At 37.5% G+C, this 288,358-nt stretch overlaps 13 protein-coding genes, 2 long non-coding RNA genes, 1 other non-coding gene and 1 pseudogene across 19 annotated transcripts in view; 10 read left to right on the forward strand and 7 right to left on the reverse strand.

Annotated features, from left to right (window-relative positions):
- LOC139136682 (sulfotransferase 1C4-like) overlaps positions 1 to 9,618 on the forward strand; it is a 14,564-nt gene extending 4,946 nt beyond the window's left edge. Inside the window, exons 4-7 of one of the 2 annotated variants that reach the window (XM_070704469.1) lie at positions 1 to 133; positions 6,220 to 6,314; positions 7,035 to 7,194; positions 7,838 to 9,618. In XM_070704469.1, coding sequence (XP_070560570.1) covers positions 1 to 133; positions 6,220 to 6,314; positions 7,035 to 7,194; positions 7,838 to 7,947 — 498 coding nt within the window. In that variant the 3' untranslated portion in view covers positions 7,948 to 9,618. Of the gene's footprint in view, positions 134 to 6,219; positions 6,315 to 7,034; positions 7,211 to 7,837 lie in introns of both variants that reach the window. The other variant, XM_070704470.1, reaches the window with a different exon arrangement.
- Positions 9,619 to 13,881: 4,263 nt separating this feature from the next.
- LOC139136674 (sulfotransferase 1C4-like) lies at positions 13,882 to 21,127 on the forward strand (annotated as a pseudogene).
- Positions 21,128 to 23,989: 2,862 nt separating this feature from the next.
- Positions 23,990 to 30,610, forward strand: LOC139136683 (sulfotransferase 1C3-like). Its single transcript, XM_070704471.1, has 7 exons — positions 23,990 to 24,201; positions 24,816 to 24,939; positions 25,725 to 25,830; positions 26,223 to 26,352; positions 28,512 to 28,606; positions 28,790 to 28,917; positions 29,487 to 30,610. The coding sequence occupies exons 1-7, from the start codon at positions 24,015 to 24,017 to the stop codon at positions 29,524 to 29,526; spliced, it is 810 nt and encodes a 269-aa protein (XP_070560572.1). The 5' UTR covers positions 23,990 to 24,014; the 3' UTR covers positions 29,527 to 30,610.
- A 6,550-nt stretch (positions 30,611 to 37,160) lies between these two features.
- On the reverse strand, positions 37,161 to 37,577 carry LOC139137785 (uncharacterized). The gene has a single exon (XM_070706055.1). It carries the CDS (start codon positions 37,575 to 37,577, stop codon positions 37,161 to 37,163), a length of 417 nt encoding a protein of 138 aa, XP_070562156.1.
- A 4,753-nt stretch (positions 37,578 to 42,330) lies between these two features.
- On the reverse strand, positions 42,331 to 53,037 carry LOC139136686 (epidermal growth factor-like protein 7). Its single transcript, XM_070704475.1, has 10 exons — positions 52,816 to 53,037; positions 49,127 to 49,233; positions 48,010 to 48,141; positions 47,469 to 47,566; positions 46,936 to 47,028; positions 45,996 to 46,130; positions 45,601 to 45,769; positions 44,410 to 44,595; positions 43,829 to 43,899; positions 42,331 to 43,023 (listed from the first exon to the last, which is right to left on the reverse strand). The coding sequence occupies exons 2-10, from the start codon at positions 49,201 to 49,203 to the stop codon at positions 43,016 to 43,018; spliced, it is 969 nt and encodes a 322-aa protein (XP_070560576.1). The 5' UTR covers positions 49,204 to 49,233; positions 52,816 to 53,037; the 3' UTR covers positions 42,331 to 43,015.
- On the forward strand, positions 48,070 to 77,872 carry LOC139136684 (organic cation transporter protein-like). 3 transcript variants are annotated; one of them, XM_070704472.1, is made up of 12 exons: positions 48,070 to 48,197; positions 62,023 to 62,200; positions 65,869 to 66,343; positions 69,005 to 69,108; positions 71,745 to 71,899; positions 72,440 to 72,608; positions 73,020 to 73,176; positions 74,529 to 74,629; positions 75,230 to 75,447; positions 76,222 to 76,336; positions 77,216 to 77,425; positions 77,704 to 77,872. In XM_070704472.1, exons 3-12 carry the CDS (start codon positions 65,918 to 65,920, stop codon positions 77,726 to 77,728), a joined length of 1,680 nt encoding a protein of 559 aa, XP_070560573.1. In that variant the 5' UTR covers positions 48,070 to 48,197; positions 62,023 to 62,200; positions 65,869 to 65,917; the 3' UTR covers positions 77,729 to 77,872. The 3 variants fall into 3 exon arrangements, with proteins under 3 accessions (XP_070560573.1, XP_070560574.1, XP_070560575.1); XM_070704473.1 differs by lacking the exon at positions 48,070 to 48,197 and adding an exon at positions 58,462 to 58,583; XM_070704474.1 differs by lacking the exons at positions 48,070 to 48,197; positions 77,216 to 77,425; positions 77,704 to 77,872 and adding an exon at positions 76,759 to 76,894 and having other exon boundaries at positions 62,068 to 62,200.
- Positions 77,873 to 90,699: 12,827 nt separating this feature from the next.
- Positions 90,700 to 115,613, forward strand: LOC139136095 (organic cation transporter protein-like). The gene is made up of 10 exons (XM_070703876.1): positions 90,700 to 91,172; positions 92,039 to 92,142; positions 93,387 to 93,541; positions 94,280 to 94,448; positions 94,847 to 95,003; positions 95,659 to 95,759; positions 96,254 to 96,471; positions 97,244 to 97,358; positions 98,265 to 98,474; positions 114,778 to 115,613. The coding sequence occupies exons 1-10, from the start codon at positions 90,747 to 90,749 to the stop codon at positions 114,800 to 114,802; spliced, it is 1,680 nt and encodes a 559-aa protein (XP_070559977.1). The 5' UTR covers positions 90,700 to 90,746; the 3' UTR covers positions 114,803 to 115,613.
- A 4,308-nt stretch (positions 115,614 to 119,921) lies between these two features.
- LOC139136687 (organic cation transporter protein-like) lies at positions 119,922 to 136,450 on the forward strand. Its single transcript, XM_070704476.1, has 11 exons — positions 119,922 to 120,025; positions 123,112 to 123,593; positions 127,766 to 127,869; positions 129,212 to 129,366; positions 130,132 to 130,300; positions 130,695 to 130,851; positions 131,460 to 131,560; positions 132,018 to 132,235; positions 133,050 to 133,164; positions 134,053 to 134,262; positions 134,516 to 136,450. Exons 1-11 carry the CDS (start codon positions 119,995 to 119,997, stop codon positions 134,538 to 134,540), a joined length of 1,767 nt encoding a protein of 588 aa, XP_070560577.1. The 5' UTR covers positions 119,922 to 119,994; the 3' UTR covers positions 134,541 to 136,450.
- A 995-nt stretch (positions 136,451 to 137,445) lies between these two features.
- LOC139136096 (plancitoxin-1-like) lies at positions 137,446 to 143,003 on the reverse strand. The gene is made up of 7 exons (XM_070703877.1): positions 142,848 to 143,003; positions 141,783 to 141,966; positions 141,322 to 141,394; positions 140,760 to 140,939; positions 139,768 to 139,998; positions 139,093 to 139,358; positions 137,446 to 138,449 (listed from the first exon to the last, which is right to left on the reverse strand). The coding sequence occupies exons 1-7, from the start codon at positions 142,961 to 142,963 to the stop codon at positions 138,309 to 138,311; spliced, it is 1,191 nt and encodes a 396-aa protein (XP_070559978.1). The 5' UTR covers positions 142,964 to 143,003; the 3' UTR covers positions 137,446 to 138,308.
- A 6,702-nt stretch (positions 143,004 to 149,705) lies between these two features.
- On the reverse strand, positions 149,706 to 155,646 carry LOC139136097 (uncharacterized). Its single transcript, XM_070703878.1, has 9 exons — positions 155,492 to 155,646; positions 154,706 to 154,949; positions 153,665 to 154,252; positions 153,047 to 153,244; positions 152,688 to 152,878; positions 152,139 to 152,250; positions 151,710 to 152,038; positions 151,170 to 151,377; positions 149,706 to 150,823 (listed from the first exon to the last, which is right to left on the reverse strand). Exons 1-9 carry the CDS (start codon positions 155,594 to 155,596, stop codon positions 150,555 to 150,557), a joined length of 2,244 nt encoding a protein of 747 aa, XP_070559979.1. The 5' UTR covers positions 155,597 to 155,646; the 3' UTR covers positions 149,706 to 150,554.
- Positions 155,647 to 157,508: 1,862 nt separating this feature from the next.
- LOC139136099 (uncharacterized) lies at positions 157,509 to 158,665 on the reverse strand. The gene is made up of 3 exons (XR_011553101.1): positions 158,562 to 158,665; positions 157,890 to 158,067; positions 157,509 to 157,646 (listed from the first exon to the last, which is right to left on the reverse strand). It is a non-coding gene; the product is annotated as an uncharacterized lncRNA (long non-coding RNA).
- Positions 158,666 to 161,559: 2,894 nt separating this feature from the next.
- On the reverse strand, positions 161,560 to 162,440 carry LOC139136100 (uncharacterized). Its single transcript, XR_011553102.1, has 3 exons — positions 162,311 to 162,440; positions 161,923 to 162,109; positions 161,560 to 161,756 (listed from the first exon to the last, which is right to left on the reverse strand). It is a non-coding gene; the product is annotated as an uncharacterized lncRNA (long non-coding RNA).
- Positions 162,441 to 192,888: 30,448 nt separating this feature from the next.
- LOC139136101 (uncharacterized) lies at positions 192,889 to 228,172 on the forward strand. The gene is made up of 22 exons (XM_070703879.1): positions 192,889 to 193,100; positions 196,377 to 196,473; positions 196,981 to 197,020; positions 197,412 to 197,599; positions 197,713 to 197,819; positions 212,435 to 212,520; positions 212,967 to 213,022; positions 213,966 to 214,090; positions 214,419 to 214,503; positions 214,958 to 215,302; positions 215,459 to 215,605; positions 215,928 to 216,139; positions 216,716 to 216,840; positions 216,989 to 217,170; positions 217,408 to 217,553; positions 218,266 to 218,598; positions 219,007 to 219,149; positions 219,614 to 219,827; positions 220,339 to 220,505; positions 220,786 to 220,948; positions 221,178 to 221,312; positions 227,541 to 228,172. The coding sequence occupies exons 1-22, from the start codon at positions 192,915 to 192,917 to the stop codon at positions 227,796 to 227,798; spliced, it is 3,540 nt and encodes a 1,179-aa protein (XP_070559980.1). The 5' UTR covers positions 192,889 to 192,914; the 3' UTR covers positions 227,799 to 228,172.
- Positions 228,173 to 238,535: 10,363 nt separating this feature from the next.
- Positions 238,536 to 238,607, reverse strand: Trnae-uuc (transfer RNA glutamic acid (anticodon UUC)). Its single transcript has one exon. It is a non-coding gene; the product is annotated as a tRNA-Glu (tRNA).
- A 7,360-nt stretch (positions 238,608 to 245,967) lies between these two features.
- Positions 245,968 to 252,229, forward strand: LOC139137786 (uncharacterized). Its single transcript, XM_070706056.1, has 10 exons — positions 245,968 to 246,036; positions 246,620 to 246,866; positions 247,224 to 247,430; positions 247,769 to 247,862; positions 247,981 to 248,244; positions 248,652 to 248,788; positions 249,195 to 249,455; positions 250,474 to 250,738; positions 251,078 to 251,207; positions 251,879 to 252,229. Exons 1-10 carry the CDS (start codon positions 245,968 to 245,970, stop codon positions 252,227 to 252,229), a joined length of 2,025 nt encoding a protein of 674 aa, XP_070562157.1.
- A 1,425-nt stretch (positions 252,230 to 253,654) lies between these two features.
- LOC139137787 (uncharacterized) lies at positions 253,655 to 256,838 on the forward strand. Its single transcript, XM_070706057.1, has 7 exons — positions 253,655 to 253,750; positions 254,017 to 254,142; positions 254,360 to 254,543; positions 254,822 to 255,046; positions 255,880 to 256,031; positions 256,156 to 256,334; positions 256,574 to 256,838. Exons 1-7 carry the CDS (start codon positions 253,655 to 253,657, stop codon positions 256,836 to 256,838), a joined length of 1,227 nt encoding a protein of 408 aa, XP_070562158.1.
- A 539-nt stretch (positions 256,839 to 257,377) lies between these two features.
- On the forward strand, positions 257,378 to 264,951 carry LOC139136688 (uncharacterized). Its single transcript, XM_070704477.1, has 15 exons — positions 257,378 to 257,567; positions 257,934 to 258,109; positions 258,277 to 258,466; positions 258,612 to 258,779; positions 259,240 to 259,438; positions 259,670 to 259,749; positions 260,008 to 260,148; positions 260,295 to 260,448; positions 260,823 to 260,974; positions 261,131 to 261,222; positions 261,440 to 262,537; positions 262,957 to 263,123; positions 263,239 to 263,446; positions 263,719 to 263,811; positions 264,438 to 264,951. The coding sequence occupies exons 1-15, from the start codon at positions 257,564 to 257,566 to the stop codon at positions 264,531 to 264,533; spliced, it is 3,018 nt and encodes a 1,005-aa protein (XP_070560578.1). The 5' UTR covers positions 257,378 to 257,563; the 3' UTR covers positions 264,534 to 264,951.
- The last annotated feature ends 23,407 nt before the right edge of the window (positions 264,952 to 288,358 follow it).

Consider the following 288,358-nt stretch of genomic DNA (forward strand, 5'->3'; position numbering starts at 1 on the left):
GTAATATTTGTTGCCCGTAACCCGAAAGATACCGTTGTTTCGTATTACCATTTCTACCAAGCACTGCCATCTTTGTATGGGGATTACAAGGGAGATTTTTCAGGTTATCTGAAATTGTTTGTGAACGGTCAAGGTAAATATTGCTTCTATAATCTATTGACAAATCTAAAGCATATATATGTATGCATATGTATGTATGTATGTATGTATGTATGTATGTATGTATGTATGTATGTATGTATGTATGTATGTATGTATGTATGTATGTATGTATGTATGTATGTATGTATGTATGTATGTATGTATGTATGTATGTATGTATGTATGTATGTATGTATGTATGTATGTATGTATGTATGTATGTATGTATGTATGTATGTATGTATGTCATCTCATCTGGACAATCGCAACTCTTATGCACGTATGCTCTTCATCGACTTCAGTTCTGCATTTAATACAATTATTCCTTCCAAGCTTGTCAGTAAATTAGTCGACCTTGGAGTTAGTACTTCCATGTGCAGGTGGATTTTAAACTTTCTTAGCAATAGACCACAGGTTGTTAAAATTAATAACCACCTTTCCTCGTCGACAGTTCTAAATACGGGAGCTCCCCAGGGATGCGTTTTGAGCCCTTTGCTGTACTCTCTTTTTACCTATGATTGTACTCATTTGTATGCTAATAATTTTATTGTGAAGTTTGCTGATGACACAACAGCCATAGGTTTAATAACTGAAAATGACGAGTCTGCATACAGAAGTGAAATTGCAAATTTAACTGATTGGTGCAATGTGAACAATCTTGAACTCAATGTAAACAAAACCAAGGAAATAATTATCGATTTTAGGAGAATACATTTTACCCACACCCCAATTACCATAAATGGGAGTGCAGTTGAAATCGTTACTGTTTTCAAGTTTCTTGGTGTTCAACTTTCATATGGCTTGTCATGGCATGAAAATATAGAACACCTAGTAAAGAAAGCACAGCAGCGTCTCTATTTTCTCAGACGTTTAAAGAAATTTGGTATGAATCGCTCTATCCTGGTCAACTTTTATCGTTCTGTAATAGAAAGTATTTTAACATATGGCATCACTATCTGGTTCAACAATATCACTAAGAATGAATTGAATGCTCTTGAACGTGTTGTACGTGTATCACAAACAATCATTGGGGCAGAATTGCCATCTTTACAATCCATCTATCACTCAAGATCTACCCGCAAAGCTGAGGCAATAATCAACGACTCGAGTCATCCTGCTCACAATTTTTTCACATTGTTACCCTCTGGTAGGCGATATCGGAGTATCAAAACGAGAACGGTCCGCTTTAATAATAGTTTTTATCCATCTGCAATACGCATTTTAAATCAATCCTAGCTTTGTGCGCCATTGTTTTTAAGGTTTTGCTCAATAATTGTATTTTTATCAGCGTTTTTGACAGCATTTTTAGTATGTATAATTTTATTTGTATGTTCGGTTTGTCTTGTCTTTTGTGAGCGCATGTGAAAAGGCAATTTCCAATGCTTTGTATGCATATGGCAATAAAGTTATTATTATATTATTATGTATGTATGTATGTATGTATGTATGTATGTATGTATGTATGCTCATTTTATGTATGTATGTATGTATGTATGTACGTACGTATGTATGTATGTATGTATGTATGTATGTATGTATGTATGTATGTATGTATGTATGTATGTATGTATGTATGTATGTATGTATGCTCATTTTATTTTTCGTCTATCTATTTTGCTATTTAATCTGTTGTCTCGGTGCTCTTACAATTGAGTTTATTTAAATTATCTGCATATCTTCATGGATTTACTGATGGTTTATGTTTATACAGCTTTATACATACAAACACACATACATACGCATGCACACGTAGAACATATATAACATATATATATATCTATATCTATATCTATATATATATATATATATATATATATATATTTATCACATACATAGACCCAGTTATCCCTATAGTATGACGTCACACTATAGGTATATGACTACGATGAATCCATATTCCACATGTGGTGGATATGGGACCCGGACTACTTTCAACAAACGTAAACAAACAAAATCAGCTGTTCAGGACACGATGAACACCGCTTTGAATTTCTCGAGACGCAAAAATGGGAGGGTAATGAAGCTTAGGGAAATACGGGGTATTAAAATACACGTGTAAATTATAAAATACGGCTGATTCTAGAATTTTCATTAATTTATGAGCGGGCGGGAAAAATTGTAGTCTGCTGTCACTTTTTGACGATCGAGCGGACAACACAAAATGTCAGCAACGGAGCAGCGTCACGTAAATGTCAGTGGTGAAGAAATTGACCGATTCATCGCAAATCAACGCCGAAAAAACACAGTTAAAGCCACCAACACATCAGTCAAGCAGTTCATAAGCTTTTTGCAGGCCACCGAGTGCAGTCAAGTAGAATTTTATTTGTTGCCACCAGAAATTCTGGATCAACACCTTGCCAAGTTTTTCATCGGAGCCCGACAGAGTGATGGCAGTGAGTACGAACCCGATACTTTAACCAGCTACCAACGAGGCATCGATCGTTACCTTTCAGAGAAAGGCTACCGATATTCCATCTGTAGGGATACAGTTTTTAAGGTGTCTCAAGATGCACTCAGAGCGAAGCGTTGCGATCTTAAGTCGAAGGGCAAAGGAAATAAATCTCGAGCCGCCGAGCCACTGACAGACGATGACATTAAACTTATGCGAGAAAAGAAAATACTCGGTAACTACAATCCAGAATCGGTCTTATTCACAGTGTGGTAGAATAACACCAAGCTCCTTGGGTTTCGAGCTTGTGACGAAAACAGAAAATTGTGTTGGGGTGACATACTTCTGAAAACAACAACAGCGGGTCGCGAGTATCTTGAGTTTTCCGAACGTGACAACAAAACCAGGAGCGGTCAATATGGTAACGTTCGTCCGTACGCACCGAAAATGTTCGCTGTTGAAGACGAGAGTATCTGTCCCGTTGAAACCTACAAAATATATAAAGACCATCGCCCAGATGACATGTGCGAATTACATTCTCCGTTCTACCTGGCCATAAATTATAAGCCAACCACCCAGATATGGTACAAACGACAACCGATGGGCAAAAACAAAATGGAGAGTATCGTGAAAACCATCACAGAACGAGCCGGAATAAAGTGGCGCAAAACGAATCACAGTGCACGAAAGACAGCAATCCAGAAACTCAGTATGGTATTCCTCCGACCCAAATAATGCAACTTTCTGGTCACAGAATTGTCCAGTTCGTACGCCGTAAACTCTTTAAATCAACAGGAAGTAATGTCAGATATTTTGACGGGCGCCGAAAACCCCAGAAATCAACTGATGCCAATGCCGCAACGATCGTCTCCTACTGCTGTCGAGCCTCTGTCGATGTCCACCAACAACATGATAAGGAGCGTCGACGATGACCCAAGACAGAGTACCGTGACAGCTGCAGCAGCAGGGATGTTTTCTAGAGCAACCTTGACAATTTGCAAGTTTAACATCAACATCAACGTTGCCGGAGCATCTGGCAGCAGTCAACGAGTCGAGCCAAGGAAGCGAAGAGCGTTCGTCATTTCAGACAGCAGCGACGATACTTCTCCTGACTACAGACGCATCAGAAGAAACGCTGTGTTGTTCTCTCAAAGCGACGATAGCTCGCAGGATTTTCAGTGAACTTGAATGTTCAATTAATTGCATTTTGTATTTATTGTATTGCATGATAGTATGCATAAATTTCCCAAATTACCTTGTCATGGAAGTGCTTTTGAGGTTCCGGACATTCGTAGTACTGAGTTTTTAATTCGAGCCGCACACCGTTGTTAATTACATTTAAACGAGTTAGTTTTTATTCGTAAAATATAAATTATACAATTGATAATTTCCTCAAACAAAGTTTTCAAAAGTTCATACAAAGTTTGGAAAGCAGTGTTCTTTGAATGGTGTTCAAACAATGACGACATTTTTTGAAATATAATATGCTCGCGATTGATATCTGTTCTCGGTAACAACGTGACAGAGTAATGGTGCCGTCCCGCTTCACTCGCATGTCATTGTTATTGTTATTTTGATCGATGAATTTTCACTGACATTGATGTTATGGTATAAATCAAATAAATACCTTGTGTTAAACGATACCTGGTCTTTCGTTGTTCCGCTTGATTCGCACAGAATACCCCCAACGAGAGTTGTTATTATCCATAAGAGCAGCCTCAGTGTGCTCCAAGTACTTGTGAACTATGGCGTGGCCATGAACAGCTGAGCGCGGTCAAGTCAGCTGTGACCCAACCATGACCGCATAACATGAGCGCAGGAATTTATTTCAAATAGTCCCTATCTTTTTTCCTCGGCATTTAGTGTGGGATATCATATCTGAAAGGTTTATTCAAGGAAAACTGGGTCTATGTATGTGATAGGGATACGGCCGCTGCACGGGGAATCACTCGTCCGCAACGCAGACACACTCGTTCGGAATACGGGGCCGGGGGGGGATTATGTATAAATAATCTCCGAGTATTTCTCACTCATGTGACGTCATCGAAGACGAGGGTTTCCCCCAACATAGCAGCAGTATCCCTCCGAGACGGTAGGAGGGGAGGGATACAGCTATGTAGGGGGAAACACGTGTCTTCGATGGCGTCACACAAGTGAGGAATACTGGGAGATTAAGCTCATATTTCTATCACATGCATAGGCCCACTCATTTTTATTCCTGATAAAAACTACTTTTCCGCGCGATGAAATTTGGACCTTTATTGTGTCAGCGTAGCGGATTAAGTTGTTCGGTTTCAGCTGATTCGGGTAACGGACGCGCGCTCTCAGTGAGAATGCTGAAGTTTTCTGAACGGTCTTTCTCCGACGGATATTCTCGCAAAATTTGCCGTCACGACCGAGGATAGGTGAAAGGACGATGATTAGTATCGTCAGATGCAGCTTTTATGTGAAGGTGAAGTGATACTGCCAAAAATTGCTTCGAAATTTATAGTGGCCGTACCGTACACATCGGCGATTTGTTTTTCCATGGTCAGTTGTACTGTACTGCACGATCGAATCCTGTGATCATGAAGTCGTCAGTTTGTCCCTGTCGTTTCAAAAGTATGTCAAATCTTGGTTTTTAGAACAGCATGTGAATAAAACCCCAATTTAACTGTACATGACATTGTTGTTGTCAATTACTTATGCAACGTTAGTGCACCTGTGAAAATTAATAAATGACGTGGAGTACGATGCAGTGACAATTAACATAGCTGCGGCTTGATCAATCAGTTCTCAGCTCATACTGTTTGAAATTTTTGGGGTTGGCTCTATACTGTGAACTTTGACGTAATTATGAATGTAACAAAACAATAAACTTAACATTAAACAAAGTAGAAGAGCGAAATATTTGATGTTTTCCATTTCATGTTCATTCGGGCCAGCTGGTTATCGCTTGTGTCAGGTAAATATATATGAATGCACTTCGTCTCGTACCGCGGCTCGGATCGAGGTGTACACGCACGACGGACTCGATGACGCTTCGCCAGTAAACTCCCGTCTTAATTCCTCCTTGATAAAGCCCCCTACTGAAATTCAACGTCAATTAGGAAATCCTTAGCCGATGTTAAAAGTTTCATCAGTTGCTTGTGCTCGACAATATTACTTGTGGATTTTTGTGTATTCATTTCTTACTATTCAGTGATAAATGATATAAATTAGTCAATTTTGGCAGGTGACTCAGCGATTTACATGTACTTCTAGAAGCAGAGTTTTTAATTTTACGGCATTTAGAAACAGAGAAACTGTCACTATCATCGCATTCAATATGTAGCTTTAGCTTTTCGTCATATGTTTATGATAACCTAATTCCGCCAAAATTCTTCAGAGCCCAAGCTTATTCTATTTTAATTTAGAAGTCAGGCGATAATGCTGTCGACAAAAAACCTACCAGTACAGCAGTAGAAAAAAGTTCCGACCGTATTACCCTATTTCTAACGTAAGAAGTAGGGGAATACGGAAATCCTGTAAACCGTATTACTATTTTTTGATGTCACACTGGGGGAATAACAGGGTCTATGTATATCTATATATATATATATATATATATATATATATATATATATATATATATATATATATATATATATTGGCTCTTTCATAATGTCGTTTCATGTCCATACACGTCTATCTTCATTTTATGTTGTTAGTTGTCTACGGTGATTGGTTTGACCATACACTTGGTTGGTATAACTACGTGGAAGAAAACAATGGTCTGTTTTTGAAGTACGAAGATATGAAAAAAGTAAGTCATCGCTTTCACTGGTGATGCAAAATGACTGAGAGACGTGAATGGTATTCGCAAAAAAGGAAATGCTGCCATTTTCTATAAAATTGAATAATGTTGAAGGTAGAAATGAGAAGAAAAGAAATATGGCTCGGAAAAATTGATAACCCGATCTCTCTTTGTACGGCCTGTTGTGCGGTAGTGCAAAGCAACCTTTAATTCTATGCAGCTCACATCGCTTTGACAAACTGTAGCCCTTATGATGTAAAGAGATGATTGAGACTGGAGTACAGTATTTCCTTTCTGTGTAGAATTCTAGAATGTACCCTTTCATAGAGTGTTAAGATGTATAAAAAATTAAGTGAGTTGCTAAAAAAGTTATGCAGATAAAGTATATTTAGTTGTCTGAAGCATTCTTAAACGCCGCTGAGTCAGTATTTTTGCAGTGAAAGAAATATTCTCGAAGTTAACCTGAAATATGACAATGTGGTAATACTTTTGAATACATTTTAAAACGGCTCTTTTGTGAAAGTTTTACCACCGTGGCATTCATAACAACGACATTTTCTGCCATTTCTCCTTTAAAGTCCATGGATTTTGCAGACACTTCAAAATCCTTAAGTTGTCCCCTTCCTCACTTAAATACAGCACAGTCATAACATTGCTGAAACTGCTGAATTGTAAGGCGGCCAATATATTCTATTGTTTAATAGGAATTTCATATATTTTTCTCTATAGAATCCAAGTGAAACAACGGTGAAGATTGCAGAGTACTTAAACTGTGACCTTAGTGATGAGATCATTGATGAGATAACGGGAAGATGTTCATTTGCTAGAATGAAGATGAGCAAACTCATCAACTTTGAAGAAGTTGAAGGAAGGCCATTTCTAAGGAAAGGTAAACCCATCAAACGGTGCAACTTGTGCGAAAAGACTATACAAAGTACTTTTTAAAGACAGTCGCAAGTTTCAAAGAAGATTGATCACTTTCTTATGTAAAAATGTCTTCAGTTGTAATAACCAATAGTACGCTAGATTATGTGATCCAGAGTGAAATTGAGCTTGGGAATGCAATTTTTACATTACACTAGCTAAATTATTGCCTTATCATTGGGATACTGGGCTCTTTCCTCGTTGAAAATTGAAGTTAGATCTAACAAAATTGGCTGTGTTTATTATACAAAACTGAGTCGTAAGGTGATTACCTTTTGTAGACTCGTTTTGTTTTGTTGTTGCAGTTTCCCATACAATAAGCTAATAACCAATCATGTACTTCAGTTATTAAAACCTTTACTTCACATTATATTTACTGTTGTTAATGTATACATATTATGTATCAACTTAATTGAAATGTAATTTGGGTCTTCTTTCCTTTTATTGATTTATTATTTCTTATGATTGTTTTGATCGCTTTGTATGTTATCGCATGATATATGTAAATATATTCCTTCACTACATTTCTTTTGTTCGATTGATTGCTGATTCTTTTGCAAAAGTAAAACACACACAAACATTTATTTTATTTTTTCCTTTCATTTCAGGTGCCGTAGGCGATTGGAAAAATTATTTTACCGTGTCTGAAAATGAAGCATTCGACGAAGTGTACAACGAAAGAATGAAGGATTCTAGGTTGACATTCGACTGGGAGTAATTATCAGATTGAGCAAGAACATATCGGGATTACAATAATCCTCTTACTTAAATACTGAAATTATGTCATTGAGATTATAGTTTATAATTACTTGGTGTTAACATATGTCACTCAATCACAAAAAGATATCAGTGTCAGGGAAGAACTGTTCTAACTTATCTTAATTGTATATATTTAATACCATAAAAAGAGGAAGACAAAGCAATCTTAGTGAGTGATATCTAGAAACATCAAATTGTTCCTCGACAAAACATCAAATGATATCTAGAAACATCAAACCGTTGTCCGCAAATTCATTTGCCACGATGTCTCGTCATCCATTCATTTCCAGTCTAATCCTGACGTGTCAAGAAATTTGACATACTGAATAGCACGAAACATGATAATTCTTATCGTCAATACTCCAACTTGTGTGAGGCTTGTTCCAAGTAGACATCCCCTTCACGTGGATGACTAACTAAATTAAAGCAGATAGAGGGCTGTGAGAAAATCGACGTTGGAAGGACTTGTCCGACTAATGTTGTTCGCCTTGTTGAGAAAGCTAAACGAAGTCACTACGCGACGATGGCCAGTGATTGCACCATTTTGGTGATCAAAAGAAACTGTTTCAAGTTGTTAAACAGTGTCTTGGTCAGTTCCGTGCATCAGTTCCATTGCCGATGGATGATGAGCCTTCCGAATTAGCAAACTGCTTTGCTCGTTTCTTTCCGGAATGCGTGAAGTCACTAAGTTTGAATTGAGTACAGACCGCTCTCCGACCTGATGCCAGAGTGTCGATATGCCTCATTGAAACCTACTTCTGTTGACGTGGTTGAAAATACCATTCCTTCGTCAACCTGTTGCTTTGACCCTATTCCTACAAAGATCTTGAAGCAGTCTTATATCATAGACGTTTTTTTAACCTTATATTACTTGATTTTGTAATGATTTCCTATGTGACGGTGTCGTTCCGACTGACTTAAAACATACCGTTGTCAAGCCTCTTCTCAAGAAAACATCCTTAAATCATGACATTCTCAAAAATTTTCCTCCTGTGTCAAATTTATCATTTTCATCAAAGGTATTGTTATGTATTTTTGCTAGTAGGTTGACAAATTATATTGTAAGCCATTCACACTGCATAATCCATTACAATCTGCTTAACACGAATAGAACTAATTTGGGAGAATTGGATCTTCATATGTTTGAAATTTCTCAAAAGTTTTAGAAGCACTATAGCTGAATGATGCAATATTACAAATTACTTATACAACCAAGTGTATTACTTAAAAAGAAAAGCAGATGAGCTTACATTTGCAGATTAAACCGACATTCATTATCCAATTATCCCGAATTAGTTCCAATTCTTGCTTCTAAACCTGGGCATAGTACAGAGATTGTTTCATAAAGGTTACTAATGACATTTTTAGCACTGGACGCAGAACTTGATGTTTTCTTAGTTTTAATTGATCTTTCTGTTGCGTTTGATACCGTATATCACAATATTCTATTAAATCGTCTATGCGACCTCTTGGTATTTCTGGTTATGCCCTCAACTGGTTTCAGTTTTATCTTAGTTTTAAATCGCACTCAGTGTGTTGATATTAATTGTACCAAATCATTGTACTATACACCTGAAAATAGTCCATATAAATGTTGTGAAAGATTATTAAAGACACTCTTTGAAAAATTAATTGTTCTCTTGCATATTGTTTCAAAAGAAAGACAACCAATCAAACAAAAAGAAGCTTATTGCGAACCTAAACTTTATAAGATTTAAAGTACAGTTAGTCACATATACGTACAACTGTATTACTATTTTTCAAAAGCCGCTGTCTCAAACCGTAAATCTGCTTACGCATTAGAGCGTCAAAGTTACTGATACAATTTGTTACAAACATAGAACTCGCACTGCTCCGTTTTTCATACCCCAATAAGAGTCGCGCAGCTTTGTTGTATGCACCTTTCAATTTACGCATAACAGCCACAGAGTAATTACTCCAGAGTGGCCCTCCATATAGCTGGTAACAATAGGCTTTAAATAGAACGCATTTAACATGCAACGTACACACACAGAAATTTCTCATCAACATATTTGCTGAGATCTAAACATATCTCGTCTATATCGATGTCATCATCATCTCCAAAGCGATCAGATAAGATAAAACTAAGATATTTTATCATAGAAACAACATATGTTTTAATACCGTTAAGATACACAGAAGGAATTTTACAAATCCTACCATGATTGGGAAAAATACACATGCAGTTAATCTTTTTGATGTTGATGACCATAGCAAGTACATGCATCTTTAAATTTCTGTGTACCTTTTGTAGAAGGACTAATTAAGCAGATATCATCTGCATGATAACACCACCGATATTCAGCATGTATTCGAATTTGTTAAGAGTAGACTCAAACCGCCCATATAAATATTAAAAAGCTTAGGTGACAGAGTACATTCTTGCTTGACACCATTTATCATCAAAACTATTTGATGTGCGAGCATCCTAACGAAAAGCAATAAAATTTTCTTCTGGCAAGAAATGGTGTGCAACATGACGGACTTTTCAAGCTAAATCAAGACTACTATCGAGTACCCGGTGAATACACATTTAAAGGGGTATATTTCCCTGTGAGAAGGGAATTACTTAAAAAGCCATAGATCTTCCAGATAAAGCCAGACGATCGTTTTGTGGTATCATACCCCAAATCAGGCAAGTATCTGCTCGATTGAATTGAAATATTGAGGCATTTTTTAACTTTGACGAACAGTAATATATTACTATATTAGGTTAACACAGTAAATTTATAATAAGTTTTTCAGACAATTCTCTTTTTATCTGTCTGTCTTTCTGTCTGCCTGTCTCTGTCTCTGTCTGTCTCTTGCTCTCTCTCCATCACAACAAATAGATACAACACGTAGCTATCTAATCTTTACTCGGACGGGTATGGCGAAAATAGCTTTTCCAGGGTAAGTGACCACAAAGCTAGCACATATGTAAAAATCATCCTTGGGGAACTTTCCCTTTAAGTAATCTACCAGGATAAAGGCGTCAAGGCCATGAGGCCTTGGTAGCAGCTTTACCTGCTAGGCATGGTACTGCACACCAGACTGACCTGTCCTGTGCCCTGGTGTAGAATCAGAGTGAGACGTAAGGACGAGCTTTTACCTGAGTCAGCAGGCGACATTAAGCACTTACTCCTAAATACTTTATGGAGTAGTGGATGTTGACTAACATATCCTATTGATGTGCCTGTGTCGGTTTTCATTGACTTCTAAATACTTTAATAAACAAAGTTGTTATTCTAACATTACAGTTGGCTTCGGTGATTGTTTTGACTTTACCCTTTATTCATTTATTTTATTTTATGCCATACCTTTTTCATATCTTCATACTTCAAAAACAGCACGTCATTGTCATATGCATTTTTCAATCAACCAAGGGTTTAAAGAGCCCCGATGAAAATTACTGTAAAGTAATTCGGCCGCTCAATAAAAGTGTACAAATAAAAGTGTATAAATAAAATAAAGTAAATGAATAAAGGGTAAAGTCAAACCAATCACCGAAGCCAACTGTAATGTTAGAAAAACAACTTTGTTTATTAATTTAAAGTTTTTAGAAGTCAAAACCGACACAGGCCCATTAATAGGATATGTTAGTCAACATCCACTACTCCAAAAAGCATTTAGGAGTAAAGTGCTTAATGTCGCCTGCTGACTCAGGTAAAAGCTCGTCCTTACGTCTCACTCTGATTTTACACCAGGGCACAGGATAGGTCAGTCTGGTGTGCAGTACCATACCTAGCAGGTAACGCTGCCACCAAGGCCTCATGGCCTTGACGCCTTTATCCTGGTAGATTACTTAAAGGGAAAGTTCACCAAGGATGATTTTTAGCTACTATAGACTATAGTCTATAGAAGCTATTGGGATGGGTATCCGTCCGGCGTCCGTCGTCAGTCTGTATGTATGTATGTATGTATGTCCGTTTGTGAGGCGTCCGTCCACTCAAATATCTTGAGAACCGCAGCACTTACTGATTTGATATTTGTTGTGTAGATGAAAAATATGATTTGAGAAACTGTTTTTTTAATTTTTTGATATTGTTGAAAATAGGCAAATTAATGCCAAAAAAGGTGTTTTTGGTAAAAAATCTTCTTCTTCATAACCGCTGGTCAGACAGCTTTGTTATTTGGTATACAGGTCCCTAGGGGTAACCCAACTTAGATTTGTTCAAATTGTGATGAAATATGCAAATGTGTATTTTTAAGGAATTTTTTTGTCATTTTTGGTCAAAATTTGACTTACATTGTCTTTAATTCTTGTACTGTATAAACCCTATCAATTCACCCAGAAAAAAATAATTAATATGATTTTAAATAATTGAATTAATTAGGAAATCATCAAAGCCAAAATAATTTTAGTGTAGAATTATCAGAAAGTTCAATTTTTTTGACAGTTCATAGTGAAATGCTTACCATCTTGGAGGATTAAAACATGTAAAGGCAACTTTCCTGAATCCCAACTTTGACATATTCTGAACCGTCATTTATTGTGACCTGTATGCTATCTAAAAGAAATTGCTCAAAATAGTCAATAGAGATAGAGAAAGGAAAGTTCTAATTTCCATTTATGGTTGACTTGGTAAGGATGAAATAAAATAACTTTTTGAGGAAAAAAATAGAGTGGTCAATTAAAGAGTGGTCAAAGTGATAGGGTTTTTATGGTAAAGCCAGGCTGTAAGATCCTCATGTGCTATTTATAGCAATTATGCAATCTGTGTAAACAGTGCAATGAAAGTTACATGATTCCTTATAATGCTTTTGATGACCTTGAACTTCTTAAGTTTCAAACATTTGTCTCTTCAGTGTGCTTTCTCTGAGTATGTACAGTCTCAACTTATTCAACAGAACTCACTTACAATGTCAATCAAAGATATCCACCTTCTTCCATCAATACATGTGTCACAAAAGGTTATTCTCTACATAACACAGCAGAGCTCTGTCAACTGTTGAGTTGCTTGTTCTTTCAAAACGGCTGGTCAGACAGCTTTAATATTTGGTTTACAAGTCCCTTGGATGACCTTAGTGAGATAATTTCATACAGTCAGGAAATACTTAATTTTGTATCCATGTCTATAGTAGCTTCAGGGACTTTGGCCCTATGTTTACATATGTGCTAGCTTTGTGGTCACTTACCCTGGAAAAGCTATTTTCGCCATTTATAACTAGCGCGATTAATTACAAAAAAAACGATAACAATAGTACAGGAAGTTGCCCATGTTATTTGGATCATGGGAAAAAGCTCCAGGCTTGGAGCTTGCATCATGTGATATGGAAGGGACCATCATCCCATGGTATGGCACTGTCCACTCACACACGCTCAAGCCAGGGTGTGTGTATTTACATAACTTTTGTTTATACTGAGTATCGTTGCATAAACGATGAATCACTTATATTACACTGTCCACTGTCATATTTTGTATTGCTGTTTACTACTGAGTTGCTGTAAATGGACAATGCGGGACTATACCCGTCTGATTAAAGATTAGATAGCTACGTGTTGTATCTATTTGTTGTGATGGAGATAGGGCAAGAGAGAGACAGAGACAGAGAGGGACAGACAGACAGATAGACAGACAGATAAAAAGAGAATTGTCTGAAAAACTTATTATAAATTTACTGTGTTAACCTAATATAGTAATATATTACTGTTCGTCATAGTTCAAAGATGCTTCAATGGTTGCTACGCGACTGGCAGTACGATGCCATCTCGTCGTATTTTTCACATAATCTTGTGTAATTATCAACCACAAACAAAGCCTCCAAAATGTTTAACACCTTTGAAGCTCATTTTAATATGAAAAGCCAATAGTCTACCGAGACGACCATGGAACAAAAGGCATGCAGCGATTCCAGACAGTATATACTATTTGTCTGTGATTGTATAATGCTTGTATTCTAGATATCTAGAGGTGTAAGAAAGGAGACTAGCGACATTGTTGACGGCCTTTGAATATCTGTAGACATGTGTGCCCGTGGGGAGGTCTCGTTTGGCACTTGCGCTACTGCTTTATTCTCACAAATGTCTTTCTGTTCGTACACTTACAAATACCAATAGGATTTTGTTTAAATCTTTTTTAGGAAGTCAATGACAGTCTGTTAACTGAACATCAGATAGAGTAACCAAGTGATGGTCCATCAGGCTTGCGAGAAAGAAAGCGTTGAAACTTCTAATCACGTATGTACAGCCTGACAAGCCATTCAAACGGCCGACCTCATTTCCTTTCTTTGACATCCATTTCAAGGGCAAAGTTCAAACGTTTCTGTGATCAGTTGTAGTGTACGCTTTGGTGGCCCTATCTACCTGCAAATATATGACAAGAAGTGGTAGGCAACATGGCTGACTTTTTCAAGCTAAATTCAGACTATTATCGAGTACCAGGTGAATACACATTTAAAGGAGTGTATTTCGCCGGCTTCATCAGCAGGGAAGTACTTGAAAGACCAGAGATCTTCCAGATAAAGCCAGATGATTGTTTTGTTGTATCATATCCTAAATCAGGCAAGTATATCCACTCGATTGGTTTGAAATGAAGAAGCATATTAATATAATAATATGTTAGGTTGACAAAGTATTTAAGACAATTCTGTCTGTCTTCTGTCTCTGTCTCTGTTTTGTCTCTGTCTGTCTGTCTTTGACTGTCTGTCTGTCTGTCTGTCTGTCTGTCTGTCTGTCTGTCTGTCTCTGTCTTTGTCTGTCTGCCCTGGGCAAAATGCTTGATATACAACAAACAATACACATATATACTGATTCTGTACACGTGTCAAATACGTTAAGTATACACTACGTATACCAAACAAATGGAAAACACAGTGTACGCTTGGTGTGCAAAGATCTGCATTACGTATACTCATGATCTCCATAAGTATACGCTACGCATATCATCTTATTGGAATTTTCCATGTACAAATATATACAATACGTATGCAATCAATAATGTGTTCCATATACGTCAATATGCGTCAATATGCTGAACGTATATCAAGCATTTTGTCCAGTGCTGTCTGTCTGTCTGTCTGTCTGTCTGTTTGTCTGTGCGTCTGTCTGTCTCTGTCTCTCTGTCTCTCTGTCTCTGTCTCTCTCTCTGTCTCTCTCTGTCTCTCTCTCTCTCTCTCTCTCTCACAACAACAAATAGATATCAAATTTGACGCAGTAATTTCAGAGTTCTATGACACTGCCCAATGCTTCTGAGTACAATTAGACATTTATTAGATCAATATTTGTAGCAGGTATCATCAAATTTGGTGCCATAATATCAGAGTTATATCACCAATCATTAATATGCAAATGAGCAGATAATTGACACTCACTCACAGTGTCATCATAATGGTTTGAGATTGTTATTAGTGAAAAGTTTTATGAAATTTTGAGCAGTATTTCTTGATCTATATTGACACTTTCATTACTGTCTCCATAGGAAACCATTATATGATAAAATATATTTCCTGACTTCATTAATATGCTAGCCACAATAACCAAATCTAATCTGTATAGTCATCTGTAATCTAAATATGCCATACATGTTCAAAGGGGCGTCCGTTGGTATTCAAAATGTCCATGTGAGGGCGCTGTTTTTAAAAAGCGGCCACCCGCTTAAAATCAGTGATTGGTTAGATTTTCTCTTCCATGGTAAATGTGGCAAAATTGAAACAGGTGACAGTATACCTTTAACATGTGGTACCTTTCTACCAAATCTGACTTGAACCCGTTCAGGCATTTTTGAGTTATCGTGCAAACAGACAGACAGACAGACACACACACACGGACAGACAAACAGACAGATATCGCTACGACGTTAGCTCACGTGTGTGAACATGTGAGCTAAAAACACGTAGTTATCTAATTTTTGTTGGAAGTTGCTGCCATACATAGATGTTGCAGCTCGACCCCATGATACATACGCATTATTGAAATGATTTGTTGACGGTGCTCTGAACGACCAAAATAAAGATAGTTGGGGTTTCAGAATTTGGCGAGATATTCCGTGCACACTAAAGGTTGCACTCGAGATATTCCGATTGATAAGGCAAGAGTTAACCTACGTATCATATTACACGCCTCTCTGCATGTATGTCTTGATCGAAGGCCGGCCTTTTAATACGCAAGAATGGTGAATTGGATCTTTTCAGGAGCGCCGCTGACCAAAGGACCTCCTTTAGTTAACTTTTGCATAAATCTCAGCCCTAATGCACCTCGCTCTCCCTTACTAGATTCCTGCAAGGACATTTTGACCCGACGAATCATAATAATATGCCACACAAATGTGACATTTTGACTAATTTACCTTGCAGGAACGACATGGACATCGGAATTGGCGCAGCTGATTATGAACAAAGGTGATCCGTCTTTCACAGAGTCTGCTCATCACTTCGACAGAGTACCATTCATTGAGTATGATTTTCCGCCAATTCCACAGTACGTTGAATCACATCAATTTCTTGCCTACGCTAGACAGAACGTTTCAAAAGCCCTGGAAGAGATTCGTACCAGATTCCATACTGGTTCTTGTATTGTTTCGAAAGAAATTGGCCAGAGACTTTATTTCGGTAGTGAGCAAATAGTATGTTTTTCACTGTACCGTGAATTTTCTATAAAAAATAACATCTTACACTATCACTTATAACATACAAATTAAGGAATAACAATACGTGTATGTACGTGACGTACTCAAAAATGTTAGTCATGTAACCCTCAACGAAATTATGATCTAACAGTCTGTCCCAGTGACGCATAAACAAGCATTTCAGTAACATATACAGTGCTCGATGCGGAAAGCAGAGCGTTACAAATAGTAACACAAGATACTTCAAGTACAAAGTAATAATATCTGCTTATTAAGTTTCATGCATCCAGCAATCTCTTCTTCACTCTGAAGGTTGCAGGATGCATGAAACGTAAGTAACTGGACTGATATTATTACTTTACACTTCTACGACCACCTTTACAATCTCTTCTCATCCGGAAGGTGGAACGGACTGAAAATAATGGAAAAATTGGATTCTCCTCGTCTTCTGAAAAGTCATCTACCAGTTCATCTATTCCCGCCTCAAGCTTTCCGAATGGGATGCAAGGTTATTTTGTACATCTATCTATGCATGCAACATTTCTGCAGTTCTTGTATCAGTTTCGGTATATTTAAGCTCATTGTTAGCCTTGTGAAGATTAGCCAAACTTGAGGTTTTCTGTACGATTTCTAAATTTTGTTGATGAGCTTTGAAAGATGTACGTCAATTTTTGTTGTTTCTTAAGTTGCAGTCGTTATAATTATTGATCTATGAATTTGATATTTAGGACTGCTGCATTATACCTTCAGAGTTTGTCAAGGAGGTTGCAGTTTATTCGGATCCCACTGTAAATACTCACAGAACCTCGCCTGGATGAATGAAACAATACAATGCAATTCTCATTGAATGTTCTTCGTACGTTACCTTTCAGTTAATCCTCGTGGCCAGGAACCCCAAAGACACTGTCGTCTCATATTACCACTTTTACCAATCTATACAAGAGTTTGGTTACTACAAGGGACAGTTTTCAGATTTCTTGAAAATGTTCATGAACAATAAAGGTAATATTCTTTTAACTACTACTAAACAATACGCTAAATCTTAGTTTAAGTCTTATTAATTTTGTTTGTTTGAAGCCGAAGAACTGTTGCATAACATAAGAATATTGCTAAGGTTCTGCGAAAACGTATGGAATCAGATGTGTATAACAAAATAATATATGTAATTTTGTTTTCATACGCTTGGCCTTAATCTCCTTTTTTCTTTGACATCATCGTTTGAAAGCATCACCAAATAGCTGAGGCATCATCATCCAGTGGATAATGATCAAGTGGTAAGGATATGGGACTCACGATCAAAGGAGGGTGAGTTCGAGACCCGTGTATGGCCAGAATGTTGGACTTCATATAAGATGTTAGCGAGTTCGATACAGTAGAATTAAGTTTTGCCCTTTAACAATTTGAAGCACTTCACTCCTAAATGCTTTTTTAAGTAGTGGATGTTGACTAACATATCCTATTTTATGGTCTGCGTCCGTTTTTTATTGAGTACAAAAATATATAATAAATAACAAAGTTGTTTTTGTGACCATACAGTGATCCACGGTGATTGGTTTGACTTTACCCTTGGTTGGTTGAAATATGCAAATGACAATGACGTGCTGTTTTTGAAGTATGAAGATATGAAAAAGGTAAGGCAGGAAATAGCATTATATCTTTCATCTTCAGCACATTAATGTGATTCATCGACAATCGGTGGTAAAGCTTATTGAAAAGCTATACAGATTGGTTATCTGGATGTAAAAGAACAAATGAATATCGAGAGTCCCAAAATGTTCGCACTGATTACTGCTCATCTATTTTTAATCGTGACAGTATCCTAGGGATGCAACCGTGAAGATAGCGAACTACTTGAACTATGACCTCAGTGATGACGTCATCGATAGATTACTGACTACTGCTCATTTGATAAAATGAAAGCAAATAAAGCCGTCAACTATGAAGAGGCCCAAGGAAAGTCATTTATCCGAAAAGGTGAGTTCAATTTTTGTACAATTACAAGTACGTAAATATTTGTCGACGTAAAATTATGTTTTTATGCATTCTTTTTTAAAGCGTGTTTCTAAAAGATTGGAAACTTATTTCTATTACTCCTCGCTGTCGCCCTGTAACACGGTGATCTCTAGACCTAAACATAAATCCTTCTATCAGTTCGCTATCATTAAAGTGTCATTTTAGCGGGAGGGTAATTCGTATCCTTCGCCAAAATAAATGCATATTGTGATATTTTGTACACGCCATAGGCATAATAGATTGTCCGAGATGATGTGGTCAAACTCGAGTGCTCTATGTTCGTTTTAGAAAGAAGCCGTTCATTGGTTGTACCGATTTTCAATGCAAAGTTGCTTTGTTTCGTATTCGCTATAACGTCATCGTAGTCATTTGCACAGCTAAAAATTGCAAACCTTTGTGTAAATTTGCACCAAGCATGTGGACTTATTTCTGTCATGCTCCAATTAAAATAATTGATTATGATAATATAATCTTTTGAATAATGACAATAGTCATTTGATTTCACTCACTTCACGTCCTTCGGCGTTAATAGTACGAACACTTTGACTGTAATGTGATTGTATGTGTAAAGGTGCATCCATGCAAGTCCAATTCATTTACATGAAGGACAAGTCTAATGGGCATAAAAAGGGACAATTACACATTACGTCTGCAATAGTTATTGACGCACTTATGTAAACAGGCGCAGGACAAATGGTTCGCTGTACTAATGTGAATAATATTTAACCTTGGTCAACAAACTTCTCTTTTGTCAAATTATCACTGGTTCTGCTCACTGCGGTGTATTTAAATAGAGCTAAACAAAATCGCATTTGGCGAGACACGTTCATGTGCAATTCCATGTTTCGTAAAATATTTTACCCTTTCTTCCAGAACCCATTGTTATATAGACCTTTACTCAGCAAAGTCCCATGATAATAATTCAGTAGTTTCATTTTCCTCATTTTAACCGGAGTGAAAGAGCAAGCGGTGTAGAAAACACGACGGTAATTTAGCAACATATGCATTAAGCGTTGAAGTTACGTAACCTTCTTAACGCTACATTTTCCGTTGTATATTTCAGGACGAAAGGCGATTGGAGAAATCATTTTACTGTTGCTGAAAGTGAAGAATTTGATAAATATACAACGAAAAAATGAAAGATTCTGGTTTGTCGTTTGACTGGAATTAAAATGAATTGCCTTATTGTGTACCGAAAGAAGACAAATGCGAAAGTAATCTATTTTAAAATGCAGCATTTCATAGAGATTTATAGTTTATCTTTGTAAGGTGTAAATTGATATTTCTCATTTATAACACGACAACTATGACAAGGATGAACTGTCTATATTCATCGCCTCGAGACTTCGAATCCGATTGAAAACTAGCCGTATTTTCTAACCCTGGGTTGGTAACACTGCTGGTGGACAGAATTGTCCCCGAGGTTATCGTTCGCCCAGTTAAAGCGATGAAATTCGTTTCTTCGCTTCGATAAAGTGTGAATGTGCGATGTATGATAGTAAGCATGCGTGCGTGAGTGCTTCACGAACTCTACAACGTGTTGAGCGGTCTCAGTCAGAAAAATGTAACAACTTAGCCGGCTATTGAACCACTCTTTTTTGGGAGTGGAGATTTAGCCGAGCGGTTCTGTCTATGGCCTCTCAGCTAGGCGACTGATGCTGTATGTTGTGGGTTCGAATCCGATTGAAAACTAGCCGTATATCAACCATTCTCTTTCAAAATCGAGAACAAAAGAATTGGGGGTCACCGTGAAAGTTTGGTACTACAAAAACAAATTATCCAATATTTGCCGATATTTGAAATTGAAAAAGGCCGTGATATCTCCACATGTAAAAACACCCAGATTCGCACAAAATTAAGTCGGTGGGTTGTTTAACTCAATAAGCTTCGAAATGAGCGCCAACAAGTGGAAGGCCAAACGAATATTGTTAAAGTTTGAGAGTACCATTACATGTCTTCAAGGCACATTCTACCTTAAGTGCATATATGTTATGCCATACATGAGTAAGGCCAAGCTATCTTCAATAATTTGATAGTTGAGTGTTAGTCACAAAGATTAAGAAGGATAATCAAATATTTAGAAAGAACGTCTTTACTTTAGTAATAAAAAGGCAAGAGTTAAAAATATCTGTCAAGCGGACCCGACTGACCCAAGTATGGTTCACTTCAGAATTTGTTTCACAAAGTCTTCACACCATTACCGCCAATGTTTAACACTTCAGACGGCAATAGCCGTGTGTCATAGATGTCTTTGTAACTCTTGATTAGCATTAATGTTCAACATGATGTACTTGTCTGTGACGGTTATTGAAAATCGACATAACATGTTACTTCCTCATATAAAAACAGTAGGACTTTACAGCAATACGACGGCAATCGGATATATACTTCAGAAAGGCACTTGAAAATAACAGGAGGATCGTGAAAAGTTTAAGACAAATTGATGAATTATGCATATTCCTGCACAGTACAGCGAATTCAGCTTAGCGTGAATATGAATGTATTTGATAAAACCATGGTCGAACTCTTGGTTTACAAGCAAATCAAATGCATATTTATGACAGACTTTCACTGGTGTGTCTTTAATTATATATATATATATATATATATATATATATATATATATATATATATATATATATATATATATATATATATATATATATATATATATGTATGTATGTATATTAATCAGGCTTCCTTTCTGTTTTGCAATACTTAAAAATCACTAATCATGTTCCTCTCAATTCTGCGGTACATGCTTTGTGAAAGCTGCAGTGCTGCACGACATAAGATCAAGGGGATGTGATATATTTTGGACACACTATAAGTCAAGGAAGAAACCACCTCGGCTGTTGATCAGATTTTTTCTTCGCATTGTGTGACAATTTTACCGCGAGAAGACCAGCCTATGACTGGGTACTTATTGCATTATTATAGGCCCTGGCCCATATAAAAATAATTCACAATCGGACACTAAACAAAGTTATACGGTTTTATAGATATATTAGTCTATTAATGATGTTTTTCTTTTGGAAAATGCATGATCAATACGTTAACATAAATCAATTAACATATTAGAATGCATAATTAATTATGAAACTAATCAAAGTCATACGATTTATAGACATATTGGTTTACAAATGATTTTTTCTTTTGAAATGCGTAATAAATACATTTATATAGATTACATAACATATCAAATGTATAGACTTTAGAAGACTGTAAAACTTTACATATTCGCCTTCACTATGGAAGTAGGGAGGAAGATACTTTATCTTAGCTCTTTATAAAAAGGACAATTTATCGCTGAGACAAGTAAATTCCCTATCCTTTCCTCTGATTTATTCAAAAAGCCTTATCAAATTAGTTCCAATATAAGACATTTAACCAGATATACCAATAAGCTATCATACTTTGATTATAAAATGTGTGTGTTTGTATGTGAAGCAAAAGTGTTCGCTTTATTGCTCTGTATTCAGTCAAAGTATTGTTTATCGATTGGTTGTATAAATTTAAAATGTGACCCGTAATCATGAATTTCGGATGGCAAGCGTGTTTAGCTTAGCTAGCCATTAATTAGATATTTTCTATATTCGAGATAATATCGTTGATGTATTGGATCGTCGTGTAGGTTATGTTTGCTTCAGTGAACACAAAATGTGTTACTCTTTTATTTCTCTACCCTATTAGGATGCCACTTTACTTATCATATGGTTAGTCTGTATCACGACTTAATCATCAAAATTATTCCCTTGTTCTTTTATTCCCTTGAAAAACTGTGGGACGAACTGGCATAAAGAAACCATGGTTAATGTTATACTCTAACTTGCATGTTCATGTTGCAGTGGATGCAGTTTTATCATTCAGGCGAATTATATTTTAGTTATCCTACACAGTACTCATAAATGTGATATCTCTATTGCCATTACAAAATAAAACATCTGTAGATCGTTATCAGTATTCGATACATCACACTCACAAGCGACACCATCTTCTGAATGGTTACTGAGAATAAACAAAAGCGATGTCATTTGAAATTGTCCTTTCTACTGTCCCATTACATCCTCTGATTTTCCATTGTGGACTCATATGTGAAAAAAACCGTTGTCGACTAGTAAGACCCAAAGAAATAATATCTTGAAAAACCTTGGTTTCCATCTATAAATATTAAGTATAGTTTGAGTGAACCTTATGTTTTAAGAACTACGAACCTTATTGAAAATAAATCGTTATAAATTTTGATTGAACCAATCTTTTCAGAGATTAGGGAGTTGTCCGAGCGGTTTCATCTCCAGCTCCTCCGCTAGGTGACTGGTACTGTACGTTTTTAGTTCGAACACTGTTGAAACCACCTTTATTCTACCCTGGATGATAGCTCTGCTGGTGGACAGAATTGTCCCCGAGGCTGTCTTTTGCCCAGTTAAAGCGATGTATTCATTGCTTCAATTCGATGTTGTTGGTGTGCTATGTGTGATAGTGAGCATACGAGCGAGAGTGCTTCACGAACCCTACAGCGTGTGGACGGACCGCAGTCAGAAAAATTCTAACAACTTAGCTCGGTTATTGAACCAATCTTTTTGAGTTTGGGGATTTGGCCGAGCGGTTTTGTCCGTGGCTTGTCCGCTAGGTGACTGGGTACCGTACGTTGTGAGTTCGAACCCGGTTGAAACCACTGTATTTCATTACTTCACAAATTTATAGCCAGTTTCAACCATACTGATCGCCTTTTCTCCTTCGCCATAACAAAACGATACCGCCTGTCTCAGATTGGATTCCAATTTCATATAAGGCTTCCATGGACGGAAATACCGTGCAGGTATTTGGTACAGTACCGAACGTAACACTCCTTGCTATATTTATCCAAGCAATGCAAGCTTGACAACCTTTTCGCTTACACGTCACATTTTAAAGCGAAAAATAACGACCAGTTAGCGCCTGGTTAATTGAAAAGTCGTCACACATTGAAAGAGCAAGCGTTAACATTACCAATATATTACCTACAATCGCACAAATTGGTCAAAAATTACAGTTTTTCACACCGCATCATAACATTTGTAAGTTTAACCTACTTTAAATCAAGGAATGCTGCTACGGTTCGTACTACCTGTCGATGAATCTCACGGCCTGTTTAACAATGGTGTCGAGGCCAGTGTGACAGTGTAAAAGCCTGGCAGTGATGTTACGCATCTAATGAATATCTGATATAAATGCCCACGAGACCAGTCTGTGATCTGTGGCATACATTCTATTACGCGCATATATCGAAGTATAGGTAAAACACAACTAAGTCAATCAAGAGCACGGACGGTCGTTGTAATATTATGTGTGTTGAAACCTTTGTAGACATGCACAGTCATTCAAAGGCCTGACTTTCTACAATCCGTTCCCGTGTAACCTTCAACCCGGCCCATTGACCCCCTATTCATTAACACTGTGACAGTTCATGCGACACTCGGAATGCAAGATGGCCGACCTTTTTAGGTTAAATTCGGACTACTATCGGGTACCCGGTGAATACACTTTTAAAGGTGTATATTACGCTGGTTGCTTCAAACAGGAAGCGCTTGAAAGACCAGAGATCTTCAAAATCAAGCCGGATGATTGTTTTGTGGTGTCATATCCCAAATCAGGCAAGTCCATATCGTGCAATCAGTTTGAAATACTACATGCATTTACATGTAAAGCTTACTTTTTGTCCGATGATCTCTCATATCTTAAGTAGACACAGGTAAAAATAAATAAATGAATGAAGTATAGTGTACAGTAGCAGTTATCAGTGTGTTACCATTATCATATACCCTCATCTGACCTTTAGTCACAGTCTGTGTGACTGGAAGCGTAAAATTGAATGAAAGGTCAGAAGAACTGCTGGCCTTCGGTTAAGGGGAAATCCACCACATCCTGCAGATCTTGCCGATGGGGGCGCTGACTCTGTCTGTGCGATTGGCAGTGACACTGTAGGCTGTTAGCAAAACAGGACAAAGACCGGACAACTGACATTGTACGGGAAAAGCACGGAATAGTACTTCATTGTGTTGCTAATATTCATGTCAAACAACCTGTATATCAACAAATGTTTTGGTCTAATCCTCCTGGTAGAATTCATTGCCTCTCGTTATCTGAGAGTGTGCCGATACAAACATATCTTCTACATTGTTGAACTTTACTACAGCCAAGCACCGGGCCCAGTTTTCTACTCTCTTGCTAATCATTATCATATCATACAAGCTAATTCGTCTTGCAGGAACGACATGGACGTTGGAATTGGCGCAGCTGATTATGAACAAAGGTGATACCTCGTTCACGGAGTCTGCTCACCACTTCGATAGAGTACCCCTTATTGAGTATAGTTATCACCAAAATCCACAGTACGTAGTCATAAGATATTTTTCTCATTTCAAGTATTAAGTGCCCTGGCTTATGAGCCTCGCAAGAGAACTGTACAAATTTCCATATAGGTGTTTATTGTTGATATTTTGAAAACACTTTATTACCGTGGACAACGAACATTCTCCACTCTGTCATAAATAAAAAGCAATGATCTGAAAACTCTATCTTATAGCATGACATTGAAAAAAGGATAAAGGTCGAATTATTAGCGAGTTACTATAGTTTGGAAGTCATATTATTTGAGGAATTGTGGTTTGAAATTACTTCATGCTGTTGGTAAACTACAAAACTATCATATATAATAGATCATTCTGAGTAAGTATACATTACCTATAAATTACGAAAAAAGTGGGGAAACGGGGAAGAAGATCATCAAAGTTATACCAACGATCACAATTGGATATTGTTCTTAATACATTGCTCAGCGCAGCATGAGACCCTTGAGTGCTGGCGTAATTCATTTCATAACATAGACCCTAAACATAAGACAAATGTCACACATTTCAGTTAAGTTTCAAAAATGCACTACTCTCGAACGATTGACATCTGACCACGTGACAGTTGTAGTAGGAGAGGATGACGTCAAAGCGGATTTTCATCTTATGCATTGTGAAGCGGTAAAATATATCTGTCTCTGCAACAAACCTGCTGTCAGCTACAAATGGTCACGGTTGTGTCTGTGTTTACAGTAACGTATCCCATTGGCTCTTAATTTTACCTCTTTCACACATTCACGTGTTTGCCATTTTCTCACAACTGAAAGGCGGGACGGACTAAAAATAATGGAAAAACTGGAATCTCCTCGTCTCCTGAAATGTCATCAACCAGTTCATCTTTTCCCTCCTCAAGCTCTTCAGATGCGATGCAAGGTAACCGTATATACCAATCTATCCATGCAAAATATCTGCAATTCTTGCTGTAGCGTGGACATAAGGAACCACGATACCAATCGCACATTGTGAGGAATACAGTCTTGTAAATATGTCGTCCCACATTTGTCTTGTTCCATAGATTTATTGATTTCTCCCACAAAAGAAACGTAATCCGCTGTTCGTTATCTCTAGACTTGGGAGGGTGGTTGAACTATCATAGTTTTCAGTCACAATCACGACAACGTCGATACTTTTAGCGGTTGCCAGAGTTTATGGAATTTTATCAATTTCCAATACTTAAAAATGCATGCAGAAATTCTAATTAAAATATAAATCATTACAAAAACTACTACACCATTCTCACTCAAATGTCTCCGTTGCTGTTTCAGATAATTGTCGTTGCCAGGAACCCTAAAGACACTGTGGTTTCATTTTATCATTTTTACCAATCGGCACCTGAGTTTGGTCATTACAATGGAGAGTTTTCAGATTTTTTAAAATTGTTCATGAATAAGAAAGGTAACTTTTTATTTTTATCTTCTACCAAACAATACACAAAACCTTGAATTAAAGTCGGCCTCTATTTTAAATGAATTGTTGTTAAAACAACATAAGGCTGCGTTTACAAGAAGTGGCGAGGGGAGGGCTGGAGGAAATCAGGGGGATTCGAAAATTCTGGGAGTCGTCGAGGGGGACTTGAAAGTTTTGCTATGCCTACAGGAGGGCCTGAAAACATTTTAGTTACCAGCATTTGGATGTCATGCAAAGGTTCTAATGTTAGTAATAATTAAACAAAATCTAGAACCGTTTTGCTGCATTTTATGATGTTAATCTCGAAAAATCAAAAAATGTATAAATACCATTAAATCTTCATAAACACGACAGTTATTCTTGTAATGGGGTAAAAGCTGTAACTGTTGATGATTTTTTCAGTATTTCTATGCAATGCATCAAATACTGTTTCTTGGTGTTGTCACTTCCTGTAGCATGTTGAAAGACACAATATTCAGTTTCTCAACAAAGCCTGTATATCTAAATATTTGTGATAATTAGAGTCCAGACTGAAAGTCATTTGTCAATGATACAAATGCACAGTAAACGTACACAGGCTGTGTTGGCAAGCTGATTACTGGATATCTCAGCATGCTGTATGGAGTAGAACAAGAACGCAGTTGTATAAACTGAACAAATATATACAAAGTTAAAACAGTTACTGCCCTGCTACTGCCTACCGGCAGTGTCACTGACACTGCATACCGGCAGTGACAGTCATAGCTCTGACTTTGATGTAGTTGAAGAAGTGTTTGGGTCATAGGACACTCAATTGACAGTGAAAATACATGTACTTGTACACGAGATCAGGGCAGAGAGCAACACATAGAAGATTAGGAGACTTACCAGTTACCAGTGATTTTTGAATTCTGGCATATTGAAATAATCAAATATTAGAGAAAAAAGATGGGGTCACCATGCTTGATTTTCTACAAATCTACGATGAAAAGTCACAGTTTTTCTCAAAAATCACTTAAAATAAATGCATAAAACTATTGATTTCAAATTCATACAGTGAATGAAATTTTCACATCTCATCGTACAACATCACAACAGTAAAACTTTGAACAGTAAAGACTCTAATTTAAATGAAAAGAAAAATATGTGACTAAATGAAATCATTTATTTTTCACAAAATTTGCCACTATTATACTCAAAATTTAAGAGATTGAAAGGTTTATATTATGGAATATTTTAACCTACCAGTATTTCAATTTTGAGCAGCATCTAAGACATAGATTATTTATACTTTTGAAAAAATATTTTAGGTGGGTCACTGTGCTCCGTTTTTTCACAATTTGGCAAATGTAGCCTGGAATTCACGATTTGCATACTCTCTCATGATCGTCATTTTGTGTGCTCTTCAGCTGGTGCAATTGACCTGGCCAAAGATGGATTAACTCAAGTGAGCTTAGACTGATACATCCAAAAAGTCCACTAATGCGTTTAAAAATGAATCAATATAAGAACTTGTCTTAGCAATATGGCTCTACAAACTGCTAATAAGAGGTATGTCGAACATCTGCGAGCAGAACTGTCCAATACATGTTTACTTTCTCTTTGCATGCATTCTTAATGAATATACGGCTGTATGATAATTGGGCGGGGGCTTGAAAATTTTTGATCATACAGACAGGGGGACTTGAAATTTTTTGAGGGTAATGAGGAATCAGAAAAAAAAGATTTCAATCACAATTCCTCTAGGCCCTCCACCCGTTATTCGTGAACGCAGCCTGAGGAGAAAAATAAAAGAAAGTGAAAATGAGGGTATCAGATGGGTGTGGTGAAATGATGAACATCTGTCATTTTGTTTACACATCGCTCATCTTTGTTTACGGTAACTTCTTGTTACAACATCCAATACTCAACGCCACATGGCCTATTGCGTGAAGCGCTCTACAGACTTCCCTGTGGAACGATGGGGAGTTCGAGACCCTCGTCGACCAAAGTGTCAACTTGGAGCTTCTTATCAAGGGTCGGTGAGTTCGAGAATCAACCATGGTGTTTTTGCCCTTGAGCAAAGCATTTCACTCCTCATTGCTTCATCGTGTAGTGAGTGATGGCTATATTTTTCGGTAAATAGATCGAATAAAGGAATAACCAAATTTCATTTTGTTAATGTACAGTGGTGTGCGGTGACTGGTTTGACCATACGCTTGGATGGTGGAAATATGCAAATGATAATGACGTGTTGTTTTTGAAGTATGAAGATATGAAAAAGGTATGGCATGTCATCGTAATTTATACTTCATCCTTGATCTCATCATATTAATGTGATTCGTCAGAGGTTAAACCAGCAGTATAGCCGCAAAAGAGTGAAACTCGTCGTAAAAAGTCACATGAATGTCGTGATTTTGAGGAGAATCCTAATTTCGCTGGTTTGATTTATTTGTAATTATTACAGAATCCAAGGGCTGCAACCGTGAAGATTGCGAGTTACATGAACTATGACCTCTGGAGACCTCTGAACTTAGTCATTCGGACCATGCGCACATCGTTGTGTGCCTTTAACATCGAATTGATCCTTACGAGGTGGACTTTTGAAACCCTTGACGAAACGAAAACAAATGCATACGATATCTTATCATGGTCACCGCAGATCTTAAGTGACGTGATCAAACATCTTATGGTTTCAGATTCGTCTTTTCATAACAGCTAGCCGTTTATCGGTTGTGTCGAGCACTCATATTAATGGTGCTTTCTTTGACTGTGCGTCCAAATTGTTGTAGTCTGTTCAGCGGCCAAATTCTCAATTCACGACAAATTGACCACGTGCACGTGGATTCACTTTTGTCTTAACTGAATTCAATTAATAAATCTCAGTAATATTTTTTCTTTGAACATCAATTAATCATTCCATTCCAGTCATTGCAAACAAGCTTACAGTAATGTGCTCGAATATGTCAAGGATCATCCGTGCAACACAAATACAACACTGTAAAGAAAACGGCCCATATGCAGAAAAATGATGTGGTTTTTGACATAAATATGTAAGAATATGCCCGAAAAATAGTAGTCCATCCATGTTATTAATACTCCCTTTTCACCAAGTTCCACCTGGTCATTGCTGTGCACTTATTAAAATCTCTTTTATATTTCAGGAAGGATAGGCGATTGGAGGAATCATTTTACCGTTGCTGAAAATGAAGCATTTGATAAAATATACGACGAAAGAATGAAAGATTCTGGTTTATCATTTGAATGGTGATACAACACAAGTAACGTTTGCATAACGATGAACATAAAAATAAGCCAAACTTCAGATCCCAAACCGTCGAAATTTCGATTTCCTCTAGGTCTATAAGTATCAAAAGTCATCTAATAATATTTCCATCTTTTTGAAGACCCCCGTTTACTGGCAAAATTTTGAACTATTATAGGTAATTAGAAGTTAGTCGCAGAATGTTCGGATCGATGTGAGATCGTGCACATGTTGTAAAAACGGAACACAATTAGAAGTGACTATTCTGGGATGAGATGAAACATATTAGTTATATATAATTTGTGTAGGCAACGGAAAAATTAAATTTTACGAGTAACCATCACTTTTTGAAAAATGTAGAAGACGTGATACGATAGAAAGTCGTGAGAGAGGTGAGATCGTTTACATTTCGTCTATAGTATTATCACACACAAAAATTTACAGTTTTACATTAAAAAAGGAAAATATGAGTTTCTTTCCCGGGTAGTAGAGTGATATTAATAAACCTATAAAGCTTATAAAACCGAAGATACTTGGTTGAAGTAAGCTAAGGTAACGTAATGAATTCAAAATCATACACTCAATAACTATGGGGACAAATAAGAAACAAAATATCTGTCCCATTTAAAAACTGACTCTTTGGTTTGGGATGGCCGCTGGCCACTGTGAGGTATATGACTTCAGTTGTCTCACTATTTTTTGAAAAGCAAATAATACCATATCAACTATCCTGAACCAAAGAGTTCTTGATGAGAACAGGCTGGATCTGTTACCACAAATACTTTTGAGTTGTATCCTTGGACGAAAGTAAAGCACTATGCTCGCCAAAATGATCGTGCTAGCATGGTAGATCCTCGATCCGACATTGAAACATTGCAATCCGTCATACTACTCCGCAGGACAAAGTTGAGGGGGCCATTTGAGTCACGGTGAAATCACTTTTGTTTCACCATGGAATTTTCAATTTACTTTTAAAAATTATAATAATAAACACCACCTTACATTATCACACTAGCAAAAGCATAAAGGAGTAATTGTAAGCGTATGTACAGGAAACGCACACAGAAGACGCTTTCTTGCGTGAAAGGATGGTTTTACAGTCATACGGTACAGGATGTCTTTGTATATTCATATGCTGTCATGGACAGACGTTTTTGTACATGGTAAGAATAACCATCATCAGCCGATTTGGAGAAGTGGTAGGCGTATGTAGATGTTATTTTGAACGAAGTTAAAAGGTCAAGGGAAAGAGAAAGTCATCCCGGTAAAAGTCTTCACTCAAACCTACCAGTTATCAACTCCCCAACTCCCCCTCAGTAAATTCCTTGTTCTCCCTGGTGCTAATGTTCTTCACTTACCGTTATGCAAGACTTCCGATGTAATCCGTCTATATATGTCTTGACTCCGCACCTCCTTCCTGATCGTTTCCCGCTGAACAGAGTAATAGACTTTTCCCGCCTGTTGACGGTAAAGTCGGCCTTCACGCCTCTTTGCGCAATTATAATTCTAGGTAAACAAAGTGTGTGAGACGTTTAGTTTTTTGTGTCACATTAAGAAATATGGGACCAAATCGTCTCCCTGGGGATAAAATTTGATGACCTATTATCTACAATATGTATATCAACAGTTACAAAAAACACAACTCTGGTATTTCGTGTAATATGCCACCTCATGATTGCATTCACCCGAGTCACCTCTCCATCCCATTGATTATGAGTATATTTTACTTTTTGGTTAACAAATAGGACTAAAGTGTTGGCATTGTTCTTCATATGGACCAGTATGTGACCAAAATTTATTCCAATATTTAGATACAACAATGAATGACCTTTGACCTTTTTACCTCTGTGCAAGTACAGCAGACAAAGTTTTGGTATTTAATGGCACTTTGTGTATGTAGATGTTTGTATGGGGGCGGGGTCACTGTGTCCTTACTAAGTAAGTTAGCTAATTGATTACACTGATATCTAATTTTATGCCTTAGCAACACGCCTAAGAATTTGGTTTTGCTTGCGTTTTGACCAGTAAGATACGAAAATTTATTCCAAGACTTTTGGATAACCTCGCATAACCTTTGACCTACTCACACGTATTTCTGCTGTAGATCAACCATGGGCTTCATGGCACAATAAAGCAAATTTAGCAGTACGCCCTCACCGACCAAATTTGCGTTATACATTCGTTTTATTCCTTGAACCCTGACCTCCCGTTAAGAAGGAAGATTCCGGAACAACAACCTAGCGCAGACGCCTTTCCTAAAGGAACCCAAAATAAAGTTAGCATAATAACCTCTTCTTTAGTCAGTACGTAAACACGATCCATGCTTGTGTACATCCGCATAAGCATGCATTTGCCAACGAACGTCACGGCCGGGGTCGATCGACTACACCCGAGCCAGAAATGACGTATTAAATTTCAACCACAACTGAACGCACGTCGCCGCATGCGACGGGCACGCGACGGACCAGGAGACGATCTCTGGTTACTAGGGCCACGACGCGTTTGTACAATGTATGTATTAGGATGGGATCTAAAACCTTCTCACTCGCTTACGTGAGACAAGTCGTCCGAACGCGCGCGCGCGCAGTGCGCGTCCATAGTTACACCTAGAGACGAAACGTACACTTCAGATCGTCGTTGAGGGCGTCGCATATGCCATCTCTTGCTTTTTTGTGGAGGGACCGTGTTTTTATTGTTCCAGGACGTCCGTGGATCAACATGCTTGTACCCGATGTATGGCTGCATGAAGCAACTGATTGTACCCTTTGCTTAGTATTTGTGCTTATAAATCACACGAGTATCTCGGAAAAAGCGTTTGGAAGACCATCAAAATACTATTACCCATACAATGCGTCAATCGGACCGCACATCCCTGCAGCAAGAGACTTTACAAGTTCTTGACAAGTAACAATCTTTGAGTGACCTCTGTTTAACATCGGAACAACGAATTAATACAGTGTTAATAGTACAAAAACTCAATATTTTTAACAAATTTCACAAATTACACCAGCTGATCTATTTTTTGGTTTCGCTCGTTTAGTTTTGCAGAGTCTTCACGGTCAAATTTTGTAAAGATAATGGAAAACTAATAAACATAATTGCCACTGTCGATAAAAATATACCTTGTAACTATTTGTTACATATTTAGTTTTCTTTAAACCCTTTGAATGCCAAAGTCTATTTTTGTCACGTTTATAAAATATACCACGGTCAATGTTTTTTCTGTTTTTTGCCGAAATTTTGATAAAAAACTGTAGCCGATGAAATGTTATATCCATTTGGTCCAAAATTATGAAAAAACTTACAGAAAAGTTCACAAAAATTGGTAAAATATTGCTTTAAAATTTTGTTGGGAAAAATTACAGCAGTCAAAGGGTTAAATCGACTCAAACTATAAATCACTTAACCATGTAAGGACTAAACTTAGCGAAACTCAAAATAGATGAGCGGGCTTTAACCCATTCACCACCATGCTTTTCCCAAATCAATTGTTTTCTATGGTAAAGTTGGACCTGTACACAGGGAACTGGGGTGAAAGGGTTAAAGGCCACTACTCCCGATGAAAGACTGACAGCTCGTGATATTACAGTTGTCGCAAGGAGAGAAGTGTCCCTAATCCAAGAAGTAGAGTCATCATTCTGTGACTAGACGGCCGTTAAAATGATTTCGTCCCTGCAAACGTGATGTAAAATAAAAATAGCGATGGTATTGCTGCAGGGCTGCTGGAAAATTCCCTTGGAATATGCGAATATCTCTTATTTGTTTTGTTAACACGATTGGAAGTTATTTGGGATAATTGGATAGTGAAGTAATGTCGGTTTAATCTGCAAATGTAGCTCATCTGCATTTCTTTTTAAGTTAATAATAAACTTAAAAAGAAATGCAGATGAGCATTTACAAGTCATGTGTAATATTGCAATATTCAGCTACAGGGCACTGAACACTTTTGAGAAATTTGAAAAATATGAAGATCTAATTATCCCAAATTAGTTCCAATCATGTTTGTTTGATAAATTGATTCGTGCAGTTATTCCCTACCATAACGAGTTCGGGTTAATAGTACTAACTGTGCAAGAAAGACGAAGACAAAATATTTTAATCATTTATGTTGAATAGACTTCAAAAATTGCTTGAGATATGAGAGAGAGAGAGAGAGAGAGAGAGAGAGAGAGAGAGAGAGAGAGAGAGAGAGAGAGAGAGAGAGAGAGAGAGAGAGAGAGAGAGAGAGAGAGAGTGTGTGTGTGTGAGTGTGTGTGTGTGTGTGTGTGTGTAGAACGGTAACCTAATGACAATAAAACTCAAAAACGTACTAGTCGTATTTTTGTCATGGGTCTTCCACACGTTCAAAATACATCTCCCAACATACATGGTACACACTACAGAATTTTTTTACAGTCGAAAGCCGACGAAAACAATAAAGAATACAAAGACTGCCACAAAATTGATTATCTGTTTCTAACAGAATGGATCTGCGATTAGACTCAAAATACGCCGCCCAAGTTGATTTTGAAGAACAGACAGTTATATCAAAAGGATGTTCGCATACACATTTCAAACAAATCACACTGATTTTATCGACAAAATTACATTTTACATTAGATGTATGACAGTCGAGTCACTATGTATTTTAAAGCATATTATGCTTAAAAGACTGCAACCAGTAAGCATTATATTTCCAAATTTAAGATTTTGATTACCAGCCGTGTGCTAGCGCTCTTGTAAAGTAAAAAAAGTGATTTAAAATGACCATAACAAAGCCTTGGAGACCGACACTGAATTTTGTATGTTTTTGTCATACGCCTAAAAAATTAAATCGATTTCTCGAATGCTATACCAATAATTAAGTCTTTACAAGCGAAGGAAAGGTTAACGTTTTCCGTGAATCATTGCAAAAGAAAGGCCGCAGGAGTTTATGTCATTAAATTAAAATGAGTTTCGATATGTTCCTTCTATTACCATCACAGTAAACACTAAAAACTAGCATAAAAACTCATTAATTTAAGAACACCCAAATATTTGTTTTATTGTCAGGAAGTACTTTTATACAATGAAAATGTTAACTCTCGAAGTAACATTAAATTGGACGGATGCTGAAAGAAATCTTGTTGATAAAAGCGTAATGATATCAAGTTTTAAGATTATTATTAGCAAACAAAGTGTCCAGCTGTAAGACAGAGTCACCAAATTCTTCAGTTCAAAGTTTGGGAGATAAACACGGCATTGTCCCATAAATTCCACTTCAAGTAGATTTCTACACATCTAAGGCGTATCGTCATGCAAAATGAATTCTGAACCAATTGGCCGGGTACTCAGAAAAAATTGTTTGAATCGATTTTATACTAATTTCTAGTGGAGGTCGTCTCCCTGACAAGTTATATAATGAATATTTTACTTATTGACGAAATATTGAATGTTAGAATTTCAGTAAGATGCAATCGGGGTCTTTGTCTTTGCCTTCGAGATCTTGACAGTCGGATCGTTCGTCTTCGAAGAAAACACGAGCAAGCAAACAGCAGGTATTAGAAAGGTTACAGAGTACACAGTCTTGGACATCATTTGGATGCCTGAAAAAAAAAGTAAGATATGTGTTAGAGAAAAATGCAATAATATTTTTGCAATGCAAAATGCATTAATTATTTGAAGGAAAAAAAATCTGTAAATTCAACTCGCGCCCGTATCTCAATACGGTCTTGGTCTCTTTATGCATGGTATTAGTTTCTTTGTTTTAGTCTTGTGATTCCTTTGGCAATGTATCAAATACTAACATTTACAAACTTTGGAATGTTGGTTTTGATGTCTGTTTTCACACTCTAACTCAATTGTGAGTGTTTGTGTTCATATTTGCTCGTCCCCGCCTCTAGTGATATTTTAATGGATTTGTTGACAATTATCTTCAGTATTGTTGTACACGTGTCGAATGAAATATGTAGACACCAAGTGTTAAAGAACTATGTTATACACATTCTGAACCAAAAGAATATTTTTTTGGAATATTATAATTCAAACATGGTACCGTATCTGACGTTTTGCAATCCCATGCCCCATTGAGATCAAATTTAATATTTTCATTTGGAATATCTCTTTAGGACACGATATTAAATTATTGATCAACGCTAAGGTAGAATGCACTTCGGTGACAGACATTCGTGTCTCATACTTTTGCCATCATTTTCTGATCTACCTCTTGCAGAGCTCATTTGAAAGCTCTTTGGGGAAGAAAAAATGTTAACCCCTTAGTTTTCCGAAAATCGAGAATGTTGCATTTCCTCCATAAAGTTAACACAGGGATGGCGGCCATTTTCAATTTCAAATATCTCTAAAACTTTCCACGGTGATATCTGGCTTTTATTCTTGATTTAGTGAAAGAATGGTTGAAAGTTTCATCAAGGAAAGTTTGAGGAAAAGTTCAAATATTTTACTTTCGCGGCGTATACTATCTTTATGCGGAAATTCGCAACTTCAGAAAGTTCACTGACATTGCATTGTATTGTATTGTATTGTATTGTAAGACTTATTAAATTGTGAATTTTCTATTTATTCATTTAAATTATTATCAATATCTTATATGAAATCGAATACGCAAAAAAGCTATTTGATTACACTGACAGTGGTATATGTAGTTGCGATGATTTGGATTCTATACATTATACATTTACGACAAATCAAAGCACATGATTAGATGCTAAGGTCGGTATAAGTTGATTCTGAGTGGTAAATAATTCCCTCAAAAATTATATAAAACTCAAGTGCTTAGCCCTTAGCCATTTCAGTCTATTCATCGGCGTACCTTGTACACACGTACAGCCAAATATTATCTGGTTGCCAAGTCGTAAATTCTGTTAACATACATCAGATGAACAGAGATTCCAAAGTCTAAATTTAAGCAGGTAATCTTGCATGAAGCGCGACCGGTGGTTAGCAACGGCCTTGGTGGAGGGTTGAGCTCGAATGTATACTTTGACATGCCTGAGAGAAAACGTTTTTGGTGGCAGGGACTTCATTGGTTTTATGTTAAACAGTAAACACGGAGCCTCACTTGACGCTGTACGGCAAACATTTGAAACGTTAGATCATCATCGCTGAACAGATTAATATATCGGTCTTTATGTCCACGATTTATCGGCCTTGATAGCCCTTTATAATCATTCCTATGGTATCACCGGAGAGTTAAATGCGTTAGTTTCTTGCTTTATATGTGCCACGTGCCTCAGTATGACCTGATGACGTGTTTTTGTGATACCGTTTAAATTTTTCTTGTTTACCAATTCTGAATATATATTTCATCGTTATCTGCTGTCAGTATGACGTCATAGTTTCACACTCTTATTATACTGTATTACTCTATTGCTTGTCAATTTTTCTCTGTTCATTTTTCAATATTTTCACTATTTCCCCCAACATCTCCGTGGGCTTCTTCAGTCAGCTGACAATTTCACAGTTTCTTTTTTGAGTTGTTTTCATAGTAGTTCTACAATCGATATTCAATGTGAAATGTTGTTTTAACGCCAAAACAGCCATTTTAGCTAAAGCATTAACGCCTCTGCTACTTACCGTTGCGGAGAATGTTCCTAGCTTAGTCTCGCGGCATTTTCTCGTCCATTGGTGCAATCGTATCCACCTTTAACTGTTGTGCTGACTGTATAACTGAGCATAATGTACACCACGTGAATATGCAACAGTCGTTATAGGTTGTACCAGGGATTCTGTACTTTTCTCTTATCTTGCCTCTCAGCGTCGTGTTGAAGATGATGTTGCAGACCGGGACTAAAAAGAGGCAGCCGTAGGCCACGCACGATTCACCCATGGCGGCTGCGTTTTGGCCCGCAACGATGCAGGGACAAAAGTAGGCATAGAGGCAAAGGCCACAGTTGTTGAAGCAGCCGCAGATCCCGTGCTTCCATTCTCCCTCGTACTCGCTGGCTACTTTGACGATAACTGGGGGTGGTGGTGCCGGCTGAGGTGGTTGACTTTCCGTCTCATCTTGTACCATTCCTGGATTTTCCATAGCTGCTCTTTTCCTGCTCCGGTCCGTTCCTTCTAGTTGCTTGCGTCGTTATACGGCTAACGATGAGTGCTTGCGCTAGTCAATCATAACTAAAGGTGTTGTCCCTTGTTTTGCCCCGTTGTCATGGAAAGATAGTTAATATTTTTCAGGGCAACACGATGAATCTAAACGAATCGAGGATATCACATCTAACCCTTGACACATAGCTATATCACCTAACATTAGTGCATCCATGGTTGATGAGACAGAGTTAATCTCCTTGTGTGTGTGTTATTTGTACGTGTGACTGAATAAAACCCGGTTCAGAACTTGCTTGAAATCATCTAGTGTGTTTTGAGTTAATTCTACAATGGCTGTAACTTACAGGCTGTGTTCATTTTATCTAAACCATGTATACGCTCTCGCTACAGCTGACTTTGCGATAATTGGATTTAGTTTCTTAGTTTTCCCGGACGATCTAATATGCGTGCACCATGATTGAAGTTCTATTTACTTTGTGCAGTTTGTTTCCGAAGATATCAGTTCACGACCGAAAATTTTGTATGGACCCTTATTTCGTTCGGAACTGTCCAAAAACACCCAGTCCGTGTAAGTTGTGTTCATGGAAGTAAACTGAAGATGGCTTGACTTTCATTGGTGCGTGCTTTAACGTATACTGTACTTAGTTGGCAGCGTCAAAATATGGGAATATGAATATGAGAACATAGTTTAAACAAAAAACTGCCGAGAAGTAGATAAGTCAATTAATGGTAAATAATATCGGCAGGGAGACGGGAAAATAATCGCTTCCGATCTTATAACCTGATCGTAGAGTCGATAAATTTATACTGTCACGATGAATAAGTAATTCGTCAGACAATAAGCTCAATAAGGATGCTGTTTGAAGTGTTAAATATATTTATTTGACTCGAACTTATTACTTTTACTCATCTAATGAAGACAGTTTTGAAACAACTGTCACATGCGTGCGAGAAAGATAAATGAAAATTGCGAGTATTCGTGCTGCTGTTTTTTATCTATTTCCACAATGCAGATACATGACAGTTTGTGTCGTGCTTGACAACGAGATTGTCCAGATATGAAGAGATCGATCGACCGTTCTATTGGTACCAATCGTCACTGACATGACAAGGACTAACACACTGATCGAAACAATTATCGATTCATTAACGAGACCAATGCAAAGAGGTTTCAATCAATGATAACATTCCTTACCAGCACACGAGATAGTATGGTGGTTCCGGGATTGAAAACAATTGAGATCATGCATTTCTACCACACGGGATGTCAAAGTCCATAAGCCAAATAAATTCATCTAATCTTGATGATGAGTGTGTTGTGACGACAAACAAAACATATCCAAGACACGGTTGGATCCCCCAGTATGTACATTGTTTGGCAGATTTTAATTCATTACACATAATTGAGGTTGTCATATATTTGTTCAAGCTGTTCGATACCACTAGACGTTAATATCCACTACAACATATCACTCTTCAATTACTACTTCTTTATAAATACACTGTAAATTTATTGGAGCTGAATATGTGCAAACAACAGAGGTGTTTTTGAATCGATATGCATATGTATACATGCATATTTATCATAATATCATATCCGCTGCAACGATTGGATATTCAATAAAACCGATATTTATATCTTGTCGGTTACACTTATGTTAATTTCACAATGGCGTTCACTGACAAGAATCGATCACAAAGTCTTCTATCCCTTCTTGGTTATTCCTTCAAGAGTACTCAAGATGACTCTAGTGCCTCACATTGACACCGTATTTTGTGTGGTGATTAAACGTGGTCTTCCCAACGCACAGACAATGTGCGTTCAAATATTTAAATTTTATCGACATAATTTGGTCAGTGCACTCTCATACACGTAAAATTGATACCATTTACGCGAGTTTTTCCTCCGATTTTCTCGAACTGTACAAATCGCCGATGTTCAAACACGCAATGAAAAACTAGGACAAAGATTTGTAAATGCAATTACCTAGATGTTTGAGATTCGGCTGATCAAACTGGAAAATCAGATATTTCAAGAAGGACCTATTTGGTGTTTCAAACCTCACAAGCTCAGCTCAGAGAAGCAGAACTATATGTACAAAACTGAAAGTTGTAGCTTTTTAGACTGATTCAGAAGTTTTGCATCATGAAATCATTATTAAAATTTGATGGAATCATTTGCATTTTCCGTCGCTAAACTGACAAACAATTGAACTCCCGACTGTCAGTGCGTTTACCTTATGTTATTGGCAGCGAGATCAAGCACAGTCACAGGCGTGGTTAGTTTTAATTTGGTACAGCTCATGAATGGCTCGTCCGATCCGAGAAACTCTGATCGGAGAAGACAGAAAACCAAATAATTGTTTGTACCTTTTTGTATCGAATAAAATTTCAAATTCACAACACAGATTCCCATCACTTCGTATTTGCATTTTACGCAGAAACTTCTCATGTTCACAGTACCAGGGCAAACGTTTCTCGAGATTTTCCACTTTGCCTCAGACGATGATAAATACTACGAACTTACGACATACGCAATTTCTTCATAAAGGGGAGAGAAAGATAAGAACTCATTTCGTTAAAATTTGTGATTTATGTACATGATTCGTTAAAATTGTAACAATATACGCAAAATCTTAGATAACTGTCCCCGATCGCATACGGTAAATTACCTTTTGGTGGGCAACCACGTAACTCGTACATATTCCTCAGCTATCTATGTTGGCTTCTGCATACTTGTCATTCTTTCAAAGGCTTATAGTTGCCAACCAAGTACGGGTGGATTCGTTTGAATTGGCAACGTGACAAAAAGCTTTTTCTCCGATTATCCTTAGTTGAAATGAGCAAGTAAGTTATTGAAATCAAACTCTTCTCATTTCACCATCTGAGTGTCAGTCACTTGTTTGTAATCTTTTTAATTCCGGAATCAAGCGTGTCTGGCACATTCGTCGTAGAAGAATTTTCCGCCATTCATGCATTCATTTATTTGTTTTGTGTTGGTTTAGTTTATTGGTTAATTCCTGTTAAGGTAGAATGCTCCTCGTAGACTCTCAAACTTTACCAATGCTTTTCTCATCTACCATTTGTGATGATTCTTTTTAAAGCTCTTGGTACAAGAAAAATTTTTACCGTCGTATTTTTTTCGAAAATTGTAAATTTTATTTTTGTCCATAGAGTTAACACAGGGATGGCGGCCATTTTGAATTTCAAATATCGTTAAAGCCCCAATAGCTGCAAATGTTTGGCAAACCGATCTCAAAATATCCTTAGTTTTCCAAGAGTTTTCTTTGAATAAGACCCATTAGAGACTAAAAAAGTGTATAACGCTGCCATGACTGTCAAAAGTGGCTTGTAAATTCAGAGGTTTTAACGTCATTTTAGATTTCCCGCCATTTTCAAAAACTAATCATATGACAGAGAAAATAAAGATTAAAATAACAAAATGTTGGCCATCATGTGTTGTGTATACAAGTAAATGGAATCGTGCTTGTTTCTGGTATGATCACGATGTGTATGTGCAGGAAATACTCTTTTTTGTATTTTCGTGTGTGGTGGCGCCATTTTATGTGTGCGGCACCCGTTTATTATTAAGCCTGTTAAAACTCATAGGCATGGTCCAAATCAGCGAGCAGTGATACTCAATACACGTCCTTCAATTAACACATTTACACGAACCGACTTTGGTTTGAATATAAAATAATGAAAATAATGCATACAATTAGCAGCTATTGGGGCTTTGAATCTCGGGTGATTTGTTTCTCTGCTAACAAATTTTGCTCAGTGATCCCCGATTTTCATTTTTGATTTTGAAAGAGAATGGTTGAAGATTCCTAAAGGAAAGTTGAGGCAAAAGTTTAGTTCTTTCACTTTCATACAAGCTCAAATGGGACGCTCTTTACGCATCGGACGGGAAACAGCAAGAAACAATAGACTGTCAGAATTGATATGCGCAGTTGAAGTGGTCTATTTTGGTCTCTCGTCAACAAATAGTGGATTTTCATGACTGGCCTATGCATTAATGGGAGAAGGTCTAGACATGCACTTCTAGGTTACATTGCTTGAGTTTTTCCGTTTTACAAGACATTGATAAAAAGCATGCATTGCTTCTTAGTAATTGTCACAAGCTATTGTTTTGATTTCATGTGGAATGCGATTTTATCACATAAATTGTACTCTCACTTGGACAAAAACGATACAAGGGAATGTCGTAATTGATCGCCAGGTAACGGTTGTCACGCTGAAAGTGTGATATTATGTCAAAGAAACATGCATTGAAATGTTTTATGCAATTCTCTCTCTCTCTCTCTCTCTCTCTGTCTCTCTCTCTGTCTCTCTGTCTCTCTCTCTCTCTCTCTCTCTCTCTCTCTCTCTCTCTCTCTCTCTGGGGCGCCAGGCTATGAATTTTAAAGAATTATAAGCAATTATACAGCTTGTTTTATTTGCATTAGACCTTGACATCCGGCATCCCGACGACACGACAGATAGAAAACACTAGTACTTACAGCCTATTAATCACCACCGATATATAAATAAGATCACATTGTGAGATTTAGAATCTTTGAAGGTTTAAATTCTGAACAGAAACTCTACTCTGAAAATTCAATAGCAAAATTAGATATGATTTGTTATAAAAACTTATAATGTTTGCATGCAATATATTTACTTCTATAAGAGAATATTTATAGGTCCTATACAGATTTCAGAGCAAAATCAACGTATATATGTAAAATAGAGTTTATTATAAGTAGAAAGAAATACAAGCTTCAAATATTAGGCATATGCTTATCACAGTAGTAGTTTTTTAATGTAGTACATTACCGTCATTTGTTAGTCGACAATAGTAGCAAAAACAGATTTTAAAAAATTAAACGTTAGCGAATGCTTTCCCCATTGTATGTACATGATGAGATACGCCTGTTTAATGAAGCATCCTTTACGGGGATATATACTTTAATATTTAGAACGAAAGCGCTACTTCCAAAATTGATTTATTTTACATCCAATGTAGTCATTCATTGATTGTCATCATGGCGTCATTTCAAACAGAGACCCTGGAGTCTCGTTCCAGGGTCTATGTTTTAAACCATTACAGTTGACTTGTAAAGAAATGCATTATAAATGTAAATACGATAGAAATCCTTGCTGATAAAATCATAAATTGCGTCAGGTGCCCATCCTTAATTGAATAGTATATCGATGCCTATGGGCTGAGAAGAGAAATATGATATTATCTATCATAAATGTAGTGTCATGAGTACTAATCCACCAATGTTATGATGAAGTTTATCGATGGCATTCTCTTTTTTCTTCATGTCTTTCCTAGGTTCCGTAAAATAATGACAGAGATGTTGCATACGATCGCAGTGATGTTCGTCGTCTGCTGAATGGCGCCAATACTTGCAATCAACATACTGCAATGTAAAACATGTTGCATGACGTCAGAGGGGAAGTTAAATCGCTAAAAGTCTCACGACTATGACGTAGTATTTGTCTAAAACTCTTGAGCGATGACGGTCGCTATAAAATATTGCCGTCTGCATTTCTGATATTTTAGATTTTATGTATTCAGCGTTACCGGTGTGGGGGTTCATGTCATAGGGGTGTACATGATCTCGGTAATTTTCGATGTTCTGTATAATTGATATTTCACTCTCAGATTTTGCGAAAGGGCGAAGACTGAACACGTACATGTAGTCCTACAGTCCAACCGATTGTGGTTTAGACCAAAGGTCGATAATTTTGAAGCCGAAGAGTGGATACTCCACACCTTCAAACAGCGTTGTCGACTATCTGACCTTTGAACTAACACGTAGGCATGTGTTCTGCATCGAACAGCTGTCGCTCGCTGTAGACGAAACTATTTAAAACGCAGAGCAGCGAGTGACGGGTAACGTACATATTGAAGCAATGAGGCTACATGGTAAGATGAAGGTGATAAATACCAGTTAAAATTGGTTCAGCTATGCATATATTTAGAAAAAAAACCTTTTAAAAAAACCTTTTAATATCAATGTATATATAATGGTGATAACCGGGAGGGCACATTGTATACATTTTGTGTGTGTGTGTGTATATATATATATATATATATATAATATATATATATATATATATATATATATATATATATATATATATATATATATATATATATATATATATATATATATATATATATATATATTATATGCTTTTATATCAAAGTGATTGACTTACTGTCGAATTCGCAGACAAAGCCTTTGGTTTTGTCACAGTAGTCGTCATCCCAGTCCAAGTGATGCGGTTTCCTGTCAAAAAAGTATGAAAGGTGTGAAATGTAATTGCAACATTATACTGCAAACTTACCACATACATGTATGTGGTGAAATATTGAAGAAAATAACTCTGAAAGATTATTATATGACTAAAATGTACAGACTCGCTCAGGCGTCATGCAAAGGAAAAATGTTATTAGATTGTGTCATGTTTTATCCCACGGTTGTATATTTTCGATTGTTTTTACTTCTCGGGGAATTAATGTGTTCGATGCAAAAAGCAGAGCGGTGTGAACATTGGATCTCATCAAGTACAAATTACTTTGTGACCAATGCTTATAAATCTATGATATTACATAGACGTTCTGAGTTTATATTTGTCTCAAATCGAATATTATTAGTATAGCTAAATTCTGAATTACCATGGAAAAATAGTACGATGTTGAAATTGACATAGTGCAAACCTATATTCACTGCTCGGCCATATCTGTCTGATACGTTATAGATGCCGCATTGAACTTGATTTTGTACTTAAATACTAACCATAATTGAGTACAGTCTTGTCCACCGGCGTCTTTCTTAATATTATTGTTTGGATTATTTGGTGACCATTTCAGGTAGCCAGTATCTGACAACAGACTGCCGTCCATCCATTTAAATTCATCTTCATCTTCGTTGTCATGGAGACCGATCCAAAATCCCTTATCGACTTCGACGTCAAGGTTGTTGCTGTTGGAAAATAATTTGGTCAAATAGCGATGTGGAAAGGTGCAAACATGTACATCATGAAGTCGCCAACGGGCTGCTAACCGGGAAAATGCACAGCAACAGGTTAAGGTAGTATGCGCCTCCATAGTGAAAGCCTTAAACTTCTGTTCAAATTTTCCCCTAGAACTCTTTCAACCTTGTTTTTTAATCGGGGGTCACCGTGCAAAATGGATTCTGGTCAAACAAATTACCAAAGATTTAAGCAATAGGCCTAAAGCACACCCAGCGACGGTATACCACGAGATTTTGACCAGTTCACGACATATATGCACGAGCGATAGCGAGTACATATATGAAGTGAACTGGTCGAAATCGAGTGGTATACCGTCACTGGGTGTGACTTTGCCATTATATCATAACAGTATATTGAAATTCTGGCATGGGATGAATGAACGTCAAAAACGGATTTTTGCGCATATGCCGGCCGTGGTATTACGCCCATATACCACGCTTCTTTTCGCGTCTCGACCAATCAGATCGCTGTATTTGCGCCATCAATATACTGGTATGGTATCATTACCGATATTTTAAAATCAAAATGGCCGCCATTCCTGTGTTAACTCTATGAAGTACAATTTTTCTTATTTCAAAAAAAAGTAAAGTTTTTCTTACACCAAGGGCTTCAAAATGAACCGCCACAAGTGGTACACCAGAAAAGAATTGTGAAATGTTTGAGCGTCTAAATATATGTCCTCGCGGCACATTCTGCCTTAATCAGTAAAATACTATGTCACTGTGCTGACGGTAACCGTGAATATCCTAACAAACTGTCTCAGTCACAGCTGTTGTATCGATTATGTATAACAAAATCTTCATGGTTATATTAATTTTGATGATGTAATTGTGTGTCAGTAAACGTCAAAGCGATACCTACCAGCCCGAATCAATGTAGGGGTAAGTAACTAACCCCTTTCAACTGTGAGGTCAGTGTCAAAACGTCAAAGTGTCTATTAATGGTATACCAACCTGAGGATGTATTCCCGAATCTGTATATGAATATCAGAGGTTTTGGGCATGGCCAGTGTGCCACCTGCCGCCTCACATCTTGCTTTGGCTGTGTCCCAGTCAACTTCTTCACTAGTCTCCGCTGTGTGTATCTCGTATCGTTTGCAGCCAAAGCATTTGCTGTTAGGTTCTTTTCAAAAGAAATACAAGCAATTTGGGTCACTTTCCCCACGTACAGACAAAAGACGTTGTCGCCCTTAACCCTTAAGTTACCAATCTTTTATGACAATCTTTAATTCTAGTGAGATAGTAATACTTGACTTAATCTGCAGTAGTTCAATTAATACTCAAGCGACGATTCCTAAGTGTCACTAACAGTGAAGTATACCTATACAAACGTGTGAGTGTGTTCTTACCTCCACACATGAATTCACACGTCCTCCCATCATTCCTCAGTTTATAGCCTTCATCACATTCGCAATGGTATGACCCTCCGGTATTCACACAGACTTGCTGACAGGCGCCGTTGTTTTCGTCACACTCGTCGATATCTATGGACGAATTTAGAAGACGGTTCGGTGAGATATGCCCTCCAAAAGCTGTACTTCATTTTCAGTTTAAGTTCGAATTATTACTTATCTCTGTACGATACTCAACGAGTCAATATTCTGTAACTTGTGGTGACCCTATTTCAGACCACAGGTGCTTTAATCAACCAGTGATCGTGAAGCCTCCTGTAAACGTACATAAATAGAAGGTGTGTAACTTCACCGGGGTCGGGCTCGACACTGTACTAATCAAACGGCGGTTTTCCGCCGAAATCCGTTTACAGGAGGCTTCGCGATCACTGGTTGATTTAAGCACCTATGTTTCAGACTGACCTTGTTTATGACGAATAGTACATTTCATTGTTGAGCAGTAAGCTTACACAATGGCGCACATGTCAAGCAAATGGTTATAAATCAGCGAAAGATACATAGCGCTGCGATTTCATTTGCCCGAGAAGATTAGGAACAGCTGGTATGTTTTATCGACATAAATACATTTAACGAAATAGGAATGAATCCCAACAGAAGTGTCATTTCGATAAGTGAATATTTAAAGGATAAACTGAAAATTCGTGCTTTCATCATGAATAATGTTCTCAGGCAAGCATTAGAATGAGCTGTATGAAATGTATGTGGTTTTAATATTTATATATGTATTGTTAGCTTTGACATCCAGTCAATAACTATCAAGTTTGTTATATTATGGATATGTTATCTCAGGTCACATGGGGGCCCTTCACAGTGTGTTATCACGATAGCGTTTGTTTCACGATACTCTGTCCAATATAATATTCCGTCTCGTACTTACCAGAACAATCGTTGCCTTCGTATCCTCGTGGGCAAGAACACATGTTCGGTGCGACACAAGACCTTCCAGAATCACACGCTGGGTTGCACACGGCTGAAAGACAGATAGGTTATAAATGAGAATGAGCGCCGTAAACGACAGAACTCAATGCTAGATACGTCATAACGGTGCTCTACTCATGAGCAAGCCATTCAAACCTTTGATTTATTACACTGTGACCTGTGACCTATCACATGACGTTGCTTGAATAAGCTCGGAGAACTTGTTTAAAATTCGATACTTGTTTTCTTATTCCTAACGAATAATGTATCAATTTTTGTTCAGACTATTTCATTCCATCAGCGTCAGTCACTATGCAAAGTCGGCTTTCTGCTAAAATCTTTCCGCAAGGTCCCTGTTCATTTACCTAATTGTCGCTCACACTTTATTTTGGCACATAACGAGTGAAATAAAAAAGTATAGGAAAGTTATATTTCAAAAAGTGCAGTATTGCATGTGAAAATGTATTCGTTTTATTTCTCCAAGCCACTTACGTATATCACAGTTAGCGCCTTGCCATCCACTACAGCAAACCTCTATTTCATCATAGACAGTTTTATCAATGTAGGTGGTGCGATTCGTAATTATTGTCCTGTCAATCAAGGAAGAAGGACATTGTTTAAGATTTGGCTATAGCGTATGCCAAACGCCGAAAACAGCGAGCATTTGCTCTGAGAATGTTGTATGGACTATGGTATGCATCTGTCTTGCAGTATTTAGGAGCTACCGGTATACTAATAGCATCAACCTGAAACGGATGTGACACACTTTTTCACGTGTTTTGACCATGGCGCAAAATATGGCAGTTTTACAAAAATTCTCAGCATGAATGTTTTTCTGTCCCTATCCTTTGTCAGTCATTTTAGCCATCCACGGTGTCTCGCTTTGTCTGCATCTCTATCCGTCTGCTTGTTTGTCTCTCACTCACCCCTCGATGTCTGACTGTCTGTCTGTCACTCTGTCTGTCTGTCTGTCTCCCCTTCTCCCTCTCTCTCACTCTCTCTCTGACACCTATAATTCCTGCCTTTTTCTTACCCGTAGAGAGTACAAGTTTCACATCCACATTCTCCGCACGGCGTGTAATCTACAGTTCGGGTTGTAACGGATTCAACTTGGGCTACCGGTTCAACCCTGGACACAATTTCCACGCAAATGTGATTTGATTCCCTTAAAAACAACAACACGAGTGATTTCATAGAGAGAAGTCACGGCAATATTCTAAGGTAAGGTGTAAATTTGATGAGATTTTAGAACGGAATGGTTCTTGAGCTTGTTTATGGTCGCCCAACATGGACTTTTACACTTTCACCACCATGGTTTGAGCCGAACTTATTAGTATCAGTTGTGGCTAGTTGACATGTTTTACGGGAATTGGGGTGAACAAGTTAAACATAATAATTATCAAACCGCGTACTCCAAAAGTGGAAACTTGCCTTGAAATTAAAAACCAGCTTGAAGCAGTCCAAACATTCAATAAATCTAGTTTCCTCGACTGTTTGACTGTACTTTTTTCTGTCGCACACTGAATATGTTTCTCGGTATACAGTCAGGTTTGAACAATACACGGACACTTAGAAGTACAAAGACTTCAAAAGCCATATTACTATCACACAAAAACACATGTATAATAATATACAGCTGACTCTAACAGCCCTGCTTTGAGTAATTCGTTTGCTTGGAGGAAAAATCAAGTTATCTCGAAAAATGGATTGTACTGTTTGTGCTGAAATTGAAATTTCAATCTAGGTACAGACAAATCAGGCTCTGTCTAATAATTACCAGTTATTTTCCGTAATATTCCGCTTGCTTCAAGAGCCAAACGTTCATAAATTTCAAATTTACATATCAAGTTAACATTAACAGTAATACAACTCTAAATAACATGCACATGAAAACTTAACGTGCAATGCTACGTATTTCGGTTATAAATCGCAAAATGTGTATAACTATAATGTCGGCCGTTTATCGATAAGATTATAATGGTGCACGTATTTGTGTTAGGCCACTGCACACATGGAGACAGTGGATGAACTAAATCTTATTCGCCCATAGGAAGATAAGGATGAATCAAACCGACTTTCATGGGATTTTCTCAAAGTCTCATTAAGTTGGAATGTTATTTACCAAAGCCTTAGAATGTCTGCTTACTTACCCATATCCGTACACACCATTAGTTATTGCCAATGTTAGCAGGACAGCCGAAACTTGTGATAGCGACAACGCCATCATGCAAATCTTGTTTTGAAACACAGAAACAACCTGAAACATAACGCAAGGATTATGGTCATACAAATTACAAAAGCTAGTCTGCAATTTGTCTGGAAGCCACTGAAGGCCTTCAGTGGATCAAAGTCAACCAATCGAATAAGGTTTAACATAGCGATTCATCCAAGTAGAGAGCAATACTCCCATACCACACAATGCCCCTTTTCAAGTGAGTTGAACTGCTGTGACTTCAATCGATGTTAGGGTGGAGACGTTTGACTAAATAAAAGCGTTTCTAATGTTTGACTCGCACAATAGGCCCCGTCCTTCTCACTTCAAGCTGGACTCTTCAAAGGAAGATTTGGGTGGAGATGTTTGTTCAATCTGCACGTAGGTCACTTTTACTTAAATGCACGACGTCACGAAAGTCGCCATTTGTTAGCAACCAGTTTGATTGATAAATGATACCCATCTATCTATCTATCTATCTATCTATCTATCTATCTATCTATCTATCTATCTATCTATCTATCTATCTATCTATCTATCTATCTATCTATCTATCTATCTATCTATCTATCTATCCATCCATCTATCAATCCATCCATCCATCCATCCATCCATCCATCCATCCATCCATACATCCATACATACATACATACATACATACATACATACATACATACATACATACATACATACATACATACACACACACACACACACACACACACACATACATACATACATACATACATACATACATACATACATACATACATACATACATACATACATACATACACATAATTATTCGATTTCCACATTACGTCACACAGGAATGCTCAGCCGTGTGAAGAGAATCTATGTAATTCTCGCAGCCTTGTCAATATTCGAGTATTTGCATAAATAGGGTCGAGGTTGGGATGACAAAGTACCAGCACAAGTGAAAACTTTGTACGTTCAATTAAATTCGCAGAAAGTGGGTCACCCTTGTGACGGTTTCCTATTAGAATGCGTTTGTTTCTCTTCATTATAGACTAAATAAAATACCTGCTGTTTGTTCACAAATCTTAATGAGACACATCAAATAGCGTCTTTGAAAGTCATGTTTGTCTTAATTGCAGTCGATTTTGATAGTTTTCAATCACTGTAAGTCTGCAGACATAAACAAACACGTTCGACAAACGTTTAAGTGGCAGAGGGGCTACCCATGAAAAGCACTGGTTTTGTGTGTTTACACTTCTGAGTGTTTAACCTACACATGTAAGGTTAGGAAAATAGAATCAGTTTGCCGCAGCAACCCTTGCGTCATTTAAACACTCCAGTATTGAAATCTCACTGAACCCTACAGGTAACGACAGATGAATAAATGCGGCATGGTTATCATAATCTATTGTCTTTGTGACGTTATCTCGAATATTTATTAGTATGACACGGTTTGCCCATTTCATCATGCGCCACCTATAAAGCCACATACGGAGTTGTTTTATTATGTCATTCGCACAATGGATGGGACAGTATAAATAGTATTGCGTTAGGAAATATCACGAGATTTTATGCATGCCATCAAAGAACCAGGTGAGATAGTTTGCTCGACATCAAAGAGTAACGATTCGAAGACAGAAAAAGTGTAGTAAACTATAGCTCTTATCTGTTTCAAAATTCAGTCTGTCTCCTATTCCACATCAAGCGCACATGAGAGAGAGAGAGAGAGAGAGAGAGAGAGAGAGAGAGAGAGAGAGAGAGAGAGAGAGAGAGAGAGAGAGAGAGAGAGAGAGAACGTTCGTTGTGAACGATAATGTTGTTTATAGTTTACACACATTTCTATGGACTGGAAAATAATTATGTTTGGTTGTAGAAATCGGCCATTCTATAAGTATTTGCACACTCTAACCCGAACAGATTCGGAATTACATTTCGCACGTCAGATTGTATCACCGTGACTGCAAAAATTTAAGAAGCTGTCCGCCTCATTTCTCGCTCTGATTTTCTTAAAAACTAATAAAACAACATGCCGATTTTCAGTGTCACGTTCACCTTGTTCATATTTCTAAAGCCTGTTAGTTCGAATAGAAAACTGTTGATAGCGAAGCCGACTGAATATTACTTTGTTTGCACCGCTGTTTTGTCTCAAGAGATTTGTCAATAGGTCCAACACCTTTGTTTCACCATCATAAAGAAATCCGACCATTGCACACGTCGTAAAGTGAACAACACTTGATCAATAGAAACTGTGGTACGGGCACGCCCAAACACACAAGTACTCTGTCGCGTCATACACAGTATTTCAAAGGCTTTATCACCATACTGCTTGACAAGACTGTGTCGTAAACATGTGAAAGTCAGAAATAATTTAGGGCGACTTGTTTCTGGTTGCGAAAAACGAACTCTTTTACAGCTAATATTTTGTTCTTTGAGTTTTCGATGTCGAGGGAAACTTTTATCGGCCCAGAACTAACCATTTTACTAATGCGTGCTGCTATATAATTTTATCGGTGATATCTTTATTGTCAACGTATGACGGCAATTATAACAGATACATAAGGTGAAATGCACTCCTCGACTCTGAAAAGGACTCAAAATATCGAATTTAAACAACTAAGTACTGATATTCTGAATTTCCATGACATTTGTCTCATCGATTTTATAGAATCACGGACAATTTCGTCATCGCTAACTGACGTGACCGTCACTTCTCCGAAGTTTAAGCGAAACCCCTTTTTATAGACACCGGCGTTAACCTACAATCACTAATCGTCGTTACATGGTAGATTGTGGTACAAGAAAAAAAAACCTATCAGAGAAAGAGAAAAAAAAGTAGATTGATGATCGCGATCACTAATCGTCGTAACCATCTACTGTCCATGACATGACTTATCAGTCAAGGTGATCCCGACACGGACACCTTAAGGAAGAATGTGTCTCGGAGACAGATATTGAGACTGCCAAACTTTTACAATTCTCTTTTGATCTTTTCTTGTCGGAGCTCATTTTAAAGCTCTTGGGGAAAGGAAATTTTTCATCGTCTTAGTTTATGAAAATCGAAATTTTTATCTTTTCTTAGAGTTAACACAGGGATGGCGGCCATTTTGAATTTCAATATCGGTAAAATTAGGTAATTTGTTTCCCTAGTACCAAAAATTGCGCTTTGGACCACGATATTGTGCTTGATTTTGTAAGAGTATGATTAAAAAATTTCATTGAGGAAAGTTTGAGCTAAAGATTAAGTCTTTCACTTTCGAGGCGCATACTACCTTAAATGCTTGCTGCAGTTACGACAAAAATCACTTTGTGACGCGATAGTGGTAAATTTTGAAATGTCTTACTCTCGACTCTGGACGTCGAGTATGATTAGAAAAATATGATACCTGACTGTCGTATTTTAGCAAGTCTGTGTACTGAATTGGAGTCACTGCCATCCATGTTTCTCAGGCTTTTGTGATGTGTGCTAGTCGTCAACACTAAAATGCCGAAGTGCCACTCTCTCGCTTATGGAAAGAAAAGTGAGCAAAACCGTGCCTTGAAGAACCAGAAAAAATCAGGTCAACATATTGCCATCTCTATGCAGATCTCTAAACCCACACCGTCTGTTGCCAAGCACAAAAATCACAAACTTCCAAAAACTTAACCAACCTTTAGATCTTCTCAGCTACAACACCAGAGGCAGGCGATGGCGGTGCGCTGTGTTTTCTTATCCACAGGCAGGTATGACTGTTATAAAGAGGGTAGCCTAGGTTGTCACGGCCTTGGTCGAAGAACCGCTTTCAGGGCACAACAATAACGTTGGCGACCTCTGTCTGTCTACCTTACAGTGAAGCATTGGTGACACTTAGGGCGGTCGTCTCTCAGTGAATGCGAATAACGCTAGGGAGTGTCCCTCTATTGGACTGATAGACTATAAGAGTGAATGAATTGAAAGGGGTTCATTGCAAGTCATGTTGACCTAGTATCTATTGAAGGATGTCATGAGATTTTCTGTCTTCAAACAAAATGAGCTATGCAGTCCTAAATCAGCCAACTTGTGTTTTTATGGTCCATGGCCATGCTGTGAGCTGGTCCGTATCTGTACTCACTCAGTGATATCACAATTGAACCAGATGCTGGTTGGTGCAAACACTGACGAACAACACCTTTCTCTGTACATGTATGTAGATTTGAGTTCGCTCACCGATGCTAATCAGTAAGGCCAAGCCAACCCATATTCACCGATCAAATGCAATACTAGTACCCACAGTCCCTCATTGCAAGTTGGGTGCGTGCTCCACTCGTGAAAGAAATATGGATCCCCAGGAATCCGGCAGAATTAGTAAGAAACTATAAAAAACATCATTTTAGAAAGGGGAGGCTTTAATGCACAAGGACACCAAGCATCCTCCTATTTGTTGAACGTAGACCTAATTGTATCTTGCGCGGGCGTACGTCCACTGCAACGTACGGCGGTATATTTTTCAGCTAAAGATCTTTCACAGTCTTTTTCACGTTCTAAGCTTAAGATGAATGTAATCCGGTGTCACATTACATTATTCATATATATTGCAGTCATAGCTGATATATCTCTTGCAGATAGATTGTTGTTCTACGCATGCGTAGTTAGGTGTTATGGTTTAGTTTGATTGAAAGAGGGAACGAAGTGGGACCACTCCATCCTCGGAGATAACGTTCGTTTAAACAACATAAATAATTGATCTTTATTCAATTAGGGTAAAGGACGACGAATTCGGACGCGCACACGCTTTAGAACGTTTCTGCGCAGATTTAACTCCAGCCTGCCGCAAATTGGTTACTTTTGTAGTGCATGTATTTAACATCACCTGTCGTTGTTGAAATTGCGCTTTTACCTAATTTTTTGACCCAGTCTCTTAGAAATACATGTGACCTATAATCTTGTCATATTTTGACCCCCTAGGAAGCTGGTTTTTATTCAATATGAGCGAAAAATTAACATTTCTCTCCCATTTACATGACGCATATTACCCATTCACCTGGAGATATTGTAAAAAGTAGCGTGGTGACACCCTTTTATTAAAAGTGTAAACTAAATGGTATTATGTCAGGATTTTATTCGCCAAGTTTGATCAAAATGACACCATTCAAAGCGACAGGAAGAAAGTTCGAAAATTATGCAGTGATATAATTTCGATGTCGTCATTTTGTAATCGATACTTATGTAAAAATTTTTTTTACAAACATCATGATAACTATGCATTCGATAGATATGGATCTTAAGTCTTGGTATTTATTAAAATTAACTCATTTGCTAAACTTTTTATAATTGCTTTCTTTAGTTTAAGTGAATTATATCATTTTTATTTATTTCTAACGACGCCATTTTAACGTCCGTTTCCATGGAAACGAGCGTGGTGACCCCCATTTTTTATTTTATTTTTGCACTTGCACAACTTCCAAGAATATTTGTGCAAAGTTTCAAGAAAATGACACCACAACTTAATTTTGACGTAATTCGTAGTACTTCACCTTAATAGCGAGCGCAGCGAGAGCGGCCGAAGGCCGCTAGCGAAGCGAGCATTAAGACTAATGCGTGTACAAGAAATTTAGAATGGAATCTCTATATTCCTACGAGTTTGAAAAGAGAGCACTATTCCATGGAGGCGGCCATTTTGAATACTTTTACACGGATTGCGTGAAATTAAAGATATCATCTACCACAAAAACTACTCGACAATGTGTATTGCCGACAAAAGAATCTCTCTGTTCCAAAGAAAGTGTGAAATTTGTTTCAAAATGACTATTTTCGATCACTTTTGAAGGCCCAGATCGGTCATCACTAGGCGCCGCCATTTTGAAACAAGCCTACTCTCGCGAGAACGAACGGTCAACTCACGCGAGAATTAAAAATAGTGTGCTGAGAGCTAGCTACCGACGCGAATATCAAGTACGTGTTTTACATTAGACTGCCTCTGTTCCCGCCCCTGTTTAATATAATAAACTGATCGGAATCATATAATTTACCAGTTTTAAATAATTTTCGTTGGTGAACTTGGCATTTCCGAGTTAAATTGCTATAAATGTTATTCTAAAAAACAATTGACAACAATTCAACCTCAACGAGTCAATGGCTAAGTTATGAATCATGCATCAAACACAGAAATTAGCATGCTATTGCCTGAAAACATCAATGACGATATACTACGCTGCGCTCGCTCTCAGGTCAGACCTGTTACATATTATTATATAGGGCTCAGCCCTTGGTGTCGCGCCAGGGGTTAAGATTGGCAATGTTACTTGTATTGATTCATGATAAAATATAATTAATTGTTACTTCATATACATTTATATGACAACTATGCCCACTTTCCCTCTGATGAAAGCAGTTCACGTACGTACACGACGTCAAACTCTGCAGCAGGGCAGGTATAGATTTTCTGTAGCGTGTAAAAATTTTGGACAAAAATTGGCAATTTTTACAATGATAACAGCCTATTGCGATAAACAAGGGACGTATTATGCAATAATTATCATTGCAATGGTAACCGCACTGCCCACCTTCCACTTGCAAGCTGAAAACTACATGTATAGCGTTCCGTCTAACTGGCAATTTTGAATCTAATTTTGACACAGGGGGCGCTCTTCTATAATTAAATCCCAGCATTCTTTGCGTATGCTCCCGTTCATATGCACGACAGTTTTCTCCCTTTATCTATATTAACGATATTTTGTATCAGCGACAATGTGCATAATAACGTTTACTGGCTAATAAAAGAGGTATATTTTATAAAAGGCATGTTATATAATAGTAATTTGTTTCGTTTTTGTTTATTTACGAGTACTCAAAAAAAAAACATGGCGGCGCCCGTGAAAGAAGGGTACACTTCCGGTTACTCGCATAGTATATTATGAATAAGCGCATGCGTAGTCAGTAAGCCGCTGGCGCGACTATTAATCTCGATAACTCCATAGATTTCAAAATCCTCTTCTCATGAAGTCCGAGGCACACATGTATCAATGACACTGAAAAGATGTAAATTACAACAAACAAATTCTTGAAGACGACAATAAAGACTAGAAAATAATCAAAAGCGAATAAAATCACAACAAATAACATTAAGACGATCCCTGTAAGTACTGCGTTTATAAATGATGAAAAAAAACTTTCTAAAAACTAGCAACACTTTCTATTTTCTCAAATACGAAAATGAACTCTTACAATCGTTGACCTTTTAAACACTCGGTATTTCTAGGTAGACAAGCCTGTAAGATCGATATCCCATTGCCCAAGATAGATCTTTTCAAATGCCTAAGTGTGTTTGTGCATGTATATAGAGCGAGCGCATCTTTGTTATCTTCTTCTTTTCGTATTGTCGAAGCGCGTGACTTTAACCACTATATATATATATATATATATATATATATATATATATATATATATATATATATATATATATATATATATATATAATATATATATATATATATATATATATATATATATATATATATGATAACCCAGTACCCAATAGAGCACTGAGGAGTAAAGTGCCTTGTCCAGGGGCGCAACACCGTGCTAGAGTCTTGAATTCACCATCCTTTTTCATCGGTCTCGCAGTGACTCACCATCTGTTGAGAAACGTTATACAAAAATACCTATTTCTTAATTCCTTGACAATGAAGACAGATTGTCATCTCTTCAGTTCCTTCCAATATCCGGTGTTTACACATAGTTTTTATTCTTTCTGGCTCATCTCTAACCAATCAAAGTCAAATACACTTCTTACTTTCCCGCCAAAACCGGCTATATCACAGCCTGAATTAGCCTCTTTACTTTAGTATATGTTTATGTACAGCTTAGTGTTTGTGTATGCGTATACCCAGAGCGCATCGCTCACCAATGGATCTGGTCGTCACTTATCAACCCACTGATACATTATGTTATTGTAGCAGTAGTTCATCGTAGCTGTAGTAATAAAGTTTGAAGAAATACAGCCGACGCCTCTGTCTCCATCACTTGAACTCAAAAGATCCTGCTTCGTAAACAATCCCACACACCATCCTCCGATAGTGAGTACGGTACCCTAACCACTACACTGAACATATCGAGCTATATATGGATCTACAATCTACAAATCAAAACTGGTGATGGTACTTTTATTATGATACACACAGATCAATGAAACTCGTATAACGTTGCAATTAGTGAAGTTGTCTTTATGAATGTTGCCGCCAATCAGGTGTGCGTCTGCTTTGTGTGCAAGTCGAATAATCATTGGGACCCTGTGCGCTGATTTATAATATCACGGTCAACAACCCCTAAATGTAATACTATGTACATTTGCGTAAAAACGAAACAGTTTTAGAGGAATTAGTTACCCCTTGACATATATCAGGATATCGATCACGGTTCCTCCAGAACATTGGAGACTGATGTTTCTTATGCTTTCAAAGTGTCAAAAGTGCAAAATACTTGACAATGTTTAATCACTGAGTCTTGTTAAGTTATTGAGTCGGGACACAAACTTGCCCTATGTTTCCTCACTTTGTGCATTGAGTCCTGACGGTTCGGTGTTAGCAGGTCAATGCAGAAATCCTGTACGGAAAGTTCACCAATGCACACGATACATGAAACCACCGCAGGAAAGAATAAATGGTCATGACCATTAATTCTTTCTCGCTATGGTTTCATTTAATTTGTCTAAAACCGGGGTGGAATATATGCATGGTCACCCATTCATTCAATATCTTTCAATATGTCAAACAATATAAGTAGTATCTCGTATCAAACAAAATTCTTGAAAAATGGCTGACTTTGTCCCTTTAAAGCAAGCCAGTCTGTCACTATATTTTAAAGATTCTGATTGCTTTACACATTAAGCATAAACAATTTTTGGTTAGTGGTGTGGCCACTAGTCTCAGACTGGTACTGGGACGTGGGCTTGCCATGAATCACGTTCAAAGAAAACCATTTATGTTCAACTGTTAAAATGTTTTAAAATACAGTGACTCCCCTAAACGTTTCTAAAAATAAGGTGGCTCCCCTTTTTCAATTCCGAAATTTAAGTGACCCCCCTGATTTTGCCGCCCCCCCCCCCCAGCCGGAAAACCTGAACGGCTCCTAAGATACTCTCTGTTGGCATATACCGGTATCGTTGAACAACAGTCTTTCCATACTGTTTCGCCGACTCGCTGAGCCGAGTTCTGGTCAGTGGAACTCTTGAGGGTGCTTGTATGGTCTGAGCAAGGCGTAGCCCAGTCTGGTTCTCTGACCCATTTCTAGTGCAGCTAACGAAAATAGGGGCCCTAGTTTCGATAGCAGCGCAGCCAGCGGTAGAAATGGGTCAGGGAACAAGACTAGGCGTAACCGTCGACAGGTTGAAAGAGTCTGGTCTCAGGTTCCGATTCGATCCGTGATCTTTGTATTATGTTGGCAGCCGATGACAGAAATTCAGGTAGGTTTGTTGCCGCGATCGAAGCATTTGACGTTTAATTTTTAAGATTTGGTAAGGTTATCTGAGGTAGAAATCATCATTTGTCTGGACTCGCTCAGGCCCCCTTGTTTGCACGAGAAAGACAGCTGTGATCCTCTAATACACGCTTGTACATCCGAGTGAGTCTCACTGCACTGCATGAGCTTGCTGTGAGTACATAAATTTGTAGAGGTGCAATGCCGTCTCGGGCCAGGGATCGATTGCCACAAAACCGCTGCCAGCAAACCGAGAGCTATAGGCTTTATACCTAGTTTTTCGACGCTGGTTCAGCTCGCAAATGATGAAATATATTAATAGTCTTTGAATAAATCAACCTGTACCCGCTTTACTTACTTCTGCTTCTGCATACTTGCTTCTGCTAAGGGACTGGTCAGTTTCTTCGGCCTGGGGGGGGGGTCGGTGGATTATTTTTTGCCGACGTCAAAAAAGTGGTTGACCCCCCCCCCTATTCCAACTATTCCAAAGTATCAGGGAATTGTCATGCTTGTCTTATGAACTGCAGATTTCATAATTATTAGTACACTTTGCGAAACAGACTTCAGTTTACAGACATCAAGATATTTCTGACATATATCTGTGATATATTAATTTACTGCACCCGCAGGGCGCGCCGAAAAATATTCAACATCCAGATATCTCATATATATATCTGATATATGAAAGTCATGCAGCTGAATGGCATGCTGAAAAAATATGTTTGGTATTTTAAAGAAATGCGCCCGAAGGGCGCACCGAAAAATTTTAAACATACAGATATTTCAGAAATATGTATGTCTGATACATTAAAGTTTTGCACTAGGACGGGGCTCTGAAAAATATGTCTCATTATTATTAAAGTTACGTGCCCGAAGGGCGCGCCGAAAAGTGCAACTGAATGATGAAATTTGTGGCTGGCACAATGCATTTTTTGCATGTATGAGCCCGTGTCGAAATCGGAAAACACAATGACCCCCCCCCCCCCCCCATTGGGCATTTCAAAAACATGGTGAACCTCCTATCACCGAAATCAAAAACAGGGTGACCTCTATGACTCCACTATCGTCCAAAGGCAGAAGAAACTGACCAATCCCGAAGTGCCTCGACAATAAGAGCATGTATTTTCAACTGTTTCCCCCGTAATCTGTTCACGGTTTCTGCGACGTTTTCCCTCTCGCGTATATCACATTGAATGTGTTGGAGAGCAAATTAAAGTTCAAATTCCATCAGAAACCGATAGATTTACTAGTCACAAGGCAAAAGATAACAAATGTAGGTAGTACGCAACGTTGACGTCAAGTTGAAATGACCTCTATAACAAGTCACCTTAGTTGATACCCCTTCGCGCATGCCTTATGCGTTATTTCCTGTTTATGTATGCAACAGGCATGAATATCTGAACCCCGCTGGGCGATTTTTTGCTGCAAGATGACCTTTTGACTCCTGATATTGTAGTACGTTGATGTCAGGGCCTTTCCTTGCTATGGAAACGCAGCTATCTGTTGGCGGGGTAGCGTGCGTCAGTTCAGGATATCAAAAGGTCAAGCCCACCACGGGTTGACCTTTTGATGACCCGCATAGACGCACGCTACCCCGCCAGGGATCGTTCTGGCTATCGACACGATGATCGTGTCGATAAGTGCGAAAAAGCACCTTATCGACACGATCATGATAACTTGCGATTAAGTGCAAATTTTACACTTGTATCACCAATTTGCTGTATCAAATGGTCTCCAATGTACGGCTTTCGTGTTGAAATAAAGTTTCCTCGTGTGACAAAAAATGTGTTTTCCATGTTTAGCCTTAGGCCCACGTGTTCAATTGACTATTGCTGACATCGCTTGCTAAAATCCAATCGCCATTTAATAATAAACAACAGATGAAATCGTGTTCGCGATCTCAATATTTCACGTTTTCGAGACTCAAACTGCCCCCCAAAAAGAAAAAACTGAATTGGAGAGCATAACAAACAAAATTGCAGCTTCAAACATACAACAAAATTTCTTTTGTTTATAAAGTTTGTTGTCTCCCCGGTGGTGGCAGTCTTGGAGCAGCCGGGTACGCACGCTCGTTAGAAATTTCGCGGAAAAGGGGTTGATTTTCGTCGGACATCACGGAGACATCTAGGTCCGTGAAATCGAGAAAAAGGGATACTCTTTCAGATCACCCTCCGAGAATCAGACCAAAGAAAAAGCGTACCCCACATGTATCTGTTGCAGCTACAGATGACGGACGATGTCTTATAACTCAAGAACCATCAACTAATACAAGATCAAAACGGATCAGAAAAGTGATCATGATTGACATGAGTGTGACTGATGAACATATGGTGAAGACAAAACATTGAAAGATCACTGTATTTCAAGTTTTCATTATGTTACTAAGCATACATTGAACAAGGCTGTCTGTTACTGTGCACATCAAACACAAAGTCAACCCATGCTAAGCTAGTGTATTATGTATTCCTTTTTCACCAATCCAGAGACTGCCACCGCCGGGATTGTCTCCTCTCTAAACGCAGCTTCTACTGTGGCGTAAGGGGATGGGGTTGTGCGAATCCCACTCTGGACGAACAATGTTTTTTTTTCTTTTTTCTCTATCATTCTGTCCGTTCTTTTGTAATTTTTCTCTTCTCTCCCCCTCTTTTTTCCCCAGTTTTTCTCTTTTTTCACTACATTCATTGCATTTTGACAATCTCTACCGATCTTTGATGGAGATTCAGAACTTTAACATTACAAAGTATCATGCTTTCCGCTGTAGAGAAGACAAGTGCGCCGTTACTCATTAAAGTAAATTTGCTTGCCCGATAAGGCATTAACATTACGTTTTTTTGCTGTGTTTGATGACCATTGTGTGGATAGGTAAGAAAAACCACGTTATCGACACATACGCGTACCTTCTTCCATTTGAGTGGACGCAAAACAAAGAATTTAATTGATTACTTTGGCCTAAACTTTATAAGCGAATGGAACTTTGATAGAAAATTTTTACCTTCAGAACTGTAAATAAGGCCAAAGTAATTAAATTATTTGTTTTGCGTCCCCAACCAATTAGATTTTTAAGGTTTTCTTGAAAAATACACACAGTGTATTTGAATAGGAAATTTTAGGACATACCCACTCAGCCTTTCTGAACTAAAAATTTTGTTACAATTTTTATTTGCTGCAATCAAATTACATTGTGTTAATTTTCTTGTGTGTGTTTTTCAGCCGCTCAGACGCGTACCTTTTTCCATTTTCAGTGGACGCAAAACAAAGAATTTAATTACTTTGGCCTAAGTAACAATGACACAACTGTGCATGCAAACTTACGCAAAGCTCATCGTCTTTCTCTATACGAGGAAACCGTCTGCATCTTGTGAATCTCGGTTCTTTATTGGAACTCTTTACAGAGCAGTATCTGTGAACAACATCTTTCCATACAGATTCGCCGACTCGCTGAGTCGAGCTATGGTCGATTCAACTCTTGAGGGCGCCCGTATGGCCTCGAGCAGGGTATACCTGCTGATGTAGCAGTCGAGAGGTTGAGGGAGGTCTTGTCTCAGATACGTTCATGGTACGTGGAAGGTTGTATGACGTTGGCAGCCGATTATAGAAATTCAGGTACGTTTCTACACCTTCTGTGTATTCCTATTGCCGTGGTCGGAGCGATGGACGTTTGATTTCTAAGGTTTTGGTATAGTCATCAGAGGTAGAAATAATGATTTCTCCTAGCTGTGGGTCCATACCTGTGGTGTTTTCAGACGAGATTCCTGCCGTTTACGGGCTGGTTTGATTTTTACGATTTTAACCCCGCCACCAGGGTTAAAAGTCAAGACCAGCCCGTAAAAGCCAGGAATCCCGTCTGAAAACACCACAGCTATGGACCCACAGCTAGATTTCTCCGGAATCTCTCAAGCCCCTACACAGCTCTTATCTTCTATACACGCCCTGTACAATCTTCCTTCTGATATAATCTCACACGTCACGTGCACTGCACTGCATTCGCTTGCTCAGCCATGCGTGCAAAACCCCGTACCTGCGTCTGCGTTTGATTTGCGACACGAGCGGCGAAGCCGCGAGCAACCGCACTTTGCCGTAGATAGCGGCGAGGTTAGTTTCTCGCGACTCAAATCAAACGCAGACGCATGTACGACACTATGCGAGACAAGAGCTTCTTGTACCTGTGAATACGCAGCTAAGCTGTCGAAGACAAAATGGCAATTTCTTTGTCTAAAGGGTGTAAACATGGAGCCAGAACCGTTTCTAGCTCCATGGTGTATCCGATTGTCATTTCATAATCGTCTAAGGAGTATAGACGGTGGCCTCGTTACAGAGGTCATTCACTTTGACGTCAACGTTGCTGTAATGTGACTATTTAGCTGAGAACAAATAAACAAGGTCGTTAAATGGTAAATATTGGCGCAGCAAAGTGAGATTGTTTCGATCACGCATGAATCATCATGTACAGTGCACTGGATGATAACGAGTTTGCATTTCAATTGTATGTAAATAACCAGATGTGAACTGAATATGCTCACGTGTTTTACAACAGGGTCATAAATAGTAGTACACTTCAGCCAGAGTAAAGTTAAATTCTTTGGAAATTTTGAAATTGGGAGGAAAAAGGAAGCACGGAAATTAGGTGATTTGCAAATATTTCCATAAATTAACACTTATCACGCAACTTTCGACTGCTTTCGTGTGTCGACGTGTGTCGCCCTTCATGAATAGAGGGTTTCGAAACTTATGGTGTTATCGAGATTAATAAATACATAAAGATCAATAATAATAATAATGTTGTTGAAACGAACGTCATCTCCGAGGATGGAGTGGTCATCACTTCGTTCCCACTTTCCATCAAACTAAATCGTAACACCACACTACGCATGCGTAGAACAACAACCTATCCGAAAGAAATATATCAGCCATGACTGCATTGTATAATTTGAATATTGTGACACCTGATTACAATCATCTTAAGCTTAGAATATGAAAAAGACTGAGAAAGATGAAAATTGGTCCCGTAATTTTAAAGTTATATACCAAATTACAAAGTTCATTAAATATGTAAATAAACCCTTAATTAACTTAACATTACTCAACGCTTTACAACACAGTAAGACATCTATCGGATCAGTATCTGAAGCAGATTTCATCATTGGTGCATTTATTTCAGAGTTATATGACTAATTACAAAACTTCATAAAATACGCAAGTATAATTAGATATATATCAGATCAATATTTGTTGCATGTATCATCAAATTGGTGCAGGAATTTCAGAGTTATGTCACTTATTACAAAAGTTCATTAAATATGCAAATGAGCAGGTAATTGACATGACATTCACAGTATAATCATAATGTTCTGAGATTGTCATCTATGAAATGTTTCATGAAATTTTGTGCTGTATTTCTTGATATGTGTCGACACTGTCATAACTGTCTCCATAGGGAAACAATTATATGAAAAAATGATATGTCATAACTTCATTACTATGCAAGCCACACTAACAAAAATCTAATCAGTTCTTGCATTTAGCATATGGTACCCGTCTACAAAATCTGACTTGAATCGCTTCAGGCAGTTTTAGTTATCGTATAAACAGATAGACAGACAGACACATCCGCACTCACACACACAGATAGAGAGACAGACATCGCTATTACATTAGCTCACGTATGTGAACACATGAGCTAAAAAACTGTACAGATTGTGCAGCCCTATAGGAGGAGTCTTAAACTTTTTGACTTTAGGAGAGAGATAGATGAGGAAAGCCAAAAATGGACAATGATTTTATTTCTTTCAAAGGTTCACTACTAACTTACTATGTATATCAAAACGTATCCATGGGTGTACCTCCATTACATATATCCAAGATGCAATAAGGTTGTCACCGAAACGGTAACACAAACAATGAAATTAACGAAAATGCGAAGTTAAGCAAAAACAATAGGGAAAAATACAAATCTAGAAAAAAACGTGCGGCTTCTTGCATAGGGAACAACCGCCCTCTTTCTTCCCCCTTTCTCTATGTATCTGTAAGACATACTGTACACCAGGAAATTTTGTGACTTTTGCAACTATCGAATGACCGCGAAATTCAGGTAAGCAGTAATGAAGCTTTTCCATAGCCACAGAGCATGTTGACAGTCTCCATTCACGGTGCTGGCACAGCAAAATCTTAGCTAGAACACGGAGTTTAGAACTTAAGAAAGATGTGGACTTATGATTGCTCTGTGTTTTTGTCACTTTACTGAACATTATAAGAAGGGCTTATTTTAGATACGCATTGGAGTAATTCGTCAAGAAAATGCGCAGACAGTTATTTGTGGCGGGAAACGTGAAAGAGTTGTAGCAGTGTGAGGATTCCATAATATCATCATATCGTCTGCGCTACTACAGCGGTAACAATAAGAGCTCCGTACCATCTTTTTGTTAAGATGTATGATTAAATATTGTCTTGCATCCTACATTTGGCACCAGGCGGACCAGAATATTCAGACTCGGAAAGGAAATCAATAAAAATAAATGTTTAAAATCCTGATACCCTCTGCAATTTTGCAAAACGGTAAAACACTAGAAATACGAAGTTTGTCTTATGGGTTCAGCTCTGACTTACTTTGACGAAAGTCGTTTTGTAAAATAAAACATCCTAGTTTGAGTTTTATGTCCTCTTTGGCAACTTGCCCATTGCCCTTAGTAAGCCCGAGACTGAATTTGTTACTGATATATTTCTACTTTAAATTCAGGCATGAGAAAAAGTATGCGATTGCCTCCATAAATGCTAAATACGAATCAAACTAAAAAACTGGAAAAGTGACCCTTCTACTCGAAAATGGCGGGATTTTCATAGAGGGCAGCAAGCGGCCGAGTGCAAAGATATTTAGACAGTGATGCTGTCAACTAGTAGTGTCTGTAGAGGTCGCAACACGTATACTGTTCGCAAGAATAAAGATTTCTGCATTTTATCTCTTAGCTATCCTGTCATTGCCAATTCTCTGATCTTTAGTACCTACTTGTTGAAAATGCAAGTGTACCGAATGTGCGTCATGAATGATTATCTTGATTTGGTTTAATGGTTATATTTATCATACCGGCAATTTGGTTACCAGATCATGGGACGAGGATACGGAGATTCCAGAGGTTTTGAATGCTTTAAGGACTTGAAATCAAAGACTCTGAAAAGCTAATTCTCCCCTTTTGAGGTTAGAGTAACCGTGCCATGCATACGTTTTGTGAAGCCCGGGGCTAACTCTCGTGTTTTATTTTCAAATATCGGTGCAACAGGTGTTTGACGTCACAAGGCCGAGAGAAGATTTTGCCAGCTGCCATCACCATGACGGCTTTCGACGATGTCTTGAAGAACGTGGTTGGTGATTTTGGCGTCTTCCAGAAACGGAGTTGTATTCTACTTGCCATGGTCAACATCATGATTGCCATGACTTCCATATCCACTGTCTTCATCCAGGCTGACACACACCACTGGTGCAAAGTGCCGGACTCCGATATGTTGCTGGAGACCTGTGAATCTTTGAATGTCAGCAGCAATTGTGTGAACACAGTCAGAGACGTGACAATACCCAGAAACATAGCGAACGATGGCTGTCAAACAAGCTGGAAATTTAGCAGCTGTTTTAGATATGAAAACGTGACTTTTGATAAAGTTTTTACAAACTTTGCAAATAATTCAGTGACAACGAGAACCTGTGATCATGGCTGGGAGTACGACACAACGCAGTACAAGTCGACAGTAATTCAGGAGGTAGGTATAGGTGTTCTTGCAACGAAATGTTTCATAAAGCACCTGTCCTATTTACAATTTTCTGCATGAATGTCGTGCCTTACCCGCATTTTTCACTGGTAGCATTAGTAGGGCATGCTCTAACGCACAAACCTCTTTGGCTACCGCTATTTTTAGAATTCTTTTGAATCATATTGAAAGGAAGTTATCAGCCGTAAGCACATCAACAACGAGCATTATTGTATGGCTTTTCATCCCTGGCTATTGTATAACGTAGCAAGCATGCCATTTACTACATTCCGTTTAAGCTCTGATGTTTACACGGTTGTAGGACAGTTATCACCCAGACAAATACCCTCTGGACAATCACCATCACACGTTTACCTCCCTGCTAATTACCGGCAACCATTTACCACCGAGACATTTACCACCCAAATACATTTACCCCCGGACATTTACCCCCTAATACTATTTATAACGACAATATGGCTTTGTCGAAAATGATGTCAAATGGGAAATGATGAAAAAAGAAGGTTCCCGAACAATCGCGAAGACTGCCTTTGCAACTTTTATAGTTCTGTCTCCTGCTGGGTGCCACATGATCTACCTTTTGCTAATCTTATGCCTGGCTAGTGTTACCATACATTCTTATTTTTATCCTTTCTAAATTTTACCCTTTGCCTATGAGGAAAGCGAGCCTGGACGCCTGATAAAAAGACCCTCTCTCTAACCACAACGCCACACGGAGTTGTCTGCGGCTGTCAGTTGAAATGTTAATCTTGAACTTCACACTGTATGTCTAACCATGCATTATATAATAAATGGATAGTGTAAATGAATAATAATATAATAATGATATTTATTTTTAAAAACGCACTATACATACGTCTCAATGCGCTTTACACATTTAAATCGATAAAAATATCAGCACAGCAAGACAAGAAACGTAAAGTGTAAAAACAATTAAATTAGGTAGAAATGTACATGGTTTAAAATAGTGAAAATTTCTGCAGAGTAAAAACAGTCAAAGTAAAAAGACGATTAATATTCTACGGAGTAAGCATCAGTAAACGTTAAAAATAAATCACGCATCAACGGTTACTGAAAAATGGTGACACTTCCAATACATCAGGAATAGTCTTTTAAAAGGGTGAGTCTTTAAATCGCGCTTATGAATGACATCAAAATAACAACTATATGACATTAACAAAATAAAATGATGTCTCTATACGAATCACTTTATCACCTTACCCGAAACCTAACATTGACCTTAACACAAGGCAACTAATAATATTTGTCTAACTCTTTTCCAATTTTGTCTTTATTAGTCGAAACCGGGTTGCATCGGAATTTACACACATCTTAAGTTTCATGTTTTACAGGTAGAATGTGTGCTAGATGTTTCATAAAATATGGAAATAACGGGCGACGTGCTGACCATTAACGTTTATTTGTGGGCAAGGGCGAGAGGAAAGCCAAAAATTAAGCCGTTAATTTGGCTTTCCTCGAGCCCGCGCCCACAAATAAACGTTAATGGTCAGAGCGGAGTCTGTTATTTCCATTACATTATCAGCGAACCCGAGAAAACCGCGAAAACCGTCAAAATTTGCGAAAATTTCCGGAGCGAACGACAACTGGGCCCCAGAAACTGAGCAATACGCGACGCACTGTCAGGCGCGCTGTAAAAATTGACAAATTCGGAGATGTTTTCAGAAAGAAGTATCTCAACTTGACCTACAAGTGCTTCATTTTATTTTGTGATTGATTATGATTTACGTTTGAGCTGTAAAGTTACGATACTTTGAGTTGTTAATCTTATTATTCATATTCACGGGCATGTAAACGAACCATTACAGTGTATTTGTGGTCAGTCACGTGGTTCAGCTCGACCGATCAAAATGCGACGGGCAGGGCATGGTAATATAATATTTAGTAATTCCTTCATCACCAACATACAAAAGTACACTTCATAAGGCTGTTTGAATCGTAGATAGTGCCTATGCTATGTCAAAACAAAGTTAATACTGTTTGGAAATAAAGATAATGAAACAGACATTCTCTAAATTAATTTTTAAGAGAGGGGGTAATTGTCGGGGTGGTAATTGTCTTGTATGGTAAGTGTCTGAGTGGTAAGTGTCCGGTGGTAAATAGCCGGGGGTAAATGGTAGGTGGCAAATGTCCGGGGACTAAATGTCCGGGAGTATCTGTCCTGTTATCGTTTACACACAGGGCCTAAGGTCGTATCACTATCTGTCAACGCGTTTGTCTATGTATGTCCATATACATTTGACATTGTTGCGACCGTGACAGGAAGATAGTGAAGTTTGAATCGGCGATTTTCCCCTTAAACAATTTTGTTTAAAAATACCCAAAAGGTTAACCTCTACATTAGAATGAATTGGTGTTTATGACGTAGTGCGAAAAACAGTAAAGCTTCTAGTATATCACATAGATGCGGCACAACAAAGTCTATAAAATTACACGCTCCAGTTAATACCATTTTAGGAAAAAGGAGAGGGTTAGAGATGTTAAGTACCACGTTTACAAGAAATTCAAAAAGTGCTGCCGGCGAACCACTCACAACTGATTTAAAATCAAAGTCACTCTAACTCACTGCTCTTCGCTCTATCCTTAACTACAGCAGCCTTTGAACAAAAGCTGTCTCTTTTCCATTTCTTTAAGTTTGACCTGGTGTGCGATAGATCCTACCTCAATGCTGTGGCGATATCAATTCAAATAGCTGGCATCGTGGTTGGTAATATCGTCTACGGACCGATATCAGACAGGTAAATGGGCGAGGTGAAAGTAAATATAAACAAAACGAAGACATGTAAGATAACCTGGTGACTACCAAGCATCATATCAGCACATAATTGTTTAAATACTGTGTGTAACTGTGCAAGCCGCAGAACGAAAAATATTTTACAGATTGCAGGCTCTTCAGGAAGATGCCCCTGTATGAATCCAACCATGTATATCGCAATGTCGTAAGGGTTTGCCAAATAATAAAAAAGTTCTAATAGAGTTATGCAGAGGCAAACCAGTAGATAAAGTCATACCACCAGTTTTGAGATTTATTTCTGTTTGTGTATGAAGAAATAAACAGCGATGAGTTGTGACGTTGTGATCGAAAACGCCCAAGAGAAGAATAAGACAGACGTATTCGTGGATAATTCCATCTATTGGGTCGACAACGCCGGTTGTTTTTTTCGTATTTTCTACATACTCTGTAAAGACCGTGGCATTCCTTATCCCCTTTGATGCAGACATACAATAATATCAGCAAAACAATAAGTTAAACGGAGCTATACCATTGCAATATTTATGTGGGCCGTGCCTTTCTAGGATAAAAATTTACATGTTCAACAGTTAACTTGCACCAGAGCGCCCGCGTACTACTTGTATTTACATTGCCGTGCAACTACAGAAAACATTGCGCCGTAATCTTATGATAATAAACACAGGTAACAGGAATCGTTTTTGTTGGTAAGCTACTATAGACTATAGTCTATAGAAGCTATTGGGATGGGTATCCGTCCGGCGTCCGTCGTCAGTCTGTATGTATGTATGTATGTATGTATGTATGTATGTATGTATGTATGTATGTATGTATGTATGTCCGTTTGTGAGGCGTCCGTCCACTCAAATATCTTGAGAACCGCAGTACTTACTGATTTGATATTTGTTGTGTAGATGAAAAATACGATTTTGAGAAACTATTTTTTTTAATTTTTTTATATTGTTGAAATAGGCAAATTAATGCCAAAAAAGGTGTTTTGGTAAAAAATCTTCTTCTTCATAACCGCTGGTCAGACAGCTTTGTTATTTGGTATACAGGTCCCTAGGGTAACCCAACTTAGACTTGTTCAAATTGTGATGAAATATGCAAATCTGTATTTTTAAGGAATTTTTTTGTCATTTTTGGTCAAAATTTGACTTACATTGTATGTAATTCTTGTACTGTATAAACCCTATCAATTCACCCAGAAAAAAATAATTAATATGATTTTAAATAATTGAATTAATTAGGAAATCATCAAAGCCAAAATAATTTTAGTGTAGAATTATCAGAAAGTTCAACTTTTTTTGACAGTTCATGGTGAAATGCTTACCATCTTGGAGGATTAAAACATGTAAAGGCAACTTTCCTGAATCCCAACTTTGACATATTCTGAACCGTCATTTATTGTGCCCTGTATGTTATCTACAAGAAATTGCTCAAAATAGTCAATAGAGATAGAGATAGAGATAGAGAAAGTTCTAATTTCCATTATGGTTGACTTGGTAAGGATAAATAAAATTACTTTTTGAGGAAAAAAATAGAGTGGTCAATTAAAAGAGTGGTCAAAGTGATAGGGTTTTTATGGTAAAGCTGGGCTGTATAAAGATTCCTCATGTGCTATTTATAGCAATTATGCAATCTGTGTAAACAGTGCAATGAAAGTGTAACATGATTCCTTATAATGCTTTTGATGACCTTGAACTTCTTAAGTTTCAAACCTTTGTCTCTTCAGTGTGCTTTCTCTGAGTATGTACAGTCTCAACTTATTAAACAGAACTCATAATGTTAATCAAAGATATCCACCTTCTTCATCAATACATGTGTCACAAAAGGTTATTCTCTACATAACTCAACAGAGCTCTGTCAACTGTTGAGTTGCTTGTTCTTTCAAAACCACTGGTCAGACAGCTTTAATATTTAGTTTACTTGTCCGTAGGATGACCTTAGTGAGATAATTTCATACAGTAAGGAAATACTTAATTTTGTATCCATGTCTATAGTAGCTTCAGGGACTTTGGCCCTATGTTTGTTGGTAAGCAACTGTTATTTCGTAAACAGTGGTCGTCTGCAAGCTTGAGAAATAGCTTTTCGGCATGAAAGATTTCACAGATGATAGCTACGGCAAAATTACAAAAAAATGTGAATTGAATGAAATCTTAGGTTGTTTTATGTTATCTTCCCCACCTTGATTGCAGCTAGCGAAAGACTTGCGCAAGACTGTACCGCATTTGCACCAGCCTTTGATAGGTAAACAAGTAAACAGAACACTACTCAATCAGAACAGGGGATGAGACGAGCGAAGAAAATAGGAAATCAATGACGTAATCGAACGTCTAACCTGACTATAAAATATTATTTTCGTTCCGCCAAACTTCATACGTCGAAACGCGGCGTTCCAATCCTAGGTTTTGGGGCTAACATATGTGATAATAACAGAACCCCATGGTGAGACCGCAAGCGCGCCACCCGTACTCGGGGTATTTGCATTCAAGCTTGCAGTGTTTCCTGCTCTTCTCACTCATTGGACTAACTGCACAGTCTCACCATGGTGTTCTGTCATAGTACTATTCTTAAATACTTGTCTTGCGTACATTCATATAATATAACTTTAACTGGAAAGTTGATTCTTCACAATTTCAGAATTGGTCGTATGAAAACATTCACGATAAGCCTTGTCCAACTTTTAGTATGTGCTATCATCGAGGCCACCGTACCGTTCTTTGCAGTTTTCGTAATATTTCGATTTGCTGCAGCTATGGCAAATCATGGGATGTATATGACAACATTTATTCTAAGTGAGTGTCCTTAGTTTAATTTCCTATGTGATATATATATATATATATATATATATATATTGTGTCTTTAAATGATACTGGATTTCTTCCTCTGATAAAATATATGCATGTATGGTGTTGTTAGAGACCGTTGTAAACATATCTTAGCTAGGTAACTTTACCAAATGATTCGATGAACTTGACTATTGTAATTCCACATGCTCAAAATCATGTGTTATTTCCTAAAGTGCAAGGGGGGAAATGTTAACACTTATGGAACATGAATTGGCCAATCCCCGGCATAGAGGTTGAGTAATTTTCTTCCAAACAAACAATTGCAATTAATGGTAAGTCATAGTACCAACCAGCAATCCATGATTTAAAGCACACAGAATCTCTAAGTGGCTCGCAATTAGATTCTCGCTTTAAATTCAGCTGCTATCTGTGGTTTAAGGAAACAGTACTTCCAAGGGCGACACTATTTGAATCTGCATGTGAATTTGATGCCATCCTCAACTGATGCTGTCTATTCAGAAACTGTAAACTCTTTTTTCCTGACAGTGACTGAAATGGTTGGTCCTTCAAAACGAGGCTTCGTAAGTGCTATGTTTTTCGTGTCATTTGCCTTTGGTTACATGGCGTTGGTAGTGGTTGCGTACATATTCAGGCATTGGAGACACCTCATACTGGCCATATCTCTACCATCAACAGCATTCTTCTTATATTCATGGTAAGTAAGTTATGCATCTTGAACGTAATATAAATGCTATGACCAGCCATGACGTGAAAAAGATCTTGCTTGAGTCAGTAGAAAAATTTATCGTGTATGGTACTGGAATTTGAACAAGTGTTTTGATGGAATAACATATTATATTACTTCTTTAATCATACTATTTTTTGAAAAAACTGTAGCTCAATTTCTCTTCCAGAACTGTGGCGAGAGAACAATAAAAATCTATTATTATATAACAGTGACAACAAGGGTGCTTGAATGTACTGTCATAGCAAAGAATGTTAAATACTTAATTTGCTTAATTTCTATGTTTAAGATAAATCGAAACCGCTCTCCTACCTGGATTTAAGAAAAACTTCTTTATCGTTATGCCTTTAGAGTTTTAAGATTCACTACTATCTTTTTTAGGTTTATATCCGAGTCAGCGAGATGGCTCCTCGCTGTTGGCAAAACACGCCAAGCGGAGACAGTCATGCGCAGAATGGCCCGTGTGAATGGCATGCCTGTATCTGACGATATGTTCACTGAATTGAATGGTAAAGCAAATGATGACGCCATTGAAATGGTTAGTAAATGCACCTTTAATACAAACTATTACAAATACAGACGTGCCTTGCCTGACAGAATTATAGTTAACAACAAATTGAACTCTGCATTAAGTCATTGCCCGCAATGTCATCTTTTGGACGAAACTACTATATCACCATGAAATTGAAAACAAGAATGTATACTCAAACTCTCGGGAAAGAAGCTTTAAACCACCCCCTTTCGAAATTTAGATTAAATTTACAGGTCACTGTGCAAAATTTGATACTAGATAAACAAATTTCAATAGAACCAACATCACTTTGCTAATTCTCTTGGGGAAAACACAATTTGGACTTTCACTATAATAAGCCGGTGAAAACTTTGTTTAGTATTGCCCGAACGTCAAAATCAGTAGTATAAAAGAGTATTATAACAGTTTAACTATTGTAAAATTTTGAGAGTCTAAATATCTCTCCCCCAGGCGCATTCCACCCTAAAACATATATAACACGCCACATGCTCATTCCGTGTCACGACTCTTTCGCCAGAATACGTCACGTGACGAGTAAATAGATACGTCTAGTCCCTACCAGATCGACAAAAGTGACGTCAGAGGGTATTTTTTGAAAAGCTATTTCCCTAAGGAAATAGTTCTGACCAAATTTGGAAAAGTGCCCGGTCACGTGACTGTTGTGTCGTCTGCAGCTTTGCAACAATGGCGGGTGACTAGAACGTGATGTGCGTCCGGGATAGATGACGACACATTCCCTAAAACAGATTTTCCAACATTTTCCAACATTCCAACAGCGTAGGAACTTGAACAGCTCATCGACGGAAAAGATTAAAGTGCAACTAGGGATGTCGCTAGGTATGCTTCGAATATTTTTTGAAAGAAAGTGATACCACGTACAACTGAAACCGCTGTGGAAACATCGCTAAGTAAACTTGTCACAATGGATTGTTGCGGTGCAAAATATCAAAACACATTAAAAACTATACAACAATACAACATGAGCATGTGGTGTGTTATAAAACACCATAGCCTGGTCTTTATTCGGGCTATAGCGCTCGTCTATTACCCCTCGTGGCTGTGTGTTACCAGAAACACATCGCTATACCCCTCGGCCTACGGCCTCGGGGAATAGCGATGTGTTTCTGGTAACACACGGCCCCTCGGGGTAATAGACGGGCGCTATAGCCCTCATGACCAGGCAATAGGTGTTTATTACCAGTCGCTATGGGCACTTCGTCGAATAGCAAGATGTCACATATTCAGTTTACATACCACCCTCCCTGTAACCAAAAAAATCCCAAATACAATATCAATGACTTTCACCCTATGTAATGTTACGGAAGTAATGAGGATAAATTCTGTCATTTCTAACACAGATTACTGAAGAAAAGCTTGTTGAGACTAACCGGTTTGGAGTCTTCGATTTGTTTAGGTATCCGCACATTCGAAAGAAAACTATAATAGTTTCTTTCCAGTGGTACGTTTGTTACGTTTTCATACAATCTCGTGATTTTTCCCAACTTATAGGCAGTGTACCTGTTCTAACCAGCAAATAACGTGACTCATGCATTATTATTATTATTATTATTATTATTATTATTATTAGCTTTTACTTAAACTCTATAAACTGTTGAGCCTTTGGCTCTTCTCACACAGTGTCGGGTAAAACAAAATTTACACTTTTTTCATTAAAATTACAGGAACAAAACTTTACTTTATTTTGAATCGATATAAAGGGTCTTTTGTAATGTTCTGCTCAGTGAAACTTTTTTCAAATTTTATGACAAGTAGCTCATCTTGCTATGTGGGAGAGTAAAAAGGAGAAATATTCTCGGATTATGTGACTTACCTACAAACAGGATATGACGGTCACCATATGCATTCAGGTGTGGTTCACAGTAAGCCGAAAATTAGTGATAACACCCTATGTTCTAACTTTAAAATTTTGACAAAAAATAGCGCATTATGCTCTTTCACTTTATTTTTATTAAAGCTATTTAATGTTATTCTTTAATGAATAAGATTTATTTTGTAAGTTTTAAATTATATCCGCTCCGACTACGTTTCTGTTTTTCAGGTTCTGTGTTTCTCTAACATACTATGGTCTTGTACTGAGTGCGACATCACTTGCTGGAAACGATTATGTCAATGTTGCCATAGCTGGCGCTGTTGAGGTCCCTGCTTACGTTATCATATCGATGTTGATAGATACCAAGCTTGGACGCAGGTTTTCATATTTTGGAACAAGTCTGTTGACTGGAATGGTATTTATCTGTATTGTACTTGTACCAAAATGTAAGTCTCAATATGTTTATCTGTTTATCTTTCACGAAAGTGAAAGAGATGCCTCCTCACTTCATCCTCTGAATGCAATTTTATCTTGCGCTTTGTCGCCTCTTTCTTCTCCGTGACTTTTGCCTTAATCGACATTTGTGTCAAGTCGTGGATATGTCGGTTTTTTATTCATAAGATGTGCCAGGTCTATTCAAGACTTCAGCCACTTTTGTTCTTTCTAAGTTAAAGTGAAAATTTAAATCTCAGTGCTGGATACGAGATTGCAGAGCAGTATAAAGATAAAAACAAGAACACGATTTCACAGATTCACGAGAGTGCCACACAGGCAAATTCGTATTCGCTTTGTCTTTTTGTGAAGTCTGCTGGGAAGCAATTAGTCTGCTGTGTTCAAAAATGCATTAAAATGATATAAATAAGCCTTCAAAACCAAAGCCAAAGTATAAGTTGGCAATAATCTAAACAGGTTTCAGGTCTTAAATTTAAAGACAACCCATTTAGTCTGTCATGTTCGATATAGCAACTGGCAATCACAATATGACAAAGGAATGCAATCTAAAAACTAACCATACTTAATACCGACAGACAAACCCTGTTAAATAAGCGTTCCGAGTTTGTCTCAATATATGAATATGAAAATCATACATGTTGAACTTCCAACCCGCCCATCACAGATCTTCAAAATAATGTAAAGAATTCTATCGAAGTGAAAACAGATCAGACCAGTTGGTCATTAGTTTTCTAGTCAGCTTTATACTCATTTTGTTTATAACATAGGTGGTGACGTCCAATGGGTAAACACGGCACTCAATATGATCGGTAAATGCACAATCACGGCGCTTTACTCTGTGTCATACACCTATGCGGCTGAGTTGTACCCAACAGAAGTAAGGTTAGTTGCTCTTTAGTAGAACTTTTCTCTTAAATGAAGTATTCGTTCTTTTGTTCATATTCTAAATATCCCTACGAACTTGAATTTGAAAATCTGATTGGTGTACGAGGGAGGGGGTGTCCAAACACAGCCTTGATTTTATCTGGGAGGCGAGAAACGACATGTATACAGGAAAATAACCGTCGACTTGAGAACACTTCGAAATACTAATGAAGCAGTAACTTCATTTGCCGACGGGTTTACACAAAATTTTGGTGCAACCTGCGACATACAGCACGACTTGTAGGAACAAGTGCCCATATGGCGCGAAATGTAACAAAATTGAGTGTATATCCGCCTGCTATGGAAGTTATTGCTATTTTTTCAACATTTATGTTTATGGCGATAAAAAAGTTGTTTTCTAATTTTTTGCATCAAAACAGAAAATAGCAGATTCAAATATTGAGCCCTAGTTGTCAAACAGCCTGAAAAATTCAGCTGCCGGGACCGAGGATCCAACCTTGCTGATTGAATACATCTACATGCACAGTCGAGAAAAATAGAACTTGCGTGCCTATTTCGTGATAGAATCGGGAGCTGACGCTGATTAGGTCAACAATGTGCATAGTAACTCCGTAAAGGGACACTGCCAGGCGAAGGAGGATTTGCGGTGATGAAACACCACAACATGCTGTCATAGGGTCATTGACTTTTGATTGTGGGGAGTCCGTCAATGTTCAAATTGCAGCCAATAAAACAACATAGACAAATTTTCACACATATAGATTTAATAGCAACAATATCACTCTTGCTATGCTTCATTTTGATGAGTCATTAATAAACTAGCCTTACACTTCGCCACAGACAATTGATGAGAGACTTTTTTTTGAATTTTTACAGGACGATAGGCGTTAGTTTTGGATGTATGGTTGCCTTATGTGGCGCTGTTTTGTCACCAGAAGTACTACTTTCGCGCAAATTATGGGAACCACTACCTGAGGTAATATTCGCATCCATAATAACCATTGCCGGATTCCTTGTACTGTTGCTGCCAGAAACAAGGGGGAAGAAGTTGATGCAGACCATTGGTGAAGGCGAGGCTAGCGACAGGTTAGGAAGTTTTCTTGAAGTGGATTTATATATGTAGACGTATTTATAAAAAAAGACAAAAACAAAAACAAAAAAAAAAAAACAAAAAAAACTTGTCCCTTACTCTGCAGGACACAACATTTCTGGGTCAAAAATTCTAATTAGATATCGGCAAAAGCATTCCCAAACTATTACTGCTCGCATGATTTAAGTCAATTTTAAATCTTTTTACCAATAAACTGTCACTCTGCTACTCTTAAAGTGTGAATGTAACAACGATTCATTCAATCTCTCCGCAGGAAGGCATATGTCTATGTCCTCTGAGGCTTTATCTAGCGAATGGTATTCTTATGAGGCTGAGTTCTTACAGGCTCTGCACAAATCGGGATGTTAAAAAAACAAGGACTTTTATATCAGTTATAGATATATTTATGCTCTCATAAGTTTTTAAACAATTCCAGAATATAACCTCAACCACATCTACACAATGGACTTACCGTCACACCCAATGTATATTCGTAATTGCACAAATTCAATGCCTACCAAGCTGTATGACAAAAAGCGCCGATTTTCAAAGGAAAACAAAGGACTAAAATCACACAAACAGTCAATGTCAGCAACAACTAATGCGAGAAGCAGGAATATAGGACTGTCGCTCTGAAATGTTACTGCTTCGGAAGGAAAGCCTCAGAGAGATTAAGATTGCACCCGTAGAGAGAACGTATCAACGATCTGCACGGGCGTTCCGTCCACATTACGTTTTGCACAGCTTTGGTTTAAGGTTGAGGAATCGGAAAATTGAAACTATTGCTTGAAAACTAAAATTACATTGATAGTCAATTTCACAAGCAATTAATGCGAGGGGCAGAGATTTAGGACTTTCACATTGAACTTTGCTCAAGCTTTCCGTAGGGAAACCTCAGTGATGTTAAGATTGCACCCGTGCGCTCCGTCCGCATTACGCTTTGCACACTTTTTGAATTAGGAATATTTGAATTCTGTTATATAAGAATAATAAAACATTAAGAAAAAAGACGGGGTCAATGTGTTTGATTTTTTACAGAAAGACGATTAAAAATCACGGTCGGTTTTCAGTAAAATCACTGAAAATAGACGCAGTGAACGAATTATCAACATTCACATCATTGAAAAACTGAAAAATTAAAACCTCGAAGAGAAAGGATCCTAGATTTAAAAGAAAAAAATGTGAATGAATGAAATAATCCATTCTTTAATCAAAGTTGCCATTAATACACCCAAATTTAATAGATTGAAATTTATATAATTGAATATTACGGCTTCCTTGCAATGTCAATTTCTTCAAACGTTTATAAATTCTACGTCTTGCATTGCTGTCTTCAGAAACATAAATTTTTGGGTAGGTTACCATGCTCAATTTTTCATTATTTGACAAAATGTCGTTTTGGGCTTTCTTCAGCGGGTATTAATGACTCGGTCAACTTTGGCTTGGACTAATAGATCTATGAAGAACGCTAATGCATTTCCAAATTATAGAAATAGGTGAAACCTCAACTGACAAAAGTATTAATCCATTGAAGAAATAGGGGATTAATATACAAAATATATAAGCTGCTATGTAAGCTGCTGACGATCGACATCCCTGTATCAGGTCACGTGGTGGACCAAAAATGTAGTGCATGTTCAAAAGTCCGAGAGATCAACTTTCTGTCCCCGGTTTTCGCATTATAGTTTTGCCAAAGTGAACAATTAAATTGTTACTGACCAGTTGGAATCTCAAATTCATCATGTTTGGTCGTCTGCATGCCAATTAATTGTAAGAAATTGCCTCATGCCACACATATGAAAGAGCACAACAAGTACGTTAGGCAAATTTGGTCTTGAAAGATCTGTCTCGAAAAAATGTAATACATGTACAATATTTATGAAAGAAGAAGTTACAACGTAAGGCATTTACATCAACGTAAATGCTTCTCCTGCAGCGCCATCTGTGGCGCAGGTCACAGGTCATCTACTTTTCTTGTCCTCTTTTTCACTAGGACGTCCTCCAGGCTTTCTCCCCGCTCAGTTATAGTGTTACCCACCTCATCCCCACACCACCCAGATGGCCTGTAGTCACATTTCTAATTGAGATTTTCATCACAATTGCATGTTATGTTCTGTATTTTGGATCCCACAAGACAGACGAAAGATTGAAAGGAGTTATCAGAACTTCAGTTCCTTGTTGTAGAGTTAAAAGGTCACCCACTTTGTGGAACAATTAAAGTTCGATCATCGGCATTATTAGTGAAGCCAAGCCAACACAATTAAGTAACTTTCAAATATAATACCCAGTCCAGATCCTCATTGCAAGTTTGGTGAGTGCATCACTCGTGAAAATCAATACAATCAAAACAAAAACGTAATCTCTGACAAACACTTATCATGGAAAGACCACATCGAGTATGTAGAGAACTTTGTTCGTAAAGAAATCGGGAATTTAATTCAACTTAAGAAATTTTGCACCCAAAAATGTTCGTATATTACTTTATAAATCTTTTTTATTCAACCAATCATGATAATGTGTGGATAAGAAGTATGGGGAAGTACTTTTTTCCTATCCGTTGCATTCTGGCTTCAGAGATCCGTCATCTGTGAACTGTTCAAGGGACTTGGTGTTTTCGATATACACATAGAAAAGAAAGAATAACATAAGCAGGATAAGCAAGTCTACAAATGAACGCCACGGTATCACAATGGATAAATTACATTTCATCAACAAGGTAGCGTCTTAAACCTTTCCTGAACCGAAGTTTCGTAAACTTGGTATAGGAATTTTTGTTTTTCGATTTTCCCATCACCCTATTCTTATGTACAGTCGATCGAACGTAGCAGATATACAAGATTCAAACGTTAGCGAAATTTATGTGTTTCGAAAATCCTCACAGCTGCAGGTCAATTGACTATTAAACTGTAAGTGAAAAAAATATGGAATAATTTACTCGCGGATCTGAAAAGCGTAACATCAAAATATCGGTTCAGGAAAGGTTTAAGACGATACCTTGTTGATGAAATGTAATTTATCCATTGTGATACCGTGGCGTTTATTTGTAGACTTGCTTACCCTGCTTATGTTATTCTTTCTTTTCTATGTGTGTGTTTAAAAGTTAATATCAGCCCTCATTGTATTATATGCACAAGAATTTCTGACGTGGAGCCAAACATGACTAGCTAAACGCTATTTTAGACTTCATATTGCCAGTTCAATGTCGTACTTTGAACTTTGGATAGTGATAAGTTAATTGAGCCTTGACCAACAGTCAAGTCATTGTACTATGGAGAACGTTCTACTTCATCACGAAGTTACCCATACACCAATATGATATCCGCTAGGATCCAGCTGAATTAGTGAGAACCTATGAAAAAATCATTGAAGTCAATATAGAAAGATATTAGAACCGGAAGACTTTAAATGTAAGAACACCAATCATCTTCACATAGAGTTGAACGTGTTATTGTACCTTGCCAGGGCGTACATCCAATGCAACATACGACGGTATATTTTTCAGCTTAATATCTTCATATCTTTCTTTTCACGTGTTATATTAAATAAGATTACAAAATAAGATGAATGCAATTCGACGTCATAATATTCAACAATTATAGAATGAAGTTATTGCTGATATACCTCTCGCGGATTGGTTGTTGTTCTACGCATGCGTAGTGTGGTATTACGTTTTAGTTCGTTGGAAGGGGTTAACCAAGTGGTGACTACTCCTTCCTTGGAGATAACATTCGTTTCAACAACATTATTATCATTGATCTTTATTCACTTATTATATTACCATGCCCTGCCCGTTGCATTTTGATTGGTCGAGCTGAACCACATGACTGACCACAAATACACAGTAATGGTTTGTTTATATGCCCGTGAATATGAATAATAAGATTAACAACCCAAAGTATCGTAACTTTACAGCTGAACCGTAAATCATAATCAATCACAAAATAAAATGGAGCACTTGTAGGTCAGCTAGATTCGGTATCCAGTGATCAGTCGCTAACGAAGATAAACAGCAGCAAATGAGTAACATATTGAGTGGGGTTGATAACAAATTCAACCTGTGACCGAGCATATCGACTAAAGATACTGCAGTATCAGTGTCGGCCATGGCACAGGCAAATGTCTCTGCATGGCCATGGCCAGCAACGCGAGTGATAGATCGGCCCCTTAAAACAGCGTAGCGATCAGTACTTCGCAATACTTGCAATGGCATAGCCAGCAAGTTCATAACCAGTTACCCGGGCTATTCTCCAGGTACTCCAATCTCCGGCGGAGTCTCAACTTCATGATCAGAAGGACAAAGTCGGCCATTTTTCATGAATTTTGTTTGATGTGGGATGCTGTTTGTCTTGTTTGACATGTCGAAAGATACTGAATGGATGGGTGACCATGCATATATTCGACCTCGGTTTTCGACACGATAATGAATTAATGGTCATGAACTTTAATTCATTTCTGTCACATTCAACATAATGTTCATAGGAAACAACTCTGCAATTCGTCTTTCTTCGCCAGATGGCCGTCAGTCCGTGCACCACAATCTTCCAAGCGCCATAGATCAGCCGTACCCGGACTCTTATTAGTCTAAGACTCAATTTCGAGCAAAATTTTGAAGTCTCAGTCATTCGAATTTATATTGCAGTTGATATTGTTTTTCTAAATGTCAATTTAATGCTACGCTTGGAAAAGTCCCGCGGGAAATACCTTTAGAACGCCAAGCGCGACCTTCGCGGTCACGGGGTTCTGTTATATAACTCTACAGGTTTCAAAAACCTCTTCATGAATGCCAACACACATAATATGGATCAATGAAACTGAAATGATGTAAATTACAATGAACAAATTCTTTAAGATGGCAATAAAGACTAGAAAACACCAAAAGTGAATAAAATCACAACAAATATCGTTAAGACGATCCCACTAAGTACAGCGTTCATTACGAACTTTCTCTAAACTTTCAACACTTCCATTTTCTCAAATACGGTGACAAAGGTAAACTGAACACGATTGGAACTAATTTGGGATAATTGGATGGTAAAGTGTCGTCATTTTAATCTGCAAAAGTAAGCTCGTCTGCTTTTCCTTTTAAGTTACACACTTGTTTTTATGAGTAATTTGTTATTTTGCAACATTCAGCTACATTGCACCTAACACTTGAGAGAAATTTGCAAAATATGATGATCGAATTATCCCAAATTAGTTCCAATCGTGCTACTGTTACAACCGCTGGCTTTTGTTACCTGAAATGCCCTTTTAAACTCGGTATTTCTATGTACTAGAAAAGCCTATAAGATCCCATCGCGCAAAATAGATATTTTCAAATATCTGAGCGTGTCTGCATGTATCTAGTGTTGTTTCGTCTTGTTTCGTATTGTCGAAGTGCGTGACTTTAACCATAAACCATACATTAATTGAATATGATAAAATAATCCATTCAATCACAAACATCACTACGACTATTGAAGTTCCGAGATAAAATCTACAAATCACAAATGGTTATGGCACCATCATCATGATACAGATCAATGAAACTCGTAAAAAAAGTTGCAATTAGTGAAGCTGTATCTTCATGAATGTTACCGCCAATCAGGTGCGCGTCTGCTTTGTGCGCAAGTCCACAAATCATCGAGACCCAGTGTGCCTTGATTTATAATATCAGTGTCAACAGCCACTAGGTGTGTGGACCTTTGCGTGAAATATCGAGGAAGTCTTCAAGTAATGGTTCAGGTGCAGACAACGAACAATGCACTTTTAAAAAGGTCCTTACTATGATAAGATATATTGTGCATGACAAATAATGTGAACTGACTAATTTTAAGTCAAGAGGGTAATTAATTAGCTGTTCATAATTTGCCCTCCCACAGAAATTTTTTTGACTTACCCTCCCACACTCAAACTTCATATTTACCCACTCCCCACTTATTTTTTGCCTGTTTCCCCTCCCCACTGTGAATTTTTGAAGCTCCCCCGCCCTCTGGCGAAAAAAACTTGCCAATTTCCCCTGCCCTGGAAACAATTCCCCTCAAAAAGTTTTTCGCAAAGCCCTGTCCCCAGGAGAATCAACCGATATCCGCCCTGCCCTACAAAAAACTAAAATGTGCTCCCCTGCCACCTAAAAACATGTCTCCTGCCCTAGCAAAATTAAAATTCCCCTGCCCTCAAAATTTGCTCCTGGAATAGCTTTTTCGATGAATAGCTCCGTTGGCTGCACCTGATGGTTACTCCCTGACATGAATCAGGGTATCGATCATGGTACCTCTAGAACATCGGAGATGTTTTCTTATGCTTTCAAGCTTTCAAAAGTGCAAAATACTGAATTATTGAGTCGGGATACAGACTAGCACTGATTGCGAGTGTACGCATATTATGAGATTAAGTACTGGTCGTGTGAAGTGTCAGACGATGACAGAACTTAAAGGCCTGTGTTGACACCAGATTGTCTCATCTGAAAATTTTCCCACCAGATTACAATTTCAATGGAAAACAAAAGGCTATCACACCTCCATAATCCTCCTACAGACTAGAACAGAGGCGATCCCAGGGATCGCGAACAGTGCCTTTAAGGTATAAAGCTTGTTGTTTTAAGCCTTCCGTGCGTTCCTGGTGCGGTGGTCGCAGCGTTTGGCATTCGAATCAACGATTTAGCTGTCATTGGAGGTAGACTCTCAAAGTCTAGACTCTCAAAGCCCCTCGTTTGCTACACAGCACTCTTTTTGAAAGTAAACTTTATTTCCTTTAATAGAAAATATGTCTACCGTCAACATGAAGCATCAAAGCTACATGACTGTAAATAAATAAAGCAAACGAATAGTGCAATTTAACAATGGCACATGTGCACTTGCAAACTTACGCAAAACTCACTTTTCTGTCTCTACGCGAGGAAACGTCCGCATCTGCTGCCATTGTGAATCTCGTTTTTTATTTGAACCCTTTATAAGGCAGTTGATACTCTCTGTTGTCATATACCAGTATCTGTGAACAACATATGATATATCGTTCAATATACAGTTTCACCGTCTCGATGAGCAAAGCTATGGTCGATTCAACTCTTGAGGGCGTCCCAATGACCTTGAGCAGGAAGTAGCAGTCGAGGGAGAGGTTGAGAGGGAGTCTAGTTTCAGATTCAGTATAGGTTCATCGTACGTGGCCGGCTGCATGATGTTGGCAGCCGATGACACATATTCAGGTACGTTTCTTATTCTAAACCTTATGTGTGTTCCTATTGCCGTTGCGATCGACGTTTGATTTCCAAGGTTTGATAAAGTCATCAGAGATAGAACTCATAATTTGTTCGGAATCTCTAAAGGCCCCGGCCCCTCGTTCACAGGAGGAATACAGCTCTGATCTTCTACTACACGCCCTCACCGATCTTCCATCCGAGATAATCGCAGACTGCACTGCATAAGCTTGCTCAGCCTTGCGTGCCAAAGTTCTTACCTGCGTCTGCGTTTGATTTGCGGCACGAACGGCGAAGCCGCGAGCAACTGACTGCAGGTTGCGGTAGCTGGCGGTGCTGCTAGTTGCTCGTGACTCAAATCAAGCGGCAGACGTGCAGACGCAGGTACGAGGTCATACGAGACAAGAGGTACTTATACCTGTGAATACGCAACTGTGCTGTGCTGTGTCACAGACAAAACGAATTAATATTATTTGTCTTTTGAAATTAGGTAGTGTATCAATATCCAGCTGTATCTCATCGTCAAAATCATTGGTACTGTAACTGTAAGACTGTTAGTAATTATGTTTCTGTATCCCAACGTTCTCTCACCAGCTATTCCGGACCTCGCAGCGAGACGATGAGCGGTGAACAAAGCCAAGATGCAATAAGGTTGTCACCGAATCTGTAATACAAATAATCAAACCAGTGAAATTGCGAAGGTAAGCAAAAAAAGAACAGGCAAAAAAATACAAATCTAGAAAAATATCCCCCACAAAAAAACAAGCAAACTTGACTTCTTGCATAAAGAAAACTCCCCCTCTCTCCCTCCCCCTCTCTCTATGTATCATCTGTCGGACATACTGTAAAGTTAACCAGGAAATTTTCTGAATTTTGCAACCATCTGACCACAAAATTCTGGTCAGCAGTCATGAAGTTATTCCATAGCCGCAAAGCACGTTGCCAATCTTCATTTCGCCTGTCACACTGAGCAAAATCTCAGAGAGAACACGGTATTTTATAATTTTAGAAAGATGAGGGCTTATGATTACTCTGTCTTGCTGTCACTTTAGGGAACATAATAAAAAGGGCTTATTTTAGAAACGCATGTGAGTAATTCGTCAAGAAAATGCGTTGAGAGAAAAGTGAAAGAGTTGTGCGCTATTACAGCAATAACAATAAGAGCTTTATTGTACCATCTTTATCGTTGTGTATCCTACATTTGGCACCAGGCGGTCCAGAAGATTGAGACTCGCAAAGGAAATCAATAAAAACAAGGCAGTATTGCTGAAGGCAATGAGTACTTGGGCCGTGATAGAGTAATTTTGAGGACAATATATACTACTATTCAAATATGGTCTTGAATTTCCTCCTGTCAATTAGGCATTTGATTAACTGGTTATTAAACGAAGCAATGGCATGACAATGGCAAAATATGTCTAGCAACTTTTGTGGAGATTGAGGCAGGGGTTCTTTACTTATGGTGAAAATTGCTTAAACTCCTTAAATATTCAAATTACAGCAAATTTCTTTTGTTCTCGATGGTAGATGTCTAATATTTAGATGGGCATATTTAGATTTCTACCCTATAGTTATCCCTATATACCAAAAATCGGACATCCAGCTCTATTGGCTTGCTCAGAATTAGATATGCACATAATTAATGAGGTACAATATGTGGTGTCATAAGGTGTCCCATCATACCAAATATGAAGGGTGTAGCACTTGTGGTTACTGAGTTGTGGACAAATATATCTATTTGAGGTCAAAGGTCATTGAGGTCACGTGACATTTTGTCAAAATAATTGTATTGCTAAGTTATTCCTATATACCAAAAATCAGACCTCTAGCTCTATTGGCTCGCTCGCTTGAAAACAATCTCATAAACCTGGCCATATGGGCAACTGTGTATGGGCAGCTGGATGTTGACTTCCGGAGAAGGCGAGCTGTCACGTTCAAGCTCAGGATTATTTGTCGATCAAATTTCAGTAAATTTACCTTACCTAGATGAAATTTTGTCTATAGGCTGAAATTTCGCCGAATTTTGACGAAATTGCATCGATTTTTCAGGTTCATATCCGACATTTTTGAGTTTTGAGTGCAGACAGAAATAAGTTTTGAGGCAACATGGCTGCGACCCCATGTTGACCCCGGTATCTGCTAAAGTGCGGGTTGCGGGCTACGGGCTGCGGGTTTTAGAATTATGGCTAGATTTCTAATATAGTAATATGGCATTTAGTATATAAGAAATAAAACCTTTAGAATGTGTCTATTATAAATAATGATGATCAGGTCTATCGTACAGTATCCCTTTTCCTGCGAAGTCCATATTTCACCATCAGGTCAAGATGGTTAAAATTAATGAAAACTACTATATGGTGTATTTTAACGTAATACTGTATATTTGAAGGCTGTTGAAAACATCAATGCTGTAAACTTGATTTTTTGGACTAAAGATGCTATAACAGACCAAACCAAATGGGTGAAAATACGTTATGTTTCTGAAAAAAATCAAAATCTGCTAAACTAAAAGCGGCGATTCCGAGGACCAATTTATTTATTCCGAGCTGCCTGGCCATTACAAATAATTAGGGATCTGAATCACTTTTCTTTCTTGCCATGGATGTGAGTGAGAAATATACGTAATACCAGACTGACAAAAAAAATCGCGCCTCGGAAATGTCGCCACTTATCGCGGAATGAAAATTGATACATTTCTAGTATCAGGCCATAGGAAGTAAATTCTTTGTAATGCATCCATTCACAATTCGGTTCCAGGGCAACTCATACAGAAAATTAAACAATGCCTAGTTAAATGCAATGCATAAGGAAAGATTTGACTTAAAAAAGCGTAGAAGTGATGTGTATTGTAAATGCCGTGTATTTTTCATGAAATCTTTAAAAAGAAAAAGACGTACAACAAAGGACTTAGTTTACTTTGCCGTTTCGGTTCAAGCGAGGTCGCGACCTCAGAGAACGACATTCTGCTAACATTTTACGTGAGAATTCAGTGGGAAAAATACGCCGGTGCGTTGCCTTATTTTCAGGAATCGATCTAATAGGAATATTTTTGGATGAGTTTGTGTTCTGCAGCTCTCAATAATTTATCTCCTAATATCATGAACGTATGACTTGCACCTGCAGTATGATAGTCGCTCCATGCCGGTATGCCCCTTCAAGCATTTGATCCAGCACGGTCCCTCCACAAAACCCAGCTAGCCCTGCGTACGATGCTGTGTGTTCCGCTACAGCTTAAATAGCCCCGTGTGTTGAGCGGGCGAATTAGCTGTAGCGGAACACACAGCATCGTACGCAGGGCTAGTTGACCCCTAGCCCTGCGTACGATGCTGTGTGTTCCGCTACAGCTAATAGCCCCGCTCACCACTGAGCGGGGCTATTTAAGCTGTAGCGGAACACACAGCATCGTACGCAGGGCTATTGATCCAGCGTGACTTTGAAAAGTTTCCTAGGACTATAATCGTGTTCACCACAATAAAATTATTTGAAACGGCGTTGAAAACGATTTCGAAAATTGTGCTTTTATCGGCGGTTGAACTAATCTGAAGTGTGAGAAGGGCGAAAATGATATCAAAAAACACACATTTTTTCATGCCCGCAACCCGCAACCCGCAAAATAGCACATCCGGTTGACCCCTAGCCCTGCGTACTATGTGCTACAGCTAACACACAGCATCGTACGCAGGGCTAGCGAGAGAGTTGCCGACATCGACGGTTATTTACGAGAAGTGAATAAAAGACTGTCATTTTTGGAAGCGATCGAGTAGCTGAGGTAGGCTGGGATACGACTTGGGCCCAAGAACGCTGAATTTCGGCAGTAATTTGGCTTTTTACGTGAAGTCCCAAAATGGATTTGAAGTCACCGACCCTACGTACGGGTCTTTGCAGGGCTGTGGTGGGCGGGGCGCGATTAGCTGTAGCGGAACACACAGCATCGTACGCAGGGCTAGTTGACCCCAAGTGAAAATGTGTTCGCGATCAAATCTTCCTATATTTTTTTCAGAATTTTCGACAAAATCATTGCTTCTTAAATCTTTTGTAAAATATAAAATACTAAAATAAAAATGCGATGTGCCATGTCTCCAGATTTCTAAAACATCGTTCGTTGACCGTTCGACGGAATACTCATTTCGCAAACTTGTGACGCAGTTGAAATTCAATACTGACCGCCAAATAATCTAGACCCCGGTTCTAGACATCCTCCAAATTATCCAACCATTCGCGTTAGAGTTCAGCTCGCTTAGAGTAGGGTAACATTCTTCGGCCTTCGTTTAGATCGACCCTAATCTCTCCCATTTAGGAAACAAATACACAAGCTACCTCGACAAAACTTCGTGCACCATCCAGGACCAAACGCACTACAAATCTGTCTTGACGTCATCATCTCCTTACATGGTAATCGGCATACCGTATTTTTTAGCAAAGGAGACACAGAATACGTCGGAGTATTCAGTTTCAAAACGTATTACATTGTGTGATGTTGTCAAAAAAGGTAATGTTACTGCAGTGGTATAAATTACAAAACACAAAAGTTCAAATCAGTTTATTTTGGACTGGCTTTACCCAACATTTCATATTGTTTCTTATGCCAGATTTGACCACGTACTTACTGGCGACCCCTTTACATGCAAATTTTGTGTCAAATGGTGTGTTCTCCTGGAAAAACAAACGTACGATTTCTATATGAAGGAGGCGAAATTTGCCCTCAAAACTCGAAACCACCCCTTTATGGGGTGTACCTAGCTATTTTGAACGAGCTTCTCGAATCTGCAGCTCTATTTCGAAATGATGGTCTGGTTTTCTCAGCTCAAGGATAAGTGTTCTCCATCGCTGTGGGCATTACTATTCTCAACTGGGGGTACAGTTTCCAGTCGTAATGTTTTTCATTGTGTCCGGGATATAAAACCTTTCCTTTTCAAACTTTCAGTTTGATTAACACTAGTCCACATCTTGTCAGTGATTAAACATGTTTCAAGTTTAAATGTTAAATTCTGGTCTCGAGCCCTCCTGTTCGACCAAACTGAAATTACCCCTCCCACTTTGGCTCGTCCAGTGGGTGTAGCAAGGTCGTGCCATCGCTTAGGAAACGGAGGGTGCATTAATTGTTGCATTTCGATGCACATTTTGATTATATCAGAAGATTTTGTGGCAAAAAACTCAGATAGAGAAGCATTTATATTCACATCTCACTTATTCATGACTGGCTGAGAGCAGCACTTCCATTAAGTTAGCATCATTACGCCATTATTATGCCAAGAAAGATGAAGCCAAGACATTTTGCCCTCCCTGGTCTCAGCCAGAAATGGTTATACCTTACAGAGTTTTTTCCACGGAATGAAAACAAATGTACTTGGGCTGAGGCCCAAGTACAATAAATATTTAAAATCCTGATACCTTCTGCAATTTTGCAAAACTGTAAAACGCTACAAATATGAGGCTTGTCTCATGGATTTAGCTCTGACTTATTTTTACGAAAATTGTTTTGTAAAATGAAACACCCCAGTTTGAGTTTGTTCTCCGCTTTTTCAACTTGCCCATTTTCCTTTGTAATCCCGAGACTTTTACTGTTATATATCTACACTAAATGAAGGCATATAAGAAAAAGTATGCGATTGCCTCCACAGATGCTTATGCGAATCAAAATAAAAGAGGTGATCCTCCTACTTTAAAATGGCTGGATTTTCATAAACGGCAGCAAGTGATCTTTAGACAGTGATGCTGTCAAATAGTGTCTACAGAGGTCGCAACACGTAAGCCTATACTACTCGCAAGAATAAAGATTTCTGCAGTTAAGCTCTTAGGTTTCCAGTCATGGCCAATTCTCTGATCTTTAATCCCTACATGTTGAAAAGGCAAATGTAGCGAATATGCGTGCATAAATAATTAGTTGTAATATGATTGCTTTGGTTAAATGGTTATGTTTATCACACCAGCAGTCTGGTTACAAGTTCATGGGCCGAGGATACGAGGACACCGAAGGTTTTGAATGCTTAAAGGGCTTGAAATCAAAGACTTTGAAAAGCTAATTCTCCCCTGGCGTAAGTTTTGTGAAGTCCCGTGGCTAAATCTCGTGTTTTATTCAAAATATTGGTTTAACAGGTGCTTGACCACGAGGCCGAGACAAGTTTTTGTGAGCTGCAATCACCATGATGGCTTTCGACGATGTCTTGAAGAATGTGGTTGGTGATTTTGGGGTCTTCCAGAAACGGAGTTGCATTCTACTTGCCATGGTCAACATCATGATTGCCATGACTTCCATATCCACTGTCTTCATCCAGGCTGACACGCACCACTGGTGCAAAGTGCCGGACTCCGAGCTTTTGCTTGAGACCTGTAAATCTTTGAATATCAGCAGCAATTGTGTGAACACAGTCAGAGGCCTGACAATACCCAGAGACTTAGCGAACGATGGCTGTCAGACAAGTTGGAAATTTAGCAGCTGCTCAAGATATGAAAATATGACTTTTGATAAAGGTCTTACAATCTTTGCAAATAATTCAATGAAAACGGTAACCTGTGATCATGGCTGGGAGTACGACACATCGCAATACAAGTCAACAGTCATTCAGGAGGTAGGTATAACTGTTCTGGCAACGAAATGTTGCATAAAAGCACCTGTCCCATTTACAGTTTCCTGCATGAATGTCGTGCGTTACCCGCATTTCTCCGACATCACGTCGAAAATCCTGGAGTTTGTTTTGCGGGCAGGCATTTTCCACAGGTAGCATTAGTGGGGCAAGCTCTGGCGCACAAATCTTGTTGGCTCCCGCTAATTTTAGAATTCTTTTTAATCTTATTGAGAGGAAGTTATCAGCCGTAAGCACATCAACAACGAGCATTGTTGTATGGCTTTTCATCCCTGGCTATTGTATAACGTAGCAAGCATGCAATTTACTGTATAGACCGTTTTGGGGGGTCTATGGTTTAAGCTCTGATGTTTACACTCAGCGGCTAATGCCGCATCACTATCTGTCAACGCGTTTGTCTATGTATGTCTGCCTATCAGTGAGACAACGTTTGATCAGCATAATATTGTATGGAACACAAAGGCATTTTACATTGTTGCGACCGTGACAGGAAGGGACTTTCGGCAATTTTCCTCTTAAACAATTTTGTTTAAAAATATCCAGAAGCTTCACCTCCACATGAGCATATAATTGGTGTCCAGGACGTAGTACGAAAAACAGTAAAGCCTCTATTATATCAAAGAGATGCGGCACAGCACATTCTGTAAAATTACATGCTTCAGTTAATACTCTTTTAGGAAAACAGGAAGGGTTAGAGATTGTTAAGTTGCACGTTTACATGAAATGCAAAATTTGCTGCTGGCGAACGACCAACAACTGGTTTCAATCAAATCGTTCTGACTCACTGCTTTTCGCTGTATGCGCAACTACCAGCAGCCTTTGAACCAACCTCTCTCTACCTTTTCTTTTAGTTTGATCTGGTGTGCGACAGATCCTACCTCAATGATGTGGCGATATCAATTCAAATAGCAGGCATCGTGGTTGGTAATATCGTCTACGGACCGCTATCAGACAGGTAAATCAAGGTGAATGTGAATATAAACAAAACGAAGACATATAAGTTAACCTAGTGACTACCGAACACTATATAATTTTTTTAAATACTGTATGTAACTGGGCAAGCCGCTGTACTAAATAAGAGTTGTACAGATTATTGGCTCTTCAGTAAGATGTCATTGTATGAATCCCACCATGTCTATCGCAATGTCGTAAGGGTTAGCCAAATAATTATAAAACCGCTATAAACGTTATGCAGAGGCAAACCACTACATAGAGTCATAATTCTAGTTTTAAAATTTATTTTTTGTGTATGTGAAGAAATAAACACTGAGTTGTGACGTTGTGGTCAAAAACGCCAAAGAGAAGAATAAGTATGATGTATTCGTGAATAATTACATCTAGTGGGATTGACGTCGACGACGCGGGTTGTTATTTTCATGTTGTCTAGTTATTCTACCAAGATAGTGGGATTCCTTATCCCTTTGATGCAGACATACAATAATATCAGCTAAACAATAAAGAAACAATACATTGTAATGTTTATGTGGGCTTTGCCTTTCTAGGATAGAGCGCCCGCATACTACAACTACAGAAAATGTTACGCCATAATGTTAATAAACACAGGTACCAGCCAGGCGTCATTATTGTTGTAAGCAATTGTTCTTTCGTCGACAGTGGTCGTCGGCAAGCGCGAGAAATGATTTTTACGCATGGAAGATTTCACAGATGATAGCTACGACAAAGTTTAATAAATAATGTGAATTTAATGAAAACTAAGGTTGTTTTATGTTGATCTTCCCCAACTTGTATCGAGAGGAAAGAGTTGAGCAAGAACTGCTCCGCATTTACACGAGCCTTTGATAGATAAACAAGTAAACAGCACACTACTCAATCAGAATGGGGATGAGATAACATAGACAATGGGAAGTCAATGACATTACCCACGTTCAAGGTGATTGCAAAATAATGGAACATGATGAAACGCGGCGTTCCAAGCATGGTTTTTGGCATGTTTTCAGTTGTAACGAATGTGATAATGACAGAACCCCATGGCGAGACTGCAAGCGCGCCGCCGGTACTCGGGGTGTTTGCATTCGGGCTTGCGGTGTATCCTGCTGTCCCCGCACTCATTTGACTAACTGCACTGTCTCGCCACGGTGTTCTGTCATAGTACTGTCATAGTACTGTCCTTAAATACTTGTCTTGCGTGCATTCATATAAAATAACTTTAACTGGAAAGTTGATTCTTCACTATTTCAGAATTGGTCGTATGAAAACATTCACGATAAGCCTTGTTCAACTTTTAGTATGTGCTACCATCGAGGCCACCGTACCGTTCTTTGCAGTTTTCGTAATATTTCGGTTTGCTGCTGCGGTAGCAAATCATGGGATGTATATGACAACATTTATTCTAAGTGAGTATCCTCAAATTCCTATATGATATTTTGTCTTTAAATTATACTGGATTTCCTCCTTTGATAAAATCTATGCATGTATAGTGTTGTTAGAGACAGTTGTAAACATAGACGACTTCACCAAACGATTCGCTGAATTTAACTATCATAATTCCACATACTCAAATATATGTGTTATTTCCTAAACTGCAAGGAGAATGTACACACTTATGACACATGAATTGACCAGTCCACGGGAATAGTGGTTGAGTAATTTTCGTCGATGACATTTCGATAAAAGTCTTTTTCTTTTCTCCTTTGTGAAAACAAGTTCGTTTGATACGTGCGATATAGTTTGAATAGACCATTGATTCTAAAAATAAAAAAATGAGGGATGAATATTGACACTTCAAAGATCACAGGAATGAAATGTTTTGGGTTAATCATGCCATAGTTAACGGTAAAATGGGCGACATAGAAGGAATCCGACAAAAGGATTCCTTCAATATTGAATACAATTGAATAATTGGACCAAGCCAACAATTGCTATTAATGGTAGGTCACAGAAAGTACCAACCAGCAATCCATGGCCTATAGCACACAAAATCTCTCAGTGGTTTTAATTTAAACTCAGTTGCCATCTGTGGTTTGAGAAAACAATTCTTCGAAGGGCGATTTGATGCCGACCTCAACCGATGCTGTATATTAAACAAATTGATTGGTGTGTATCAGAAACTGTTAACTCTTTCTTCTTGACAGTGACTGAAATGGTTGGTCCTTCAAAACGAGGCTTCGTAAGTGCTATGTTTTTCGTGTCATTTGCATTGGGTTACATGGCGTTGGTAGTGGTTGCATACATTTTCAGGCATTGGAGACACCTCATACTGGCCATATCTCTACCATCAACAGTATTCTTCTTATATTTATGGTAAGTAAGTTATGCATCTTTAACGTAATATCTATGCCATGACAAGCCATGACGTTTAAAAGATCTTGCTTCAGTCAGTAAAAAAAATTATCGTGTATGGTACTGGAATTTGAACTAATGTTTTGATTGACTCACCTATTATATTACTTCTTTAATCATACTATTTGTCGATAGCTGTTGCTCAATTTCTCTTTAAGGACTATGGCGAGAGAACAATAAAAATGTATTATTATGTAACAGTGACAACAAAGGTACTTGAATGTACTCCCATAGCAAAGAATATTCAATACTTAATTTGCTTAATTTCTTCAAGATAAATCGAAACCTCTCTCCCAACTGGATTTAAGAAAACTTCTTTATGATTTTAGGGTTTTGAGATTCATTGCTATCTTTTTTAGGTTTATATCCGAGTCGGCGAGATGGCTCCTCGCTGTTGGCAAAACACGCCAAGCGGAGACAGTCATGCGCAGAATGGCCCATGTGAATGGCATGCCCGTATCTGACGATATGTTCACTGAATCAAATGGTAAAGCAAATAATAACGCAATTGAAAAGGTTAGTAAATGTACCTCTAGTACAAACTATTACAAAGACAAACGTGTCTTGCCTGACAGAATGGGTAGAACACATTAAAATCTGCATTAAGTGATGATCGCGCACAATGTCATCTTTTTGAGGAAACTACTTAAAATGCCTGTCACCTGAAAGTTGCAAAGCCTAAACGTATGCTCGAACTCTCCGGAAAGAAACTTTAAACCGTCCCCTCTCGAAATCGACATTAAATTTAGAGGTCACTGTACAAAATTTGATACTAGATAAACAAATCACACAATATCTACCGACAAGTAAATTTCAATAGGACCACCACCACTATATTAATTCCCTCGGGGAAAGCACAATTTTGGACTTTCTCTAAAATAAGACGGTGAAAATTTTTTGCTTAGTATTGCCCGCCCTTGAAAATGAGTAGTATAAAAAGGTATTATAACTGTGAACTTTTAAGAGTCTAAATATCTGTCCCCGAGGCGCATTCCACCCTAAAACATATTAGCGGTCGTTCTGGGCACTTCGTCGAATAGCAAGATGCATGTCACATATTCAATGTACATACCACCCTCCTTGTAAGAAAAATCAAGTATAATATCAATGAATTTCACCCTTTGTAATGTTATGGAAGTAATGAGGATGAATTGTGTCATTTCTCATGCAGATTACCGAAGAAAAGCTAGTTGAGTCTAACCGGTTTGGAGTCTTCAATTTGTTTAGGTATCCACACATTCGAAAGAAAACTGTAATAGAGTCTTTCCAGTGGTACGTTTGTTACGTTTTCATACAATCTCGTGATTTTATCCCAACTTATAGGTTGTGTACCTGTTCTAAACAGCAAATAACGTGTCTCTGGCATCATTTTGAATCGATATAATTGGTCTTTTGCAATGTTTTGCTCAGTGAAACTTTTTCATTTTTTAATGACAAGTACGGTACCTCATCTTGCTTTGTGGGAGAGTAAAAAGGAGAAATATTCTCGGATTATCCGACTTACCTACAAACAGGATATGACCATCGGCATTCAGGTGTGGTTCACAGTAGGCCGAACAATGGTGATAACACCTTAAGTTACAACTTTTAAATTTTGACATAAAGTAGCGCACTATGGTCTTTCACTTTATGTTTCATTAAAGCTATGTTATTAATTAATAAGTTTTATTTTGTAAGTTTTAAATTATGTCCTTGGATCTCAACAATGAACAAATGACCTTCATCATGAATATCTGTAATGCTCCAACCACGTTTCTGTTTGTCAGGTTCTGTGTTTCTCTAACGTACTATGGTCTTGTACTGAGTGCGACGTCACTGGCCGGAAACGATTATGTCAATGTTGCCATAGCTGGCGCTGTTGAGGTCCCTGCTTATGTTATCATATCGATGTTGATAGATACCAAGCTTGGACGCAAGTTTTCATATTTTGGAACAAGTCTGTTGACTGGAATGGTATTTATCTCAATTGTACTTGTACCAAAATGTAAGTTTCGATATGTTTACCTGAGTTATCTTTCACGAAAGTGTGTTGATAATGACTTTGTGGCCATATGCCTCATACTCTGAGTGCATTTTCATTTTGCCCTTTTTCACCTCTTTCTTCCCCGTGACTTGTGCCTTAATCGACATGTGTGTCAAGTTGTGGATATGTTGGTTTTTCATTCATAAGATGTGCAAGGTCTATTCACAGACTTCGGCCACTTTTGTTCTTACTGAGCTTGTAGTGAAAATTTAAATCTCAGTCCTTGATACGAGATTGCAGAGCAGTATAAAGATACAAAAAATAAACATGAAGTATTTTTGAATGTTTCTGGTCGTTTCATAGATTCACGACTATGCCACACAGGCAAATTCGTCTTTTTGCGATGGGAAGCAATAAGTTTGCTGTGTTCAAAAATGCTTTAAAATAATATAAACAAACCTTACAAAACAAAGCCTAAGTATAAGTTCGGAATAATCTGAATAGGTCTCTGGTCTTAAATTTAATGACAACTCATTCAGTCTGTCATGTTCAATATAGCAACTGGCAATTAAAATAATGCTAATAGATAAACCCTGTTAAATAAGCTTTCCGAGTTAGGCTCAATATATGAATATGGAAATGTTACATATCAAACTCGCAACCCACAGACTGCAAAAATCGAACGACCTATCTTCAAAAGAATGTAAATATATCGAACTGAAAACAGATCATACCAGTTGGCTATTCGTTTTCAAATCAGCTTTATACTCGCTCATTATTTTTCATAATGTAGGTGGTGACGTCCAATGGGTAAACACGGCACTCAACATGATCGGTAAATGTACAATTACGGAGCTTTACTCCGTGTCATACACCTATGCAGCTGAGTTGTACCCAACAGAAGTAAGGTTAGTTGCTCTTTAGTAGAACTTTTCTCTTAAATGAAGTATTCGTTCTTCTGCTCAAATTCTATACATCCTTGTTATTTTGAAAATCTTATTGGTTTACTTGGTAGGGGAGGGGTGTCGAATAAGAACAGCCTTGAGTTTTATCTGAGAGGGAAAAAAACGACGTGTATACAGGAAAATTACCGTCTATTTGCGAACATATCGAAATAGTAATGAACCTATAACTTCCGATGCAGACGAGTTTTTCACAAGATTACGATACAATTTGCAGCATACAGCGCGAGTTGCTAGGCACAAGTCCTTTACGGCACAATCGAAGTGTAACAAAATTGAGTGTATACCCGCCTGCGATGGAAGGTATTGGTATTTTTCAACATTTGTGTTTATTGCCATAAAAGTTGTCTCCTAATTTTGACATCAAAACAGAAGATAACAGATTCAAATATTGAGGTCTCGTTGTCGAACAACCTGAAAAATTCAGCTCTCGGGACCGAGCACTGTTTATGCGAGGATCCAACCTTGCTGATTAATACATCTACATGTACAGTCGGGAAAATAGAATTTGATTGCCTATTTGAGTGACAGATTTATCGGGAGCTCATGCTGATTAGGTCATCAATGTGCATATTAACTCCTTTAGGGGACACCAAGCGAAGAAGCACTTGTGGTGATGAAACACCACAACATGCTGTTATAGAGCCATTGACTGTATTATTGTGGGGAGTCCATGACTGTTCATACTGCAGCCAATAAGACAGCATAGACAAATTTCCACACATGTAATTTCAATAGCGACAATTTCACTCTCTTGCTGTGCTTCATTTTGATGAGACATTACATTGACAAAAGTTGCCTCACACAAAGCCTCAGACAATTTATGAGAGACATTTTGTTGAATTTTCACAGAACGATTGGCGTTAGTTTTGGATGTATGGTTGCCTTATGCGGCGCTGTTTTGTCACCGCAAGTACTGCTTGCACGTACATTATGGGAACCATTACCTGAGGTAATATTCGCTACAATAATAACAATTGGAGGATTCCTTGTACTGTTGCTGCCTGAAACAAGGGGTAAGAAGTTGATGCAGACCATTGGTGAAGGCGAGGTCAGCGACAGGTGAGCAAGTTTGTTTCAAACTGTAAATATATATATATATATATAATATATATATATATATATATATATATATATATATATATATATATATATATATATATAATATATATATTCGTTTGTAGGATATTACACACGTACCAATCTACTGGTTCAAATAGTTTATTATATCTGCACAACGTTTCGTCCTAAAAGTAGGACTTCCTCAGGTGCTACAGATCAAAAAGTTTCAACACGGAGTGAGTTACAGTGGTATTTTTCGTACAAAAGTTACATGTCAGAGAAAATACTAAGTGACTGTATGGTGAAAATACAGGAGTTGTTTCTTACCTATTTGAATGGCTCAGATGTTGAATGGCAAATTAGAATGTTTGAATGCGTATTTATAGTGTGGCTGGGAGGGCGCTAGTGTTGGAATTTGAATAAAGACGATGGGAGCAGCTAGCTGTGAATATTTAGGCCGTCAGGTGTTAATGTCTTTAATTTGGAAATCCACAAGGATTCCAGCTTTTTTCGAAGCGGGTCGTCAATTTAGATTTTCATAATGCCAACCATACGTCTTGGATTGTGTGTTGATCTGAATTGAAATGGAGCGCTACTGGAATGTTTGAGTTACGACGGATGGTGGACAGATGGTTATTGAATCTTAATCGAAACTCTGTTTTGTTCTCTCCTACGTACTGTTTTGTGCATTTATTACAGGTTATAAGATATATTATGTTTTTAGACTTGCATGTGATGTTTTGTGAAATAGTGTGAACTGTGTTATTTGAGTTGCTATGGCTGCAACATCTTTAAACATTCGACAAAAGCCACCAGTTTCCATATAATAAACTATTTGAACCATTGTACCAGATTGGTACGTGCGTAATATCCTACAAACGAATATATCATAACCACGACACCGACAACAACACTGGGGACAACCTGAAAACCACAGTCGAACATATATATATATATATATATATATATATATATATAATATATATATATATATATATATATATATATATATATATATATATATATATATATATATATATATATATATATATATATATATATATATAGTTGTTCAAATAAAAAAATATCTCTTACCTTAGCGGGACAAAACGTTTCTCTGGTCAAAGGTCTTAATTGAATATCGGCAAATCATGTGTTTCCAACTCAGTATTACTGTACACACACACACACACACACACCACAGCAAGTCTATGTGTCAAAGTGTGACACGCTTGTTCATATGGTACAAAGTGAAAATCCAAAAGTACAAAGTGAAACAATGGGTAAGGAATGGTTATTTCTAAATAAAAATTGCAGAATCTGACATAAAAGAGGTTGCTGAACAACGTGGGCTACTTCTTTTCCTTGAAAACGGCTTTTTTAAGGTTCCCACTTTGTACGTACAAAGTGATGTAGAGGCAGGTTTACGTATCAAAGTAAAACATCTTACACACATTCACGCATACAGTACATAGTGACATCATTTTACACACGCACAGGTTTATGTGTCAAAGTGAGGAAGGACCACCCACGATGCGAACTGAATACGCCACTGTGATTGCAATGTTACGTGTAATTGTGCATCAGTATTGCTAAATATAAATATTCACTGTACTTAGATTGATTTATTTCGACAAGACATTCTAAAATGTCTATAAAGACAGTTGCATTGGCAAAATTAGTATATCTAGGCAGTTTATGTGATGCAGTCAATGGATTTACAACGCCAATGATAACACCACTTTGTTAGTATATAATTTAGCAAGCATTTCAACCGATAATGTTAATAGTGTCATGCTATAATCAGATCATTGTTAGATCAGTATCTGCAATAGGTTTCTTCTAATTTAGCACTGCAAATTTGGACAAATGTCACTTATCATGAAAGTTTAAGTAATATGCAAATAAAGAGCCAGGGTAAGTGCCTAAATTTTATTGGTGCCATTCACACCATGAATTGAAATCGTTATGAAGGGAAAATAGCTTGATGAAAAAATATCTACAAAGATTTAAACCTTGAGATATGTTGTCTGAATTAACCTTACTCCAATACAGGATGTTAAGGATGTGGGCATCGTTCTTAGTCCCAACCTTTTTTAAATTTCTAGCCATGCATACTTCCACCATCAAATGAAACACAAGATTCTACTCATCAAAACGTTACATTCTATGAAATACAAAAGTGCCTTGAATACGCTTGTTTAGGATGGTCCTACTTATATTTGTAAATCACAAATGTCTGGTAATGTATAACTTTCAATGGAAATGATTATGGACCAGTTTAATGTCATATTGTCCATTGGAATTTGTCACAGAAATCACAAATAAATCTGTATTTACTTACTTCAAAATTTTAAAACTTACAGCTCTAACAATACCTCTCAGTATGATACCCTCTGAGTGTTTTAAACCTTACGACGTTGATGCAACGAAGTTATGCAGACATTGCCCCTTGATATCTAAATTCTACTTACTTATGCCCCTTTCAGAACTCCTTGTAGTAAGTGGATCAAAATGTTATTCTCTGATCGATTGATGCATGAATACTTAAAATGATTTTGTTTGTTACTTTCCTGATATCGACCTTTGTAGTAACATAAGTTATAGGCTGACATCTGTCATGTAGTTTAACATTCTGTATTGTATAGACTTTTAGTACATTTCTGTCGGTTTCAATTTTCGCAGAATTGTTTTTGAACCTGTCTATTCTATTGTATATTGATGATACAAAGTGACATCAAGTCACACACCATGATGTGTTAAACTGGCAAAGTGAGGGACAATACACATTCTGATTGACGATACAAAGTGACATAAAGTCACACACAAAGTTGTTTCTCCTGGCAGAGTGACGGACAATGCACATTCTGATTGATGATACAAAGTGACATCAAATCACACACCATGATGTGTTTACCTAGCAAAGTGAGGGACCATACACACTCTGATTGATGATACAAAGTGACATCAAATCACACACCATGATGTGTTTACCTGGCAAAGTGAGGGACGATACACACCCTGATTGATGATACAAAGTGAAATCAGGTCGTACACCATGATGTGTTTACCTAGCAAAGTGACGGACCATACACACTCTGATTGATGATACAAAGTGACATAAAGTCACACACCATGATGTGTTTAACTGGCAAAGTGAGGGACCATACACACTCTGATTGATGATACAAAGTGACATCAAATCACACACCATGATGTGTTTACCTAGCAAAGTGAGGGACCATACACACTCTGATTGATGATACAAAGTGACATCAAATCACACACCATGATGTGTTTACCTAGCAAAGTGAGGGACCATACACACTCTGACTGATGATACAAAGTGACTTCAAGTCACACAATATGATGTGTTACCCGGCAAAGTAAGGGACCATACATTCTCACGTCCCCAGTGTGAGAACACCAGTGTGAGATCAATTTGTTTCACACTCTGTACTGTTGCGCGAACGAACACCTCGTATGTGACACGTATGTTGATTGGTCAATTCTGCTCAGCGCTTAGTTCTCTGTACGAATTATTTGACAAATAGAACATCGCGTAATGTACAACTGGCACTATAGCAGACAGACGACTGAACTGCAGAGTGAACAGGTTGTTCTAGATTTGAGTACGGTCAGCGTCGGCAACAAATGCACGGAGGATGACCGCTTTTATGTTGTAACGGGAGAATTCAGGTCATTACAAACCTATCGGCTGTTTACGCTCGTCGTCTGAGTTTGACTGACTTGACAGCGATACAGTTAATGAAAGACTTCAATGAGCGAGCCATCTGCACACGAGGCTGTAGCAGACGACAGCGTCCATGCAATGTCATCAACAGATGGCCACCAGAGCTGTTTCACAATATTTTCCTCAGATGACCTGGAGAATTTTGTGGCTGACCAACAAAACAAAATTGCCATATCGGTAATATACATGTGAACGTGTTTGATATGCGCATCAATGAAAGGAACTTAATTTTCTGTGTGGAATGATACAAATGAAACAAGAGCAATCGAGTGCTGGTTTTTGATAGCATAAACCTACCAAAGATTCTGGAGGGACGTGAGAAAAATAATCCCACACCCCAATGGGTTGGGATGGAATGTATCACACTCGTTGGGGAATTCTGTCTCACACACGCCTTCGGCTCGTGTGAGACATTACATTTAAACCATTGGGGTTTGGGATTCTATTACACTCTGATTGATGATACAAAGTGATATCAGGTCATACACCATGATGTGTTTACCTGGCAAAGTGAGGGACCATACACACTCTGATTGATGATACAAAGTGACATCAGGTCACACACCATGATGTGTTTACCAAGCAAAGTGAGGGACCATACACATTCTGATTGACGATACAAAGTGACATCAAATCACACACCATGATGTGTTTACCTGGCAAAGTGAGGGACCATACACACTCTGATTGATGATACAAAGTGACATCAGGTCACACACCTTGATATGTTTACCTGGCAAAGTGAGGGACCATACACACTCTGACTGATGATACAAAGTGACATCAAGTCACACACAATGATGTGTTTACTTGGCAAAGTGAGGGACCATACACATTCTAATTGACGATACAAAGTGACATCAAGTCACAACCATGATGTGTTTACCTAGCAAAGTGAGGGACCATACACACTCTGACTGATGATACAAAGTGACATCAGGTCACACACCATGATGTGTTTACCTGGCAAAGTGAGGGACCATACACACTCTGACTGATGATACAAAGTGACATCAAGTCACACACAATGATGTGTTTACTTGGCAAAGTGAGGGACCATACACACTCTGACTGATGATACAAAGTGACATCAAGTCACACACAATGATGTGTTTACTTGGCAAAGTGAGGGACCATACACATTCTGATTGACGATACAAAGTGACATCAAGTCACAACCATGATGTGTTTACCTGTCAAAGTGAGGGACCATACACACTCTGATTGATGATACAAAGTGAAATCAGGTCATATACCAGGATGTGTTTACCTGGCAAAGTTAGGGAGCTTACTCACAATCCTGTTGTCATCACAAAGTGAAACCCAGTTAAATAATAACATGTATATCTGGCAAAATTAGAGCACACATTCAGATTGGTGCTTATAATTAACATCAGGTCATCACACAGCATATATCAAGCAAAGGGAGGGACAGGTACAAAATCAATTCCCAGGTGTTGAATACCAAGTCTCTTGAGGCAAAACATCTATCAACATGCATAGTAGTAATTGCACCAAGCCTCTCTAGTTAGACAAGCCTTATTCCCACACAAATACAATGTAAAATGATGTTTGCATGTGTTGTTTCATCTAGCTGATGTATGCTTGGATTCTACAAGCATTACCTTTAATGCACTACACTTCTGTCATCTTGAAAGTAGGGTTACACCATTTATGTATACTGTCAACTACCAAGTTCCCATATGGAAGCAAATCAGAGAGCTCTACAATCGCATGAGTTAAACAAAAGTTTGGCCTACATGACTGTAAATATCATTGAAATACTTCCTTGCACAGTATTCAGAGTATGTTGAGTTATTCAATTTTTGGGTGAATACTATTTTCATAATTATAGAACGTTGGCTTGTGTTGCCTAGTTACATAATAGTAAAATGAACCATGTTTGATCTTTGCTTTGTTTGTGTACTGAACAATGCAAAGAATTTTATCAAACTGTATTTAGTACAGACACAGGCGGCCCATACACTATTAATAAGCTTATCATTGAGTTTTTCTCAGTTTTCTCTATTAGTTCCTCTCCTTTTCTTCATGCTCTGACTGATCGTAGTAAATACTATAAATGACTATATAGCCTAACCTAGCCTCCTGACTCTTTATTTATTTAACACCCCATTACAAGAACGTTTATCTCATATACACACATTTTGTGATTAATTAGTCAACACAACTAATTATGCTAATCCGTGGATTTATCAGGGATTTTAATGGTTGGTCAACATCGCGAAATAGGAAAGGTTACTAAAACAGGAAGGTAGGAAGTTCTCCTGAAATGTGTCCAGACATTACCAGATTGCAGCCATTTGTGACCATTTATTCAAAATTGACTGCACCCAATGTATTTCGATGGCGAGGAGATCCAGCTACTCTAATTCCAAACATTTAAATGGTTGCAACCAGTGCAAACTCTGCCAGTGCCTTGCGTGCAGTTCATGACATGAGGACGTCCGTAAAACAGAGCAAAGTGAGGGACCATACACACTCTGATTGATGATACAAAGTGACATCAGGTCACACACCATGATGTGTTTACCTGGCAAAGTGAGGGACCATACACACTCTGACTGATGATACAAAGTGACATCAAGTCACACTCAATGATGTGTTTACTTGGCAAAGTGAGGGACCATACACACTCTGACTGATGATACAAAGTGACATCAAGTCACACTCAATGATGTGTTTACTTGGCAAAGTGAGGGACCATACACATTCTGATTGACGATACAAAGTGACATCAAGTCAAAACCATGATGTGTTTACCTGTCAAAGTGAGGGACCATACACACTCTGATTGATGATACAAAGTGAAATCAGGTCATATACCAGGATGTGTTTACCTGGCAAAGTTAGGGAGCTTACTCACAATCCTGTTGTCATCACAAAGTGAAACCCACTTAAATAATAACATGTATATCTGGCAAAATTAGAGCACACATTCAGATTGGTGCTTATAATTAACATCAGGTCATCACACAGCATATATCAAGCAAAGGGAGGGACAGGTACAAAATCAATTCCCAGGTGTTGAATACCAAGTCTCTTGAGGCAAAACATCTATCAACATGCATAGTAGTAATTGCACCAAGCCTCTCTAGTTAGACAAGCCTTATTCCCACACAAATACAATGTAAAATTGATGTTTGCATGTGTTGTTTCATCTAGCTGATGCATGCTTGGATTCTACAAGCATTACCTTTAATGCACTGCACTTCTGTCATCTTGAAAGTAGGGTTATACCATTTATGCATACTGTCAACTACCAAGTTCCCATATGGAAGCAAATCAGAGAGCTCTACAATCGCATGAGTTAAACAAAAGTTTGGCCTACATGACTGTAAATATCATTGAAATACTTCCTGACACTGTATTCAGAGACTGTTGTGTTATTCAATTTTGGGTGAATACTGTTTCATTATTATAGAACGTTGGCTTGTGTTGCCTAGTTACATAAAAGAAATCGACCCTGTAAAATGAAGCATGTTTGATCTTTGCTTTGTTTGTGTACTGAACAATGCAAAGAATTTTTTTAAACTAATTTAGTACATACACAGGCGGCTCACGCACTACTAATAAGCTTATTATTGAGTTTTTCTCAGTTTTCTCTATCAGTTCCTCTCCTTTTCTTCATGCTGTGACTGATCGAAGTCAATAAAATAAATGACAATATAGCCTAACCTAGCCTCTTGACTCTTTATTTATTTTACACCCCATTACAAGGACGTTAATCTCATATACACACATCTTGTAATTAATTAGTCAACACAACTAATTATGCTAATCCGTGGATTTATCAGGGATTTTAATGGTTGGTCAACATCGCGAAATAGGAAAGGTTACTAAAACAGGAAGGTAGGAAGTTCTCCTGAAATGTGTCCAGACATTACCAGATTGCAGCCATTTGTGACCATTTATTCAAAATTGACTGCACCCAATGTATTTCGATGGCCGAGGAGATCCAGCTAGTCTAATTCCAAACATTTAAATGGTTGCAACCAGTGCAATCTCTGCCAGTGCCTTGCGTGCAGTTCATGACATGAGGACGTCCGTAAAACAGAGCAAAGTGAGGGACCATACACATTCTGATTGATGATACAAAGTGACATCAGGTCACACACCATGATGTGTTAACCTGGCAAAGTGAGGGACCATACACACTCTGACTGATGATACAAAGTGACATCAGGTTACACACCATGATGTGTTAACCTGGCAAAGTGAGGGACCATACACATTCTGATTGATGATACAAAGTGACATCAGGTCACACACCATGATGTGTTTACCTGGCAAAGTGAGGGACCATACACATTCTGATTGATGATACAAAGTGACATCAGGTCACACACCATGATGTGTTTACCTAGCAAAGTGAGGGACCATACACACTCTGACTGATGATACAAAGTGACATCAAGTCACACAATATGATGTGTTTACCTAGCAAAGTGAGGGACCATACACACTCTGATTGATGATACAAAGTGACATCAGGTCACACACCATGATGTGTTTACCTAGCAAAGTGAGGGACCATACACACTGTGACTGATGATACAAAGTGACATCAAGTCACAACCATGATATGTCATGATGTGTTTACCTGGCAAAGTGAGGCGATCTTTTTCTGCTTGGTCAGTCGATACTTTCTTGGTGGCATTTGTTACATGGAGCAGGGCCATGTCTGCTTGGTTATGTTTGAATTTGGCACTTGGCAACGAAAAGCATCCGCGTTTTCAACGTTCCTTTCGATCCAACTTCCCGTTTACTTTTGAATAATGAGCAGTGTTTGTATCATGAATATGTAAGCGTCCACTAGATTTACGGATGTCCTCGGGACACATTTCCCAAGATCTTCATACCTTCTCCTTTTTCATTAAATCTCTATTTTTCCAATGTTGACAAACCCTTGATAAGTCCACGGATTAGCATAATTAGTTATGTTGACTAATTAATTCAATATGTGTATATGAGAGATAAGCGTCCTTGTAATGTGTTGTAGAATTAATAAAGAGTCAAGAGGCTTGGTTAGGTTATATAACCATTTATTTTAATTACAACAAACAGTCAGAGCATGAAGACACAGTCCCTATACCCATAGAGGGACTGTACGTAGAAAAAGAGAGGAACTGATAGAGAAAACAGCCAGAAAAACTCAATAATAAGCATATTAATAGTGTGTGGGTCGCCTGTGGTACTTATGATATCCCAGTGGCTTCTAAAAAGTCCCGATGTGCCTGATGGCATTTGTCTTGTGCGTTTGCAACGAAAACTCCCTTCTTGAGGAAAATAATCTGACAGTCATAAAGCTATGACAAATAAAGCCCACTTTTTGAACAGCATAATCTACTTTTGTTCCATTTGCTACATGGTCACCACATTAGTGAAAGCAACACACCTAACACATGAAATATGCTGACTTGCATCATTCTCTGCAAGGGTTATTTGGCTAACTTAAAAATTATGTAATAATTTTCAACGTGAAATGCTATCAGTTACTTTGCTACATGGTCATCACATTAGTGGAAGCAATACACCTAACCCATGAAATATGCTGACTTGCATTGGCTTTTACGGGAAAAAACTCATTCCTCTGTAAAGGTTATTTGGCTGACTTAAGTATTTTGTATTAATTTTCAACGTGAAATGCTATAAGTTTAATCCGTAAAATCACATTAATTGCTTTCGAGGGGCGAAAAAAGTTTCTTGTTTGGGGTGTCAGTAAGGGTAGGTTGGGTTAAGTGGAAACACATTTTTTCTAGGTCTCAGTACATGACAATACAAATATCAACATCATCGCTTTGTAGTATGTACAGGTTGACATTGTGAGATGTGTTTTGCAAGAATCACCAAGCACTAAGGTAGACATTTAGTAAATTATTTATTTGGCGTTCGAACGTGTGGGATTCTAAGGTGTTCGAGCAGAAAAAAACACAAATTTTGTTCTATAAATCCTTTAATTGGAAATATTCTGTCGCAAAAACTGGGCCATGGCTTTTACATTTCGAAATAATACTTCTTGTGTCAGTAATATCGCAATCACTGAACCGTGAGCAGTGAAACCAAAATGTCAATGCCATCACTTTGTACTATATACAAGTTTACATTGTAAGGATTGTGTTTTTGCAAGAACCCCTAGTTTGTAAAGCTAGAAAACTTAAATGTCTTTCACTTTGTACCGTGCGTGTAATCACTTTCATGCCTTCACTCTGATACATATGTTGAATATATCAATGAACGAAAAAGTCAAAGACAGCTCGTCCTGTATCATTGACTTTTGATTGTTGACATGTGTCGTCTATTTTTTGTCCTTGTTTATTACTTACCATGCATATTTATTTATTCTGCTATATGCCTGTATGTATTTTGTAAGATTCAATATTAGAATAAAAAGTTTCAAAATCTTCCTTTCTTAAATTGTCAACTTTAGCAATATGTCAAAGTGCCTTCACTTTACTTTAACCTACTGAACTACCTAAACTCATGTCAGCAGCAAAAACGCTTTGGTAAATAATACACAATCTTTATTGCTGAATAACTCTATACGATTGTAACTTAGGTAAATGAGGTAGAGGGTCAATGTTTTGATCATACCATCTGTTTGCTTGAATACTCTCATCGTCATAGGACACGGAAAACGCTGAAATGCGAAAGTTGTTGAGAGTTTAACATTTAAATTGAATTTTAACTATACCCTTGTTGCATATTTTATGCTACAAACCGCTGCACAAAACGTCAGCTCATGGCAATACAATGTCAATGCCATTACTTTGTACTATTGTAAGGATTGTGTTTTTGCAAGAACCACTAATTGGTAGAGGTAGACAACCTACATGTCTTTCACTTTGTATGTGCGTCTACTCACTTTCGTGCCTTCACTTTGATACATACATATGATATATCAGTGAACTAAAAAGTCAAAAACATCTCGTCCTGTATAATTGATTTCTGATTTCTCTTTCCAACACGTGTCATGTCTCATTATTTTTATTTACTTACGTACCATGAATATTTCTCTACTTTTAAATATGCATACAGATACCTTGTAAGATTTCCTGTTGAGTAAAAGCTCATAAAACTTCCGTTTTCGATTGTCAAAGTTGGCATATGTCCCAGTACCTTCACTCTACTCAATATACAGACTCACATAAACTCATGTCAGCGGCAAAAAACGCACGGATTAGTGGTTTTGTTTGTCGACTTTATTTAGTTGTCTCTTGTTTTGGGAGATACCAAACAATCTTTATCGTTGAAAAACTCTATACGATTGTAATTTAGGTAAATGAGATAAAGGGTCAATGTTCTTATAATTCCATCTGTACACTTGAATACTCTCATCGTCATTAGACACGGAAACACACTGAAAAATGCGAGGGTTGTTAAGAGTTTAACATGATAATCAATCAACTGTGTTGAGTTTTTTATGCTGAAAAATCGCTGCATCAAACTTCAGCACATGGCAATATAATGTCAATGCCATCACTTTGTACTATATGCAAGTTTACATTGTCAGGATTGTGTTTTCGCAAGTAATATTAACCTACATGTCTTTCACTATGTACTGTGCACGTAATCACTTTCTTGCCTTTACTTTGATACGTACGTTGGATATATCAGTGCACTAAAAAAGTCAAAAACAGCTCTTTCTGATTATTGATTTTTGATTTGTCTTTCTGATGCATGCCATCCTATTTTACTTGTTTGTTACTTACCATGCATACTTCTATACTTTCTAATATCTGGGCAGATACCCTGTAAGATCCACCATGTGACGTATAATTATAAGCTATTAAAACATCCGTTTTTGAGTTGTGAAAGTTGGCAATTCATCACGGTGCCTTCACTCAACTAAATAAACTGATTCACTACTGTCAGCGGCAGAAAACGCACTAAGTTGCAGTGGTTTTTTGTCTATTTGATTTAGTTTTCTGTTGTTTTGATGAAAAATTCACAATCTTTACCGCTGAACAACTCTATACGATTGTAACTTAGGTAAATGAGATAGAGGGTCCGCTGAACAACTCTATACGTTTGTAACTTAGGTAAATGAGATAGAGGGTCAATGTTTTGATTATTCCATCTGTACACTTAAAGACTCTCCGCGTCATAGGACACGGAAACACACTGGAAAATGCGATGGCTGTTAAGAGCTTAACATGATAATCTATCAATTTTATTCTAACTACACCGTTGTTGCTTATTTTATTCTGAAAAATGGCGCCATAAAAACTTCAGCACATGGCAATATATGTCAATGCCATCACTTTGTACTATATGCAAGTTTACATTGTAAGGATTGTGTATTCGCAAGAACCACTAATTTGTAAGGTAGACAAGCTACATATCTTTCACTTTGTACTGTGCATGGAATCACTTTTGTTTCTTCACTTTGATACGTACGTTGGATATATCAGTGACCTAAAAAAGTCAAAAACAGCTCGTCCTTATTATTGATTTGCTTTTCGATGCGCGTCATCTTATTGTTTCTTCTTTGTTACTTACAATGCATACTTCTTTACTTTCTAATATGCGGGCAGATACCTTGTAAGATCCACCATGTGACGTAAAAGCTTTGAAAACGTCCGTTTTTGAGTTGAGAAAGTTGGCAATCGTCACTTGCCTTCACTTAACTGAATAAACAGACTGAATAAATTCACGTCAGTGGCAGAAAACGCACTAAGTTGCTGTTTTGTTTGTCAGTTTGATTTTGTTTTGTGTTGGTAAATAATTCACAATCTTTATCGCTGAACAACTCTATACGATTGTAACTTTGGTAAATGAGATACAGGGTCAATGTTCTCAGTATTCAATCTGTAAGCTTGGATGCTCTCATCGTCATAGGACATGGAAAAACAATGAAAATGCGATAGTTGTTAAGATCTTAACATGATTATCTATCAATTGTATTTAACTATACCCTTTTTGCGTATCTAAGCTAAAAAACAGCGGCTTCACCAAACTTCAGCATATTTCAATACATTGTCAATGCCATTGCTTTGTACTATACACAAATTTACATTGTAAGGATTTTTTTGCAAGACCACTAATTTGTAAAGGTAGACAACCTACATGTCTTTCACTTTGTACTGTGCTTGTAATCATTTTCGTGTCTTCACACTGATACATCCATATGATATATATGTGAACTAAAAGTCAAAAACAGCTCGTCCTGTATTATTGATTCCTGATTTCTCTTTCCGACGCGTATCATCTCACCTTTGTCAATAGTTACATACCATGCATACTTCTTTACTTTCTAATATGCATGCAGGTACCTTTAAAATTCACCTTGTGGGATAAAAGCTAATAAAACTTCCGTTTTTGAGTTGTCAAAGTTGGCAATTTGTCACGGTACTTTCACTTTACTTCAATTTACTGACTTTGATGGGTACCATTACTATCTCGGGTAAAGCAGAAGTATTAGGCAGATTTGGCTATACGTTTTACGTGAACGTGAACTCGTAGAATCCACATTTTCGTTGGCGTACACATTCACATGAGAAACTCCGTTTGGCTACACGTTACGTCACCCGTTCATATGGCACGCGCAAGAAATGATTCGGCTTGGCTTGGGTCTCCGTAGTCTGTTTCCGCATCACAGGGCTAGCTCAATAGTTATCCGGTATGCCGCAAATCGAGGAAGAAATTGCACATTAAAAATAACGAAAATACATGAATATCTTTGAAGATGTCACTATATCGTTTATCCAACTAACAACGTGCATGAATGATCGATAGTTTATATAATGTTTTGGATACCTAAAGGTGAGAATAAATATAAACTTTTACGAATTACGTAAGGACTACAGCTGTCTCCACGTAAATAAGTGACGCCGGCTCCGCGTACATATCATCATTGCAGAAATTCGTGACGTGACGTGTTCACGTAAAACTTGTTTCCGAACTCTATATTGCTGTATAAATCTCAGATGGCATCGAAATTCCCTGAAATTCTGATAACGGTTTGCGATTCTTTCTGTATAGCAGTTAAGTCAATCGTACTAAAGTCTTCATCATGGATGAAAAAGAAAATTATCATTCCGTTATTATTAAAAGCACCTCAGATCAAATTGCCAAATAATGTTTTCCCTCTGGAAACAAAAATAGAAAGAAATTTACCTAAGTTCATTAACAATATTTACTGTATCCTGGTCGGAAATCAGTTTGAATATACTGTCTTCTATCAACTACTTGTCAGAGTTCGCTGTCTGGGCCAATGGCCAGTCGGAGCTTTACCAAGAGAATATTGGGCCTTGTCTGCCGAACAATTTGAGGAAAGTACCGAACGGTCGTGCCTCTCCTCCTTTTGGTCGTTTTACGAAAAACTGCTTAACAGTGTTGAGGTAGAATGCGCCCGAGGGACAGATATTAGGACTCAATCATTGATTTTTTTCCTAGTAGAAATAAAGCCGCAATTTGCAATGATACCTTACAAGTTTTCTTATCTTATTTAGCGGAAATCATCAAGAAAATCTAAAATTTACTGCACATAATTGATGAATACGTGCACATGTGGAAGTTTCGTTGAATGATTGCGAGAAAACTCAACTCTTTCACTCTAGAGAGGCACACTTCCTTGATTGCAAACATTAATCAGCAAAGTATGACTATCACAGGTTATACGTTCTTTTAACTGATTTTAAATTGAAAAACCAACACTAGTAAATCGTTATCTGATTAATACAATAAATCTATAACAGTGCATCTAAGTTTTGAGCGAACAGATTCATCTAACAGTTAGTTGTCGTCTAATTCGTACATTAAATTATGTTAATGTCGAATCAACTGATTAATTCAATTGAAAACAACATGTAATTCACGCCTTCAATCCACTGTACTAAGTGCACCGACACTTGGCTGCATTAAAATTCTGAATTATGGTGGCGTTCACGTTATCTATCTTAACACACAATGGTTCCTATTCGGAAGGACGGAAGGATCCCGTCGTACCTCCGATCACATCACAAGAACATACACACTCTGAATAATAGAATTTTCATTCTGTTTTCCAAATGGATGTGGGTTCTAAGTTCATGAAATCAGTCAGAGCGATGCGTCTTTCGACCAGTTGGCATGCTCCGGTGAAAAGAGCCCGTATATGACAAAATAAATAGCAATGCCATCGCTTTGTAGCATTTACAGGTTGACATTGCAATATATGCTTTGCAATAAATATGAATTGTGAAAGAAGAAAACATGCAATTAGCCCGCTTTGTACTGTTCGTGTAATCACTTCGTGTTTTAATACATATGTTGGGTAGATTCGACAACTGTGAGTACAGTGATATCGGGACTGAGCTGTAAGGTAAAAGGATATTGTCTGCATGGTACCTTTGTTTTGTAATTTTTCTTTCCAAAATGTTTGTCAACCCAATTTTGCATTCATAAAGCTAACTTTGCTTTCTTCCTCACTTAGCCCATAGACCCTCAAGTTTCTCGAGGGTCTATGCCTAGCCATAGGTTTGTAGGTTACATTGCTGAATGCACGTTTGTTTCCGACAAAAGGGTAACATGTTTAGACTAAATTTTCAATGTTAGGACACTTCAGTTCAACAATAAAATATTATCTTTAAAACAGGATGTTCTTCAAGAACCATGCGCCAAACCTAAGCGCTATAGCCTCCTTTAGTCAGAATCTCTGACTTTGCAGAGCAGGTGTGAGGACAATTTAAGAGCCATATTTTAATGGGCTTCTCAAAATATTACTGGTGCAGATACCCCACCATGTTCTAAAGAGTTACTCAACAAATATCCACATTTTGGGAGGTTTACGTTTAGAAAAGGTAGAAATTTTAAGAATATATTCCACTGTGGTGAAAATTGTGCCACGTATCATACCAGTACAGTGGACGTGCGCGTCGTATAGTTTATCCAATTTTAAAATACAATGTATCAGTTGTTGACTGGTTTCCATCCACCAAAGTGACGCCTTACACTGATGTTTCACGTAAATGCACTGAAAATGGCGCGCGCGTTTTACAGCGGCTTGACACAATGTTGCAAACTTATCAAATGGACTATTGGTGGCAAGATAACCCTATGTGCCGTGTGTGTAACACCTGTGTATATTTCTCATATTTAGCAGAAGGTGGCGATAGACAACATAGTACACACACGGGCCAAAGTACACACACGCACACGGTGGGTTTACCGGTCAAAGTGAAACATGACCTAAAACTTCACAGGATGGTAAAATAACCATCCAGGAATCGATTCCGATTAAAAAAAACAAAGTGAGTGGTAGTCACTTTACCGGCAGGTCGTCACTTTGTATTATTGCAACGAGTGTAAGTCGTCACTCTATACCGTACACATACCCACACACACACACACACACACACACACACACACACACACACACACACACACACACATATATATATATATATATATATATATATATATATATATATATATATATATATATATATATATATATATATATATATATATATCTTTTTACTACATTTACCTTCACTCTCATACTCTCAAAATGTGAATGTGACAATGATTTTTTCAATCTCTCTGCAGGAAGGCGTACATCTATGTCCTCTGAGTCTTTACATGTATCTGGCGAATGACTGTACGGCAGTAAGGCGAACGTATACTTGTATTCGTATGAAGCTGAATTCTTGCAGTCTTTTCACAAATCAGGATGGAAAAAGCCAAGTGTTTTAATAACATTCATAGATAAATTGATGTTCTCATAAGTTTAAACAATTTCAGAATATCAAATTATCTCAACCACATCTACACAGATGATGTGGAAATCAAGGAAACAACTTAAAGTATGGACTAAGCATCATACCCGACTTATTTTTCAAAAATTAGACATATTCAATGCGTAGCAAGCTGTATGACTATAGGAACGATTTTCAAAGGAGAACGAAGGACTAAAATCACACAGTCAATGTCAGTAACAAATAATGCGAGAAGCTGGGATGTAGGACTGTCGCTCTGAACTGTTGCTCAACATTTCGGAAGGGAAACCTCAGAGAGATTAAGATTGCGACCATAGAGAGAACGTATCATCGAGTTGCGTGGGCGTTCCGTCCTCATAACGGTTTGCAGAGCTTCGATTTGAGGATTTACGATCGAAAAATTAATACAGTTGTTTGAAGACTAAAATCACATAAACAGTCAATAATGCCCGTAACAATTAATGCGAGAAGCGGGGATATAGGACTGTCACATTGAACTTTGCTCAAACTTTCCGTTGGGAAACCTCAGTGAGGTTAAGATTGCACCCGTGCGTTCCATCCGCGTACGCTTTGCACAAATTCGGTTGAGGGTGAAAATTCAAGCTATTGTCACACTTTTTGAATTAGGAATATTTGAATTCTGTTATACAAGAATAATAAAACATTAAAGAAAAAAGATTGGGTCAATGTGTTTGATTTTTTACAGAAAGACTGTTAAAAGTAACGGTTTTCATTAAAATCACTGAAAATCGATATAACAAGCCATTCACTTCAAGTTGACGCATTGAACGAATTATCCACAATTTCATCATTGAAAAATTGAAAAATTAAAACCTCGAAGAGAAAGGATCCTAGATTTAAAAAAAAGTGTGAGTACATGAAATAACCCATTGTTTAACCAAAGTTGCCATTATTACACCCAAATTTAATAGATTGAAATTTATATAATTGAATATTATGGCTTCCTTGCAATGTCAATTTCTTCAACGTTTATAAATTCTACGTCTTGCATTGCTGTCCTCAAGAATCAAGTTTTTGGGTAGGTTACCATGCTCATTTTTTCATTATTTGACAAAATGTACACGTGATCTTTCACAGTCGTCGTTTTGGCTTTCTTCAGTGGGTATTAATGACTCGGCCCAACTTTTGCTTGGACTAATAGATGTATGAAGAACGCATATGCATTTCCAAATTATAGAAATAGGTGAAACCTCAACTGACAAAAGTGTTAATCCATTGAAGAAATACGGGATTAATATATAAAATATATAAGCTGCTACATAAGCTGCTGACGATCTACATCCCTGTATCAGGTCACGTGGTGGACCAAAAATGTAGGTTTTCGCACATCATAGTTTTGCCAACGTGAACAATTAAATTGTTACTGACCAGTTGGAATCTCAAATTCATCATGTTTGGTCGTCTGCATGCCATTTAATTATAAGAAATTGTCTCATGCCACACATATGAAAGGGCACTTCAACAAGTACGTCAGGCAAATTTTGTCTTGAAAGACCTTTCTCGAAAAAAATGTAATACATTTAAAATATTTATGGAAGAAAAAGTTAAACGTAAGGCATTTACATCAACGTAAATGCTACTCCTGCAGCGCTATCTGTGGCGCAGGTCACAGGTCATCTACTTTTCTTGTCCTCTTTTACACTAGGACCTCCTCCTGGCAACAGTACCATTTTGCTGCTTTCTCCCCGCTCAGTTATAGTGTTAGCCACCTCACATTCATGATTTAGATTTTCATCATAATTGCATGTTATGTTCTGTAATTTTGGATCTCACAAGACAGGCGAAGTTTGGCAAGTTTGGTGAGTGCATCACACGTGAAAATCAATACAATCAAAACAAAAACGTAATCTCTGACAAACACTTATCACGGAAAGACCAGATCGAGTATGTGGAGAACTTTGTTCGTAAAGAAATCAGGAATTTAATTCAAATTAAGAAGTTCTTATACTACTTTATAAATCTTTTTTATTCAACCAATCATGATAATGTGTGGATTAGAAGTATGGGGAAGTACTTTTTTCCTATCCGTTGCATTCTGGCTTCAGAGATCCGTCATCTGTGCACTGTTTAAGGGACTTGGTGTTTTTGATATATAAATTTCGTAAACTTGGCATAGGAATTTTTGTTTTTTGATTTGTAAAAACGAAACCTTCCTTATCACCCTTTTGATTATTTACAGTCGATCGAACGTAGCAGATATACAAGATTCAAACGTTACCGAAATTTATGTGTTTCGAAATTGCTCACAGCTGCAGGTCAATTGACTATCAAACTATAAGTGAAAAAATATGGAATAATTTACTTGCGGATCTGAAAAGCCTAACATCAAAATATCGGTTCAGGAAAGGATTAAGGCAATACCTTGTTGATGAAATATATTTTATCCCTTGTGATACCATGGCGTTTATTTGTAGAATTTGTTTCAACAACATCATTATCATTCATCTTTGTGTACTTATTAATCTCCATTTTTATATATGTACCAAAGATTACCAATCTGTTGGCAGCAAACTAAAGTTGGTATTTTCGCTGGCAGAGTTAATATAGTCCCTCTATTTTTTACATTTTCTAAAAACTGTGGTACTGTTTCAAGTATTTTAGCATTTGATTAAGCTAATTATCACTGTTTTTAAATATTTTACTAATTACTTACTTTCAGCGAAAAATATTTCACGTGTTTGCCAACTGCAAAGCAGTTTTAAACAGGTCAAGTGTCATTAAATAATGTTTGAATAGGAAACCATTGTCAAGAAATTATTTCACGCTAAATTACTAATGCAAATTAGTTATCCGATACTACTTTCTCTTAGTAAATATTGTCGCTTGCTCCTGAACAACAATAAATATTGAAGCGGATTGTATCTCTGTGGAAGAAAATAAGTATTATGATTGGCAGAACTGTGTTTTTTTGAACATTTGGTAACAAAATTCTGATATATTAAATATCGTGGCACGGACGGAACAAATTACGACTACAACGGAAGTAGTACAGGCGAAACCTTCGGTAAAGCCGTCGACATCTGCAAGATTTGCTGTAGTCCCGACTGAAGACGTCAACGCTCTCGTTGGGTTAGCAAAAATCAAAAATACCGTTATGAAAATGCGTCAAGGTGTTGCTGTTTTCAACGATTAGCGTCGGACATTAATAACGGAAACTCCTAGCCTATGAATCGTACTTGACCCACTACTTGCCAGATTTTACGTCAGCCAACGGAAACATAGCGACGAAGAGTATGAGCAAGATTCGGTATCCAGTGAACATAAATCAGTCGCTAACGAAGATAAACAACAGCAAATGAGTAACATATTGAGTATGGTTGATAACAAATTCAACCTGTGACCGAGCATATCGACTAAAGATACTGCAGTATCAGTGTCGGCCATGGCACAGACACAATTCTGTGGCCATGGCCAGCAACGCGATCGATAGATCGGCTCCTTAAAACAACGCAACGATCAGTACTTCGCAATCCTTTCAATGGCGTAGCCAGCAAGTTCATAACCAGTTATCCGGGCTATTCTCCAGGTACTCCAATCTCCGGCGGAGTCTTCAACTTCATGATCAGAAGGATAAAGTCGGCCATTTTTCATGAATTTTGTTTGATGTGGGATGCTTTTTGTATTGTTTGACATGTCGAAAGATACAGTGAATGGATGGGTGGGTGACCATGCATATATTAGACCCTGGTATTGTTCTACGCGATAGACGGAACCATCGCGAAAATGAATTAATGGCCATGACCATTAATTCATTTCTGTCACATTCAACACAGTGTTCATAGGAAACAACTCTTCAATTCGTCTTTCTTCGCCAGATGTCCGTCAGTCCGTGCACCACAATCTTCCACGCGCCATAGATCAGCCGTACATGGACTCTTATTAGTCTAGGACTCAATTTCGAGCAAATTTTGAAGTTTCAGTCATTCGAATTTATATTACAATTGATCTTGTTTCTCTAAATGTCAATTTAATGCTTCGCTTGGAAAAGTCTCTCGGCATATACCTTTGGAACGCCAGAGCGCGACCTTTGCGGTCACGGGGTTCTGTCATTTAACTCCATAGGTTTCAAAAACCTCTTTTCATGAATGCCAACACACATAATATATATTGATGACACTGAAATGATGTAAATTACAATAAAAAAATTCTTGAAGACGACAATAAAGACTAAAAAAAACCCAAAAGTGAATAAAATCATAAGAAATAACATTCAGACGATCCCACTAAGTACAGCGTTCAGCGTTCAGCGGTACCTCTAGAACATTGGAGATGTTTCTTATGCTCTCAAACTTTCAAAAGTGCAAAATACTTAAACACAAAAAATGGGACACAGACTGGCACTGATGGCGAGTGTACCCATATTATTTGATTTTAACATCGTTTGTGTGAAGTTGGCAGACGACGACAGAACTTCAGGTATAAAGTTTGTTGTTTTGGGCCTTCAGTGCGTTCCTAATGTGGTGGTAGGAGCGTTTGGCATTCGAATCAACGATTTAGCTGCCATCGGATGTAGAAATTACCATTTAGTCTAGACTCCCAAAGCCCCTTGTTCGGTACACAGCACTCTTTTTGAAAGTAAAACTTTATTCACAAATGAAAATTTTATAGAAAATATGTATATCGTCAACGTGAAGCATCATAGCTATATGACTGTAAATAAGTAAAGCGAAGGAATAGTGCAATTTAACAATGACACAAGTGCGTTTGCAAGCTTTATATCCAAAGCTCACTTTTTTGCCTCTTGCCTCTATGAGAGCAATCCGTCCGCTTCTGATGCCATTGTGAATCTCATTTTTTATTTGAACTCTTTATACAGCAGTTGATACTCTCTGTTGGTATATACCAGTATCTGTGAACAACATATCTCTTTCCATACAGTTTTACCGACTCCCTGAGCCGAGCTACGGTCGATTCAACTCTGAGGGCGCCCGTATGGCCTTGAGCAGTGCGCATAGCTGTAGCAGTCGAGAGGTTCAGAGGCCTTGTCTCAGATTTAGCATTGGTTCACGGTAAGTGGGCCAGCTGTATGACGTTGGCAGCCGATGACAGAAATTCAGGTACGTTTGTTATCTTAATCTGCTATTGCCGTGGTCGGAGCGATCGACGTTTGATTTCTAACGCTTGGTAAAGTCATCAGAGGTTGAAATCATAATTTGTCCGGAATCTCTCAACTCCCCTCGTTCACAGGAGGAACACAGCTCTGATCTTCTACTACACGCCCTCAACAATCTTCCATCCTAGATAATCTCAGACTGCACTGCATGAGCTTGCTCAGCGTCGCGTGCCGAACGTCGTACCTGCGTCTGCGTTTGATTTGCGGCTAAAGAGGCGAAGCCGCGGGCAACTGGAAGTTGCGATAGTTCGCGGTGCTGCAAATTGCTCGTGGCTCAAATCAAGCACAGAGGCAGGTACGAGGTCATTTGAGACGAGAGCTACTTGTGCGTGGATACGCAGCTTAGCTGTCACAGACAAAATTGATAAATGTCTTTGTCTGTAGGCGTATCCATCCCGCTAGAGTCAGGGGTCATTGCAACAGAACAGCTGCGAGCCAACGCATAGGTTATATCGGTACTTTACGGCTACACCGATCGCTATCGCTGATTTAGCTGGCAAAATGATGAAATATATATTATCTACTTGTCTTTGAATAAATCATAGACAGTAGAAGAAACAACTGTCTATGAGTAAATCAACCTGTACCCGCTTTATCAAAAAATCTCTACTTCTGCTGTCTCAACAATAAGAACATGCATTTCACTACTATTTTTGCTTGAGCCGTCGACGGTTTCTGCGACATTTTCCATCTCGCGTATAACCAATTGAATACTTTGGACAGCAAATTAAAGTTCAAATTGGAGCAAAAACCGAACAGCTAGTAAAAACCGGAAAGGGGTGAAACTATCAGTGTCCTTGGCAAGATGATGCATGGGAGTAAAGAACTGTACCGAACCGTATGCATGTATGCATCTTACATCTAATCATGGCCCCTCTATCCACAGTCTCCCCGTGTGTGGAAGAACTGTGCTTTATCTAAAGAGGGACACTGATCTGATTCATATGCCCAAAGAGAAATAAACCACGAATACTATTAGGTATACACGGAGGGGTCCCCGGGAAGGGGTATCAAGAGGAACAGAAAACACTATTACTTAATCGTTTAAAGAGTACAGTACAGACGGTGACCTTGTTACAGAGGTCACTTTGACGTCAACATTGCTATAATGTGACCATTGAGCTAATAAAATCACATAAACAAGTCCATAAAACGGTAATGATATTGGCGTAGCAAAGTGAGAGGGTTTCGATCACGCATGATCAACATGTACAGTGCAATGGATCATATGACGAGTTTGCATTTCAATTGTGTGTAAATAAAAACTGTTCAGATCGTGTAGGTGTCTTTACGAACACAAGCACAGGAGAAGGCACAACACTTGGCCGTGTGTGACAATTTGTAGGAAATGAACGGTGTTACCTATGAAGACATTTAGTCAATACTCTGTCTCTGTATCCCTACGTCCTCTTGCTAACTATTCCGGCCCCCAAGTTAAACGTAGAGCGGTAGTAACCGCTTTGAATTTTCATGTGAAGTAACGGATACGAACATATTTGAGTCTGGAAGAAATATTTTGCCCGCTGACGTCGTATAAAATTCAGGCAAAATGAAGTAATTTCCTTCTCATCGTGAGAGAAAATCAATTGATTATAAAGAATGTGGATTGATATGCAACCTCCTAGACTGGCCCTTTCTTGGACGTACAGTGTATAGTTAGTCGGTCCAATCCGTGACTCGGCAATGTACGCAACATTTATACGAGTGTATTGCATCTATTTCGCGACAATCTCACCACAATGACAGTCTGCTGAAGTTCATTCCTGTATTCCGGATACTGTGTCTTGATATCAAAATGCCTCATACTTGGTACATTTCGTGAAATTTCAAGAACGACGAAACAGTTAAGATATCCATCATTCAATGCCCAGTCATCACTGGGTTTACACTTAGATTTAGGAGAGAGATCAATAAAGTAAGCCAAAAATGGATAATAAAGATTTAATTTTATTCAAAGGTTTATTACTTACTTACTATGTACTTACTATGTAAATGTCACAATTCTTAAGCCAAACGCATCCATGAGTGAAAAGACTCAGACAACCACAATGGTTTTCTGCAGACATTCTCGATCTTATTCATGTAAGAGATTATCATCTTGTTAAAGCAACCTGCTCAAAATTCCCCAATGATTGGTTACTTTATAGATATCTGAGAAACAGAGCTGTTCATTCAATTTCCTATGCAAAGAGACAGTATTATCGTGACATTTTTAGGAACCATTCCAGAAACCCCTCAGTTATTTGGCGTTCAATCAACGAAATTCTCTCCCTTGGTGATTCCAGATCACAAAGCCCTCTCATTCAATATGAGAGGAATACACTTACTACTCATAAGAACATTGCCCAGGCATTTAATACTCACTTTACTGGTATTGTTCGTAAGTATCGCCATTCCCTTGGTCCAACACCTGATTTAAGCCTTATTGACGATCGGGTTATTTCTCAAACTGGTGGTAACATGTATTTTCACATTCCTGCGATTTCCGTTAAATTTGTTGAAGGGCTGCTTTCTTTATTGAATGAATTTAAATCAGCTGGTAGCGATAATATTCCTCCAAAGCTTCTGAAGTTTGGTGTCACTTGTGTTGCAGAATCTGTTACTGATATATTTAATAGTCTATCAACAGTGATGTATTTCCTGATTGTTTTAAATGTGCCAAGGTTATCCCAATACATTTGGGAGGAACTAAGCACGATGTTTACAACTATGGACCTATCTCCCTTTTACCAGTTCTTTCTAAAATCCTGGAAAAGCATGTATATATTAGTCTTTATAATTTCTAGCAGTCATACAAACATATTGCCGATTCACAGTCTGGTGTCAGACAACATCACTCTTGTCACACTACTTTACTCAAGTTTACTGATCAGCTGTTACACACTCAGGGTTTATACAGTGGTGTTATGTATTTAGATTTATGTAAAGCCTTCGATCTCGTTGACCATGAAATGTTGTTTACAAAACTTTCTATGTACAGGCTTTCCGAAAAGCCCGGGGCTAATTCTTATGTTTATTTTAAACTATTAGTGCGACAGGTGTTTAACCAACAGGCGGAGAGAAGTTTTTTGCCAGCTGCAATCACCATGACGGCTTTTGACGATGTCTTGAAGAACGTGGTTGGTGATTTTGGGGTCTTCCAGAAACGGAGTTGTATTCTACTTGCCTTGGTCAACATCATTATTGGCATGACTTCCATCTCCACTGTCTTCATCCAGGCTGACACATACCACTGGTGCAAAGTGCCTGACTCCGAGCTTTGGCTGGAGACATGTGAATCTTTGAATATCAGCAGCAATTGTGTGAACACAGTCAGAGATATGGCAATACCCAGAGACATAGCGAACGATGGCTGTCAGACAAGTTGGAAATTTAGCAGCTGTTTGAGATATGAAAACGTGACTTTTGATACAGTTTTTACAAACTTTGCAAATAATTCAATTAAAACGATAAGATGTGATCATGGGTGGGAGTATGACACAACGCAGTACAAGTCAACAGTCATTCAGGAGGTAGGTATTTGTGTTCTTGCAACGAAATGTTGAATAAAGCACCTGTCCTATTTTACAATTTTTTGCATGGATGTCGTGCATCACCCGCATTTCTCCGACATACGTCGAAAATCCTTGGGAGTACTACAATTAACCTATGAAACTTCAAGGGTTTAAATCTTCCATTTTCTAGACCCCAGCAGTGTCCTCGTAACATATTGTTCACATAGTCTGAAAATCAATTAAATGTTTAGGTATTTCAAATACTTGAGTTAGCAGCTTGTTTCATTTAAGCGTTCATTTAGACTTGCAAAACTTTTTGCCATGTGCATAGGAGAATTTTTTTGGAAATTGGATGATAAAATATTCCCTAGAAAGTGCAAGTTAGATAATTTCCCAATATTTAATGAACAAAGCAACTAAAATGTTCTTTTAAAAATGTGTTTGCGACCCGTTTCTTTGTGGGCAGGCATTTTCCAAAGGTAGTGTTGAGTAGGGGCAGTTCTGACGCACAAATTTTGTTGGATCCCGCTAATTTTAGAATTCCTTTTAATCTTATTGAAAGGAAATTATCAGTCGTGAGCACATCAACATCAACGAATTAAGTTCGAGCATTATTGTATGGCTCTGCATTATGCACTCTTTTGGCGTTGTATAAAGTAGCAAGCGTGCAATTTGCTACATTCCAATTTAGCTTTGATGTTAACATACAGAGGCTAATGTCGTATCAGTGTCTGTTCACAAATTTCTTTATGTACGTCTGCCTAACAGTGCGGCAACGGAGTCGCGACATACAAGATTTTATTGCACACGAACGCATTTGACTTTGTTGCGACCGTGACAGAAAGAGAGTGAATTCTGTCTTACATAATGTTGTTTAAAGCCTCTAGTATTTGTAACAGATATTGTAAATCACATTATGTAAAACTGCATGCTTCAGTTAATATCATTTTAGGAAAACAGGAGGGTTAGAGGTTGGTAATTGAGAGGTTTACAGGAAATTAAAAAAGTGCCGCTGCCGAACGACCAATAACTGGTTTCAATCAAAGTCCTTCTGATTCACTGTTCTTCGCTGTATTCAGAGCTTCATGTACAGCAGCCTTTGAATAAACCTGTCCCTTTACCATTTCTTTTAGTTTGATCTGGTGTGTGACAGATCCTACCTCAATGCTTTGGCGATATCTTTTCAAATGGCTGGCATCGTGGTTGGTAATATCGTATACGGACCGCTATCAGACAGGTAAATCGACTAGGTGAATTTGAATATAAACAAAACAAACAGATATAAGCTAAGCTACAGACAACCGAACACGTTATCAGCACATATTTATTGTGTCAATATGTAATTTGGCAACACAGGTACTATTATCATGTTTTACAGATTACAAAATACTGTAGTACTAGAGAGTTCGGTAAGATGAAAATTTTCTACATATTTCTTCATCTTTACAATGCGCCACTCATATCAGCTGACTAGCAGTCAAATATGGTTGTGTGGGCACTTCAGTAAGATGTTATTGTATGAATCCAACAATGTCTATCGCAATGTCGTAAGGGTTTGCTATGTAATAATAAAACAGTTCTGATACAGTTCTGTAGAGGTAAAACACCATATAAAGTCATACGTCCAGTTTCAAAATTTATTTATTTGTGTGTGTGTAAAGCAATGAAAAGTTGTGGCATTGTGATCAAAAACGCCCAATAGAAGAATAAGTACCATATATTCGTGCAAAATTTCATCTAGTTGGATTGACGACGACGTCGGTTGTCATTTTCGTATTTTCTAGTTATCTATAAAGATAGTGGAATTCCTCATCCCTTTTAATGCATAAGTACAATAATACCAGCAAAACAAACAGTTAAACGAAGCTATACTAATGTTTATATGGGCTTTGCCTTTCTAGGATATTATGACGTGTGCACAATTAACTTGCACTAGAGCGCCCACTACTTGTATATGCATTGCAGTGCAAATACAGAAAGCATTACGCCATAATCATATGAACACAGGTAAAAGGGATCATTTTTTTTGCAAGCAACTGTTATTTCGTAAACAGTGGTCATCTTCAAGCGCGAGAAGTAAATTTTCGGCATGGAATATTCAACTGATGATACCTTCTACAGAATTAGAGAGATGATGTGATTCATTGAAAACTTGAGGCAAAAGACTTGAGCAGGAAATGTTCTGTTTTTTACACTAGCCTTTGATACTCAAACAAGTAAACAGCACACTACTCATTCAGAACAGGGGATGACACGAACATAGATAATGGGAAGTCCAACCTGGTAAAAAAATAATGGAACTTTGATGTATATCGTTCGGCCAAACTTCAGACGACGAAAAGAAGCGTTCGAAGCACAGTTTTTAGCGTTTGTTCACTTCAAACGTACGTGAGAATGACAGAATACCATGGAGTGACTGCAAGTGTTTGTATTCGGGCTAGCGGTGTATCCTGTTGTACCCGCACTCACCGGACTCACTGCACTGTCTCATGTGAAGCCTTCGATCTCGTTGACCATGAAATGTTGTTTACAAAACTTTCTATGTACAGGCTTTCCGAAAAGCCCGGGGCTAATTCTTATGTTTATTTTAAACTATTAGTGCGACAGGTGTTTAACCAACAGGCGGAGAGAAGTTTTTTGCCAGCTGCAATCACCATGACGGCTTTTGACGATGTCTTGAAGAACGTGGTGGTGATTTTGGGGTCTTCCAGAAACGGAGTTGTATTCTACTTGCCTTGGTCAACATAATTATGGCATGACTTCCATCTCCACTGTCTTCATCCAGGCTGACACATACCACTGGTGCAAAGTGCCGGACTCCGAGCTTTGGCTGGAGACATGTGAATCTTTGAATATCAGCAGCAATTGTGTGAACACAGTCAGAGATATGGCAATACCCAGAGATATAGCGAACGATGGCTGTCAGACAAGTTGGAAATTTAGCAGCTGTTTGAGATATGAAAACGTGACTTTTGATACAGTTTTTACAAACTTTGCAAATAATTCAATTAAAACGATAAGATGTGATCATGGGTGGGAGTATGACACAACGCAGTACAAGTCAACAGTCATTCAGGAGGTAGGTATTTGTGTTCTTGCAACGAAATGTTGAATAAAGCACCTGTCCTATTTTACAATTTTTTTGCATGGATGTCGTGCATCACCCGCATTTCTCCGACATACGTCGAAAATCCTTGGGAGTACTACAATTAACCTATGAAACTTCAAGGGTTTAAATCTTCCAATTTCTTGACCCCAGCAGTGTCCACGTAACATATCGTTCATAAAGTCTGAAAATCAATTAAATGTTTAGGTATTTCAAATACTTGAGTTAGCAGCTTGTTTCATTTAAGCGTTCATTTAGACTTGCAAACATTTTTGCCATGTGCATAGAAGAATTTTTTGGAACTTGGATGATAAAATATTCCCTAGAAAGTGCAAGTTAGATAATTTCCCAATATTTAACTAAAATGTTCTTTTAAAAATGTGTTTGCGACCCGTTTCTTTGTGGGCAGGCATTTTCCAAAGGTAGTGTTGAGTAGGGGCAGTTCTGACGCACAAATTTTGTTGGATCCCGCTAATTTTAGAATTCCTTTTAATCTTATTGAAAGGAAATTATCAGTCGTGAGCACATCAACATCAACGAATTAAGTTCGAGCATGGCTTTGCATTATGCACTCTTTTGGCATTGTATAAAGTAGCAAGCGTGCACTTTGCTACATTCCAATTTAGCTTTGATGTTAACATACAGGGGCTAATGTCGTATCAGTGTCTGTCCACAAATTTGTTTATGTACGTCTGCCTACCAGTGCGGCAACGGTGTCGCGACATACAAGATTTTATTGCACACGAACGCATTTGACTTTGTTGCGACCGTGACAGAAAGAGAGTGAAGTCTGACTCGGCGATTTTCCTCTTAAATAATGTTGTTTAAAGCCTCTAGTATTTGTAACAGATATGGTAAATCACATTCTGTAAAACTGCATGCTTCAGTTAATACCATTTTAGGAAAACAGGAGGGTTAGAGGTTGGTAATTGAGAGGTTTACAGGAAATTCAAAAAGTGCCGCTGGCGAACGACCAATAACTGGTTTCAATCAAAGTCGTTCTGATTCACTAATCTTCGCTGTATATACACAGCTTCATGTACAGCAGCCTTTGAATAAACCTGTCCCTTTCCATTTCTTTTAGTTTGATCTGGTGTGCGACAGATCCTACCTCAATGCTTTGGCGATATCTTTTCAAATGGCTGGCATCGTGGTTGGTAATATCGTATACGGACCGCTATCAGACAGGTAAATCGACGAGATGAATTTGAATATAAACAAAACAAACAGATATAAGCTAAGCTACAGACAACCGAACACGTTATCAGCACATATTTATTGTGTCAATATGTAATTTGGCAAGACAGGTACTATTATCATGTTTTACAGATTACAAAATACTGTAGTACGAGAGAGTTTGGTAAGATGAAAATTTTCTACATATTTCTTCATCTTTACAATGCGCCACTCATATCAGCTGACTAGCAGTCAAATATGGTTGTGTGGGCACTTCAGTAAGATGTTATTGTATGAATCCAACAATGTCTATCCCAAATGTCCTAAGGGTTTGCTATGTAATAATAAAACAGTTCTGATACAGTTCTGTAGAGGTAAAACACCATATAAAGTCATACGTCCAGTTTCAAAATTTATTATTTGTGTGAGTGTAAAGCAATGAAAGTTGTGGCATTGTGATCAAAAACGCCCAATAGAAAAATAAGTACAATATATTCGTGCAAATTTCATCTAGTTGGATTGACGACGACGTCGGTTGTCATTTTCATATTTTCTGGTTATTCTATCAAGATAGTGGAATTCCTCATCCCTTTTAATGCATAAGTACAATAATACCAGCAAAACAAACAGTTAAACGAAGCTATACTAATGTTTATATGGGCTTTGCCTTTCTAGGATATTATGACGTGTGCACAATTAACTTGCGCTAGAGCGCCCGCTACTTGTATTTGCATTGCAGTGCAAATACAGAAAGCATTACGCCATAATCATATGAACACAGGTAAAAGGGATCATTTTTGTTTGTAAGCAGCTCTTATTTCGTAAACAGTGGTCATCTTCAAGCGAGCGAAGTAAATTTTCGGCATGGAATATTTAACTGATGATACCTTCGACAGAATTTAAGGGATGATGTGATTCATTGAAAACTTGAGGCGAAAGACTTGAGCAAGAACTGTTCTGCATTTACACTAGCCTTTGATACTTAAACAAGTAAACAGCACACTACTCATTCAGAACAGGGGATGGCACGAACATAGACAATGGGAAGTCCAAGCTGGTAAAAAAATAATGGAACTTTGATGTATATCATTCCGCCAAACTTCAGACGACGAAAAGAAGCGTTCGAAGCAGTTTTTAGCGTTTTTTCACTTCAAACGTACGTGATAATGACAGAATACCATGGAGTGACTGCAAGTGTTTGTATTCGGGCTAGCGGTGTATCCTGTTGTACCCGCACTCACCGGACTCACTGCACTGTCTCACAATGCTGTCACCGTACTGTCCTGAAATACTTGTACTGTGTACATTCAAATAAAATAACTTAAACTGGAAAATTGATTCTTCATTATTTCAGGATTGGTCGTATGAAAACATTCACGATAAGCCTTGTTCAATTTTTAGTATGTGCTACAATCAAGGCCACGGTACCATTCTTTGCAGTTTTCGTAATATGTCGGTTTGCTGCATCGGTGGCAAATCATGGGATGTATATGACAACATTTATTCTAAGTGAGTATCCTCAATACCCTATGTGATATTTTTTTCTTTAAACGATCCTACATTTCTTCGTTTGATAAAATGTATGCATAGTGTTGTTAGAGACAGTTGTAAACATATTTTAGCTAGACTTCACCAAACCATTTGATGAATTTCACTGTCATACTTTTACATACTCAAAAATATGTCTTGTTCCTTAAACTGCAAGGGGGAAAATGTACACACTTGTGGCACATAAATTGACCAGTCCTCGGGAATGAAGGTTGAGAAATTTTCGTCGATGACATTGCGATAAAAGTCTTTTTCTTTTCTCCTGTATAAAAACATGTTCGTTTCATACGCCCGCGCGATAAAGTTTGAATAGACCGTTAATTCTAAAAATAAAATGAGGGGTAAATAACAAGTTCGAAGATCAAAGGAATGAATTTTGTTGGATTAACCATGGCATAGTTACGGTAAAATGCGTGACATAGAAGGATTCCGACACTAGGTTTCCTTAATCATTGAATATTATTGTAACTAAACCAACAATTGAAATTAAGGTAAGTATTTTTAAAATGTCCGCCAGCAATGATGACTTATCAACACACAGAATCCCTCAGTGGCTCGCATTCAATATTCTCGGTTTAAACTCAGTTGCTATCTGTGGTTTCAGAAAACAATTCTTCCAAGGGCGACATTATTTAAATGCAAATTAGAATTTGATGCCATCCTCAACCGATGATGTCTATTAAATAAATCGATTGGTGCTTATCAGAAACTCTTTCTTCTTGACAGTGACTGAAATGGTTGGTCCTTCAAAACGAGGCTTCGTAAGTGCTATGTTTTTCGTGTCATTTGCATTGGGTTACATGGCGTTGGTAGTGGTTGCGTACATATTCAGGCATTGGAGACACCTCATACTGGCCATATCTCTACCATCAACAGCATTCTTTTTATATTCATGGTAAGTAAGTTATGCATCTTTTAACGTAATATCTATGCTATGACCAGCCGTGACGTAAAAAAGATCTTGCTTGTGCAGAGAAAATTGTCGTGTTTCGCACTGGAATTTGAACAAATATTTTGATTGAATTACATATTATATTACTTCTTTAAGCATACTATTTGTCAGTAGCTGTTGCTCAATTTCTCTTTCAGGACTGTGGCGAGAGAACAATAAAAATATTATTATGTAACAATGACAACAAGGGTACTACAATGCACTCTCATAGCAAAGAATATTAAATACTTAATTCGCTTAAGTTCTTCAAAATAAATCGAAACCGATCTCCCACCTGGATTTAAGAAAAACTTTTTTATGATTTTAGAGATTTAAGATTCACTGCTATCTTTTTTAGGTTTATATCCGAGTCGGCGAGATGGCTCCTCGCTGTTGGCAAAACACGCCAAGCGGAGGCAGTCATGCGCAGAATGGCCCGTGTGAATGGCATGCCCGTATCTGACGATATGTTTACTGAATTGAATGGCAAAGCAAATGATGACGCTATTGAAAAGGTTAGTAAATGTACCTTTAGTGCAAACTATTACAAAGACAAACGTGTCTTGCCTGACCAAATAGGTAGAACAAATTAAACACTGCATTAAGTCATCGCCCACAATGTCGTCTTTCTGACAAAACTACTATAATGCCCTGTCACAATGAAATTAAAAAAACCAAGAGGGTATGCTCGAACTCTCCGAAAGAAACTTTAAACAACCCCCTCGAAAATTGAGATTACATTTAAAGGTCACTGTGCAAAATTTGATACCAGATAAACAAATCACACAATATCTTCTGACAAGTAAATTTCAATAGGACCACCATCACTATATTAATTCTCTTTAAAAAACACAATTTCGGACTTTCACTAAAATAAGCCGCTGAAAACTTTGCTTTGTATTATAACTGTGAACTTTTGAGTCTAAATATCTGTCCCCGAGGCGCATTCCACCCTAAAACACCATAAGCGGTCGTTCTGGGCACTTCGTCGAATAGCAAGATGTGATATATTCAATGTACATACCGTCCTCCCTGTAACAAAAATCAAATATAATATCAATGAATTTCACCCTTTGTAATGTTATGGAAGTAATGAGGATGAATTGTGTCATTTCTAACGCAGATTACTGAAGAAAAGGTTGTTGAGTCTAACTGGTTTGGAGTCTTCGATTTGTTTAGGTATCCACACATTCGAAAGAAAACTATAATAGTTTCTTTCCAGTGGTACGTTTGTTACGTTTTCATACAATCTCATGATTTTTTCCCAACTTATAGGTTCTGTGCCTGTTCTAAACAGCAAATAACGTGTTTCCGGCATTATTTTGAATCGATATAAAGTGTCTTTTGCAATGTTCTGCTCAGTGAAACGTTTTTTTTCAGATTTTATGACAAGTAGCTCATCTTGCTATGTGGGAGAGTAAAAAGGAGAAATATTCTCGGATTATCCGACTTACCTCCAAACAGAATATGACCATATCATAGGCATTCAAGCGTGGTTCACAGTAAACTGAACAACAGTGATAGCACCTTATGTTCTAACTTTAAAATTTTGACAAAAAGTAGCGCATTATGCTCCTTCTCTTTATTTTTATTAAATCTATTTAATGTTATTCTTTAATGAATAAGGTTTATTTTGTACGTTTTAAAGTATATCTGCTCCGACTACTTTTCCGTTTGTCAGGTTCTGTGTTTCTCTAACATACTATGGTCTTGTACTGAGTGCGACATCACTTGCTGGAAACGATTATGTCAATGTTGCCATAGCTGGCGCTGTTGAGGTCCCTGCGTATGTTATCATATCGACGTTGATAGATACCAAGCTTGGACGCAGGTTTTCATATTTCGGAACAAGTCTGTTGACTGGAATGGTATTTATCTCAATTGTACTTGTACCAAAATGTAAGTCTCAATATGTTTATGTGCGTTATCTTTCACGAAAGTGTGTTGGTAATGACTTTGTGGCCATATGCCTCATACTCTGAGTGCATTTTCATCTTGCCCTTTGTCACCTCTTTCTTCTCCGGGACTCGTGCCTTAATCGACATGTGTGTCAAGTCGTGGATATGTCGGTTTTCAATTCTTAAGATGTGCTAGGTCTATTCAAGACTTCAGCCACTTTTGTTCTTTCTGAGCTTATAGTGAAAATTTAAATCTCAGTGCTGGATACGAGATTGCAGAGCAGTATAGATGGAAAAACAAGAAACATGAAGCATTTTGAATGTTTCGGGACGTTTCACAGATTCACGACTGTGCCACACAGGCAAATTCGTCTTTTTGCGATGGGAAGCAACAAGTCTGCTGTGTTCAAAAATGCTTTAAAATGCTATAATCAAACCTTCAAAAACAAAGCCAAAGTATAAGTTCGGAATAATCTAAACAGGTTTCAGGTCTTAAATTGAAAGACAACCCATTCAGTCTTTTATGATCAATATAGCATCTGGCAATTACAATATGACAAAGGAATGTATTCTTTGTCTGACAGAGAAACTAATCATAGTTAATGCTGATAGATAAACCCTGTTAAACAAGCGTGCCGAGTAGGGGTTAATATATGAATATGAAAATGTTACATATCAAACTCGCAAACCACAGACTACAAAAATCGAACGATCTATCTTCAAAAGAATGTAAATATATCGAACTGAAAACAGATCAGACCAGTTTGTTATTAGTTTTCTAGTCAGCTTCATCCTCATTATTGTTCATAACATAGGTGGTGACGTGCAATGGGTAAACACGGCACTCAATATGATCGGTAAATGTACAATTACGGCGCTTTACTCCTTGTCATACACCTATGCGGCTGAGTTGTACCCAACAGAAGTAAGGTTAGTTGCTCTTTAGTAGAACTTTTCTCTGCAATGAAGTATTCGTTCTTCTGCTCAAATTCTATACATCCTTGTTATTTTGAAAATGTAGTTGGTGTACTTGGTAGGGGAGGAGTGTCGAAGACGAACAGCCTTGAGTTTAATCTGAGAGGGAATAAACGACGTCTGTACAGGAAAATTACCATCTGTTTGAGAACACATCGAAATAGTAATGAACCTATAACTTTCGATGCAGACGGGTTTACACAAGATTACGCTACAATGTGCAACATACAGCGCGAGTTGCTAGGCACAAGTCATTTACGGCACAACCGAAGTGTAGCGAAATTGAGTGTATACCCGCCTGCTATGGAAGGTATTTCTTTTTTTCAACATTTGTGTTTATGGCGATAAAGTTTTTTTCTACTTTTGACATCAAAGCAGAAGATAGCAGATTCAAATATTGAACCCTCGTTGTCGAACAACCTGAAAATTTCAGCTCCCGGGATTGAGCACTGTTGATGTGACGATCCAACCTTGCTGATTTAATACATCTACATGTACACTCTGATAAAATAAAATTTGCGTGTCCTTTTGCGTGAAAGACTTATCGGGAGCTCACGTTGATTAGGTCAACAATGTGCATAGTAACTCCTTATGACTCTACCAAGCGAAGAAGCGCTTTTGGTGATTAAAAACCAAAACATGCTGTTATAATATCATACGGCGGGGAGTCCGTGACTGTTCATACTGCAGCCAATAAAACAGCATAGACAAATTTTCACACATATAATTTTCAATAACGACAATGTCATTCTCGCTATGCTTCATTTTGATGAGACATTGATAAATTTGCCTCACACATCGCCACAGACAATTGATGAGAGACATTTTGTTGAATATTTACAGGACGATAGGAGTTAGTTTTGGATGTATGGTTGCCTTATGCGGCGCTGTTTTGTCACCGCAAGTACTGCTTGCACGTACATTATGGGAACCACTACCTGAGGTAATATTCGCTACCATAATAACCATTGCTGGATTCCTTGTACTGTTGCTGCCAGAAACAAGGGGTAAGAAGTTGATGCAGAGCATTAGTGAAGGCGAGGTTAGCGACAGGTGAGGAAGTTTGTCTTAAAATGTATTCATATATATTTGTATATTTGTTTAAAACACGTTTATCTCTTACCTCAGCGGGACAAAAACGTTTCTCTGGTCTAAGGTCTTCATTGGATGACGGCAAATCATGTGTGTCCAAACTATTACTGTTTACATGATTTAAGATAAATTTTATTTCTTTTTACTCCATTGATCTTCACTCTGATACTCTCAAAATGTGAATGTGACAATGATTTTCTCAATCTCTCTGCAGGAAGACGTACATCTATGTCCTTTGAGGCTTTACATGTATCTAGCGAATGACTGTACGGCTGTACGCCGAACGTATACTTGTATTCGTATGAAGCTGAGTTCTCATAGTCTCTGTACAAATTAGGATGTAAAAAAACCCAAGTGTTTTTATATCAGTCATAGATATATTGATGCTCTCATAAGTTTTTAAACAATCCCACACTATAATCATCTCAACATTTACACAGAAGAAGTGGGAAGTGGAAATCAAAGAAAATCTGAAAGTGTTAGTCTAGCATCATACTAAACATATTTTTCGAAAGTAGACAAATTCCATGCATACCATGCTGAATTACACCTTGAAAATGCCACAATAATTGGATTTTTAATGTAATAGCATATGGTTTATCAAAACACTCTGCTATGAAATGGGCATTCCCTTTATCTTGGACACTAAACAGATGGCCTTGACCTTCCTAATGATTTTGACCTTGCAGCATATCAAATGTTGCTGTCATCCTTTTTCAATATGCAAGGAATACTTTGTACAGTAAGACTGGGTTATTAAACACACATCAGAAATATTTAATTTTATTATTCCAGTGAAATTGTTGATATCAGTAGCAGTGGAAAAGGTGCTGGAAAAACATTTGAATCAGAAAGTAGTAAGGGACCCTTCATTTTCTATGTGTGAAGAGGTTGATGGAAAATATGATCGGTACGCCACAGCACCCCATGCATAATCCAAGTCAATGGTGGGCAAATAAGCTAAAAATAATATTTGGTAAAATGAGTGAAAATGTTCCTTTTGCTATAAAAATTGGACAATGTGACCAATTTATGTCAATTTTTCCAAATATGTTAGTGTGGATAAACTGTAACAAGCGTATCTCAACAACTTCAAATGTATACAGTTTCCAAAGCGAGTTAAACAAATAAGGTTATAAACAAATAATTTTAATAATTTGCATGCCTGAATAGCCAAATTTGTTGAACAATTGGCTTCTGTAGTATAGGATTCTTCTATATTGACATGGAAATACGTGATGAAATGGTGTGTTCAGGTATTTGTCTTGTCATTGCGATATACATGTACAAACTGTTCGAAATCCATTACAGTGGAAGGCAAATCGGGTAACAAGATGTCAATTTTTCTTCAGAAATCGCCGAAAAGTGGTAAAAGCTTAACTTTGGGGCAAATCGTTGTCATTTGGTGCTGATATATGTTGAAGATTCATGCTTAAGGCGAAAAGTTTAAATTATCCTTTGCTTCCCATGAGAAGTGCACAATAAACCGTATACAAACAATATGAACAGCTCAATTTGGAGATCACCACAAATTCAGAACTGCTAAAACGCATGATTGTTCTATCTTGTTACAGTACTACATGATTCAAAGATGTGTACAGGTATTTAGCATGTCATTAGCAAGGACAAACTAAAGACAATTTTGAAGTATTTAAGGGCTATAGCCTTTTGTTAAAATAGGCTCAAAATAATTTTACTAGAAAAATCTGGTGAGTGTTTAAGCTATATTAATACTTAGTTAATACTCTATGAACCATATAGACTAGACAGATGTGATTGCATTTCTACAGTCTGTGAAAAACAAAGAAATGCAATGTAATGTACAATTGATGCAAAATTTACAGGACTTTCTCGCAGTGCTGATTTCTGATGTCAAGATGTCAGTGAATGTTTTATAGGGTCAGGTTGGTTACGCATTTTTATTGATAGGTTTTGAGGTCTGTGGTAAAACAGGGTATACCTATACTACTCTCTGTATTGTAAAATGTCACGAAAAGGAATGTTATGGCAGTGGCCAGCCAGCAAAGGACGACAAGACAACGAGATTTATGTGAGGAAAGTGTTTTTTACTGCTTTGGGTATCGATAATAGTAAAATGTAGTGGATTTTGCTGTCACCCACACTGGCAACTAAACAAATTAAATGCCATAAAGAAAAACATTGTTCTCGTGTGTGTGAGTCTCTCTCTCTCTCTCTCTCTCTCTCTCTCTCTCTCTCTCTCTCTCTCTCTCTATATATATATATATATATATATATATATATATATATATATAACAAATGTATGATATTCTTTATAAACCTGTAAGCTCACATGCATGTTTCAGATCTATTTAGTCGTCTTCTCTGCAACACAAAGCTAACCCCAACAATCATGGTTGGTATCATGCAAAATCTGCATTTGACAGAACCCCAGGACAGTTTGAAAATATCTGCTAACTCTTTGATTCAAGACATTTAGTATGAAAGGAAACTTTCATGTAAGTTTTTGATTCACGGACAAGGCTAATTGTCTAGCTTCGCATTGTTGTTTAAACGCATAGAGTTTTTGCCACAGAAGCCAATAATATAAAATACAGTCAAGGGAATGTGAAGAAGGGTGTTATAAAAAGGTCAAGAAATGATGAAGGTTGTCGTTTCGATGAAGTCTGTCACAGAAACTAGTGTTAATCGGTGCAAAAGTATCCGATAGGGTAAAGTTCCGTTGATCAATACTGGAATTCATGATATTTGTATGGGGAAGAGAAATGGGCTATTAGATATTGGAAGTAGTAGTGAAAAACTTTAAAACATTGGTGGCGCGAAAAGTGTAAAGTCAAAAATTCTGTCTTCCTGGTTTTGTAAACAAATACATTCACATGACTGTCAAACAGGAAGAGTATTGGAGTTGGGAGAAAAGTACGTATGGTCCGTTTACTTTGATAAAGTGTGTCCTATCTCAGAAAGCAAACCACACTTGCGTAAGTAAACCCTCAAGACCTCTGATAGTCTATGCCAAACCTTCGTCTTGAATGTTAGCAACAGTATCTTTATCAACATGAAACCTATATGGTGGTGGCTACATTAAAAAATTCGTTTCAAAATTATCAGATAGCCAGTTAGTCGCACAAGTAGTTTCAGAATACTTCGAATAATCAGAGTATAGAGTTGACGTTTAGAATCAAATTTATTTTTAAAATGAAGCCTTTGGTTTGTTCCTACAAATGATTAGTGAGACATCCAGGTAAATCATGGATGTACTGTTTAACTCTACTGTCAAGATGAACTTGTACAGCATTGTATTAAGATGACTGTCGAGAAAGAAACACTGTCATAATATCGAGAAATGTAAGCATTTTAATGGGTGAAAATTGATAGAGAAATGTAACAAACACAGCAGCAATATAAACATTTGTTTGCGTGACCTGAATATTACAATGAAAGTTGGAGAAACATTATACTCTAGAGTAACATATGAATATAATTGTTTTAAAGATAAAACATAGACACTATGCCACCAGTGATAGAGGTGTACATAAACTTCGGTGTCTCAAGCCTAGTAAAAAGAAAACTCAATGAGCTGTTTGCCTACTTAAGAATAAAGTCGCAATCGTTTCAATGAGCTTATAATATAACTTTCAAAATATAATGTGTAACAATTGTGATGCTAATGAAAAAAACCTTTGCTGAACTGGAATATACTGCGCCAACATCAGATTTGTACTGCTGAGCAAGTGATAATACCCTAAGGCTTAGTAGGGTTCTGCACATATTTTTTTGTTGTCTATGCCTGTTCAGTGTCATCTTAATACGGTTTCATATGTTAAATGTAGGTTGAACTAGATAAAGCCTACAATTTTTGTCAATACAATCACTAATATTTCTCTAACCCGAACATGGATCATTAAATACCTTCAAAAATGTGTACGGCAGAATTTTAAACATTCTCTGCAATAACATTCTTGTTGTTTCTGATATTTGTTTTTGCATTACCTCAGGCGTTCTACAGAATGATTTTGTTGCAATTTGAGCTATTTTTTTGTTGGTGGCGGACATTTGTGTTTTTCATCAATCTTCACTCTTTCAACATCATGTATGGAGTTGTTAAACTGCTTCCACACAGTTTCATCTTGCATGCACGCGAGACCACCTCCACGTCTTGTCTGACTTTCCTGTTAATTAAAAAATAAAACCTCAGGGAGATAATACTTGAGTTGCGCTGTCGGCGTTGGCGTTGTAACGATATAATGACAAGCACTTATATCAAATGGTCCATTGATGAAAGTTGATCATGCGAAATCGCCGTAGCACTGCCTTTCAATAGAATTTCGCGTTTACGTTTATGGTGTCAAACCTTTAGGTGCCATTGGATCAATCTTATCAGGATATATACTATTCAAACAATCCGGCACATCTACAAGATTGTCACACTCAAATGATGAAATCCTAATTGTGTACATGCATACGATTTCGTGCCCTTAGACAAATTCTATCCAATTCAGGAGGCACAAACTTCGGTAATACGTCCATTCCATAACGTTACCAATCAAGTAAACAAACAAACAAAGAGTGATAAATAAATAGAAAAAGTCATCACTCAAACAAAAGCAGTAACATCATTTACACACACACACACAGTCTCTCTCTCTCTCTCTCTCTCTCCTCTCTCTCTCTCTCTCTCTCTCCTCTCTCTCTCCTCTCTCTCTCTCTCTCTCTCTCCTTTGATATTGAAACAGAACAGTTTCACGCGTTTACACATACATTATTTCCACATTACACAATAACTGATATTATCAAGAAAGATCGAAGCCTTACAAATCTATTCAAGTCTCCTATACAAATCCATGGCTTGCCTTGATCTTGGGACACTGCCCACTTTGAGTGATCTTTCGTCGTAGTAAATTGGATATTGTATATGCCGATTGTGAATTTCAACTCTTTTATGTTTTCCACTTTGTACATTTCGTTTGTATATCGGTTTTTACCATGACAAGACATGAACTTTCCGCCAGCTCCATTCCTCCAACTTTCGACGAAAACACCTCTGAGTTTGAGTCGGTCTGCTAGATATGTGTAAATATCTATAACATAAAACAGGAAGTTTGAGTAATATTTGTTGTTGGCGTTGTTTGAGTGAGTACGACAGTGAATAGGAACCTTTTTATGCATTTGTATCTCATAATTCGCATGCTCTAGTGAGTCGTGTTTGCCACTTTCCCATTGCGTAGAATTATCTATTCTGTCGCAAATGAATTACCATTAAATATATATTTCAAACGTCGGAAAAGTTTGCAAACTCATTTGATTCAAGGGCTAAGTCAGTTTTGTTTATGTCACGTCGGCTTCAAAGAATGATAGTTTTACAGCAACTTCAATGGTATTTCGTTGATGAAAATGTTCATTGCATTAAAAAGTGAGGTAATGTGACAATAAGGCAAGAATGAATGTCCTATTTAAGTTTGTTGGCTAACCACGGGGTCCCTTGCTTACCAGTCCCGATGGTAACTGTGGAATCTACTACTCTGGGTTTCGCAAAGCTTATAAATTGACCGTCTTCTTCATGGTCTTCGTCTACCGGTTCTAGAGCGAATGCTTGCCGTTTACTCGGTCGCTCAATGTGCACAGATACTTCATCACGCTCTCTTTTCAGTGGCCGTGGTTCGATATTATGTGGATTTTGGATGTCGTATATCTGTGCTTCGTATCTGTATATTCGGTACACTTTCATATAGAAAAACATACAAAAAAACGGAAACACATTATGGTACTCGACAGACATTTCATGTAGAAACGTGCTATTTCATCAGGCATTTCAGGCATTCATTATTGGTCATGACATACATTTTGTTCATTCAAGAACAAGTGCGGGCTACATCACAACTATATCTGAAAACGAAGGTCAATTAGTGTGTTTGTCGTAACACGACCAACCCTAAAAAAAGGCCCTTTTCCCAGATATCATTGGCATTTTTTAAAAAAATCGGAGTAACTTCTCTGCTTACCATATTTTATAGGTCGCAACAAACGAAAATAAAGTAACTCAAAAGTAACTCTAAAGTAAAATAACGTAACTCCTCCGACCTAACTTTCGAAGGCATGTTACCGGAAACAAATATTTTTGGCCTAAAGGCCTCCCCAGACGAATCAACTGTGATTAATTGCTGGAGCATGCATAATAGTGGCTAGTAGAAGCACTTGGTACTCTTGAGACGTTCGCTAGGCATTTGTCAACAAGCATGAGTTATTCTATAGTAGCGACTTTTGATGGATTTTCGCGAATTTCAGAAGCCGGGGAAACCTGCAGCACTTAAAACCAAAATTTAATTTCGGCCAAGTCTCTTAGCATGAGGTACCCTGTGTAAGAGTACACTATTTTGATCGAAGACAAGTGATGTAAAATTTCCGCATTCCATCCTATCACTGAAGGGAACAATGCACAGCGATATTGTTTGGATGTTGTTTTTGGAAGTTTTCAAACTTACTTATTCTTCCCATGATGCCCTCGTTTCCATCTCCATATGTCTTACAAAACAATATTTGTCCATTATCATCAGCATTTGATGCCCAAGAGTATTGCGATCTTACGTTGGGCGACACTGGAAACTTTGGTACTGAGTGGATCATCAAGAAACCGAGAGCATTCCTATCAAATAGCAGTATGCCTGTAATTACATAAGTCAGACAAATCACATGTATGTTTGTACATTTGTGATCATTAGATCTTATTAGTTGTGTTAAAGATTATATTAATCTAACGTTTTAGACATCAATCTGCGGGAAGGACATTAAAGTAATCGTGATTTTTTTCATATTACCGGCAGAACACTCAATCATTAATGAATTATCGCAATAGTTGTTGTTAAACTTGGACAGGGTTCTCAATCTAATTAGTTGTGGCGAGAACCAACAGGCATGCAAAACGACAAGTCATGACGTTATGACGTTGCCTTTACTTGCGAACCCTCGCTAATCCCAGCAGAATTAACATGGCCATGGTAGCATATAACAGTGATGTTACTTGGTAATATGTAAACAAGGCAATACCTTTCGCGTGGGCCTTTTTTTTATTCTTTTTGCCGTCAGGTGTACTATCGCTGTAAAGCAAGTACGTCGCGTCCTGAAAGAGATATTGTGTTAGTGTCACACTGAGATAAAGGTAGCCAATGTGAAAGTTTTTAGAAAAAATTAAGATGATAAGTAAAGCTGACAGAAAGCTAGATTTTCAAACGCTCCTCAATCCATATTAAATCCTGAACCCTCTACCAGTGACAAACATTTCGATTCTACCATAATATGATGACATTCATTTCAAATCCATACTGTATTTTGTACGACTATAAAAATAACCCCAATTGAAGTTTTTCACTGCAAATCGGGGAAAATTATATTCCGGTCAACACATAATAATGTCCTTCACATTGACTTGCATGGGGACAATTTTTCTGGACTTTGCGTTATGCAGATTCAAAGAATATTATACAAAGATTAAATAAATGACGATTTACGTTTGGCAAATTATGATAAAGTTGATTCAGCGTAAAAAATACTGCGTGATCATTTTTATCGATGGATTTTTCAGGCTTGAAGTCCCAGACTTTTTCTCTCTCGTCCATATACAAGAAAGCTCTTCCATCTCTCACGGTCTTCTGCTCGTGATGTGTTATCTTTGGCAATTTGTACACGATGAACCTAGAACACAGACAAAGTGCGGGATTTAGGCATGGAAATGGATGATTAAGTTATCAACAATATTAAATCGTCACTTTGAAGAAAGGAGTCAATCGGTGGGAAGTAGTTCCCAATGATACACTTCCTGCAGAAACTATCTAACTTAAATTTTTAATAAATTGTCAGCGTGTTACGTGTTTTTGATTTCAAAATTTCACAAGTTAACTCCACATAGATTAAGATGTGAACGGACAAACTGACGAGTAGCTGAATAAATATATATATCTGTGAATGAGCTAATAATAAAATAGCAAGAAAGAAATAATTAAGTGTATTCCACTCAGATAAATCGATGGATCGATAAGTGAGCAGTGTGGTAGAGGATAAGAAGATAAATAAAATAAGTTGGTAAATAATTAATTAAAATGAGAATAAATAGAAAAACCAGAGAATACTGCAGTGATTTGAGAGGGTCAAGTTTCAGAATTTCGGACAGAGGGAGAGGGTAACTTTTCAGACACAAGGATAGGGGGAGGGTCACATTTTACAGTACAAATGTGCACGGAATTCCCCCAAGCCTTTAGCCTGGCAATGGCTACTCAAGGGAGTAGCCGTGGTCTAAACGTGACTTGATAACTTGCTCGTAGAAGGTCGTCAGATATGAAGCCACGGTTTCTTTTCACAGTTTGTTCCTTTGAACGAATGATTTGACATATTTACTCGATGTTATCGTTGAGGGCAGTTGGCACATTTTCGGTTGTCAAGAGTACTAAAGCTTTCGTGTTGATAAACAGAGAAGTCTACACATAAAAGCAGACCTTATACCAATGCATCATTACAACAGGCAATGACTAGCAAACATAAACTTTAGAGATATTTATATATCTTCTATAAGTACTCACCAATCAACATCCTGATTGTCATTATTTTTGCAGGAAAAACCATTGACAGACACGAGTGTACAGAATGCAATGGTTAAGAAAGCAACGAAGAAAATCGCAACACTGCCGTGCGCCATGGCAGCAGCGAACGTCTTGTCACGCTCCTACGCAAACAATGGCTAGACTTTGAATCGTGACGTGACTATATCACCCGGTGAAGTCATAAATCGCAGTGGACCGCGCGTTTATATTTAGGCATGAGTTCATTTTATCATCTTGTTACCCTGGGATCGAGGCCTGTAGACCATTGCGCTCCGTCAAAAAAAGTATTGATTCGTACTGAAAGCAACGTGTTGTTAAACCAAGTAGCCGTAACAAGTTGTCACATGAACGTTTCAGCGAGAGAGAGAGAGAGAGAGAGAGAGAGAGAGAGAGAGAGAGAGAGAGAGAGAGAGAGAGAGAGAGACAGACAGACAGACAGACAGACAGACAGACAGACAGACAGAGACAGAGACAGAGAGACAGAGAGACTGGGGAGGGAGAGGATGATAGAGAAAGTACCAAAAAAGATTTGCAGCGGAAAAGTAGATAGGTGTTGGTAAATGTTGTGTTCAGGGGAGGCAGCGCATTCCTTTGGTTCAAGCAAATCATAAAATATACGAAACAATTTCATTTGTTTAAAGCCCCTGTAGCTGTAACTCTTGAAATGTGTTGACCTGAAAAAGGATTTATATCTTCTCTGGTTTTCTTTAAATTCTACAAATTTAAAGGATATAGTATTCTAATCCTGAAAAGTGGGACAAGTAAATTTAAATTTTAACCGTCATTTTGATTTCCCGCCATTTTTAAAAACTGGTAATATTACAAAAAACATAGCCTATGATGTCACAGTGGAACACATTCATTATTATGCATTGGACTACTCTGTTGTTTTTATGAAGATTCCAATGCATATATGCACAGTGTAGTGTTTTTGCTTTATTTCCATGAGGGCGCCATTTTATGTTTGGGCAAACATGTATTTTTAATCTTGCTCAAAATTGCACATGCAGTCCCAGTTGACAGTTTATTGTACTTGTATAAACACCCCTCAGTGGGTTACATTGCCACGAAGATGTTTTAGTTTGGAAGTAAAATCACAAAAATAATGCTAAAAGATACAGCTATTGGGCCTTTAAGTAACCAATGAATCAGTTACCCACTATAATGCTATAGAACGATCAGAGTTAAGGAATGATCTAGCAGGTCAACGCCTTTGGTCTTATCAACGATTGATTGAACTTTATGAATTATTATGGCCAGTTACCTCGATGTAAGAAGAACAATGGTCGCTAAGTTTTTTATTTTTCTGTTGTTACTGCGTGATCGTTTCATGAGAGTCTCACGTGAAGTGGTTGATGAAGAACGCACGACATTGTTAATCATGCTTTTAGCAGTCTCATCGAGCTCTAAATGTTATTTGCATTATGTAATGATAATATTAACCATGACTGCCGGTCAAAACCAAACAGTTCGCCTGAAGTTTAAAGCCACAGTAACGTGTGTAAAAAACTTGAGAGCGTAAGTAATACAGGTACACCGGTTTGCTTTGATCGAGTGTGTTTGTCTTCAACTGCATACACCTACATTGATTTTCTCTGCATTCGTGGCAACAAGGGAAATATAATAGATCAAAGCTAGGGATTATCTCATGTTATTTGCTTGCGCACTTGTATTTGCTCTGATAATTGGCGTGGGTAGTTATACATACATTGATTGTAAATTACACAAAGACTGATGCTATTGTACATTATAATAAAATAAATTTTTCTAATTTGTAAATGTCAGTTATATGTCAAACTTAGACAGGCGGAAGGAAAATTGACAAGTACGTACTTCTTGCATTCCATATCTCAATGAGTGCTATTGTCTGAAATACTTTGTTTCTCGTGCACTGTGTAAAAATAGAAACACGACTTGAGCAAAAAACAATTTGCAATGTCACGTAAGTTGACGTCATATACGAAAATTATGCTACTATAAAATGACGAAATTATATACGGAATCTTAATAATCTGACATCACTGTAAGATCCCCTCTCTTTGTGGGCTGAAGTGAGTAATTGGAGGCCAGAGTGTTCAGACAGGAATAAAGTAAACTATACTCGAAAGATACGGCAATATGAACAAATCATAAGAAGACTCACTTAAAGATACTTGGACCAAAACTATGTTCACTAGATTTTCAATCATATCGCAACAGAGTCGGGAAGCCCTGAGTAATTTGCGGTTTACAGTTCTATTTGTTTCCATGACCATGCCTAAACAATACTATCAAAACTTCGGGTTTGTTTGTATTCAATCTGTCATAAAACACACGGATGGCCAGTTACCTCGACAGGATGAGTTAGCCACTGCCCACGATCGAACACAGAAACTAAGAATAAAGTGCCTAGCTCGAGGTCACATTAACGCCATGCTGGATTCCGTGACTCTCCATCCTGTAGCGAGTCTATGACTCTGGACTTAGTGCTTCTCAAACCAACCCCCCTCCCGACAGTTTGAGTCTGTACCATAGCCGTTGTCATATGCTTTCTGTACCGTCAGTGTAAAAAGACTTAAAACAACCCCGTGAGGACTGGTACACACGTTTTTCACATATTTGAAGTAGAACTATTTTCTGTTTACTGTGCAAAATTCGCTGGTAAAATGTTACTATTAAAATGTCCGTGTCTTCAGCAAATGACTTGTATGTCGAATATCATCTGCAAGCTTCTGTTGTAAATTCTGTCCGTAGAAAACTTTTTGTCCACTCGAGTGTTCTTCTGTTGCCAAGGCAACCCTGATTTGTTTGTGTCTGCTACTGTTATTGCCTAGATTTATCAAGTGCAGTTCGATAAACGCCATGAAATAGACTAAAATCTGTTTTAACTAATCGTTAGACAACAAATATCAAGTTTTGAAGGTTATTTTATGACGAAGCCTCATTATACTGCGTGAAGTGAGTCACTCTAGTAATATCGCCACTGTGTGAAGTTCAAACGTGATAAAATGACTGCCTACAACTATATTGCGCAGGGTATACAAGGGGGAGCCGCAAATGGCGCAGTTACGCCGTTTCTCTGTCTTGGATACGTTTGTTAGTTTTTTATCAGTATTCTGTCAGTATTTGGCATCAGCCAAACTTTTACTGAGTGAAAGAGTCTCCCTTTTATACTCATTACAGTATCCTAGTCTCTTGCTAAATACATATTCATAAGCAGCTGACTCAGTTCAGTATATTGGCAGTTGTAACTGTAAGTTTTTTGTCCAGCATACATATTATCTCACAACTATCGTCAGTTTAAGGACACCTGAATGTGAAATTTAACTGCTAACCGATAGTAAATATGTTCCACGTTTGAAATAGGACTTAACTGACATGCGTCACTAAAGTACTGACATGCAGCTTATACGCTATCAATTTCGAAATTGACAGCTTGTAAAATCAAATTTGCCCGTAGTCAAAACAATACCCGAACCTTTTGACATATAATAGCCCGTTCTGCATTAATTATCTTGGTGGTTAGATATATGGGTATCATTTTAAATGAAACAAAAGAAAGGTGTGACTGACGTCGGCGTTGTTAAATCCACGAATATATGACACAAAAATGCTTGCGAGGAATGTCATAGGGAAGTAATTATGTTATTACTACAGGAACGTACACGCTCTTTAAAGGCGTTCGACATAGATATAAACTCATACACAACAAACAAAATAATAAGTTGTTGGTATAGTCTTTATAACATTGTATCGTTAAATTTAAAAAACTACGAAAACTAAATGGTAAACAACATCAATCGTCCATTTCACTACATGTCATTCAACTTGATGTTTGTGTGTAAATTTTTGAGCTCCTTTTCAAATTACACGTTTTTAGCGACAAATATCACATGCCAAAATCTTTATTTTTTTAAAAACTTACTGTACACTGTCTGAACATCGCCTTGCCATGTCCCCATATAAATCTTTAAAGATACTGCCGACTGCTTATTTGAGACCTTTTTAACTCATATACATCTTTAGCACGGCACAGCCTTGGCTACTTTACGGTTCACAACTCCATCAGTATATGCTGTCCTATCTGATTTCAATGATTTTTCATGCACTCAACATATTGTCAACCACGCAGCTGTGTAAATGAAAGCAGTTGATTTCAATATTTTTGAATCAGACCATGGGAAACATGTTAAATCATGTACATATATCGTACGAATCTTGTTTGTCCGTCATCAGTGATTTTCTGGGTGCCCTTCAGTGCTTTCATACACAATTCAACTTCTGACTTTGAACAAGATTGCACAAACATTTTAATTTCTTAGAGTTCAGCAACGCATTGGAATGTGTTTTATTGCATTTTAGTTAATTTGACGGCTATGTGCACTAATTATTTGCAATGTCATGTTCGTGTATCCGTTTTATAGGAGACTTGCTGTTTGGTAAATGCTGACACCTCCTTTTATGACAGAATCGCCGTCCTATATCTTATTTATTATATTCGACACTCTTTTATAGTTTCTCGTTCAAATTTATCAACATAAAGTCATAGTTGACCGGCTGATCAGCGTCGGATGTTTGTGTGCTCCACACTTATATTTGCTCGCATAATTGATATGTTTGGCGATGCGTGTATTTAGCGTGAACGCCATAATATTGAATATAGGAGTAAAATGCAAGGTAAATACATTGCAATGCCGACTTCGAAATTTGTTCGTACACAAAGCGTGAGTATAGCCATTGGTTTAACAGCTCAATGTAAATGGATATAAGTGCTGATGACAGGGCTGTTCCCTTGGTTGCTGCTAAAGTGAAGAAGCACAGCATATAACAGATTGACATCATAATCTGTACATCCTATCTTCTTCTTTGACAATTAGACGCCAGTTTAACTGGCGAGTGATAACATAATTCCTATGTATTTCATAAGACAGCTACACATTTTATCAATCAACTTTCACAATATTCACGCCAATACTTGAATAGATATTCTCATAGTTTCAAGGGTTCGTGAAGTATACAAACTATTCACAAATGTATATGCCAAGCCAATTTTGACGGACTATTTCTGTGTATAAAGTTCACATGGGATAAGTATTGTCTGAATTTAGAGAAAGAACTGCGCCAGATATTGGCAGTAAATTTTGAACAGGTACGCTGTGTTGCTTTGTTGTGTATATCTCTGTTGTAGTTCTGTATTTGTTCATATTGATCTCCTAGACAAGAAAACGTACGGCAACACAAATATGCGTGATAAAAGAGAGGAATGATTATATATGATGTTTGCTCGTGTGGGTAGATGTAATTAGAGATCCATGCATTTATCACAGATACAACAAAGTCAGATGTTATTGCAAACTATAAAACTAAATAAATAGTTTTGTCAAATGACAGGTCATGCCACCATGGACAACTGAATATGCCACTTCGTTACCATAGGTTTCTGATAACACAATAGAATGAATAAACAGCTTTTCTACATCCTTGCATTGAATTTCCGTCAATGTACCGTCATTCTTCATTGAACATACTTCAACTTAACTCAAACAGTTCGTAATGTTTCGCAAACTCGAATGGTACGATACCATACTGAAAGACTTAAGTAAAGATGTGTCAGGCTTTAGTATAGATTTATAACAATCGCGCTATGTAACATTGAATTAGGTGTTTCACATGATGACGAACATAATTTGAAGTGTGCAGCTCTGTTACATACTCTCTTATCATAGTATCATAATGTATCAAACAGAATTGTTGGGGTGCCATCAAAAACACAATACTGCGATAACAATTGTTCTGGAGATAGCAAGTGTCTTAGCGTAAATGACTTTAACGTGAAATGCAATCTTCATTAGGCTGTTATCAAGTTTGTTTGTACAAAAACCTGTTTTGCCCATGTAGGTATTCTTCGGTTGCCAGGGCAACCTGTCTTGTTTGTGTCATTAATAAATTTAAGCGAAGATTTATCAAATTCGATTTCATCTGTTCTGAAATTGACCCAAAGGTCTGTGTTTTCCACTATTCTTGCACAAAGTCCCGGTTTTTAAGTTTAAAAGTGTGACAAAATGCCATGTGACGTTTGTCCAATGACTGAATAATAAACAGCTTCTGTTTGTGTATAAAGATCACATATAATAATTACTGTCGACAACTTATTTGCGTGGACATGCAGGACAGCGACCATCAAAGTCGGAGATGTCAGACTGTTAACTGTCTTGGGTTGGTCAGTGTTTTATTTGAGCTGATAACATTCTAAATTTGTCAACCAATAAAAGGTCTTGTTTTTCGTTCATTGAAGTATCAATTTTGTTTTAACTATACCAGGAGCTCAATTCAACAGGAAATTGGCCGACGTTGGTTGGCTGTCAAACGTAGTTTCTCATACCGTTGGTTTTTAAAATTGGCAAAAAACAATGAAAGCCGAATGCAAATGTATACGAAATAATTCGAACCTGCCATTTAGTGAAATTTGTGCTGCTCATTTCGACCGTAATTTATTTCAGCTGTCCGAGATAAAATTTGTTCAAGGCTTTGGGTTTCGTTAATCTAGTCGTAAAATCTTTGACAATAGTTGAAATCATAAATTTATATGAGTCACGGTTGCTAGTGCACGTGGTGTTGCCAGGAAATGGCATGGGAGGATTATTAACATATGTGCGTAGCAATATGTGCAGTAATTGAAATAAAATGTAAAAGACGGGACTGATGTCGCTATGTTCATGCGAGCACAACATAAAATGTTTGACAGCAATGCTATAGGGAAGCGATTGTGTTACAATGTTGCCAGCGTATACTTTGTTTAAAGGCGTACAACGAGACACATACACGCAACAGATAAACGTACATCACAAAATGTCTGTTGGTCTTTTCAAGCGTTTATTGCAAGACGATGAGAAAGTTCCAGAAAACTAAATAATACAAACATTCTAGCTTCTAAATTATACATTCAATATGTATGTCGTTCTCATATTTATCAATATGTATCAATTAGTCTTTTCAATAGACATGGAAGGCCTTCGAACGCAGACGTCCAATTAACTAGGTTTCAAAATTCAAAGTCCACTTTACTAGCTTTCAATCACATATACAAACTGTCGGCTTTTAAACTTTTATGTCTAAACTACCTACTTTGTAAAGCGCTGGTATATTAACTGAAAAAGGCAAAGTCTGTCCAGTAAAAATGATATACAAATATATTCTTTTTTATTTAGCTGTGAAGAACGTTACTGAAATCATCAACACATTGCATTTTAAAGAAAGACAATGACTTCTTAAGAAAATGTCCACATAATTATAACGTGACCTAACGTTTTTACACAATAAAGTAGTAATAATTGATTAAACTATTCTGTGAATCAAGAGTCATGAGAATGTAAAACAGTATGGAATACTACTAAGAACATTCTCTTCACACGATGGACGGACACAGACCGGTAAGTCGATCATCAGGACAAACCAAATACAACTGCATTGATCGCTAGCATATCATTTTAGTGACTACATTTGCAACTTTGATCGCCACACTTTTGTTGTTGAAATTATTTATTGCAGTATTTGTTGCAACGACGTGATTATCACAATCTTTTGGCACGTGTTGCAGTTTTTCTATCATGAGTGGTCCTTTTCCTATATTTGTATAATTCTCCACCATGGTTTTATGCCACTGACTCTGTTTGTAAGTAAGGATATCTCAAATATGCTAATTTGTCCTTATACTGAATAAGAAAACACGCCATTGATGGAATTGGTGAGCCCAGCCTCGTTCGCGGCTGTAATTATCACATAGAATTCAAGTGACGGATCAATGCCATTCAGCGTGTAAGACGTGTCCATAGTTTCCAACCATTGGATGATGGTACTTCCACTATACAACGTGGTCATGGTCAACTCATAAATAAGTGATGATGAACTCGAGAATGCACCATTCCAGCTGATTAGGACGGTGTCTTCACTCAGCCAAGTATGTTCTATGTTGATGCCTATGGACAAAGGGATGTTTAAATCAACATTTTACTCCAAACAACTACATTTCGAGCAAAAATAGATCTGGTTAGATTGCAGAGGCTTGTTCAACTTACGTTACGTTACGGTGCAAAATAAAAGAATGCTGCCTCGAAAATGATGTCATCAACGCACTAAACGTTACTGTTCTTGAAAGGGTCTTAAAAGATGCAAATAAGATCAATAGTGGGTATGCCGTCAAACGATTTTTGTGATTTTTCGGTGCAAAAGACGGGTAAGAACGCCGAAAGATAAGTTTCAAGACTGCTCAGGCTCATGCGAGCATTATGAAGCTGTCGATGATGTAATATATGATTAACATACCTGTCAAAACTGGCGCAGATGAATCTATATTTGCAACTGTCGCCAACGTGTCACTCGTAAAACCCCCATGGTTGATTGCTCGCACCAGTATTTGGTATGTCAAAGGTTGCGTTTTATTCAGGTCAAGACCCGTCAGGAGAGCTGCAGTCTCACCACCCAGACCAACAGAACGCCATTCACTGCTATTACCACCTTGTACAATTTTGCACTGTGCATGAAAAGAGGGACAACACAAACACCACTTCAGTTCAACATGCATGTCGAAATTATTTCATTGTTCCAAAATCACAGTACTACAAACTCAACGATATTGTATGTGCTCTTAGTTTTTGTAAAATTATTTCAATGTAAAAAAATCACTTCATTTAAACAATTTCTAAAAACATATCATCCCACAGTAAACCTCCATTAATATTTAAATGACTACTAAAACAGTCTAGGTCACTATAAAAGTTGATTAATATTTAACTGCTGGTCAGCCGTTTTCAAACTCGTATGACATTAAAAGACATATTTATTGGTGTTAAGCTTCTCGGTTACCTCGTAATGTGAAATACCAGTAATATCCATAAAACCATCCCATACAATAGCGATGCTATCAGTATTAGATTGGTGATTGTGTCGAGGTTCAAAGATTGTCGGTGAGGTGGTGACAACACGCAAAGTTGCATCGCTTGTTGTAGGAGCCTTCTTGATAATTACAACACCATTGGATGTCTCCTGGGTGACTAGACCTGCGCCGTTGTGGCATCTCACTGTGCTGTACACTGTCTGACCATGCTCCAACCGGTTCGTGAAATTACTTTGCGAGAAGGAAAAGGACTCTGATCTTGTGAAGGGTTGAAGTACTTGTGACCCCGGACTCAAACCTTAGGAAAAAGTGGTGTATAGTTTTACAATAAAAACATCACTTCTGGATACTCTCGAATACAAAACATAGCAATAATGTACAGAGTAGACGATACGTACCGACTGCCCATTCGCAGTACGCAACTCCACTTTCGTGGTCAGAAACATTCCACTGAACCGAAATTACAGACGAAGTTTGGTATTCAGCATCCTCATTGTTATCAGTACCATCCTGTGTAAAAATTGATGGACAAAATAGTAGCGGTTAAAGTTTGGCATTAGGGGAAATAAGTCTTGTTTGTTTCATCTTGGCAAGGCAAACTAATTAAAGGCTAAATTCGCGTAGCTATTGATGATATCCTCGCTAGTTTTGCTTTGTAAACAACTATACGCTTTTATTCGTCTCCGTAAGGTATGTTGGAATGTTGAACATTTGATTTGCCAACTCATTATGTCATTGGGTAATGCCATTTTGTAACAAAATAGTATTCTACAAACACAATGAAAATACTCAAAAATTAATCAAAAATCAAAGCTGATTAAATCTCAAGTAATATGTTATTTCAACACTATCTAAGTGCGTATTAGACAAAACCTGTAATTAATTTGGATGATGTACGAGCATCATAGCATTACATAAATATAACAGATTTAGGGTATTTAACCTACCAATACACAGCAAATAACTGGAGGGGTTAGATCTATCAACACTGGTTCTGAGTAAATCGCTGTCTGCAGATCAGCAGCATTCCTAGCCACCACCGTTACATACACCGGTAAGCCATGGGTAAGGAACACATCGTCCGCTATGGCATGTGTAGATCTTCCAACTGATTTGAAAGTTTGGATTTGTGTTCCTCCTGAAAATGAATTACTTTTGCTATAAGCCTTTGACACTTTTGGCAGCATGTACAAATATGATGATACAAATAGTTTGACTGATTTCTGTTTTGATACAGCCACTAGGAGGTGAATAGATGTAATTTTCTATTATCAGAATTGACATAGACACGAAAACTTTCTCTTACCCTTTACAGTTCCTATTGCCCAAAGATATTCGATAATAGGACTCTCAAAGTCCACCATTTCCCAGTTAGCTAAGACTGCAAAGCTCTCACCATCAGTTCTGACATCGACAGGTAATGCTGTGCTGTATTGAGCTATGACGTCATCGGTATCAGTGCCTTTGATAACCCGCATGACTTGAACGTTGTCAAGTGCGATTGCTGAAAAAAGAGTTCTATCATCAGAGACGACGCTTAGTAGACTCAGAAAAATAATAATTCTTAAAACTTGGCGAAAATTGTGATTAGGGTAAGTTTTTAAGTCGTTTACTTTTTGAAGGTCTGGGGACAACTATTGTCAGTCATTCAGAGGTCGGACGGTCCAACTTAGCAGTTCTATATGTTCTATATACAGTTCTGTCAAATGCATACAGCGCCAGACCTGTTCTTCCCGGACCGTCAGAATGGGAAACTCAGTGATGGGGTAAAAAATGTCGTGCTCATGAACTAGTGAGGTCATCTGTAATGTAGAGGTAGCTCGTATTACGTCTGCAAATATTTCAAAAATAGAGTTCTTGTGTATCAAACCGAATTCTGGATTCTGTGCTGAATGATGTTGCCGTCTGTGATAGTTATACTTACCATTTCTTTCTCCTAATGATCCAATCCTTACCGTCGAAGATGTTGACACGGCTGTAAAATAATATACATGCTCATACCATGCAAGAATGTCACTATCACCATGGTTACCTCCTCTTTGGAAGAGATGGAAGACGCGATGCATGCCGGGAATGTCAACGTAACCTTCCTGTGACAGCAATGGTATGGTCGACCTGGAGGTATGACTTACATAAAATGATAATTTATATGCATCACCATTCACAGTTTCAATATTTTGACTTACACTGCCATGCAGAATGAGATAGGCATTTCCACTTTGTCCAACAGTCTCCTCTGACGTTTGCACGTGACCAGTTCCTTCGACTTGCCAGCCTCTAGGTGAGCATGTGCCTGACATGACATCGGTGCAGTTTACAGTTGAATTCACCCCATTTGGTGCTTCTTCTATAATATCTTCAAAGTACGGGTTGTCAATGAAGTTTTGTTCTTCGATGTAAGTTGATCTAGCCGCTGGAGGAGATGTGTCTACGAATATTCCATCTGATATGGCAGGTGATGAAATAAGCCCAGCACCATCGACAGCTGTTACCTTAGAAAAATACCTTTCACCTTTGATTGTAGAGAGAAACAACAGGGTTGGTAAAGGAAACCACTGTTTTAGACTTAAGTTCATTATTTTAGTTACATATTTTGAGCATGAAATTGTATTGTGTGCTTTAGAAGCGTGCGTATGTTCCGCGTGTCAATCGTACCATCTATGTGTTCTCTGAACATGTAGGTATATGGTTATATGGGTATCTTTTACTAATATAATGAATATGGATGGCTGTCACTAGTGTCACATCGTAGTTTATTGAAAGTGTAATTATGTCTGAAAAGAGTACGATACGCAAGGGTAAGTCCTGTAAATATAAACGTAACACAAACATGATAGCAACAAACACATTCATTACAATAAAACCACCAAGTGGGACTCAAATAAATCAGTTCGAAAGCCAGGCAGTAACTGCTTAGCTTGCCGATATATAAGGTAGTCAAGAAGTGAATAAGTGTGCCATGTACCTGATGTTAGGGGTACGGTTAGTGATTCTACCATGGAGAGATGCAGCCCAACACTGTGGCACGGTAAAATATTTTCTGTCCCAGGAGTTCTACCAACACACCAGACATAGTGATGAATGGACGATTCAAGGTCTGAGAAGCCATGCCATGAAGCTGAAACAAGTGCACTTGAATTCTGATAATCAGCATCTTGAAGACCAAGCCCATCATACACGACGCCAACTTCTGGTGGGGAGTCATCGATCTGAAATGTGGATGACGAAAAGTTACTAAAATGCAGTCAAATAGACATAAATGTAATTACATGATCAGTTTTTTTTGTTTGGAAAATACAGTTTTCCGTGTACTTGTCAATGTCACAAGATATATTGTCCAATGTAATCGTTACCAACCGACTTTTAGGACGGACTAGAATTCTTTCCAACAATGACATAACATAAACACACTTTGCTCAATTAGTTATGTTCACTAGGCACATACTATGTAATTCAACATACAGTGGAGAGAACAACAGAGTATACAGATGTGTTATTGAACAAAATAATGAAACTATTATCAAGTGTGAAACCTACTTTTCCTTTAAACTACTTTGCTTTTTTTACAGGGTATTAATATTGCATATGTTATGGACCTTTAAGAATACTTTCGTAAACTTTTTGCGGTTTTACTATACGTTTTTGATGAGTTCGTAATGGATTAAGGTTCCCCCAGAATTATTGGTCTTTATTGGTAATCCATGAGGTATCAACTACGTTCAATTACAGGGGACGGGTTATTAGGCCTTACCATTACACCATCTGAGGATGCTATTGACGCCAACCCTACATGATTTACAGCCATCACGTTGGTAAAATAGGTCACTCCAATCTGAAGATTCATACTAGTCAACATAACAACAAAGTCGTCGGCGCCATAAGTGTTAAGGCCATATGGGCGAACATCTTCACCTGTCACAAAAAAAACATTTGAAAAGTCCGCGTCATCGATAAAATAAAGAATCAGTAACGTATCTCAACGATGCAAATCTTCATCACTCAATTTGTGAAGATTTTACTACGAACAGTAAATATAAAGTCATTCGTAAATGTTGTTTTTCTTTTAAATGCCAGGGTAAAATAATAACAGAAGAGATGCATATTATAGGATACATTTACGGAGGTGCTACAAGGAAAATTTTGCATTCATGAATCGGTCTTTGACTTGCACTTTGGACATGCTGGTCAGATGAAATAATGTGTCAAGCAGAAGTAAGTGAGCTTTGGGAAATAATCAAGAACATCAACGAGAAGAATCTTTGGATACAAAACAAGGAAGTCTACTTTGGAGATAAGTGATGGTGTAAAGTTCCCTAAAACGTATGTTCAGGTATTCCAGCGTTTTCATTGATAGTGATTGCTCTAGTCTGAAATCATAAATTTTATACCTCCAGGACGGGTGCTGACTGAAACCATGAAATGGTTCACCGATGAATCGCTATTCAAAAACACATTTCTCCATGACATCCCAAGTCTATCTGTATCGGTTGAGAAGTCCACATCCACCAAGTTACCAGTATCAATGATGTCTTTGACCTAGGGTGATAAAGTATTTTACTGGCATATCTTTAACGCACAAAAGTGCACTATCACAAAAGCCGTTTTGTGAATTCGTTAGTATACTTCCATGAACCAAAATAATTGTATTTTAATAAAGTGCTAATAAGTACTCTGTAAGGTAGGTGGGTACTGCGTAGCTCGGTTTACAGTTCTTATTAATTTATGTGAATCAGAAACCAATCAAACGCAAACCTTCAGCGACAGGGAAAAGTAAAACTATAGCAAACACGTAACCAAACTTTAACAAAAAGCAACCGAAACAAAATATACCACGAATTGGCTATATCGAAATCATAGCTATATCTAAATCGTAAACAGTTTACCTTTCTTGAAGAAGAAATTCTTGGTGGAGTGAAGTCAGGTTTCACACCGTTAGACGTAAATATGGCATAGGTTTGTTCATCATACCATGCCTTGACATAGAACACATAGTAGACTTTAGAATCCAGAGGACCTGTTTTCAAATAGATCTCAGTTAAAAGATTGTCCTTAATAGTAATTCATGTGTAAATACTAGCAATTGCGAACTCTCTATTCTATGATTACCACAACGTCAAATTGTGCGTAAACTTGAGCGTTTCGTTGGACAAAGTGGCCTTATTTGTTATTATACGCAAGAACCTCGTGAATGAAATGTAAGATCGTAACATATACCTTTAAAGATGAATTCTTAATTTCAAGTAGGAAAATGCGCATTCGAATCTGGCAATCAATAAAAAAGTAACCTTACCATCTTTCTTTGTGAAAAGTGCAAAGGTAGTGTTTCCTGCATCATGCCATAGCCTGTCAAAGGCAGGATTTAACAGTCCAGCACCGACGTCTTCTCCTTTACTTCCTACACTCCATTCATAACGTTGCACTGGTATTCCTTAAGGAAAAAGAAGATACCTTGAGCTCAAAAACAACTATGACCAACCTTAAGACAGTTTTCCTATAATGAGTAAATACAGAGTACGAGCTTGTGAGTAAAATTAGAAATGTTGTTGAAACACATTGCATATCTTGAAGTTTATTATGGAATCTTTCATTTGGTCAGGCAATCATGATAAAATTTTATTGATATGTCGAGTGTTAGGTGATAGTGATAGATACTGTTGGTATAGTTTTCATCATTTACACGTCACACTACAGAAATAATGTCTCACACTTATAAGAAAAAATTGCAAAATGCATTCTTGAATTAAGACAACCATTCGGATGATAATTACCACCACTAACAGCCCTCCATCTGGCAGCTAGAGTGCATCTAGATGGACTAAATTCCATGTCTTCATACAGATTATTTATTTCTGTGCTGCGGTAATCTATGACATCATATACGTCAACTTGCTGGTATTGGAAATTCCCTGGAATCAATGAAGGGAATTCACTTCGTGAGAAAGGTTGTACAAACATTTTATAAGTAATTGATTGCTGATTCCCTAGTTGTCTTCTATCGGTATTGTTGAGAATTAGAGCGCATTGCCGTCTTCTTGCTTTTCCTAGTACTGGCGAAATATGGTATCAGTCATTCTTTTGTCACACAGATGAAATATACTGCAATCAACTTGCAATCCTCTAGACGTTTAAATATCTCTGGTAATCAATACCTGTTTTGTTCTCACACAGCTCAGGGGTCCTTTGACAAACTTGGTTTTGCGGTGCGCATGTGCAGTCTCCCTGGCATGTCTGTGTGTCGCATCTTCTCAATAAGGACAACACACCACCGACTTCATTGGTCCGGATCACAACGAAAGTTTCATGGGCTTCATAGCTTCTCACTCCAACCTACAAGTTCGATAAAGTATGACCTCATATGATGCATGCACGAAGTTCCCAAACTAAGAAACATTAGTCTCAAATGCATTGCAGCAAAATTAAATGTACGTATAACATTATAACAACAGTGTATAAATTGCATGAGTATTCTTATGGATTCGAACTCACTACCTGTTTTGATAAAGACGTCAATGCCCAAAAGCAGATTCTCATCTTCATTTCTGAATTCTTTTTTTCCTTACAGAGACCAGTTAATCGTGGTCATGTTGGTTTTACTTGACTGTGTGGCAAATTTTCGATATAGTTTAATTATTCCCCATACGTTTCATGTGATTTCCATGCGCACCCATGATATGAATTTTGCAACATCAAAACTTTTTTATATGGTTTAATGGTTCACAGATACCAATAACAAAAAACGGACATTTAAAAAAAACTAATATGATAAAGTTGGACCTACAAAGTGGCTCAATATTGTCAACATTGAAATATAATAGACTTACACCGTTGACTCCCCAAAGAGTGCAGTAGATTTGTTCTTCTGGTATTAGATCTCTGATTACATCTACACTTGCTGTTTGAATCACGCCTTCATCAAAATGAGGTTCTCCATCTTGATAACCAATTTCAATGGCTTGGTCCTAACAAAACATACAATGTATTGAAGTCATTTTAATGGTACGTAATTCATGAAGAGTACAAATCGTCTACAAACATTCGGTGGTGGTAACATGAGTCGGACTCATGTATACAGTGCACCTGGCAAGTAAACATGGATAAGACTTATAGGCTATCTGACATCCCTAAAAGGGGTAATTTGGTATCCCACTGAGTAGAAGAAAAGTATCGTTTGAAGCAACTTTTGAGAAACCTCGAAAATCGTCATATTTCATAAAAAAGTGCTGTTTCCAGAAATATCAATATCCCCACAGTACCATCATCCCAAACATCCCAATATTTCATAGATAAAATCTGCTTCGACTATCTCACAGTACTAGAGGAAACATCTAATACCAAAACATTTAAATTCTGCACGTTACCATATATAATTTGTTTACCAGCCTCATTGCCACCATCCATTTCATAGAACACCCCAGCCCCAGTGGAAGCCTAAAGCCCACCACTTCCTGGATTTGCTCTGCATGAAATATAATAGACTTACAGTACGTTCCTAGCCCTCAGCTCCATTCCTACAAACCCATTGATAACTCTTGTAAACTTCATAAATACTTGCATACATCTTCATTAAGTACTTCCTTAAGTACTTTCATTCGACCGGGTAAGAATTTGCTTAAGGATTCAAATTAGGGAGCTTCTGGTAACAGTGCTATTCCGGAAATGGTGCTTACATATGAAGTTCCTGGAGAACGTAATGTGGGGGTTTCGATGTTTGTTAAAATAGTACCGGGGATTTCTGAAATTTCCAGAAACGATACTTTCCTGTGAAATGTAAGGATTTTCAGATTTCGGGATATTACTTGAAACGCTACTTCTCAACTACTACACTATAATTTAGACAACTTTGTCCATGCCCGCTGCACACAGCTGTGATTCAACAAATATAAATACTAACATATGCTCCATAATTAAATTGCCAACAAAATATCTCAAGGAGAACAGTGCATGGACGATTACCTGAGAAAGATCCCATAAACCGAAGCTACTACCAACAGCTATATAATAGTGGAGGATTCCTGAATGGATGTCGGAAAATCCGAGCCAGGCTAGGTTGACTCTAGCTGAAGTGCCACCTTGACTCTGATGGTATGTCATTGAATCCTGTCTGTGACGTGGCAACTCAGCAGCATGATCGGTATCTACGGCAAACGTACCAACAGTAGGTGGACTAGAATCAACCTGTTTCAAGAAACAGAAACAGATCACATTTCGCATCAATCAAGCCACTGCCCAAGAGTGTTATTAGGGTTAGGAATTTAGAGCAAAGCTCAAGCCTTCGTCCATTAGACAATTGATCGTGTATCAAAAGGTTTTTGTCTTCCATTCTTTATTCTCACTCAAAATTTATTTGGATGACTTACAGTCAGAGTACACCAAAACACGCGCAGTTTCATAATAAAAACTGAAACGTTAAGTTCTTGAAAATCAAAAATGTTTTGTATTACTATGACACACTATCAGTTAAGCACATCATTTAAGCATAAATGTTAATAATGTAAGTTAAATTGAAAGAATTTCCAAGTCTGAATGAAATACGATACATTCACCACAATACCTGAGAGAAGTTCATATGCTGATCTCGATGTACATTGCCAAATTTCAGATACTAAAGACTTCTAAAATTAGACAGCACTTCTCTTTGCGTAAGCCTCATGCAGTATCCGTAACCGTTAATGACAAACCTTTTAATGTTGCTCACCTTTGCATCACCTGTATCACTCGATATGCATAATTTAGCAGCATTGCACGCTATCACACTGACATAGTATGTGTCACCATCATGCAGAGATAGGTTAGTAAACGTATATCTTCGAAAACTGCCCGGTATCTTAGGGGAAATATCAAAGAACCTCAGTTAATGTTTTGCATTTTACTACGACAGTCGGTGATCCGAACTTATATTACAAAACTACTGTTTTTATAGTACAATAGTTTATATAATAGTCAAAATAGAAGGCGCTTAAACTTGACCAAAAAGTCGAATTTGTTTAAAAAGGTTTTTAAAAATTTACCCAAATCACCGCGAATATATTCAATTTTAAAAATTTAGGCCATGCAAAAAAGAAACACTGCTTCAAAAGTACACATGTATTTGAAAAAATAGCAAATGTATTAACCTTTACAGGAGGTGTAGGATCCTCCGATTGGTGATGTGTAAAGACTGACAGCAAGTGGCTCTCAATAGGACTTTCGTTGTCTTGAAACTCCCACGAAACACGTAACGTAGAATGCCAAACCTGAAACAAAAGAATGCAGACATGTGAGACGATGAAATATGGTTCATTATTTTATGAAGATACAAAGGCTGATCAGTAAAACAGGCATGGAAAACGTTAGGTTTCACAAGGTCATTAAAACCAACGAGGATGGGTGGATTACTCGAACTTTTGATGCACATTCCCTCTGATGCCACTAAAAGGAGGAGTGTCTAACCTTCGTGCCAGGGAAAATAGAGCCAAGATTGTCCTCTATTTCAGCGGGTTGTACTATAACAGGAGGAGATTCGTCCACGATGATACCATCGGACGACTTTTCAACGAAAAGACCTGCATAAAATGAGATGAATTTATTTTTGCTGTATTTGTTACAGGAGCAATGGGCTTTCGCTAAGATTCAGCTCCCACAAGACTGAATAAAGATAAGCTAGGATATATAAAACATGGTTTATCATCAAGACTATATACCTCGTGCTTCAACTAGTATAGAGTAAGCAAGGTCAGCTGAACATTATATTGCAACAAAACCTATGTCTCTAAGTTTATCGTCTTAATTTATATCAGTTTTCATTTCACAGAAAGAGTAACTGACCTCCTTTGTTGTATGCTCTCACTGTGACATACACACGACTATGTAAAGGAATAGGTTGGAGCAATTTTGAAGTGAAGATCTTCTCCGTCAGATGGAGCTTTGTATTTGCCAATATATCCTCGCCACCAACAGTCGTGCCTGCCCGAACTTCGTAGTGAGACAGTTGAGTGTGAGGATCATGAAAGTTGTACCAGTGTGCCGCCAAGGTTGTTCTGAACAAGGCATGTGAAAGAAATTGAAGTTTGCACGATAATCATAGTGTACGCCATAATACAACGTGAACTAGCAAGGCTATCTTTCGATAATTTCCTTTTGTTTGCCATATGCTTAAAGTATAGCATGATACAGTTGAGATTTCTTCCAGTTTGTTTGGCCTACCTAGACGATTGGAATTGAAGATCCCCATCGTAAATTCCGTCATAAACGTTCCCTGCTACTGGAGGTGAGTTATCCGGTACAATGCCATCTGATGTTACACTTGTACATAATCTTGCCGCATTGCAGGCTGTGACAGTGGTGTAATATCTCGTGCCCGGTTCCAACCACAGATAACTTACATTCATGGCTGAGAAAACAAAAATGCAAACGAAAAGGTAATGAAAAATGTATCACTTTTCTGATTAACTACTCTCAGAGGTTACAAATTGAGACCATTAAGACAAGTACTCCATTCAATGTTTCCTAATTTTGCACAATACATTGCTAACATCGCATGTTATGTGCCACAGTAAGATGTAATCAGACTGATTCATAAATGATGCCATACCTGTGAATAACCCAACACTTTCCTCCGCTAAGACGTCATCACAACCAGGACATGATCCAACAGACCATGAATACCCAGTCAGTCCGGAGTGGGGGTCTTGGAATCCATACCAATGAGCACAAAGCTTATCGAGGCGAAGCTTTTGAGTTGAAAAGGATAATATTGATCAAAAGTTAGTAACTTTGGACAAACTGAAGTATTACCGATGGTCTTGCGAACTTTAACAACCGTTTCATTTATTTTGGTGACCAACCATATCGTATGAATTATTGTTAAAGGACAATATCAGGTGATATTATTGCGTTTTACTCGTAATATTCATTGACATTCTAGCCGGGGTATGCTTCTCATTAGGTCATCTGAATTATAAGATATTAGAAGTCAAATTTGACCAAGAGTTATCCAATTGCAATTCTGTCTTACTATTACACCTCTCCTGGTAGATGCCATTGCATTACCTGATAGTCGTCGTCTTTACCATGATTACAACCGTCATATACGTAACCCCTCCCAGGTGGAGATGCATCTACTAACCAGGCCCAGGATATTGCATACGTGGAAAGACCAGCTCCATTGTACGCCTGTGAATGTACATAGAGTTATTTTAGCATGAATTAGCACGGAAATAGTTGAAAATTCGTACAACTTAGTGTAAAGTTAGGACAGTCGCCTTCACTGAGGTTGTTACTGAAAACGGGGCAAAAGCAAAGAAGGAATTGTGAAAACTTTCCCCATTGCCAATTCCTTACAGTACATTTGTATTTTTTTAAAATGACAACCCTGAGGAAGGATGTCGATGTGTTGCCAAAAATGTGTCCAATTAAGGAACATTCTTGGACAGTACCTTCAAGAGCAATTTTGCTTCAATACCTTTGTATAGTTTTATAATCCCAATCCTCCTTTTTGCAAATGTTTTCAGTTCCCGAACTCTCTGCGTGTGGATTAATCCATTTGCTGTTACACTTCTGCAAGATGTTTACTAGTATTTTTTCGGTTGACGTATCAAGTATCCTGACTACTTTGTATTTCTTTTAATTTACTTAGCATGCTACTGAGTAAATTTCAACGTTACTAACCTTAACCATGACATAATAAACATGCCCTTCGAGGAGGTTTAAGTCATTCTCTTCTCCCTGCAATGTGATTTGCTCTTGGGTGGTTGACGTACATGGAAACACATTTGCATACCCAGGTTTTGATCCGATGCACCACTCATAGTACATGATACCTGAAAGGTACGTTTGTCATCACCAATTTCCTTATTTTAATATTTTGACAAGTGTTCATAATCATTGTCAAATAATAATATAATACATCGAACGTTCTAAGAAGTACTCACCACTTTCTTCATCCGAAAACACATTTTTCCATTTCGCTTCTATGAAAGACGTAGACGTGATGAACGGCCCGCCAACATCGATACCCATTTCGGATTTTACTGGAGGCGATGTATCAACAGTGACTCCATCGGAAACCACGTCGGTAAACAATCCAACGAAGTCAATAGCTGTCAATTTATAATTGTCAAAATGTCATTCCTCATCGTTCAACGAATAGAAAACTGAGAATCACCACAGTCAGAAAATCAATAAATCAAGAAAAAAAACTATAAGAAATCGCGAAGATATAAATCAGTATGATGGAGTAAATTGCAGACAACTATTGCTGACTAACAGTATGTTTCGAAATAAATGAGGACACTTTATTTATTTAGTTGCACTGGTCGTATTGAAATTGTCCAAACGCTATTAAAATTCAATGAATAGTCACCCACGATTGTATTAACGTTGACAAAGTACCGACAACATACCTCTAACGGTCGCATAGTAGGTTTGACCTCCGCTTAGACTTAGATTATATACATTGACCCAGTTTGTTACACCGACAGATTGGAAATCTTGGACATCAACTCCACCAGGAGAAGTACCTGAGACAATTTTCAGCAAAATATTGTAAATTATACCAAAGCCCTTAAAAACATTTCACGCTAAAATAAAAAGCATCGTTACAACAATTTGTATTCATTTGCACTGTACAATTGTCACACAGTATTATGGCGTTATAAGAACAAAGATCTATTTTATGGTCTTGATGGTCTTGAACGTATCTACTTACCAATAGCAACCTCGTATCTTCTAATTCCTGATGAATGTGAAGTCTTCCCATGTTCCTCAACGTCGTAAAAGCCATTCCAACTTACGATAAAATCTGTAGCTGATGCCTTTAAACAAATATTAGTGAAACTCAATGAGTTTTTAATGAAAGAACGAGAAGTTAACACTTTTTTAAAAGTCATTACAATGCGCGCTACATTTGTTATTCAGATTCCCCTTCCTATTAAAGTACACGTGTGCAATACTTGAGAAATTCACACCAAAACCTATCTTTGTTTGGTTATAGAGAAGATAAAGGTCTGTTTTACCTGATAAAGTTGTTTGTGCCAACCGATCCATGTTTGTCCGGCTTCCGGCGGCGTGTGATCAGCAACGATTCCATTTGAACATTCAGACACTTCAGGGAGTAGAGTTGCTATATTTCCGTACACCTTTGTTGTCTCATTTGCATGTATACAGATATGGTATCGCCATCCGTGCTTTAAATCAAGATTCCCAACGTTTACAAAATTGACCTATTGAAGGAGAAAAAAATTGATACCGAAAATTACAACACACCATCCCTAAATATTAAGGGTAGTGAATTAGTATAGATATTAGTGGAATACGGTACTCACGTCTGAAAATCCACAAGCAAGAATTTCTGGAGAAGAGCATTCGTATGTATCAAAGTCAAGGCCGTTCGATTGGCGACGATATGGTTGGTAATTCTGCGTTTGGTCAGATATAACTTTCCAACAAAAGTGGCTGTGTTCCAATGTTGGCCAGACAGCTGACAACGTATGATGTGATCTCGTGTACTCTCTGTCAGATTCCTTCCAAATATCATTGTCGTCGACATAAACATCACTACGGAGGAAAAAAAGCGAGGTTTCCATCGATTTGTTGTTTTTACATTTTTTTCCTTTCAGATATACATCCAAATATATATAGAGCTAAGACATCAAGTCGCCTTGATTACAAAAGTCAAGTTCGACATATTTTACTACAAATTCGCAAGATTTACATCTAGCTGTCTTTTTTAATGTTTACCTGACATCATCAGTTGCATCATCGTAGTCACCTACAGCGTCGATCACTTTATTTGTGTGCACAGCACCGGAGTTCAATGACCTGCAGTCATTGATATCTTCATATATAGTCGTATGAAGTCCAGCTTTGTTGTATCCACGTAAGCCAAGGCGAACACATTGAGTAAAGTCGATAGGAAAAGGCGTTCGTACAACGTGACTGATCTGCAAAAGATTCAAAAGAGATGTTGAATATATAGTTATAACGTTTACGTAGCAGAGCTTTTCGGAACGTTGTGTCAAACATTATCTGTGTAAACTTTCAAAGGTAAAGCTAGATTGTAATTGAAACAACGTATTATTGATTGGCAACTTTGGAGTTCAATTGGTTAATTAACACAACGTTGTCGATTTAAGTCGTTGTTTTATGAACTTTAAATTGCGGTGAATTATATTCATCTTTCGCTCGAATATGTCAATGCCGTAGAAATGCAATATGGTGATTTAATTTCTATATCACAGGCTCCTGTTGGCAACTTGTTAATTGATGTCGTCATGGCTGATGCAATAAAATATATGTTTTGTATTCTTTATAACACATCACATAACGCACTAATCAATCTTATCACGTAATAAGAGCACGAAATGATCAAAACCTAAATAACTGAGCTGGGTTTTTGGTAGTCTTAAAATGCAACTACAACTCAAAATTGCTTCGACCATATTTTGCATGTTAATTCCGTACCTTCGTAACAGAGAACAATTCTTAAGGCACATCACTCAAACAATACCAATATGTATCTTTAAAACTAGAACTTGTTGATGAAATCTGCAATGTTTTGCGAGGCGATTAATCATAAAAAAGATAGGTCTCATACTGTAGGTACCACAGGCATATCTGTACCACTGCTAAAACTACCGTAATGCAATGAAATTACCTGACCAGAATGTAATGTTACGTTGATACGCTGCCATGGAATCAACACATCATTATGTACTTCATCCCGTTCGATGGAAGTTACAGCCACACTCCATTCGTAGTAATCCATAGGTTGTCCTGAATCATCCTGTAGTTCCCCTTGCTTAAAGGTATTCCATGTAATACTTATTGTGTCTGTTAGACTGTGCGACGGACAATATATATGAATTGAAAGTTTGAAGATCTCACGCATACTCTTGTATGGCAACTAAAGCAGTGTTACTGGCTAAGCTACTTGTCGTCAACTAAAAATTCTGATAACGTGACAATTTGTATTGGCAAAAAGGCATACAAACAACTAAACTCATAAAGAAAGGACGAAAACGTTTGGATTACTAAAGTTCACATTTTCGTACATTAGCTTGAAGACAAAGAACCAAATACAGAAAATGATGACACTATAGTAAAGCAGAGAAAAACAGAATCGTATTAAAACAGTGTCTTCAAGAAAGAAAGATGTTTAATAAATGCACTTACTTGGAGAATGTGATTTGTTGAATGCCTCTAGGCAGAGGTGGATAAGGTGTTACCCAGAATCCATTGCTCGCAACAGCTTTAAAGCAGCCTCCCGAAAAACAAAATTTTACGAGGGCACGATACTTTTGTCCGGGGAGTAATAATATATCTGCTTGGTGAAAGAACTTGGCGTTTTGAAGCCTGATATAAGGTGTTACCGAATCCCATAAAATAGAGGAACTAGAAGAAGCATTGAAAATAAAAATTAGCATGACATACCGAAATGCACGTGACTTGGTTAAGTTGTTACCACTTGGGCTGGCACCATTGGATGTGCAGCCTTTAATTATGCATTGTGTGGAAAACTTCATTTCTTGCCTTTTAAGAATGTATGTTTAGCATGTTTGGTCAACAATAGTGAAATTAGCAGTCCTTCACAAAAAATAATGTCACAAAAACAATGCTATAGAATGATGGAATTCAATGAAATTGTAACAGCGCTTCTGGCTTACATTAAAAAACTTTTACATTGACAAGAGTATCACCAAGCTTCGGGGTTACTACCTCCATTAAATGTTTCATGAAGATGAACCTGAGTCTCAGTTTAGTCGTTCTATTAGTTTACACGTTATTGAGTTCAGTAGTACACGCATGTATTATGCTTGACAAGATGGTATAACGCAAAGTATGAAATTGTGACAATTATATAAAAGAAGCCGTCTGCAAACTCTTTTATATGTGAATGTTCACCGAAGGTCGGCTATGTGTATGTGCAATTTGTAATTAGTCGATGACCCTAAAGTTTGAACAAGGAAACCATTAATTTTAAGTCATAGTATACCTGTTAATAATCTGTTTTCTCTGTAGTGACCACTCAACAAAGGATACATAGTGAGCCAGTTGGTCTGGTATCATCCAGTGCGTATAGACAGTGCTTGTAGAAGGTTGAAAATCAACGTCATCAACGCAAAGATGGTCTCGTCTATCATAATCGTGATGTAAACCATTTCCAGTCATAGCATCTATGAAATTATTTTGGTTAATATAAAAATGACACGTTTTAAAGTCCAAGTAACCACCTATACACCTTTTCCATATATCAACTACAGCTCATTATTGTCTGCTGCTGAAACTCATAAGAAAACATATCGCCCACCTTGGCAAGACAGCCTACATGTATCTGATAAGCATTGTTATTGTTTAAAAAGTGAACTTTCGTTTGTCATCAGAATTTATTTGTCAACAATAATGCAGGTCTCACATGTACAGGCTACGGTATGCTTTGGAAGTAGACCAACAAAGGTGATGTGAAAATATAGTTAATGCATTTTAAATTTAATCTGTTCTGGGTTCAACTATCAATTAATGGTTGTTAAACGAGAGTTCTGTTAAAATGAAACCATATCGCTACTACCTTTGTTTTGTTTACACCCTGGTCCATCATAAACATGAGAATCCGTCAAAACGTCACCGTTTGACAGTATGGTTACACCATCAGATGATGACGTCACTGAACCGACCTCCGTTGAAGCCCTAACAAGCACATAGTACGTCTGAAGTTCCAGAAGAGAACAAATACATTGAAAGTCAAACGAGTGTGACAGTAACATGCCACAAAACATATCTGCCGTCGTTAAAAGTTCACTCTCATTTATTTTAAAACGTATTGTGAGAACGTGAATATTTAAAATTTCCATTCTTACTGTTCAGGCTGAGAAGTTTACCTACGCGATTAGTCATAAAGGCACAGCTTCGATATATTTTTTCTATCGAATATATCGCACATGCATCAAAAATTCCAGAATTAGTTCAAAGTAAATAGATAATAGATCTCACCTGGTATTTGACTAAAGATAAGCCTGTGAAGGAGTAGGACGATATATCGGAACCTACGATGTGGAATGAAATGATGTCATCCAAATCTGATCGTGTGCCCAGTGCCAATTCGTAGTTTATTATTTGATGAGGATGTGAGAATCCACTCCATCGACAATGTAAGCTACTGTCATCCACCTGGAAGTCTATATCTTCTTGTATCTGTGAAGAAATTAAATAGAGATTTTGATCAACGTTTGAAAAGTGTCTGTAAAGATCGCGACAGATCTTTTCAAAGGTCATCTTGAAAGATTTATGAAAGACATGCTACAATAAAGAAGATGTTCCTATTCAAAATTCCTTTCGTGTTTATTCATATCATATATATTATATCCAAAAAGTATAAACTTTACCCCAAATGGATTAGCTTCAACCTTAGAGACTGTTTCATACACGTTTCCTTTAATTGGTAGACGCACAACATGATGGTACGGACTTGATGTACCAACAACACTCAGTCCAGCTATGTTTGTTGCTTTGATGGATACAAAGTAGACATGTTCACCATGGAGACCCCAACTTAAGTGGTCGGTTGGTATGGCAGCGCAGGACGGGGGTGTTGTCGCTTGACAAAGGTTATTTTGCAGGTCAGATATGGATACAAATGGCATTAAAGTTGAACCACCTTCAGTGTCACCTAAGAAAAATGCAATTACAGAAAAGGTACATTTTGAAAAAAAACAATCGATTAAAAAACATCGCTGGAAAAAAAGAAAGATCTTTGCAATATGGCAGCTGCTATTTCACTATTGAGACCAGAGCATAATATAGGTTTTGCACGAGACATATTCAAAAAGTTCCTTTTCTTTGTCTTAATCAAGATCTACGTAATACTTATGCATTCAGTTGTAGCAATCATTAGGACAAAATAATGTCGACTTGACGGATAAATATTGGGATTGATTTGAATTGCAGTAATCTTGACTCATTAGTTTGTACCTGTGGCCACTTCGTAGATCAAAGGTTGATCCATCTGATCATCATCGTAGAAACTGTCAGAGCTCCACCTTGCAACCAAGAAGTCTTTGTCTTGCTCATCCTCTGTCGTCACTGTGATGTTACCATGGAAAATCGGCGCTGACACCTCAACAAGGAATGGACCAATTGTCTTTTGAAAGGTAAAAATATATAACTTAAAAGAAGTGGCGACATGCAATCTGTTTCACACATAATAAAGTTTACATACAGACAGCAATGTTCAAACAACTTAACTAATGAACACATCGCTAGGTTGATATTACCTTAGTAAAACAAAACCATGCAAAAAAGAGATATCATAAAACCTAATAAAAAGTCTGAAAAATACACATAAATGTCGAACCTTAATAAGTAAATATTACATGTACAACACTTTCATGAGGCATTTTAACAAATGTTGGAAGCGTTCTTTGCTTGGCAACCTGAAGGTATCGAAATAAACGTTGTGATTATATTTAAATATATATGTAATACACCACCTGTATATTTGTTAGTCCTGCTCTATTTATCGCTTTAACGGAAATGTAAAATTCCAAGCCTTCTCTTAGGTTCGGATGATATGTAAGAAACTCTGAGTGTCCCATTGTCGATGTATATGGTAGGATATCAGGGTCAAGACCAGATAAAGTGCTTCCAATACCAACTTCGTAATCGAAAATTCCACTTTCTTCGTCGCCTCCATGCCATCTCATGGCAATCTGAAATGTGGTTAAAATGAACATCTGTGCTATATTATATGGCAAAAAAACAACAGATACCTTAGCAAAATAATTATGATAGTCGTACATTTCAATTAACCAGACTGTCCTACTGCGTCAGCTTTAATAATTTACGAATAACTCTTATTGAAATGGAGTAATTTGCAACAATCTCTCGGCTAACCCCCTATCATCACTTACAAGATTTTCTTTTCGTACAAAGACATGTCCTGTTCGTCCGCCATACGATGTGCATTCGCCGTCTTGCATTAAAACTTCAGTTGAGTTTGATATCCGTTGCATTGGATAAAGGCTAACACTGGACTCAAAAGAAGCGATGTTCCTACAGTCAAGAAAACAAATGAACGACATTTTGAGCGATAAGTTGACTGTTTACCGTGTTACAAGTTTAAAAATTCATAATATAGGCATGCCATCAATATGACATAAACTGTTGTTCCATGGAATGTGAAAAAACTGCAGAAAAATTTCAAAACAAAATTTTGAGAGAGTTACAGTTTACGCACGAATTCTTCGAGTTCAAAATTATATCGATCATTCAGACAAAAATCATCATGGAAGTAATCAAGTTAACATAAAGCTGACCTCAGTGAAGATAGTTTGATTTCAAATCTTACTTGCAAATATCAGACTGATTCAATAACAGTTTACGGTATCTGTGTTCATCGATAAACCATACTGTGCCAGTGACATCTTTCACCAATCCCGGCTTGACAAAGACGTCATCGATGATAATCTCCTCAACTATGGGTTCAGTATCGTCAATGGTGACACCATCTGAACAAACAGGATTTGAAGGATCCAGTGCTCTGTTGTATGCGATGACGGTACAGTGGTACTTCCCTGGGCCTGGAGCCATCCATTGAGCACTCGTCAAGATTGTGCTGATAAACTACATAATTAGTTTGCAGTTAGAGGTGGAAGAAGCTTAATACAAAAAGCTTCCGTGTGATGGTCTATAGATTCAATTGAAAATTTGCTTTCACTTCATTTTACCAACTAGTTTACGAAGTTTTCCTTCTGTGGAAACGGTATAATGCTTGTGATAGTTGTGTAACTGATGTACCCATTCTGTTTAACTTTTTTTAAAGACCATTGAACCTTTCAGAGTAAGTTACAAATGCACGATAAACGTGCAAATTACTTTAGAAACAGTACATCGATTTATTTTCTGTCAAAGTATATTATATACGCATTTTAAATATGTTATCAACTACTCTTTTTCTAGTCGCAGTGTAGAGTCTTAAAGTCACTTGTAGTGCGAAGATTCGTCTACTCAGGAAGTGGAGATCACTTTCAGTTGTACAGAAAGAACATTTAGGATAAATGACTTCTTTACACAATATATGCTTGAATGATACTTACGGGTTCCTGAATGGGAAAAGATACACCGGATGTACTATTCAGGCACTCACGTCCGAAGTAATACACATATTTCATAACACCACTCTCTTTATCAAAGAAACCATCCCATGAGGCAAAGATTTGAAGACCTTGTTGGTAATCTAGATCGGTTTCCCCGGGTCTGTTGTCAATGACATGGCCATCAAGTGGTGGGCTGGTGTCGACTGTAATCTGAAATAATTATTGTGGAAATAAATAAACAAATAAACAATACAATAAATGATTGATTGATAGTATTTGAGGTATCAATAAATACATTTTATCCCACTGTCAGTACTTACTAGAGATATTACAACGTTTTGCTCAATTAAGTGTAGTTAATGGATATTTGTTGATTTCAGACGTACCTTTAACGTCCGAGTAGTATTCAGCAAAGCATTGTTTGTGACGGTGATAGAGATGATGTAATCATGATCATGCTTTCCATCACCCGGTAATGGGGCTACATTGCTTAGTGTAATATTGTAGTCCATGGCAAAGCAATCACCATTTGGAATGCATTCACACTGAGATTGGCCACAATTGGCATGATCTCCCTGAAAATAGACATAGCTTCCCCAGTGAGATGTTTCGTGAAGCAAAAGTGTCTGTGCTCTATCTGTGACATGAAGGTAAACTTTCTCAAGTCGGCATTCACAGGAAACGTTGTGCAGAAATAGCAGTTTATCCACTTGGCAGTATTTGTATTTTATGAATATGTTATCACCGGGTATTGTTGTTAATTAATATACCAGGGAAAATGATGTATCAGAGCAATTTGCGGTGTTTACAAGGTCAGTTGACCAGTGGTTATTCTCATTCACTGTTAATGTATTTTACATAATAATACCCAATTCAAACCTTGTTTGTGTTACTGTTTCAGATTTTACCTGTCTCACAGCGACGTGTCCACTACCATGGACAACATTTTCAATTTCATCATACAACTTCCATTCAATTTGTTTCAGACCACTGTGCTCGTCAAAGGTCTCAAAGACGACGCTGTAAGGCAATCCACGCAATTTGTATGTTAAAGTAACATTTATTTCTAACAAGAAGTAACCCGACCTTAAAAGTCGACACCTAGAGTTAAATACAGGTGACATGATATTAAAGTAAAACCGAGCAATGATATTCCCTTCAAGGCGAAACAGATTTACATGAGTGACATCAGCCGAAGTAGTCTATGCCCACAAAATAAATACTCTGAAGCAAAACATAAATTTCTTGAATGGCCTGTGAACACGATAATTGCAATTAGTCGCCCCTCATCACACAGAAACTACGACAAACGCTGCGTTCACCTCTAACAGTCTCTCTCGACTTCCTTGGTTTCCCAATTGGCCACATCTGTTGTCAAAGAAACAGCATTGTAATGCCAAAGTTCAATTTTTGAAAGAAAAGATAATCATCTGTTGTTAGTAACTGTAAAAAACATTGCACCTACCACATCTTTGAGAGTTCCTTTGAATTATGAACTACGAGGTCGTTTACCCCATCCTTCGTCAAATATATATCGTTAATTACAGGCTCCGAAGAATCAATATGTACCATAACACTGTCCTGTATCTCATTGTCCATGACATCTACGGCCTTTACCCACATTTTTACAGTGTCACCGTCCTTAGTAGTGATAATTATGTCAAAGTCTTCACTCTACAGGAACATGATACGAAAGACCATGTGACAGGTTGTGTCTATCTAGTAATTTACTCATGCCATCACTTGCGACATGCTTTCTGGTGTAGGTTCAAGACTTTTACTTGACTTGAGTGGAGCGCATTTCAAACGTTAGAGTGAAAACAAGTTCTTAGGCCAAACATTTATAACAGAAAATCCAGTTGGAAATAATAGCCATAGATAAACTCATTATTGAAATATTCGCTCCTGATAGCGTAAGGTTTTTTTATGATTTCGTAAGGAAAAACATGTCAATTTGTTTGTTCTGCAGAGTCTACTAATTAGCACAGTTTGTAATATCTCATCTTTCCACAAAAAGATGTTAACGTTGAAGATGAATATTGGTTGATTAGCACTATTAAAGGTAAAGTTATAGTAGGAAAAGGTAAAGTTATAGTAGGAAATGCTTTAATATCTTTTTGGAGCTCGTAACTGTATTACGCTAAATAATGTTTAACATTTGTTCTATGCATAATTTCATTCTTACCATACCGAGCACAGATTCTCTCTTTTGCTGGGCATTGATAGTAAGTTAACATATTCACAACACCACCTTTCAATTATTTTATTGTGATAAGAATATCTTTGGAGTAAAACATTATTGAAATCATTTTTAAATATTTTGGTGAAGGGTTAAGGCATTATTTTGAGTGTGGATTAAGGCTTCACAGGGATACACACTTACCAAATCTCCTTTCGGCTGCCAGTTAGGAGATGCATTCTGTAACGTCTTGCCTCCTTGGCTGTCTTTCCCATGGGCGATGAAGAATTTTACTGTACCATTAGTATTACTTATACCTGCACGTGATCTATACAGCGGAGGCTGGCCTACAAGCTTGTCGTAATCATCAGGCACATCGAGATAGTACTCATTAATAGGATTAAGATAACCTCCCAGGCTGTGATTCTTATTTTGAAAGTGGCCATGCCATTTGACATTGATCTATAAACAAAAATGTTAAAACTTGAAAGCAAGACAAACCCAGTTTATCAATGCTTCATCGGAAATAGTTTATTCCCAAGATTGCATTCTACGACAATGGAACAAAATTTTCCAAATTTGAAACTGGAATCAATCATTAGTCTGGCATTGATTTATGTGTCCTCAACCAAGAGTCACACCATTGCACATTCATCATTTTACATTGTTATCTTCAGCGTAGAAGAAGTAACTTCAGACAGAGTTAACAAATGAAGACAAAAAAAATAGTAGAATCATGCTATGCTGCAGTACGATTCAATATTATCTTAGGGATGTTTGTCTGTGTTAACCATTAATGTATTCACCAAAGATCCATTGTATTTAAGTCCACAATCAAAATTGAAAACAATGAGTTCGGGCCAAGAAATGTTGGTGAAAGGATTAGAAGTGCTGATTTACACTATAGGAGGGCGCGACATAGTTTTCTGCTGGTGTGAACAAATGAAAGATATTTCAAGCTTACCACATTTTGACCATTTGTTTGCCATTCGTAGTTTGTATCCGCCGCTGCCGATGATACCCACAATGGATAATTGTCATGTATCTCCATTGTGGAGTCATGGTCAAACAACAGATAACGCATCGCATATATGTAGTTTTCAGCATAATCTTCGACAGTCAGCAGGACACAATAAACGCCTATGAAAAATGACAACCTGATTAACTATATTCTGTTGGCTCACTCGAAGTAATTGATCTGCAGGTCCCCTCCTTTAGCGCATCCTATTAGGCCCTACGAGCGAAGCCGACGAAAGAAGTCTTAAATGGGCCTATCGTTCTGGCTATGGTATCTAAACATTTGTCTGTTGTCAGTATTCAGCATGGCCAGTACCGAATGCACATCATATCACTGTGATAGGTAACACAGTTGATTTGTACGTGCGAATCAATTTTTACGGCACTTATTGTAATGGCTGCTTATATCGAATTAATATGGATATATTCATACACTTCTAGATGTCTGTTAAATTGCAAATTTTATAAAAGAAACGTTTCAATGTTATAGCAATACCGTAGAAAGCGGCACTCATGGATTCACTTTCTTTTAAATTAGTAAATACAATAGCTCATGACATACGTATGCTGTCGAGGTCATTTTACGTCATGAATACGTACAATTTGTCATTTTACTGTCGCTGATGTTGTATCATGTCTTTCGGAGAAGAACACATTAAACGCCTAAGCATTGGCGATCGCCGGGTTTACCTGAATTTGTAAATGTAAAAGAACAAGATGGGGCTGTCGCGTCGTTATCACATTTCCTTGTATTTTCATCTTGATGTGAACAATTGAGAGTGCCGCCTGCTGAAAAGGTGGTCAGGAGGTCAATTTCGAACAATTTAATACCAGACACATCATCAGTCCAACCAAACCACTTCACAGTTACGTCAGACTGCAAAATTTATGAAAAAAATCGTCATCACTACATTTTATTAAGACCTCCCATATTATCCATTTAGTGTTATTGGCTGAGCCTCTCTCATGTGATAAGGCACAAAAAGGGATAAAATATGGATTTTGTGATATAGCCTCCTCGCGAGCGCTGATATTACCCTGTCGGCTGTTCGAATATAATCAGCTATCATGCTCTTGAATACCGTGCGTGTCTGCGCGTATCACACCATCGAGTACATTCGCTTTGTATATTCTGCAGAGCAATGACTTTTTAAGAGGTTAAAGAACGTATATTCACTTGAATAAGAAGTCCTTAAGTAAATTATACGAGACAAGCTTAAAGCCGCAGTTTTCAATCCTATGTTCTCGCATTAGTGGAGTTCTCCTCCCATTCAAACACTTGGCCAGTGCGATGTTTGATTTCTATTAATTACACAAACTGATCTCAACCTTTTGGCACCTTTTGCTAATCCTGCAAACAGAGTTTATACAACCGTTTGATTGACGGTCGGTTCAAATCGTCAACGGTCATTGATTCCCCACCACCAACGCTCGAATTTCTTTAAAAATCGTCTTCAAGTCGAGTTAGAATTTGAATATAGCCACAGAGTTTGATCGGCAGCAGCTTGGCACTGACCACTTGGCAGTCTGTCTGCGTTTTTTCTGGAGCGTGTGCCCATTTGTTGCCTGTTTGTTGTCCACTTAAAAAATGAACGCCACCATGGCTTCGCGCCCTTAGGATGTTCCCGTTTAATACGTTGGATTAAATAATACCGTACGCAAAGTCATGTTCAATCAATTAGCCCTAGGCCCGGCCCCTACTTGTTCACGAACAAAAATTAACGCAAAGTATCTCATATTTACAAGTTATATCCACACAATAGAGAGCTATCATTACCCGTTTTGTGTACGCATCTCCTACATCTAAAACATCATCGTGGGAATAAGGCGGAGCAATGTCGTACGTGAAAACGTAAAACTCCAAGGAGTTTGTGCGTCCTTGAAAATATTCTGTTCTGTCGTACTGTGTTGTTTTGTCTTCGTTAAGTTCAACCAATCCACCGTTGCCAGCGGACACGCCTGCCAAAATTCTGATGAGATATAGATATAGCTATATTATTCCGTTGCGCTAAAATGTATTTTATGAAACACGCAAAACAAACCCAAAGGTATACCTTTCAAATGGAAAATGCTACTTTCTTGATTTATACTCAGCGAAATTACTGTTATGCATTTGTGAATGATAAATGTACTTATTGATATTCTCAATACATAATGATCCGTCTTCCAAACCGGCACTTGCATCAGTGAAAACGTTCATGTTAACTGCACTGTAAATCGATGAAACTATTAAGGGATACTGACAGTGTTGACATGAATTTCTAAACTAGGTTAGACTTCTGTACGTGGTAATTTTTGATAACGTGGCGAGTGTGGCTCCGGTAAAGAAGTCCGCAGACATTTACAATGTTGTTCGAAGTTCAATCGATGTCCGATGGCTGGCTGTACGGGACAAACAGGGGTAAAGTAATCGCAAATCAACTAAACTTCTGGAAGATTGGCATCAAAATCTTGGGAGACGAGCAATCAGGTGATCTGAGCCGATGTATCACGTTGACTGATAATCTTTCAGTCCCCTAAATTAGATTTCCAGCGATGCTAAGACAGTTTTAGTCCTCCTGCGAAAAGATGGCCGTCCGTTCTTCGCGAAGATTTAGAGGCAAGAGTGAGAGTAATAAACGTGTGAAGCGCAGTAGAGGTGCGCACAACACCAACGCTGGATCAACCATTGCAATACGGGGGAGTTCTACCATATAATCCCCTCCCACTTGGCCAACGACGTCCCAGCATTAAAATCCTACAATCCAAAAAAAAATGTAGAACGACCGCTACAAACTGAAAGACCAAAAACATGTCACCATGTTGGCCTCCTTATCATACCGTTAAGATCAACTGTTTGTCAGTCTCTGTCAGTCAGACTGTAAAACACAAAAACTTGTCAATGAGTCTGTCTGTCTGTATAAACCTATTTCTATACTAACTTAACCTTTTCTTAAAACGTCTTATCATTTGGTACCAGAGTCACTGTACAAAGTGTCATTTGCGGTTGTGCACTTCCCAGTAAATCAATAGTGGTTATGTCTTTTGACATCTGATGGTAACCCAATATTTATCTATCTAAAACTCTAGAAAACTGTAAACAACAATCTCACTGCGAAAAACTGAAACCTCTGAATAATCCTCAAGCTTGAAAAGCTCTGAAAAAACAAGGAAATTATCAAAACTTTGTTTAAAAAGAATCTCTGTAGAACACCGGCAGAATTTTCTCAATTGAACAATCTCTGTTTCTAAAAATTTATCAAATCTATAGGCTCACTTACTTTTAAAATCTCATCAACTAGTTAACTATCACTAAATATTTTACTGTCTGCCCGACGAGAGAATAGAAGGAAAAATAGAACTGAAGCGACAGAAAAACAAGATGATTACTGGTATACTAAAACCATTACTAAACCTGATATTTCCTGTCCAATTGACCTGAACCTTGAACTGGTGTTTTTAAAGTTTCCAGGCGAAACACATTGTCTGACGATTCCTGTTATAGCATTTATAATTGTAGTTGTGAAACTTAAATATTTCAGTTGCTTTCTTAAACGCTTTCGATAACAACTTATCTCTGTCTCTTTCTTTGACTATTGAATTTGATGCTTATTTTCTGTATTGACTGTATTTGTATTATCCTCACTAGTATCCGATAAATGAAAAGTGCTTTCTCATACTGCAGCTCCTGTTCAATTATATACTTCTGAACAAGATTTAACTTTTGGGCTCTTAAGCATCTACTACACTTTCTCTTTTAATTCTGGCTTTACTTCCTGTTTGACTTCCTGCAAAATTTGCTTCTCTTTCTGAAATTGGGGATTAATCTGAACATTTTCTGATCTTTCAACAGATACAATGGCCTCTGGATTTCCAATCCGTTGTCTTTGTTCAACAGGTGCTTGATCAAGCCAAAAATTTAGTTTTTCTCCTTTGTGATACTTTAACTTATCAATATGAGTGACTTTACACTTGTTTCTAAGGGAGCATTGGATACGAAACACAACACCTGAGATCTTATCAATTATCAAATAAGGACCCTCATATGCCAATTGTAATTTTTGAGCAATCTTTGCAACATCTTTCATCTTAAACCAAGACAAATATATAAACATTAAACCCATGCTATGCAGCAAATCGGTCAAAATGTTGTTTCTGTCTATGCATAGTAGATTTTAATTGCTCTCTAGCTTGCAGGGACAACTTGTAGTTTCGCTTTCAGTTCTGTGACATAATTGTAACTATGAGACACATCATTTTCTGCTGTTATATCTGTGTTAACTGACTCATCCAACGGTAAGTTGTCATGTCTTATGTTTGAGTCTTCCCTGTAGATGGTTGTACGCACGAACGATATGCAAACTATATGCAAATATGCAATACTAGACTGATATTTTCATCCAAATCTGATCGGTGCTTTATTGGGTTCATGTAAGCTTTCATGTGAGGGAGCGTTCAGTTACTATGGCCGGGGATGGGCCGGCAAAATCCAAAGAGGGGGGGGGGGTCACCTCAAATTTGAAAACTGCAAAGGGAGGGTCATGTATTTTTCGTACACCTCAGAGGGGGGTCACTTAATTTTCATAAGTATCCGTCCCGTCAAAAAGCAGTTTCAGTGTTCAGAAATATTCTGGGAGATGATTTCATTCTCTGAAGTTATTCACTTGTAAATCTGAACAAAAGAATAATTATCTGTCACATGAACATCTTGACTTGACAACTCTGAGGGTTGCCTCATTGTAAATCAAGCTCACTGCACTGAGGGCAATGAATAATTCCTATTACTTACATATTAGAGATATAGCAAGTTTTGTCAGGGAAATTATTTAACAGTTACCTGTACTGAGACTACTAGTACCATGAAAAGTTAAACAATACTTTTAGGTGAAATTCCAATATCATAACTGTTGTCCACATCTGAACTGTTAAATACCCTATTTGAATTAAGTAACTTTGTATCAATTATCAAACACCTATAAAAGCACAAATTAATTTAGATTAGCATTGTAAAAAAATTATTCTTAGTTTTCTCATAGACTCCAGTGTATAGTGAATCAGCATTTCTGTGAAATTCCAAAATCTAATTTCTTGCACACATATCAACCTTTAACCGTCCTAGGCTAGCTAAGTACTTTAAAATGGATTATCAAATGTCTATAAATACACAGATTTTGATAGTTTTGTATTGGAAAAAAATTATTCATATTTTCCTCTTAGACTCCCATGTACAGTGAATCTACATTTTGGTATAATTCCAAAATCCAACTTCTGGCAAACACATTCATTTGTTACCACCCTAATCTAATCAAGTACATTGATATAAATAATCGAGAGTACATAAATACATGGGTTTACCTATTTTTGTATCGGAAATAAATTATTCCTACTTTCCTCATAGACTCTCATGTATAGTGGATGAACATTTTCAGTGAAATTCAATAATCAGATTTTTTGTACACATAATATGCACCTTTAACCATCATACATGTATTCTAATCAAGTACAATTATGTTAATTATTGAACATCTGTATATTTACAAGTATACCAAGTTTTTCATTGGAAAAAAAAAATATTCACAATTTTATCATTGACTCCCATGTATAGTGGATGAACATTTTTTGGTGAAATTCTAAGGTCAAACTTTTTGTCCACATGCCAGTTGTAACAACCCTATTTCATTTAAGTACATTTATGTAAATTATCAAATATCTATAAATGCAGAGATATAGTTTTGCATTGAAAAAGTATTATATAGATTCCGCGTACATGTATGAGAAAATATATGTATACCATGTATAGTGAATCAACATTATCAACAGCTGATTTTTAATTAAATCCAAATATCAAAATATGTACACAAACGCTTGCGCAAAAATATTGCGATCCACCAGGTATTTCTGTCCGACCCCTTTGAGGGGTAATTTCAAAATTATAACAAGCCAGAATGGGAAATCTGAGCATTAACACCTTTTGAGTTTGTAAGGAAGGTCATTTTTAAAAAAATCTAAGCTCTTTTTTGGGGGATTCTATCGCTCAATACCCCTGAGGTGTTTGTGTGTGCAGCTAATTTACAAGGGGGGGGGGTCATGAAATTTTTGTCATCTTGAAAGGGGGGGTCATCAATTTTTTGGTACAATTGGCAAGGGGGGTCACTTTTTTGACTGATGCGCAGGAGGAATTTGCCGATCCATCCCCGGCCATAATAACTGAACGCTCCCTAAAGGAATATTGACAACTTGTATCTCTCAACAGGACCATTTGACTGTGGGTGTCTGGGGGTAGTCACGATCCGTGGGCTAGTATAAGTTTTATGCACACCCAGTAAATCACAGACTTCCCTGAAAATATTTGAGAGAAAATGTCTACCCCGATCACAGTGATATTAAAGAGGCGACCCGAGTCTAGAGAAAAAATGTCAATATAACACCTCTGCTATAGTTCTCACATCCATCCACTTGGTGTAATAATCATCTAGTACCGCCAATACTTTGCAGTTACCCTTGGCTGACCCTGAAAAGACCCCAGCACATCCATAGCAATGCATTGCCTTTGGGCACCTACCAAGTATGCCTGCGTGGGAGCTCTTTTACTGAGTTTTGAGAGTTTATTTCTGGCACAAACGTCACATGTCCGTCATTAAGCTCTGATGTCCCCTGACATCCATACCAATAGTATTTCAAACGAACCTTACTCAAAGTTCATCCCATTCTCATGTTACATCCGACCTTAGAGTCATGGAGCCAATACAAACTTCATATATTATGTACTCGAAGCCATTGATATCAAGACCAATATGACTTTAAGGCGGGGACTTAAAAGCTTCTGGCGAACATCACCCGAGTGTTGTCTTTCCTTACCATCTTCTTTAAATTGCAATATAAGTGATATATTGTATTTTTAAGCTGCTGCTCTCAAAGTTCTACCCATGACCAAAGGGTTCTATGGTCCACATGGCATCTTGTTTCTGATCACCCGTAACATCATCATGTTACTTACTTTTGGTAATACCTGTGCGCACAAATCTGTCTCAGTGGGAGCGTCCCCAACTGATGTCTGACCTTCGGACACTACCTGTCCCTTTTGACAAAAAACATGCGTTAATTCATTACACACAACTTCTGGGAATTCTATTGTGTCATGTCTATCACTAAGACATCTACCCGACTTACTGATGCGTTCAACTTTTGTACTATCTTCTACCTCATGCTCACGTCTTTACTCTTTACATTCAATGTTCACTGACCTACGTCTGTGTTCTGATGCTTGTTGCCAGGTTTATGCAATATGTCAAAGTCGAACTGACTCAAAGTCCCTAACCATCTGGCTATTTGACCTTTTTGGTTCTGACAATTGGTCAACCACACCAATGATACGTGATCTGTGCAAACTGAATTTTCTATATAGCAAATGTACTACAGCAAGGAGTTCTCTTCTTGTTACGCAGTAATGTCTTTCTTGTTTAGTCAATAAGTGTCCAGCACAACTAATGGGCCACTCAACACCACCTTGAACCTGGCTCAATATACAACAAATCTGTAAGAGAGAGACCCATCACAAACGAGTATGAAGTCAACCTTCTCGGATGAAAAAGCTAACATGGGGGCTGCAGTTAGTAACTCCTTTAATTTTTCAAAGCCCCCCTTGCACATATCGGCCCACCGAAATAAAGGCATTATTCTTAGTGAGATCACTTATGGGCTAAGCTATTTTGGGGAAACTTCTGATAAATCTACGATAACAAGATGCTAGTCTGTAGAAGCAACGAAATTCAGTCAATGACTTGGGAGCGAGCCAATTTAGAATAATTGATTTTTTTATTTGAATCTGTGCACTAGAAATTCAACCTCCTCAGCAAACAAATTACATTATATTTGCTTAAACATTATTTAAGCTTTAGGTTTGCTTCACTCAATCTATTAAAACAAGCCTGTTATATTTCGAGTTCTTCCTTAAGTGTGCTCCAAAACAAAATTACATTATGTAATGCAGCAATAATATGTCCCACTGTAAACCTCTAAAATCTTTTACCATTAAGCGCTCAAGAGTAGCAGGACTATTGCTGAGTCCCATTGGAAAAACTGCAAATTTTAACAATCTACCCAAGCTATAGACTACTGCTGACTTCTGACAACTATGCCCATCAAGTTTCACCTGATAATATACCATATTTAAGTCCAGTGTAGAGAACCAGACAGACCTCTGTATCGCCTCTATATTATCCTAGATAAGGGGAATTGGCTGTGCATCTTCAATAGCAACTGCATTAAGTTCATGGTGGTCGATCATCCATCGCCACGTGCCATCTTTCTTTCCAACCAACCAACAAACAAGGGGCTGCTCATGGAGAATTTGATTCCTGATAAGCGCTTATCGACTAGTGATTCCAAAATGGAATACGGTATGGCTTTTGTTTCTTAGGCTCTGCACGACCACTATCTATGGTGCTGGTAACAATATAAATATGGCCATATCCACAGGATCATTGCTAAAGACGTGTGAATTCATGACTAATAGCTAAACTACAATTTTTTTGGTACATCAATAAACAAATTTTTACATCTTCTGTCATATAAATCCTCCAGGAGAAGTGGCATCACAATTAGTCTGTCATTGACAACCTGTACTTTCTCAAAACAACCAGTATGGAACATTGCTTTAAGAGCAACTGAAGAGAAATTATCTTTGCTGAATTGAAAATGCTTTAAATGTCATATTCACCATTCGCTCATATTTAAGCAAATCGATTGTCATACATCTTTAGATTTCTGCGGTGTCCGAGCCTAAATATATCACTCTCACAGGCAGCAAATGCTGTCCTTGTCTGAAAATAGTGCAAGCAACATCAATGCCTAAGGAAGGGTTCCTTGACGACCATGTTGGCTCAATAGTGGCAACCATCTCGGACAATGCTTCTTTAGACCTCCTATATTTAGATTTCCACTCCAAATATTGTGGGCACTGTTTCTTGTGGTGTCCTGGCTGATTACATGTCCAGCACAACTGCTGAGATTTCAAACCCCATCACCTGATTTCTGCTTCGACTTATGAGATCTTCCCTTTGAAATATACCTTTCCATCTTATTAAGACGATCAGTAATTTCAGTCGAAACATGGCCTAGGCCTCCACCCTGGAACTTAACTTGATAGATTTTCATTACTTGTGGGCATATTTTGTCCTTATAAGACGATTTTCGGACTCCCACATTTGAAAATTTTCTTCTAACTGTGCTGCTTGTACCACAAACTCTAGAGTAGCTCCTAGACGCTAATCTGCTTCATTAATTTTCGATCTCGTTTTAATATCAGAGTCTGCTTCAAAGAATGTGTCTATGTCAACCTCTCCAACAAGTCTCTTTGTGCACTTGGATACGCTTTCAAAGTTGTGTCTCTAACCTGTTGAGCAAGCTGCCCTACATTACTAAACCTTTGGCATGAAATCTCAGTTAACTTCTCATTATCTAAAAGTTTACTTTTACCGTAGCCAAAACGTTGTAGCCCGGCCTCGTAAACGACCTCGTAAACGCTTCAACATAGCAAAGTTATTTTAATCTGTCCATCCGTTCAACTCTGTTTAAATTTCAAAATGTGTTAGGCAATCTTTGAAATCGTTTGTCCCATCAAAAAATCTCTGGTTTAAAGGTTTCCTTGCTGTAGGAATGTTTCAGGGACAAGCTCTACCCTCTCATGCAAGTGCATTGTGTCAATCTGTAACTTTGAGGGCCCACTGCATCAACAATGTATTGAGTCACATATTATGGGGGACTGGAATGGTGATTAATTTTCCTTCCTTAATCACTTACCTGTCACCATCACGAACATTGATGTATTTGGTTTGAGAGCAGTTTTGGGAGCCGTTTTTTGGTTTGTCGTTACTCCATGATGAGCCACAACTGTAGGAGTTATTATCAGCTGTCCCGTCTGATGCAGATACGATCGATATAGGCGTAGCAGCATGAATAAAAAAATATGTTATGCAAATGGGTTATAAACCGAATACGATAATTATACTAAAAGGCGGGTAGAAGCAAGGATGTAAAATACGTCCATGGTAGAAGAGAGAATACCTGATTGTTACATCTTCCAATGTATAAGAAATAAATGGGTGCTATCCCACCAGGGGTATCACAAAACCAAGATGGCAGAGAGTGAACTAAGTAATACATTAAAGAGAAAGAAGAAATTCCAACACAGAGAACTGAACCGAAATTGGGAAATAAACCATTGTTTCCTTTGCCGATATACCCACTGCGTGAGCAAAGCGTTTTCCCTGATTTCCCAAGGCCCTTTTTATAAAGTACCGTACATATGTAGTGTGTTTTTGTATGAGTAATTTTATATCATCAAATATTGCCAGTACATGTAAATATCATGCACAATAAGATCCACACAAATGCTGCATCAGTATCATAATCATTTGTAAACGATCATTAGCAAATTATGTAGTAAATGCAAATATTTGCAAATTGGCCATTTGCCAAAATGAACAATTTGAAGCAGCAACAAGTGTTTTTATCATGGGAGAGGCTTTGCGGGGCTTAAACGAACTGCAGTTGTTCAACAATTTTAGCAGACGCGATGAAACAACGTGCTGATAGAATGTGTGTAAATAATGGTCTTCGTTAACACAAGAATGAAGAGTGTAGAAAGCGTCTAATGACACTATTTTTCGAACTGGTGGGCTATTTCGCGTCAAGAGGTTTTCTTAGTGACTCAATGTAAAGCATGATAGGATGTTGTGGATGGGAAATATTTCACTTATTGAGTAGGCTACACATTTGTCATCAATCGATGCTTACCTATATGTTCAATAACGATTTCTGAATGGGCATGAATAAGCCCCACATCAATGGACCTCACATACGACGGTTTGCTCGGCATATATCCAGTTTTGAATTCTACTGTCCATTCTAATCTAAGACTCCTCATGGACCTGTCGTTGATGAAAATTTCAGTCGATGAGTCGTCTGTACACGACTTCTCAGCTCCGTTACCCGGTGTGATTTCCAGGAACACTTTACATGCATTGATGGTCGGGGGATCTTTAACTTCAAGTTAAAACAAAACAAAAATACAGTATATGCTGGAATTCGACACATTGTTCGTAGACTCCTCATTTTGACCACAGTCGCGACAGAGGTTAATTTTTCTTGCATTTACCTCTAGCCTAGATAATTTGTGACACTTAAAACATTGGTCTAAGATTTGATGATTTTAATGATAATGGTTTATCCCCATTACAAAAGTTTGTGGAGGAAAAAAAAACACTTACAAAAACAGTCACATGAAAGAAGTATTACAACATGTCTGGGGAAACGAGAGTGAAAATTAGTTGTCAAACAACTAATCGGGTCCACTCCCGATGTATGTTTTATGTTCAGAACTTTGCAGAAAGTTCATCACTAAGCACAGAAATGTCATTTCATAAACTCACGGTATTTGTTATTTTTATAATGATAAGTATTTTGAGTAGAACTGTCTTTACTTACTCATAAGGCAATTGTATCCTTCAAAACCACTAGAGCAAGTACAGGAACTCGTCCCTCCTGGACATTCCCCTGGATAACAGAATTTACTTCCGGGAATCGAAGAACAAGAAGCTTAGAGCAAATAGGGAGAATAGAAAGCAATATCTCTATGTAATGAACTTACAAAAATTGTTTGTTGACAACCATCTACGTAAATTAACGCTATTTATAACTAACTTAATTCCATGTATATTTTGTGAATTATTTTTGTGTTTCGTTTTTACTTTTGTAGACTTTAAAAAGTAATTTTATGATTTAAAATTGTTAAGGTAAGCATCCATTCAAGTTATCGATACCTGTATAGAAGCTGTCCATAGCACAGACTCCTTGTTTCGTTTCAAAGAGTAATTTTACATTGCAATATATCTAACAGACACATTTTTCTTTGTCTTTTATTATGTATTGTGAAATAATAAAATATATAATTACTGAAATCACTTTGCAATTTCTCACTGTCATAGCAAAATATAACTCTATCTCTTTTAGTTTGGCCACGGTTGATTTCGCCATTGCATACAAAGACTACTTTGATACAAAACTGCCATATTATGTGAATTCAGAAAGAGAGAGACCAATGTTTCTCACCTGTAAGGTCTTTACGTACGCTACGGTATTCCAAGCTGTAAGCAAGAGTAATTTGTAATTGTATGTACATGAAAATGGAAGACTTTCAAATTGCTACGGGGAAATTAATTGTTAGCGATCGTATCGCATTTAGCAACGAGATGATGTGTTTCAAAGCAACCAGTGGACGACATTTGTTATAAATTAGTGACACTAGGATTGTCATTCCGACCATGATTTTCACCATATTTGTATGTACATGAAAATGGAAGACTTTCAAATTGCTACGGGGAAATTAATTGTTAGCGATCGTATCGCATTTAGCAACGTTTTTCTCAGTATTTATGATTGTCTTAATTAATTCGTTTAATATAAAGATAAAATAGAATAATGGATAGAAATTAATATCGAGACTATTTTCAAGTATTTCTTGCTGCAGTAATTTTTTTATTTAAGTCATTAGTTAAACTTTTTTAAATGGTTTAGAATTTGCAGAATTTTCTCATTTTTCCTGCGATCTACTGACGATTAAAATCGATGAAATAAAACATATCCTGCCGTTTTGGAAGCTTGTCGACTCAAAAAGTCTTTTCCGTCACAAGTTTATCACTCATCTGTACTCTATTAAAAGAGGTTTCTTGAAATATAAGCTAACGTACTGATATCTGGAACATTCTTTCCACCATGCAAATCCACATCCATATGTCGATCTGACACGAACACTTATCATTGTATATACAGTGCTTCTGCTATACCGATTCAGTATCTTCATTTCCTGAAAATATTTTTCTCTGAAAAACAAGGAGAAAATACAATGAAAGAAAACAAAGCAAACAACATAATTGGAACTAATTTTGGAGATTGGATATTTAATTGTAAATAAATTTATCATAAGTGTTAGGTACCCTATAGCTGAAATTTGCAACATATAAAAACAAGTGAATTGCCAAAAAGGAAGATGAGCTGAATAACCAACATAATTGACGTATCTATTTCTCCCGAAGCATGTAAAACCTATAACACCCCATACAAAACACATATTTATAAAGCAAATGTTATATCATGTGTTTATGTAAAGGCGAATTCAAGGCTAGAGAACTGAAGTTAGTATAAAAAGCAAGAAATCAATATTTCAAAAGTATTATTATTTTGTCTATCTAAAGTAGCTAAGGTTTCCTACATACATTATATATATATATATAAATATAGATAGATAGATAGATAGATAGATAGATAGATATATATATATAAACTTGTTGTTGTCCTTACTGATTGCCATCAGTCAATGCTGCCGTTGACAAAATGAACATGAAAAACAGCAATACTTGAATGTTTTGAACCATCACTTTTCATTGACGATGTTGCGTTATCGATCGCTGTATGAGAATCCACCCTGTAAAAATAGAGAAAATCTTACTGAATAAAAACCGGTGCGTGCGAAACGCAATGCCTCAGAAGATGAGGATTAAGACCTTAATTCTTATTCATTTGCGTTGAACCATCGTTTTTGTACATTGGAGTATGGGTCCTTTGAATTTAAGCTGCGTGTGAAATGTAATAATTTGCACCTCAAACATTGTTTTCAAATAAGACCCAAGTCAGTTCCTCAATGATACAAAATGGTCCTTCCATCAAATCAAGACCCTTTGCAACAACATTGTGATGCTCGAATCCCACCGTTTAGATAAAAGTTTACTGTACCTCCATTCTGATAAGAGACAATGTAATGCTCAAACTTCCGTCAGCAAACTTCGTATCATCAAACCAGTCATGAATAAAAATCGAGGTTACTGTTTTAATATGTTTACAATCGGAAGAAATAACTAAATATTAATTTTGAACTTCAAAATGGCCGCTATCCTTGAGAGAAATAAAATTCTCGATTTTACAAAACTGAACCAGTGAAAACTATACTTACTCCACAAGCTTCAAAATGAACCCCTTCACTAGTGGTAGACCAAAAGAATGTTGAAAATATTCTAGAGTACGAATAGGTTTTCCGAAGGGGCGTTCTAAGTCAATTGTATTGGAGGCTAAATAATTTTTACCTATGTATGACTTACAGTAACTAGACTAGTATGCAATCAAAAGTTTGACAATCTCTCAATCAAATCAGCAATAAAAGATGTAAGTTGGCATCCTGAAATGGCCCTCCCCGAGCTGCTCTTTAAAAGTGTAGGAGAAACTTAGACCGAAAACAACCACAAATAACAATGTCTGGAAAAGACAAATATGTTGTAGTAATATAGTTGCAGCCATGCGAAATGCATTTTAGGAAATTCAGATGCACATTGTTGCACACATATGCACTTCCAATCTCTCTAATTCAAGCACATTCATGCAATAGTCAAACATATCTGAAACCATATTTATCGCTAGTTTTGAATAGAAAACAATCAGTTGCTGAAAAGGTTTACCAAATAGATTGCAAACTATAGTGAATCGAAATTTGTGGTGCACTACCGAAATTACAATCCACACATTTGCACTTCTAACCATCTTATTCTAGTTAAGCACATTGATGTACATTGTCAAACATCGACCAATGCACAGATATGACAAACTTTGTATCTGAAATTCGAAAATTTGATTCCTTTAACAAATGTGCATTGCTAACCACCCTATTCAAGTTCAATACGTTTGCATAAACTTGAGGCATTTAAAAATGCACAGACAAAGCTAGTCATCGAAAGGCGAAATTCCCCGCAATATGCCCCATAGAATCCTAAGTATGTATATTAATCGAACTTTATGATGAAATACTAAAATTTACTTTATCGTACACACAAATACAGGTAATCCTACTCTTGTCTAATAAATGAAATTTGAATAGTACGTTAGATATCTTACAGCTGTGACAAGTTTCATTTAGGTATTACTATGACTCCAAGAAAAGTGAAAGGAAATTCCATGCACGGAAATATGTATTTTTTAATGTTTATGTTGTTAAGCGAGTAGCCAACAGCGAGTAGCCAACAGACGAATTTAAGTTGATGTCACTAGAAATTTTGCCAGATATCAATATACTATTCTGAGGCATTTTAATTCAATTAAGATTTGATGGGAAAATGACAGCTTTGCAGTTGCCCTCCCTAAACAATTTCCAAATTTTGTCCTCTAAAAGACAAATTCCCGCAAGAAGGCCCAAGAAAAATTAACTGGAATGGTCATCTCGTCATCACAAGTCTTTTCCACAGTGTCTTTTTCATGCTACAGAAACTGCATATCGCCTTCTCCAATCCTTGTGATTTAACCGGAAAATTACCTCCCTCCGAAAATGACCGAATCTTAATCAATGGCACCTTTTACCGCTATATGTTTGATAATTTTTTAATGAACTTTACTTGTAAGTGGAGTTTAAAAGATTAAGACGAGATATTATGGAAATCAAATTCGCGGTCGATATCGAGCTGCGGATATGTTCACCACTACTGAGAAGATTTTACTCCACTCCGATCCCTTTGTCATGATTTATTTTTGGACAACGCCCATCAGGTTAAAATATTCCATGTCTGCGGGCCCGAATTGTTCCAAATATAGGCTTGAATGAGCGGAGTCATAGATTCAGAGGACGTCCGCGTTGTTTTACAACTGTCATAAATACTACCGCATGCGTTGGAGGGACAAACTATGTACAAAGTGGCCAATAATCATCAAATTTAATATTCACGTTGTTTGACCTTTTACAGTGATATTACCAATGCATTTGAGGGACGAACTATGTACACAGTGACCGACAATGAAAACTTCCTGTCTGGAAAAAAATGTGCGTCTTTTCCGTTGGATATCTTTTCCAAAGTTGCACGGTGTAGTAGTGGTCAAAATGTGCAAAACGTTGTTAGCTACGTCTATATTTCACATACATTAAGGCAAGGGAATAAGCCGAGAGACGGTCTGTCCCTTTAGAGTCATATGTACGCTTAATGAACTGTCCAATGTTTTTCATGCCTCTTTAAATTTCCCACATGAAAATTTGTAGTCTACCATTGTAGTATCGATTGAAAATGAAGAGGAATGTCACCGTCAGCTTTAAAATGTAATGCTTTGATAATTCAGAATAACCGAAAAGGTATATTTACAGGGCTCGAAATTAGCGGTAGTCCCGCGTCCACAGACTACCAACTTTTCCCTGGGGCTACCAAAACCCATGAAATGGTAGCCCACATGGACTACCAAAGCCTTGGACAATGGATGACATGATGTTGATCGCGGTGAGATGACCGACGTTCATACTGTCAACCAAGCTAGACACAGAAAGGCTAGACCATGACTTTGTTATGCAAGTTAAAAGGCGACAGTGCAGTCGCATTTGTTGCGACAAACTTTCAATAAAATATCATTATCTGAACTGCTGTACTTGGATGACAGGCTCGGGAAATGATGGCCAATGAAAATTCATTTTCATAGTTATTTACTATCACAATCACAATCACAATGTATCAATCGCAATTAAACACAAAATTATTCAAACTGCAAAGAAAAAGCTGTAGGGCCATCCAGAAATTACGCTTTCCGAAGTGTACGAGATCATCCCATGAAAGTGTACTTTGGTGGAGAAATATAGCCAAAATTGCCACGAAAGTATTGAGGACATGACTGTACCAAGTTGTCATCCTGAAATTCATGGCCAATCTATTTAGCCATGTTATGTTTGCATGTGCTGAGTGAAAAGTTGATGTCATGGCGAACATCACAATTTGCATATAAGCTCTGTGTATGTGTGAATAGGTCGGGTCCTCAAACTTTGAGGCGTCACCGTTGTCCACTACACATGCTATACCGTTCTCCTGAGGCTATGACATGCAGATATTGATGTCAATGACTAGAAAATTCACTTCCTGGATAGAATCATGCTAAATAAATCTTTAATTGTCTAGATATGAATAAAAAATATCCTTTACAAAAAAAAACTCTTCCTTCATGCATGGACTACCAGACCTTGTCACTGGGCTACCAACTTCAGAAAATGGTAGCCCAGTGGGACTACCAGGGGAATAAGTTAATTTCGAACCCTGATTTACAAATGAGAGAGAAAGGGTCATTACTAACACTTGAAGCCAATCACTCTTTGGTTCGATGGGTTCAACAATGCGTCTATGATCAAGGAAAAGATCAAGACAAAAAAACTAGTCGAAGCGAATACTCTAAAAGCGTGCTTACTAGACGGGTTGCTGTAAGAAGGCAAAAGAAAATAAACTGATACGAGAACCGTGTCTCATCAAGAGTATCGAAGAGAATGAGATTGGCTTTTCAGAGATTTGCCGTGATAAGCTCGAACTGAAAAATGGCGATCAGGACGTAAATACATATTGTAAATTTCATAATATTGAACATTGGAGAAAATGATATGAGAGGATCATCCTAGAGCCCAAATTTGCAAAACAAGGGAACATAACTTACCTCTGTAAAACACGTAAGGCAAGCTTCCAAAAATATCAAGTGACGAAGCTGTGTCGGGCGTTTTATTTCATATATCCGTCTTATGACCATTTACTCGCTTTGACATACCAACGCATCCAATGTTTTTAAACAATGAATAGCGTTTTTATCGATGACAGGTTCCTCCTACTCTAATAATAGTACCATCTATCTCGAACCAGAATCAAAAACTTAGTCGTAAAGACCAACCTTAGCATCGTAATAAGGATAATAATTGGATGACCCCAATTGACTGCTTGACACCATGTTTACACTAAACTGATGATGACGCCCCCTTAGGAGTCGCTTTGGTACAATATCATCTAGTATTTATGACACAGACCACGCTCTTTGTTTGCATCATATAAAAGAAGATATCAGTCTACACACACTGAGATGTGGTTCATGGTTACCACGAATCAACCATGACACGTTTTCTGAGGGAAAACATCATGGCTGACAGAACTATGATCCAACTTGTCTGTATCATACTAGTTGTGGCCAACACAAACTGTGATCTCATCCAGTTCAAACCCGGTGTTGTTTACTCCTACGACTACAAGTCCTCCACGACATTACATGGCGTTGGTCACATAGACACGACTGCGGAGGTAAGAAAATACTTCTATCTATACTGTAACATACGCAAAGCGTTCAATTTATTCCCTCCGATTTATTTTCGTACAAGTTTGCTTTCAAAACAAATGTTGGCACGCTCTTAAGTTGAAATAAAGGATTTTTTTCTAGGGGGCTACCTAATTGAAGTTATAGACTTTTATTTTACAAGACAGACGTAGCCACTAGTAATGCAGCTATTAGCGTGCTCGTTATCCGTAGTTACCTAAAAATTTATTGGTGCAATCTTTAAACTTCAATCATTCTGAATGACATCCACACAGTCAGTAGAGCAGTAATCGCATACACCGTTCGTAATGTATGTGCTAGGCAGGTGAGCGAGGTTTTAACCTTTACTTGGAACTATGTTTTATATTAAACCAAACTGTCCAACAATAGTAGGTACTCATAATTCACAGGTTATGTTCAATTAGACCAAACGAACATCGTTTCCAAGGGAAAAATTGGACCGGCAAACCATTTTTATGTTTATATTTTGAACTTTTATTGCTGCTTCGATCAAAGTCAAATTAAAAATATAAAAAGTCTGCGAGTCAGGCAATGAGTAAGAAATGTCTTGGGGATCAAAGACATAGTATGGAATATTTTTAAAGGTTATACTAGACGCATTTTACTAGAATCGTTCAAATTTAATCGCTGAGTTGGTCAAGTGCAAGGTGTTGATAGTACATAGGTATGGTATTCAATTAAAACACATTGTTTAAATACCCAAACGTAAAATCACTCTTTGGGCCTTGAAGTTAGCTTACGTCACTGTCTTGCATTGCGTATCGCCCCCTTGTCCAGATAAAACGCAAGTAAAAGTTACGGGAGGGCGTGTACCCCTAGCCCAACTCATTCGACTTTTTTCGGCTTTTCGAAGTTGAGCCGACGACTTATCTTAATACGGGCAAACAGTCTTTCACACCTCCGCAATCTCATGTCCGTTAGGGTGTGAGGCAAGGGCTTCTTTGCTCAGAACGTACACCCAGCGCGCAATGCACGAGAGAACATTGTAAACTTATTAGTTTTAAGTTTGCTATAGTGACATGTTCTTTTCAGGAGATCACCAACGGTCTCAAGTCGCGTAAGGCCGATCGCCTCGCCGATCGAGTAAATTAAGATGACTGAAATTAAAATGACTTGTCAGGCTATCTGATTAGGTGTACTTTGCTTTCGTGCCAAATATGGGAAATAAACATTACAAGAAGGATGACAGTTGATATCACATTCTCATTCATCGGGAAACATTTGTGCGGCAGGAAGCTTCCCGTCTCTACACAATAGTGAACGGTATAGACGGCGATTCAAAATGGCGACCCGATAACGCGGCGACAAGCTTTCTTTGTTTTTCTTCATCAAAACATGTACAAAATAGGCCTAACACATCACTTTTTGTAGGATTCGTTTGCTCTGAAAATCAACGTAAACATGGGTCGACTGCACCAGTTGTCTCGTGCTCCAAGGAAATGATAGTTCTGTCAAAGTTCGACGTCTGGCAACGCAGCTACTCTCAGAGTGATAGTTTTCGGAAAGGGTTAGGTAGTGAATTTCGCCCAAAGCCTTTTCATAAATGACGAGCACTACGAATTCTTATTTCCATACCTTTTTACAGTTTTTTATATTAATTTCCAAACTGTTAACACGACGGAAGTGGTACTGCAAAATGTTTGACCCCATGTCGAGTGCGTAGTAATCGAACTGCTATCTCAGTAATCGGACGTCGTATTTGGAAAGTGATTAGGGGCTAAATGTTGATAATTTGAAACTTCAAAACCCCGATTTTTATTTTCGATGTGTTTATAAAACAGAATGTAAATATTTCGTGATAATCATTTACGTTTAATAGACGACATAACCATATTTCGACGTGTTTGGCGCTTACCTACCGGACATATGGGCTGTCTCTGTGTGTTGCTTTCGGCACCTTTTATCGTGTATCCTATGGTCTGGCTAACTTCGCCAAAATTGTATAGCCCAAAAAAAAGCTTCTACTGAACAAACTGTCCCAAAACGGGACATCAGTATCACTTCACTTAATATGAGGCCAGGCAACTTGTAAAACGCTACCATTCAGGAGCGAAGTGAGTCCGACGAACAGCATGTGATGGGATGTCCGAAAACTGAGGTTGTCCAAAAAAACTGTCACACTGAGTGTACTGTACTGCAGCTAAAACATGCAATGCATTGAATCGAAACACTCAAGCGCGGGATTGCTCCACTTTTTATAAAATAAATTCAACTGTGAAAAGTTCAAACTGAGACTGATACTGTCTTATTTCATACAAAGAAATGAAACGTAGCCTCATCATACTTTCAAATCTGTACCGAGCATTCTATTACTTTTTTGCCTAGGCACTTTCAAGCTAATTCCCCACGAAACCACTTTCTGAATTCTGGTCAACACTGTCCTCGCTGGAAGCAACTTGATAAGTCAATGCAGCTGGACTGCCGATGTGGCTTCCTTGCCAGTGTTTACTTGGCGTCTGTGAGCACTGTTTATATAGCTGACTTTGTTTGTGGTCTAATTTATGCCAGAACCGCTAGATACACTTTCGTGACAATAGCGTGGTACAAATGATGTCAATTATACCTGTTGGTCATTCTGCAAATACCGCTGCCTGTCTCGGGTGCGAAGAGGCCCCTGATCACCAGGCATGAAAAAGGAGTCGAATTTCGCCCTTCGCGCACATCTTTCCGAACTGACACAATATGCAAGCCATAGACGGGTTCCCTAGCTGAGTTTTTGAAGGGAAAAAATAAAAACTTTTGAAATTTTGAATTTTGTCATAGGCCCTTTAAGAGATTATATGTTGCGAAATTACGATTTCATAGGGAAGGTCACCCATGAGGAATTTGCGAAATACAACGGAAGTCCAGGCCGTTGTTGTGTAAGGCAGTGTTGAATTCAGCATCAAAATTATTGATCGATCTATAGCGCAAGTGTGAAAAATATCAATTATCAAGTCCGTAATTTATTCTCAATTAATATATGACAAGGACCTTATAACGATTCAAACTTTTGTGAGATTGAACATGTTCCTATATGATCACCTAAATTTTTTATACTGATATCGCTTATATCAAATGATGAGGACGTGACAGATTTACCAATTGCAAGCTGATTCTCTTTTCCCACTTGATTTTTTTTTCGGTGTAATAGGCGATGTAGATAATGTGGACAAATAATATTTAGTCAGCTATACTTTGCATATTTGCAATGTTTGATGATCTGAATGTTTGAGATGATTACATGTTTACCTATATTTCAGATACTAATTGAACTTGTCAACGCCGAAGAGATTGGTCAGCACTGTTTGATGACAGTAGAAGATGTTTCTTATAAGTTGTCTAATGAAGGGACCGAAGGTTTCTTACTTTACGTTATATATCTGTGTAGTGGCACAGTCTATTTTCAAGAACCTAAAAATTGCAAGCAACAAAGCGTGCCTACTTTTACTTATGTTTATTTGTATTGGTAATGGATATATTCTGGTATATAGTCTTATTTCACAATACTGCGAATCGCAAACAAGAAAGCGTACCTACTTGTACTGACGGGTTTTTTGGGTTGACTATAGATACATTAAGTATTGATTCACAAATTGCAGTTTTCACTTGGGTGCTAAGGCTGTGAGCCTCAGTGAACTTTCTAAACACTCACATTATTCTCAAGTCTTTATATTCTGTATTATGATCTTAAACTATAAAAAAGTTACTGTACCGCATCACTATTAAGGTACAAGTATACCGAAAGGTTGTTTTGCACGATATAAGATCACTGTTATGTGCAATGATATGGACGAGACCTTAAATTTTAATCAAACATTTTTAAATTAAGGCCGTTAAAGTCAAGTTTACGACTTCAATTTACAGGTGCTTTGGGGACATACTCAAAAGGTGATTTCTCACACTGGTAAGTCGATCACTGAGCCAGTAACGCTCTTGCTTGACGTAATTAGAAGTGCATTGAGATAGGGATGATTTGTTTTCACGTTTTGAAAATAGAGATACGGAATAGTTTGTGTGCCTGCAAATATTACAGACAACATTTCCCTTTTAAAATTTATCTTCTGGTACTTGTAATATGATTTTAACGATTACCTTCCGTCGATCTCTGGTGCGTAAATCTTCAAATCTAAGCCTTCCCATAGTGAAAAACCTTTCAATTCATCATTGCTATGGGATAGCAATCTACTAATTTGCAATTACAATATATGTTAGTGCGATAATCGTTATCTCGTTATCATTATTGACATTATCTCAGAAAATCTTAATGAACGCATCTTCTATTTTAATTTCGTCAGGTTTTCATTTCTGATGACCAAGCATGGCGAAATTCTCTCGGTGTTTTACGGTGAAGAAGATAAACCTGAGGTTATTGTTCTGAAGAAACTACTCATTGGAGCACTGTCTGTCAAATTACACTCTACGGAAACTACCCTAGCAAAAGGTGTACCCTGGTCATACAGAGTAAACGAAACAGGACATGAAGGTTTGTCAAAATTCGTCTTTCGTTGTCTCGTTTGAAGTACTTCGAAAATAGATCGGACGTCGCGATGGTAACATAACAAATTTTATCTAATTATGTTTTTATTTGCCCTTTAGGATACCATGAAGCAACTTACAGTGTTCGCAGTGAGGGAGCCGGATTTTTGTTTGAAAAGAAGAGATATGGACATGTGGTGGAGAATGCAAATGCATCGCATGTAAAAGTAGGTAGCCACTGTATTAATCGATTCAGGATTATGTCGATTGAGTATTTGCAGATAAAACTGACAATTGAGACAGTTAAATCTCTTGCACTCGATTCGGGCGTGTAATTTTGTTATGCCTAATTACATTATTTTAAGCATGGCGAAGACTATACAAATGGTATATATCGTATATATCCAAACAGTATATATCGGCCATTTTAGGATACATATCGCGTGATTTTGCGATAAACTCTCAATGTTTCGGCAATGTTACGGTAATTCTTAGTTGTAATAATGCGACATGTTTCCCTGCGGTAAACATCAGTAGCGCTCGGTGATGAAGCCGTACGGATCAAAATCGAAAACATTTTGACTTAATCTATAATATTACGCTTTCTAAAATCAGGGTATATAACCAGAAAGAGGTCTTTGGGATACAAAATTGAGTGGCGGCTCAAAGTCTTCGAAGGTAACACCGCGTATTTCTTATGTCTAGATGTTACACACTGTCAGGCCCTTCCCTTCCTCGCCTTTATCCGTAAATGTATAAGTTAGCGGTTCTTTCCATACAATTGAAATGCAGACTCGTCATATCATCCTCTGCGCATGTGGATATCATGCATGGTCAGACCTTTTCACACTGCTACACTAGACCCTCTTATGCTGCTACGTCACTATTAATATGACCTCTGTAACAAGAGAGTGGAGGGCAACAGAAGCAAAGGCTATGTCTGTTTAAAGTATGATTCGCCTCGGGGACAGATATTCGGACTCTCAAATATTTAATATTTATTTCTGATTTACTACTTGTGGAGGCTCATTTTCAAGCCCTTTGAGTAAGGCAAATTTTCACAATCCTTGATTTTTCGGAAAATTGGAAATGTTATATTTCCCTATAGATTTAACACAGCGGTGGCGGCCATTTTGAATTTCACATAGATTTAACACTAGAATAGCGGCCATTTTGAATTTCAAATATAGTTTGATATTTTGTTTATAGTTTCTGTAGTACCAAACTTGGCACATTGACCCCTCACTTTAATGTTGATTTGATGAGAGGATACTGACAGTTTCATTGAGGAAAGCTTGAGCAAAAGTTTAGGTGTTTTACCTTCAAGGCGCGTACCACCCTAGCCCAATAGAGAAGCCTTAATTACTTTTCTTGTCATGTACAACTTAGTAGAACAAGAACTAGGCCTTGTACATGTGCATGGAAACACTCCAAATTTAACACCAGTCAGTTAATCCGATATAACCTGAAACTGCTCCCGTGTTTCAGTGTATATTAAAGTTGTCTGTATATTGACATTTTTTCTGACATTCTTGGCAAAAGTTTGTAACTGCGTTAAGATTTGTTATGATCAGTATCACGAGCAATAATCATTGTGTGTAGCTATAATTGAAATTGTTGTTAATGAAAAAAAATAGTAGTAAGCTGAACGATAGCTCTAAGCTCCCGTAACTGTTGTCATACACTTTATCATCACTTTATGCAGCACGTTTAATTGCCTTTGATCAATTCCTTCTAGGTTCTTTTTATGCAAAACCATTGAAGCTCATTACTCAAAATACCAATTAACTGAGGTGAAAACTAACTTCAATCTTTCTTTTACTACTATTATATAAATTGTATTATCAATATACATAGCACTTTCATCAACTTTGGTCAAGTCCTTCCAGTTAAATATCACCAACAGGAAAAGTTTATTAAATACTCCAATTGCTAAGTAGCTAAATGTTAAATGTTTTTCACTTCTAATATATCATTTTAAAGTATTATATATATATATATATATATATATATATATATATATATATATATATATATATATATAACGCTTTTATCAAGGACAATTAGATGATTTGAAAAAGCAAAATACTTTTCAATACCACCATATTATAAGAGCTATATAAATTTACAGATAATAAGTTTCATCTTATTTCGTTGAGTCTGTTCCACTTTAACTTGTCAAATTCGAAGAGATTTTAAACTATACAATACGAAACTATCTGATGTAACTATATTGCAGCATTTTCACCACGAATATATCATAGTGCATTGCAAGTTCAACTTTGGTAGAGTCAATCCAGTTATATATCCCTAATAAAGAAAGGTCTGACTCAGTAACTAAGCAAATGAGCAGTGGCATTGTCATAAACTTCTACATGACCTAGTAACCTACCATATGGTCCCCTTATTTACCATCTGTGACTACGCTTAACAAATATTATAATGCTAGTATTAATTATGCGATCAACCTCAACAAAGGCCCACCTTACCGTTTCCAAACAGAATCTATCGACTACATTTGACTCTGACCAGATCAGGCATTGTTAGATATCACACACACGGCCAGATATACCGACATTGATTTGACAGTAGCTCACATGTGTGTACGCGTGAGCTAAATTGCCAAAATTAATTTGTTGTTGGTAATTTTATGAAAATGTGATCGAAAATCGTTTCAGCGGCAACCTGTAGCCATCCAACGATGCCGTTGTCCTTGTTTTCGTATCATCCATAATGAATTATTCTGTCTTCCCTGATGCAAGTTGCTTCGTGTATTTATGACTCAATTTTTGATAATATGTATTTAAAATCAAACAGACCAGAATAATGGTAATGTCAAAAATAGCTATAATTTTGGAGCATATAAATTAAAAGCTTCAAGGAGATACAAACAAATTTCCAAGCTTGCCATGGCTGAAATAAAGTTTAGCAAGAAAGCATTAATTTCCTACTCGAATTCAATCATGCCGTTGCTACAGCAATGATAGAGTACATCACATCAACCAACTATCGGCACACTTCTAAAATGCATCTTTCTTGGTGGGAAAATAATTTTATAGACAGAAATTGTTACATTGACATCATTTTTGAGCAGTTAGTACACGATTTCTCATTACAATGCCTAGAAAAGAAATAACGTTTGCTTGTGAAATATAAATAGAAAAAACTTGCCGCTTTAGAATATGTAGTAAGGCTCATGTAATCTTAACTGCGAAGGTACCTTACGTTGACAGATCAACGAGATATAAAAATACTTAACTTAGCAATCTCTGCAATAAACTTATGAACCGACAACACAATGTAAACATCGAAAACAAACGAAACAGAGAAAAACCCAAATAAAACGAAACCTAGCCACTCCTCTCCCCCGACGAACCCACTGTAGCACATGCTTTCCATTCGGAAAAATTGATGACGATAACCTACCCTATTATGCTGACAGTTGTATAGTAGAGGAAGACTGCTCAGTTTCGAGTCTACTCTAACAGATTACATGTACTCAGACAATACGGCTGTAATGTGTATTTTATCAACTATCCTTTTGCGTTTCACTGTACAAATTGTTTGCTACATGTTTAACACATCACACCGTCAGCCATTTTGTCCACTGCAATCTCTCTCTGTTCGGCCCTCACATTCACACATGTTTTTCGGTAAGATGTCAAAATAAAATTGCTTAACGCTCGTTACCTTCTTGCCAAATATTTGATCAAAAGTATATTTAATGGACCGGAATATCATAAATCGCTTATGAGACCACGTACATGTTCAAGAAAAATCCACATAACCTATGGTGTCACAGACCTCTTTTAAAATAAGCATACTGAATTTCTTACTTGTAATATCGCTTTCAATAAAAAAGAACGACAACACGCTATTTGGTGAAAGAACACTAGGTCGATCTATGACTCTTATGACCATTCATAACGCTCACTTTCTACGGGACAAATTGAAGGATGTCAATGACAGACCGAATTAATATCATAACAAGCGTTTTCCTTTGGCCAAGGAACGAAGGATGCTGAACCTGTGACTCGTTCAAAGATAGCTCATCACCTTCCAATTACAAAAATTAAACCCGTCGAAATAATTAAACCATATTCATCTCATATGGCCTTTTAACTTAGTTGCAAATATGTTAAATTGCTTCGCAAAAATGTACATGCATATACATTCATGCAATGCAGTTATCTGAAATATTTATTAAGCATAACGAAGCTGTATCATGAGAAAAGTCATAGAGAGTCAGTTGTCAGGCTCAGGCTAAGGTCGACCAAACGCAGCACTTCATGTCTTGTAAAACTAACTATGTTCACCGTTCTCTGACCCCATTAAACTAAATTGGGTAATAAATGTAATTTGCTCCAATGTGGTTAACCTGCGTATCTTAGAAACAGAATAACATGGCGCTTAGAGATAATCCCTATATTCATAAATTGCTCTATTCTGTTATTATCACACATAACTTAAGTAAAGCACACATCTCTTCACTGGACGGGTGCTATGTTCTCTTCACTGGACGGGGTGCTATGTTTGCGACGCAGTTTCGACGGCTTTAGGTATTTCGAGTGTTTTTACAAGTATGGCAAGATAAATCAGTAAAAGCAAAGCACTTACTGTTTGATTTAGTCCTGCAATATTGTTCCTGCAAGATTTGGTAGCACAAAATTGTTCTTGAACGAAGTGTAAGGCACGCGACGCAGTCTACTGTATGAAAGATTGACACTGAGTGGCAGACTGTGCTGGTAGACTTAAGTTCTGTTATTGTGTCCAATTGTGTCATATTTAAGCCTAGAATTTAAAGTGCAAAAGATGTTTGTGTGTTCCGTTGCCTTGAAAATCAGCAGTGTTTTCCCTATACTCAACAACATCTTCCATCAGAAATCTACTACTTTTTTCGATTTCATCCTATAAAGCATGATACCAAAACTCTGATTTCCATAACAAACCCATGAGTTCTTCTCACGCTACATTCCCCATTTCCTTTCCGCTCCCACGTGACGTTTTCATGACATGCATATTGTTTTTCCCAAACACTTAACCTTAGTTTTAACGCAATTTAATGACATTTCATTGTACATGTTGGATTTTCGTGACGTTGAACGTTTCAATCTCATATTCAAGACTTCAAGTCAGTAACAAAAATACCGAAGACAAACCGGCAACTAAACTTGATAAGTTCTAAAAGTTTCCAGCGGGTAATAGCATCTTCCATAATGTTCGCAAGTCAAATAACCGCTTAACTGCCAGCAACGAGTTAGTGAAACATCTCATTAGATGACTGCACCTGTTTTCCTGTACTTGTGAAAGCATATATTTGTCAGTGTTCTGAAGGTAGAGTACGGATACCAAATTTAAAGGTCTTTAAGTTTCGAGACTCCCTTTATCTAAACGTTATCTTATTAGATTAGTATCCCTGACGGGATCCGTTTGAATAATGCTTCTGCTGCTACAAACAGCCTGTAGATGTGTATTCTGAAGAACTTTATTGAAAAAATATATGCTTACTTTACTATAAAATAACAAAGGTACAGTGGCATTGTTGTCATTTTGCGTAGGCGACTAAAAAACTAACGACAAAGTCATTTATTGTTCTTTGTCTCCTTAAGCAAATCAAACAAAGCCATTAATCAGATTGTGTTTTTCTCATTCTAAATACAGCTGTGTTTTGTATTGTTTTCTTTATCGTTATGGGAACCAGAAAATTACCATCTTTATTTCTGCAACTTATTATGTGAGTCAAACAAATTGCATTTAAAGCAAAGCAAACACGATTTGCTTGGATATTGCAAATTATTTCAAAGTAACAGTCTTGTTAATTACAGTTAACTAGCATTGGGCGAGTTTATCTAGCATTACAGCTGATCAGTTAAGCGAACAATTATGATTTAAGTAAGCAATAACTGAAAGTCTAGTTGAACGGATTAGCTGTGTTGTGTTTTATTTGTTCATTCCATGTTATTATGTGTTTTATTTGTTCATTCCATGTTATTAAATATAGAGTTGAATTTTAGCTGAGAACTGCCGCCTTTCATATGTTGTTAAGGGAAACTAACTTGATCAAGTTTTTGCAGTCTCCCTATCTGGGGAGACCCCAATCTTAAATTTTTAACAATTGATGAATATAAAGCGACACCCAAGATTCTGGTTTATATAGTACATACAACTTTTATGTCTCTGACAATGAGTAGTGGGGCTTGAGTGAAATCCATTATTTGTCTGCCTTAAGGTAACTCTCATTTCATAACCCAGAACAGCTGTTTTCATGTGTAGGAATATAATTTTTTACTATAACCCAAACGGGATTCGAACCCACACACTCACGGCAACATCGCCTAGCTGCTAGGCCCCACACAAAACCAGTCGGCCACTGCTTCCAGTAAGACCATATTTAATAATTTTTCATGATTGTTTCAAATGTGGTAACGGGTGAATGTATTTCGTGATATTAGGGTAAATTTAAGCCAATAAAATTTCCAAAACAACTTATTATTTAAATTTTTGTTATCATACAACGGATAGACACAATGTTGGACTCAAGAAATCAAAGTGGTGTTAAATAAAATGCAGCATTCTTGGTAGGGAAAATAATTTTGTAAACAATATGTGTTCATTGACGGCAGTTTGGAGCAGTAATGATTGATACCATGAAACGATTTGTCGTTGTTAGACTGTCTAGGTAAGAAATAACGTAAGCTTGTTGTCGAATATAGATTGGGAAAAACCTACGTATTTGGAATATGTGGAAAGGGATCTTGTAATCTTATCTGCGTAGGTACCTTACGTTGACAGATCAACTAGACAAAAATACACTTGACTAAATCAACTCTGGAATTCACATATGAACCATCCACACAATGTGAACAAAAACACCAAAACAACTGAATCCAAACAACACTAAACCTAGCAACCCCTCTCCCCGTCGAACCCATTGCAACACAGTTATGTTTTCCATTGTATGGTAATTCAGAAAGATTGATGCGATAACCAACCCAATAATGCTGACAGTTTAATTGTTTCATTGTATAGTAGAGAAAGACTGCTCAGTTTCGTGTCTACTTTACAGAACAGAATATGGCTGTAATATCAGTTTCATCAAATTTCATTTCATTTCACTTTGAACTCCTCTGCCTATAATATATCACCCCTTCAGCCATTTTGTCCACTGCAATCTCGCTCTGCCTCTGTCACATTCACACATAAGTTACTGCTGTAAGATGTCCAAGTAAAAATGCTTGTTACACAAATTACTTTCTTTATATCATCGGACAACAAAACCAAAATGTCATAAATCACCTATGATGTCTTTCACATCTGCAAGAAAATTCCACAACATCAATGCGGTCAAATAACTCTTTTAAAATAAGCTTTCTGAATTTCTTACTTGTCACATTGTTTTCATTGAAAAGGTAACGACAGCACGCTATTGGTGAGAGAACACTAAGGGCAGCTAGGGCATTTGATAACCCTTCTAACGCTCACTTCTAACGAGACAAATTGGAAGATGTCAATGAAAGACCAAATTAAAACCATAATGCGAGTTCTTTTCCGGCTAAATAAGTCATCTCTTTCCAAAAACAAAAATAAAGCCCGTCTTAATGGTTTAATTTTCAGAATGCCATCTCGTATGGCCGGTAACTCAGTTGCAATAAAGCTAAATTATTTTACTAAAGTGTATATGCATTCAGTGCAATCATCTTAAATATTCAAGCATGCCGAGGCTGTTTCAAAACTGTAGAAAGCCTCCAGCACGGTTGCTCAGAGAAAAGTCAGACAAAACCAGCAGCCAGGTTTAGACACAGGCCAGGTAAACACTTTACACCAATTTGTGGTCTTGTAAACCAGTATTTACCGTTCTCTGACCCCATTAAAGTAAATTGGGGTAATAAACATAGTTTGTTGCAATGTGGTTAATCTGCTTATCTTAGAAACAGAACAACTCGACGCTTAGAGTTAATCCTTACATTCATAAATTGCTCTATTTCGTTATTATCATAATATTTTCTAACTAATTAAATAAACCAACTGGACTCGGTGCTATGTTTACTATGCGATTTCGACGGCTTTAGGTATTTCGAGTGTTTTGACAAGTATGGCAAGATAAATCAGTAAATACAAAGCACTATGACTGTTTGATTTAGTCCTGCAATATTGTTCCTGCAAGGTTTGGTAACACCAAATTGTTCTTGAACGAAGTGTAAGGCACGCGACGCAATCAAGTGTATGAAAGGGTGCATCTAGTATCAGATTGTACTGGTAGCGTTAAGTTCTGAAAATGCGTCCTTTATTGTTGTATTTAAGCGTAGAATTAAGCGTGCCAAAGATTTCTGTGTGTCTCGTTGCCTCGAAAATGGGCACACATTTTTCCCCTTTAATCAACCACGTCTTCCATCAAAAAATATGGTTCGTCTTGCGATTTCATCATACAAAGCATAATGCCCAAATACATTTTCCATAACAAGCCCTGTGGTTCACCAGTTCTTCTCGCGATATACTCTCATCTACAAAGTCCTCTTTTCACTTTACAAACAAAATATTCCCCTTGCCTTTCCACTCCCACGTGATATTTACATGCCCATCTGCATACTATTGTTTCCTAACAATTAACCTTAGTTTTTTACACAATGACATTTTACCTTGTATATGTTGAATTTCCTTGACGATGAACGTTTCACTACCATAATATGGCAATTATGCAATTATGTAATAGATAACCACAACACCAAGGAGTTTCTGTTTTAGTACAGTCGAGGCCGGAGGGATCGTAAACCGAAAACTCAAAGGGAGCGGCCTTTATCTAACTTAAACCACACGTTCTAAATTAGTGCATACCCAACTGGGTGTGTTAGCCCAACCCAGTTGCAATGTACCTAAATAAACTGTTGCAGTTGCCGACGAGTCTTTGTTTCCTTTGGTTTAAGTCATAGATAAAAATAGATAGTGATCAATAATGATTTGCATATTGCGAAGTGTCACCTGGTCACAAGGTCACGCTTTTGCGTGCCTAATATTCATCTTTGATTTTCAAAACCATGCTGGCAGAAATCGCTTCTTGGGTTAGTGGTTAATGGTTAGCGTGTAGGGCTTTCGAGTGAGAGCCTGTAAGTTCGAATTCTGGTTTATGCATGCATTGTTTAGGGCCTTGTAGGTTGAAACACAGAAGTCGTAGGCAGGAAGTGAACAAGGACTGAGCGGATGTGAACTGACACCGCCTTTTAAAAAAGACGACGAAACTTTTTATACCACTCAAACCTGAAACATTGTTATCTAAACTGCAAAAACAGTTGAGTCAGAACCGCCTGGTAGGTTCTGACAGAAACACGGCAAATTGAGGAGTTCGTAGAAATAAACACTGCTGAGAACAATACTGTAACGTAGGGAGCGTGGTTTAAACTGTAGTAACGACAGGACAGAAGACAAGCCGGCAACCCAACTGGAAAAGTTTCAAACATTTCCTGTGGGTAATAGCACCTTACTTACTGTGTATGCAAGTCTAAGAATCGCTTGATTGCAAACAACTTATTGAACATCTTATCGAATGACTGCATCTGATGTTCACTTTCATTGTGAAAGATAATAAGTCACTTTATTGAAGACAGAATATGGATAACAGAAAAATATTTGGTTTTCGGGACTCTATTATTTAAATGTCATTGTCACTATATTTGTATCCCTGACATGATCCGTTTAAATAATGTTTCTGCTGCGAACAAACAGCTTGTAGACGTATATTCTGAAGAAACTGAAAAATTGAAAAAGAAATACATTCTGAATTTACTGTAAAATAAAAAAGTACATGCCATTGTTTTCGTTTTCCGTAGGGACTGTGTCATTTATTGTTCTTTGTCTCGTTAAGCAAATCAAGCAAAGCCATTAATCAGATTGTGTTTTACTCATTCTAAATACAGCTGTGTTTTGTTTTATTTTGTGTTGTTTATCGTTATGGTAACTGCAAATTACTGTGTACTTTATCTGTACAACTTACTATGTGAGATAAACAAATTGCATGTAAAGCAAACACGATTAGCTTGGATATTGTAACTTATTTCAAAGTCACGGACTCTATAATTACAGTGAACCAGCATTGGGGTAGCCTGTCTAGCCTCACAACTGGTCAGTTAATTGAAAAGTTTTAGTTAAGTAAGCAATAACTGAAAGTCTAGTGGAAAGGATTAGGTGTGCTTTATTTATTTATTTATTGTTTTGTTGAGTTGTGAAGTAGAAGGTCTAAAATAGTATTAAATTTTAGCTGAGAATTTTTGTAAAGAGAAATCCACTTGATCAACTTTGTGCAATCAACTGACACTTAAATCTCCCTGCTTGACAGAAACCGATCTTAGTTTCAAGCAATTGGTGAATATAAAGCGATGCCGAATTTTATGGTCTATTCTGTACGTACAACGTGTATGTCTCAGACAATGAATTATGGGGCTTGAGTGAAATCCTTTGTATACCCGCCTTTTAACCATACCCTGATTTCATAACCCACAACAGATGTTTTAATGTGTAAGAAGTAAGACCATATTGAATCTGTTTCAAGAACAGTTGCATGCATTTCGTGATATAAGGATTAACGTAAGTCGATAAAAAGTTCAAAACAACTTATCATTTTAATTTTGGTAATCATAAAACGGGTACACATATGGTTTGATTCTAGAAATTAAAATGATGCCAAACATAAATAAGAGACCACGCTATAATGGTTTGCAATGTACCGCTTGAGGTTTGAAATAAGGTGCTGTCAAATAAGGTATTTCCACCACGGGAAATTTGCGAATTTTGATCTCATATGGCACCGTTGACTTTAAGGCATACAGGTTTGAAAGATTGTGTGTTCTTCCATCGAAGTGTAGCTATGAAGACGTTCGTTCAATTTAAGTTTCATTGTTATCAAGATTGATGTCTGTGAAGAAAAATCCGACTGTAGCAATTATTGACTCTTGAGCGATGATCAGAGAAATTAGGTGATTGTCTTTTTTTTATTAAAGCCTTGGAAGAAAACGTGTCTTACAAGGAATATGTACCTTTAATCAGCATGTACAACCACAGAAAAGTTCCCCCGGATAATACTAACGGTATACATAATAACACTGTGACTGTTTTTCAACTGTACGTACAGCAATAGTGATTTACCACACTCAAACGATTGGTAAAGTGTAAACCATATTGCGCGAAATCGGGTAGCTCACTCGGGAACAGGGGAGTGTAATGTTTTTGCACATATGCGTGGTAATGCAATGCAATTCACAATACACTTGCATGAAATGATGTGACAAATAGATACTCTGCATCTTCAGCAATTGTCGTAAGCATATTTCCATTTCAAAACGAAGAAGGGCGCCCACACGACGGTTGCTTAAAAACAAATCAGACTGAACCAAACACGATGCACCGATTGCTGGGTTAGCAAACTATGTTCACTATTCTCGGACCCTACATTACGCCTAATTAAACATAAACGATTAGAAACAGAACAACTCGACACTCACAGTAAACCCTACATTCATTTAATCATGATCACCCCCGTAATTTATAAAAACAAAATAGTTTTACACTTGATTCAGTGTTTGTTTGCGTCGAAATTTCAAACAAAACAGGCATGTCAAGTGCCGGCTATTTACAAGTTTGTCTAAATAAATCTAGACAGTAAATACCGAGCAGTTTCTTTGACTTAGTCCTGTTATACTGATTGTGTAACGTCCTGTAGCACACACTTGATCTCAAACAAAGAGTAAGTCACGCGGAGAAATTTAATATACTAAAGATAAAAACAAGGTGGTTGATTTTGCTGTGAGTACAAAGTATTCCATTCGTCTCATATTATGCCATAAAATAAGCTTTGAAATTAACAATGTAAAATATTGCTGTGTCCCGTCTCCGTGAAAATTAACACAATTGTGTTCCCCATTAATAGACACCATCATCAATACAATAACTCATACAGTTATCAATATATTGCCCTAAGAAATATGGCCAATCCTATCAGTTGCCAGTTTCCTCTCACTCCTACTCATCATAAAGCCCTTTTCCACTTTACCTACCAAAAAAATTCCACAGACCCTTTCCCCGTCAAGTGGTTGCGACATACCTCATTTCACCACAACGTCCTAATACATTGACCTCACCTTATACGTTGAGATCTGACTTGTACGTGTTGAATTTATCAAAAGCTGATCGTCTCACGACCATTGTAAAGAAATTTATGAAAACATGATTAGATAACCATAGACGACAAACCAACGACCCCATTTTAGAAGTTCAAACATTTCCAGCTGATAATGGAGTCTTACTTAGTATTGTCGTCAGTCTAAGAACCGCACGTTTGCCAGTTCATTTACCCGAATATCTTACTGGTTGTCTGCATCTGACTCTTCGCTGCGTTGTAAAAAAGAATAACTTAATGTGTTAAAAACGAAAAAAAATTGTGGAAAACTCAAACTGGTTTTCGAGGCTACCGTTGCAAACGTCATTATTATTACTGTATTAGCATCTCTGACAACTTGTAGACGTGGTCATGGAAAAAATAGAAAAACAAAGATATATCAAACATAAAATGAGACCATGAAATAACAACAATACATTGGCATTGTTATCATGTTGCGTGGGTGATTTAAAAAAACCTAGCGACTGTGTCATTTATTGATCTTGCTCTCTTCAGCAAATCAAAACACAGTCATCAATCAGATTGTGACGATTTATTCCAAATCGGTTCCTTGTTTTGTTAATTGCTATGGTAACTCCTGCAAACAATCTCGTCCTTCCATCCACTCCCTGATTTGTTGACGCGCATAAACATTTTGATCAGTTTGATGTAAAGTATTTGTAGGTAAATTACGGCATCTGATAATAGTTGCATGGATTCATGCTAGTAGGGTTAATGTAAGAATTTAGAAACTTCAAAACAACTTATAACCACAAGGTACTTTGAAAATATCACAACGATGGAGAGACTGTGCAAACACGTTTAGTTGTGAATTTGCCATGTATAATACCGCTTGAGGGTTATCCAGAAGAACTTTATCTCTGAAGATGAGGTGTTATGAAGCTATCCTTTGACAGGAGGGAAATTCATTGTAATTTTCTCAAAGAAGGCCACATGGTAAAACCCATAAAAGTTTGCGAACGTGGCGAATAGGATATTGTTGCGTTGGAGGAGGTTTAAATGGTTTTTTTAGCCGGCAGTCGTTTTTTGCACATGATAAAATCATCAAAGATAACATCATAATTGTCCGAACTGTCATGGCTATATTGAGAGAAGACAGAATTTTGCGATGAGTTATTGTTTAGCCTCTGTGACAGGATTAAGTGATGAAAAGTTCTTGTTGGGATGGAAAAGGGGATCGGGAAAGGAATACTGGCAGGCCAGAAGGGATACTTTATAGATTGTTGAAAGATGGTAGGGGCCAACAGGTTTTGAACTTTCGTTTAAAAAGTTGCTTTTTTGTCTAAAACATAATGTACATTTTCATGTAACATGGCTTTGGTAAATTGTCTTGCATCGCTTGGCAAGCTATATACATGCTGCTCATTTTAGAAATTGTATAAGTTGCCCTGTAAAGTTTGGATAAATGGGGGAAATCTGAGAGTTTAACGTGATTAGGAGTAAATCCATTGCATGTGGACAACACGCTTTGAGTACATGTGCAAGGAAAACATGTGATGGAGAAAATCTTTATCACGAACTGTTTATCCTTACTAGGCCACCTTTGTCGCTATACCAACAATCAACTAAGGCTCGTTAGCTACGAGTCGATTGCACGGGCTTGCGCACCAAACTTTGAAATTTTAACATCTTTCCTTTAAGATTGTTTCCAATGTCACCAGCAACATCAAACATGCTACCCTAATCTGGTTCCCTGTTCGATTCTTACCGCTGGCTGCGCAGTACTCACGTAAAGTGCAGACTATGCTATTTATGCAGTTGTCATTATGTCAAGAATTTAGAGATACTGCCATATACTGCCATAGATCGAATGGCGCATACCAAGTGGGCCCTCTTCAAGTTCATGAACACAGCGTTTTACCATTGAAAGATTGCCGATATATTTTGTCTAGCCTGTTTTCGAGGCAAAAAATGTACAATGCAATGTCAGGTATTTATCATGTAAAGATTTTCTAAGGGGCAAAACAGCTGGAACAAGAAAATCTTGTACGTAATCAAGGTGCTAAAAGGTGTATAATATTTGCATGATGGCACACTTTATTATTTTATACCAATCTGATTTTGCCTATCGGGCAGTACAAATTTACCCGGTCCCTTCTGCCGTGATCGCACAGCCAAGTACCAAAACTGAGGGAAACCAGAGCTGACTAACTACGCCCCGGGCTACATAGCCCTGGGTTCCGTCGGCACGGAGTTCGAGGCCGCGTTTGAGTGTACTTTGACGTTTCTGCCTCTCACACCGCCGCCATGGTGCCACCCTTAGAAAAAACGGCGAGCGCGCAGCACTTTGCTGCGCTCAGTTTTCGAATGCGGAAAAGCACGTGCACTTGAAATGATGTACTAGTGCTTGAAAATACGAAATATTGTTGGTACTTCCTCAGTAAATACCTACTTTTACTCTAACACGTATACATCTCTCTTGCGACTGTCGACTAAAGGTAAAACGGACAGCAAATTTGAATTTTCTTTTCGCTTAGATGTCGACACTGCAACTTGTCTTGCCATTTTCCTGAAGTTTGCTTGTCCATTGTTGTGTAGGGATTACTCATTTCGAAACGGTTCAACACTCTATGTCAAAATAGACGTATTCATGTCAAGGTGTAATGTATTACAAAAGAATCATTGTGGACTCAAACTCTGCATAAGTTACATGTAATAAAAAATTCTATTTTCTTCCAGAGTATACTGTATGACCATTCCCTGGAGATTCCCCGTGCAATAGACGTGCAGGAATACTTCATTCCGCCAAACAATAGAGGGAAACGGTAAGTGACGTCATTCATCTTCCCTCATCGACAAGTGATGACAGTTGTAGAGATGTAATGGATTTCATGTGCTGTAAAGCGCACAATATGCGGCGCTAGAGGGCGCCAACATGACACTTTAAAACCCTTCATCTGACCATGTTCTCATATGTACCTGTGCAAAGTTGATACCTGAACAAGTATCAAGTACCCTTTTCTTTACACAATAATGTTCGCAAATTAAAATGCAAACCGACGCCTGACGGTATTATATTTCGTGACAGCAACGCAAAAAACCAAACATTTAACAGTGAAATATTATTATATTTCGAGTATTAAAGTTTTTACTGTAAACACTTTAAACAGGTTTGTTATTGTTCGTATGCATCATCGATACAAAGACATTCTCAAGACACCAATTCTTGACATATTATTTTAGCTAACGATCTTTTGTAAATATTCCATAGAAAACAATCTGATGCTAAAGTGACACAGCATGAAGATTCGCTTTTGGAAGAAACAGGTGAGAAAAATAAAAACGTGGAAAGAATAACAATTTGTTGAAATTTATTCAATTAATATAAAGAGGAACTAAGTCATCTTTATTTGACGTCTATTCATAAATATTGCGTGTCAAATATAATTTATGGTCTTCGCGCACATCAAAATGTCGGTCAGCATTCACAATAGTGAAATATATAACGTAAGCGGTTGCAAATCGTATGTCCTATGTTCGTGAATTTTGTAATGACTTTGACCTGGTATGCTATACAGGTACTGACTACAAACAGCGTAGCCCTGACGTTATGCACGATAATAATAAACCCCGACGACCAACATGAGTAATTTGCCCCATAAATTGTGGACATATACACGTTTCTAGGCATATACACGTTTCTAGGCAACTCACAAGGGCACAGTGATTGAGTTTTATTGGATCTGAATGGGATACTACACATCAATCATAACTCAAATCATAACTCCATCGATAACTCAACTTTGACTACCTATTATCTGATGTATGATTATATTTCTATACATTTATTGAAACTTCGACCGTTTTTTCCACTTAATAAAGTGAACACTACTAAAGATATACACTTTGAGAAACAGTAGATTTTACTTGTATTGTGAGATATAATACTTACAAGGTTTCTGTCTTCTTCATACATGATTAGTAAAATAAGCACAGATGGGGCCCTCATGTCTTCACTATTTTCCGTGCCATGTAAGTCTAAAAGGGGCGTTAAATCCTAGCCGCTGTACAAATCTGATATATGGTTTTTGCATTGACGTTGACGTTGACGTTGTCGAAGAGTTTATTTGCGTCGTTTGATCATCCGGGACATATATAGGCACCTTTCGTCATGGGCAACACACCTTACAACACATATAAAAAATGGCAATGGGAATGAATTGCAGTTGCTTACATATACTTTGTTAATTATCTCTAATTTTTTCATCAGATATTCCTTTGATGAAAGGCAGTTCGTGGAGTACGTTGAAATACACTGGCCAGGAGATCTCAGACAGGCTGAACACAATTCAAATGCCAGATAATGTTATTAAGGGCGACTTGAGGATTGATGAGGTATTGAGTCATATTATCAAAATGTAGAGATTCTTAAAATATTGGAAAAAATGAATTCCATGAAGTTTTACTATGTGGATCTGATTTGGAGTTGATTTACACCCTAACATCACCATAATTCTTTAAAGTTTAAGCACAACGGAGTAGTATAAAACTGGCTAGACCTCTAAAATTGACCAAATGAGAAGGATATTTGATAACACCAAATGCGCTGATGAAGCGGACAGAGATCATCTAGTGGGCAGATGCAGAAAATTAACAAACATGTCGCCTGATGCAAAATACCTAGTAAAGCTTTTTTTGTTTTTCCGTTCTCCTTTTCTGGCAGATACCTGTGCCTAAGATACCATTATCTGAGAATGAAAGATTCATCGCCGGAAATATCACCTGTATGAAGAAGAACCCGTCGCCAAGTAAGGTTTACGCTTTCCTGAGTCAATAGAACTTGCCTTGAAAAGATCAGTTACGAGATAAAAAGAAAAAGAACTCTAATTCAGTTAACGTTTGAACTTTACACATGTTCAGTCAGCGAAACAATAATGTCGCCCTCAACGACGAATGTGCTACGGATAAACCGTTAGTGATGCAGGAGTATTTTGAGGTTGTGTTGACAAGATATGGTTTTGTGATGAAGTGTTTATTCTATCAGTTTAGCAAAAAGTAAAGAATCTTTTGCAATTACTTTTTTCAGATGTAAAATGCATACTTTTCAATGTTTGGACCTCGTTAACAATGCAAGGAAAATCGTTTTCATCAGCTATAGGATAACCTTTTGGTTTTATCTGTGTTGAATATTGCCATGCTTGTTTCCTCAACTCGGCATTCAAAACCATCAATAAACGTCTTCTACGTCACGCCATTTTGCAGAATCTCCCGAAAGAACAGGATGTTTTCAGAACATCATCCAGATGATTGGACGACTATCGAAGGAAGACATGGAACACTTTGCAGTAGCATACATCAAACCAAACAAGACTAATCTCAACAATAGTGAGGTGCAAGACAGAGAAATCGCCATCGATGCACTGGGTGCTGTAGCAACTGAAATCACGCAGGAACTTCTGACCAACATGATACTGTTATCCAACAGACCTAATGCCACTCTGATTATGCAGGCACTGATTCACTTTGTCGAGCTTGATAGATCTCCAGCAGACGTCGCTGTAGAGGCAATAACCCGTTTAGCTTTCTATCCAGAGTTGACATTCACTGGTGAGGCCATCTTTCCAATTTTGTGTATCGGTCTTCAAACAGCCTATTCAAATGGTATTTTAAAACACGCATAAAACTGTACAGACAGCAAGAGTTTTAAAAACAAACGTATTTCCATACATATAGCTGACAAAGAGTGTCTCTTTCTTTTCATAGACCGCAAATTGATGGACCTTGTTCACAACAGAGCAATTCTTATTCTTGGATCTGTTGCCAAGACACTAAAGGCATCAGAGTTTACCGAAAACCGACAGAAGGCTGACGAGATCGTAAAAGCTGTAGAAGATTCTCTAGGCGTCCATGGTAAGGATTTCAGTCCAGTCTATGAAATTAAAAACCCTGATACTCAGGGCATTTGCGGCATTAAGTATGCAAGAATGCAAGAATTAGTGGTTCAGGATGGTCCTACTTATTATCACAAACAAATCACGAACCTGGCAATGTATTACCTTGAATGAAAATGATTATTGGACGAGTTTAATGTCATATTACCTATCGTTGTTGTCATGTCTGTATTTATACGTTCTCTCACGACAAAATTGTTTCTAGAGATTTTAGTTTTCCAAATAATCTATAATCATTTCTCATATTATGAAATTAAAATTGATGAAATTCTTTAACATAGATCATTGGCATCATCGTCAAGTACGTTCAACACTTAGCCAGCAAGACTATAATGACTACATCGAAGAGAAGGCCGCCCTAATTCATTCACTAGGGAACGCCATCTCTCCTTCTTCCTACGAGCATTTGCTGTCGTACGTGAACAACTCTGATAGCCATCCGATGCTTCGTAGAAGTGGTGTACACGCAATCGGCAAATACTCTCATCAGCAGGTAATAAACGTATAGATATCAAATAGTGTAGTGTAGTGTAGTGTAGTGAGTGTAGTGTAGTGTAGTGTAGTGTAGTGTAGTGTAGTGTAGTGTAGTGTAGTGTAGTGTAGTGGTGTTGTGTAGTGTGGCGTAGAGTAGCGCAGCACAGCAAAGCGCAGTGTAGTGTAGTGTAGTGTAGTGTAGTGTAGTGTAGTGTAGTGTAGTGTAGTGTAGTGTAGTGTAGTGTAGTGTAGTGTAGTGTAGCGTAGTGTAGTGTAGTGTAGTGTAGTGTAGTGCAGTGTTGTGTAGTGTAGCGTAGAGTAGCGCAGCACAGCAAAGCGCAGTGTAGTAGTGTAGTGTAGTGTAGTGCAGTGCAGTGTGGTGTAATATAGCATAGCGCAGTGTAGTGTAGTGTATTGTAGTGTATTGTATTGTAGTGGAGTGGAGTGGAGTGGAGTGGAGTGGAGTGGAGTGTACTGTTGAGTTGTAAAGTGTAGTTCATCATACTGTTACATTACTATGCTACATATTGTTCATCACAACATATTTTCAGAGGACTGGCTCGTAAAATAACTACATAATTTATCACTTTAACAGGCAGCGAGGACATTGTTAGACTCGGCGATGCTTGATGTCGATGAAACTGTCAGATACGTCGCAGCAACAGAATATCTACGTCATAGCCACGCAAAAGACATGCATCACATTATCGATGAATACGGGTACGTTTTGTTTTGTTATCTTGGAAAGACTCATCTAGTTTTATACAGCTTCTTATCTATAAATGCCCGTATTAGTTCAAACATCAACGACAGCATACGTTTCAACTTCATTGAATCAACTTGATAAACTGTTGTTAAATAATTTCAGAAATATCAATGTCACACTGTACTCAGAAGAGCGCCACCTCAGTCGACAACGCCGAGGATTGTTCGATGGGTTTCAGGTCGAGCTGAAGACGCCCTCATTTGAGTGGACCAAGGAGATAGGAACCAGCGATATCGGAGGGTCGATGGGATTGATACTGAAAAACTCTTTCAATCTCGATATCAGTAAGTGTAATATGCAAATCATGTAATCTATGTGAACATATAATTTTCATTCTTGGAAAGGAAGATATTTTCTTCAATATGAACGGCCAGCATATTAGATATATACTTTGTCATGTGCTGTGATGTGATTGTATGAAAAGTAAAACAAAACGAGCTAAGGAGTATGTTAAAGATTCGCTTGTCTTTATTTAATTATGACCCTCCATCAACCAAGTGCTATCTTGTTTTCCTGGATAGAACCATTGGAAGGGTCTATGAAGATAGATATCTTCGATCATGCCTATGCGAAAGGTCACGTGGGATACATCGACTTTGAATTTACCATGCTGGAAGCTAAAGTGTGTTTCAAAGGTGAAAGTAGCTATTCACTCAATATATTACAGGTGAGTAGCATTTGTAAAACTTTTCAAGTATCTCATGAGGGATTGCGACTCTGAAAAATCAATTTCATCTTATTTGTGATAAAAGGAAATTTGTTCGCATGGGAAAATCTACCAGCTGTTCTTCATTGAAGGTTAAGAGACCCATCGAAACAGAGTTTCAAACGTTTACTGTAACATTTTCAAAGAAACGTTAAATTATAAGAATCAGGGCTCATTACATAAAGTTTTGGATGAGAGAAAGACAGCATATAAATTTACGATATTTGAATTCCAAACTGGCTACTTTACTTTGTTTTTCTCATTTGAAAACTGTATTTCCGATTTTCTTGAAAACAAACCAGCCAGGTAAGAGTTCAATAATTAAGTTGGCTTCAAGATGAGATCTCACAAGCAGGATAATAGAAGATATTTTTTAATTAGAATTTTGAAAGTCAACAGCTGTTCGAAAATGATGTTCAGCGACGTGTTCCTCATATGCAAGTTGTCGCAGAGGCACATGTGAAATGTTTCGTGTACAGTGTTCACATGGTGAACTATGGCTGTGCTTTATTTATTGGAACATAGTACTGCACTATTGATTGAATTATGAAATGGTTCAAGTTCAGCTGCAATAAATAGTGTTGTCTAATTCTGCTTCAAAATGCCAAATTCTAAATTTGGGCGTCAGACCACTTACCCACTTCAGAAATATTATTTCGATATCATTTGACAGGAATTTGACTTTGACAAAATCAAGACCATGGTTACTCAATTCGACAAAGTCGTCGCAAATGTTATTGGAGCTATTCGAGATGCAATATCGAAGTTCGTAGAACTGCTATCGCCAGATTCGATATCTTTTAGCAAGATTTTCGACAACTTCATCAACGCAGTCAAAGATTTACCGAACTTCGTCAAAAGTCTGACATCGATCGTACATGACATCATGAGACGAATCGGAAAGTACATCGGACTGCCCGACTTCTTTTATCACCTACAAAATGTCATCTTTCGAATTTCTGGACTTTTCAATGCAGTGAGAAGAGATGTAATGGAGCTCTACAATGTAAGTTCATTGACGTCATCGTTTTGCTGCCCTATGACCTTCACTCACAAAGTGCATAAGTTTACACTTCATGTATGACAGTCATTTCATCAAGCGTCGATCACAGCAAAGACAAAGGCTTAAACAACGCCCAGTTAAAGTGTCTTATGCTACTTTGAAGCTATGGTTTGGGGCAACACATGTTACGTATACTTTCCTCCTAAACCAAGCAAGCGATAATCAACATCACAAATCGGACACGTTGAATCACATCGTCAACTGTTCAGGTTTGGTCTGTCTGAACCCTATTGCCTGATAAAAATTCCAACTTGGCAAATCACGTAATCGACAGAACGTACGAATGCATTGTCAAATAAGAGAGGGCAGTATAGATCTAATCAAACTTAGATGATTGATTGTTTCCTGTAGTCTATCAACGACGCCATCACAGTGACATTGCCTTGGGCTGCTGAACAAGTCCTTGAGGCTATAGACTACGCATCAAGCGCGGTAGAGATACTGTTTGAATCGCCAGTGTCCGCTATCAAAGATATTTCAAGATTCATATTCCAGTAAGTGTGCTTTTGTCGTGTGCTTATATCTGTCATTATCACATCAGACTGGTTAACTGCATACTGTTTTTTCGATAACTGCTATTAAAGTCTTGTCACCCTTCTGTTCTAATATTTTTCAGTGTGTTTACTACAGTTTCCCTCTTTGTCTATTCCTATGGAAATACCCAGAATTTACCTTGTCAACAAGCTCTCAAGTTTGTCAGATGTATTTATATTTGGTAAATTCGTCAAATGAATCCCTGTATCGACTAGCATGAAGTTGTTGGCGACAGTATAGACACTCCAAATAATGGGTATGTCAGCAGTATACATGCTATGTGGTGTAGTGATACACTGTAAAAGCACACAAAATATAGTCAAACTTCAGTTATCGAGCTACAATTGCGTGATCAAAACAGCTCGAAAATATGCGTGACCAGAGAGCAGTTCTTAACATCGTTTTGCTTGACGTTGTTTACCAGGATCAAAAACGCCGTGTCTGGTATTCTGCATGCCAAAAGACGAATTGAAGTAGCATGCTTTTTTGACGAGGGAAGTCCCCCTTATTGGTTTAACTTGAAAGATGAACTGACAGACATTTGGGAGGAGATAAAGTCCTTGAAAAATTCCTTTAAGAATATGGGCAACTGGTCCGTTGACGGCGATAAGATAAAGGAATTTACTGGAATTCCACAGGCAAGAACCATAAATTCCTCTTTTCTCTATAATAGCAATCTGTACAGTTTACTCTTTTTAGTACAGCTGAAACACTTTTAAAGCAGTGTGAAGGTACATAGCGTTTACCTGAAGGTGAAGGGAAATAACACTGATAGACACCAGGTTAATAATAAAATATTCTATCAATGTTATTCGTAAATCCTAGCATCGAGTGCATACTGTACTGTACTGTAACTGTACTGTACTGTACTGTTCTGTAATGTAATGTAATGTAATGTAATGTAATGTAATGTAATGTAATGTAGTGTAATGTAATGTAATTTAATGTACTGTACTGTACTGTAATGTAATGTAATGTACTGTACTGTACTGTAATGTAATGTAATGTAATGTAATGTAATGTAATGTATTGTAATGTAATGTAATGTAATGTAATGTAATGTAATGTAATGTAATGTAATAATGTAATGTGATGTGATGTAATGTAATGAACTGTAGTGTAATGATGGTTGTTACTATTTTTAATTAGTCTGCCGTTAAAGCCTACATAGTTGCCGACATTTTGGGATTGTTTGACTTGCTGAGTGGTCCGATCGAGCGTCTTAAAGAAATAGCAGAGCCATTCTTGCGAACATACCAAACTGTTGCCAAGGCGATAGAAAATATAAAAGATGGATATGAGAGGGTGAAATCAGGGTAAGTTTAAGCTGTTCATTGATGTCTCTAGGATTCAAACAGGAAAAAGATTTACTCTCTCTCACTTGCAGATTAGTATGCACACATTTCATACACATTATGCTTCTTCTTTATGCACAGTATGCACAACATGTATATGAAAGGGTCATAAAGAAGGCCAAGGAGACAAAAGACCCAAATAGACGCGGTTTCGTCTCTAGGCATTTGTGAGAATACTTAAGCTTACCTACCTGTCGCTAGATTTACCCACTGTGTCCTGTTGTCGACTTCCGCCATACAGATATGAGACGGCGAAAACGTTTCTGAACAAGATATTTGGCTCTAGGGGTGCAAAGAAATTTCCCCGCAAAATAGCGATAACAAACTGCGGAAAAGGCTTTTATCCTAGTAGGCAAGGGAACCTGCCACGTGGTATTGACTTGGAAATTAAAACGGGGTCAACTGTAAGTATATGAGGTTTTATTGATGACAGTATTTTGTTATTGATTTATCGATTAGCAAATGATAGTAATAGTCATTGATCTTATCAATAATTATTGTAATAGTTATTCTGGCAAGCATACAAGTACAATTTTTTCAAGGAGGCCCATCTGATATGTAAAGACCAACAGCATTATAGATCAGAACGTCAGCTCCAAGTACATGTGTGAATTGTTTTTTCCTGATCGACAGCTTGTGTCGCCGTTTACCGGAAATGTCACCCGAAGTGGAAAATATCAGATAACGATAGATGTTCAAGATGAACTGAAGGACACAGAAGTCATCATCAATCATGTGAATCTTGACAACAAGAACCAAAATCGGATGGTAAAAAGAATTTTTGTAGAAATTTTCTGTCAATATATTATCGGTTTGTTGGTGTAGAAGGTATTTAGTCCAGTCAATCTACGCCCAAAAAAGGGGTCAACCTAGGACTAATTGCAACAGAAATTTTTCTTCACCATGCATTTTGGAAAGGTCCTAGAAATAACATACTAAAAGTATAATAAAATCTAAGGGGTGCAACAGTGCCTAATTTGCATAAATGTAAAGGGGGCTCATGGGTATAAAATTGTCGCTGATAGATGGTTTCTACTTAAAATATGTGGCTAAACATGATTTTGATACAGGTTTTTGGCTTATTTGCCTCCTTTTTGGTCTAGGCAATGTTGTTGAAAATATTTTGTCGTCATAGAAATATTCCACATTTGCATAAATCCAATATGGCCGCCACAACACTTCACTTTTCTTAGTTTTTCTCGAATTAATAACTATTTTTAAGCTACTACTGACAGCAATAGAATAATTTTTTCACATTGTATTTAAGACAAGTCCTAGAATAAGATACTAAAAGCCGAGTACAATCTAGAATTGTAAACAGTGCCTAATTTGCATAGATGTAAAAAGATTATGGGTACAAACTTAGTGCTGATTGAATGTTTCTTCTAAAAATAATTGGCTAAACATGATATGTTATGCAGGTTTTTGGCTTATTTGCCTTGTTTTTGGTTTAGGTAATGTTGATGGAAATATCTAGTCGTCATAGAAATATTCCTAATTTGCATAAATCCAATATGGCCGCCACAACCTTCACTTTTCTTTGTATTTTTCCCAATAATAACTATTTTTAAGCTAGAGTCTGACAGCAATAGAATTATTTATACACTGTGTATTTCAGAGAAGTCCTACAATGACATACTAAAAGCCTCGTACAATCTAGAAATGTAAACAATGCCTAATTTGCATATATGTAAAAAAATTATGGTTAGTTACTAGGTGCTGATAGAATGTTGCTACTAAAAATATTCGGCTAAACATGATATATGCGGATTTTGGGCTTATTTGCCTTGTGTTTGATTCAGGCAAGGTTGATTAAAATATTTTGTCGTCATAGAAATATTCTTCATTTGCATAAATCCAATATGGCCGCCACAACACTTCGCTTTTCTTTGTATGTCCCTAATTAGTAACTATATAAGCTACTTCTGACAGCAATAGAATTTAATTTTTCTTTGTGTATTTTAGAGAGGTCCTAGAATGACATACTAAAAGTCCAATACAATCTAAGAGGTATAACATTACCCAATATGTATAGATATAAACGGATAATGGGAGCAATACATTCACTGATAAAAGAAATATGCATATTGAATTGAGAAAAATGCGACATCTTGTTCAAGTAATGTATGCATTTATCTTAATTTTTGTCCAGGCAATATTTTTGAATACATTTTATAGCCCGAGAAATATTCTAATTTGCCTAAATCAAGTATAGCTGCCACTGTACTTCACTTAAAAATTATATTTAATCTACACAACAAGTAGTTTTTGTTTCCACTCTGTATTAAATGTGGAGAATGGCAAACAAAATGACTATTAAGAGGGGAGACAGTGCATAATTTGAATAAATATAAAACTCAGAAAAGGGAACAAAATAGTTGCTGTTAATATATTTCTTAAAAATATATTCAGCAAATTGATATTTCATTCAAGCAATTTGATTATTTAATGTACTTTTTGTGTTTGTAGGCAATGCATAAAACTCATTTTACATAACTGCAATGCGCCCCTACTACCACTTTACTTTTCCCTGTTTTGACCTATAGTATAAATGACTATATATAATGTTAAAAAACAACGGAGATCATTAGAACTAAATTTTAGTAGGGTCATGAAAGTTACATATCGCAAGTTTAAAGGCCTGTGTTGGCACCAGATTTTCTCATCAGAAAATTTACCCACCAGATTACGATTTCAATGGAAAACAAAAGGCTATCACACCTCAATCATTCTCTTACAGACTAGAACAAAGGCGATCCCAGGGATCGCGAAATGTGCATTTAATGAAGTTGTGCATAAGACAGCTAATTTACCCAAATGCTAAATGGGTCATAGATGGTATACAAACCTGGTGCTGATAATCTATTTAGGAAAATGATTTAAGAGATAAGCTGACATTTTAATGACTATGTAACATCATTTTTGTTTTTAGTTCAGGGAATGTTTTCAAATATATCTTACAGCGATAAAAAAATTATTATTTGCATTTGTCCAATAAGTCAACCATGTCACTTCCTTTTTCTAATTGGAATATGAATTATTTCTTCACCTTAAATACTTAAAGGTCCAAGAAAGGTATATTCAAAGTCTTGTACAAAGGGCTAATTTTAAAGGATTTTATAGGAAATGCCTACACTGTATTAAATGTAATAATTGAAACTTGAAAAGTTTACAATATCGTAAAGAGAGATTGGAAGTTTTTTGCCAAATATATTTTACCTAATTTTGAGCGATTCCCCATGTGCATAAATCCTATATGATGACCATTAAAATAATTTTCTTTAATTTTTCAAATTGATGTCAACTTATTTTAATTAATTATGTTATCAGTAAAATGAGAAGTTACATTAAGAGACACTACTTGTTTAAGTTATTTAATACTTTAAATTCTTCCAATCGAAAGATGTCCATTTTATAACTTGAATGAACATTTTGCTCAGTACAAAGAAATTGACGTGGTTATTTATTTTCTGTGTATTTTAACTCATTGTAATGATTATATACAAATAGGGCCTACAGAATGAAAAGCCCAGTACAAATAAACAATGATTTATTCGTATAGTTTATTTCAATTATCTAGAGAATTTGCATAATGTTAATAACATTTGCAACTTACTGGAAGATTTGGATTTTTTTAATGCATACCAAAATGCTTGGCCAAATAACCAACACTTTGTACTAAGCGAGGCTGAAGAAAATTTGTGTTTCAGCTCTATTTTCTTTTATTTTCACCCTTACCCCGTATTACTAATATAGATTAAGTGTTGGTAAAATGTAATTAAAGACCAGGTTGTGTGGTCACTGGTAAATCAGATATACTTTTGACTGTGTGCAACTTGCCTGTTCATGCCACATACAGAAATTTATGATAATAATGATAAATAAATTATAATGATCATGATGATGTAGAGGTACAATTGTTATACTATATTGCCAATTATCATGAAATATGGATAAGGAAACTGTTCCTTTATCAGCTGAAAGACATTACAATAATCAAAGAACACTGCATTTCTCAAACTTTTGAAATTTCTTGAAGACAACAATTGAAAATTAATATAAAGTCATATAATGGACTGAAGAGAGAGATTTCCTGTTTAACACTTTCACTGCGTAATAAATTTTTATACGTGCATTCCTGTGCGTAGTTTTCTATGGATATATGGCCTTATAAATATTGATTTACATGCATGAGCTGTATCTTTGTAATCATACGAGTATTGGGGACATTTTTTTCAGTGAGTATTGCAATATGACAGAGCATCATGAAAATGAACAAAAGGTCACGTGACTCATCTGGAAGGTCACGTGATAATGGCGGCCATATTGGATTTTACAAAAAAAATCAAAAATGTTGCATTTTTGTTATTTCAATATATAAATGTATTTTTTTTCAGCGTAACACTTAAAAATTACTACTTACATTATATTAACTCAAAGTAAGCAGGGCGAACACACACTCTAAAACATATTCCACATAAATGAGGTAAATATGCATATTTATTACAAGTTCATCTTCGAACAACAGGTATCATCTGACATTCAAAAGAGATATATTATATATTTGCTTATATACTTGTAGCTAGTCTAATTTGTAATTGTCACTGATAGATTGATGTCGTACAACATCCACAGGATACCCCATCAACATTTGTGACGTCGGTCACCGACCCTTTGTAGCACTTTTCTCTCAGCATGCTCAGCTGGCCTACCTTTGTCTTGCTTGCAATCTCTGTCTTTGCTCAACTGGTTCGGGAACATATTCAAGTTCGGTATTAGAGTTTTAATTTGAAATTTGACTTCTGCTATCTCCGTCGAGTTCAGTTTCACGATCAGTGACAATTCAACTATCTCTGTCTAAAAAAAATGCTCAAGGGCTTAGTCAGTGTTAACTGTGCCCACGTCGCCATTTTTAAATACCCTCTGACAGAAAAATAACAACTGATCACACGATCCTGACAAATTACGGCGGAGATATGACCGAGTATGGCGGAATTTGTTTACAAATTTGGCGCGCATGCTCATTTAGGTTTGACCTCTACCTCATACACTACACTAGGCTTGAGGAAATAGTCAACAAACATGATGTAGATCAGACAAAGCCAACATATATCGAACGCATATAAACGCGTACGTTCTTGGCGCGCTTACGCGCCTCCCGCAGTCTGGCCGTTGGCGCAGAATGCGCCCTCCCGCGGTGAAAGTGTTAATCTTAACGTACACAGCCATAGCATTTAAGGAAAAACTGAAAAAATCTGTTGACTGAATCATGATAATCTAAATCACTGGTAAATGCAAATCTAGATACTTTTCATAATGTTACATGGTCTAGCTGCTCTTTCAAATTTCATGACCGTGAAACAAGAAAACAAAAATGTGAAGGGATTTGCATCACAGAAGCTGCCGTTAACGAGTTTATCAATTAGGATATCAAATTTGGACATCAAATTATCATAAATTGGTTATCCTGTATTTTGAACCTTATGGAAGTCTCACCTCAGATTGGCCAGACTCTCAATTCCTTAAGTGATCGATCTTATTGGTGATAATACAAAAGCCTAATAATCTGCAAATGGGAAGTCCATTACATAACAGCCCCATGAGTGATACTTGCACATCTAAGATCTGATATGATACGCAGTACAATTATATCATCCTATGCTTCACATCTTTCATTGAGTTGCCCTTCCCCATACTTATGGGTTCTACCATGACTGCAGCAGCATGAATAACCCCAGAAGAAAGCAAAATCTAGACTTTCTGTTGTCAACGAAAGGATTCTGGCTGTAAACAAATGAACCACCTAGAGGAAAATGTAAACAGAGAGGAAGAGGAAGAAATTTTGATATGATAATGACCATCATAATAATTGTCATCACCACTACCATCATGGTGATTCAAATGATGTTCGTATTTATACTAATGATAGTTTAATAATGAGAATGATGATTCACAGGCACAACTGTTAAGTGTGGGGAACCATTTATTAGTAACTGAATATTTCCATCGTCATTGAAGATAGTGACCAAAAGCATAAAATATTCCTTCAAAAATTTTACTGCAATCGAACATGTTGTAGGATAAAATGACTGAAAATGACAATTGATGTCAAATTATTGAACATGTCCAATGATTTTTTATGAATAACCTTATCGTCGTAAAAGAAAGAAGAATATCCAAAGAAAGAATTCTGATTCCCTTTATTTAAATAGTAATGCTCTGAAACTCTTCTCTTTATTCATTGCATTTCTGAATATTCAGAAAATGTCAATGGAAGCTATTGTAGTCTTATTGTATTCAGAAGATCGTTTGTGTCGATTATGCAAATTAGGCCTTTTGTATTAAAGTAATTAGCATGCAAATTAGGTCAACCTCATTTGTTTTAGGTAATTCTTGCAAAATCTTAACAATTTCATTGAGAAAATTGTTTAAATATGAGCTTAAACATTCATTTTGTCTGAAATAGTGGAAAAACTGCGAATATATGCAAATTACTTAATTTGCATAATCTTTATTGTTCAAGACATTTAGAAAATAACTTGTTGAACCTTACTAAATTGTGTTGCAATGAAAAAAGTCAATTGAATTCAGTTTACATGCCCAGTATGTGAGTATAGCAGTCATTTTAAAGGCGATAAATAGCTAATTTGAATATATGCAAATTTAACCAATTTGCACCCCTTATATTTTCCTATACTTTTAATATGTCATTAGTGAGACCTTTCCAAAGGTCATGGTGAAGAAATAATTTCTGTTGCAATTAGTCCTAGGTTAAACCCTAAATTGACTGGACTAATTGTATAATGGCTGGGAGATGTATGGCGATTAAGTGTATTTTTTTTGTAATTTTCGACGCCAAAATGGTTCTTGGTATTATAAACTTGGTCTGTCCTTTTGGAGTTATCCTTGAAGAAAGTTCTTCACTAATGCAATAATATTGTACTGAGGAGTTTGATAGTGAAGTAATCCGTCGCTGGTAATTACTGTTGCCTGCAGGTTTACAAGGGAACACGTCTGGGTAGGGTGGTAGCAGCAAGCTCTGATTGCACACCGAATGCGATACATCTATCCATGAGGAGAAAAGGAACAACATATTACTTTGATCCAACGAAGTACATTGAAAAGAGAAAGATACTAACACCACCTTGGAAACAATATTGCGATGAATATTTATTGATATTCAAGGTAAATACAGAGACATCCAGAGCAACGATTCCAATTTCGTGCTTGATACCACGCCAAAATATGTACTAGTTATTTACGTATCTTACATGCATGTTAACTTTATGCAATTTCCTTCTTTTAAGTAACTTTTAAACATTTCATCAGTCTGTAGTCTTATACTATAGCGTTCAATGTTGTTTTATGATAATGATAAGACTTCTTAGCATGCCATGTTGCTTTTTGTAATGTTGACTTGATTTCTAGAGTATTGTTTCCAAGTAAAGAGATTTTTTCACAGGGTGCTACAATCGCAGGACCAGCGTCTATTACAAAGGGTGCCAAACAATTAAAAGAGAGTTATAAAAGAACTAAAAAGCCAAAGACAAAAAGTTTAAGCATTTCTGGCAGATCAAGGAGAGAAGCTGATGCCAATATCGGTGGAAATCTGATTGAAAAGGGAAAAGGTAAGGAACCTGATATTGCTTTAAAAATCATCAATAGTTGCGCTATAACCTTTACCTTAACATATTTCACACGATCAACATAACCAAACTATCGATGTTCGCCAGTACCTCCGAGCATGCGTACATAAATTCGCATCACAAACAGAAGCATTGGTGTTCACGAATAATGCGCATGTAATTACCATGTTTCTTTGGTTGACTTATATTAATCTGTCTTTGAAAGCCAAGAGATATATGTTTTACGATTATTGTCTATACTCTACTTTCACTGCGCATGTCCTACTTCTGCAGGATTGTTGTCTAAACTTGGCTTACCAGAAATCGACGATAGAGGGCTACTCTTTGATCTGAATATCAAGGACATCTCGCTTAAAGTGGCGTTCGAATACCTTGAGGCTGCAGAACAAGATAGCACAACAATGTACCTGAATTCAACAATACAAGAACTAAAGGTAGTTAAAGCTCCATAAGTTGTATCTTTTGGCTATTTTTTTCAGAACTTTGGTTTTGTGGTTTCCCTACACTTTCTGCATTTAATCCCTAAAGTGTAATTTAATGCCATGTATTTAGCATATCAACACAAGCTATATGAGTATAATCTACTTTGTTATTGTTAAAAATTGTATTAAGTCCGGACTAGAATTCATTTGTACACAATAAACAATGACCACTTTACACATACAAGCTGTGTTGACAAAGAGAATTCTCGAAATTTCAGCATGACAAACGGACTAGGGTCAGACACGGTAGTTGATATACAGAAGCAGAATACTGACAAACTTGTCACGAGTTACATCTTATATCCCTTTAAACGTGTAATGATATATTTGCTATGAGAATGAAATGAAGGCATACTCCGTTACATGCTGTGTATGTACTTCTGTGTGAATAAGTCATGTTTGTGTTTCTCTATTGGCTCCCACTGTTGTTCTGATTATATATATTAAGCCTACTAAAGTTTATTATAATGCATGAGCGTCACTGGTCGTCTTTGTCAAAGTGCTAAAGTCTGCATCCAATTTCTATTAACCTCACCAAATACAGCGCATCTGTTTTGAAGTTTCGTCATTTAACTGAAATATTTCCTACCATTAGGAACTGTTAGAGTGGAGGGATTTCCGTCGACCGGAAACGTTAACTGATGACGAAATACGCATTACGTCATCAGCACGGGGAAAGAAATCCAGGTCTGAAGCTAGACCAGCATTGATCAAACAATTCAGGCAACCAGAAGAACGTAAGCCACCTTTTACACCTTTTTGCCAATAAAATCATGTGTTTGCTGTCAACGATCTCCTCTCCTTTTTACACTTTAATTACAACCACTACTTGAAACAATCACTTGAAAACACGCTTCTTGTATCAGCTGAGTCAACAAACGTTCCTTGTAGCCTAATTTCTTAACCTATACCGTGGAGTCAGACCTATCTGTCCACACAATATCAGATTAAATAGAAGTATGTGAAAGGAGCATTAAAATATTAGAAGGATGACAATTGCAAATTCAAAATTTCTGCTTTTTCCGTCCCACACTCAAGGTTGTCGTGAAGAGCTGTGGCCACAAATGCCAAAGGACACGTTCTGTAACTTTGACCTTGACTGTAAAGGTGTCCAGTGCGATCTCGAACTTGACTTCTTCTATTTCCCCGTTCACGTCCCGGTAACGGTGAGACTTGATTCATGTCAAATGAAGTTACTGATAGAACTCGGTACATACGAGACCTACGTGGATGTTATAGATCTATCCTTTGGTGAGTAAACATAGATGTCTAGATTAAATCTGATTGATGATGGTCGATAATGGTAAAATTGTTTGAGAATGCCCTGCATGCATGTCATATAGCGTTAACTCTGAAGAGGCATGTAATAAAAATACTTTTGCTTGAATACATGGGTTTATGTGCCCTCGCAGCAAGTAACAATTTGCCCTTCTGGCGTCGGGCATATTTTAGCCCGCTCTCGGGCACATAAATCCATGTATTCAGCAATAATATATAATGTTGCCCGTTAGCCGTCGACCTCAATTGTCCCTAATGTTCTGAAGGATATGCCCAACATTCGTTCATTTAAGGGATTTTCATTCGCAAGTATTGCCCGCCTATCTTCGTCTTTAAATATGGCACAGTTTCCCTAGAAAAATGTCACTGCAAAAACATGGAAGTAATATAAACTTTAACGGATAAGCAAACAGCCTGTACGCTTCATTCATGGCCGGTTTCCTTATTTTAACTGGTCCTTTAGAATTCAAACAACACATTGAGCTGTCTATCATTAAGAATTTACCAGAAACTACATGTATGGTCATAAGTAAATCATACGAAAATATTTATTACTTTGCAGACGGTCCGATCGAGGATAACGACGTTTTCCAAGAAGGAATAGATGTTGACGTGTTTGGAATCGAGTTATTTCAGTCAGTTCATATTAAGTACAACTTGAGTGCAAGGGTCTCTGAGAACGACTTTGGTTTTGAGATTCCTACAGAGGTTAGTACCCTTGTTATTCAAGATCATGTCTAAAATCAGTCGGTTGTTAGAGCAGATAGAATAAACCTCAAATTATTAATGTCGTATTTAAGGGTGTGATCAGTTAAAACGGACGGGGATAAGGTTGAAGCATCAATTCTTTACAATAGAGATTTCTGCGACTACAAGTGTGTACACATAGTTCTGATGCAATTTAATCTGGCTCCTTGCCGTCTTGAAATGAGCATTTATAAGTTTACCGTATCATTTTCATTTGTTGTCTACCAAAACGACGTTTCAGCTTGATCTTCAGCTGGGCATCTGCTCCAAAAAGACAGGCAGTTGTATGCCTTATGTGACTGTGTTTGAAGGCCTTCTCTTGGAAACTGAGCTCTGTGATAGTGATGATGAAGATGAAGAGAAAGAGAAAGAGACAGGTACAGTTATTTTCATTTCTTCTTGTTCCTTGTCAAAATGTAAAGCTAAGAAAAGAAGAGCAATTCATTGGCAATTATAACGATTCGTGATAAAAAGTATACATGAGCCCGCATTTGCTTATGTTTTGCTCAGTAAAGCTCTTTTTTTCGCAGTCTTGTCACCGAAATCTGATGATTCAAAACCATTCGGATCGAGGGGGCTAACGTTTGATTTACCATGTAATGGACGGCTAATATCTTTATTCTGTAATTTTCAGCTAGGGCTGATGGATTGCATGAAAAATTAACATATTTATGTCGGCAAGAGTTCCATCACAAAATGTGAACTTTTGCTGTCTTTATGTAAACCACTAACCGACATTATTAAGTTCATGATCTCACCACTTTTCTTTCCAGACAAAGAAATAGAGGAAATGTCACTACAAGAATTTGAAGAACAACTCAGCATTGTAAACATCGATCAAGCGAGGATTACATCATTAATCAATGACATTTTATTCGTTGTCAGAGCTAAGGTATTCTACAATTGACAGATGATTCTCCGAGTTCGTACATCACTCTATCCAAGTATCATAAGCAGCCGGATCTGTTCAGTGTTTTAACAAAGCATTGATGATAATGGTGATGATGATGATGATGATGATGATGATGATGATTTTTACGATTGTTTGCTTTATCGGACCTGTTATAATGAAGCAGCGTTATATCACTTCAACTTTGTTTACAAGTGTTGTTTGCAAGGATCAAATTTGCTCGTGTTATTTTGAGGATATAAAAATATGCAACCTTTCTCCGGTAAATATTTGTTAACTATGCATGATGGAAAATTAAATACTCTATCTAGACCCAACAAAGTAATATGTGTTTGAGGGCAGGTGACATTTGTCCCCTGGCGTCGGGCAAATGTTATTCTGCCCCGAGGGTAGACATTTGTTATATGTTTCGTTTTCGTGCTGCAATGTTTTTATTGCATTTCTCTCCGACACAATTCTTATACAGGTTTTCTTGTTTGACTTACCAATGACAAATATATGTTTGATTACCATGGTAGACGAAAATTATTGAAAAAAAAATTGCGTCACTGAACCACTCATAAATGTATTTGAATCACTGTAGCGCGATTCACAAATAGTTTCGGGTCAGTTTCAGTTAACTGATGACTATGCTGCCGCCTACGTCATTCATGATTACCACTCAAGTTATCGTTGAATGTTATCATAGGGCGCGTGACGTTCCTCGGTATTTGAGGCATGTAATAAAAACCTTGTCCGACACTATGAAAGTTTTTTGATTCTGAATTATAATTCTACTTCTAGACAATAGAAGAAATAACAACAAAACTTCTCGACGACTTCGAAAACGAGTTTAGTAATTTCGACATAAAGCTTTCCGGAGGTATGGAAGTTCTCTCACAAAATGTGAAATTCTTTGAAAAAAGCAAATGGTTCACAATAGGGCCTGTGCCGTGCCAGTTGGGTAAGTGTCGTGTCTTCAGTTTATCGTTACATAGTGTTATTCATCGAGGGTCTTCAACAGTCCCCAATTCACATCCTAGCTGCGGTGGCGTCGTAGGATGATATACACTACTTCAAAATTTGCAAAAAAGTGATGCATTTTTCTTATTTTCCATAGAACAAAGAAGATGGAGAGATACCAATACTTCACTCGTAAAAGTACCCAACGTCTTATCACCTCTTTAAGTTTGCTCATTAAATTGATATTCAACAAATGCTAAAATGCCTCAAATACGATTGCGTTTGCCCTTAAAATTGATATTCAACAAATGCTGATTTACCACAGACACATTTTTTATGCGAGCATTCTTGCACAATACCATGAACAGGAGTTTTACAGGTTGTGCTTCTTTTGCTTTAGGATTCGGTGCCAGTGGTTCTTATGGTGTCCGAGTCACCGCAGAAGCCGCAATCTTATCTATGAGAGCAAATGTAAGCATTGCATGCCTTTATCATCCTTAACAGAGCCCTATAACGGATACCTGTATCTTTCCCACAATAACAAAAATATCTTGTCTGATAAGGAGTGATGCTTCATATATTGGGTACTCTTGGTGTTTCTCAAATGCTACGACTGAATAGGAAGGTTTCTACATTCATTGAATATCTGCATATAATAGTCAATTTACATGTGATATCAAAGTGGAGAAAAGGCAATTTTATTTTACATATATTTGCTTTACATCACTTCGAAAACCAGCTATGATGTCGGTCTTATTGTTTGACAGACATCGCACATATTCTCATTTCTCTGCAGATTACTGTTCGACCCGAGGCTGGCGCTGCAGCGTATGGTTCGTTTGCTATTGGGATACCATTCTTCTATGCCGAGATAGAGTTGAAAGGTTACATCCTCAGTACAGCATTCCCAACTCAAGCACAAATCAAATTTAACGGCTTTCCTCTTGACCTTGAGTAAGAATCCATCATACATGTTGGTCCTGTCTTTCACATAATGCTTTATTCAGTGACACATAATATGATGTACTAAACTTTCGTCAAAGCTCCGGTATTTTGTATATCATGAGTATGTCTCAACACAGAGGTGGCACGGACATTAAAGTCTTTGGAAAAATCTGCGCAAAATTTACCGAAAGTCTCACAAAATACTCAATTCACATAGAATCTCTATCGTAAGTCTTCGGCGGTTCTGTATTTTGCATCCTTTACTATTATTTCGCACCAGATTTGGTGTTGGGCAATCTTTGCTTGATCTCTTGCCAAAATTGTTGTTCAAACAGGACAAGGATGGACCTTGTAATGATACCCCTTAAGTTAGTACTATCTGGCAGATGTGTGGCCGAAATCAAGCTTCCCATTATTGGCAGAATAAAAAGGTCATAATTGACATCAAGATATGGAGCTACACGACAAGACAGATTGAAAGGAATATATTCAACAAAGGTGACTTGGAGCCAGATAACACTCCGCCGGAATTTACTCCAATAACTGTTCCCAAGGTAAGGGTAATCCCCATATATCTGTTACATTGAAGTAAATATTTTTCGTTGGTACGAGACCATGTTATCATTGGTCGACGATGACTGAGCGGAGAAAAGCGTCAATATGATTTTCTGAATTCTTATCTTGTAAAAGACGCATTATCGTCCGTGATACTCGTACCACAATTAAAGTCAGCAGTGCATTCCTTACTTTGTGAATGTGAAGTTCATGTATTACCAAATATATGACTTCCACACTGTTTTGAATCTGTCTCTCACATTCTTTTGAACACACTCCATCACTGATCCTCCCCTCTATATCAATAATTCATACACTTCTAAGACCCTGCAAAATTCTCTGAGTAGATTATTCTATGATGGAGGGAATACTCCAAATAAAGAAATGTTTTCCTGAAAATTGTGGGATACCATCAGCCATTGGATCACCCCTTGCTCCCGAATGTTGCATATCCTTTCAAAATAAAATAAACAATACTACTTTGACGTTTAGAATAACTTTGTATCGGTCATCAATTTTTCTATTGTTTCCTGCATTGTCGCCTTGTAAGACAACATCAAGTTTCCAATCTCACAGCCAAACCTAAATCGTCCAAAACGAGGCGTTGGAGCAGTATCCGATTGCGTGGTAGAGCAAGTACCATTCCGCGATGAGGTAGAGCCAGCCTTTGCGTTGTCTGTGTCCGCTGCTGATGACAAAAGTGAAGTCAATTTGACGTACTGTGTCGGAACCTTCAAGAGTGGATGTGATGTACTGGAAGATCAAGAAATGGGTGGACAGTCTGTCGTAATTGCACAGGTATGAAAGAAAGTCCACATACCACAAACACATAAATCTATACGGCAATATGCAAAATTGATATAACGTGTCGGCAAATGCCACAATTTTTCAGAATTCTCACAATTATACAACCGGATACTTTTGATAAATGATGTACGGTAAACGAAATATTGATCATGTTACTATGTTATACAGTGAACTACAATACAAATGCTATTCATCACATTGTAATGTCGATTATATGAATTGAAAAATAAAAAAAAAAACTATCAAAAAAAGGTACAAATGATTTGGCTTGAATAGCGCAGAAAAGTGAAAAGTGATTTTAATTGTTGTTCCTATATTTTTCCATAACCGGAATCAATCCCGAGCTTTAAGGGCAAAAGTAAAGTATGTCATCTACTTTACCACTATGGATCACAGCAATTTATTGTGATCTGAAGCCAAATAACAACATTTGCTTCTTTTGCTTTTTCTCCAGAATGTGCGAATGGATGGATGGATGAACGAATGAATGAACGAACGAACGAATGAATGAATGAATGAATGAATGATGAATGCATAAATGAATAAATGAATGAATGAATGAATGAATGAATGAATGAATGAATGAATGAATGGACGGGTTGATGTTTGGATGGATGGACAAATGGATGGTTTATCGGTCAGCTAGTTAGTAAATACGTATGTGAGTCAGTTAGTGGGTGAGTGAATGAATGAGTGACTGACCGACCGACCGACTGACTGACTGACTGCACGAATTGACGTACAAGGAACAAGCGACAGTCTCAAGATACATATTCCTGGAAATAGGTGATAGCATTTAAGATTACATCGAGCACAGCGATCTCTTTCTTACAAGAACATCAATTTTCATTATCAAATTGCTACCATTCAATTAAATATTCTCTACTAGATACTTCCTGATGGAATACCTCTTCACTTTACCGTGAAAGCAATGAACTCTGCAAAGGGTTCAGCGATGGCAACCTGCTTTCTTCAAACCTACGACACAACTCTTCCTGAAGCACGGATAGTTCCGGAGTTTTACTCCACAAGTCGTCCAGACATCCTCAAATTGTCAGCTGTTGCCTATGATGATAGTCCTATAGTGGAGCAAAAGGTAAAATTTGTTAATGCTATTGACAGTACAGATCACCTATTGAAATTAACGAAAACAAAAACCCAAGCCCATTTGTCAGTATGAAAGTTTTTCTTAAACAATTGACGGTTTTATATTTTTAACATAAATTGATTAATTTAAAGACAGCGGCCTTTAGAAATATGCATGTATCTTTTGCACATGTAGACATATTGCTCGAGATTCACATACTTTGAATAGAATTTAGATTTTGTTTAAGTATGCTTTGGTATCTCAATTACTTATTGGTATTCAGTGTAAGTATACTTCGCTCGGGTCCAACTGTAATCACGGGCATGCGTTAGGGAGAATAATAAACAACATTGAAATTAATATTTTGTCCTTATAGCTTGGTATTGGCTTTGGTAGTGGTATCTATGGAGATCAACTAATACCCTGGACAGATGTGACGCCATATATGGTTCACAGCCAATCGCATACAGCCGATACCTCTCCTCTGGATAGCTTCACATCACGGCGACTTGGTCGACTCGCACTCTCACACCCTATGAAACAGCGACTTACAAGACCCCATCTGGATGCGCTCAGCAATGTTTACCACAGTCCGAATGCATTAGCTTCAATTATGACTACGGTAGTAGCGGAAAATGTGAGCTGTTAAATCGCATAGAGAGCAACTATGCAAAGTTACACGATGTAAGCAGTCTGTCGAATTTATCCATTTAGCAGTATGAATGTGAATATAGGTACTAGAGTTGTGGAACATAGACACTATTAATATCACCCGATGTATCTCCTTGAATAAAATATAGAGTTCCAGCCTTAATAACCTTGTGCGACTTTTTAAATACACAATGACACCTTCATTATGAAAAAAATCTCTAAAAGTGGAATTCCATTCTCTTTCAGTCCGGCGAGTTCTATTATTTTGAGAAGATTGGATTAGGAGGTACAACGCATTTCACTTATGATAGCCTTCAACTTCGTCATTCTGACGTATATTATGTTAATATGCACGTTACCAACATTCTTGGTGAGTAGACTTCCATAGAAAACAACACGATTGGAACTTATTGGGATAATTGGATGGTGAAGTAAGGTCGTTTTAATCTGCAAATGTAAGCTCATCTGCTTTTCTTTTTAAGGTAGTATGCACCTCGAAGGTGAAAGACTTAAACTTTGCTCTCACTTTCCTCAAGGAATCTTTAAATCATTTACTTTCAAAATCAAGAATAAAAATAGGGGGTCACCATGCAAATTTCGGTACCAGAGAAACAAATTACCCAAGATTTACCGATATTCGAAATTCAAAATGGCCGCCATCCCTGTGTTAACTCTATGGAGAAAAATTAAAATTTTCGATTTTCGAAAAACTAAGCCGGTGAAAAGTTTTCTTTCACCAAGAGCTTTAAAATGAACCCCCACATGTAGTATATCAGAAGAGAATTGTAAAGTTTGAGAGTCCGAATGTCTTTCCCCGAGGTGCGTTCTACCTTAAGTTATACTCTTGATGAGTAATTCGTAATATTGCAACATTCAGCTATATGGCACCAAACACTTTTGAGAATTTGAACAAGATAAAGATCCAATGATCCAAAATTAGTTCCAATCGTGTTAAGCATACTGTACAAGGCATGTGTATTTTTGTTGAAGTTTTGCACTTGACGTATATTCCATCTAAACACACAAGGTATATTTTTCCAGATCCAGCATAATCTTGTAGTTCAAGAAATAGTTATATTGCCGATAAGCGCAGTTTTGCAAATAATCCCATGACTCATTCTTATTCTGAAAAGAAGCTGGTCTTCAATCGTAGTAAGTTTGTTTTTTCTATTTGTTGTTCGTCACTTGCCTCTGAGAAAGTAGGACATTTGCATTTGCCTAGAGATTTAACGTCATAGCGATACTTCCGAGAAGTGCAGTTTCCAAATAATCCCATGACTCGTATCATTCCGAGAAGAAAAATGATCTTCAATTGTAGTAATTTTGTATTCTCGACTTGGCGTTCGTCACTTTTCTCTGAGGAAGTAGGGGATTTGCATTTGCCCAGAGATTTCACAACATAATACAAATACATAATTTGCAACTTTCGGATCTGACTGCAGGATATGAAAATGTGATCACGTCGTTACCTATCGTCGTTGATTTTGAACCACCAAGCCCTGGGCACATACAAAATGCTCTGTATGAAGAACTCTCCCACCAAAAGTGCGCCACCTTTCTACCTGAACAATGGAAGTACAGATGTGTCAGTGAAACAAGTTTTCCAAATCACAGGTACAGCAATGTTGTATTGTACATACAATGTTGCATTTCATGGGTTCTGTTTGCTGCAAGTAGGATAATGCTTGAACAAAACAACCGTCAAATAAAAATAAGTTCGAGAACCTCCTCAAAAAACAAGCCCTATGTATTCTGTTGATCGAAATATAGCAAAAGACCATCTTCGGTCATTTTTTCATTACTCAACTGGTTTTGATTAAACATAAGGCGCTCATTACACACATTGTATGATTTGATTTGATACGATAAATGCAGTGAAAAATAGACAAAACATTTCGTGCAAGAGCAACACAGAAAGCACACCAATGGTCTAAAAGATAGTTCCCTAGCCGGGAATCGAACCCGGGCCTTGTGGGTGAAAGCCACATATCCTAGCCACTAGACCACTAGGGATTACTGCATGCGTACAATATTTGAATGCAGACTTGTTCCACTGTAAAAAAAGTCTCTGTGTTTGTAACTTTTATCAACAAACTCTATACATATTAGGCAGTATAAATCTTTGAGTTTTCATCAATAATTTCCTAAAGTCAACATAACATAATTCACTAGAACATCACTTATTTGTTTTCAAGTTTAAAGAGAGCAAGGTATTTATTAGACGATAACAATATACAAGGTATATTTAAGTCAAAGGTAAGCTTATCAAAACGACGATTTTGATATAATGTAAGAATCTACAGGCATTTTTCACGTCTATTCTCCAGAGCGTATTGAGTGGATGGAATAAAACCCATAGTCGACTAATTCATATCATGTTGTCATTTTCAGACTAATCATCGATGGTCCGGATTCTGCCACTGTATTCAACGGACATGAACCATTGGTTGATCTGTTGTACACACGTGCTAACACCTACATATCAGGTAATATGTTGCCATGGTGACATGTGCTAACACAACAATATCTAATAAAAACATAATGAGTGACTTACTATGATGAAGTTTCTTCATATTGGCATTTCTGTGATTGTGTATGTAAATAATAAACTTCATTTTAATTTGTTACTTTTATCATAACTATGAAAATCTTTCCCGTGGTCATTAGTTTTCATAACCTCTGATTAGTGTTTATTGTTCGTGAACAGCTAATTGGGATGGTTTCCATGACAAGGAGACTGGTATTTTTGGTTATACCTTGGCTGTCGGGACGTCGCCATGCCTAGAGGATATTGTGACTCATTACGATCCCCATTCCCACATTGCTAATGAGATGGAATGGACGAACAGAGGAACCACTTCAAACTTTGGATATCCTGTGTTGCCAGGTAGTGAAGTTTCCATACGCGCGACTTTGCATTTCCACGCTGCTCTTACGCTTTTCTTTCTTTTCAGAAAAATCAAGCTACAGATGTCATGAATTTTCTATAAAGATTAAAAAGTTCCATTTCAGAGATTATAATTTCACCTGCACACATTTTCAATATAGCCACAATGAAAATTATGCTGATACAAAACTTTTCCGTCGACCACAACTAGAAGTGACCCAGAAAGTCATTATCGATGGAATAAATAGCTAGAGGCTGTGCTGTCAATATTGCAAAAACGCAATTTAATTTTAATTATTAAAATGTAGTATTATTAAATTCTAGACTATAGATCAACACATCAATTACATGCTGATCTTTTCACAGATGGTCGATATTACATGACTGTGAGGGCGATCAATAAGGTTGAATTTGGCGGTCCCATGGCGACCACAGTTTGCCATTCAACTCCGTACACCATAGATACAACGCCACCACTGGTCAATGAAGTCGTGTTTATCATTTACGATGAAGACACTTGTGTAGTTTCTGCACATTACAATGTCAGGTAATCATAATATAAATTGATGTAGAACTTCTTTTCTTCTTAATGTTAACCGTTTATCATGTGTCTGCTTTTCCTTTACCATAAAAAGCAAATGTTACCTTTCCTTATGTGATCAGCTAAAAGTAAGACCAAAATAACATTGAAAATATTTTAAAATTTCATTCAAAATAATTCACTCAGTTTTGGAAGGCTACTGACGCCCTCCATTTACACTGTGGTTTCTGCTATTTAACTAAAATATAATATTTACAATTCAAAATCCCCAGTCACTCATCTCTATTTAGTCCTACCTGTAACCTCTACTTTTCATCTAGGATTACCACGGATAGAAAATGCCATGAAACCAACTTACACAAACAGGAATCTCAACCTTACATAATATAATGGTCAAGATATTGTCACAGACCCGAACTTTGATCTAAACATTTTACGTTGTTCGGGTTTTACTAAGAACCGTGTCCTTTACTGCAAAAAGCCACGTTACTAAGAACCGTGTCCTTTACTGCAAAAAGCCACGATACTAACACTAACTTAACTTTTCAGTGATGATTTATCCTATGTTCGGGAGATTGAAATGGGACTTGGAAAGAGCAAGCGAGATATATACATCATGGATTGGAAACAGGATAGTAATATTACGCACGTTGCTAAGCAACATTGCGTTCCAGATGGACTCCCTACGTGGATAAAAATAAAAGCCATTAACAACGGTAAGATTCAAACTGTAGTCACCTCACAAAGCAGTTATAGCGCACAGGCTTACCTCTCTGGCTCCCCGGTATGTCATCTATGTGATCAACGGTGCGTTTTGTAAGAGTTTACTGTTGTACACAGAGGGAGAGTACTATTCACGTCTTGAGTGAAAACTTTGATGGGTGAAATCGTTTGATTTTACCAAAAGTCAAACGGTTTTTCGGGATTGTTTTCTTATTGAAGTTTTATTTTCTTATCAGTTGATCTGAGCACCGTCGGACATCCACCATCGCCTTTTATCGTGGATACCAGTCCACCGACTGCGGGAAAAGTATTCGATGGATTAGTGCACGACCATGATATCGACTATCAGAACAGATTTGATGAAATCTGTGTCAGTTGGCACGGATTTTACGATGAACACAGCGGACTAGGTTAGTATAATTTCGCCTTCCAGTCTAACAAGTAGGGAAGACACTCGTTCCCAAACGCAGAAAAAGTATTTGCTCATGCAATACACCCTGTGCAACTCCTGTTGGAAACATGTGATAGAGATTTGTGTTGCAAACGGCATTATGTTGTTACAGTGCTGTGAAACGGTGAATAGTACAAGGATAAGTCAGAATCATACCTTTTACTTCTCTTTTTAATCTATGGTCATAAGTACTGATATAGTGAGATATTACATGACTGTATCATGTACTGATAAAACACCGACATCCTAGTCATTGGGCCCATGACAATAGTCATTGAACACATTGTGTACGAGCAAGACAAAGCAGGGTCTGTTACAGGCATATCCTTTAATTCGCCAGTGAATTACTTTCTGTGAACTCTATCGTTGACTTTGATTCTTTCTTACTTTCTGTGTTTTGGTTTACAGAGAAGTACATCTGGCAAGTAGGAACATCACCGGGAGACAATGACACTATTACGTACGTTGAGGTGGAACCATTCAGACACAGTGTGTGCAATCATAGTGTCATTCTTACGCACAATACAACATACTACTCAAACATCATTGCACAAAACGCTGGCCACAAGAAATTGACTACCAGTGTGACAACGGATGGAGGTAACTTGTCATGATTCTTCCTAACAATGCTGGTAAACACAGCTCAGGGCCGATTTCGACCTCTTTTAGCATAGAAAACGCGGTCTTGGTCGCAACAGAACCATGTTGGAAAATTTCTTTTGTTTCCTCCAATGAACATTACGAACATAATAAACATGTGACACATATATCTCAGACAAAGGAACTTCAGTGGTCAATTTGTCAAATTTCAATGTAGAGTAGAGACAGAGCTACATATGGCCAGTGCTTTGTGAGTATCAGCCTATTCTCTTCTCTTTCTGAACGTCCAACATATTTTCTTGATGTCACGTCTCGTGCTGCCCATTCTTTTGCGATGTTACCAAATATAATGTTGCATTTCCTCAGTTCATTTGTTGGTTATTTATTTGTGTTTTGGAAACCAAAGTTGCCAATAAAGCCACGTGGTCAGACGTCTGTACTGTTTTGTTGAATTTCAGTTCTGTACGACGAGACTGCTCCAGTAGAAGGATGGATAAACGATGGATTGAATCCCACCCAAGACATGACGTACAGCCCTAAAGCGTCGAGTGTATCAGCAAATTGGGATGACTACTACGACCCCGAGTCTGATATCAGAAACTACATGGTTACAGTGTGGAGAAGACATGCTAAAGAAGGTAAAGTATTTCATATTTCGCTGCTGGAGATAATATTAACCTTTCATTCAGGGTAATTTCTGCCGATTGTTTTCTGTTATGTCCTTGACATTGCGCTACCTTGACAACATTTTTATACAACAAATTATTCGATAACGGGCAAATACAAACACGAACTCTTTCTAACATTGCTGCTTGCAGGAAATTCAACACCACCATTCCAGATCATCCATGACGCAGAGTTTATTCAAAGCAGAGAAGATTCAATAAATTGGCACCATTTCCATCTCCTGCACATGGATTACGTGTTTGTGGAGCTCCAAACGACCAACAGGGCCCTGACAAGCATCAGAACGGAATCGGATGGGTACCTGGTTGATCTGACAGTGCCAATATTTAAGTTTCTTGGTGATGGCCCGACGATTGGACACGACATACAGTACACGGTAAATAGGCACATGTCTGCTGATAAGTCCAGTCTGTTAATTAACTGACTTGCAACATCGTGAAGGCCAAGGATTCTGATTGAGGAATTGTATAGTATTAAAAATTGACAGTGTATGATAGCATAGTATATCGGCCTGCATTTTCTTTTTGTTACTTGGACCAGCTAAATTGTACATATACAGTCAATAATACTAATTATTTAACCTGCTTCGATGTCCTATTGTTCATATAATAGAGTTTAAAACTTGGATGGTGGTAGTAGCTATTGGAGGGGGTCATTTATCACTTTGTTCTATACTGTGTACAAAACATGAGTGACAAAAGACACAATAGTAGCGAAGGCAGGGAGGCAGGGTAGACTTGTTGTTGCTAAATTTTTGCTTAGGTGCACTGCGTTAGGTCGTCCGATCTCTGGCTGTAAGATATGGTGAAACTTATTTTTAACAATCATATTTTTGCTGTCAGTCAAGTGCCACGGAACTGTCTGCTAATTGGAACTTCAAAGATCCAGAATCTGACATTGAAGTCTACAAGATATCAGTTTATGAGACTTACGGAGGAACAACCTTGAAAATCTATCCAACTATCGGGTACGCATACATCGATTTTCTTCGTAATATTTCAAATAAGCCCATCTTAAATGTCGATGAATGAAATTAACTTGATATTTTCTTTTATTTTCAGTGACAACGAGGAAGTAGACCCATCATTGTCAATCTGGACATCATCTGAGGACCTATCTCTCACCAATGGTGCTCACTATAGTGTCCGGGTTTCTGCTGTCAATGGTGCTGGTCTTACCAATGTCCAAAACTCGGATGGAGTCTTCGTAGATACCACCTCACCAATAGTGAGTGTGAAAATATATCTCTGTTATCAGTAGATCCAAAATTTTGACAAACATTTCGTGTCGTCTGGGAAATCTCGGTATGTTTTGTGTTATCCCAAAGAGGAATCTCAGGAAAATGGTCCGTAAATGATTCTTGTAAAGGCACTGGCATAAGGGGGGTTTTACTTTGCCTTGTATAAGTTCTCAATTAGTTACAATTAGTTAGGGATATATGAAAGCAGCCGGCCAACTCCATCAAATCTACCAAAATCAGAATCAAAAAAAAACGTTACGTTTTTATTTTAAAAGTAATACACTAAAAAACCCTTAAACAAAGAACACACAATGACATAGAATAAAATGTACCGTATTTGATGAAATGAGTATAGGGCTTAGAATATGAAGTTGCAAATACAATGAGGCCGAACCGCTTTACAGGTAGCAAATCATCTGTCACTTATGTTTGTCAAATTCAATGTCAACGATAAAGCTGCCACCTGTGATCATTCGCTCTCAGGAAGAGGAAGAACTAAATGCCCTGTATTAATAAGTTTCAAGGCATAAAAACACAGGAAAGTTAGATAACTTTGTCGTCTTCTGTTGAATAATATCCCTGGCTTCTTCTTCTCTATTTTAAAGATGCGACAGGTTTCCATCGGTGTTTTAAGTGAAGACGAAGAAGAGGAAATAATCGATGGTTTCGTTCTTCAAACTGATACCGAGGGGATCAAGGCATATTGGAGAGCAACTGACTTTGAAAGTGGCGTTATAGACTATCTTGTAGCAATAGGAACTGGTTCAGGTAAACCTACGTCAGTTTCTTATGAATTAAAATCGGTTGCAATTAATAATACATTTTTTATTTCTACGTATGCACCATGAAACCGTTTAAAGCATGGAGCCTAACCTAAAATTGTATCATCTTAGGTAATACAGACGTGTTGGATTTCACTAGTATGGGCCCAACACAAGGAGCTTACATAGAGGGCTTACAATTACAGAGGTACAGCATTGAGGATTCTGGACCTGTCTACTTCCTGACAGTTAAAGCCATAAACGGTGCTGGGAGTGAATCAAGCACAATGACATCAAGGTTGCTGTGATTTAAACTCAAGCTCCTTCAATTTTAATTTCTTCCTTTCTCTTTCCCATTGATCAATCTATTTCATAATTATTTTGTCTTCAAGTTATCAAAGTAAATAAATGCAACAGTGATAACATTTCGAATACAACTTTTCAAAATTAGCACTATGTCACTTCATGTTCTGGTGAAAGGGTAAATAAAATTCACTTGCTTATTCTGATGCGAAACTATTAATTCAGTTCCCTCAAAGTGGTTAATGATGACAAGACAGGACTTGTTTATGATGGACCCGAAGATCGAGTAACTGGTGGCCCAATGGATGGATATGTAGACACAGACTACCAAACGGAGACGGGAACTGTTACGGCACAGTTCTAGTGGATTTGAGAGTGAAATGCATGGAATAGCTCATTATGAATGGGCTGTGGGAACACGACCAAGACTAGATGACATCCAACCCTACATTAGTAACGGGATTCTCGTTGACCGATACGAGAGTGGTCCTGGTGATGGTAAGTGTGACAGTGTGACTTCAGAACTTGACAACTTATCACCACTTTCATGAAACAATAATTAACATTTAAGGCGAGTTTTATTTCCCCGCGTATCATGAAGCTCTAATCATGCCCACGCTTCATTCTCTCGACAGGTCTCATCGGTTCTGGAATAGCACAATCACTCCTTCCACTTGACCCTAGAGTGACGTACTTCACGACAGTTCGTGCATTAACCGGAGCTGGAAATGCCCTTGACTCAACGTCGGACGGATTTACAGTCGATACATCACCTCCTTTCATCAAAGTAGATAATTACGACATTCTACAAGAGAACCAAACTGTAGGATATCAAGTCGGGAATAATTTTGGCAATTACCAGGTGTGTAATGTGCATGTAGAACTAGCAAGATAATACCGATAGAAACCCCGCTCTTATGCACAAGAGTTACTTATATATTCTTATGGTATTATCTATTATCAAAGAAGTTGCTGTTTTCTACAAATAATATTAATTTTTTTGAGGGCGTACATTTAGTTTTCATTGCAAGAGTCAAGTTACTTGACATCAGCTGTTATGATGTATTAAGTATGATGCCGTTACTATTTATGAATTCTGGTATGAGTTGTATTATTGTTTTTTTTTCTATTACACAGAAATATTCTGATTCAATCGTTGATTCCTGGCATGTGACAGAAGATGAAAGCGAGGTATATTTCACAGGGTTCTGTTACGGAAGTTATCCTGGAGCATCAGACATATATTCATGTACTGACAGCGATGGGCGTCAAAACACTCCCAACGCCATGGTGAAACCGAATACGGAAAATCTGCAATGTGGTGACGGTTTCTTCAGTCAATAAGGTAAGCAAAGAAACAGAGAAATATGCAATATTTTTCGGCGCAGTAGAAACAGATAGATGTCATTCATAATTTTGGACATACAACATTGCTTTGTGATAAATATAGCATGAAATTAACCTTCCAAAACAATAGAGGGACTCTAATCAAATGTCTGAAAAGTAATGTTTGTAGCGATCATATGAAACGTTATATAATTAAAGAACACGTAGAGTGATATTGTGCATGTGAAGAGTGAGCGTCCGCGTCAGTTTTGGTAATTAAAATATTAATATTTGGTTCTCGTACTGACTGAAGCATACATAAGCAGTATTTGTTATTATCTGTCCGTTTCCAATTATAAGATAGGAATTTTATTGTCTGTTTACCAAGTTCTGCACCTTGACATCATCTATCTAGCTTCTTCGAGCATGTCATCAGGGGTTGTTTCCATTGATACAGTTAGCGGATTACATCTTGCTAATTTTCATTACGTTCTACACTATTTCAGGTTGGACTATGGTCAAGGGCAAGTTCAGTGGGTGTGACTGTGGACACTACACCTCCAATTCAAGGCGATGTCATTTGTCCTTCGCACATCAGAACAACCGATGACCTTAAGTGCTCATGGTCAGGTTTCTACGACGCAGAAAGTGGAATAGCGTATTATTTGTTCGCTGTGGGCCTTGCAGAAGAAGACGATTCCGTATATCCATTCACAGTTGTTGTTCCGCCTGAACATGACTACACAGCAAACGGTAATTACACATCTTAGCAGAAGACACCGATTCTTTTGGCATTAATCTAGTTTTCGGTCGACCTTTTCTGGTAGCAGAGAATTATAAAGCCTTAAAGGCCAACAAGGCTACTTTTGTTCTAGCCCTTGAAAAGTTTTGTTTACGCTGAATATGAAGAATATAAATTTACAGAAAACGAAGCTTCCCAAACTGAGATGATTTCTCGCTTTCCTCTTTCTTTCTTTTGATGCTTTCGTTACTGTAAAACGGTACAGTACTTTTCTGTTACGTCACCGTACTAAAATAAACGAAACCTCAATTCACCTGCCTGCCAGAAGTTTCTAGTACTTATTTCTTGTTTTTTGTATCGTCTTCCAGGACCGTTTGAACATCAAACGTACTATGTGACTATAACTGCAATTAATAATGTTGGCGACTCAACCAATTTGTTTTCTCAACCCATCTACGTCGATGAAACACCGCCAGTTGGCGGTAGAGTGGTAGAGCTAACGGGTGTCGATGAGCAGTCTTTCCAATTTGGTGATGGTGATGTCGAGGAACGGTTACATTGTATGACATTTGAAGGTGCGTGTTAAATATAGAGAGCTCCAAACTGGATTTATATGAATATAAAATATTTCTTTATGTCGCCAAATCTAGCTGTTAACCCCCTTGGGGTTGGGTACCAGCGAACAATGTCAAATACCAAATGTACCTCAGGCTCCTAGCTTTGTTGTTGTTTTGCGACATTTATGAGAGCAGTTAAAATCTTGAGATCAGGACTTAACGAGTACTCTCCAAGCACCGTTACTTTAATGTATCGAATACCGCCTGAATCTATTTTTGTGCAAACATGTAGGTATAAATGTTGGAATATATGTTAATAATATAAGATTTATGTTCATTTCTTATGTCCTGTTCAGATTGTATATCAGAGGCAGCCATTTGCCAAAAGTCTCTTGATAGAATACTTGTTGCCTGGGAGCCATTCCAAGACACAGAAAGTCCTATAATAAGGTACGTTAACAAATGGTGGTCATATTTCTGACACGGCGTCACAATTATAAGCATGTTCACAATTTTGAAATGCGTTAGATTTTTTATATTAATGTGACAACTTTGTTGACTCGAGCAGGTACCAACTAGCAGTAGGAACATCTCCAGGGGGCGCACAACTGAAAACGTTCTATGACGTGGACACGAACAACGGACTGTTTGCTCTGATCACTGGTATCAATCTCTATGACGTCAGACAGGCTTTTGTTTCCTTAAGAGGTTTCAACGCCGCTGGTCTCCATACAACTGTTGTGTCAAATGGTATTTTCATCAGTCGAGTAAGCGCTGGACTGCCTCCTCTGAACGGAAGCTATGTTTGGGATGGAAACGGAGAAGAAGACTTGTAAGTTTTATTCACCAATATCCTCCTACCCATTTTACAGTTATTACCGTGTTAAATTACTTGACACAAACATTCTGATAAAGTGATGCGCCTTTATACTCACCTGTCTGTTTGTAGCATTCTTTCATAAGGCAATTGAAGATAGGCCTTATGGATAAGTGGTAGCTGCAATAATTGTAGCCTTGGTTGGCTGCTGGGCTTGGGCTTTTGTCGTGCGACTCGCGCCAAGGTGCGATCCGCACGACAGAAACCCAAGCCCCACAGCCAACCAAGGCTACAGTTATTGCAGCTAGGATATGTAGGTGTGATGTATGGTGTGCAGAAATAAAATCTTGCCCTTATTGATTACGTTGATATTCATGGCACTGTATTCATTTAATACTTGCTTTACTTTTCAAATGTTTCAGAGACTATCAAGATACTAACGAGGTCTTGCATGGTCAATGGAGTTTTGATGGTGACCCCTGTCCAAAATTGAAGTATGAATGGTCAATCGACCATATAAACGGAACCGTGGTTCAACCAGTCGTAGAAACATCAGACGGTAGAGTATTCACGAATTTATAAATGTTATATTGTTGTATCTGGCCCTCATTTCAAAATTCGACTTAGAGGGAGAGATGTTTGAGCAGAAGTTTGTAATTTGCCTGTTATTACTTCCATGATTCCCGATATGGTAGAAATACTTTTCTAACACATATATTTTAACACATACTCCTGATCCATGCTGAATGTAAAAGCAAGAACAACAGCACACAGCATGATGTAACCAATTTCAAGGAATATTGCACCGACTTTCCAGAAAAGGCTTGGAAACTCAGAGAAGAAATGCTACAAAAAGAAAGATGGGCAACTTGTAGGGATACTTGAATGTTGACATTAAAATACATGTTCAAATCAGACATTACTTGTACCAATCTTTTGTCCTTCACTTTTTTCCAAATCTTCAGAGTTTGGAATGAATGATGGCTTTAACATGAAGAATGGTGAAACTTACTACCTGGTTGTCAGGGCAACTAATCTCCTTGGTTACGCTAGTTCACTTCGTTCCAATGGAATTACGATACAGCTGGAGCCACTTGCACCAAGAGATGTCAGAGATGGCGCTGTTTACGGATTCGACCTTAACTATCAATCGTCCATCACTACATTATCAGCAAATTGGGACGCATTTGGCCTTCATTCGATTGAAGCCATCGGGCAAAGTGGAGGTAAGTCCCATTTTGTGGAGCAGATTTGACCCCAACCATCAATCATCAAATATGCTTTCATGTACGTCATTTCCTGTCGATCAATTTGATCAGTTCAAGGCAAGTGGTACCAAATTCAATCCAATCCCATTGTCTGTCATGCAAATGGATGTCAATTCGACTTCTTAGAGTCACTGTTCACTGTTAGAAGGCCGCAACGTCTAATGTAAGCGCTACGAAACACGGTTCAACAATCATTCACATTACATCTGCTAATATTGTATTTAGTCATCAGTCGAAATGTATCTGAAACTCTTACATTAAAGAGGTGGTACATTCATGCTAACTCTTTATTCTATCATATCGATGATGATAGTGTCATCAACCGAACCTGTACTTATCAAGACTGCATATGCAGTCACACAAAAACTGCTATAGGGCCATTTACATGTGTGGCCCTAAAGCAACGAGATTAAGAGAGAATGGGGAATGATTAAAAGGCTCATTTTAATGCTGAACTATTCAATCTCGATGAGATTTTATCAACACCGAGTAGCAAGGAGGGAAAATAAAAACTTTTATCCCCAATAAATTCTCCCGACTGCTTCTTAAGCTTACAGACTGGCGTCATGATATTTGTTACATTTTTTTCTTTTACTTGGCAAACATCGAAAACCGTTACAATTTTTTTCCGCTGAGCTTCCTGAGCCAACGCTAAAAGTCAATGCGTTTCATATGTCAGGTTCACTTTGATTATGGACGGATTATAATCTACTTAATGTGTCGTGCCATCAAGTCTACGATATCCGAACGTGGACGAAGCACTTGGCATTTTTGTTGTACCATTGTTTATCACGCATACTTAACATTCAACATGATTGACAAATTTGCAACATCACTTATATATAAATCATCAAAAGACAACTACGTTACCGTAAACTTCTTTAAGCGTCAGAATCTCAGATGGTTTGCGTGTGTCAGTAAAGAAACTAATGGTATTGAACTAATGGTGATGCAAAATGCGAAATCCTTTTTTCAGGGCAAGTAATCGACCATTACGAAATAGCAGCAGGAACTGACAAACGTTACCCAAACACAAGAGATGATATTCATCGATTTGTAGACGTTGGACTCAATACGTCACACACGTTTACTGACTTACAACTAATTCCCGAGACATGGACGTACTACGTCACTGTCAGAGCATATGCTGTGTCTACTGCAATGGTAGAAGTTACATCAAATGGGATACGAGTTGGATTTGGTGGAGAACTGCTGTCACAAGGGCAAATAAATATTCAACGGTATGTATTGTTTAACCTCCAGATCCACTCTATCCGTGACTAGCATATGTATGCATAGTTACAGATGTGTCATTCTTACCAGTAGCGGATTATCACTACATAGGTTGCATTGACAGTGATCTTCCTGTCACGTGATTCTGATGTCGAGCCGTTTCGAAACCAAACATAGTTGCAGTATGGGGAAAAAAGTGTATTCTTATGTGGGTGTGAAGACCATTGATTCAGAAATAAACTATGATCTTGAATTATTGATATATCTGATACTATACAGCATTACAATGGATGTGTAAGTTTTTACAGTTTACATTGTTTGCATTCTCGTTTTTCTTGATATTTAAGCTATATACCATCGACGATAAGCTTGACTGTGTCGTGGAGCAACTTCAGATTTGTGCTGCCTGTTTTGTTTTATAACTTTGGAATTGGAAGCAATACAAGCATTTTGCACAGCCTGTCATGCAAGGATCTCGTAAGTACAAAAGATCAATTTCCTGCTGCTCCTCTTCGCCAAGAAATTGTGAAATTTCTTCTGAGAATTAACCATCAACTCCATGTATGTCAGTGCATAATATGACCAAGGCCAAATATGACCCCATGCTACTGTACATTCGGATTTTGCACTGTCTTAGATTAGCATTAGCTCCTTGCTTTAGGCTTGTTAGGTTTGTCTGCCAACTCACTACTAGAATTACTTAAGTCAGCATATAGAAAATACCACAGCACTGAAACAGCTCTCAAAAAGGTCAACAACGATATTTGTATGGCACTAGATGCTGGCCAGTGCGTTTTCATGTTTCTCCGCGATATCTCCTCTGCTTTTGACACAGGGTTATCAAAGCTTGGCATTACCAACGTCATATTGCAACGGTTTTCATCATATGTAAAGAACAGACAACAGTCTATATTCATACATATATGATTGCGTATTGTCGATAAATAACTCTTTTCAATCACCATAAATACATAGCTTATTAATAATCTAAGTTAATTTCTATTGTGCGATTTGTCTTTGTGTCGTTCCTTTTCTTTTTTATATTTTTTGCGTATTTTGCACGATATGTGACTGCGAACAGGGTTTTCATCAATCAGGTATGGAAATTTAGACATTACAAGTAATGCAGTCAATTATTCATTTCTCAGCAAACACCAGTTTTTAGTGAATATCACCCTGACAAAGACGTTGGACTTCAGCATCTCTTTCAAGAATGGACAGAGGTCGGCAAGGATACATTGGTGGAGCAAACAGGTCTAAACCTCGAAGATAAACAAACATACACTGCCGTCGTCATGGCTACTGACGAATCCGGTCATTGCTCTCTCGTTTCCAGCGACTTCACAGTGGACGTAACACCACCTAGTGCGGGAACTTTGAAAATTGGAGCTTTCGAAGGCGAGGTAATTCCTGTGCATGTTGATGAAGTTTACTGTTCATGCGCAGTGTACAGATTTGCAACTTTGATTTTTTGGGTTGAACTTTGGAAAGTTACTTAATAATTATATTTTATAACAAATGAGTAGACAAGCAAACAAGACGTGTCATAAACTACCCTTTTGTCAGTTCTCAGAAATGTCGGAATGGCTAAGATATCACGAATCAAAGATTATCATCTTGTATGTCTTTTGATTTTAATTACATGTGATTACAGGAAATTTTACACACCTCTCGATACGATATGTTGTTTTTATCCTGGTCTGATTTCAACGATGCTGAAAGTGGTATAGGATCATACTCCATCGCCCTCTACGACGGCGTAACATGTGGCAGTGAAGTCAATGAAATAGTTGTGCAGGATTTCACCGATATTACACCTAATGACACGGAGTATACTTTTGTTGATTTGGACTTAAAGGTAAATTATTCTCAAAGCCACAGATATATTCCAATTCTTCAAGCAAAATATTGAATTCAAAATATTTGCTTCATTAATACAAATGAATAGATTTCGAAAATGATTTTCGAATTTTCTAATATTTATAAATTATAGCCAATACACTTGCTTCTATTATATATTTCGTTAAATAGTTCTGTCTTACAAGAAACCATGCCTATTTGTTTCAGCCACAAAGGCCATATTTTGTACGTTTCCAAGCGACCAATAACGCCGGTCTAGCGACCTCGGTAGTGTCTCAGCCTATAATACTTGACGTCGACCAACCGTCTGCTGGCGTGGTGAAAGATGGGATTGATTTTCAGACAGACAAAGAATATCAGAGCTCTACTTCAACAATTGAGGGTGAGTATATGCATGTTTTAATATTTTAAGTACATAAAGTAATATCATGACAAAGGACATCCATGTGACATTCACACATTATGTCAAGCACTCTCTTCAAATACACATTCAACTGAATCATACCCATGATGATTTAAGGTAATATGCACCTCGAAAGTGAATGACTTAAACTTTTGCTCTAACTTTCCTCAAGGAATCTTTCAATCACTCTCTTTCAAATCAAGAATAAAAATAGGGGGTCACCGTGCAAATTTTGGTACTAGAGAAACAAATAACCCAAGATTTACTGATATTAGAAATTCAAAATGGCCGCCATCCCTGTGTTAACCCTATGGTGAAAAAAAAAATTTTTGAATTTCAAAAAACTAAGCCGGTGAAAAGTTTTCTTTCACCAAGAGCTTTAAAATAAACCCCCACATGTGGTATATCAGAAGAGAACTGTAAAAGTTTGAGAGTCCGAATGTCTGTCCCCGAGGTGGCGTTCTACCTTAATGGGGGAAGATGTGCAGGGATGCTATGTGACGTGGTGATGGAATGGTGCTGGCACGATACAGAATGTAAAATGAAGTACAAATGTCATATCACTGTGACTCCAAATTGAAAATAAGTGTGGTATCTTGCAGGTGTATTTCTTCATTTACCAAATCCAAGTGGAGATGCTTGTCCTAGTCGTCACATCTCCATGGCGACGGATAATGCCGATAACTGGAATATGATTAGGACATGTGGCGTGTGGGGTGTCGATGACAGAGACACTGTAGTGTTTCGTCAAGAGCAGGTAAAATACTGTATGCTCTAGGTCCAAAAAACGTAAGAAATAAGTAAGTTGCAAAACTTCGTGAAATACTAAAGACAAATATTTCACAAAAAGTGTTCATGTATTATCTGTCCGTGTATATATCTTCAGCTTTGCCTTCGTGTCTCCAGCAGCTAACTTTTTTCACACTCTTCTGCAGATTGTAATGAATTTACACGTCTTGGAATATTACATCAATTCACATTTCAGTCAAACATTCACTCCTTATCACGAAAATTAACTTTCAGTTGTCGTTCAACGAGAATGATGACAGTCTGTCTGTAACAATGATCCGAGATGTGAAAGATGAAAGAATGTACTCTGGTGCATTATACCATTCCAAACCTGACATACGAGAAGGTGGAAAATATCAGGTTAGAATCATTCTTTGAGTTACATTGCAAGGACGTAAAAAAACTTGAATACATACCTTCTGAACTTGCAATATCTGCTGGTGGTCATCATGTTACTCAGTCCCCAGGACATAAAGGATTTTGTGAGCAATTATGGGCGAGTGTCTTACTTCCATCTTTCATTTCTGTATTGACCGAATCGTCGTCACATGAACGTCCTCCACTGTAATTTCAACAGGTCGATGTCCTGGCGGCATCTGGAGATATGGAGGCCGTTACATCTGTGGTTTTCTGGGACGGACCCGACGGCGTGGTCGGTGATTTTCATGTTCCGTTTGATGACATCGATTGGGAGGATGATGTAAGGGAGTTCGATGCTTGTGGCTTGTGCTGCCTGGCCAATGACACGTACATCGATGACGGTAAAACACAGGGTTTAATCTGTCTCATTAACATCATTCAAATATTACATGAGAATTTGTTTACAAGAGTAAATAAAGAGTATGCTGTAACGAATTTTAAATAATGCCTCATTTGCTTTCAGAATATTTCCACGAGACAAGCGATGGTTTATATTGTATGTAAACTCTCTTCGTATTCACTCACCATGACGTTTTTGATATCTTGATAAAAGTATTGACTAAACACTGCCGTTAATCATGCATTACCCTGAAACTTCCATTTATCTTTTCAATAACAGAAAGCAGTTGTCCATGTAACTGCACTGAATATTTGGATAGCCTAACGACAAGTTTTACAACGACTAGTTCAACGACAATCTTGACAAGTAACCCAACATCTGAATCCATAACGACCCCTCAACCATGGCAAATAATTGAAGATGTGGATGAAGACGACACCTTCCAGGGTGACGATGGTTTGAAATCCGTGCCATACCAGTCACTTGGTTTTCAACTACACCCAGGTAAACATCGGCAACATTGTATTTCCTTGGTTATGATTGACATCGGCTTATTAGTTTAAGCTTGCTAGTTGGATTTCGTACAAATAGTTGTTCCGTCACCATATCATTATGCATGAAATTGGCCATGTCAATTACATTTGCATGGCCTGTTTTCCTTGTATTTTCGTTGTACAACTCAATCAATTTTGATTAAGCACTTTGTAATTGCATGCCATATTCACTTAAGGTAGAATGCGCCTCCGGGACAGATATTCGGAGTCTTATAAACGAGAGCAATTCTTTTCTGATATACCACTTGATGGGGTTATTTCAAATCTCTTGGTGTCAGAAAACTTTTGAAGCCTTTATAGTTTTTCGAAAATCGAAAATTTTATTTTTGTCGATAGAGTTAACATGGGGTTGGCGGCCAGTTTCAGACTCGGTAAATCTTTGGTTATTTGTTTCTCAGGTACCAAAATTTTCACGGTGACACCCTATTTTAATGCATGATTTTGGAAGAGGATAGTTGAAAGATTACTTGAAGAAAGTTTGAGCAAAAGCTTAAGTCTTACAATTTCGAGGCGCATGCTACCTTACTGAGGTACCCATCTACCACTGTAATCTTATTAGTAACAAATGTTCAATTTCCAGCAGCAAAAGATCAATATCTTATATAGTATGAGCAGAAATGCCAAGTACATCAGGTCATGTAGGATCAGAGACGCACGAGTAGAGTATCAGTATCGTTGGTTAGGGAAAGAACATGTGATTATAAATTATAATGGGAACATCTACCCTTTAGTCTTCATCAAGACCCCGCCTTAATCACATTACATGATGCACTTTTGTTTCAGCTGTGAGAGTAGGCGATGACACCAGACATTTTGTGGTGCTGTGGTTTAGGTACAAAAACGATTCTGAACCTGTGAAGTATGACTTCGCTGAGTTGGACTTTGACCCGTCAGAAACATGGCATACCTACAGACTTGATGTAATGAATGAAATGGTAAGTATTATCATATAATACGCATGCTCGGAAAACCTAACTGCGTTTAGTTGATCTTTCAGTGATATCTTTCTTTCATATCGTGTTTTACAAGAATGCCGTCTCGTGATTCTTGTTCTTTTAGGATGGCGTGTCAGTAGAGCTTTTCGCAGATGGAAAATCTTTGATGTTTTTGTCCGGAATTCCAATGCTTTCTGCCGATGCCAAGTTCATCCTATCTGCGTGGAACAGGAACGCTTATGTACCAAGGCTTGAAGATGTGTTTAATCCACCAACAACGTCTGCGAAATTCAGGGGTGTCAGGTATTACTTTACAACAGTGGTTCGTTACATATCGTTGGTCCCGTTTAAAGGAAATCAGCCGTATACGAAACAATGTAGCGACACTTCTCAATCCAGTTTTGACGGTAACTGTTGTTTTTCTCCTTGTTGTCACACAGCAGAAAGCATTTTACAAAAAATACATGTTAAAGAGGCTATTGGTTCATCTTATTTTGCAACTCTTCAGGATAAAAATTCACGCCCTTTTTGTTTATCTCTAGATTTCCACCATTGTCAAACGCATTGTGTAAATTTGGCGAACCATTCCGTAATGGTGACAGTGCAATTAAAGCGTTCTTTGCTGGCATTGGTTCTCAAAAGTTACTTGATGACGTAGTACCATTCAGAGAGGTGAGTGATCAAGGTGGCCTACAAGATCATACAATACCTCAGATCATAGCTGTAAACGTACCACAAAGATATACACTTGCACATGTGCACACAAACAAAATTAAACCTGTCATACAGACAGACAAGTACATGTAGATAGATAGATACATGCAATAAGTCACACTGTGGAATCTCTCTTCTATTGTTCAAAGCAGCTCATCTTGTTTTTTCCACTTCATATCAATTGTTTAAAATGATTGAGCATTGCCTGCAACCTAATAAACGATTTCAATACTAATTCAGGAATATTCTCGTTAGTTTATTAGATCTGTTGGATTTGGAGTGTCATCGGTCTAAATATACAAGTATCAAAAGCTGGTAGATAAATACGATATGTCTCTTCGACAAATGATCGCTGATGGCATCAGTGACTGTTGTCCTCAGTTCGTGACCACTACCTATTTGACTTACAGGGGCCACGTGTGGGCCAGGATGCAGATGCTATTTTCGAAACACCTGACATCACTTCTTGGTCTTTTTGCCAGAGATCCATATATCTTTCTTTCTTTCATGAATTTGACTATTGTGTGCACCGGTGCTTTACTGTCTGTATGTATTACGAATTTTGACCAAGTGTTATTGGATTATGGATGGGTCTGATTGTGTTTATTTTTATATGTATGTTACAGATAGCACGACCCTGTTTGCCGTGTACCAACCAATGCGTGTCCACTGTCTGTGATCCCGAGTGTTCCAATACTGACGTAAAGAGCTATCCAGTGGCTCTAAGAGGGCTGTCACTGAATACTACGAGAACTGTGATAGAGGGCGGTGTTCATAAATCTATACCTGCAGTGTACCACCTCACAATCAAAGCAGTAATGGGTACGTACTTGCAGGCAGAACACCCTCAAATTCCATCTGAGTTAATGAGCACGCAGCATTTCGCTACTGCTGATGTTAAATTTAATTTTTCACTTCTTCTCGTGACTTTAGACACTTTGTTCTGTTTTATATTACCTTCAATGTGACTCTCTAAACAGGCCTCAGAATGACTTGGCACCTATAAAAAGTATACAAACACTTTAGTTTTGTACAATAAGTAGGTTCGAAAGTATTTGCTCTTTTAAGCTTGCTCTCCGTGATACTGTAACTAACAGTGATGAAACAGAATGTTGGCTCTTTCCTTCAAATCACACACGATTTTGATATCCATACAACGTAATATATGCTCGTATATTTCCGATCTAGGGTCTGGACGCTACGTACTTGCTTCATCAAATGGGATATATGTGGACGACACACCACCAATATTTTACTATCTCTATCATGTCGACGTTTCGTGGTCACTTGATCAACCAATCACGTACCAAGGAAGCAATAGGACCATTGCTGTCTGGTGGAGTGCATATGACATAGGCAGTCAGGTGCGTTATGAAAAAATTGTCAATAGAAATCGATTCAACAATAGTACAGACATTTTTTATTCTTTGCAATTAAACAGAGGGGCTAATTTTCTATATTTCTGTTCCATCCTATACGATGCCTTTGTACAATGCAGTCTAACACTACGCTACTTTTGTGTGTCGCTTAGGTCCATGAATACCGCTGGGCTATTGGGAGTCAACGGAACACAACAGACATTCAGGATTTTGTTTCTGTCGGACTAGACACGTTTGCTGCAAATGACAATCTTCTTGGAATATTAGAAGATGGAAAGACATACCATGTGGTAGTGCAGGCAATAAATCGAGCTGGATTGGTAACTTCCAAAGTCACAACAGGTAATCTTTCTTTTACCTTCTCCCGGAGATATATAAAACCGAATGATACATAACACATTTTCATAAATATATCTTTTGGGAGTTTTTAGAGATGATGTAGGACTTTTCTGTTTCATTTGATTGCTCTATATGGTTGCTTTGACAGGAGTAACGTTGATGTTAACACCACCTGACCTGACAGCCAGCAATGCAACAAGTGTGTGTGACGATGGCGACACAAATACAGACGTAGATGATGTTAATCTGTGTGGAAGTCAATCAAGTACAGGAATGACATGGACAAGAGTTGAAGACGACTCTGTTGACAGTTACCGTAAGTCAACCCAATCCACACACAGTTTGAAAAAATCCAAAATACTATTACAATTGTAAAAATAACAAACTAATCCTAAATTTTGTAATTTCCCCTTCACTGTAATATCTCTTAATTGACAACATGTATAATTTGCATGTGAAGACAAGAATATAATTGTTTTCTGGATACAAACTTTTAAAGGGCCATCTTTTGGACCTTCTGGCTATTTAATCTATCAATAATCCGTACCCTGTCTCCAACGACTCCGTAATTATATTAGAGGCTAATGCAAAACGCCCCCTTTGTTCAACTACTTCCTTTCTTGACGGCTAAATTTATCGAGCGGAAGAAAGAGAAATCATTATATCGCTCAAGATCACTACTGCAACTTCCATTTTCTTCAAGGAAAATAAGTCCCGTTTCACTTGTGTTTCAAAAGATAAAGATGAGTCTTATATTGCCTCCATTTCTCCTCCAGTGTTCTCTATCGGAAGTTCTCCCGGCGCAGAAGACATCTTCTCCAAGATACAAGTCGGATACAACACATCCGGTGCAGTGGAAATAAAAGATGGTATTGTCTATATCGGAGATGAGCCTATTGTGAATGTTTCTGGAGTGAGGGAACCGTCTGAAGATGTTGAAATAACAGAGAACAGGTTTCATATGGAACCAGGAAGGTAAGGTTTTGTCTTTTCTCAACATTCATTCATTACGTGATATAGGTAGTTGCTGCACATCAAATAACCACTTTCTTCCTTGCAAGTACATGTGTGTGTTGTGAAGACGCCTGTAACCCTAGCAATCATTTACGACAACAGCATGCTAATATGAGAGAGTAAACGTTATTTGTGCTTCTAGTGTGGCAACTGCTCACCATTTGTCTGTAATTTTGTGTTTTCACTGTGTAGAACAATGTTCTCGAAGATTACAGTATGTAACAAGGCCCACAAATGTAACGACATGTCGACTTCTGTCATCACGATTGCTAGTAAGTATGGACAATATTCTGCACCCTTTTCAGCAAATTTGAAAACTGTAATGACAACCATTTTTGTACTTTTGTGACTCAATTTGAAAACCCAATCAGTGTAATAGTTATGATTTCCCGCTACAGATTCGTATGTAAGGAATTTTATTTCATTTGATAGATAAAATCAGGATGTTTTGGATCTCAATGTAAGTGTAAGTAAATTAATCTAAATGAAAGAGTGGCTGAATGACCTGTGGTACATTTTTTGTCTAATAGGAAATGGCGATTCTCTATCGTCCCATGTTAACGGTTCGGGTGTTGAGATATCATTGCCAACTGAGGAGAATGCTGTCTCTATTCAGACTGATCTGAAAGCTCACAAAACAATGCGAAAACGAGACGTTGATTCTGACGAAGGTAAGGTTTACTTACAAATAGCTATGAAATTTGTGTTATTCTCCTAAATGCTTTGCGTTTTAGAAGTCCTGTTCCATATTTTGAAGTATACATTTTATATGTGTCAAATACTATCGTAAACTCCTCCCCTGTGTTTTACGTCACAGATGATCAGCCAACAGAAGTGACTTTGATGGCTGGTGTTTTGTCTGATGACGATTTACAAGACCAGTATGCATCTGATGCCTCGCATGATTTCAAGCCGTTTATCGTGAATCCAGATCTGACCAAAGACGAGACAGACAGAGATCTGAGGAGCAGGTAAATATGATATTCCTTGGTTGATTGGATTTGAAGCTAGACAATTGGCAGCAATTCGACAAACATATACATTGGTCTTGTGACATCAACATGTAATCGATTGACTTAGTGCGTATCTGTAATATGAATTTTCGTCAAATTTTCAAAAAAATATGTTATTGATCAATACATCATCAATATTTGCACCCAACGTTTTTGTATAACCGTGTACAAAATATGAAAGTTAGACGAGAATCTTTGTAGCTTATACTGTTTTATCCCTTGACAATTTGTAGGAAGCAAATTTACATTACCAGAAAATCGCAACCATACTGTCAGTATTTTCAAAGATGCGTACCCATAATTAAATGAGCATTTCATTTCCATACCTACAGAATCAAAGACATTATTGGTCCATCATTTTACTTAACAACCATTGGACGTGAACCGATGAATGAGCCACTGAACATTACTCTTGGAGTCAATGTGTCACAAGTACACAGCAATGAACATGAACGCGAACTGAAACTAATATTCTGGCAAACGGGTATGTAATTTGGAGTAGGGAGTATGTGAATTTCATTTAAAGAAATGTTTTGGGTTTTTTGACAGAGTAGTGACTGACCTTGCATAGATCGAAAGAGAACCTTGATCACTATTTCGAATCTGGTGAATAAGTCGGTGGATTTTATTCTTTGAACAGAAATGGAACAGTGGCAAGATAGCTGCCACACCTGCGCAGAATACAGCGACACGTGTGCCATCGATATTGAAAAGGGAATTTTGAGTGTCCAGGTAGGTGAAAACTCTCTACTTTTAAAATGTGACATTTCCGAACGAAATTTCATATCGTCCAAGATGTATTGTATTCATCAGTACTTCGTCTGTGAAACATTTGTTATCAACTCGAGCATTTGCTGTATTCTATTTGGAGTATGTACTTCAGTAAAATAAACCCATTGTGATGGTACAGAATTCCATCAATTGCCAGTTTGCTGTATTTTGTCTTTAGGTGTGTTCGACAGAAAACCATCTGGAGGAAAGCTCAAAATTTCGTCGGTCTTATTCAACGAACACATACTTCAGTGGACCCACACTTTTCACCGTGGCTAGTATTGGACCATTCGTCAACACACCGCCTTTAATTGCATCTACCACGGCTGTATGGATGTGGGAGGACGCTGGAACACTTAGATTTCAGGTCACAGCATACGACGATGAAGATGATGACGTTAAGTTCACTTTGGAAGGAAATATTCCTGAAGAGAATTTTGGTGAAATTTCAGTTTCACCTGCAGGAGAACTGCATTATAAACCGTGTTTGGACTGTTTTGGCCTAAAATCAGTTCGGATCCTCGCTACAGAAGACAGAACAGACAATCGAGAGCCTCTCTCGACACCTAAAACTCTTACGATAGATGTGCATGGAGTCAATGACAACCCAGATATATTCTTAGTGACAGATCCCTTGGATGTCGCCAATGGAATGATTGAAGCTCAAGTCATCACCACAGAGGAAAAGAAAGGAGATGATGATGATAGGAGCTTTAGAGCCGTCGTTGGAGCATTTGACCCTGACACAATGGACATTCTGACCCTGCTGTTTGACCCACCTCAACATGGTACTCTGCAGATAGGTGAACAACACACTGACGTAGACTTCATCAACTACGACTGTTTACCGTTATCCAACATCACAGATGAATATCTAAGTCACAACAATTCTGATGAATCTACTGTGTTATATCCCTGTGCATTGCCCATCCCTCACAGCGCTGATAGACTTGCATGGGTGTTCAGTTCACTGGCTTATGTCCCGGATAAAGACTTCCATGGCCAAGATTCTTTCAAGTTGAACGCGATCGATCGTAGCGGTGCTCATTCGGAGGTCATTACTCTTAAAGTTTACGTGTTAGCGAATCCCTGTGAAAATGGTGGCGTGTGTAATGGAACCGAGCTGGATCCAGATTGTACCAGTGAAGAACGATCCAAGGGATTCGATGGATACACTTGTAGTTGTCCACCTGGCTTCGTCGGAGAATATTGTCACACAGACTACAACGAATGTGAATCTAATCCATGTCCAAGTAACTTCACCTGTGTTGACCAGGTAACATGAGAATTCAATATAAAGCATTCAAATTGAATTTATCAGTGAATTTAAAGAAAACATACGTTCTATGTGATACAGGATAGCTGAAGGGTGTATGTAGGTGTATCTAGACACTGCTGGTGACGAACTGGCAAACAGTCTTTCCCGATGCGAATCAGATAGCCTTATCGGTTCTGACGCTTTCAGGCGTCAATGGCTCGATTTCTGATTCAATCGGGTAATGTTCGAATTTTATACAATAGTGTATCGCAGTCATGTAATTTCATACCAACTGAGACTCTGCAGGATTCTGGAAGTGTACTGAATATTGCCCTGCAGATACAAACCATTGCGCATGTGCAGCCTGGCAGATCAAATCTGTACAATATGTGGCAGACTAGATGCCGGATAATGAGTTTGTTTCTGTTTTCCCATAGATCAACTCGTTTGCATGTTATTGTGAAAACTTTGAGTGGCCTTGCGGAGGAAGATTTTCTCCAACTGTCATCATCGCTGCCGTTTGTTCGGCAGTTATCCTGGCTTTAGTCATCATCATAATACTGAGAAGAGCGTACTTGAAGAAAAAGAAACATCTTAAAGTAGTGTAAGAAATGCTTTAATGTCATTTTCTAAATGGTTTAGAATGTTATGTGTTCATAGTCCCAAACACTTATTTCCTATTTTATTAATTGCGCTTAATGTTCAAAATCTTTCCATAGCCCGCAGAACGACGACCTGAGCAAGGCCTTTGATCAGACCTACAGCAATGCAGACGAGAACCTCGAACTGACGAAAGAGAAGAGTAAGGGCGATTCTGTCAACAACAACAACAATGAAGTCGTGCCAGAGGATACTGGCGAAGTAGCAGAAACGGTAGTTGATGATGTTGAAGAAATACAGTGCATCGACCCGATACAATCACCAGAAGTAAGAATTAAAATTGCTTTTTACTGATCTGATGTCTCGGTTAGGTCTCGAGTATTGTAATACGGACACAAATAAAATTTTGAGAATATTATTGGCCCATTTGATCAAATTTAGTTACTTTAAGTTTCATAGTTGTATGAAAAGTGTACATCATTCTGATTGACAATGCATATTAATTTCAACGAAAACAAACAAGAGATAAGTCGTTTTTAACGAATGAGAAGGTTATGTTTATAAAGACAATGTTTTCTCTTTCTACGTATATCGTACAGCATAATGATGAAAGTGTGGATGGCGACGCAGAACAGAAAATTGTGCTGTCTGTTGAACAACGCTTCGGATTTGTCGATCGACCAGCAGCTCCTGTGAGTGGAATACACATCTTCCTAGTAATCTTCTTGTCATTATTTCTGTTTGCTGTGATGCTGTGATATTTTTCTCTCCCGTGTCATTCATAATCGTTTGTAAAGAGTTAACATAGCGGCACAAAGTGTATGTTTGTCCCTTCGGTTATTGTACTGATGTGAGATCTTCGAGCGGCTTTAAGGTAGTATGCGCCTCGAAAGTGAAAGACTTAAACTTTTGCTCAAACTTTCCGCAAGGAATCTTTCAACCATTCTCTTTTCAAAATCAAGAATAAAAGAAGGGGTCACCGAGTAAATTTGTTACTAGAGAAACAAATAACTCAAGATTTACCGATATTCAAAATTCAAAATGGCCGCCATCCCTGTGCTAACTCTAGAGAGAAAAATTAAAATTTCGAATTTCAAAAAGCTAAGCTGCTGAAAAGTTCTTACACCAAAAACTTCAAAATGAACCCCCACAAGTGGTATACTAGAAAGATTGTAAAAGTTTGAGAGCACGCATATCTGTCCCCGAGGCTGTTCTACCTTAAGTCTCCTTTCCTGCTGTGACTTATATAGAGAACAAAGTAATTTTACAGTACAGAGTTCATCATGTTTAATGATTTTTACATGTTTCATGCTTACAGACACGCGCATGGGGGCGTGCTAAGTCTGCAAAGACGACTTCCAAGAACAAGATGACTCCTGTAGATGACTTCAACCACAGAGAATCCCAGGCTTAAATGATCTCTCCGGCGGCTTTTCGTAGAATTTTACCTAGCTTCTCTACGCGAAACCAGTAATTTTGATACAGCTCAGCTATTTAGAAGTTAGTTTCACCCATAAGGAAGAAAATCATTAGGTGACATGACAACATATTAAAAGGTACATTCACACATAAACAGACTGTGTAATGTTGCTATGCATATAAGTAAAATAATACAGAATGATTCTAGATATTGTAATATAAACTTTGAAATGGGATTATTCTTACATGCTACTGTGACTTGAAGATTTATATATGAATTACAAGATTTTCACCAGTATTTGTAATTCAATATGGTGGTCAATATCAAATTAACTCATTTGTTGATTTCCGCCAAATAAAAGAGTGACATCCAATTAAAATCGGTCATTCTGAATACATTAGTGACATGATAGTACAGCTTCGCATACTCTAACTTGATTTTTACAGTTATTAAGCTTATTTTGTATATTTGGTTCACTTAATAACCTGCAATATATTACCTGACTGATTTGTACATTAAATAGCAAGTATTGAGACAGAGATTTCAAAAGTGGCACATAATACTGTGCAATTTTGTAGTTCCATTATGAGGTCTACAGCTGACCTGCCATACCATTATTTCTTGAATCATTTTTCAGCTTTGTGTGACGAAATTAAAAAAATAAATGGGGCGTTTTCAGCAATCATTGTCTCATACGTTTGTCTTTTATATTTCCGTGAGAATAAAAAAACATGTAATGATTTAGATTTCAAATCACTCCGTAGTTGCAATTCCTGTTCTGTGTTCTCATGAGCTTTGTCCAATAGTGGTTGATTCTTTCAATACATATTTGACCGTGTCAGGTTGTCCAGACAAGTAAACGAAAATCTGTCTTTTTAGCACTTTGTGTGCACCCTCTTGAAATGACCGTATTTTGTAACGTCCATGTAGCTCGGTCAGTGCAAGCAGCGAAAAGAATATGGCAACAACACGAGAAAGAAATTATCATCCTATTGTTCTTTAAAGCTTTGGCTTTTCGTTTATATCAGCCGGTCAAAACTAAGCATACTTCCATTTCAGCTGTATGAGGCCAAAAAGTTAAATTCTTTGCGTCGCCGAACATGCATGTTTTTGTATCACACTGGACAACAAATAGAAGTGTTTATATGAGAAGACACTCATAACATGATGGAGAATTTTTCCTTTCGAAACTTTAGCGTTTGTCATTGAGCGTTAAAACGTCTAGACGCATAGTTTCTAATAATAATTTAAGTTAAAAACTTCATAGTTTTAGCTTACACTTTGGCCAAGACAACCTAAGTCTTGTCCTTTTGCCGGATTGTTGATTTCAAAGTCACACCCACATCTTTCGTTAGCGAAGCGTTCTTTTCAGCCGGACGGGAGTAAAGCATCCCTTTTTATGTCATTACGTATTACTTTCTCGACTAAGGAAGTCAATTCCTGCTTGCCAAGTAAAATATCCATTCCTTTTGTAGTCAATTTTCAATTGAAGTCTACGATTTTCAATTCAACAATTCAAGTTTTACCTTGCTATATTCAAGTATACTATTTTATTCCTATTTTAGCCCGTTTCTTTCCCTTGATCTGTATATCCCATAATACGTCTTTCTATTTCGTCATGAATCACACACCAGTGTTTGAGATGATAAAAACATGAGAGTTCACAAGCAGAACCTCAGCTAAGCTACTCTATGTACACGTCCAATACAGTACGTAAATTACTCAAACTCGACGTCGTACGGCAAGCTTGCAAGTCATTGCATTTACTACTATCTACTCTTGGTAATGGTTTCGTATAAGGGTATATGACAAAATAGAAATATTGAGGGTTTTCTTTCTTTTCATTACTATTATGATTACCTCCACTGAATAAATGAGCAGAGCAAAATAAATATGATAAATGCAAAACTGCAATCGAGATTTGTGGCTTTCCTAATAGATGCAAATATTTCTGGCCATTGCAGTGCTGCTGTAGTGTAGGCTGTGGGAACACAGTCGACATCAATTTTCACATTTCCACTTTACCCTAGCATAATTCACTGCATGAAAACGCAATAATACAGATAAATTCACATTAATGAGTTGCCTGTATTATAGAATAATACACGTGAATTTACATGAATCCACATGAATACAGGCTTTCTGAATACAAGCAATGGATTATTGACTGTATTCACCTGTATATGCACTATTCAGCTAAAATACAGGCAATAATTCATGCTAATACAGTAAGTATTATAGCATTTTTATGCAGTGATTGTTTCTTTTGCTTTTGTGTTAGATTTTCCTAATTCGAGATATTGGGTTAAAATCAAACAAACTCAATGAAAGATTCCGTTATATGTACAATGACAGTTTTCCTCTTCCATACCATTTTTAAGTTTAGAAAGGTAACAATTTTGACGTTAGTCTGGCTCACAGTAACCCAGACTTTGAGAATGCTTATGACTTGTGTCGAGCAAATAAGCTCCCGCTCATTGTTGAAAAAACAATTATAACACGATTGGAACTAATTTGGGATAATTGGATGGTTAAGTAATGTCGATTTAATCTGCAAATATAATCTCATCTGCTTTTTAGTCCCCACGGACACCGTCCGGGGGGACTTATAGGTTTGGTCATGTCCGTGCGTGCGTCCGTGCGTGCGTCCGTTCACGCAGATATCTCAGAGACGCCTGGAGCGATTTCGTTCAAACTTGGTACAAGGATAGTACCCTACCTCATACAGATGCACGTCGATTTGTTTCACAATGCGATCAAATTTGGCCGTGTTAAAGGACTTTTTAGTTTTGACCTCCATTGACTCCCAAGGCAGTCCATAGACTCCCATGTATAAGGCAGTCCATAGTCCCATGTATAAGGCAGTCCATGGACTCCTATGTATAAGGCAGTCCATGGACTCCTATGTATAAGGCAGTCCATAGACTCCTATGTATAAGCACGGTCCCTCCACGTGGTATAAGGCAGTCAATAGACTCCCATCCCATGTATAAGGCAGTCCATAGACTCCCATGTAGGATAGTACCCTACCTCATACAGATGCACGTTGATTTGTTTCACAATGCGATCAAATTTGGCCGTGTTTAAAGGACTTTTTAGTTTTCACCTCCATTGACTCAGAAGGCAGTCCATAGACTCCCATGTATAAGGCAGTCCATAGACTCCCATGTATAAGGCAGTCCATGGACTCCTATGTATAAGGCAGTCCATAGACTCCCATGTATAAGGCAGTCCATAGACTCCTATGTATAAGGCAGTCCATAGACTCCCATGTATAAGGCAGTCCATAGACTCCCATGTATAAGGCAGTCCATGGACTCCTATGTTTAAGGCAGTCCATAGACTCCCATGTATAAGGCAGTCCATAGACTCCCATGTATAAGGCAGTCCATAGACTCCCATGTATAAGGCAGTCCATAGACTCCCATGTATAAGGCAGTCCATAGACTCCTATGTATAAGGCAGTCCATAGACTCCCATGTATAAGGCAGTCCATAGACTCCCATGTATAAGGCCAAGAAAAATAAAAATTTAGTTTCTCATCGTATTCATATTGCAAAAAGGATGCAGTGACACAGTTTTTAGTGCCCACAGATAAAGTCCAGGGGGCTTATAGATTGGGTCATGTCCGTCTGTGAGTCCATCCGTTCACACAGATATCTCAGACACTTTGACAAAATGTCACGTGACCTTGGTGACCTTTGACCTTGAATATACATATTTGTCCGTAACTCAGTAACCACAAGTGCTAAACCTTTCGTATATGGTATGATGGGACACCCTATGATGCCACATATTGTACCTCACATTAATTATGCACCTATCTAATTTTGAGCAAGCCAATAGACCTAGAGGTCTGATTTTTGGTATATATGGATAACTTAGCAATACAATTTTTTGACAAAGTGTCATGTGGCCTTGGTGGCCTTTGACCTCAAATATACATATTTGTCCATAACTCAGTAACCACAAGTGCTAACACCCTTCATATTTGGTATGATGGGACACCTTATGACGCCACATATTGTACCTCATTAATTATGCACATATCTAATTTTGAGCGAGCCAATAGACCTAGAGGTCTGATTTTTGGTATATATGGATAACTTAGCAATACAATTCTTTTGACAAAGTGTCACGTGATCTTGGTTACCTTTGACCTCAAATATAAATATTTGTCCATAACTCAGTAACCACAAATGCTACACCCTTCATAGTTGGTATGATGGGACACCTTATGACGCCACATATTGTTCCTCATTAATTATGTGCATATCTAATTTCAAGCGAGCGAATAGAGCCAAAGGTCTGATTTTTGGTATGTAGGGATAACCTAGCAATACAATTTTTTGACGAAATGTCACGTGACTTCGGTGACCTTTGACCTCAAATATACATATTTGTCCGTAGCTCAGTAACCACAAATGCTACATCCTTCATATTTGGTATGTTGGGACACATGAAGCCACATATTGTACCTCATTAATTATGCACATATCTAATTTTGAGCGAGCCAATAGACCTAGAGGTCTGATTTTGGTATAAAGGGATAACTTAGCAATATAATTTTTTTGATAAAATGTCATGTGACCGAGGTGACCTTTGACCTCAAATATACATTTTCGTGCATAACTCAATAACAACAAGTGCTACACCCTTCATATATGGTATGATGGGACACTTTATGACGCCACATATTGTACCTCATTAATTATGCACATATCTAATTTTGAGCGAGCCAATAGACCCAGAGGTCTGATTTTTGGTATAAAGGGATAACTTAGCAATACAATTTTTATGATAAAATGTCATGTGACCGAGGTGACCTTTGACCTCAAATAAACATATTCGTGCATAACTCAGTAACAACAAGTGCTACACCCTTCATATATGGTATGATGGGACACTTTATGACGCCACATATTGTACCTCATTAATTATGCGCATATCTAATTTTGAGCGAGCCAATAGAGCTAGATGTCTGATTTATGGTATATATGGATAACTTATCAAGACAATATTTTTTACAAAATGTCATGTGACCTTGGTGACCTTTCACCTCAAATATATACATATTTGTCCATAACTCAGGAACCACAAGTGCTACACCCTTCATATTTGGTATGATGGGACACCTTATGACGCCACATATTGTACCTCATTAATTATGTGCATATCTAATTTTGAGCGAGCCAATAGAGCTAGATGTATGATTTTTGGTATATAGGGATAGACTAAAGGATAGACATTGTTTGACAAAATGTCATGTGACCTCGATAACCTTTTACCTAAAATACACGATTATGTCAATAAATAAGTAACCACAAGTGCTATGTCCTTTATATTTAGTAGGGTGGGAGACATTATGACAACACATGCTTTACCTCATTAATTATGTACATTTATAATTGTGGGCAAGCCAATAGAGCTTGAGGTCTGAATTTTGTATTTCTTGGCGGGCCAATACAGCTAGAGGTCTGATCTTTTTCCCGATTTAGAACCATAACTTAGACATGCCTCTTGTTTCAAATTGGGAACAATGACATAGACCTATGTGCCCATTCATCTGAACATATACACTCCAGTGATACTTGTTAATGACCACATTTCCCTGCCCCATCAAGACTAATACTCCTATTACAAGTGGGGACTATGTCTTGTCAATGACTGGTTTTCTCAAGTTCCACACTTGTTTCTATTAGTAATTTGCAATATTGCAACAATCAGCTGTAGGGCACCTAACACTTTTGAGAAAATGAGAAAAATACGAAGATCCAATCATCACAAATTAGTTCCAATCGTGTTTTATATGATCTTGAAAACTTTCCCAAAATGTGTCAACGTATTAAGGTTCCTTATTGATGGTAGTCTAACAGATGGCGTTTTTAAACTGTTTATCTTAAGATTTCTCTCGATCACTTGATTGCTTGAAATTACATATCAAAAAGTTACGAAAGCTTTTGACCCGAAGGTTGGTCCAATCTCTCAGTGAAGACATCGTGTATCAAGGATGCCGTCTTCTCCTTTAGAATAATTCCTTGCTTCTGCTACTTATAACATACTGTGTCAAAATTAGGGGTTACGCTTGTACAATCTATTTCGATTCAATACTTCTATAACAGAAGAAAATTACCAGTCTTGTTACTTTGTGATGTTCGCGTTCGCTCTACAAATTTATTTAACCAGCTCGAAATCTTACACTTACATCAGCTCTGCAAACTACATTCTTGCCTTTTTATCTTTGACTTGCGAAAAATCACTTCTTGGTCTTTTGACCAGAGGTCCATATATCTTTCTTTCATGAATTTGACTTTGTTTGTGTACCGTATATTTACTGTCTGTTCTGTGCTGTTTTGTGTCTATGTTAACAACTATTGTCTTACAAATTCTGACCAAGTGTTATTGGATTATGGATTGGTATGATTGCGATTAGTCATCATGATTTCAACATAATCCTCGTGATTCTCCCATCCATTTCACGAATCCTGATAAACCCTACAGTTAATTGACCTAGACCCAATACAATAAGTTGAATATACTTCAACTGGTCAGTGGAATTCCATCAACTCATGTTTAAAAAAATTGTCTACGGCAGCTAAGAAGACGTACCTACTCTAAGACTACAAGTAAAATGTAAAATTTGCGTAATACTTATTGCTTGTTTATTTATTTTAGTATACCCAATATTTTTTTTACTATTGTTATTACATTTATCACTGTAATTGCATCCTGTTATCTCACACACTTTTGCATTTTTATATTCGCGGGCATTGTATCTCTACTTAGTCAGCGTCGGGATCAGGACCAAACATGATTTTTCTCCCTATTTCTACACCCATTTTCGATTGAAAATTCCAAAATATACAGCCATGATGTACATGACAAAACTGTCTTGAAAAAGCTCAAATCGTTATAATTACCGACGAGTGACAAATATATAATATCAGGTTTGTAACTCATAAAACAGATGAGTAATACAATGATTAAAGTTCCACTGCAGTAATAGTTAAGGTAATTTCTTATTGTAGTCTTGCTTCAACGACGAAGTAAAATTTTAAACAATTTTTTTTTTTGGGTGGGGCAAACAAAAAGAACGGAGAATTTATAAAGTTTGACACATAAACATCATGTCAGCAGTGATCAACTATAATGTCGAAGGCTTTGTTTCGAAATTATTGAGTGAGTTGTGTGAGATACAATGATAATTATACATGCTGTTCGTGTGACATACTTCTAATGAGCTTCCAAATAAATTGTGTTGTATATATTCAGTTAAGCAATAAAAAAGTGGACATCGTTGACATATAAAAATCGTCCAATGAATTACACAAGGTGTCAACATTGGCAGCGCTAGGTTTTTACAATAAAAATCGTCCAATGACCACTGATCCATTGAATTGCTGTGCTACGTAAGCGACTTCGTAAAAGTTTTGAATATTTGCGTTAACTATACTAGATTGTATAATATATTGATCGAATTCCAAGAGAAGCCTGCTACATAAGCTGAAGTCATTGAAAGCGATCATGTTCTGTTTCTGGATCATGTTCTGTTTCTGATACTTTTTCTATTCAAATATCAGCTCGAGCTGTCTCATTTGCTGTTTGGGATCAGTGAAGTCATTTCAATAACATTTGTGGTCGTCATCCATTGTAACATTCTCATATTTGTGTATAGTCTTGTTGAACTGTTCCCAGACATCTTTATCGTCAAGGCACGCAGAACCGCCTCCACGTTTTGTCTGACTTTCCTGTTAAAAGAGGAAAACGAAACCACGTGACCAAAGAGAATAGGACTTGCTCTAACGATCAGGGCGTTATAACTGAAAGTAGATAACATACTTGGCCGACGATTTAACTTGAAAATCCCTGCAGTGATGCACTGAGTTTACATTTTAATATGTTAAAGTTTTAGGTAGTTAGTAGATTTTTATTGGTGTCCCTCCGCTGGCACAGAAAATAATATGACAGAACCCCGTGACCTGTGAGCGCAAGCGCGCCGTACTCGCGGTATTTGCACGAGTGCTGCGGTGCATTCGGTTGTCCTTTCACTCGCTTCGCTCGTATAAGGACTGCCGCACTCACAGGCCATGGGGTTCTGTTATTATTACATATGCTTAATCTCTTATTTGCATCATTCATCTAGGGAATAGACGATTTGTCGTGCATACTACTTGTCTGTCAAAGCTTCAGCTCGACCATAAGGAGTTATATATCATTGGCATCTGTACTGCGGCATTTTGTAATACTGACGTGTTTTGTAATAACTTACGCAAATGTAATAAGGGGTATCAGCATTTTGTAATAACTGACGCATTTTGTAATAAAGTCTTCAGTATTTTGTAATAAACCAGTCTACGCGTTTTGTAACAAGGGTATCAGCATTTTGTAATAAAAAATTGTCTAGCATCACTGTAATGAGCCTGGAATCAGCTTTACCTTTCATCGGTCAACGCAGTCACACCCTCTATTTTGATTGGCTAAAGTATTGTTGACTTGTTCATCAAGGTGACGCCAGAGTTCGTCGGGGAACTCGAACTCTGCTTGCGATCGCTCACACGTACGTAGCAATATACCATAGATAGTCAAACGGAGAGAACTTTGAAATTGAACGCTCTTAATTTGTTCACATTTTGAGCTTCAAATTCTTCTAAATGATCGATACAAATAACAGTTCAATGATTTTTACGGGAATTTTAGGAGTATGATACGGCAAACGTAACTAGTCGAACGATCAAATGTCAGTGTTCACCGTGGTATGGGTTGAAAACAAGGAATGTCCGGCGAGTAAACTACGGGCAAAAACGTCTGTGAAAATGTTAACTGTTTAATTTGCTCCGATGCGCCCACGGTTACGTTTGGTTCGATACATGATAGCCGCCGTGTATCGAACCACACTGTGGCTGCACCGACGACGCCCGTTGTCAATGTTTTTGCTTCGCTGACGACAAACTGCTCTTCCGGATAATAAAAGTCATCCTCACACTACGATAAGTACATGCTATTTTCTTTGTCGTAGTTTTTTATCGGTAATATCATCCACCATTTAACAATAACTAGCATCACACCAAAGTGAAATTAAATCTTGTAGACGACAATTTTTGTGTTTACAAAATCGATAAATACTCATTAACATAAAGAAATAACATAATGTTTTTCGTATTGCACTGCAGTGCAAATACCGGTAGTACGCGCGCGTTTCGATGCAAGTAAACTGTGGTACATATGTAATAATAGTTAGTCCGTTGACTGTGTATTGATTATATATGAAAACATCATTCAAGTACTCTGAGAGGATACAGAGTTTGTTTCTGGCGTTGCAAATAAAATTTAGCAGAATTCATCAGTTTGTGTATGTATGTATGTATGTATGTATGTATGTATGTATGTATGTATGTATGTATGTATGTATGTATGATGTATGTCTGTGTATGTATGTATGTATGTATGTATGTATGTATGTATGTATGTATGTATGTATGTATGTATGTATGTATGTATGTATGTATGTATGTATGTATGTATGTATGTATGTATGTATGTATGCACTCGCACGCACGTACATAATGACGCAATTCGGTGAAAAGGTGTGGGTCTCAAACATCGCCACCAGATTCAGTGGATTTTTGATCGGATTTGAACCCGCAACCTACGGCATCCAGTCAGCTAGTCAAGACATTACAGTAAAAACCGCTGGGCCAAATACCTATCCTTGAGGAGAATCATTAATAATCGAGCTAAGATATGGACTATTGAATAATTGCGAGCTTCTTCACTCGATAACAAATGATATCAAAGCCATACCCATCTATTGAGATCTCCTATGCACGTCCAAGGCCTGCTAGGGTCTTGAGACACTGCCCATTTTGAGTGTTCCTTTCTCGTCAAAAACTGGAAACTGTGATCTGCAAGGTTTATCTTTATTTCCATTATGTTTTCGACTTTATAGCTGCGTTGTTCGTATTCACCATGGCATGACGGTAACTTTTTACCAAAGCCGTTCCTCCAGGCTTCGACATACATACCGTTGAGATTGAGTCGTTTTGTTATATGTACGTAAATATCTACAAATTAACAGTAAGATAAGAGTGATAGGTTTTACGAATCTGACTTATCAGGTCACACACGCTGTTTTATAATTGAATGTAATATTTTTCTATTTCAGCTGTATATTTTTGTACTTGAAAATTAAATACATGCAATTAGATTTGCAGTATGCAAGACCAATAGAAGAACACAATGTATATTTAGCAGAGCTGAAAACCAATATTGAGTAAGGAAAATTGGGAAAATCTAAGTATTTCAAGGATGTACAAAATACCTTGGGTTAGTTTTCTTTGCGCCGTAAGTACTGTTGACTTTGACAAGTGAATGAAAGAAAGAAACGTTCATGGCCTACAGAATTATAAGTCGACAGTTGCCGAACCACGTTCCAAAGCATGAGCATTGAAATGAATGATAAAGAATATATTTTTCATGAAGCTCACCTGTTCCGCCAGGGTTTGCAAAGTATACAAACTTATCGTCAGGGAATTTATCATCAACGGTATTTCCACTTTTATCACCAGACTCAGTTCTCCGTCGTTTCCTTGGATTCTCGATATGCACCGATATTCCATCGTACTTCCTCCACTCTTTGGTGTTGCATTTCATCGGTTCTGGAGTCGTATATCCGTGGGTTGTACAAGTTTATTTGGTGCCCTGCCGTCCGTAAAATACGAATATTGTAAGGGAGACTTTAAATTTACGTACCGAGCAAGAATATCCAGCCATCTTGTCATCAGAGTGTCTGTAGAATCTGCGGCCGGAAACGTCGTATGGTTTATAAATGAAGACTGTGTATAGTTCCAGTGTTTCAATAATTATGTGTGTGGTGAAACTACGTGACGTATTTTCCTATCAATAAATGTGTACATGTGGTAACACATAGAAGTAAATGAAACAATAGGTAATCAATGACAGTGAACAATAATTAAATAAACCCATTTGAATAAGTATAAATAACATGGAGAACAAATGGATAACGTGATGAATTACATTCATTGTTCTCAACGAACGTTATAGGATGCAACGTCCAGAACAAGTCTCATGGTGATCGCTACCTCCCCATCCGCAGCAACTTTACGACTGACACAGCATTATTTCATTTTACTTTGAAGACATACCAAACCCGATAAAAAGTAATTTAAAAATAAAAAACACTTCACGGAACCGTCTCTTGTAAATTTGGTAGGTCAAACACAGGAATGTCATAAATTATGGAAATTAACCCAAAAATTATTACTTGTCAGAACAGAACAGCAATAAGTATGAACAGTACTTTCATATTCAGTTTTTCACACTTACATATTGTGTTTACTTTCTCCGCTTCATAGTACGTCATACATATCATTGATTGTCCGTTATTATCTCCATTTGAAGGCCAAATATATGAAGCTCCTGATTTTGGCGCAGCAGGAAACTTTGGGACTGAATGGATCAGCCAAAAACCTCCAGAATTATTGAAAAGCATTACGCCTGCGAAGTGGAAGTTGTAGTAGACTGAACTATAATTATTTGAAGTCCATTAGTAGGTTAATAAATTAATATCAAATGTTTCAGAGATCTGACCAACATTTTGGAGGGAGATCTACACGATCACTCAAGGGTACATATGCCAATTGTAAAATGTTAGTGCCTTCAAGACTTCATGCTTAGTGTGCACTTATGCGTAACATCTGATGTTAAATTAAACTGCTTTATCTGACCAGTTGAATTACACAATCACACAAACATGTCAAATTTAAACCAAAATATTGCCATCACTAGAGAATTTGTAAGGTTTTTGCTGTGTTTCAATCTCGCTGCAGAATTACAACTTCAAGATGTTTGATACCGTCCTCGAAAAATCCCCGTTCATGCTACTCATATAGGGTTATGCGGTATCGTAAACTACAGAAACGTCACAAGTATGACATTACCTTTTGCGTGCCCGTTCCCTCCACTTCCAGTATCATCTGGTGTACTATCACTGTATAGCAAATACTTTGCGTCCTGAAAGAATGTTTAAAGGTTATTCACAAAGTACGGCCCTGTCGGTGAGGGTTCAGCGAGTGAGGTTTTTTTGTCGAGCTGCAGGTGATTCCAATACGTCAAGCAGTGTGCTTTTATCCAAACAGGACTACATTTTATGTATCACCCTCTCATTATTTACTAAACTCCGTTAAACTCCCTTTTTACGTCACTTAGGATTAAGTTTATTGGCAAGACGTGAAGCGAACTCTCAACGACTAACATAAACACAACACAACATTATACGCAGAATATTCAACATTGCGGTTGGCACCATGCCAACTACTTCTCTGTGCATGCACTGTAAAGTTAAGTGTTCAAGGATAGATCACCAATTAAACGCCTTTTTGTAACACTTTTTGAACGCGTCTAGACGTTCAGAAATTTAACACTACGTGTTCAACCAACGTTCAATTTTTTAACACACGTGTGCAGATTTTAACGCTACGTGTTCATCAGACATTATATTGAACACCATGGTGTTCCATATCTGAACACACGTTGCACATTAAATGTGTTCAAAAAATTGAACGCATTTACGCGTTCAAAGGGCTGTAACACTTTTTGAACGCATGGACGCCGTTCAGCGATAAGTGTGTTAAAGGCTAGAACACATAATGCGCGCTTGTTGAACACCTTTAATTTTGGGCGTTCAGTGGGTGTTCAAGCCTTAAAATAACATTACAGACCACTAATATTCAGTAAAATTATTTTATTCTAAAAATACACAAAGCATTTCTAGAGTAAAATACAATAATTTACTGCCAATTTTTATGTAACGTTTGTCAGAGGAACATACCAACGGTGTTAACACCATTCTATCAAAAACATAAGCAATAAAAATCCCCATGAACACTGTAGATCGTTTTAAAAAATATGAACAAAGTGATGACAAAACAGGTTTTACTTAAATATTGTGGATTACGTAGTAAGGTTCATACTTGTTTAAAAATGTACAAAAATCACCTGAAAAAGCTCTAAATTTGGCTTACTTATTGAGTTGAAAACACTGTATATGTATGGAATGCATACTTCATTGTTGTAAGATGGGTTCTTAAAGACATTTCCTCTTGTATAGACAATTGTAAATTTTGAAGAAAAAAGTTAGTCAAGAGGCTTCTCTAGTGCACACGGTATATAGTTGTCCACACTAAAGTAAACACAACATGTCAAGTTGTCAAAGTGTCACAGTAAGGCACAACATGCAGAAAGTGAGGAAAGTTGGTCCTTGGCAGGGTAGAACCTATTTCCTTGTTCAACAAAGTCCTTCATAAACAAAAAGGTTTGTCTGTTTGTAATATTTTTAAATAAACAATGAAATAAATCGGTGACATTTCAAAAATCTACTTCTCAGAAATTAAAAACATATTCGTAAAGACCTTTCAAATTCTAGTGTACCTAGCTATTAATTTTTATACAAATGTTTTTACCAAAAATGGTAAAAATCGCCCTTAAAATAAAAAAAATGTAGATTTTATCATAACGTATATATATATATCACATTCTGGTAATCCCTCATATCTAAAAAATGTCTGAAATGTCAAAAATACAAAGTTCCAAATTTCTGCATAATTTGAACAATCTGAAAAAGGCTATCATTAGAGATCTATGTCCTAAATATCAAAGCTGTTCAATTAGCAGTTTTGAAGAAGATTTTTAAAGATTTTTTGATCAAAAATGACGAAAATTGCCATTAAATATAAAAAATTGAATATTTCATCGTAACTAGCACAAATTTGACTGGGGTCACTCTTAGGGACATGTTTACCAAATATTGAAGACGTCAGTAAAAGAGAAGAAAATTTTTGCCAAAAATAGCAAAATTAGCCTCAAGAATATAAATTTTCATAGTTCATCATAATTTGAACATATGTGATTAGGGTAATCCCTGGGGACCTGTAATCCAAATATTAAAGGATTCGTACAGGCTGTTTTGAAGAAAAACCTTGGGATGTACAAATTTGAGGGCAATGCTACACATCCACCTATTTAGCTGACGGCAAAGCTAAAAACCAGTTGCTAAGAACAAGAGACGTGTTGAGCTACAATACAAAATTCTCTTAGATTTGGTAGCAGGCTATGATCAACTAAATGTTAAAGGGCATACGCTCCCAAAGACGTGAAGTCTCCTTTATCAGATGCAAGGGGGAATGAAAAATTGAAGCAGAAAGTGACATAAAATTCAGAGTGAAAATTTCAGAAAATTCAGTAATTCTGTCAGAGTGGACATTTTTACTCTGAATTTTCCGTCGCTTTCAGCTCTTATTTTTCATTCCACCCTTGCATCTGATAAGGGAAACTACACGTCTGTGAAAGTTTATTCTCCGACAATATTTAGTTGATCATAGCATGCTACCAAAGCTTAGATTAATTCAGAAAAAAATACAGAAAATTATCAAAATTCAGTTACTGACCCTCGGAAGTTCAAATCTACATTAGAGATGAACTGAGGTTCTCAAGCTTGTTTCCAGATAGCTACCTGTACACTCATCTTCTTCATTATCTGTACCACCAGCTTCTGTAACAACTCTTCGATTTTCAGCTAAATCCAACGTTTTACATCCTGAAAATAATGCAACAATAGGTAATATGGCGAGATGAGACTTTAAATGAAAGACAAGGGGCTGATTAGGTTGAGGAAAAGGGGAGACTTTCATATACCGTGCCTCTTTTCAATACTGTTACAAATTATTGGCTTCTTCTTGTAATCAACTGATTAAAATAAAAAAGCGAAATTCTCCCCTATGCTGAAACAATGCATTGTATACTCTACAATGTTTAATTGATTTTTTACATGCGATTGTCTCTACTAAAAGACATGTGTTAGCTGTGATTACGCAGCGGTACTATGCAAGGCGTATCGATCGCGCTCAGGTCAAGGGTTATCGCTACAGTTGTGTCGCGATGACCCTTGACCCGAGTGAGATCGATCGATAGGCCATGGCCAAAGTACCACTGCGTATTCACAGCTTGTTGTTGGTATACCAGCCACTGAAAGAAAAAAGGTTTCTTCACGTAGTTAAGCTATTTCAAAGTACAATAAGATTAATTTCGAAGGATATTAATACAGATGCTTCAAAATCTAATACCTTTTACTATTTTGGAGAGAAAACTTACCCTTTTTGGTCTTGCTTCCGCACGATCACGACTTCAGCATGTTCAGGGTGCGCTTACAAGAAAAATGTCGCAACTTCCGCTTTGATGCATCATGGGATAGGAAAAAGCACCAAACTTGAACACCACGTGTTTAGAAATAGAACGCCTGTTGCACGCCGATGTTAAAATTAAAACGTTCATGGTGGTTTTCTGATTTTCTTTTCAAATTTTCAAAATTTCAACACGTAATAAACGTGCAAAATTATTTTGTATACTTTCTTTTTTAGAAAAAACATGCTTTCAGCAATTGTACACCGGAAATATTTTTCACTTAGTGGGAAATTCGTTACACCAAAATCCGTGTAAGTTTGCCGGACAGCGAGGCAGTAGTGAATTTAATATAGCCATTGTAAAGTAAAAAAAAACAAAAGATTGTTAATTGTTTCACAGTATTGTAAAATTTCTGTGATGCTGAGTTTTTGAACACTTGAAGGAGATGGTTATTAACACTACGTGTTCAGGTTTAGAACACCATTGTTAATAATATGAACACTAGTGTTAACAATATGAACACTAGCCGTTCAAATTTGAACACCGACACGTACATTTTGAACACGTAAAGACGCGTCCAGCGTCCGCTATTTTTACAGTGTGGATAGCACAACCACGCGATTTTGACATTAATACAGTTTTAAACGCAGATTTATTTATGCACAGTTTCGTTTGTCATCTCTTGTATTTATTTAAAGTATAACATGAATGACTTTGGAAGGTGCATATGAATTTTTTTCGTTCCCAATGTGTCGCTGTCATTGGAACTTTGTGTATCGTGTAAAAACGCGAACGTATTCACCGTTTGAACCTCATAGGTAACCAAAACAAGTGTATTATGATGTCATTGGTATAATACTATAGAAATATATACAGACTCCGTGCTGACCATTAACGTTAATTTATGGGCAAGGGCGAGAGGAAGGCCATAAATTAACGGGCGAGGCTTGCCCGTGCCCATTAATAAACATTAATGGTCAGCGCGGAGTCTGTTATTTCAATTATATCATCAACGAACCCGAAAAACCGTCAAAATTTACGAAAATTTACCGTGCGAACGACATCGGGCCCCCTGAATCTGTCAGTGAGTAGTGCGCGCTGCAAACATTTTGCAAATCTTGATTTTTTTTGAAAAAAAAGCGTCTAACCTTGGCCCACAAATGCTCCATTGTATTTTGTGGTTGATTATGATCTTTGTACAAATCACAATTTGCGTTTTAGCTGTAAAGTTACTATGTTTACGATATTATTCATATTCACGGGCATGTAAATAAACCATTACAGTAACTGTGTGTTTGTGGGCAGTCATGCGGTTCAGCTCGACCAATTAAAATGCGATCGACGGGGCAAGGTAATATAATTCATTTTCGATTGTCAATTTGAAAGTGACAACAGAAATGAAGGTGGCTATTGAATAATTGATGACACACCAGTCAGAAAGGCAAATGCTCATCATCAGTAAAACAAAAATTAATATATCCCTCACTAACAAAATGTCTTAATTTTACGGATTGTCATAAAAGTACAATCATTAAAGTATCCATGCACACCCTTTTCCAGAGAGTCTATGTTAAAACGTTCACAATTCTTCACACACAAATCTGAAAGACAATATTATATATTATAGCCCAAACATGGGACTATGTGCCCGGGGGTAGGTGACCATTTGCCCGACGTAAGTCGGGAAAATGGTCTCCTGCCCCGAGGGTACATAGTCCCGTGAATGGGCTATTTTTTATTACATGATTCTCTTCCACAATTTTCACTCAAAATATTTAGGTTTATCGGCAAATAATAATCAAATGCTTTATATCCATCTTAGATGAAAATAATATATATAATCCACTGTTATGCGGTGTTATCAATTTTTTGCTGCAACATTTTCCAAAAAGCGGATTTTCTATGCAAAATATGAAATTTCAACATTTTTACATCAAAAAGTTGTTCAAGTTGAAAATAGTTCCGGTTTGCTTTCAGTCCAATGACGAGGTACCATTGAATACTATGGAGCGCGCGACGTTCGATATACGAGGCATGTAATCAATCCATTTTGATGGTTCGTTCTGTTAACACCAAGACGTTCGTTCGATAACGATTAATATAATGAAGATCAATAGTAATTTACCGCTTGTAAATTATCATAAAGGTGTGTAAGGGTGTAAAATATAGCGTGGTTTTGTTCAGCCATTGATTTTGTTGGATCAAAAACCCAGTATTTGTTATTGGAGTCCATATACAAGAAGGCTCTTCCTTCTCTCACATTCTTCTCTGCATGATCTCTTATCTTTGGTAATTTGTACACGATGAACCTAGAAGAATAGCAAACGCGGGAATTTTGTAGTGAACATTTAAACAGAAGATTGAATATTTCTTATCAAAATTACATTATATGGACTTTATCACATGCACAAGCCAAGTTTGTCGTCTCCTAACAAAAATTACAGAATTTATTCTCTGGTCGTTCTACGTCACGACAACCCGCGTCTATGTCATCAATTTTGGTCCATCGGACCTTTTTTGTCGATCTTGGTGTGCTCGTAAATATGTAAACAAACAACACGGCGGCCGATGTTTCTCCCATGATCAAAAGTCATGTAATGAAATCGATATTTTCACAGACTACGACATTACTAATCCGAACAATGTAAACACAAGAGTGTACCGCCTGTATATTCCGAAGGAATTACGTGAATAATTTGCGGAAACAACGAACTCGAAGCTGGTCGCGTATACCGTGGGTTCCGTACGCATTGCAAACAGGGTCAGGCGCGACGTTTACAGTGTTCGCGCCGTCGAGATTCGGTTGATATTTGTTCCCGAAAAATAGCGTATCTTCGTCTGTGATAAATTTCTAGGACTATGCTATCTTTGAAATAGAGTATAACTTTGCGGAAGGTAGCCTACGTGTAGACCGAGAGCTGTCATTTGCTCCACACACAAACGAACGTGAGCGCTAACGCACACGACGGACGACTGGAAATGATTGACAACTTGTGCACGGCGTACTGATATTTATTCCTAAAGTAGTTCAAAAGTTTAAACGCGGAATCGTCATGGAAAACTTATTTTATTTTGCAAAAAATAACGAATTCTTGGCTTGTGCATGTGATAAATATATTATTCCTAATATGTTTTCTTTGTTCAGCTTGGAAAATACTCGTGACGTAATGACCGTGTCACCACGAGTCGAAGACGAGTGGTGACACGGTCATTACGTCACGAGTATTTTCCATCGCTGAACGAAGAAAAATAATAGGGATTAATATCTAAACGTCTATCATGGTAACATTTAACAAGGATTCAATCTGTTGAAAATCATTCCCTCGAATGTTTTCTCCTTATAGCAAATGAGTAAAGTACGGTTTGTACCGAAATTTTGAATATGTCATAGTGGTTATTACGCGCAATGGAATGTAGAACGCGTAATTTATCCAATACTTTTAATTTAAAGAAGAACGTATTAGTCATGATAGTCATGATCAATTTGAAAGTAGATAAAATGACCGAGCGATAAATAAGTAAACAAATGAATAAATAAATGAGGGCTGTGAGCTAATAATGAATGAGTAAACATCAAACAACAAAGTAAATCAGAAGTTAATAAACAAACCAGAAAGTAGTAAATCTATTATTAATAATAAACAGAGTTGAAGCTTGTAAAGCTTTTTCGGAATAGTCGTTTTGCATTCCAAAGGTACCATAAGTGTCTCCAAGGACTCGAAAATACATTTAAAAACGACTTTATTTCTGAGGGAAGCCCACAAACACTATGCAAATGATTAAACTCCAATGCACATTACAGACATGCCTCTTTGTATCGTAGTTATATATGTACATATTGTTGAAACTCAAGTCCCTTGTGTCAAGCATGACTCTTATACCGTATTCAATTCTTCTTACCGGGTACGTTGTAAAGAGTCTACAGTTTTTACAGTTTTACGAGTTCAGCGCATATGCTCCGATCAAGCCGATTATGAACACCAAGTTCAGCGGTTTTATGGTGGGAGGTTATCTTAAGAGGTTGTTAAAGCCACAGAACGTGTGCTTACTTCTACCGCTCCAAAACACTCCATCGTTCTTACTTACAATATTTTGAATTAACCTAGTCGCGAAATCATTTTTAATGAATTGTCCAATGTCAGATATTCAAGAAACATTCGTAACATTTTCCTCTCCCCGAAAAGTATGCCTTTTGATTTAAAGAACGTCTTGTGGCACTGCCATACATGTGCATGATTGTTTTAATATTAGGGTCGCCGTTCCATTTAATCGCCATTTGGGTTCATTTGAACATTTGCTTACACTTTTGCCAGTAATGCTATCCAAGGCCATTCCCGTAAACACTATATTTCGGACACGTTTACTTGTACATCTACCGACTTAGTTTATTGATTGTAAACGCTCTAGTGAAACTGCATGGCATCTGGGCGACCGTTTTGTTGAACACATTTTCATTGTAAATAATATTGAAAATCAGCATATTCGGCGTCTAACAATTTGTAGGCTGCACCACATTGGTTACATCTGACATTTACTATCCGCTGAAAGAAACGACTCATTTTGTCAAACTGCAGAGCAAGTTGTTATTTAAAACTTAAACACAAAGGCGGAGCCTCCCTTTAAAAGGACGCCAACCTATGGCGGCGTTCATTGTGTAAGTGGACACTACACAGGCAACATGAGGGCACACGCTCCAGAAAATGCCAATTTTTAGTTTTCTCCGACCGCAAAAACGCTGACAGACTGCCAAGCGGTCAGCACAAAGCTGCTGCCGATCGAACTCTGTGGTTATATTCAAATTCTAACGTGACTGGAAGACGTTTTTAAAGGAAATTCGAGTGTGGTGCTGGGGAATAAATGACCGTTGGCAATTTGAACCGACCGTCAATCAAACGGTTATATAAGCTCTATTTGCAGGATTAGCAAAAGGTGACAAAAGATTGAAATCAGTTTGTGTAATTAATGTAATAGAAATCAAACATCGTACTGGCCATGTGTTTGACTGGGAGGAGAACTCCACTAATGCGAAAACCTGGGATTGAAAAGTGCGGCTTTAAACACAAGGACTCAAAAACTTGCCTAGTTGATGTATTTTGTCAGACTCTCATAATCATGACTAATGTTTACGATATTTCCACGTCAGACACATTTTGATCGTGGAGAAATACCGGCCGCCATGTTGTTTGTTTACATTGACGAGCACACCGAAGATCGACGCACCGAAATTGATAGACGCGGGTTGTCGTGACGTAGAACGACCAGAGAATAAATCCTGTATTTTTGTTTGGAGACGACAAACTTGGCTTGTGCGTGTGATTAATAGAAAATTACCGTGACTACGGAATTACTTGTCAAACGAAACGATCAGGAAAATTAAAAAGCTGTTCATGTCATCAAAAAAAGACTTAACAAAACAAAATAATCAATGTCTGTTTGGTAATTCTATATGCAAATGTTAGGCGATTATATATTTCCATTAAAAAACGTGATCCAGTATATACTGATCATGAATTTTCTTAGGTAGGCTCAATATGAATTGACAATTTGATAATCCTTTTACTTAGTTATCATAAATAGTTCAGCAATATCGCTTTATATAATTGTTTTCTCTGAACAAATTATTAAAGATCCTTCTATACACGATAACGTTAACATAGCTTAGGGTCAGTTTTAGTTGTCGAATGTATATATAGAATGTGTCAGCTAGGTACACGGAGAAAATGTGATCCTAAAATATACCTTGGGGACGTTATATATGTATCATTGCAACAAGTTATACCTAACTAAGCAAAACCCTATTAAAATGTTTTTTAAAAGCACTCACCAATTCACAGCCTTATTGTCTTTATCTTTGCAAGTGAAACCATCGACCACAACGAGTGCACAGAGTGCGATGGTTGAGAACGTAACACAGAAAATCGCAACACTACTGTGCGCCATGACGGCAGAATATGTTTTGTCAGACTCCTCTGCGAGCGACAGCTAGGCTTTGAATGGTCACGTGACTCAAACAGTAATATCCCTCTCAAGCAATAGAACCTGACGAAGTCATATATTACTAGTGAGACTGCGCATTTTAAATTTAGGGTTTTATGCAAATTGTACATTTTTACATATGGTTACCCTCACATATTACGATCTGTTGAAAACTGCGGTCGGCGAAATGTACTCTTGCTTTAGACTTTATATGAGCACCGTGTTTTGTATTTGTCGTCCCATTGTCTCTCAAATTGGTACGATATGTGCAGACGTATGTTGCAAACTTATCACATAAAGGAGCGTTGGAACTATACCAAAAGACGTTGTGATAATGACCAACTTAGATACAAATAAAGTTGCACGTAGATTTTGCAAAACCAATCATATTTTAAATTAGTTAGCCGTTGGGAGTGATCATAGCGAGAATTTAAAAAGCGGACGTCTCCTATTTTCACTGAAGTCATCTTACTATAGGACCTTTTTATCCTGGTAGAACAAAGTATAGAAGTGCACAAGTTGTACTGCCGGCATTTGATCCATGATAATAAATATGACACCATATATAGATAGTACACTTTAATAACATAAGACTTATAATATGGTATGAGACAGACAGACAGACAGACAACTACCACGTTGTAAATCTATTAGAATTTGAGTATGATATTGCGGGAAGACGCTCTTAATTTATCTTATCAAAATAATATACCGACTTGACATTGAAAAGCTTGGTAAAATTTAACACTTCTTTTTTCGACAGTATTTTAGTTTGTACTTTGTACGGTATACAAGTTCTACACAAATGTCTGGCTTCCGACTGTCTGACTCGTCATGGTCTTCCATACACTAAAATATTATCAATCCTCCAGCTGTACAAACTTAGGGAGTGATTGTTTTTACCGAGCAATTAGCCACGAGTTTATAACAGGAACTACACTACAATCAAAGCTAGTCTGTCCGTTCCTAGTAATAGTCTTGATACCCTCATTTGCCACATTGTAAGAGTCCTAAATAGGATTGTACAAACATTCGAGGTTAGCGAAACAGGGGCATGATTGCTCCTGCTACCTATTTTTGTGGTTGCGTATTTTTGTTTCCATTTTAGGTGACTACCTGCTTTGTTACTGCTTACACCTGTTCGTAGTTAAAAATAAATCGTTCTCCTTTCTCTCATTTAGTGTATTCGGCATTCTTTATAATGCCGTGTCCCAGGCTAATTCATCAACATCAAAATTCTAATCGACAGAGGGATTGCTTTAGGTTGTTTGTTTGCTCAATAAAGTTGATCGCTGCTTAGATATTTGGTTACACATGATGTATTAACGGAGACTGCCACACTATTGAGAATTACAGTAAACTACGGATCGCATAACTAATAAGGAGCGGCTCAGGATATATATTAGTAACTTTAACCGAAGATGTTGTCTGTCTGCCTATGGTCGTACCTAAGGAGTGGCTAGGGAAGACCTTAATATGTGCAATGGACCAATAAATTAATGTTCTAATCTTACATCGGATTTTACAAACTCTTCATTAAACGTACTCAAACAACGATTTGTCTCATGCAGTAATTTACAAAATAATAATAGTACAGGAAAAGGAAAGAAAATTAAGGACAGTTATACTAAATTCATTATCGTGTACATGTACTTCATTTTTTCGTTTTATGTTTAGGCTTGAATGCAATGTGTACACTTGGTTATTACCTTCACTTAAATCACGGTCTGTTAATTTCTGCGGTCGGTAAACTACTCTTGATTTCTACTATTAGCAACATGTGTCGCGTAAGCTCTGGTTGTTGCGTGCACCTCTGTTGTCAAATAAAGTCATTTATGTTTAAGATGTACATGACTATATAAAGTATAAAGCATAGTATCGTATCGCCTGCCAACATGTCTCAAATATTATACGGCGCCGGCCGATTAAAAGTGTGTTTGACAACTCATGAGAAGCGTTGAAACATCATTTTTGCTGTTATAAAAGATATTGTACAGTTGATCAAACTATTTACAAATTGAAATTGTAAAGTTTTGTCAAGATCTCAATCGCAAAAGCCATGATATTACGTGATTTGTAAACCGAAGATAGTTGTTTCTTTCTTATGAATGTACGAAAAGCTGACTTCTTTTGCACCAAACCTATGTCTTACAGGAACATTTATATCTTCAGTGGTTCATTAATTTGAATTACCAGAACGGCACCAACAGAAAAGCTAGGAAGCAAGCTTTAGAAATGCAGTAGCAGTAACGATTGGCACCATTAACGTTAAATGATAAGAGAGAGAGTAAGAGAGAGAGAGGGGGGCAGAGAGAGAGAGGGAGAGAGAGAGATTTACAATGACATGTATTGAAAAGATAGTGGATGTCGGTAAAGTTTTGTGGCGGTACGACAAAACACTCATGCAAAACTCAAAACTAATATGTTCGATATGTTTCAAGTGTCGATTGTTAAAGTAAAAAAACTATAGAGACATACACCAGCATGAAATGACACGATCAGACACACAAGAATGATATTGTAATTCAACACTGTCAATATTTCTTATCAAAGATCAATTGGACCGTCTGAGTAATCAATGCCAGAGTTGACCCGGTGTCAAAAGAAAAACGTTTGCTTGGTCTACTTTGATTTTGTTCTGCTTTTAT

This window comes from Ptychodera flava, chromosome 7 (genome assembly GCF_041260155.1).
Source record: "Ptychodera flava strain L36383 chromosome 7, AS_Pfla_20210202, whole genome shotgun sequence".
Classification (NCBI taxonomy): Eukaryota; Metazoa; Hemichordata; class Enteropneusta; family Ptychoderidae; genus Ptychodera; species Ptychodera flava.

Bases quoted from the DNA above. Each gene is read 5' to 3' on its own strand.
- LOC139137785 (XM_070706055.1), bottom strand. From the start codon at position 37,577: ATGGTACAAGATGAGACGGAAAGTCAACCACCTCAGCCGGCACCACCA.
- LOC139136097 (XM_070703878.1), bottom strand. From the start codon at position 155,596: ATGTTGACTAGTATGAATCTTCAGATTGGAGTGACCTATTTTACCAAC. The intron at 154,253-154,705 runs GTACATGGCACA...CTACAATCAAAG, and splicing joins AACCGTACCCCTAACATCAG to GTGAAAGGTATTTTTCTAAG. The intron at 152,879-153,046 runs GTAAGAGAAAGT...ATTCATTTTCAG, and splicing joins GGCAATAGGAACTGTAAAGG to GAGGAACACAAATCCAAACT.
- LOC139137787 (XM_070706057.1), top strand. From the start codon at position 253,655: ATGGCGACGGATAATGCCGATAACTGGAATATGATTAGGACATGTGGC. The intron at 253,751-254,016 runs GTAAAATACTGT...ATTAACTTTCAG, and splicing joins TAGTGTTTCGTCAAGAGCAG to TTGTCGTTCAACGAGAATGA. The intron at 254,143-254,359 runs GTTAGAATCATT...TAATTTCAACAG, and splicing joins GAGAAGGTGGAAAATATCAG to GTCGATGTCCTGGCGGCATC.
- LOC139136096 (XM_070703877.1), bottom strand. From the start codon at position 142,963: ATGGCGCACGGCAGTGTTGCGATTTTCTTCGTTGCTTTCTTAACCATT. The intron at 139,359-139,767 runs GTAAGCAAGGGA...TTTATGTTATAG, and splicing joins CACAGTTACCATCGGGACTG to ATATTTACACATATCTAGCA. The intron at 138,450-139,092 runs GTAAGGCTTCGA...TTTAATTAACAG, and splicing joins TAGGAGACTTGAATAGATTT to GAAAGTCAGACAAGACGTGG.
- LOC139136688 (XM_070704477.1), top strand. The intron at 258,780-259,239 runs GTAAGTCAACCC...TTTCTCCTCCAG, and splicing joins CGACTCTGTTGACAGTTACC to TGTTCTCTATCGGAAGTTCT. The intron at 259,439-259,669 runs GTAAGGTTTTGT...TTCACTGTGTAG, and splicing joins TTTCATATGGAACCAGGAAG to AACAATGTTCTCGAAGATTA.
- LOC139137786 (XM_070706056.1), top strand. From the start codon at position 245,968: ATGAAAGCGAGGTATATTTCACAGGGTTCTGTTACGGAAGTTATCCTG. The intron at 247,863-247,980 runs GTACGTTAACAA...TGACTCGAGCAG, and splicing joins ACAGAAAGTCCTATAATAAG to GTACCAACTAGCAGTAGGAA. The intron at 250,739-251,077 runs GTATGTATTGTT...TTGATATTTAAG, and splicing joins GGGCAAATAAATATTCAACG to CTATATACCATCGACGATAA.
- LOC139136686 (XM_070704475.1), bottom strand. From the start codon at position 49,203: ATGATGGCGTTGTCGCTATCACAAGTTTCGGCTGTCCTGCTAACATTG. The intron at 48,142-49,126 runs GTAAGTAAGCAG...GTTGTTTTTAAG, and splicing joins AATGGTGTGTACGGATATGG to GGAATCAAATCACATTTGCG. The intron at 46,131-46,935 runs GTAAGTACGAGA...ATTCGTCCATAG, and splicing joins CGAAGGCAACGATTGTTCTG to ATATCGACGAGTGTGACGAA.
- LOC139136683 (XM_070704471.1), top strand. From the start codon at position 24,015: ATGCGACACTCGGAATGCAAGATGGCCGACCTTTTTAGGTTAAATTCG. The intron at 24,940-25,724 runs GTACGTAGTCAT...CACAACTGAAAG, and splicing joins AGTTATCACCAAAATCCACA to GCGGGACGGACTAAAAATAA. The intron at 25,831-26,222 runs GTAACCGTATAT...TTGCTGTTTCAG, and splicing joins CTCTTCAGATGCGATGCAAG to ATAATTGTCGTTGCCAGGAA.
- LOC139136101 (XM_070703879.1), top strand. From the start codon at position 192,915: ATGACACGTTTTCTGAGGGAAAACATCATGGCTGACAGAACTATGATC. The intron at 218,599-219,006 runs GTAAGTTCATTG...TGTTTCCTGTAG, and splicing joins ATGTAATGGAGCTCTACAAT to TCTATCAACGACGCCATCAC. The intron at 219,150-219,613 runs GTAAGTGTGCTT...GTTGTTTACCAG, and splicing joins ATTTCAAGATTCATATTCCA to GATCAAAAACGCCGTGTCTG.
- LOC139136684 (XM_070704472.1), top strand. From the start codon at position 65,918: ATGACGGCTTTCGACGATGTCTTGAAGAACGTGGTTGGTGATTTTGGC. The intron at 66,344-69,004 runs GTAGGTATAGGT...CATTTCTTTAAG, and splicing joins AGTCGACAGTAATTCAGGAG to TTTGACCTGGTGTGCGATAG. The intron at 77,426-77,703 runs GTTAGGAAGTTT...ATCTCTCCGCAG, and splicing joins GAAGGCGAGGCTAGCGACAG to GAAGGCATATGTCTATGTCC.
- LOC139136095 (XM_070703876.1), top strand. From the start codon at position 90,747: ATGATGGCTTTCGACGATGTCTTGAAGAATGTGGTTGGTGATTTTGGG. The intron at 93,542-94,279 runs GTGAGTATCCTC...TCTTCTTGACAG, and splicing joins TATGACAACATTTATTCTAA to TGACTGAAATGGTTGGTCCT. The intron at 97,359-98,264 runs GTTAGTTGCTCT...GAATTTTCACAG, and splicing joins TTGTACCCAACAGAAGTAAG to AACGATTGGCGTTAGTTTTG.
- LOC139136687 (XM_070704476.1), top strand. From the start codon at position 119,995: ATGACGTTGGCAGCCGATGACAGAAATTCAG. The intron at 127,870-129,211 runs GTAAATCGACGA...TCATTATTTCAG, and splicing joins TACGGACCGCTATCAGACAG to GATTGGTCGTATGAAAACAT. The intron at 129,367-130,131 runs GTGAGTATCCTC...TCTTCTTGACAG, and splicing joins TATGACAACATTTATTCTAA to TGACTGAAATGGTTGGTCCT.